Here is a 260,794-nt window from a genome sequence, read left to right on the forward strand (position 1 = left end):
AAATTGCACCGACAAATTGTTACAACATAAGGCATATTATGAAAGCACAACGAAACACACAGTAAAAACCTTTAAGCTATAAATCACAGGTTCCGAAAACTCTTTCAAAGGCAGATCACGAGTAGGGCCAGGAATTTATTTATTTATTTATTGTTTCATTGATTGATCGATTTATTGGTTGATTGACTCACTGATTGAAAAGGAAGCGCGCTTCAAATTTCTATAGTACGCGGGAAAAAATGTGTTTGAACAATTCCGTACTAGGACTGTAAGGTGAATTGCTTAGCGTGGAAGCTCCTCAATAATTAGAAGATTTCAGATAATCTACAAATCACTTGGACCACAGCATCAGAAATACGCCTAAGTTATTCGTCTTAGCGTTTAGTCAACCAATGTTTACGAAGTAGCCCATGATGTTATTATTATGACACAACGCTCCAACGTAACATGTAACGTTACAGCAACTTTCACAGTTGTATGACACTACTATAACGAGAAACGTCTTGTGCCAAGGCGCTCTTTGGCCCAACCGTCTTTGCGTCATAAAAAAATCACCATCATCAGTTTTATAATATCAAATAATGTTCGGTGCTACCTGAGGATTTTCCCCCTTATTCCCTTTTCCCTATTCGCTCCTGTCGCCTCCACGGCATTGTAGAGAACAGTTTAATTTTCATTTCCAGCTCGAAATGTTTTCTTCACCGCTCGTCAGCGCAGGGGACCGGATCAGCTTCGGCTATTTCCGCACGACATGTCAATACAGCGCAGGGGGGTATAGGAGCGCAAAGGAGGAGCCCTCTAAAAAAGGAAACTTTCGGATCACCGCGTCTCCCGACGGCCGGAGCATCGCAATATCCGTGCACACGGTCGATGGCAACGCGGCGGCGCACGCGAGAGGCACCGCTAAACGAACCACGCCTGCGCGTGTCAGCTCCGTGTTCTGCACGAGAGCCGCCGTGAATCTTTTATAAACGCCTCGCGAACGGATTGCGCGGAACCGCTGCTCGCTACCCACCCCACCCGCAACCCTTTTCCCCCCTCTGTACTTTTGAGAGCCGACGAGGCAGAGCTATCTCATAGCTCCAGTCGCAGCACTCCCTCAAAACGCTGTGCTTAGAAAGTGGCACGCTGATTGGATCTTTCTGCGAAAGCTTGCGAAGGGCGAGTAACCTTTCGACAATAATGTAAACTATACCCCAAAATTTTTAAAGCTAAAACAATGTAATAACGTTTATAAAACACCTAAGAGATGGCGCGCATATCTGTTAGCTCTAAAGATTGACCGCAAGAAACGGTCTAGTTTTTGAGGCGAGGCTCCGCGACTACGGCGGTCAGGCGCCTCTAGAACATAGGGTTGACGGCAGCGCCGCCCCGGTCGCGCCGCGGCCGCCGAGGCGTCCTCCGGATCGATCAGCAGCGGGCCGCCGTGGGGGGCTGGCCGGCCGGGGGCCCGTCCGCAATGCCGGACGAGCTGCGGCTGTGGGAGCCGCTGGCGGGTCGCCTGGTGCGCGATGCCCTGGCCGGTGCCCGACGCCAGCTGAGGGCCGAGGCCCGGCTGGCAGCGCGACTGGTCTCCGCGGCGCTGGCTGCGGCCATCGGACCGCCTCCCAGCAGCACCGTCGCGGCCGGCGAGCTGCAGCAGCCGCAAGACGCCGTCGCCACGGCGGAGGCGACCACGACCCCGACGCGCAGGCACCCGCGGGCGCCCCCGTGGAGCCTGTTGCCGGCCTGCTGCGCCGTCGTCTAGGCCGGGAAGATGGCGCCCGCCTCCTGGACGCGCTGTACCCGCCGCTGCTGTGCCTTTCCCGCCCGAGGTGGGTGCTGCTTTCGGTCAGCCCTGCGTCCACCGTGCAGTGCGGCCAGCAGCCTCGACCGTGAACCGCCCGTCGTCCGGAGTTGTGGTATAAACAGCCCGACGTTCGACGCTTAGCCGGCCCCTTTATGAGCCACGCTGGCCCAGTGGCCATGGCTCAGTGAGCAGCTCGTTGTATTACCACAATATCACCTCAGATCTCTGTTTCTATCCATCCTCGCATTAGGCCTCTCTCCGCTATTTTCCAATCGGAACGCCGTTCCGCTACTGCGAAGGAGGTCGCCAGTTCAACCCCCGCAATGGCCGCTCCAGTTCGACGCAAGGAAGGAGAACTATTTTCGGGGCGATTCCCTTGACCGGGCACCCAAGTCTTGTTACTTGAGTGACGGAGGCCAAGTGTAAAAAAAGGCCCGAGCGTTGAGATTGCGATGCACGTCCCCAGGTGGTTGAAATTAATCCGAAGCTGCGTTGCCACTGCGGATTGCCGTCCCTTGGGCTTTGACGCGTAAGAATTCAGTAATTATCATCATTATCAGCAAGATGCCTCATCCTGCTTTCGTTTAGAGGTTTCCGAAGTAGATTATTCCAAAAACGCTGCATGCGCCTGCCTGCATTCATCCCAAAGACACGGTTCTAGTTTTCCAGTAGAAGTGCAGCGCACGAGCCAGCCAGGTCCATCCGCTTCTGAGAGCCACGGACGCGTTTACCTCAAAGACACCCGCAGTCCTGTACAGACCAATAGCGCCTGGCGTGTTCGCTTCGTGTCTGCGGACGACTCTACAGGTACCCTGCTGGGACAATTAAACGAATAAAAAGTCCGCACTCTGCAGGAGGAAGCAAAAGTATAATGTGGTGATGGTTGTGGCACCTGAGCTCACTGGTACGTGTCTTTCTTTACGTCAGGAAGTCGGATTCGCTAAATAAAAAAATGAAGAAACGTTCAGTCCCTGGTCGCACGTCGGTGCGGCTGTTATAATGACAGCATATATCGCTGCTCCTTCCCTGCTCACGGCTGCGCCGGTGAGGTGCAGTGCGGCACCCAGAGCGACCCGGAACGAAGCAGGTGCGGTGGTGCTGAGTCATTGCTCCTATTATTACAAATTTACTCCACCTTGGGGTTTGCCCCCTAAACATTTGACCTGAATCACAGGACGGCAGCAAATGAGTAACGCGAGATTCAGCGACAGTTCTTTGCAGCAGTTGTGAATACGTGCAATGCTGTCTATTCGTTAGTTGGCTATCTTCTATGGTAGGGTGCGCGTGACGTCACTATGTGGTCACTGGTGACGTGTTCGGACCACTAGTACTCGTGTCGCGTTGTCATGGCGCCTTGTAGTGACGACATGCGTGACGCCACGGTATGCTGACCAGTCAGCGAGAAGCGGTGTTGCGCCAGCGCCAAGACCGCAGAACATCGGCATACCCAGATATTCTGGACAAGAGCATTTTTAAACGGGAAGTTGTTTATGAACACATTGTTTGCTCATATATTGTAAGATCCCACTATAACAATCAAAATATCCTCAAATCTGCCATAGTAAGGCTTGCATTTTTTCGCTATTAACGTCCTTGATATCGTCAACAACGTTCCCCATTGGTGTTCTATGTCAGTCTTAACTATAGCACTCTATGCGAGCGATGGACAAACTTTAAAAGAAATATTCTGCTACGCATCGGAAGAGTGAACCATTGCGTGCAAAATTTCCATAACAGTAGCTTACAATATTCCACTATTGCCTCAAATCAGGAGGTTGGGGCAACATATTCCGCGCACGCTTGGATGCGCACGGTGCAGAGTCGTCACGGGTCAGATGGCAACTGCTTTCGCTTCCCCAGTTATGTTTATCTTCTGCCACTTTAACTCGGGAGCCACGAGTGAATGCACTCGACGCAGTCTAAAACTGAAAAAAGAGAGAGGGCGCTCAAGTGCACTCTTTCTCTAGTTCAAACATTTCCATGGACGGATACTCCTTCGGAAAAAACTGTTGCAGAGAGCCCCATTGTTTTGTATAGCGCTGGCTTTTGTCCGGTTCTCGCTTTCGCTAGCGGCACTATCTCGCTGAGACAACTCAGCACATCCCAACAGAGGCGCGCACGATAAGGGATCTTCGGTTTTTACATTTTTTTCCCAGTTTGTAGGCAGTGATAAGATGTTTGAGCTGATAACGAAGATATCGTCCCGAGCGGGTAATGTAAAACAAGGAACTGAGAACCGGTGGTCTCTGAGAGTGGACATACCCAGGAAAGGGAAACACAGTCGGGGTCTGAGAGTCGGATGGAGCGACTAAATTAGAAAACTTGCTGGAATAACGCGGACACATTGGGATCAAAGCAGGACCAATTCGAGGTCACAGGTGTCGGATTCAGCTGAGCTGACGACGGTGAAGAAGGCTGGAGTGAGCGGTAAGATCCATATCTGGTCCGTCGAACTTGGTTACCGCATAAGCACGTCACCTAGCAGCTATAGGTCTCCAATTTCTCGCCACTGCAATTTTATTCTTAGTAAAAATCGTTTCTATGGCTATCTCTGGCAATGTTGATACTTGACCGGCAGCAAACGGCACATTTATTGCTGAGAAAATTGGGTCTAAAGATTTCCTCGCCACTCCATTCAAACGTCCACACCGAAAAGGACTCCGTCATCACCGTGCACAGCAAAAAAACTTGCAGAGTTAAGCTTACCGGCTTAGCGCATTAGTCTGCGAAAGCTGTTATATATATTTGGCTTAGCAACTTAGCTTAACCGCATCCTCCTACCATGCCACCCTCTCTCTCTCTCTCTTCACTCTCCATTCTTTTTCCTAAACGTGGAGAGGGGATTTCCCTCTCTCTGCTTTGCCGCCTGCTCGGTCTGGACGTAGCCGCCGTTGAATTGAAATAAATTAAATCAAGTTAAATTAAATGAATGCACTGATTAATTAGGGTGTTACTGCTGACGTTGTAGATTCGACGGTAGAATGCAAGGTTATATAGATGAGCTGAAATTACAGCTTTCGCTGTAAAGACTTTTTCGGCATAATGTTTTTAAAGACTGGCAAAAACTTACGCTCTCAAAAAAAGAGAAAGAGATAAACATTGGCATTTCAGCCTCCTAACAGGTTCGCGGACTGTACACTCGACCCCTGCCGCCAATGTACCAGATGCAGACAATGTAGTAAAAAAAAAAATCTTCTTAGAACCAGAACTGAGCCCTGCGAGCTGTGGCGTGAGAACTGTAGTCCGAAAATTACGGTACTTAGAGGTGGTGACATTCGAACAACGCCATGAAAAGGCTTTAAAAAATTGTGTGGGGGGGGGGGTGGCATAAACTTTTCTAAATGCGTTTTCCGAAGGACGTGTAGATGGCCGCGGAGACCAGTTTTTATTGTGACCGCTGTCGTCAGTCGAGTTACTTTGCCACTGTTTGTAATAGTTCTTCGAGCTAACGGTCACACTGCAGAGGCACCCGTGTGCAGTGCGATCGAGAGTTGGACGGAACTCCGCCTAGTCAGGCATGGTGATCCGATGAAATCAAAAGCCTCGTGCGGTAGAAATTTCTCCGGAGTATTCCACTATACGGTGCATCTAACTCTCTTCACTCTTTCACTCCCACCTTCCTCTTTTCCCTTACAGCGAGGTTGAGCTGTCCACCGAGAAGTGAGACAGTTACTGCGTCTTTCCTTCCACCAGCATATTTTCAACGGCGGCAATACCGGCCTCGGCGGACGCGATTCGTTGGAGGCGAAATGCCGAAGACGCCCATGCGTTGTGCGATGTGACTGCACGTAGAAGACACCCGCCGTGGGTGAGATTAATCCTGAGTCGTCCACTACAGCGAGCCTCATAACCAATGTACAGATTTGGGCCTTTAACCCCCCACAAACCAAACTAAATGGCCCACTTCTGCGCGACGGAGGCTGCCGACGCACTCAAGCTGTCAACGCCGTCCGCAGAAGTTTTTGCGAGGGAAGGGAGACAGCAGGCGACCACCAAAAAGAGGCACTACCTGTGGTCTAAACTATGCAGATAAAGCGAGAATTAGAAACTGCAAATTACTGCTTTGCTAAGATAAGACACACTGGAGGACTTCATTAAAGAACAAATCAAAATGCGAAAAGTTACATTCGCTTCGTAAACATATAAGCGTGGTCATTATCGCTACGTGCGGGTTTGCAGCTCGCACGAACTGATTGTTCGCCAACATGTAACTGCAGTCATTCAGTCTTCTTTGAATAGCAGACTTAGACGTCAAACTTTCATAGAAATTCTGAGCCACAACCGTTCGCTATCTTCAATGGCCAAGACAGCCAGTCTTTCTTTCACCGTCGTGACAAGACGGGAAAGATTACTAATAGCTTGTGACATGTATACAGTTAGCTCGCAGTACTGAAAAGTGTTTCGTACGGATATGCGAGACTTGAGCGTGCTGATCAAGCTGTGTGTAGCTTCTTGCTAGTGAATACCAATATATATATATATATATATATATATATATATATATATATATATATATATATATATATATATATATATATATATATATATATATATATATATATATATATATATATATATATATATATATATATATATATATATTCCACGTTGCCACGGGAGCAGCAGTAACGTGGAAAGCCCCGCTGTAGTTGTTGCATGCTTGGCTGCACTGCAGCGGCAAAGCGCAACGACGAAGTAGGCCGAAGAAAAGACGGCACTGCTCATGACCTTCTTCCCGTCGGCTTTCTTGGTCGTCGCGTTCTGCTGCTGCTGTGCGCCCAAGTCGAGACGACCACGCTGGGAAGAAAATGGCAGCCGTAGAAACACTTGTCGCTACTTAGAGACAATGCGCTTCTCCCCGCGGGGTTATTTCGTTCTGTTTCATTTCGCTTTGTTTCCTCTTCGCGTCCACACCAGGATGCCCTTCCCATCACTGTCACACTCCGCTTTCGTACGTTGCCTCTTCATCGTCGGTCAAGGACGCCGCACCGACCGCATTCGTAGACACGTGAACGGCATCTAATCACGAGGAAAGCGTTCTGCCGACAACACCCGCCGTCGCCCAGCTAGCAGCACCAGCGGCAGTCGGGGCACTCGCGTCACGTCCGCCAGTTCCTCGTTTCGCGTGCTTCGTGGCGGAGTATAGTCCCGTTACGGTTGGCGCCCATCTGGCAGATTGCTACGGCTGCGTGGAGAGCGTACGCCGACTCCACTGCTTGCAACGTCTCTCTCTCTCTTCGCTTTGTCATGGCGCACTTCTCGGTCCGCTTTCGGTTCGCGCTCTGCCACCGTTCTCTCGCGAAATGGAGGGAGGCGGACTGGGGAGCACTTGTCAGTCCGCAACAGATGTAGCGCGGTATTCGCGTAGCCCGACGAGTTGTAATTGAGTGCCCGTAGCCATGGCTGTCGCCTCTTCAGAGTATACAGTCGTGCCCCGTAAATGCAACCCTGAGGACAGATTGCATCCATAGATCACCGTATTATAACGACAAAGAGACCACTCTCGCCGAAAACGGAGCTTTTATAAATAAGCTAGCATATGCTGAGAAGCGACATACAGGTGCCACCATCACCGGCCGATTTCGGAAGCAAATTGTTATGCGTCGCCACATTTTTTTAAGTCGCGGATCCCAGAGGCTACGCTGCAGCTCTATTGACTTCATCAAGGTGATCACGAAGTCATTTTCGCTGTGGCTGTCAAGAGTTTGAATCAAGTGGCGGGAAATATTTGAACTGAAATTTTGTAAGCTTGCTGCGAGAAATGCGTCTCTTGATGCCGGACAAACGTCGTCATAACCAGGCATTTAACTTTCACTAAGAATAAAAACTCAGTGCAGTACGCTGTTCGCACTGTCCCTTTAATACCGTCGTCGTTAATATGGGCGACCCAATTTGCGGGCAATTTTTCTCGGGCTTAACATTCTCGGTGCATTTGTGCCTCGTTAGTATGGAACCTCGCTCGTCGGGCGGTGGACAGGGTAATATAGTCCACAGAGCTCATTCGAACTTACGTATTTCTGTCGCGTTGCTGTGGGAAGCGATGAAAACAAAAATTCGACTGCCCTATGACCCCATGCTTCCTTATCTGTATTTTGAGTGCAGAGCTCCAGTAAAATGAAGTGCAAAATAAAAATGGCTCAGTGGTGGCCTTTTGCCCCGCCGCGGTGGCTCAGTGTAACGTTAGGGCGCTCGACCGCAGCGGCTGCGTTTTTATGGAGGAAAAACGCTAAGGCGCCCGTGTGCTGTGCGATGTCAGTGCACGTTAAAGATCCCCAGGTGGTCGAAATCATTCCGGAGCCCTCCACTAAGGCACCTATTTCTCTTTCTTCTTTCACTCCCTCCTTCATCCCTTCCCTTACCGCGCGGTTCAGGTGTCCAACGATATGTGAGACAGATACTGCGCCATTTCCTTTCCCCCAAAAATCCAATTATATATTATATAATTACATGATGGCGTTTTGTTATTTTGTTGTTCCATGATATGAGTGCCGAAGGTCCAGACTGACCCGCCTTCCACGTTCCATATTGATATGAAGAGACAACGGCGGCCAGGATGGTACGCATGAAGTCTGTAAGGATTTGTCCAATTTCCACTTCTTTCTGATTGTTATTTTTTCTTCTTTTATTGGGGGATTCAATATTATGGACGACTCGCTTTATGCTCGGGAACCTTCCTTTATTTATTTATTTATTTCTCTCTCTTCCTTTCTTCCTTTCTCTCTCTCTCTCTTTCTTCCTTTCTTTTTCTCTCTCTCTTTCTTCCTATCTTCCTTTCTCTCTCTCTCTCTTCCTTCCTTTATTCTTTTTTCTCTCTCTCTCTCTCTCTCTTTCTTTCTTCCTTTCTCTCTCTCTCTTCCTACCTTTGTATCTCTTTTCTCTCTTTCTCTTTCTCTTTCTTCCTTTCTCTCCTTCTTTCTTTCTTTCTTCCTTTCTTTCTTTCTTTCTTTCTTTCTTTCTTTCTTTCTTTATTGATTTCGATTCACATGTGTTGCACGTTAAGATAAAAAACTGATAATGTGCGCATTGAGGAGCTCTCGACACCCTTTGCAGGTTCAGAAGCATTGCAGGGTAGCCGACGGGAACAACCTTCTGGTTAACCTCCCTGCCTTTCCTCTACCACTTTTCTCTCTCTCTCTCTATTGCATTTAAAAGGTGCTTCATTAGTTTCACTGACTGATGTATCTGAGAGGAAGAAGGAAAAGGAAAGAGCACGGGCCTGCCTACTGGCTCAAGCCGAGCCACGCACGCTGCCGCGTGCTGAGGGAACATAGGGGTAAATGATAGGAGAGCAAAGAGTGAAAGAGAAGACACGCCGCGCTAATATGCCCCGGGCCGATCCCGGAGCCAGTGCATGCGATAGCGGGCCGACCCGCGCCAGAGTGCACGCTTCAAGCCGAGCACTCCGCCATTATCCAAAAACAAGTTTAATATCTTAGGTCCAAGGACCCGCTGCAGATATTAAATCAGGTATCAGGTTTTGTTTTCATTAGTTTCACAAGGGATATAAGCACATAAATAATGAGCATGAGGTGGACACAGGTTGCTTTTCTGAGGACAATAATATAAAGCAAACATACTGAAAACGCACTCAAGACAAACGTATGACTGGCAACGTTTGGTGAAATGCTGCTTAAGTATAGATAGCTACCAAATACTTAATTCTGAGGAGTTCATAACGCGGACTACAATAATAATAATAATAATAATAATAATAATAATAATAATAATAATAATAATAATAATAATAATAATAATAATAATAATTGGTTTCTGGGGATAGGAAATGGCGCAGTATGTCTCATATATCGCTGGACACCTGAACCGCGCCGTAAGGGAAGTGATAAAGGAGGGAGTGAAAGAAGAAAGGAAGAAAGAGGTGCCGTAGTGGAGGGCTCCGGAATAATTTCGACCACCTGGGGATCTTTAACGTGCACTGACATCGCACAGCACACGGGCGCCATAGCGTTTTTCCTCCATAAAAACTCAGCCGCCGCGGTCGGGTTCGAACGCGGGAACTCCGGATCAAGTCGAGCGCCTTAACCGGACTACAACGCCTATTTCATTTCGGGTATCTTTAACAACCCTGGTAAATTATTTTCAAGCGTTTGGTCACTATAATTAGTCCTATGCCTTAACGTTCCACATTTCTGTGCGGCATGTACTGCAGTCTGAAGGCGGGCATATTTTGACGCAAGTTGGCGATTGTTGCCAGCGTAAAATTATGCTTTGTACCTAATTAGAAGGTAAAGGTAAGTAAATGCCGTGAATTTTTTTATGGCATATTTTTAAAACAAAGGGTCAGTGTAAGATTCATTGGCAGTAATACGCAAAGCTATTTCTGCTTGACTGATATTGTTAAGGTGTGACTGTGTTGTTGTACCCAATCTAAATGGAAGCAAACAATGCATTATAAAGCAATATGTATTAACTGAAGCTGGGAAGGTGTGTTCATTCCGACTTAGTGCACCCGCTCTCAGGCACTTAGGATTTTAATACATTTCGCCTTCATGAAAACATGACAGCCGCCGCGGCCGGGCGAGGTTCGATTCCACGTCCTTAAGACTCAGCAGGCGAACATATCCACCAAGCCACCGCGGTGGATGTCAGATAAAGCACGAGCACCTCTGTGGTACTTTTATCAATCTGCGTTTGCAGCGCAGTTATTAGCCAGTTTTAGCACCGCCGGATGTGTAAGCGATACTTCCTTATCAGTTTACTCCGCCGAATTGAAGCTTTTGTGCTCGCATCGTGGCCAGTAATCTCGCATGACTGGAATTTTTGTTAGCTTGCGCAAGTGTGGAAAAATGTATATCTATGCGTTGGTGTGAGAAGAATAAAATAGTTGTTAGTGTTGCGCCCGTCCTTGTGTTTCTCCCGTGGATGTGATTCGTCGAATGTTTTGCGCACATCGTTCATCTGTATCACCTGCACCAACTAGGCCCAACAGAAGTGTTATTGAAGCACCGCCGTACGGTAAACACAGTAAATATATATGGTAACTGCCACCGTACGGCACATGTGGCTATAGAAAGTCTGGCAACGGTAGCAACGGCAATGCGTTACCGTATTTGCCGTACAGCTGCCCGGCTACGCTAAAACTGTCTGTTAATTGCCATAGTAAACCTGTAAACTAGCGCAGATTGGTGAGTAAACTTCAGAAACATTGTGCATTTACGATCAAAAGGAGATGGGAACGTAATATGTGCACCTCCTGCGCGCGGTAACTTGTGCATTAGTGCGCTTTGCTTGGCTACGTGCTTGATAGAAGAGAAGCGTTGGAAGGCTTCTGCCGCAGCAAAATTTACTCGAAAAGTGGGAACTAACTGTGCTGGCCACATTGAGCCCCGGTCGTACGAGGCACGGCGGCGCGCGTAAAGGTATTGCGGAACTCTTGTTGCCAGGTGCCAGAAAACATGCAACCTGACCATGGAGCTCCTATAGGTAATGCCTCCGTCTCTAAGTGCGGTTTTTCTATTTCATGTTTCAGTACTGATTATCACTCCGAAACTCGATCCACTGCTGTCTTAGTCTGTGTTCATTTTTTTTTTGTTCTCTGTCGAATATGTGCGCTTTTTCTCATTTTCAAAAGTCATGGAATTACTGCGTGTCATTTTTGGCTTGCCTCGTTTCTTACCCAAGTGCATCGTTTATGCGTATGCATTCCTCAGCATTGTCAAGTGTGTGCTGTCAATGTCTCGTTTTCTGACCTGTTCGGTTTCGCGGGACCGCAGTATGCATATAAAATAAATAAAGCAACTTTCAGAAAGTAGCCGCAGCAGATACCAAAGGGTTCCTTTTCCCACGTTTTCGCAGCTTCTGTGATTGATGAGCTCTGCTCGGTGACCCCCCTCGTGTGACGACTTGCACCCATTTCATGCCCAGCTCCCCGGGTCGTCGCCACCGCCCATCTCGGCTCTGCAACCGCCCCACAGCGCAACTACGGTCTCCCCCCGCACTGTAGCCGAGTCTGCACGCACCAGCCACCGATGACGTGGCCGCCGAGAAGACGCCCCCGATGCAAGCCGGCGTCCAAGCCTGCGCTCGCCGCCTCGCCACCCGACCTGCCCGCGCGCGGGCGCTCTCAGTACGACTTGCGACGCACGAGCGGCACGAGTCTGGGCACGCAAAACAGTGAACTCCTCGTAAACCATATATACATAAAAAAATAACATTGACTCAAAATTTGGGACTTGCGTATTGTCGCGACACCTGGGAGCAAACATATAGGCTTTTAATGTTAAAATAGCGCAGCACAACCGACCACAGGATGACGAAAAGACACGGAGCGTTGATGCACGTCTTCTCGTCTTAGCGTCGCCTTGGGGTCGCTTGCGTGCCGCTATTTTGTTTTAAAAGTCTAACCTTCCAACTAGCCAAGCGCCAAGTTTTACTAAATAAATAGTTTAGCGTTGCATATATTTTTGATGCAAGTACGCGTTTGGCTGTTCGTTGCTAGTCGAAATATTCTGCAGCTGTTAGCCCGCGAAAAACCACCACAAGCGATAGCTAGAACCTCAGGCGGACTTTTTCGAACACAGCAATCGCTAAAAACGCAGCGAATAGGAAGGTAGGCGGTGCCATACATGGCCAGTGCTTCACCTCTGTGTGTCGCCTAGCGGTATCGTCAGGCATAAGTGGCGCGCCTGACCAACGTAAGGAAGAGGTGGTTTCCATTTTATGATTCCCCGCTTTCGCTGCGTGCTGCGCAGAAAAGAGCAATAGACAGCTTTTAAGCGTAACGTGCCATCTCTGCAGTCGCCGCCCTTGCGTCGCACGCCGTGTTGACAGCGTTTGCGCATGACGTGCTTGCGACCGGCGACTGCCGCTCTGCTGCCCATGTAAATAAATGTAAATAGATTGGCTGCTACTGCGTATGGAAATTTGTCGTCTTCCAAGGTGCTCGTCGGTGGTGGTGGTTAAAAACTTGTAATGCTCAAAAAGAGAGCTTGGGAGTCACAAGACCCTGCTACATGGTTGGTGACCTTAGTCCGTGACACTGCACGACGAGGCCCCGTCTCGCGCCCGTTGTACCAGGGCCCTTTGGGACTCAAGCGAGGAGCAGTTGAGGAGGGCAGTCTCCCATGCCTCTCGGGTAGGGGGATGGGGAAGGGGGAAGGTGAGGGGTGTGAGTACATATCCAAACCATGTGGCAGCCCGACGGGAAGCCGGGTGGAGAGAGTCGTTTGATAGCCCATTGTTTATTTAGTATTGCAGAGAAACTGTTCGATCGATCGCGATTAGGAATGAGAGGCAATTAATTAATTAATTAATTAATTATCAGACAAAGTACAACTCTCTATCAAAAGGCTGACTGCAGTCCTTTCAGCTAGATTGTTCCAGTTTAGAGGCGCAGGCAGAGAAGAGCTTTCTTTATAATAGGTTCATTTTCCAGTCTACCTAAACTAAGCATACTTTCGGCTGAGCTGTTAACTGTGACAGTGCAACCGCACAGCTTCGAGACCGACTGCGCGAATTTGGCGGGAGCCGCAAAATTACGTTAATTGGGGAATTTCGCTGAATCGATAAACATGAAACCTTGATGAAAATAAATGGCTCGTGTTGGGAAGCCGTAGTTTGTTCGCTCAGCTGGGGAATCAGTAAAACCTGGCTTCAACTCTCTGTTCGACTGTCTGTAGAGGACACTCCATGCGTGGACAGCGCACGTTTGACCAATGAAGCAGGAGATTAAAGGAGGCTGATGACAACTGAAGTGTGCCTTCATTGATATATTACTGCATTCTAATGACAGAGAATTAAGGTGTACTTTGACTGAAAGTGATTCTTTTATGAGGTATAAAAAAAGGTCCGAAGCGAAATACATGTGTCGTCACACCCGGCCCACTTCGTAAGCAAGCTACGGTCACGTCGAGACCGCTGTACGGGTGCGGATCCCCGAGGCTAGGATACACAGCTATCCACTTCCAAACAGTGATCATGGAGTCATTTTCGGTCTTGGCGTCACGAGTTTGAATTGAGCAGCGGGAATAATTTTTAAATCCAATTTTCTCGACAGCAGATGCACCTCTTGCTGCCGGACGAACCTTTAGCCCGGTCAGGAAGAGCCGTGGAATCCGTTTTTACTAAGAACGACAATTTGAATGAATAAATGAATGAATTAATCCTAACCTAACCTAACCTAACCTAGCCTAACCTAACCAAACCTATATAACCTAACCTCAGCGGCCATTAAGTTTCGATTGCATGTCAGTCGTAAACACTGGAGACAAGATGACAGAAATTTCTCGCCAATTCAGGACACCAAGAGCCCTTGACAGAGTGCTGAGTAATACGAGGTTAGGTTCCGCCCACAGCGTGTGCAGAGACACTTGCTACGCACGCACAGTGTGACGCTCTGCAGCGAAGATACCTTGATACAAGCCTCACAATGCAGCTCGAAAGCATAGAACGTTACAGGAGTAGACACGTTTTTTTTTCTTTTTTTTTAGAGGATGCTCCGTCCAACCTCGTTTGTGTCATCTTAGAAGAGGCTGCGGTTGAAGTAGCGATCGGTGTTAAAAATCAATGATGTTCCAAGCATGGTCCTGGAATTTAGCTTGTCGTATAAATTGCGATGATGATCTAGTTTACATGGGCAGGATAAATCTAGTGAGACGAGGTGACGGGAATGGTTTACCACGAAGTCGCTGCAAACGCTTCGCTCACTGCTACAGAGCGACAATTGAGCTTACAACGAGTTGTCATCAAAGACTTGCGGGAAACACTGCAGCATACTGTATATACACAGTCAGCTCGCATCAAGAAACAAAGAAACACGGCTATACAGTGCACAAATAAAAATTTAGATAGCCGTTGATAAAGTGCTGTAAGACCACCAATTGTACGGCATGAAGTCTATAGATTTTGAGCCATTCACCTCTTTGTAGGCTGCTAAAGAAAATTGTATCGGTACTGGTTTATAGTTTCAGGGACATACGCTGTTCCAAATCCATCTTAAACCTAATGTGTATAGCTCCGAAACTATAGCCCCAGTGGCACAGATTTTTCAATAGCTGGCTAAAAGCACTTCTTCGGCTCGGTATAGCAGACCATAAACGACCTTAGAACGGACATAGCTTGCCATGCAATTTTAGATAGACGGCCGCAGGTAATTTCTTTATGGGAGTGCCAAAGGCACAGACTTCTAGACACGGTACGCCCATAAACGGTATCTTTCCTTGGTCAAGAGACACAGATTACATTTGGCAGTATGCTATAATGATTTTTTGAAAGCTCGAAGAAGTAGTCTCACCAAAAATTTGCAGTGGCGTAACTTGGCTAACCCTGGAATTCAGCGAAAAGCAAGGACGCTTGCTAAGCGTCTGAGGCTCGTCCGTGGCAGCTCCGCTACACGCTCGCGACAGCCGTCCTATATATAATACCCACACGACCACGCGGCTACGACGTCGTATCACACGGTCTTACGACACCCCCATCGGATGTCATCACGTGGCCTCACATCACCCCAACGGATGTTCTCAAGGCCAACCCAAAGGTCACCCAATGTCAAAGGTCAACTAAAGGTCATGGGTCAACGGTTCGACATCATAACTGTATCACATATGGTCATACACGGCTAACGTAACGTTGGGCTGAAGGTCGTTCAAGGTCATTCTCTGGCCTACGCGATGACCGCTGTACCTAGCGTAGTGAAGCTTTTTCGCTTCATAAAATGGCAAGCCCAACACAAGCACAACCAGGCCACAGGGCCTGCTTTTGAGCACAATAGTAAGACAGTTTCGACACCTCTGTAGCTCAAAATATCTGCAGAGGACGGAAGAAGTCATCGGCACCTCGACTGCCAGGATATACCGAAGAAAAGCAGACCCTGCGGCCCGGGAATTTTCGACCAACCCTGTACTTTTTTAACCCTGGAAAAGGCAAAACATGCATCCTAATTGAGCGGGCACTAGGGATAACTGCATCCAATTGTTCTCAGTAAAAGCTGATTTTCTGCCTCTTTCTGGCAATGCTGACGTTCGTCCCGCAGCAAAAGAAACATTTATCGGCGAGGAAATCGGATTTAAAAATCTTCCCCCAAGTCGATTAGAATTCCTGACAACCGTGCACACCGAAACGGGAGGATTTCCGCCGTTTTGAAGTGAATGGCGCTGTAGCGTGGCTTCTGAGATCAGCGACGAAAAAAATCCGATGCATGAATTTTGCTAAAAACGCGTGTTTCGTTTAGTGGTCTTCACTATAGTCGGATACAACTCAAGAACGAAGCGGCAAACGCTTCTCCAGCCAAAGGCGTCGACCGATTCTCCCCCTCCTCTCCTTGACCCCGGGACCTGCTAGCGTGAAATGGAAGGGATAACCACAGCTCATTCGGATTAACCGCGGCGTCATTAAAATCGCTCGACGCCATTGGCTGGAAGGCCTCCTTTGAGGGGCACCCGCCCCTTCGTTCTGAAGCTTCATCCGACTATTTAGCTTATAAAAGCTCCTTTTTTAGTTAGAGTGGTCCATCTGTGGTTCGAACGCGGTACACTATCGATACAGGCCAATTCTTACTCGTCCTCAAGTGTCCCCCTTTAAGCTTTAACGGTTTTCGAATGAATAATGCAGCGTCTTTAAAAACCCACATGCAAGCTCAGAGAGATAAAAGCAGAATTAGTCACGCGAACATTTGTAAGCGTACACACACTGTATACATATACATAGCCACGCATAGCGTACGCCCACACAGCATGCATGGCTGGTTGGGTTATCCATGTTATCAAGATAAGCTCGAAATAAGAGGAGGAATACCCGATAAGGAAACAATAAGGAAGCAATAACAAAGCGGTGCTTATCTCTCCAGGTAAGTACATCAGTGATTGCAGCTTGCGTGTTGAAAGTTGCTTTGCTTTGTTTCTTTGTGTTTTGCTTCTACACACCGACAGTCGCCGGTGTTTTTTGATGCGACTCATTTCGAGCTAATCTTATGATGTCCTTTGGCTTCCTTTGTTTTCGAGTATTATTCTCGGGAGCTCAAGTTGCGTGCATAATTTTGAAAAATAGTGTGCATCAACACGAATGCACTGATGCAGTATCTCACTTTTTTGTACTTATGGGGAATTTTTGTCCACGTTCGATGACTCACCTTGCTGTCTGCACAAGCACTCTGTTCCTAGGTCTAACAAAGGAAAAGTGATTTACCTTATGGAGGCGAATAAATTTTGATTTCATTTCATTTCATGAATACGAGACGAAGAAAAAGTCTCGGTAGAATACATGAGCGCCATTGAACTTATCTGCCAGCAGGAATTTCGTCGCCTTTCTTGTTTGAGGCGCAGCATCGAGCGCCGCGGGCAATCTCCCGTCCTGGGCACGTGCCAGTTCCGCAGGAAGTAACAAAATGACGGCAACAACACGCGACAGTGCGGGGGGGCCTCGGAAGACAACGAAGAGCCGAGCACGGGCGCTGTTAATATCCGTCACCCACCGCAGTCAGTGGGAATGCATTTGTGCAGCAGTCGGACCCAGCGCTCCGCGGAAGCATTTGCAATTTATTTATTTCCCATAAATGTCACATATATATGAGACCAGCGACTGGTCTCAAAGTCCGGTTCTTAATCGCAACTTTGAATAAATTCAAGTTTTTCAATGAGACTCCCCAACTTACTAAATTTTTAATCAGTGGCCTTGAATAATTTAATATCCCTAATGTATATATATATATATATATATATATATATATATATATATATATATATATATATATATATATATATATATATATATATATATATATATATATATATATATATATATATATATATATATATATATATATAGTAGAAACTCAGGTTGCTGCTGTAGCTCCCCGCATGCAGAGCTAACGGTGTCCAGCGTGGAGGTCGCAGGGGGTTTTCGGGGAAACTTCCAAGATAACTAGTTGTTGGATCGAAAAGATATCAGCGCAGCGAACCACTCTATGAATACGAGACTGACTGCTCGTCAAGTACGCGCCGACATTGAACACGCAGCCTGTGGCATATGCATGCAGTGGGAGCGACTCGAGTGGCTCCCGAGTGCGGCGCGAACGTCGAACCAGCCACTCAGCCTGGTCGAGATTCATTTTCTTTTTCCCCCAAAATCGGCTCGGGCGTCGCCGATGGCTGCTCCTCGTATGAGCCGCAGAGTGCGCCCAGATACAGCGGAGGTTGGGAGATTTCCATGGTGTTCGAGAACCTGCGAATAGACAGGCAGCGGAGAGGGAGTGCGCAGCATCGCGCCAAGACAAACACTCAAGGTGAGAATGCACTCGCGGGTATCTCGCCCTTCGCGGCACCAGCGAAACGAACGGAGACTCTGGAGTCACTGGATCTATATTACTGGAGACTCGTGAACTTGACCTCCGTATGGAGAGGCCACATAAGTGCGACCTCCGATCATCCATTGGGATTGTAAAGAGGCAGACAGATGCAGGGAAAGGGAAATCAGGAAAGGGGAGACACAGCACCCCCTTCGGAGACATCGAAAGGAAACTAAAGATGTGGAAAGGGAAAGAGAAGTGCCATACTCTGCGGCACTCGCAGCTCCCTGAGAACCCGGAACTTGCACTAAACGGAGGCAGAACTTGAGGAGGGGAATAAATAATTGGAATTCAGAAAGAGACAACAAGGAAGGCATTCTCGCCAAGGCAAAGTGTGCAAAATGGCACAGAACAGGGAGCAACTAAGAGGCGTAAGATGCAGATAATGACAGAAATTCGGGGCGCGACGTGATCCCTTCAGCGGCCTAGCTGCAGTGTCCTCTTTGGGCACCACTTCGCAGACACGGACGCTGTTCCTTCTTTCTTCATAACATAATGATTTGTCACTCGTCACATCGTAGCCCAATCATTTCAAATAAAATTCATTGAATTTATTTATTTAGTTTATGCATTTATATTTTCTTTATTTCATTATTTATTTTTGTCGTTGTACTCACCATAAAACACACAACATCTCCCTTCATGTCGAACGAAGTTGCACCGATGGCCTAGGAGTAGTATGTCGGACTCGCGACCCAAGGGTTGCAGGTTCGACGCCCATCTAATGACCTACAGCTTTCTCTTCAACGCAGTTAATTTACTTTACATTCAAACATGTCATAACGTTTCGGTCATGTTGCGAGCTTATAACCGCAATTTATGTGCTGTTTTAAAATCTTTTCAACTGCGCAGCTCCACGTGTGACGTCACGACCCTCTCGACCAATCCGCATTTTCTCGACACGCCAACTACGCCGCCGCGGGTTCTCCGCTGAACGACACTGAACGCTGTTGCGTCAAAACGATACGCAGGGCTTGGGCACCGATAAACTTGAAACGCCGATACACTCGCAGATTGGCTTGCTCTCAAGGCTCCTTTCGACAGCACTGACTACACTACACGTGCAGACGGCAGTACAATACGAAATTAGGTTTGTAGATGGCAAGTTTACTTCCGAAATCGGCCGCTGATGGCGACACCCGGTATTTGGGTTCTTGGTCTGCTTTAGCTTATAAAAGCTCCGTTTTCGGTAGGAGTGGTCTCTTTGTCGCTAGGACGCCGTAATATATCGATACAGGCAGACTTCTGTTTGTCGGCACTGACCCTTGTACAACTTCTGGACACCAGCACACCACAGGACCGGGTTAATTGGAGAGATATCGGAAAAGTATTTGCCCTTCGGTAGGTGTAGTAAGGCTGATGATGATGATTATTAAAAATTCCGAGGACACTCAGGTTTGCTTACGTGCAGGAATGCGAAAGCATGGAACTTTCTAGAACGCGGGGTTTTTTTTCCACGTCACCTATTTCTTGTTTTTTTATTTTTGTTTAACGTTTAGTTCATTTTTATTTACTTTTTATTTTTGGTTTTTCCTTTAGTTTTCCCTTTTTATTTGTTTAGTTCTTACGTTTTCGTTTTTATTTTCTCTGCTTACCAATCAATAACTAATTAACTAATCACTAATCACCCATTACTTAGCAACTGCTAAGAGTATATTAATAACTAATTAATTAATTACTACTCACCCATTACTTAGCAACTGCAAAGAGTATATGGCTAGCCGGGGCATACGTTCACTTTTATACTGAAAGGCATCAAATGTTAGGTTCACCTTGCAGCGGCCAAATTTCGGCAGAGGTAAAAAGCCAAGAGAGCCGCGTGCCGCGGTTTCAGCGCACGTCCCAGGTGCTCGAAGCCAAAGCAAAGCCCTCAGATATACACGCTGTGCGTCGCGGACCCACCGTCTTGCTTAGCCACGCAAGCACACATCGATCAATCACTCGGCCGGTGCAAAGGAGCCTATATCGGGACCGCCAACGTTTGCATGAGAGAGATACCGCGACCCGAACACGTCGCTCCCTGCGACGACTGGGTCTGGCCAAGACAGCATAACGCGCTGCGGAGTCTCTGGCACTTTGCCGCAGAGGCATTCCTTCAACATCTGACGCGGGAAGATAGAGTCTTGAATAGATAAAGCTCCTCAGCGGAGAGATTGTATTTCCCATTCCCCTATAGGCCCGTCCTTGTTGAAGTAAACTTAGAAGGACAGAAAATTGGGCAAGTTAGTTGCTGCTACACTTCTAGCTCGCTGTTAAAATAAACTTATTTTCCCTCCTTTCAGTCTACTTGAAACAGCCTGTCGCATATGAAGGCACATATGAAGGAAACTTCTACTCAAGTGACAATAGCTGCCTAATTTCAAGTTAACTTTATTATTTGACACAGCTTAGGAGTTAAGACGCTTAGGCAAACATTCCTCACACAAAAAAAAAAAACTGACGGACGATTTAGCGTGGTTAGGCCAAATGAAAATTACGTGCGCTGACACTTCGGCTTCACTTTATTTAGTTCGAGGCTCGGTTTTGAGGGTCAAGCAGGCTTCAAACAAAGATCCGCGAAATCGGACTAAGCTCCGCCTTAAGGGTACAACGCAATTGCGTTAACGGGCAAATGCCGCTAATCGCGGAATTGGTCATTCTCTTCTACAATCATAGATGGCTGTGAGTCCTCATACCCCTCCCGGAGCAGTGGTGCAGCGGTTAAGAGATGCGCCACTGCCCTGCGATGACAGGTGCTGCCAGCGGTGGGCCTTGTATACGGCCCAGGTTGCTATTCACGAGCAACCTCTCGCTACCAGTCATCAGTTGAACTGCCACAATCCGGTCGACCTAAGGACAGTGGCCAGGTAGCCAGTCATCATCAGCCTGACTAGGCCCACTGCAGGACAAAGACCTCTCCCATATATCTCCAATTAACCCTGTCCTTTGGCAGCTGCAGCCATCATATCTCCGTCGTATCTCATCCGCCCAGCTGACTTTCTGGCGCACCCTGCTGCGCTTGCCTTATCTCGATATCTATTTTACCCTAACCCCCATCGATTATCTTGCCTTCGCATCACACGCCCTGCCCTAGCCCATTTCTTCTTCTTGACTTCGACTAGGACGTCATTAACCCGCGTTTGTTCCCTCACCAACCCTGCCCTCTTTCTGTCCCTTAACGTTACACCTACAATTTTCCATTCCATTGCTGGCTGTATTGTCCTCAATTTAAGTTCGACCCTTTTCGTTAGCCTCCACGTTTCTGCCCCGTAAAAAAGTACCGGTAAGGTACAGCTGTTGTATACTTTTCTCTTGAGGGATATCGGTAAACTGCCATTCATGATCTGAGAGAACCTGCCAAATGCGCTGCACCCCGTTCTTACTCTTCGTTATTTCGCTCTCGTTATGTCGATCTACGGTCACTGCCTGCCCTAAGCAGACCTTTACCACTTCCAGCAACTCACTACCAACTGTGAACTGCTGTTCCCTTCCGAGACTGCTGAGCATTACTTCAGTTTTGTGCATATTAATTTTTACACCCACCGTTCTGCTCTGAGTCACTGATCATGCTTTGTAATTTTTCCCCTGAGTGACAATGACGAAATCGGTGAGTGGGGGTCTTAGCGCTAGCGCGCTAAATGTCTAATCTGTGGGCCTTCACGTCTAATCTCAGCTGTAATCAGTGCTGCACTTCTGAGTTAAGTGACGCATAAAAATAAATACGATCAAGGTTGCAAAACACATGCTAATCTGCAGACTGCAGTGCTTCAGCGAAGGCTAGAGATCGTGTCTCCTTTCACGTTTGTCTAAGCGAAATCTGCTAGCGAAACTCTGTCCTGCTGCCTATCTTCTTTGCTTCATTTTAACTGTCCTATTTCGTTTTTCATCACTGAGCTTCTGAAAGGATTGAAACGCGGCCTGTTTTCTTTCTAGCGAGAGGAAAGAGTGCCGCTATCGCCTCCACTCCACCCTGTGAGAGAGCGGGAGCTCTGAGGGATTTTATGGTAAAAAGAAAATTCAAACAGCGCTAGACAACAGGACCAGGAAGAGGAGGAGACAAACACGGCGCTGAGTTTGTCTCATCAGCGGCGTGTTTGTCTCCTCCTCTTTCTGGCCCTGTTGTCTAGTCTAGCGCTTCTTGTTACCATGGGACACCAACTCGCCCAGTCTGCCGTTCTTCTGAAAAATTTACTTTGTCAACGGCATCATCGCAGAAGCACTGCAGAGATGCGAGGCTTTGTAATGTTTGTTTTTTCCAAGTTGCTTGTTCCTTGATGCCGGCACTCGGCCTTATCACTTTGTTTGTCACGCCAGACACGGCCATATTTTGTTGGAAAGATTGTAACCGCGCGGAACAGTATCTGCGACGTTCGAGACTGTTGTCGATTTTTCAGGCACTTCATTTTTCAGGCAGTCACCTACAAACTGAGCGTGGCCGATAGCGACGAGCATTTTGATCTTAGCCGACCGTCGAGCACACTTGCCGATATCGCACCGCCATGTTTTTATTTATTTATTTATTTATTCAGTGCGCGAGTTCGCCCTATGAACAGTTTTTGAGTTCGACATATATGCCTGTTTGTCTGCGATCTTGCCTGCCTGTCGTCACCACTCGTACATTACCATCACATGTTATTAAACAAAGGAAAAGTAAACGACGTCTAATGTTATTTCAAAATTCATTAAAGTGAAATGACTTCCTTACTGAGCCTTTCGTGCGAACGGAAGTTTTTGTGACGCCTAAATCGAACGCTAAAACCGAACCGGTGGCCTAGAGGTTGAGCATCCGAATCGCATTCGAGAGGTGCTGAATTCGATCCCCAGTGCCGACGGGTACCCACCCGTTTTCCCATGGGTACAAGCTTTCTCCCGGCGCGTTCTCAGAGACGAAATGTTTGGGAAAAGGGGTGTGTATGGCCTGCTCCCCTTCGACGGACCGTTGATGCATCGAGGCTCCAAATCCGCCGTGTGTTTGGTAAAGCCCATTTGTTAGAGCCTGCATGTGTCATTGTTGTTATTGTTAACCTCATACCATAGCACATGCCCACACAGGGGGTCGGCCAAGAATTTGGGTGCACAGAGTTTTTTCGTGGACGAAAATAAAATTAATGCCGGGGAAGAGAGAACTAAGCAAAAAGAAGAAACACCGAAATCGAACGGGGTATGCACTAAGTAGATAACAAGGACAAAGAATGCGTTCCCAACACGCTCTTGTGCACCTGTTCTACCCCTTCCGGACAATAGGAGAGTCGTGCTTTACTCCCTGCACATGGCAAAAAGGGAGTCATTTCCGAGTTTTTACAAAAACCGAATGAAATGAAGCTGCTCTGGAGCCCAAGCGCTGCATGCGTCTGTGCCGCGCATTTCTGTTCGCTCCCAGAACGGTCGACGGAGTCGGCCCCGACGTCTTCGTATGGCGACAACTCCAGCCGCAGATGCGATATCTTGCGAGATAGTCGATCCTTTTCTCGTTACAGCCTGCAGCGATACTGCTTCTTCTCCACTACTGCTCCAGCTTGAACGTTCTCTTCTTCGCTGCGTTGCATCCTCGAGAGAAACATTGCGGGTTCACAAGGGCGCTCGACTACTGATCCGGAGTTCCCGGGTTCGAACCCGACCGGGGCGGCCGCGTTTCGATGGAGGCGAAACGCTAAGGCCCCCGTGTGCTGTGTGATGCCAGTGCACGTTAAAGATCCCCAGGTGGCCGAAATTATTCCGGAGCCCTCCACTACGGCACCTCTTTCTTCTTTCACTCCCTCCTTTATCCCTTCCCTTACGGCGCGGTTCAGGTGACCGCCGATATGTGAGACAGATACTGCGCCATTTCCTTTCCCCAAAAGCCAATTTTCATTTTTAATTTCTTGTTCGCAAGAGCAAAGCACAAGAGACAAAGAGCGTAGTTAGCGCTACCGCCGTTAATTCGTTCCATCCGGCCGTTCTATAGCAGAGGTCCCCCAGTGCCTTTCCACAATCCAAGAGTGCGGCATGCCGCAGGCATACGCGATTCAGTAGGTTTCAGTGCCTGCCAGCGCAGTGCGTTTTGCTCTGAAATAAGCTCTGTTTCGTCGAAAACAATCCGTGCCAACGACTGCCAACCGAGATTAATTGTGGGCGCTTTGTGCGAAACATATATCTTATCGTCATGCGCTTCGAGTGAAGCCTGCGCCGATAACGAGTTCCTGCGTCTGCGGCACTTTTGTGCCGCGAACTATCCTTCCAAAGGCACCCCAGCGAAAAGGATTCTGAGCCACCGGCCTGAAGCCGGCTCCAGCTTCAGGCAGGTCAACTGTGCAATCTATGCGTACTCCACAACGTCACAAAACGGTACCCGGCAGTATCATTCGTGGATCCCACAACCTAAATCACTCATTGCTGCTGATAAAAACAAAACAAAGATATTCGTTCAGCTACCATAAGTAGCTTCCGGTTTTACGCAACTAGGGCCGAGACCTGTTAAGGCACAGGTCATTGGAGCAAAGCACACGACGTCATAAACTGTGCTTACTGAAACAAAAGTACAAATACACACTGGAAAAGCTAGGTGCAACCACTGCAGAATGCCCGTGGAAGCCTCTACGTTCTATCAAAGCTGCCTGTCTGTTCAGGGCCGAAAGCGGAACAAGAAGATAGCTTTGAGAGAACGCAGGGACATGACACTTTCTCAAAAGCCGTGTTGTATCGGAAGTAATGTCAAACATCTCATCGCCCCAGAACCGACATGAGAGCATCTCCACCGACAGGCCTCCCGAACCTCTGCCACATGATGTGGTACATGGGTGCCACACTTTGTCCGGCCAGCAGCTTCTGCTGCTCCGCGAGGACAAGGGGGAGATCGAAGCCAGCGCCGGGCTCTCGCATTAAGAGGACCACCCTCGAAAAAGAAATTCCACTAAAGCTTCCTATGTAAATTGTTTGTTATGTGCCTGCATGTTAGTTTCCCTAGATATGATTTACGTGGATCCCAACTAGCTTTTATCTATGGATCCAGATGTTTTCAAACATGCTCCGTATAAATGTTCAGAAATAAAATTCAATTCAATAAGGTATTCTCCCACCAACGCGACCACCCCGGCTGTGTACGTGCGGCTGCACTCGAGCGCCAGCACTGCCCGTAAAAGTTGCCAGTGTTAAAAATCCGCTCTCTTCGCAATGCAGGGAACCACTCGAGCGCTCGATAGACAAGTGTGCTTACGTCTGTGCGGCTGAGTGCGTACGTTTTTGAAGACACGGCTTGTGGTCGTCGTAACACAGGTGAACATGGATCCACGTAGGCAGTGCAGTGAAGGTCCGCAGAAGCGGACGAAAAATCTGGCGTGCATCACCGCGGGAATGACTCATCACGCCATCTTTTGGGCAGTGCAGCAAACAGGCTGTTCAACCTTCCGCATGAGCTCAACAACATACCACAATGTGTGACTTCGGCGCATGTCGCTCGTCATATTTGTAAGGTACGTGACACACACAAAAATGACATTTGTCGCAAAATTATAATTTCGGCACAGCTCACTGAGCTGCCAGGTGAAGACTAACTTCAGAAAGAGCGCAATAACGGCAGCGCCTGCTGTCCCATCTGCATGCTTGGCTGCTCTTTCAGTGATGACAGACGACGGTCCTTACAAAAGCCTATTTTATTCCCTCAGTCGTCGTGGCACTCGCCCATGGTCAGCCTCTTCATGGCCATCTCGGTGATGCCGTGGTAGTGGACGAGGGCGGCCGCGATCACCAGAATGTGGAAGATCTGATGGCTGTGGAACTGCGAACACAAAAACACGCCAGACACTCTCTCAGGGCAGGAGAAAGAAATTCCGAGTCTGCTTACGTGCAGTAATGCGAGAGCATGGAAATTTCCAGAACGCGGGTTTTCCTCACGACGGCAGTACGCGTTGCATTTTTAAAAAAAATTTTCCGATGTTATTTTTATTCTCTATTTTTATTTTTATTTCTACACTATTTATTTTATTCTCATCCACTTTTAAAGTTTTTCGCTTTTCATTGTTCTATTTTGATGGCGTCATCATTTTGATTGACAGCTACAGTGCGACACTTTCCTGCAAACATCCCCGCTGGCGAGTCATGAGCCTACAAAGGCCTTCGCCTGAATACCCAATGTGCGTCTTCTGTAAAAAATATGCGGGCCACTGGGCCGCATCTCCCACTACCGCGTACTGCGGCATGCATGGCCCAGAATGAAACCTGCTGGCCATCATACTTTTGACGAAGGCTGCACACTGGTGCCGCCAGCACAATGCCGCGCGAGCAGGATTATCCCTTCCGTCTCTGTGCGTTCGTTCGCGAGAGCCCTGGAACGCTCTCGACGGCCGTTCCGTTAGGGCTCGTGCACAAAATAAAATTTTAAATAACTATCCACGATACACTTCTAGTGCACTTCATTTAAGTTCGAGATAGCGTTTTTTACTACAGTATGATTTGCTCACTACTGCATTTATTAATAAGAACGGAAAACTGGGCGAGTTGGCAGGGAATCATGTTTAACTGCGCAAAGAAACGAAGCGCAGTTAAACACGATTGCATTTATTAGCACGGGAATTACATAACGACACAAACACAGGCGCTGAATTAATTCCCCTAACGGCTGGGACTATTTCCAAAAAGACAAAATCCTTCTCCAGCAAATAATTCAACCAGCTTAACCAAAGCTGCATGTCCGGCTTACGAAAACCGCGCGGAAAAAAAAAGCGACCTTAAGGCACACTTACGGACAGGACGAAAACTGCTCGCCTTCCAGTCATCCTTGATTTTTTTTTTTTCGCGCTGTTTCTACTAGTGAAACGCGTAACAACTAGCCCAAACCAGAACTTAAACGGTACATATTTCTGGCGTAAACTTAATCCGCGACGAAGATGCGATCGCGAAACGAAATCAAACGCCGTCTTTCGGTCAAGGTCTGCGTCTGTACCGCCTCTGCCAGGATGCCTGCTCGTTTAACCCTTCTTCATTAATTAGACGTTTTTAGCATACCGGCGGCGTAACAGCCTAACGAATGCTCGCTTAACCCTGAACATGACTACTCGACAGCACCAGCTGAGCAACGCGTATGACTTGAGCTGAAAGTAGCTTTATTATGAAATGAACGGCGGCCCAAAAAGTACACCAACAAGAAAGGTACACCACATGCGCACACTGTTTATTCTAAGAGATTCTGATAAAAGGAATTAGAATCTGTTAGTTTATCTGCAGGGGTTAAAGTTTTCTTGTCTGTTATCGTGATGTTGCTGCTTTTTATTCCACGTGCTGCGTTCGGAGCGATAATGCGATGAGTCTCATGCTTGAGCTGAATGTTTAAATATGCCACTTTTCCGTGTAATGAACAGTTGGTAGTGTGCACGTGTGGTGTCTTTCTTTCTTGTTAGTGTCCTTGCTGCGCCGCCGTTCATTTCATCATGCACCAACTCGCCCCTCAGGCCGCTATAGTCTGTAGCTTTATCATATCGCCCTCGTGTCCTCATCCCAAACGGAATTCCGCCAGCACACAGAATTAAAATTTCGGCGCACTGTCATCTCTGATAGAATTAACGCGCTACACTAGCAATCAGACAAGACAAACCGGGGTAGGCAGAATGTGCAACCAACTAGCTGCCTTGCTGAGTGCTGCATTTGCAGGCCGTTAAAACGCGAAGACCGCTAATATTGCTTATAATATTGCTAATATTGTTTCTATGTATGTTTTGTATCCGTGTGCTGCTAATATTGTATAATTTTATTCTTTTGGTTATATAACAATGTAAATTCATTCCTGCCTGGGCCAAGCAGCGGCCTGCATTATTCTGAAATAAATAAATAAATAATGATCACCACATATTTGGCCCTTTTGCGCTTGAGCAACTTGCACTCGGGTACAACTCGAGAACGGAGAGGTGAATGCTCCTCAAATGATGCCCTCCAGCCAACAGTGTCTAGCGATTTCCATGACGGCGTGGTTAAGAGAGTAGAGACAGCGCATTTTTGAAACAGCCTTTTATTTTTTTCTGTTCCGAATGATGCGCAATACAATAGTATATATGAGTCAAGACGTAGAATTCACCAACGGCACCTGAATAATTTAGGACAAGTTTTTCTCGTGTCGTTTCGGTTTCAACAGCCGAACGGTGGCTGTGACGTAACAGACCATTTGAGGTCACGTGAGGCGCGCAAGATATAATCGCTGCTTGTTCAATTTTGTATCATCCTACTCTTTGAATTAAAACGAAGAAAGCAGCGACCATACCGTACTTTTTGTACGCCTCAAGTGACCTCAAATCGTCTATTACGTCACAACAGTCGCTTGGCTGTTTAAACTGGAGCCGAAACAGCGTAACAAATTATTTACCTACCGCTTGTTGGCGCAATTCACGGCTGTCCATATTTTCTAATGCGCTGTGCGTGAGTCCGCTTTCTTTCGCAAGATGTGGCGCCCTTTGGGGAGTGGCGAAAATTCGTCTGCTACTGATTGAAAACAAACGCATGCCGGAGACGCAGGCGCAATCTGGCTGCTGCGCCTGCGAAGTGGCGTGCGTGCTTGACAGCTGCCGCCATCTGTAGCATGCGCCTGTCACTAACATGAACTGCGCATGCGCAGTAGGAGCACGCGGTTCCATTTTCAACCAGTGGAGCTGGAGGGGAAGGGGCGCGCATGCGCAGGCCTGGCGGTATTGTGAAAAGCTCCGCTTTAAAGGCATGACAAGATAACGCTAGTGGGCTAATGCCCATATATGGCCATTCTCTGCTTGACATTCATAGATCCCTGGGAGCCCTCGAACCCTGTGTGCGACACAGGTTGCTCTTCCCGAGCGACCCCTCATTAATTCAACTGTCGCCTGCAAGAAGGACACGTGACCTAGGCGGCCCACCTGCCTCCTAGGTTGCATCTCTGGGGATTTTTCGCTCACGGCCGCAGACGCCAACAGCAGCTTTTGTGCGATGCGGAACTCTTAACGCTGTCGCGTTATAATTACACAATTTGGCGTCTCTACTTCTTCAATCAGATGTTAATCCCCTGCGAGTGGGATTATCCGTGCGTTGCGAACGATGTAGTCACGCTTCACTATGACGCAGCCACTCTTTCACATTGCAGCGTTACACTCGTTGGAAGGCTGCACAAAAGCCAAAGGCGTTCTGCTAATGACCCTAATGTGACATGGAATTATCTGTGTGTGAGAGAGTTAACCGCGGATTTACTGTGACCTCATGAAAATCGGTAGACGCCACTGAGCTCCCTTAGAGGCCTTCATTCTTCAGTTGTACCCGACTATAGAAAGACTAACTTTTCCTCCGTGAAGGGTTCCCGCGACGTGAATGTATTTGCCTCCGACGTCATGCTGCACTCGAGAAATCAGGCACACACGTGTCCACGTTGATTTCGGCCCCACTGATGTGCATTCCACATTTTCACCGAGACACAAATCGCCACTTTTAACCCAATGTCCGCGCCACATTCATAAACTCGACAGAAAATTTTCTATCGTCACAACAGATTTTCTGTTGCACTTTTTGGCCATGAACCTGTAGTACCGACAAATTCTTGTAGTAACAACAGAATATCCCGCAGTACTGTGCTGTCCCCTGTCGTGCTGACAAGACTGCAGAAAAATACTACAATATTACAGAAAAGTGCCACAATGTTACAGAAATGTGCCGTTACGAAACTTTTGGTGGTAATTGTGGACACGATTCTATCGTTTTTTTTTTATTTTCGACTGCACCCTTGTCTTCAACCATAGAGTACATGCGTCAAAGTTTTCGCTGATGCAGCACCACTCGGTTCTCCATTCAGGACGAGAATAAGCACGGAAAAGCTGGCCACGAGGCCGGATTTAGTGCGCGTACGTAGCAAGCGCAGTATCCGAAACGGTGTGCTTCTGATCTCGAGGGGCAAAGCAGAACCATACATCCAACTAGGTGCGCCCCCCCCCCCCCATCTTACGCGATCAGCACAGTTGCGAATGAGGCTTGTTAGTATTTAAAATAGCATGGGATGTCATGTCTGAATGCGCTAAGATAAGCGCTTCGTGCTACGGAGTACTTGTTCCCGCGTGTGTGTGTTATGCCTTCGTGGGAAAAAAACAACGCGAACACGATTTGCATGTCATGGGACCGGAGTGAAATACGAGCAATTTGGGTCAATCCCAACAAACCCACGCTGCTTTCAGGCGCAAGATAAGTTGATGTGCCGACGCGATGGCTGGCGCCCAAAGCTTGATAGAGCTACGTTCAGACCTTCCACAATCGGACGGCGTCATTCGTTTTGAGAAGGTGTACCATGACAGCACAGAGATTGTGTTCGCGTAGCACCACAGCCAGACAGCACACGGGTCACAGCGGTAAAGGCCTACTCGTGTTCAAGCGCCGTCCGCAGCTACTGCGATACGCTCTACTCCCGTGTTCTAACACCCACAAACAAAACGGAAAGTAGAGATAACTGGCGACGAAAAAGAAACAGCGAAAAAAGAAGAAAATAAAACGGTCAAGGGACGACACGAAGGCAGAACGACACGCGCGCCGCTGCCTTGCTGCGGTCTGTTTGGGCGGCATTTAATCATCAGTCACTTTTCGCGGAGCGAACAGTTTATATACGAGAGCTACTGTTTGCCGAGCACTGGCGAGGTGTTTGTCGCAACTGTACAGCCGTTAACGAATGAATGCGCGTGGCCATGGGGTTGCATGTGGTGCAATGCGATGCCTACAAGGGCGGCTATGAAAGCAAGGATGGTTAATAAAGAAAGGTTGGAAGGGTGGATGTGCCACACGCCTGTTTTTTAGCACTTGCCGCACGATGTAGTCACGCGACTCTCTCGCACTGTCCAGTTACACCCACCGCTCTAGAAGTATTAGGGCAGAAAAAGTCCGCATGCACGCAACACGTAATTATTTAGATATACAGGGAAATATTAAAAACGAACGATTCCCGCTGTGAGACAACGGGGATATGTGCGTTGCGTTGGCCACCCTGCCTCTAACGCTCGCTCCGTCAAACAGCTAACAAGCGTCGCCTTCGTTACAAGCGATATTTTCAACAGAGTTATCACTTTTTTTTTCCATGCGTGCTTTCCTAAGTGTGGTTTGGAAAGACAACCACGTTGCGGCGCGATTGATCTGCGAGAATGCCACAGACTGAGCTCGCTTGAAACACGCCGATAGACCAGAAGCAACAACATGGCTAGTGACGCAGGACGAAATACTTATCGCTTTGTTTGTTGTTGTTCCTTGGCTTTGTATCTCTTGACAAGTTTTATACCGACCATGCAATAAACGTCTTAGTTGCAAGGGTTTGTCCAGCGTGCCTTTCTTGTGGTGTGTCTCTTTTTCAATCATGCTGGGCACTCGTAACGCAAGTGTCTGAAGAACGTACGCCGGAAACAGCGGCCCACGAATGTTCAAAAACCGTCACAGAACGGTCACACATGGACTGGCGGGCATACCAACCAATAGGAAATGGACCAGTTTGTGACAGGTCTGTGCTTCGATAGTTCCGAAATTCGCCCCACATATACTATGAATGAGAACACGCGGGCTCTTGGCGATGAGGGCCAATGGCATGCCTGCGCTCTTCGGAAGCTGTCCCAAACATTCGGAGCACCCCCTCGCAAGTACGACGGGGTCTCCCTCCCAATTTTGGGAGCAGTAAGAATTCTAAGAATAGTGGCCTGAATTTCAAAAGCCATATACTCACCAAATGGTCACTTCGGACGGCATAGCTATCTCATTGCTTCCAAAGCAGACGGCAATATTTATCCAATATTTGGAACAGCTCCAAGCGCGCGATCGGCCCGTATCGCCACGGGCTTGCATGTTCCCTTTCATGCTACTCCCACCTGTACAGTACAGTACGTTTACTCACCAGGATGTCGCACTTGCCCGGGAACCAGCGCTCGGGAACGCGCAGCGCGTAGAAGAGGGCGCCGACGATGTACAGCGCGCCCATGAGGCACAGCCAGCCGAAGGAAGCCTCGTAGACTGCGCTGAGGAAGCCCTCGGCGATGAGGTAGTGCAGCGCGGGTACCACGCCGCTCAGGCCGAAGCCCATGAAGACTCCCGCGCGCAGCGGCCGGTACCGCGGCTCGCCGAACTTGTCCCACAGCGAGACGACCACGGCCGCCACGCCGAGCACGATCACCACGGTCAGGTAGATGAGCTTGGGCTGCGTGTCGCAGTAGAAGCCGTAGTAGAGCCACGGCACGAACGAGCCGATGATAAGCAGGGCTATGCCGCAGTAGTCCAGCTTGCTGAACAGCTTGCCCACCTTCTCCGAGTGGCAGCTCACCGTGTGGAATGTGAACGACATGCCCATGCACATTATGGCGCCCGCGAAGAAGCTGGCAAACACCACCTTCTCCTGCCACTGGATCTCGGCCGAGGGCCGCGTCAGGAAGTAGGCGGCCATTCCGACGAAGGCCAGACAGCCCAGCAGGTGGGTCCAGATGTTCCCCGTCTCGGTGTGGATGCGGAAGATGGAACGGAAGCAGGCCGAGAACGAAGGCAGGGGCGGCCGGTGGCCCCGGTGCAGAAAGTCGTTGTCCTGAAGCCACTGCGGCAGCGAGCTGAAGTGGCACACCTTCCACGCCTCCTCCCACACCTTGCGTACGAGCTGCTCAGCCTGCTCGGCCTCTTCGAGCACTTTGCGCACGAGGTGCTCGGCCTGCTCGGCGGCTCGCGCCGGCAGCGACAGCTCGTCTACGCGCTCCTCCTCGGGCGTGCCCGGCGGCGCCAGCGACGTCTCGTCTTCATCCAGGCACGCGTCGACCAGAAAGCCCTCGAGCTCGGCCGCGGCGACCGCGGTGCCGCGTCGGACGACCACCACTCCGCCGCCGCCCCCGACGGCGGCCGAGGTAGAGGCGCCGCGCCGTTCGCGCACCTCCATCATCGTTGTCGAGCGGCGGTTAGCAGCAGCTGATCACAGGAACAACGCCACCAAGGTCACCCGCTCCCCTTCCGTCGCCGGTCACGACGATTCCTTTGTCATGGGACGCGAGAAACGATCCTGATGTGTCGCGACCGTGCGAGCTTCAATCTTGCGACTTGACGCACACGGAACACACACGCGAACAATTTTGAGCGAAACCAATAAACCTTCGGCCACCGCCGAATGACACGGGCAGTATACGACGTGCCAGCAGCGCGGGTTCTAATATTGACGTCAGTTACAACGCGAGGAGAAACCCGTCTCCTACGTGCGAACAATTTTCCCAAGAGTGCCCTCAGGCTGTGCACAGCACTTACATAAAACAGGAATTTCCTGGAATAATAACGTAACCCCTGCTGCCCCTGCCGCCCTGCGCGACTCACAATATAAAGCGAATAGAAGCAGCGACTGCTGCGTCCCCTGGCGAAAGATATCAACGATAGCCTCTACCAAATATTAGTTCACAGTGATTTTGCTGCTTTCAAATAATACTACTTGCTAAGATATCTTTTTAATAAATCAAAAGTAAGCTTGGCATTCAAAAAGTCAAATAAAATCAAATGCCATGTTTAGTTGTGCTAGAGCGACCTTACTAGCTCGTCTTTTAACTTCACAATGGATGATGATGATGAAGCGTATTGTTTTTGTTATTAAAGTTGTTTTAAAATATTACGACCTCTTTTAATTTATTTGCGTTTCATGTATCATGTTTCATGATGGCGAAGAGCAAAATTGATAATAATAATAATAATAATAATAATAATAATAATAATAATAATAATAATAATAATAATAATAATAATAATAGGTTTTTTGGGGGGAAAGGAAATGGCGCAGCATCAGTTTCATATATCGTTGAACTGCGCCGTAAGAGAAGGGATAAAGGAAGAGGTGAAGGAATAAAGGCGTGCTGTAGTGGAGGGCTCCGGAATAATTTCGACAACCTGGGGATCTTTAACGTGCACTGACATCGCACAGCGCACGGGCGCTTTAGCGTTCTGCCTCCATAAAAACACAGCCGCCGCGGTCAGGAGCAAAATTGTTTTTTGGGGAAAAAAATGGCGCAGTATCTGTCTCGCATATCGGCTAACACCCGAACCGCGCCCCGAGGGAAGAGATAAGGGAGAGAGACAGAAGAAAGAGGTGCTTTAGTGGAGGGCTCCGGAATAATTTCGACCACCTGGGGATTTTTCACGTTAACTGGCATTGCACAGCACACGGGAACGGTGGAAATTATACCGGAGCCCTCCACTACGGCTCCTTTCTTATCTTTGTTCCTCCTCTATCCCTTCCCTTACGGCGCGGTTCAGGTGTCCGCCGATATGTGAAAGATACTGCGCTATTTACTTTCCCAAAAAAACAATATATAGTTTATACAATCAAAAATCTAACGGACGGGCAGAAAATGAGTCTGCGCCTCAGCGCCCTGCCCTAGCATCACAATCGCAAGTGGCGACACGCTACGACAGCAAAGTTTTTTAGGTTCTAACTAGCATGCCTTACTAGCCTTACTGCATTACCGCTGCGGTTGTGGCGCTCTCTGCACGTGTTTCTGGCAAGCGTGACCGCGAAAAACATGTGCCCCGGTTAGTGCGCGTTCACTGCAGTAGCGATCGTTAAGTGTGTTCGCTTCACAATGGCTGCTGTTGAGAAATTCGTCCTGGACAACCCATTCCGTACGGCTCCGGTGAAAGAAGAGCCGCCGTGCTACCAAGCTCCTCCGGGTCCATGCTCGTTGGGCAACAGCCGCTTTCACATCCCTGCACAGCCGCACCGCGCCATGGGTGCAGAAGTTCGCGGCCAGCACCGCGGCGCGCAGCAACAGCTACAACGAGGAGCCAAGCGTCAATTCCCTGGAGAATCGGACTTTTATTGCGACGCTTGCGAGCAGAGCTTCGCGGGCCAGGCAGAACTGTCGAGCCACCTCGCCGGTCACGTTGCGTGCCCGAGAGACGGGTGCACGTTCGCCGCCAACCCCGCTCTGGTCGCTCTCCACGAGAAGCTGCAGCACGACAACCCGCTTATCCGCCGCAGTGCCGCCGTCGGGACCGTCGACGACGTCGAAGAGTGGCGTCGCCAGCGGCGTTTGCGGTACCCCACGTTGCGCAATATCGAGGCCAAGAAGGCGGCCGAGGCCGAGCGGCAGGCTCGCCGCGAAGTGATCCGCGACGACAACCGACGACGCCCACGACGCAACAACAAGCGGCGACAGCGTGCGCAGCGTCGGCGCGCGTCGCCTCATGAGCGGCCGACGCCGCCGCAGCAGACGCAACCACCTCCACAGCCGTCAGCGGTCGAGGAGCCTCCGCCATGCGAAGAAGCGCCGGCGGACCGGCAGACTCCGAGCGAGCCGGACCAGATCACGGACTCCGAGTCCGACGGCGAGAGCAGGGCGACGAAGGCAGCGCCGCAGTCTCCGCCTCTGGTCAGCGGCGCGTTGGCGTCTCTCATGGCCTGCTACAACAGCGGCAGCGACGACGAAGCGCCCAAAGAAGACCCGAAACCAGAGACGCCGGTGACACCAGCGGCACCAGACACGGACGTACCACCACCTAAGCGCGCGGCAGTCAAAACGACGCAGGCGGGAACTTCAGCGCCGGCCAGAGCGGCTGCACCGCATCCGCGAGCACCTCAGACTTACCGGCCGCCGCAGAGACGACTGACCCTCCTGGAACGACTGCTGGCGCCCCAAGTGCGCCACGAACGGAATTTGATTCTGCAGTGCGTGCACTACGTTGTGGACAATGACTTCTTCGGCCAGGCTAGCCCCAAAGACGACGCGGGCTGCTGCTCAAGCACGTAATGATCACGTAGTGATGACAGTGCTACATTTCCTTTTTTGCCAAACAAGAAAACACTTGTGGGTTCCTTTATTCGTGTTCAGTGCCCTCAGTGGATCGGTCGCCCAATAGAAAAATAACCGCAAAGCTTCCAACATAGTCAGTAGAAAGCCCCATACGTTAAAACAGCATGGAGGAACACAAGGCCAACAACAACACAGACCCGCCGCCAGGCAGGGGTGATGGCAGGTCAAATTGAGGGAGCGCGGCATTCCGTTTTTTTTTTTTTTGGCAAGGGGAAGTGTGTGTGTGCGTGTGTGTGTGTTGATTCCACACCGACGACCACGCCGGGTCTCTGAGCAAAAGAGCGGGCAGCTACTGTGTGTGGGAGTTTTGTTCGTTGTTCGTGAGTGCCCCACTGGCATGCAGCCGACACAGAAAATATCACACGTGATTGGCTTTGCCACACAGGGAGTTGAGAGTGCTAGCCTTTGCATATGAAAAAAAAAAAGGTCTGCCCCAGTGCAGTAGCTGCAACTACAGTTACAGTAGATGTACCTAGTAGAAATGTCTAACGAGCCAGACAAGTGGAGCCACCATGCAGTTCCTACACAAATCACGTCACTTTAACGCTAAAGGGGAAGGGATACTTATTGCCATGAAAGAATTTTGTGACCTGATGCGTACCCTGAGTCCACCTTCTAAATATTGGCACGCAATGGCAGCCAAGTTCCTTCTTGGGTTTTTTTCTAGTCTAATCGTCTGTCACTGGGGTAGACGGCGAAAGCGGGAGCGGCACGCCTCTACTGCCCCCGTTGTTCGACTCGCTGAGCATGTTCAACGCAACTGTACCTGCTGCAACTTGCCCGTGGCTGAAGGCAAAGGCACAAGTGTGCAAGCCCAGGCTTTGGTCAGTGCCCTCCAGCAAGTGTGTTCTTAAGCGTGGAGAAAACTGGCCAGAGCTAGACACCCATTAGAGCTCTTCCAGACTGCCGTCGAAGTCGAAAGTGCGTGCAACTCAGTGTTTAATTTACTTGTGCTTTTAAACTGTTCAATCCGGTTAGCTGGACTGTGCAGGTACGCTGCCTTTGCATGACTCTGCGGTCTGAAAGAGCTCGAAACAGAGGGTGCTATCCAATTCCCCTGCAAAGCAGTTAAGTCGGTGGCAAAGCAAATGGCGGGTACTAAGCCTCATTCCACTTTTCACTCGCCCAACTGGTAGCCCATACCAATGGTGTCGGAAACATGTTTATATATTTCAAAAAGCATCATCTGCAGAGCAGGAGTGTAGCTTGTATTTAGAAATGTTATGCATTGCTTACCAAAGCAATAATGTTGCAAAGTCATTTCTTAAGCATGTTTGGCAGTTATAAAACTGGAAATTTGACGACACCCACACACCTGCTTTACCGTGCCTGCTGGTGGGGTGTAGCAGTGACACCGCACACTGCTTATTTCACCAGGAATAAATTGGAACACACCTAAGAGTGTACCGCTTGTGGGCTCGTACCTTTGTCCTTGAGCCGGGCGCAAGTGCCAACAAAGTGTGTACGCGCAGTCACAGCAGTGAGCTTTTCAGCCTGCCGCAGCCTCTGCTGCTCTAGTCTTTGAGTGTGGACCAGCTCTACGTGAAAGACTGCTGGCTACTTGTCTACAGCGCTTTTTTTGGCACAGCGCAAGCACACTCAGGACGCGCCTTGGGGGCCCGGTCCGGGCTTGACATTATTCTTGAGCATGTAGCTGGTGACCTGGTCGGGAATCTCGGCCAGCACTTCCCTGGCAAGCCGGATCTGGTTGCTTTGCCAGGGCCCACCCTGAAGGAACTTGCGGAAGGGCACAAACTGCACGATGTCCCGCTCAGCTGCCCGGCCCCGCGAGCTCACTCGTACCACGTCCCCGTCCAGGGTTTCCATGGCTGCAGCAACAATGGGCAAAGGTCAGTCAGCAGGGTTTAGCACTTTGATGGGGCATGTACTGTTATGCTCAATACTCCCCTTCAGGCACTTTCAAGTTATCAGATTTCAGTAAGCAGAATGCTTGACTGCACAGGAAAGATTCACACCTTTCCTGATGACAAGGGAAGAGGCACTTGTTATGACGGAAGCCAACAGTCAATGAAACCAAGGAGCATAGGGGATTTTTTTTTTAATTCTGCAGTTATCAATGGGAGATTAATAAAAGCAGGAGAAAAAACAACCATATGCCACCGTTGGGATCCAAACCCACGACCTCCGAATTTCCCTTGTCTTCAGAATAGTTGGTGGACGGCCTTGAATCTGGCAGTGTTGATGTCATAAGTAGCATAAGAGGATGACCCATAACAGCGCGACAGACTGGACAGAGAAGAGAGGACACAACACAGAGCGCTGTGGACAATACCATTTGTCCTCTGTTCTCTGTCCAGTCTGTCGCGCTGTTATGGATCATCGTAAGCACCAACTCGCCCAACAAATGGTATGGTATTGGTAGCACAAGAGGGTTCTCTCACAGCTTCCGCCCTCACCATTTGACCACATTCCTAAGCGGCACTCTCAGTAGTACAGGACGTACTACATCTGCTGCTATGAACGAGGGTGGCACTGGTGAACACTCTCAAGGTTTGCTTACACAACGCATAAATACCCCCGAAAGCAGCAGATTGGACAGCCATCGCCGTAGCTAGGTAGAATACCGAACGCGAAATTCGCAGGTTATGGGTTCGGATCACACCAGCGACATGCGATTGTTTTTACTTCTGCTTTTATTAATCTCCCATTGATAAAAACTACAAAATTAAAAAAAATACATCCCCTATGCTCCTTGGTTTCGGTGACTGTTGGCTTCCGTCATTTATGCCATCCTTCCCGATTATTACTTATACAATTTCTCATATGCCCACATGGCGACAAGAGTTCTTTCAGGTTCTCAAATGTACTTCTTTCAACTCATTTCTGCTGTGCGAAGTTGGCACGTAAACAAATCAGTACGGTTTACGCATTTCAAAGCACTTGCGCTTGCAAAATAAATGTTCACTGGAGCTGTACCAGATCTAACATAAAACACAAAGGTGTCCATCCTAAAAACAATTTTTTGTCCATTTCGCATTCCCGCATTTAGATGGCTCTAGCAATACTTCACGTTCCAGCATTTTTATTGTGTACACATCTGTGGACACTGCACTTTGTATATGAAAATTTGATGGCGTCCAGGTAGCATCCACAAATGTGGACGCAGCAGCTGAAGAGGATATATATGGGTGGTTTTTTTTTCTATTATAAATTGTGGGGATAAAAGTCCCTCAACGGCACATGGGCTATGAGGAACGCCATAGTGGGTGGCTTAGGATCAATTCAGACCCCCGAGGGTCCTGAAGGGCGCCTGCATCACTTTTTGAGAATTTTATGATATTCAAGGATTGAAATCCATATAGGCTTTAGGTAAAGCATGGCAAGTTTTCTTGGCGTTTAAGATGGTGGCAAAATCGACAATTCAGTCCCGAGCTTCTCATAAAATCAGTGATGTGTGGAGAAGCTCGCTGATGACATCATGGTTGGAGAGATTTTAAATATCCGCTGCCTTCACCCAGAACTAGCTGTGATGTTAAATAAAGGTGACTTGACTTGTGTGTTGTCGGATGCCGCCGAACATCGCTCCGCAGGCACTGCCTTCGACGTCATTCATTTTTTCTCTCAAAGAAAGTGTTTGTTAGTTGTAAATGTACCAGCACCGTAGGTGACGTCATGTGCCTGTGTGCTGCGGAAAAGCTTGAACACCAATGTGGTTTTTCTCATCGATTATGTCACCATTTCTAATGCTAAGCCAAGAAGAAAAGTATGCTTCACCTGCAAGTTCTGCATATTTGATGCCTTTAAGCTCATCGAATTCTAAAACTTCTTCAGTTGCCCTATATTGCACAGCACACAGGCAACTTAGTATTTCGCCTCCACTGAAATACGACCACCAAAGTCGGAACCAAATCTGCAACCTTGAGATCAAAAGCCAAATGCCAAAGCCGAAGGCGCCGACCAAAAGAAAGGAAGGGATTACGTTTCAGCTCCCCTACGGGAGCCTTGTTCACAATCCACAAGGATCCCGTAGGGGAGCTGAAACGTAATCCCTTCCTTCCTTTTGGTCGGCGCCTTCTACTTTCGTCATGTACCATCCCGACCAGACGGGTTTCCGTCAGACTCTAGACTTCAAGTGCCAAAGCCGCTGGGCCATCGCAGCAGGTAGGCGAGTTGGTTTTCAGTCGTAAAAGCATGTTCTCTGAATCCTTTAAGTCATCTGCAGTGTTCCTTAACAATATCGGCACATGCCAAAATGTTGATTTTTTTTTTTTCACCACGCGATTTCAAATTTAATAACGAAGCTACACATTGTTTTGGGCCACTATAAACAGACACACATGTAAATATCGGAAAACATTCGATCTGACACTGGAGGCATTGGACTAGCCATTGGTTAAATAGAAATATGACGCAGGAACACAGTTTAAGGCACTTATAAGTGTGCAGTGAATTTGCACAAAATGTGGCCGAATTATTCCTCGCCCTACACCAGGCCATATGTGCTCCAACTCCCCCAAGGTAGAGCAAGATGGAGTTAATAAGGGAGCAATTAGTCACTATTAGCACACACTCAAGCAAAGCCATATGACTGCAAAGGAAAGCACATGCATCTTTCACAGCACTGCTATTTTTTTATGCAGTATCAACAATATTTTACAGCAATTGCTTCCTTTTCTCAGTGGGGAGGAGCAAGTGACACTTTTCGGCAGTTTTCTCAGCCTTCCACTACCACTGGTGCCAAGGGAGCTATGGTGCAAGGAGGCTCACCTGAGAAGTCTGCGTTTCCCACACCAACGATAATGATGGACATAGGCAGGGTGGAGGCCTGCACGATGGCTTCCAGAGTCTGCGGCATGTCGCTGATGACCCCGTCCGTGATGATGAGCAGCACGAAGTAGCTCGTGCCGTCACGGTACGTCCTCGCAAACCTGCGTTACAACGTCAGCAATGGCATCTCAGCCCCATTTCGTCATAAAGTTATGGAGTGCCCGTGACTGAGCTAATTGAAACACAATTAGCCATGAGCTGCACTGGTCAGAATTACAAGACAGCAGACACAGTTAACACAGACAGAAACAGCTATGCACATACTGTTCCCGTCAGTCTTTGTTAACTGTGTCCATTGTCTTGTAATTCTAACAAAGCAGCTCTTGAATAACTACTCTGACAAGCAGACACAGCATGATGAAGTCTCAGGAACCCCACAGCGTCACCACTGATGCCAGCTAGGCACAGGAAAGCATGCAACACAACAAGCTTCATCTGCCTAGAACACTTCTCAAGTTGCTCTGCTTTTTGCATAAGGTGCAGGTTGTGAAGGGGGGGGGGGAGGCACATACACAGAAATTGAAAAGTTCGAAAGTGGGCATCCTAGCTTGGGTGTCCCTGACAGCTGCATAACTGCACTTCAATAAACCAAAATGCAACTGCAACACCGACTGGTGACATTCGTAGCAAAGGATTTACCACCCTGACCCAGAGGCAGTAAAGGTACACTGAGAACAACTCGATCCAATTTCTGTTCTCAGTAAAAATCAATTGGTCTTTGCGGCTACATTATTATCGTTTTATCAGCATCGAAGGACGAATTTGCTCCTTGGAAAATTGGATTAAAAAATAAAACCACCACGGCCGATGGCAGCGACACCTGTACTTCATTTTTTGACCTTGACTAACCCGTAAAAGCTTCACTTCCAGTGAAAGTAGCATCTTTGTCATTAGAACGCAGTAATCCATTGGTACAGGCCAACTTCAGTTCTCTTATGTCCCTTCAACAACGCACTCTTCTCACCAGCACTGCATGCGCTGCATTACTGGTGCGGACATTCGGTCCTAGCATTCAAAGGGGTGTTGTCTGCTCTGTGCTCTTACTTCAGAATGGTCTGCAATGCCCAGTCACAAGGGCACTTTCAAATGCCTATTGCATCAAGAGTCTTTGAGATTATCAATGCAATCAAAATTGAACAAGCTGTACCACTGCTACATGGCAAACTTTATCATGGTCAAGAGATTGCATCATATCACGCCAAGGTGTTCACGTACCCCGGCCGCTGTCAATAATTTTGCACCTTTGCAAGCAATCAGCCCAAAAGTTTAACCATAAAAGGTTCAAACCGAAATGTTTATTCGTTGCAGTAATATTAATTATTCTCTAAATGAATTTCATGGCCTTGGAGAAGCCGCAGTAGCATTCGTGCACTTTCGAGGGAGCTTGTGTTGGTTGTTTCTGCATCACTGACAATGGCATTCATGAATTAATGTTGAATATGCACAGCACACAAGCAGCCAAGAAGGTACACATTAAATTGAGAACCATGCAACATGAATAAAATATGCAAGAGCCAGGGCTAGGAATCAGTGAACAGGACAAGGCACCATTGTATTATGGTACTATTGTAATCTTGCTGCTCCTAAGCAAGCTTTTCTAAGAAAATGGGTCTTCCGAAAGACCCTATTGTTGAGAGAAGCAGCATCATGCTCATGGACAGGTAGGAGAAATGTTGCACTCTCTGTGCATTGCCTATAATGCTAGTTCAATCAACCATAGTCGTGCCACGCGATTTTTACCTTTCTCCAGCATTGCAGTTGTGAACACAATCTCCTTTGCTCTCAAGCAGGAAATGTGGTGCATTGGGGCATTTTGTCTTCACTGACACTGCATGTCCCGAGCAAAAGGTGCCGCAAAAAAAAAAAAAAATTATGTGAGGGGTTGAATGACACACGGCAAAGGGTCAGAAGGCTTGTTCCAGGGAACCACATAATGGCCAAGGAATGAAAACTTTGGATTGGATAAAAGTTAGCAACTTCTAGTATTTCATCACTAATGGCTCCTATACTGCAGAAATGTATAAAACTAGCACATTTATTAGGCAAATTATGACGATTTCATTAATGAAATAGGTGAATTATGATAGCTTCTATGCATCTAAGAATGATAAAATTGAGAAGGGAATGGGACGAGGTCATGCTGGTGATCCATATATTCAAGATGAAAACATAGTGAACAGAATAAATGATCAAGTGCATAAGCAAAATTCCTAACTCTGCCATCCCCTGCCAATGCAATGAACAGTATGACTACAGAGACTTTAGGCTATATTGCTGTTAACACTAGCTTTTACACTGAATGACCTTCCACTGGTACTTGACCTTGCTTTGACAAATATGTTAAAAGGGCGATTTCTGCAATATTCTGAGGAATTAGTACACATCTACGAGCACAACTGAAAATTATTCACATTTTTAAAGTTCGTATCGCTCATGACTTGCCGGGCACTATAGGATTAAGATCCAGCATTACTTAATGTCCAGAGAGTTCCTTATTCAAACAGGAGGCAGAGTGGGGCTCACTTTGCCACGTGGTTGATGACCGGTGCAAAGTTCGTGGGCCCGTACAGCTGCACGGACCGCAGGGTCCTCCGGTAGGCCTCCAGGACGCCTTCAATACCCACACAGTATGGGTCCGTCGGATGGCCGTTGAGGAAGAACTCGTGTGACACTGTGCCATCGGGGGGCAGTCGCGCCCCGAACCCCAGTGCGGGAAACATCTTGTCGTAGTCGTAGTCCTGCACCACCTCGCCCACTGCCTGGATGGCCATCATGTATGCATTTGGTTGAGACGAATCTAGAAAGTGCAGGGACGCAGGGTCGCGGGGGTCTCCGTTCGACGCCGTGAAGTCCACGGCCACCGTGAAGTGCATCTGCAAACTGTCCATGACGCAGATGGGAAGCTGTAGATCTGGACAGTTACTCTCACTCATTCAGCAGAAATGATTCTTTTCATGATCTTAAACAGGCACCAACGAGGGCAACGACAAATCGGAGTTAAGCTCAACCAATAAACTACCTTGCTCTAATGACAGTAACGCTACTTTCACTGCAAATAAAACTTGTATAAGCTAGAAAAGGACAGAAACTTAAATGTGCATATTGTTAAGCACCGGTTGTTTTTTACAAGCAAACTGCAATACGTCCAGACTGTTTTTTTAAACAGTGACCACAGAGTTCGCTTGGCCTTGACATCACCAGTTAGAATTCAGCGGTAAGAATAGTTTCAAACTAAATTTTCTAGGAAATAAATGCATCTTCTGCTGCTGAAAAAAGACAGCCAGAAAGCCACGAAATCAATTTCTGCTAAGAACAAAAGTAACAACACAGAAAGGAGCACACTACACAACATGACTCGTTTCTTGTTGGCTGTTGCTATCTTTGCGCTATGAACCAACTAGTTCAGATACAGATTCTTGTCCTGCACTAAAAGCTCATTAAACCCCTATGCGAGGGCCACTTACCCGCCGCGAATGTAGTCGAGGAAAGTGGCTTCTTCGCGGATTCCAAAGGACATCAGCTTCACCTATGGTACGTGGAAGGTGGATGATTAGGGTACAGCTCGCAGTTCCTACCATGCTACAGGCCACTCACCACACCAGAATTTTTGTACTTCTTCTTCTTGGCCTGCTTCTTCTTGTTGATGAGCTGCAAGGGAGAGACGTCAGGCAAAAGCACCTCTGCGTCCACCATGCGCGATTCCGTCTCCTCAAGCGACCGCAAGAGCAGAGGTTCTCATGTGCTCCCACAGAGCAAACTACACACAGCAAACCATCCTTCAGGTGTGGTCAAATTTCAGTGTGGCCCATAATGATGAAACTATCTTCAGCTTCCAGCAAGGTAAGTGACAGTGGCTTGAATTTTTACACTGCCTTAATTTAGTGTACGTTTTCAGCCCAAACCTTGATTTCATCATATCAAGGTTCAATTAAAAACCTTCCAATCCTGCCCTACTAACAAAGGAGCTCTAATACATTCAGAAGGCTGTCCTAGCTATGAATGGAATAGAGCATGACGTCTTGGTTTCTTCTCCTTCTGTGAAAAAGAAAACATTTGAAGTAAAAGAAGTTATGAGCACTCACGGCCAATGGGTTAAATTGTTAGTAGCAGCCACAGCAAATCGCTTAGGATTCATGCTTCGTTAGTACCACTAGTATTGTCAGTATTCCTCGGTTGCTTCAAGCAGTGCAGTGTGAGAGTGCTTCGGGCTAGAGTCACTCAAAGAAATGTTTTCAGAGCACCGCATTCCTCTTTCCTTTGCCACTGTGGACAGGGAAATTTTGCACGTGCTACAACCCCATATTGCCAGTACAAAGGTAACCAACTTTTGCAGGTAATTTACAAAGAATGGTGTGTTTCCAAAGCCTTTGGGCTGTGCCTTAGGACGAGCATAGATGCACAAGGTTGTGCTTAAGTAAGCTGCGATACTTTTTAAAATGCATTAGCACTAGAATGCCCAATATTTCAAAAAGTGTCTGCCGTTGGCGCGCGAAGCCTCAGTTTCCCTCAGGGGAGAGGATGGAGAGAGGAAAATAGCGAGAGGGAGAAGGCAGGGAAAAGCCGAGAGAGTGCATGTCCCTTAGAGAGAGAGGACAGTTGGCAGGAGGGAAACCGTGGTCGCCTATCAGAGCTCGGGGGGGCGGGGGGAGGGGAGCAAGGGTGCACGGCGTGGCACCCTGTGATTACTCAATTGGATTGGGCGAGTGGACAGGGGGTTGAGTGTGTCACACAGTGACTGATGAACTGGACCCATCACTGTCAAGGGAGAGTGCTTATGCTAATGCATATTCTGCCGCATGAACCACGTTGATTGTTTGCGATTTTTTTCACATTTCTTCCGAGTATTAGTTCACAATACTGCCAAAGGTAACTATGCCAACTATGAATAGTTCTACGTTATTACTTGAAGCAATGACCTTGCAAAGGCACCGGCACCGCAAAGATGATTGTTAGGCAGAGAACACCAGACAGCAGCAGACGTATTCATTCTAAACTGAATGCGTGGGACTCTGTGGAACTCTGAAAATATTTCCAGTGACTCTACTTCGGGTTAGTGTGCATAAATGCAAGTGGTGAACTGCTATAGCTACGGACGGAACGCGTGTACCTTGTGGGAGACAGAATCGCACGCTGGCGGCCGCGTCACCGCTCACCTCGTACTCGTTGGCCGGACCGGGGCCCTCGGCCAGGGTGCGCACGTTGGTGTAGAACTCTCCAATCAGATCGTGGCTGCGAGACACGCTGGTATGCAACGCAGCGTGGAGGAAGGCTCAACCTCAGACTACCTAGGCGCGGCGGCCACTCACCCTCCATCAAAGTCCCAGTCGTAGCAGACGACACGGATGGTGCGGTCCTCGTCGCCGCCGCTCAGCTGCCGCATCTGGATGGCGAAGGGACGCCACGTCGGGTTCAGGCTCTTCTTGACCACCTCAGTGCGAAACACCGCCGTGTAGCTGTTGTCCTCGCTGATGCGATAGAACTCCAGGAAAGGGTCCGATTTGCCAAACCAGTCCTTTTTGTCCAGTTTCTGAGCATACCATTGCATGTCGATGACCCGCTGTAAAAGCAAAGGGCACCTTTAGCGGTACTTCAAAACAACCTGTCGAGTCACTTGACATGCTTGGTTGCATGCTTGTGGTTATTACTATATGGCGGACTGGGTTAGTAAGTTGTTAGTAAATATCACTCTGCATGCACAACCCTACCATGATGGTTTAGTGGCCGTGGCATTTGGCTGCTGAGCGCAAACAACCAGGATTGAATCCCGTTTGCAGCGGCCACCTTTCTACTGGCAAAATGCAAAAACGTCCATGTGCTGTGCAACGTCAGCGCACAGTAAAGAACCCCAGGTGTTGAAATTAATCCAGAGCCCTCCACTGTGATATCTGTTATAGCCCATGTGCAGCTCTGGGATGTTAAATCCCAAATAATGCATCACACCACCGTCATGGTTGGTCATCTGCGATGACTCTTGACACTATTCAAAATCATATTAAGCTTTTGCATGCCAAACAGATGTTCCAGGCCTTACCTTGCAGTCGAGCACCTCCTCAACAGTCACTGAAAAAAGGACAGAAGTCGTATAGCGTGATTAATTCTGTGGAAAGCCAATTCTGGAGAAATAGCAGGCAGGAGGACTTACACAAAATGGTGCCACAGTTGCCTGGGAGTCCCCTGGAAATATGATAGCGTGTTCGAACTCGTATAAATCATGGCAGCTCTCTTGAAACAAAGTAGCATGAAGCTTGCGCCTTTGAAATTATCACTATCGGCATGCACACTTACTTGCAGTAATGCGACAGGCTAAAGAACAACAGATTAGTTTCACGTTTCTAGCAACTCCATATGGAGTTTCTTTGTGCAGAAAAATATATTTAGAATCCCAACACCTGCCAGCAAATGAACAAGTGTAGAAAAAACAACACGGAGCGCGCTTTGACGTTTGACTTTTCTTCACACGAAGAGAAAATAGGAAGATTTCTCCAGCCTATATGCGAGCGCACCAGTGGCATTTCCAAGCAGAATGAAGTACCTCTTAATTTTCATTATGTAAAGTGTGATAAGAATTTGATCACCCAACCAAGCGTGCTCCACGAGACTATGGTTGTGGCTGTACACCTTGCTTTCTTTTGCTCTGCTTAGACACTTCCAGCTTTTTCTAGGTAATTTGAAGTTTGTGGTAAGTGCAGACAGTAGTGAGAGCTAAGCACACATTCTGACTCATTCTATATGCCTGAATGAGGTGAAACATTGGGAATAACACCAACCATGAAAGGAACACTCTTAAATTCAATAATTGGATGCAGACTACGTGCTGCAATGGATCAAGCCACAAGCGACACATAATGGTTATTGCAGCACTTACGACAGCTGGTACTTGACTTGAGTGCCTTGGTAGGCAACCAACTCGCCCAATGTACAGCTGGCTTGGCCAAGAAAATCCTGGGAACAAAAGCACGCTCACTGCACTGCTGTTCAATGTGGACACCCATGCAAGCACTTACATGGTTTTGAAGGTCTACGCTGGGGCTATCTATGTCGTAACTGCAATTAGAAAAAAGAATCAGTACCAGCTTTTTTCCTCTACAGTGCAGTTGCCCTGCAACAGGGTCTTACACTTTGAACAAAAGCTGTTGTCGCTCCTCAAAGTAGTAGTCCACTAGAAACTTGGTCACAAAATCGGGATTGAGGCAATTGTCTACTGTCTCTGTGCGTCCCAGCTGTGAAAAAAGAATTGGAAAAAGAAATAAATGGAAGCAGGAAAAGAAGCATTTGGCGTAAATAAATAGGAAAGCCTGATGCCACTGTTGAAGCAAACTTACCTCACGCCAATTGTCAGAGTCACATTCTCGCATAAACAAAACACACATAGGATCAGACTTGGAAAAGAAGTCTTTGTCTTTGAGCTGCCTGCAATGAAAAGATAATGTGAACTCACAAGATGTCCATGGCACTCTAGGTTCATATGTTTGCAGAGTTTTATTCTGTCAACAAAGGTACTATGAATACCAATTTTTCTCTAAGCACAACTGCATGAGTTGGGTTCACCCAAGCATGCCCTAGACAGTGCATGGAAGGTACCAGCACGTTCCGTCCTTTTTACCCCTTCCCTCACAGTATGTGCACTCAGGTGTCCACTCAGGGGGGAGCAGTTACCATGCTTTTCTTAAAAATTTCTGTCTTAATAAGAGCTCGTTTTCCTCATGCTAAAATGCGTCGTGCATGTACTATAATAAACTGCACAACTCCAACCAAAAATTTTAACTTTAACCCAACGTTTCAAAGCCGCCTCGGCTCCTTCATCAGTGGTGACTGAGGGCAGTAGCTAAGCGTCTTTAAGCATAGACGCTTAGCTATACTGCCCTCAGTCACCCCTGATGAAGGAGTCGAGGCGGCTTCGAAACGTTGGGTTAAAGTTAAAATTTTTGGTTGGAGTTGTGCAGTTTATATTATAAGTCTTCAAACCCAACCAGACAGGCAAAACTGTCAAAATGTTTAGTTTTGCATGTACTATATATGTACACAAGGCCATTTTAAACAGTGCGTGTTGGCCAGCAGTCTGCAGAAATTAACACTAAGGCTATAAAATGTACTATATGGCAGTTCTAGTGTATCTGACAATGAACTCTGCTATCACTTAATCAACCATTATCTAAAAGGCAATGCTATCGCAATTTGCTCTCTGCTGTTAACCAACAGCAAAAGCAAGAGGCGCCAATTCTTTTTGGGTTCCATGTTTGGCCGGCTACACTGTTTTATTCAGCATTTAAGCTCTTAGAAGGCAACATGTGCAGAGGTCCGCGCATTAACTATAATGAGCAAACAAATGAGTCTTCGATGGTCGCACAGTAATGAGCATGCATGCAGCCACGCATATGACCTCAATGTATACAAGCCAGACGCGCGTTTCAGCCGCCCTCATGAAGCGAGTACAATTTCCTGCTGAGCTAGCTTGCACAGGACGACGGTAATGATGTGCGCGAGCTCACGTATGCAATGTATGCACTCGCAACGCTTCCGATGTTTCACCTCGGCTATCAGGTTTCGTATTGCTCACGAGCACACTAATGCATGCCGATCGAGAGCGCCCATTTCGCGTGAAACCGCAGGTTCAGGATCGGGCCATCGTAAGCAGTGGCTCTTCCGTAGCCGCGAAGACCAAGTGTCACGCCGTCGGCGGGCCGAAAGGCGCGCCTGCGCCCTGCCCCCTTCCACAAGCGAGAGCGATCATCTGTGGAGCTGCGCACGATCAATGACGGAGATGGCGGCGCGCAATCGACCGGGGCGCGCAACGTCCGGATTAATCGTGGCATCAACTTGTTGGACACCCCCTCATGGGTCGCACGTTACGCGGCCAAAAGGTGGCCGCACACGAGGAAAACACCGCGGTGGACACGCCTACGTCGGTGGCACTGCGCCGCGAGCGCGCCGCACCCACCTGCACGAGACGCTGATCTCCACTTTGGTGACCGGCGCGCAGGCAACCGCCGGGGCGAACGGCTGCGCTGCCTTCGCCATTCGGCGGCCGCTCTCTCGAACCGGCACGGGATTGAGCCTGCTGGCGCCGACCAAGTCCGCTTCTATGTCACCATGGTCGTCGGCCTCGCTGCCGTCAACACGAACGCGACCCCATCCAGGCAAACCCCCCTGCGCAAACAGCGCTCGGTCAGCTGGCGCCGCCTGGCGGGTGACGCTGGCCGCGCTGCATCCTCATCGCATCCGCCCGAGCTGCGCGAGGCATCCCTCCCACCGTAAATTATGTAGTGTTCTCTTGGGCCAGTCTGCGTCTACCTCACCCACTGTGGCGTGAGCCTGACCCTGGTGCACAACTGAAAAAGAAAACTCCTATCGGGCTCTTGAACTGCACAGCGCCGCGGAAGCTTTGGACGGCAGTTCTATTTCTGGCACGCTCTCCGCGAAATATAACTCCGGCGTAAGTGCTGAGAGGTGGGAAAGTAAAAACACAGTTCACTCGTTTCTGCTTATTTTGCGGGCAGCGCATTTAAGTAGGAAGGAAGGAAGGAAGGCCTCAGACGTTGTGGGTCATTTAAGTCACTTTTAAAAGAACAAAAAACTTAAGGCTGCGCTAGCCCGTGACGGGGACCATGACAGTGTGGTGAAGTAAGCCTCCAGGAGACCCCGCAGAGGTAAAACGAAGTCCACCCGCTCCTACACCCACCTAAGTTCAAAATCGCTTCTCCCAAGCCAGGTACACGCATCTAATAACAAATTTTCCCGAAATCCTCCTTCTTTGGCGAGAATATATAATTTTTTTTTATTTTTGCATAAGAGCCCATCAAGCCATACAGGGTATGGACACAGGGCTTATCATTACAGGTTAGTCGGTAATAAGGTTGGCAGTGAGAGCACATTACTCATATTATAATCAAACTGAAATACAAACTCGGAAATCTGTGAACATGCATTGTTTATACTCAGTGCGCCTGAAGTCTGGAAGAGAGCCCAGAAGCGTTCACCCTGCACAGACCTGGAGCATCGGAATGCTGTTATTTCAGCAGCAACACCAGCTTTCGTTGTTCACATGATGGTTTCATCATCATCATAACGAAACCATCATGTGAACAATGAAAGTTGAAAAATGGGTAAGAACTGATTACAGGTTCATAATGCAAGAAACTGTGGTGTGAAAAAAATGAAGGTCAAGGAAGTGGACTGTGGTGATTTCTGATTAGTTTGTAATTAATAAGGCAAAATGGAAAATTAAACCAAGAAAATAACGTTCATTACATGACCTAGACAGCAGGAGACATGCATTATATATATGTCATATGAAGTCTATGAACAGAGGCAACACTCATGAGTGTTTCAGTCGCTGCTTTAGCGGTCAAAGAACCCACACTATAACAAGTCAGCACAGCAACAATAGACGTGGTTACCTAAGGTACAGAAAAAGGAGTGGTTAATTTAAATAATTTTCTCAGTCAATCAATTAAATGAAGACTTTTCAACTGGCTCTAACTAGTAAATAACCGCACCACAATGTCAAAGGTAAAACATTTGTGCGCTTTATTTGTTTCAATGTGCTGTGCAATACACCACAAGGTACAAAAATCTTCACAGAAGTTCTAGCACAGGTGGTGGACAATAAAAAAAGCATCTTGAGAGGAGCCAGCAAGAGACTAAAAAGACAACACCACATATGTGAAATCTGAACTGCCTCTCTCAAGCACTGCTGTCAGCACAAAGATGCTGATGGACGCAGGTATAAAGTGGTACAAAGAAGGACGTACCAAACAGTGGGCAGATGTGTGTTGATGCCGCAAGGTATAAACTCCGCAGAAAACTTTGGCTGAGAACATTAAACACTATTGGCACAAGAAGCAGGCATGCCACTGCAACTGCTCAAACAGGAAAGCCATGGGTAAAGGATTCCATTAGGCAACAGTCAGCAGATCAGCTTTCTGCAACATGCCAAGCACACTGCACAGGATGAAATGTGATGCATAAAGCTTTACCTCAAAGAAAGGTTTGCCCCAAGAAACAGCAGTGGTTGATAACAAACTTGAAAACAGGCAGAGCATTCTAGAGAGCCAAGCAAAACAAAATAGAATTCAAGAGATGCGACTACCCCATAATTATTCTAGCCCTTGTCTCCAAATAAGGATTCAATCACTATTATTTTCTCCAACACTCTTAAGTACTGAGTGAATTTATATGCTCGACTGAAGTGAGTTCGTGGCAGCTACAGCCAGTCATTGCACTTGCTACGCATTCCAGACCACGATTTTGTACATCAAAGAAAAACTGCTATGTGGCTAGCTGCCCAAAACTGTCAACCTAAGAAACTTGAGCCAGGTTCCTCACAATAATGAAACCAACTCATTCAAAGAACCTGGTAAAATGATCTATGGTACTACCTAATGTGTTATTAAAAAGAGTTCCAGGGCACCTGGAATGACTACTTCGTAAATACGCCTCTGCCACTGTTTAAGGCAAGTGGTATTTTGTTCTCAAGGTATGAATTCATTCCAGCAAGAACTGAAACTATCTATATAAATGAATTTCAAAATCTTACCAGCTGCAACAAATCTTCCTCTTTGCTTCATGTATAAATAGTGGCATACCGATGCATGAAGCTGATCAGGCAGCATTAAAAATACCAGATCTTTCCCTGCCGCATTAAAAACACTTTGAGAAAGTTACCTGCGAAGGCTAGCTCACAACAAGTGAATATTGCTGACATGCAGGAGTTCAAAATGTGCCTTCAGAGAAAGAGTGACTCCCTACTTATGTTTGTTATCTGGCTCATAAAAGAATTGAGCATTTCACAACCACACAATTTCTAATGTAACATAATAATCCCGGCCTCAGAAATTACTATTATGCATATCCGGTATGAAAGCAGCCAGCCTGTATATATATGCCATGTTAGCAATTTTTAAATGTGATGCACGAGAAAAACAGCCATTTGTGCACCTTTTTGTTCATGCAGTATGAGTACAAAAGGCAGTGTTGTCAAGTTTAGCATTTACATGTACAAAACTTTGTAAAAGTTACACAATGAACCTCTGTTGAAGTAATAAGAAAACTGCAATGCTACTGAGATGCAGAGGCAAAAAACTATAGTCACTAATGTAAACGACAATGTTCAACAATGTAAACTTTCATCCCTGTGATAATCAGCAAAATAATATATCATGGAAAACAATTATTATATACCTCCAGTGCCCACAGTTCCCTGGAGTGGTATTTAAAGATGAATACAGCAACACAATGTACTACTTGACAAAATTCATATACTGGTACATAGCTTTGCAGTTTTTTTTCATCAGGCCAAAAAGCCAGGATTGGTGTGAGCATTAGATCATGCATGGTAGAGAACTCACGCCATCGTATCACACTTAAGTCAGTTATAGGTGACTCCCAACCCTGTTTAATTAGAATGTGCTTGCTGTGCTCAAGTATGGTTCACAAGTTGTGACACTAACACAGTGGTAGATATTTATAAACTGAAAGTGCAGATGCAGGAAACTTGTATGAAATTTTCTGCAACAGTACAAAAAGCCCAAATGCAGCGTTATTACTGAAAAGCAGACTTTTTCTGAACTAATTTCCTAAATCCAAAAAAAGAGAGACCTTCCCAAGTGAAAATGACGAGTCTCGCAAACATTTTCACGTACCCTATCCCCTAATGCCTTATGCTTATTAATTCACGTGAAGTCATAATTAAGAGACAAAACACAGTAGCAGTAACTCAAGAACAACTTTTTGCTGGGCTAGTTGGTGCATGACACAGACCGAAGAAAGCACTAACACAGATGAACACGAGAATGTGACAAGACAAGTGCTTGTCTGTGTCACTTTTGTGTTCATCTGTGTTGGCGCTTCTTCGGTTCACAGCATTAACTAGATTGTTGAAGGCAATGCACAATAACTCAGAACGCAGTTATTAGGTTTTCCAGACATCAGAATGCCTCACAGTAAGACAATGCATAAAAGAAAGAAAAAACTGCACAGAAAACTGCACAAGTATTCGAGAAAGTATACAAGAATGTGTTCAACGCTCGTCTGTCTTGAAAAGCTGACACCCTTGAGCAGTGACTGTGCACTCCCCTTCAGAGTACTCCATTTTGGGGCTCATACACCTAGCCCATCGTTCCCACCAGTTCCTGAAGCACACTGCAGCGTTCTCCAAGCGTACTGTAAGTGAGATGTTGTGCAGATATTAAAATTGCTCAGATGCTTCTCAGACGAACCTTGCATATTGCAAAATAAAGTGCTGTGGAATGAAAATACAGGCATTTCATAAATGTGACATTAGGACATGCCCCCCACAGGTATTATCATGTCATTGGCGCCCATGTAACATGTTATGCAGCTTCAGCGACTTATAATATAGTATATATACATTTGCATGTAAACAAGCCAGCACCTGGTTCAACCGCAGTGAAAAGAACAGCATCATTTCTGGTCACACTGCGTGTACAAATGCTGTACATCCAGGTATAACAACTACCACTCTAACTATGCATGCCGTATAATCTTGTGTAAGGGCCACACCCCATTTTGGCCAGCTAAAAGACAAAAAACATTGCTATATGTTTTCTTTAAATCGAGGTATGGACCGCACCTTCAAAGCTCACACCCGAATTTAAAAAAAACAGTGCAGCCCTTACGTAAGTTTATATAGTAACTTAAATGCAACATAAAAGATAATTTACATGCAGCTTCAAGAATCTGTTTGCTCAACAGCACTAGAGTGATGAGCCACAATGTTACTCTGATGACCTCACAGCATTCATATTCTCCATTTTACTTATCTGCCAACTTTTTATAAAACGGCAATATGGTTTTAATGCATGACATGACGTGTCACTGTTTCTCCACCTTTGCCTGCATGTTCTGAGAGTTTGGTTTCAGAAGACTAACACTAACAGTTTGTTCTTGCTCATCTCTTTGCTGTCTCTTACAAAGTTCCATTTGCAAGGAGAGTAAAAATTTCTACAGAGGTGTACCAACAATTCATCCCTCAGGTCTAGTGACTCCACTCTAATAGACAAACAGTTTGCACTCAGAGATGTGAACTTCTGCAGACTCAAATCTTTCAAAAGCAAAACAACTACTCAGTCACTCCACATTAATTAGCTAAGCCTCAGTATGTGCTGTCTACTTGCAAATATAACAGAGCGACTGACCAAACTTTTGGAGCACCTCAGCCAAAACGACATGCAGGAATATTAGTGGATGCTGTAGTTTGAACTAGGCCCATTGTTCCCTTTTCAAAACGGCTATAAATTTCTTCCAAGCATGAGGCCATCAGTTTGACAGTGATAAAAGGCAGCCATCAACGTCGTAAAAGTCAAGTGCAATGTGCTAATGAAGCAATTTCAGTGGAAAAAAAAAAAAAAGCTGGAAATACTACATTTCTGAAGGCCCACAATATTAAAACTGAGCAGATGACTAGATGGTGCTAGTTGGTACACCAATGCTAAGGAACATGCACATTATCCCGTGCATATCCCTGTGTTTACAACGTTGTCAAAGCATTCATCACTGTAAATGGCACCAGTGCCTTAATTAAAGATAAACCATGGATGTAAACTGACCTCAGACATCAAAAGCAAAGTAAACTGTTTCTTTCTTGCAACACACTGTGGTGCCAAAACTTTAAAGGGCCAAATACTTGCCAAGCAAGTTTATAAGAGGAACTATCAGTGGAGTGGCTAAAATTTTGCATTTGCAACTGTTTAGCTGAATGTTTGCTGCCTTGCAGTGTGTTGTTCTTGCATTATGTTTGTTTCAGTTTGCACACATTTTTTTGTTTTGTTTTGCGTTGTAATGCACTGGTTGTAGCCTGTCGGTAAAAAAGGCAATAATGTATGTCTACACATGCCTGGAATAAAACCAATATGCAATGAGCGAAGCAGGCTCATGACAAGCAAAGAATAAAGATCAAGGCAGTGCCTGCTAGCACAAAGAATTTAAAAATTGTCATTTAAAATGTCTCCTGACCTGTAATGGTCAAGGAGAAATGGCAGTAAGAAGGCCTAAAAGCAGGCCGGCTAGCAGAAGAAGTCAGTGAACGAGATGACTTCCTCTCATCAGAGATGCAATATTGTGCAATGATTTGGTTGTGGCCAGACAGTAAAACAAGCTACAAAGTAAAACTCCACAAACTGTGACACTAACGAAAAGGACACAACACATGAACAATCTATATTGGCAGCCCTTCCAGGGCACGACAAAGAAGAATAGTTAAAGAGCGTTGGTATGAATGCACCTTGGTACACAGTGCAATCCACAGTGCTCGTCCTGTGGGTTCAGCTGTACTGATATCTGAAAAGGATGGACATTGGACATACGATGTATATCTTGTGGTTGGGGGCCCTGCATGGGCAGCACTGTGTTCCAAAATGCATGACTGACTATGCATTGTGTCCAAGCCCACAGAAGTGATACGGACACTTTTGCTGCCAAGCAGAGAACTGAGCACCAAAACAAAGCGTAACATGACCAAGTGCAAAAATCTTGCACTGCATCAAGCAGAGCACCACATTACCATGGCATCGGTCAATAAACTTATCGTAAAACAGTCAACAGTACAAAAACAGTGAAAAGGAAACAACACATCAAGAGGACACACCACACAAGGTGTTGACACACAGCTACGTGCTGACTAATGACCCCCTCAAGTTAGCAGTATTGAACTCAAGCTGTTTCCTGCCTGTCTCTTTGGAGTGCTACATCTTAAGGGCTCTATCGATGACTCAGTTGGTTGACATGAGTCATGAGGAATCATGAGTCTCAACTACTATTTTGAATCACTACTGCATCCTGCTTGTCTACTTAGTGCAGTGTTTTTCCTAATTATGAATATATATTCTGAATTCTTGGGTCTCTTGCTTCTTGTTGCAAAAGAAAAGCAGCTTTGAGGATCCTGCCAGTGGAGCAAGAAAGTGGTCGACAGGTAGGAGGTAAATGTATATCAATGTTAAGCAGTATGCAGTTGGTCGTACAACACATTCACAAACTGGGCATGCATGCTGATGCACATGCATGTTCAATGTGGGCCTATAGTAACAGGGATAGGCCCAGGCTTGATGTTGTGCTTGGACATATAAGCAACAACTTGGCCGGGGATTTCAGCCAGCACCTCCTTGGCAAGCTGCATCTGCCTACTTTGCCAGGTGCCCGCGCCCTGGAGGAACTTGCGGAAGGGCACAAACTGCACGATGTCGCGCTCGGCTGTGCGGCCACCCGAGCTCAACTGCCTCACGTCACCGTCCAGGGTTTCCATGGCTGGAAAACCAACCAGATACAAAGGTGATGTTGCAGTGAAAAGGTACGGACATAAAAGGCAATGTTGCAGAAATATTGCAGCAATGTTCCAGTGAAATCATTGCAATAAAAGTGCAGTGAAAGATAAAAGATAACACAGAGCAGTGGAAAATTTGAGAGGCAAGCAGAAGCAGCAGCAGCAGCACTAGGAGAAGCGACAGGCTGAAGGGCAGCACGCAGGTCAGACTATCTCAGGTTCAATATGAAGTTCATGTTTAGCACTACCGGATGTATCACTACACACTACCTTACTCTACATCCCACTACACCACCTCCCAATTGCTCTAAACGTCCCATAATAGGTGTCTACTGTATGTAGTAATAGTTCTTTTTCCCAATAAAGTACAGTCAAACATAGTTATAACGAACATGGATATTACAAATTACTGATTATATCAAACTGTTCCTCAGTATTTTTAAAAAACAAATGCATTTCTTATTTTATATATCGAATGCGCTCTGTCATAAAACGGATATATCGAAACTGCCGAGCACCAGGCTGTGCCCACTCGGACGTCAGGTGGCAGGCTTTGTCTCGCTACACGGGTGGCTGATGATAGTGTGGCAAGCATTAGCACCACGATTCACGCTTTATCTCACATTTGCCAACAGCACCGTAGAAGATATATCGGGGAAAACAGCTGGTAGCCAAGTGGTCGGCACCCGTTTACATCTCTCGCACCCGTCGATAGTACACCGGAACCAACGACATGGTCGGTTGTTGTAACTTTCCAGCAACCATCCTCTGCTCACATCGACTGTCACGGATGAGAAACGGGGAAAATGGTGACAGCTTTTGTTCTGGTGTCCGATTTTTTACGCGACATTTCTTTGATGCGAGGAAGCCAACCTGGCTGGAGTTTTTACTGCTGCCACCGCGAGCTGTGGTGCTGTGCAGAGAAGCCAACCAAACTGGCATTTGAGCTCGGCTTTTTGTAGCTTCCGCAATCACCGCGAGTGGCTTTGAAACGATGCTTGAACTATGGAGAAGGTCTCTTCCAGTTGCCGTTCTTTTGTTGAGTAAATCTGACAAAAGAGTTATCACAGGGTGCCTACACTCACACATATCTAGAGAAATGGTTTCTTTCATGGCATTTAGCCCAAAGCACAGCTCTAGAGAAAACAAAGAACTGCTTAAAAGGCAACTCCTGGGGGTTTTTAAAGGGGCTCTGAAAGGGCTCTTAATAAAGGTGCGGTATTCCTGGGATGTTCTGCTTTATGAATATCCTCCAGCAAGAATTTTTTTTAATGGATTTTGTAGAAGTGAGTTACCTATAGTCAAAATTTGAATTTCAGCGTCTTCACACCTTTCCCTCTCCTCTCGTCACTTTTTGCATGCCCAAATTTCAGCGCTTCTCTGTCAGCCTGACCGCCGACATTGACTGGGTAGCTAAGACAATGAAATCAGGAAATCAGGTGCAAGGAACAGTTGAGAATGAAGAGGAATGCACCGCTCGAACACTCTCTGGTTGCTCTCATGTCCATCACACCCAACGAATTAGCATGCACAACGGAATCATAGTGCCCACATTTGTCGTATAGAGGATGAGGCTCTGACGTTAGCATGTGCATCTCTCACCTGAGAAGTCCGCATTGCCCACACCTACGATGATGATGGACATGGGCAGGATGGAGGCCTGCACAATGGCCTCCATTGTCTGTGGCATGTCGCTGATGACACCATCCGTGATGATGAGCAGCACAAAATAGCTGCTGCCGTCACGGTATGTGCTTGCAAACCTGGAGGCAAGAATGCAGAATGCCATTCATGCTCAAATTCTCACTTTCTCTTGCTTCTTGCAGCATTTAAGCCTCTGCCTGAGTCATTCCATGCCTCGAACTGACAAGTTCACACCAGCAGTTTGGCAACAGCTCAATGCAATGGTTCTCAATATTTTTAGCCTCAGGGAACCACAGCAGCTTTCGAAAGGTGCTCAGGAACCATGCATGTCTTGGCTTCCATCTCTCCTCACCTGACATATGTACATGCACATAAGAGCATGTATGCACACAGCCACTCAAAAAATGGCCAAATTCAATGAATGACGACTGGCTGTATGGAGAAACAGTTTTAAAGTCTGTGCAAGAAATTAAAGTCTTAATTAAAGCTGAAGGGGTAAAGACATCAAAGTTTTGCTTGCATGAGTTTTCTTCTTTGTAAAATTGCAACAGACATTAGCTTTAATTCGTTTTAATTCACTACAATGTATAATCCAGCCTGCTTCAAGAGCTGAAATGACAACAAATGCAAATCAATAATTGTACTGCACGTTTTTTCATGTCTCACGTGATCTAAACCCACCTTTGATGTCGCAGCCATCATTTAGTTGGTGAAACCAAAACCAGAACAGCATGAGGAAAGGAATTCAATTATAAATTATTTAGCGGTTGAAGGTGAACACCATATGGTGATCCATGTATTCTAATGTTAAGAGAACAGGCTGCTAAAATTAGGTGTCTACACTCCTATAAAAATTAATTGAAGTCTGTAAAAGGAAAGATGAGAGTAGAGGCCTGTATAGACTTAGGTGCTGAAACCACTCCAAGGAACCCAACAGTTCCATGAAACCCAGTCTGAGAAACCACGGTCTAGAGCCTGCCTTTCTTAGAATGCGTTTCCATTACATGAGATGCTTTCTGCTTCATGATTGCAGAAAAAGAAACCAATAGTCTGAGTAAATTTCAACTCGCCAAGCTTGGCACGTGGGACTTGGTCTAAGCATGGAAACGCCGGCATACTGATAGCAGCATTCGACTGCCATTATATTACCATTTTAGGTGTTGTAATTTCTAAATAGTCATTGGTACATATCCCTGAGCCAGTTAAGAATGCAAACTGTGCTTTTTTTTGTACCCTCAAATAAATCCCAACCTTTAAGATATGTCAATCACCCAAGGTCACATAAACAATCTTGAGACTTCTGAAACATACCTCCTGGCATTTCACCACTTCTGCTCAAGTGCCTGGCTCAAACGTCGCTATATTAATACCATAAAGACCTTACTATATACCAGGTGATCAGAAAAGTTTTTCTGTCAAAAAGCATTACTGGCAGAAAAAGTCAATAATTCGAAAAGCATAGACGGTAGTATGATGCGGTCTTCAGAGAAATGGAAAGACCCGAGAATTTTTATTGTTTTTTTTAAGAACTTTACTGCTAAGATAGATACATTTCCCACCAATACGTGACATTTCAATTGTGCCAGTAATTTGTACAGTGGCACTACAGTGCCACCTATCAGTGGTGAATGCACCTATTCTGCCAATATAACTGCAAATACACCGCCCTTTTCAAAGCCATTTCTCAAAAGAAGAAAAATTGGCGGAGGTTTAGCTCTGGTTAAACCTGGAGTGATGCGATAGCTACAGCTGTCCGAGCGTAACTTGGTCACGTGACCAACCACTTGACAAACCATGTGATCAGCCACAGTGCCGCACTGCCGGCAGCTGCTCCGCACCACGTGACCAACCATGTGACAACGTGGCGGCGCAGCCACAGGGTTGCGCGCCGCCACAGTGGTGCCACCACACTGAAGACTCGATATGCTACCGTACTGTAGCTATCGCTACAAAAAGCTATGGCTCACTTTGCAACATGGTTGATGACTGGCGAAAAGTTGGTGGGGCCATACAGCTGGACCGACTGGAGGGTCCTCTGGTAGGCCTCCAGGACACCCTGGATGCCCGCACAATACGGATCCGTCGCACTTCCATTCAGGAAAAACTCGTGCGACACACGGCCATCAGGTGGCAGCCGTGCTCCAAAACCCAATGCAGGAAACATCTTGTCTGAGTCATATTCCTGCACCACCTCTCCCACTGCCCGGATGGCCGTTGCGTACGCATTGGGATGCACTGGGTCCAGGAAGTGCAAGGAGGCAGGGTCACGGGGGTCACCGTTGGAGGCCGTGAAGTCCACGGCCACCGTGAAGTGCATCTGCATCCTACAGCCACCACAGCCCAAAACATGTGCATATTAAAGGGACCCACAGGACAACTTCATCCAATTTTTGTTGTCAGTAGAAATTGATTCTATGGCCCTATAAGCATGCATGCACTGTTAATCGTGGTCTCAGTACAGAGCTAAGGACAACTCACCCACCACGAATGTAGTCGAGAAAAGTGGCCTGTTCCTGGATTTTGAAAGACACCAGTTTCACCTGTGAATAATGTGTGAAGGGTGTCAGTGCATATGAAAGGCTCTCGGCGTAGTGGACAGCTCTCACCTTGCCAGAGTTTTTGTACCTTTTCTTCTTGGCCTGCTTCTTCTTGTTGATAAGCTGCAATAGAGGATGCCTGTATGACAGCAAATTTTCCACAGGCTGAAAATTTTCACTACTTTGACTTAGCTAACAGTTCTAAAAAGTATAGAGAAAAACTGACTAAAGATGTTGTATGCCATGCCCTTAATGACAATCAGTGGAGTGGGTCTCCAACCATAGCGGGGAAATCTGTCAGTTGGAACGAACTTCCTCAGCACAATGATTTGTCGCGCATTACCATTCATGGCTACAAAAAAACTCTTGTGCTGCTTTGCATGCTGGCAGCCTGGATTTTACGCTCCTAGATATCTTGCCATTACCGAAGTTATGTGGGGGTACACTGTGACAGCGAAGTGTACCTCACGACTAAATTTCTGTCCAAAAACAGTGAAAAAGTTCTCTGTTTGTTCAAAAATGTACTAGGCATCAACACCTTCTACATTCACTGTACGGAAGCAGAATAAAGAGCCATTTGTCAGGAAGAGGTAGAAAAAGTGCCATAAAAGACAGCAACAAGGTTGCTCGCTCAGTCTGTTTCAGCAGGCGGGAAAAGCAATTAAATCAACAAGCTTCACTTCATTCAACATAGCCCAGATTACAGACGGTCGATCCCGGATTTGTCTAACAGGGGATCGGGGAGTAATTTTCGATATATACCAATAATTCGATGAACAAAACAAGGCAATAGATAAGCTTAACTGTAACCTAGCAGCGTAAACAAGGCACATCCGTGCAAGTGGCCTTACTTCCTGCAGCTAAATTGGTGTCGTGCAGCGACAGGGCCGAGCAGGTGCTGCTGGGCCTAGCTCGCTTCGCATCGAAGATGCAATGGATTGTGTCACCAGTGCAGTATAAACAAAATAATACTGCATAAAAATTAACGTACAGTTGATTTCCGCACTGCCTTCAGCAGTTTAGCGAGCCATGCGAGAGCCGCCGCAAGCCTTTGGTCAGCTAGGCTGGCTTCACCGCACGACGGCTGCCCCGAACGTCAGCTTCCCCGCATCACAGCGGTGTTAGGTTGAAAGTAGTAAGTGTGCCACAATGAAGGCCATTCACAACCACACCTCACTTTCCCTTTGTCACAGGGTTTTAAGCTAGCGCTGTCAGCAGATGTCCGCGAACGCACTACCGACCCGGCTCAGTGCGCGACAAGTGACTGAAGGAGCGCCGTTAGGAGAAGCTCTAACTGCAGGGACGCAGCTCGCAGTTCGATATATCGAATATTCCACTTAACGGGAGTTCGATAAACGCGAACAATAGTGCCGTACTTTTGCATTAAATTTTCAAGGGGACTTCTGAGTGTTCGATATAAGCAATAATTCGATATATCTGGGCTAGATATACCCGGGATCGACTATATTTTCCAATTATACCAGCCAAGCTACTGACATTGAACCCATTTCTACACAGCACAAAAAATGCATGATCACTGAAGTGAAATATTAAATCACCTTGCTTACCTTGAAGCTCCATTATTCTCCAGCCTTATACACCTCGTAGCATACCTTGTACCATGTGACGAGGTTTATGCACCATGTATCTCATACTATATGTTTCTCTCGAAACTCACCCACTTTCACAAATGGTTTTCAAATCTTTCCACAATGGTTTACGTACCTCATTATCTCCGTCTGTCCTGAAATTTAAGTTTCTAGAAGTTCAAATTAGCAATTAATGGTTATGTGGCACGTACCTCGTACTCGTTTGTTGGGCCTGGTCCCTGGGATAGGGTGCGCACGTTGGTGTGGAATTCCCCAATGAGGTCGTGACTGCAAGAACAACTCAGAATGCATTGTAGCACATGAGGCGGCACTGCAGCAGCCACTCACCTCCCATCATGGTCCCAGTCGTAGCAGGCCACGCGGACGGTGCGGTCGTCATCTCCGCCACTCAGCTGCCGCATCTGGATTGTGAAGGGACGCCAGGTCGGGTTGAGGCTCCGTTTGACCACTTCCGTGCGGAACACCGCTGTGTAACTGTTGTCCTCGCTGACACGATAGAACTCCAGGAAAGGGTCCGACTTGCCAAACCAGTCCTTTCGGTCCAGCTTTCTGCCTTGCCATTGTATGTCAACCACCCGCTGTGAAAGGCCCAACCAGCAGAGAATTGTAATTGACAACTCAAATTCGGTAATAATCACAAGATGCTACTATTCCACTGTGCTTTGACAGCAGACAGTCTACAACGCTAATCACACGTTTTTGTGGTTCTTGCAGTCAAAGAATCTAAGAAAACTTGAAGAGAGACAGGACTGCATGACAAGTTACACTGGACAACTCTCACTGGAGCCAGTAATCTGCAACTTAGTGGCTACTTGCAACCAAAATTCCACCTCCCCCTCCTTTATGGAGAGACCTGGGTATGCTTCTGTCAATGGTAAAACAGTTCAGGGGGACACAGAAAGATCTCTGGGTGTTGGGAAGGGTGCAGGTATGACAAAGGAAAAATGTGCTTTAAGGAATGCAACTTAGTGCCATCTATTACTTCACAAAGAAAGAATCTGATTTCATCAGTACATACACTGTAATGAAAGCACCCCCCAGTAGAACTCCTCTATGGCTTAACCACCAATTGCATGAAAGGCAATTGGCATCAACTGACAAATGCATCAGTGTCATTCGCTTCTGCTTCACTAAATTTTGCTCTTAAAAATCAGTGGATTATTAAATCGAAGCATTTCAGACATATCCCCTTCAGTCAAGATGTCATCATATGTGTACACTTGTTTCGTGTTGGTTTAGCTTATTGCCAGGATATACTGAAAATGACTGCATTTTTGCCAAAAAAATTTCGCATTTTCCGCAAATCACGTAGACCTTTCAATAAACTCGCCCTGCAAATAATTTGAGCAGAAGGAGCACTAAGGGGCCTATCACCTCTATTTCGTAAAGTTACGTAGTACTTGTGAAATATTTCGATATCACATGTTTACTCAAATTCGCGAAATACTGAGCTTGCAAAAAAGTAAGTTATTTAAATTAATGAGCCACAAATGACAGAAGCTTACAATTTAAACACTTATGACAAGCTGAGTAGAGTCATCACAAGCACAGTTAAGAAATCAATGCAGAAAACTACTTTTAAGATAGATGCCTCCATGTTTCATGCAAGCGCCAATGTGACTCTGAAGTGTGTGTTCTCATTCCTTTGATCTGCGCACATCATCACTTTAAAAGGCACTAAATAAATTAAATTGCTTGTATAAAGATATGTTCTGGCCGGAATGAGTCAAAACAACTATAAATGAGACCCCCAAAAACAGTGTGGAGTAACAATGTAAACATATGAGAACCTGTCAAAAATTGTACACTTCAATATATCAGGGACAGTTGAATATTTTTTTTTTCTGTGAAATGCAGGCACATTCATTACAAATATCTGAAAATTTGTAAATTTTTCTCCTGCTGGATAGTGATTTGTGGTAGAAGGGGTTAATACACATCATGTACACAAACAGCATTCTGAAAATGACTAGAGTTGAAGCATCACAAACCACAACTCTATGTCTAATGTAGCTATACCCAACTGAGACAGCACCCACCATTGAACACTGCACTTAACCCAGCACACATTAGCAATTGACTCTGCAGGGGCTTACTTTGCAGTCGAGCACCTCCTCGACGGTCACTGAAAGCAAGACATGTGAGCTGTGCGATGGCCATGAATGCTAGGCCTTCCCTGAAGAGACTCACATAGGATGGTGCCACAGTTGCCTGGGAGTCCCCTGCAATCACAAGCAGAGCATAGTTAGACAGGAACAGGTAGTTCAAATGATTAATGAGAAGGCAATTCAAATACTGTTAGATTTCCAAATGCATTGACTGCATTATTCCCACTCAATTCTTGATATTTCAAACATCACTTCAATAAGCCTATGCCAAATTTATAAGCGCACACTCAAATCTTGAGCTGCTCCATCTCTGTGATTTACCAATGTATGGCAATGCAAACTGGTGTTCATAAATATGTGTTCATAAATGGTGTCCATAAATATATACAGAGAAGTGCCAGTGACATGATTGTAGCAGGTGCATCTTGCTGTTTCACAGAGCCCTAGCCCATAAGTTGTCCAAAGCATTCTACATGACGCAGTCATGCTTGCATTACAAATATTGCAATAAATATAAACATAGTGTAAGTATAGCACGCTAAATTTTCTGATGCAACATGTCGCAAACACAGCAGTGAACTTGCAAAAGCGGAAGGCATGGTCACAAGAACAGATGGAAAAGTTCAGTGTGTAGCAAAAGTTTCTGCATGATGATGATGATGAGGGGGTTGCTGTATGTACTGCCAGTCATATTTGCAAGGAGTTTTAAATGTACAAACAACCCGCTGACAGTGTTGGCAAAGTTTAATATAAATTTTATTGACTGCTGTTGACTGCAGTCAACAAGCATTCCGTTAACTAATGGGCCATATGAACTTGTAATGTGATGGGCTCATAGCTTGCAAAAGATGACCACGAGATTTAGAGGGGAGTGGAGAGCCAGTCTAGGCTGATGCTGTAAAAGGAAAAGAGCCAGACGAGTACATAGTAGCAAAGCATACCCCTGTTTCTGATACATAATCAACATGCTAATCTGAAGAAAAGAAAGCAACAAATAAGCACTTGTTTGCTCCAGCCTACACCTGATATCTTTCCTATCAAATTAGTTTTTTCACTGACCTCCGAGGCTAGGTTACACTCGGATTCATGTTTCTACGGTGATCACAGAGTCTGTGTCGGCCTTGACGTCACAAGCTTGAATCAGCTGGCGGAAAAATTTTTAGACCAATTTTCTTGGCAATAAATGCCTTTTGCTACCTGACAAAAATAACCAAAGCCAATAACATTTTATTGATTTTTACTAAAAACAAACATTGGATGGAGTGGTTTCCTCAGTGTCTCTTTAGGAGCATACTTTTGAAGTCAAAGCACTAGGGCAAGCAGTCGCACTCACGTCAGCTGCAGCTTGACCTGCCTCCCCTGGTAGGCAACCAACTCTCCCAACGTGCAGTTCACCTGGCCAAGGAAATCCTGCAGTACAGACAGGGATCAGTACAGTTGCATTGGCACATCGCTGTCTCTCCTTTATGTAGGAGGAAGGCAAAGGGTGTCATAGCTGCAGCTGCAGATTTGGCAAAGTTGAGTGCCCTGTCAAGATGCCCAACAAGGACTCACATGATCTTGGAGTTTTGTGCTTTGGCTGTCAACATCAAACCTGTACCATGGAAAAAGATAAAATGAGTTGGGTAATTTCCTATCCAGTAGGCAAATACATGTGAAGAGAATTGAGCTTTTTACACTTTGAACAAGAGTTGCTGGCGCTCCTCGAAGTAGTAGTCCACCAGAAACTTGGTGACAAAGTCTGGGTCGTGGCAGTCACGCACCATTTCTGTGCGCCCGACCTGGAAAGAACATGAGCCACTTGGTTCATCCGTCATCGCCAGCCTTACTGCGCCCACAGCAGTACAAAGATCTCCCATTTCCCTCCAGATAACCCTGACCTATGCAAACTGCGACCACATTATCACCATAAAGTTTCTAATCACATCTGCCTACCTGACTTTCTGCCACCGCCTGCTATGTTTGCCTTCTCTTAGAATCTATTCTATTACCTTTAATTCCCACCTGTTACCTTACCTTTGCAACACATATGCTACCCGTGCATATTTCTTCTTCTTGATTTCAACTAGGATATCATGAACTCACATTTGTTCCCCGACACACTGTGCTCTTTTTCAGTCTCTTTTAATGTTACACCCATTGCATTCTTTTCCATAACACGCTGTGTTGTCCTGAATTTAAGTTCAACTCTTTTTGTCAGCCTCCAAGTTTCTGCCCCATAGCTGGGCACTGGCAAGATACGACTGTTGTATACTTTCTTCTTGTGGGATGCTGATAAGCTCCCACAGAAGGGAAGGGAGAGGCTGGGACAGAATGCGGTTCCCCACTGGTGAAAGAAAACTGCCGGCCTATAATTAACTCACCTCCCACCAGTTGTCAGTGTCGCAGGCTCGCATAAACAAGACACACATGGGGTCTGACTTCGAGAAAACATCTTTCTGCTTGAGCTGTCTGCAAAACAGAAATCAGCAAAAAAGTGCTGAGTAATGACCATATTTGCCCACAATGTCTCATTCCATAATGCGATACAGCGCGAATAAAGATGGGGACGAAGCGCTATCCATTTCCTGTATAAATATCTAATTTCCGCAATAAAAATTCAGTTGAAGTCAGTGCTGTGGTGTCTTGTCTCGCTTCGTCCCCGTCTTTATTCGCGCTGTATCGCATTATGGAAAAATACCAACTAGCCCGATCTGCCACTCTTGCAATGTCTCATTCACATCCAGTGATGAAAATTCCTGTCCAAAAAAAAAATCCAACACATTTGCCAGCATATATGTGTAAAGCAAACCAGGGTAGGAATGGTCTGGGAGGAGAAACAAAGGAAAAAATTCTAAACAATAATAAATAATAAATATATAATAAATAAACAATAATAAATATATGCAATACATTGGGAGCAGCACCAAATCACTGCAAATGTTAGTTACGCTATTTTCTCAAGGAAACCTGAACCTTCCAATCAAATATGTTCTATTGCTTCTTGCAAATCGGTAGGTAAAGTAGGGATTGTCAGCGCCATCATTTGTGTCTGCTATCTCTGCCGATGAACCACGTGTCATTCAGTTCAAGATAGCTCACATGACTGTAGGTGAATCAGGGAATAAACGATAATATCTGAAAGGAAGGAGGAGTATTGCACACCAGTGGGGGATGAGAACAGTCAGTACTTAAGCTGGCTAATTTGACGTTATCCAAAAATGATCTTCCCAATGCAGTTTGGACACCATTCAACACAAATTTCTATGCTGTTTGTTGAAGTTGTTACCTATGGGTGAGATTAGCCTCGCAATAAATCTGCTGGCAATTGTTTCACCATGGCGATGCATTCAATAATAATTAAAGAGAAGCGTTTGTGGTGCAGTTCCATGACATAGAAGATTTCAGTCCCCATACACACAACACCCACACGAGTTGTCAGCTGCCACTGTCACCATTTGAAGTACAGTTCAGTGCCCTGAAAGGATTTCAGAAGCTCCATAAACCCTGTGTTCCACGTTCTTCGGCTGCAGATGCCCTTGCACCAAACAAATCCATCACCATCATCATCATTAATTTTAGAAAGTGGGAAGTGTATAAAGGATCTCTTCCACACAGTCCTGAAACTTCACAAAGGTGAATCAGAGTAGCATGAGGTATTCCAGTGGGTGTCTGTAATAGTAAGATAAACTTATCCCGTTTTCCATTCTGAGAAAGATGGAGGCATGCCATCATTCAACTCAGTGCGCAAAATGCAGTCATAAGAGTGTGACAGAACAAAGTGCTATTTTCTTATTTTGAGCACTCAAAAGATGTTCTTTTTTTTTGTCATAAAAACCATAACACCGTGCACTAGAATGCCATTAATGGATGTAAATGCGTTCAGCCCACAGCAGTTTCTCAATAAACAAGGTAAAAAGAAACTCCGCCTCATGCTTGAGACCATACCTTTGGACTCGACATTACGCTTTTGGCGTTGATGCTAGGTGGAAAAATGAGCACACTAGTTGTGTCATTTGAGACCTTCAATGAAACTCATGTCCTGGAGCAAAAATACACCGTTACCGCGCTAAGCGTGCCTGGTGTCCAAATTATGATTTTTTTTTTTAAGAGGGTAGGACAGAAAGGATGTAGACAGAACTCGCTGCATGCACATCAGAACTGCACCATGTGGCCACGTGTGTAAAATGTATCAACCCCTATATATCTAGCTCATGTGGAAGATGCAAGTTATAACTGCGATAATGAAAGTTCATCATTTAGAAGACCTGCCATTTTCTGGGCCGCACATCGACAAAAACTCGCGCAGGCGCCAGCCAGTAGCCAGAATTCGTGACGTCGTTTCAGAAATATATCAAGAACCCCACGAAGTTTCGCGGTGGACATGTGCACGCACGAAACCTCAAACATGCGGCCTCCACATGCCATACACCAACGTCACACGAGAGAGCTTGGCGAGCCGCATTTCACGCACAACGCATAGACGACGACGGACGATGGAAGGCGTGCCTGGCCTGTGCCCTGCCCCCTCGGCGCGAAGCGAGCTATCACCTGTAGAGCTCTGACCACAGACAACACATAATCGAAGGGACGCACTTCCAGAGCTTCTTCGATTTACTTCTTCGGCAAGGAGGCTCGCCCGGCGTGCCTCCTGCGTTAGCATGTAGCAGCACCCACCTACAGGATACGCTGATCTCGACTTTGGTTACAGGCGCGCAGGCAACAGCTGGGGTGAACGGTTGCGCCGGGTTCGCCATTTCGTATCGGCGTCTTGGAATGCGTCACTGTAATGTGACGAGCTGCTTTGACGAGTACACTCTGTAAGTCTTGCAGCTCAGTCGGCATTCGGCACTGGTGCACACAAACAGATCGATAGCGCGCATAACATGACTACTTTCGCATTGCTTTTGCCACTGCAGAACGTGACGCAAGCAACGCAAGCACATAGAACGTCATGGATAGATGGATGGATAGAAGGTAGGAGCGTCCCCTTTGAAACGAGATAATGACAGTTGCCACCATGCTCAGCATTTTTTTCTTTATTTTCGTTGAACTGTGCTGTAAGATATTAAAATTTGCCTTTTTTTTTTAAATACGTCTTCCTACACTTTTAACCTTATGTCACCTCTCTGCTTTTGAGCCACCAGTCATGTCTCTCCTGCCGCCACCTGTCCCCTGAGCGAGAAGAGGGCAGATTGCTTGTAACCACTGGTAAGGTTAGCTTGGGCGTTTGGAGGAACTGCGCTAAATATTCCAAAGGATCCCCCAAATTTTGGGAGTAGGCCCATAACACAAAATGGAGGATGGATTCATGTGACTGGTGGTGGAAGTAGTGTGTCGGGTTAGATTAATCTCATGTGATAATCCAATCCATGCGATAATCCAGGCGACCGTGTGCTGTGCGATGTCAGTGCACGTTAAAGATCCCCAGGCGGTCGAAATTATTCCGGAGCCCTCTACTACGGCACCTCTTTCTTCCTTTCTTCTCTTAGTACCTCCTTTATCCCTTCCCTTACGGCGCGGTTCAGGTGTCCGCCGATATGCGAGACAGCTAGATCCTGCGCCATTTCCTTCCCCCCAATTTTTTTTTTTTTTTTCAAAATCGAGCGCGTAGTTTTTTCGCGGTCACGGGATCGAATCCTGCAAATGAATTTCAATGAACTTGATTCAAAAACCGGTCGGCGATCTCCAAGGCCCATATGCCTTCACTACGCTGATCCTTTACCCCCTTTTCAACCTTCTAGACGCGGTTCAGGTTCAGAGCTCTTTGATATTTGTTTCAGATGCCCACCGCGAACGCGTAGCGGTAGCGTTTCATTTAGTTTCGATATGAAGGTGAAACGCAAACGGCGCCTGTGTGCTGTGCAATGTCAGTGCACGGCAGATACGCAGGTGGTCGAAATTATTCCCGAAGCCCTTTACCACCTCCACTACGGCACCTCTTTTGCCTTTTACTCCCACCTTCCATTGAGGTGTGAGGGTGAGCGGTTGAGGTGTCCACCGAGAAGGGAGACGGTTAATGTGCCTTCAGTTTCTTCAAAACCCCTTTGAATACGAGATTACTCTCTCACTCTCCGTCTTAATTCCTCTCATTATTTCGCGTGTTTGTAGAAAGTGCGCATTGGAGGTTGGGGCTATGGAATTCACAACTAGAATTCCTCTCATATACATTTTTTCTTAAATACCTCCAGCAGTTAAAATCAATGAAAGTGAACCTACTTATTTATGGGGTGTAACATCATGGCCAAATGGCCAAAAATGTCACTACTTGAATTTAACTTGCGTTCTCGCACTATACCACTTTCTCAACAGTGGCCCGATTTATAAGCAAAATCCTGAATCGTGCAAAGGGTGCAGAAGCAATATAGCTCAGCGAGCAACTATTTTGACACCCTACATGCATGCGGCTAGTGACAATGTCTTTGGCAATAAGTTTTATCAAAACCGTTTGGTGATGAACTTGACTTGCACTCAATGAAACCTTCTTCAGTATAGGAATATACATTGTTTCAGGCTCTTGCCTTAATTCTGCTGTGCAAAACATACAGGAACAAAAAGATTTGGCGCTAGTCCATTTTGAATATACATGTTCTTTGAGACTATGTTTTACTCCTCACAATCAAGTTGGCTTATGATGCCTTTTCAGTTGCTTCTCAAGCACCTGGCAGGCAAGTCACTGTCCCAAAGGCAAAAGTGACACTGCTGTCCACAACAGCATTACAGGCACTTGTCTGCCACCAATAATATCAGGACACAGTGTTAGACATCAATGCTTGTGCATTTTATTCATTGCGATGCATTCAGCAATATGCAAAAATACAAACATTTTTCACGAAAGTTTAAGCAGAATGTAGATAATTAAGAAAGACCTGTCTAGAGGATAAGGCGAGTGCAAAGGGCATGTACCAAACAACTAAATTTGAGCTGCCCTGCACAGGATGGATACATCGATACGAACAGGTGAGCTAGCATAATACACAATGTGTGGACTTGCTGAAAGGTACAAACTACACAGAAAGCTTCAGGTGCAAGAACGCTGCCGGCATAGGTAAGCAGACAAACTGTAAAGTTCTAACACTTCTAACAAAATAATAAAGCAATAGACATGGAAGTTTATTTAATGGCAGTCAGTAACCAAACACATATTTGTGGGCAGCACTGAGAAGGAGCAGCTGAAATGGGGGAGGAGGGTTCTACATTTGCATAATGAACTTCTCTAACTTTGTCTGTTGGAAAAATGAGCAGGCAAAGAAGTTTTCCAACAGAAATTTTTCATTTGTAGGGATACTGGCCGCCCCCGGCCCTCACCTCTTCTTTATGTAAGCACTGTCAGTAACTTTACTGCAACCTGCCAAACGTGAAACTAAGAGCAGGATATATAAAATGTGCCCACTGCAGTGGCACAGTGGATTTGGCGCCCAGCTGCTCTCCCATAAGTCACGGGATCAAATTTCGGCCTCAAGAGCTGCATTTCAATGGTGGTGAAATGCAAAATCTTCACAGCCCATTTACCCCACATATTAGCATATATAAAATATGGCTCTAGCAGTCATAAACAGTGCACAGTATTCCTCAGATGCAATCACACAATGTTGGAAGGCAGGCTTCCTTGCTATCATGTTAACTGCACAGGCAGCCAAATGCAAAAAAAAAACTGCATATCAATGCCAACTTGTGTATGAGAAAAAAAATTTGTCCACAGTACTACCTACCCTTCCTATTGTTTACATATTTAAAATAGATTTTAATCTTGAAGTGAAGATGCACGCTTCATGCAACCCATAGCTGAAACTAATAACTCTACTAGACGGGCACCTTGCACAGCTGCTGCATCTCAATCTGCTCTGTGAAAACTACTCTATCCTGCCTTGGCAGCCAAAATACCCTTAAAAGGCATGCTGCACTTCTGTACTTTCACCTCCATTAATGGACTGATCCCGGTTTTTTCCAAGAAGCACATTAGCCTTACTTGCAAGTACACTAGGTCACCCCTATAGACCAATTCCAGAAAATATCAGCACCTATAAGCTTCGCACCCACCCAAGGCAAAAAATTTTGCAACAGTGACAGTTGTCGCGCAAGCCATCACTGAAAGATATCCAGCCATCACGAAGAGTTGATAGCTTTGGATAGGCATGCTAAGAAAAGAGTTCAATGCTTACGCAAGGATAAATACAAAAGGCAGTGCTGTCAAGTTTCACAAAACGGTGTAAGAAGTGTCCAAAGTTTTCACACTGCAGAACCTTGTTACAGTGAACATGCCCATAGTGAACTTTCCAATGCACTCAAGGAAAACTGTGGAAACAAACGCTGGCAATTCAAAAGCACCGCACCACAACAATGAAAAGGGCGGTGCTGAGGTCTGCCAGAGGACAAGTAAATGTAGGCTGACCATAATGAGACAGTGTGCAGGTAACTGCAACATTACGGCATGGCAAAACATTGAACAAGTGGAAGAACAGGATGAAATGCCAACTTTCAAGCAAACTTTCTGTCTGATGTCTGTCACGTAACGATTAAGCCATACCAGCTTTCCAAACTTGCCACACTTCTAACCCCAAAAATGTCACCACAGAGTTGAAAAAATAAACAGAGTGAAAGTAAAGCACTGCACACAAAAAAAGGCAGTCATTTAATGACAGACGACATGAGAACACACTCCAGACAAATAACACATAGGAAAATAGTTGTGCACCTCAAATAGACACTTGAGGACAAACTGAATTTGGCTTGTATTAATCAATCACCGCACTGTAACAACACAGACACTTCCTTTCGCTGAAAACAGAGTAGAAAAAACCAAGAAATAAAATATAGGCGTAGCCATCGCCAGTCGGTTTCGCAAGGACACTGCAGTGCGATGATAGTCTTTTGGGTGTGGATCTTGGAGGCTATGCTTTACCAGCACTCACTTCAAAAGCAGCGATTATGGAGTCCTTTTCTGTGCAGACGTCACGAGTTTGAATTGAGTGGGAGAAAAATTTTTAAATGCAATTTTCTCAGCAATAAATACATTTTTTTTTGCTGGATAACTATAAACGTACTCAAATGAAGCTATAAATTAATTTTTACATAAAACAAAAATTGATGGAAACAGTTTGAAAAAGATAAAAGTGAACATTTTTTGCGTGTAGGTAAGATCGCATCTAGTGCATGCACCAGCGAAGGATTGTGTAACATACAAGCACATAAACAAATGCACAAATACAACCACAATATAAAATATGCAAAACTTCAACACAACATAAAAGTATCAGCTATAGAAACTGCCACTTCTATTTAACAACTCCATAACTTTATCAAAACAGTTGTAGATTTTGTAAGGACAATGAGCCAGCATTGAGCCCTTTGTGCCAAGATTATAACTGCACTCCAAGACAGAACACAACACTTGCATTCTGCCATTATATCATTACACCATTACATGTTTGGTGACTTTGAGATAAGAATGCAAAGTACAATGCGATGCACCACAGCAACTGTGCCTTTGGTGCATCTAAGAAGGACCTACCACCAGTGTCCTTATTCACGTGCCTCTCCATGAAAATAACAAGTTAAAACCCAATTTTTTTTATTGCATTAGTTCTGGAACTGCACTTCAAAACCTGGCTACCACTTGCAGCTGGTTTTGGAATCAACCATATCCGTGCACCACTCACGGCCTCTTTCATCAAGTACTGATTGGAAATATACCCACACAGTGGTGTCACAAACACGCAGAAACAGCAATAAATTTCAATCCAATGAACTAGCCTGAGATATTAAAACATGGCTGCCTGGGCAGACTCTCAGAACAGATATGATTTGATTAAAGAGGTTCAATTGAAGCCTTTTCTTTCCCAAAGCAAAAGCTAACTGTTTATTCATCACCTTCGGCTAAGCTCTTCTATTTCAATAGCTTTCTAGCCATACACAGCAGGCACTACATGCTGTTTAAAAATCTGTTTCCACGCAAAAGTTTAAAATCTGAAGAAACTACTCAGGCCACTTCAAGGTAGCCAAGATTTAGTCTATGCGTGTTACACAATGGACGGCTGTTGTTTCCTTGAAAGAATAAAAAAATAATAATAACGAATATTTTTAACCAACATCAAATGGCAGATCACCAGTAAGCTAAAAAAGTACAGGTGGGCCAACTACTTTTGCACCACACAGCAAACTCAAGCACAAACAAGTGCGACAACAAGGTGCACCTAGAAAAGCTAGGTTTCACAAACGAACTGGAAACGTGGCTTCTTCTTAATGGGAGTCTACTGTACATGCGAGCACGTTAATAGACACCAGTCTTTCTTTTTTCGTTTCTGGTCAATTTGTCCTATTTTCTCAAAATGGATCATGTGACTATGAAGATGAGAGCATAGCCCTTTTGACGATAAGTATGCAGCCGTACATGTATCATTTTCTACAAGTTACACGATACAAATTGCTCATGGACTGACTCATCAAAGCAATTTTCACTAAGAGAAAAGCTTGCATTTTTGGCTGGCAGAAATGTCACGAATAAAAGGTTCACCAGACAACATAATAATAATAATAATTGGTTTTGGGGGGGAAAGGAAATGGCACAGTATCTGTCTCATATATCGTTGGACACCTATGCAGAAACAAATAGTTACATAAATTTTTCTAGCTAAAAGCAAGATAGATACATTCAACTCACAGGACAATTTGTTACATCAAAAATTGAAAGTCATAGGTGCTTAGAAAGTGCAGTTTAGTTGATGCTAGCTTTAGTGTTAATCACAGGCAGGTCCCAGGCTTCCATGCTGGCTAATAGCATGCTAATTTTATGTACCCAAGCAACACCATGAAAGTGTAAAGCGTATCTTGAACAAGAGGCAGCGAGTACACCACAAAGCACTGTATCTTAGACCTCACTCTCTTCCAACAGTGATGGCAGTTTAAAATACAACCACATAAACTGCAGCATTCAGTAGTAAAAAATGACAATCAAAAGGCCAAACAGACTGGCTTGCAGAGACATTGGAGAATCAGATTTCCTCCTATTTCCAGAAAAATGAAGTCTCAAAGATCTTACTTGTGACCAATGAGAAAAAATGTGCTGAAATGAGATTTCAGAGCAATAAGGTAGAAAAAATGTAAAGAGAGGGATGCAAGAGCAATCTAAATATTTACCTCATGGACTTCCATTATGCAGCTCAGCAGCCTCTTCAAGCTTAGCCACACCCGTGTTTCTCGCTATGTTATAATCCAGCTAAATAGTAAAAATGCAGGGCTCTCCAGAGCAAGTGATTTGCACTGTGTCAAAAGAACACCACATGACAAAGCCATAGGCAGTGGAAATGTAAGAAAAGTTCAAGGTAAAAACAATTGGTATGGATTAACATGAGGGAAATGATGCTCCAATGAGAGTGAAACACTTGTGTTCTGCCGTGTCCCTGCGTTTTGTGCTATGGTACCTCATGTGAATTACCCACTAGCCCAAACAATGACCCATTACTGCTACACAGATGACTGCTGCCTTCTGTGTTTATCATAGCACAGACTTACTAGTACCTATATCAGGTGTAGTAAGTAGTATATCCATGCAGTTTGTTTTTTTAAGGAGCATAGCAAAAATCCACTGCAAAAATTCACACCTTCTCCAGAGAGTTAGTTGTGCGATTTCTCCTGGGTCATTCATATACTCTTGTTGTGACTCTTGTCTCAATTTTACTTCTTTTGGCCAAATCCTGTCAGATGAAGGGAGCCATACCGCAAGCTAATTGGCGCATTTTATACCCCATTTCAAACATCATGTGGAACACTGTCAAAGCTAGCGCTCTTGTTTGCGCTGCTTGCATCCGCGACGAAAAAGTAGTGCGTTATTTATGGTGAGCGAAACATAGCTAAAAGCGTCCCCTGTAGGCTTATCACATGACACATTTGTCACGATCTGGATGCACTGTTATTGCTGACAACACGCTGTCGCTTTCTCATGCCATAGACCCATTCGGGCACAGAGCAAGCACGTAGTAACACACCTCGCTTTATTTTCCCATCCGGACTACTTCCATACCTTTCACAGCATTGCACCTGATGTATGAAATGGAGTATAGGCAGTTGAAAGCACTCATGCTTGCAAAACGAGCAAGCGAAAACAGGCGCTCACTTCAGCCGTATCAGTGCTACCGTATAACATGAAGGTGCCCATTTTAAAAACAACTTTCTGTGTTGACTTCACATGCCTGGGTATGCGAGTTTCTGCAAATGGCTTTTCAGATCGAGACATTTTATAGCACCCACATTACAGAACATTGCAGCTTGTAAATGAGGAATTTGACAGTGTTCAGGTCGTGTCCACAAATGTTAATACTATGCCTAAAGGCGGATAGTACAATATAGTAGATTGGTCTCCTATAGTATGACCAAAAAGAATGCACTGTGAGTCAGCGCTATGTCCTCTCTGTCTCGAAAAAGAAAGGGCCCTCATTGCTGAAAGACTGCAGCAACAGTCACAAGTAGACATATCTGGAGGTCCAAATCAGACAATAGCATTTATTGTTGGCTACGTAGCCTTTTATGCCCTTCAAATTGTCAAAGTTGTACCTCAATCATGCAGCTAAATGCATTTTTTTTTTTTTGCCAACAGAGGAGCAAATGGTGCCGGCAGAGAAGTATGCTTTGATTCATTTCTTCAGTGTGTTGCATTTGGCACGTCCTTTTCTTGCTCTGAACCGAAATGCTTAACTCTGTCCTAGTGCTGTAAATGCGCAGTAGCTCTGAGAAAGACCACAGCAGAGTCAGAAACTGGACCACAGAAGCATGACCAGAAATACTGGTTGTGTGCTAATGATCACCAGTGGCTTGCATGATGAAAACATAACAGTATTGTGTATCTTTATTGAAGAGTTTTAAAAATTTTCCCTCCCCAACCACTCGCTCGTTTGTGGTGAAACTGCACATAAAACTTGCGTATTGTGGTAACTTTTGTCTCATAGGAAGTTTGACGGTGGTATTTAGCAGGTTTGGCCGCGCATGGTGCAAACCCGTAATCATCTGCACTGAGATCGAGGAACCGAAGACCGCCAACGCCAAGTATGTGCCAAAAGGCAGCGGTGGCGCCGTCTCTTAGTCTGCAGGGAAAGCGCCACAACGCAAAAGGCGTCAAAGCAAGTGTTGCTAGGTGTGCAGGGCCTTCGATGGTGTCACTATTGCCCTTCGCGAAAACCGGCAGACGATTATGGGTTTGCACCATGCGCGGCCAAACCAGGTAAGTACCACTGTCAAACTTACTAAGAGACAAAAGTTACCACAATATGCAAGATCTGTGCGCAGTTTCACGAAGTCTTCACAATAACGATGCACACGAAAACTCAAGTCGAATGTATTAGCGGCAGTTCCCCAAGAATGGGTAAATTTGTAACAAAGGAGTAATTACTCATTAGCGTCCACCAAAGCGCAGATATTTGGCTACTAAGGAAAGGTATACAGCTTTCACAGAAACTTCGCAGCTGAAGAAAAATAATTCATCCTGTTCCAGGCCCCCAAACCAGGAATTCTACTCCCTTGATACAAGCTCCCTTGAAGCTCCCCCCGTTACTCCTCTTATTACACCCCCCGTACTCCCTTGGTGCAAGCTCATGGTGGGGCTTGAATCACAGGGGCTGGCCCAGGCTTGATGTTGCGCTTGGACATGTAAGCGACAACCTGGCTGGGGATCTCAGCCAGGACCTCCTTTGCGAGCTGCATCTGGCTGCTTTGCCAGCTCCCTCCACCCTGGAGGAACTTGCGGAAGGGCACAAACTGCACGATGTCACGCTCGGCCGTGTGGCCACCAGAGTTCAACTGCCTCACATCGCCATCCAGGGTTTCCATGGCTGAAAACAAGCAACCGGGCATGAAGATCACACCACTTTCCCTCTTTGCAGCAAAGTCACTATGCACACAATATGGGCATGGCATTGGATAAGCAAGGGGTTCTCAAACTCAGTTCTGCAGAGAGCTTTGAGGGTTCCTCGAGCACGTAAATCCATGCATGCTTTACTACCAACCTTCCATTTAAATGCTTTATTTTGGGTCAGTAATATTGAATTCGCTTGTAGCAAACAGTTTCTCTACCCATAATGCAGAAAAGATTCACACCATAAATAAAATGCACACAGAAGACCAGGAACAAACACGACAGATAGGTGCCGCACTTCCAACTGGTTTTATTTGAAAAAATGCTGTGAATATTTTCTGAATTATCGACATCAAGCAAGTGCCCCAAACCACCGTGCTACTCCAACATGTTTCTCTATAGGGTCAGTCATTATTTATTTCATTTTGACATCTTTTGATGTGCTGCGTGTTTTTACATACTCTGTTTTGCATGCATGCATGTAAGGCAGGAAGGGATGGATGCCAAGACAAACGAGGTTTCTCAGCACATTTTTAAAGCCACTGGGGTTCCCTAAGGCATAAAAGATTGTGAACCCCCTGGGACAGATTGTGGCACACTGTTGCAGAATTTTCACAGGGGTCAAAAATATTACCACGGACAGAGTCTGATTATGTACCAACTCTGGGCAAGACAATTCTCCGCACATCAGGTGCAAAACAGCCAGAGCGACAGTTCATGGCTCCCACAAATGGCAGCTCACTTCCTCTGCTTCAACACGTCTCCGTTACAATGCATACAGTACGTTTAGTGCTGTCTGGACAGTTATCCTCAGAGAAGGAACACTGGTGGTGTGTGCCGTATGCGGTAAACATCTTTTGGCAAGACTGTAGCCATGCTAAACTAGCCAAGGCAGTTCATCATGATGACTGTGACTGTCGATAGACGTAGTAGGAAGAAGCTTTATTGAAGTCACAAAGCTGCAACCAAAATCAGAGAACATGAGGTACTATGGTCACTACTGTAAGTCCCTACTGTAAACCCATCTGCACTCTTAACAGTAGGACGCAGGACATCTAACAAGCCCCTGCTTCAGCAACATCTTTAACCCTACAATTCCCAGGCATCGAAATTAAAAATGCTGGATAAAAGTTATGACCTTCATCGATTGTATCCCCAAGCTCATTTAATGTAGAAATGTAAAATACTGGGAGGTTAATTAAAGAAAGATGGTTAGAGCATAATCAAATTTTGTCAATTTTGACGATTTCTGAGTCTCTCAGGACAACAAAACTGCCCAAATATGCAGGTGCATACAATAAATCAGTAGAGAAATCAAAAACTGCTCCATCAGTAGAGAAAGTAAGAACTGCTCTATCACCTGGTTATACAGCACTAAGGCCAAAAGAATTTTAGACTGTTTAACCCTGGGGTTATGTTTTGCATGATTTTATCTTTCAGCAGCCCTCCTAGATATCTCCCAGCTGACATTTTGACCTTGTAGAAGTAAAGCGAGTTGGGCGAGCTGGTAATGATCCATTATCAGCATTCCTAACACTGTCTTCCTTTCTTTCAATCCTCATGTTCTACTTATTTATTTTTTTGCTGTTTTCATGATAATGGAGTTCAACCTTAATATGTCTGTCCTTGATAAATATGTTTCTTCTGCATTTATGTTAGCAATGCAAGTAGTTCTGTGAGCAGAAATGAAAACTACTCTTATTTTTACACTCAGTACAACACATGGTATACTAGGCATCAGAGGGCTAAATGCACACATAAAAGACATCTTTTGCTTCCACCATTCGATGCTTCTCAAGTGCAGGTCCTTGACTGCCACCGACAGTGACATGATAACCCCGCCCCTTTCCACTCACCTGTGAAGTCAGCATTGCCCACACCAACAATAATGATGGACATGGGCAGCGAGGAGGCCTGCACAATGGCCTCCATTGTCTGTGCCATGTCACTGATGACCCCATCTGTGATGATGAGCAGCACAAAGTAGCTCCTGCCATCACGGTACGAATTCGCAAACCTGGAAGAGAGAGTTGTGTTTTTACTTACAGTTATATCCTTATTTCATTCTGCTTTCCGTAGCAGCGGTGCGAATTTTTAGCGGTCACAAATCCTTTGACTAGTTAAGATTTTCCATCTTTTTTCCTCACACAAAAGCATAAATGAAAAAAAAAAAGCAAAGGCGATCATATAATGCAATGTAACAACTCTGCTTTAGCAGTACTGGTTGTATATATTTTGCTTTTGCACTGATTGCCTTCCCACTGCTTTGCAACAAACCCCCTGGCTATGTCCTTCCCTAAGCAGTGGTAATAAGAGACAACCCTGCCTTAGTCCTTCCTGTACCTCAACCATTGATGCACTTCTTATCCCTTTCCATGCATTTTGTAGCGATAGCTACATTACAGTAGCATTTCGAGCCTTCAGCGTGGCGGCGCCACCTCGTGGCTGCGCCGCCACACGTTCACGTGGTTGGTCACGTGGTGCGGAGCAGCTGCCGGTGGCACGGCGCCGTGGCTGATCATGTGGTTCGTCACCTGGTTGGCCACCTGGTTGGTCACATGACCAGCCACGTGGTGCGGAGCAGCTGCTGCTGCCGGCGGCGCGCCGCGCCGGCGAAACCGAATTGCCACAGCTGTGCGCATGTGCTGTGTCAAATGAGACGAAGATGAAGAAGGAACGCCCAGCGAAAAGGAGCGGCGAAAGACTGACTTTGCGATTCAACTGAGCAAGTTCCACTCGGCCAGCTGAACCTATCGCGTCACTCCAGGTTTAACCAGAGCTAAACCATCGGCAATTTTTTCAACTTTATTATCTCGGTACATATCCTTTAGCAATCCTATTATCTCATGACTGATACATTCAACCTTGATTATACGCCACAGGAATTCCCTATTTACGCTGTCTTACGCACTGCTTATGTCCAGGAAGGCTAAATAAAAAGTCATGTTTTCCACCCTGGCTATTTCCATAAGTAAGTGCGAACAGGCAATCATCGAAGTGTCAACCACTTCTGAACCTGTTCTGATAATCTAGATAGATAGATAAATATTGGCACCCCCTTAGCAAAATATAATCTCCACTACAGCTACAGTACCACCTGTCAGAGGCAAGTCATACTATTTTGGCAGTAAAAGTCCCATGCCTTTCTATGCTTTACTATGAAAACTATATTATGTTTTTGCCTACACTTTTAAATTTTTTGAATTTTGAATTTCTGTTACTTCTGGATCATCTGGTATTATAGTGGTAGGTTTTTTTTGGGATTGTAAAACTTAATTTGTCCAACAGATGTAGGAAAGGTTGTAGCCTTTACACCTAGACGACAGCCAGGAGTCCTTTGACCCTAGCGGCAGCTTCGGCCAGTGGGACGGTCTTCAGTTGACCCTCCGGATCGGAGATGAGGAGTAAGGTCTCCTACAGTAGGTTTGTAACTTTTTCCATATGCTGATGTGCTCCAATAGCACAAGAAACATGATGATACTGACAAATGCATGACGAGAAGGGAAAAGAGAATGAATTGCCTCCCCACTCAGGCTCACTCGGACAGCCCCAGCTTGGCTGGCTTGTAATAGCCATTGCAAATATGGTGGAGGTGTGGTGCAAAACAATACAGCCAGATAGCTCACACAATGCTAGTGCTAATAATGACCTGGTGAGAGTAATGACCACCAGTTCAGCAACTGTTCTTAGTTTCATTCCTCCCGATGCCAAAAAGTAGCACTCAGCAATAAGGTAAGCTGTGAGCTAAAAAGGATGAAGCCCCCAAAAGGAAACTGGGAAACGCTGCACAGTAATAGGACCATGGCGTACAACTGTGCCCAATTTGGGAGGCTTCCAAATCTAAACACTCAATGAAACTGAGCTAGTTGGCTCGTGTTGAAATTGGAGAAGATCGGCTAGAAAATAAGCAAGGGGCCAATGGGACACAACACCGGTGTTTCATGCATCTTTCCTAGTTCCTTGTCTATACTTCAACTCAAGTTCCCTCATTCCAAATATACCGCACATGAGTTATTTTCCAGAGCTTCACAAGCATGCACTTGAGAAACACAAGTGTTCTTTGCACATATAATTAGTGAGACTTCTCAGGAATAAAGTCACTTTCATTAGCAGGGCAAGCTCTCCTGAGTAAAGACACCTCCTTCAGACCCCAAATGCATATGCAGTCCTCAAACGTTGCTAAATAATTCAGGTACAAATAAAATGCTCTGCTCAATCAGCTATTAAAGCTTGAATTTTGTGAATGTTCATTCCAACTTTCGCAGACAGTCAAGGGCTAACAGTTATCAATATCAGTTCGAGCATTTCCAACATTTATATGCTTTACGTACACTGTTTTGTATTTGTACAACGCAGTCAAAACTACTGTCACATTGTAGTGCCCCCCACGGAGAATGCAGGTTAATCAAATAAACAAATATGAATAAGCACAATGCTTTAGACAAATCAAATCAAGGGCATGTCTTCAACATCTGGGACCTGCAACAGTGCAACAAATTCCGTTTAAATGCCTAGTGAAATACAAACACAAACGCTGGCCTCTATAACTGCTATTACACAACCTCGGTCAGGGAACACACACGAGTTAATGACATCCTAGTCGAAATCAAGAAGGAATCGGCATGGGGAGGGCATGTGATGAGACGGGAAAATATCCAATGGCTCCTTGGGTAGCAGTCAGAGTGGATTTCGAGAGGAGACAATAGCAAGGGGCAGCAGAGAGCCAGGTGAATGGATGAGACAGGTGAATGGATGAGATTAGGAATTTTGTAGGGATAAAGTGGCCACGGCTGGCACAGGACAACTGCGACCACTTCACATAGGAGGGATGAGGGAAAGACCTTTGCCCTAAAATGGGCATTGGCTGATTATGGTGGTGACAAAGCCCTCAGACGTGTCCTTGGAGAGGAAAGTGGTGATTACCTTGCGACATGGTTGATGACCGGCGTAAAGTTTGTTGGACCATACAGCTGGACCGCCTGAAGAGTTCTCTGGTAGGCCTCGAGGACACCCTGGATGCCTGCACAGTATGGATCTGTCGCACTTCCATTCAGGAAAAACTCGTGCGAGACGCTGCCATCAGGAGGCACCCTTGCTCCAAAGCCCAGCGCGGGAAACATCTTGTCCGAGTCGTAGTCCTGCACCACCTCACCCACTGCCCGGATGGCCATTGCGTAAGCATTGGGCCTCACTGGGTCCAGGAAGTGCAGGGAGGCGGGGTCCCGGGGGTCCCCGTTGGAGGCCGTGAAGTCCACGGCCACCGTGAAGTGCATCTGCATCCTACAGCCACCCAAAAACACACACGCATTGAAGGGGCACTGGGGACGCATTAAAGTAGGCCTGTATAGATACGCTATGGCATTCTAGTAACAAAGGCACTAATTTAACTGAAAACGATGTTTTAGTAAGCTAGTAAAAAAATTAAATAGAGGTATCACTACCATCAACTGCTTTGTAAGCAAACTAAAGTGACATCAAGACAGTTTTTTTGTGCACAGATTCTTGAGGCTTGGCTTAGCTACAATGCCATTTACTACCGAACAGCGGTCCCAGAGTCCTGTTCAGACTTGATGCCAAGAGTCTGAATCAAGTGGTGCGAAAAAATGATTAATTTTCTCAGCCATCAATGCGTCTTTTGCTTCCAAACATCACCGCAGCCAGAAAGAGACAGAGCACCAATTTTTACCGAGAAAAATAATTGGACGGAGGTGTCCTCAGCCTCCCGTTTACAGAACTACGGTGGCTGCAGCACAATATTGGTCTAATATTCCCTGACCACTGGCACAGCACATCAGAGGAATGATGCCCTAAACTTTCCCAAACACAATGTTCTTGATGGGACGTTTTATTTATTTATTTATTTGAGTACCCTGAGGGCTCGATTGCTAAGCCTGCCAAGCCCTTGCTTACCGGTTTGGCCACACTGCAAGCCCCAGTGGTAACTGGCCTTTAAATTCTATCACATTTGAGCCAAAAATCAGCACAGCAATTTTGGGGTAGCAGTTCTTGCTCTCAGCCTATCAACAGAGCCTGACTGATTTGAGCGCCTAGATTTGTGAGTTTGCTAAATTTTGTGCTTACAAATTTTTGTGCTGCTTTATTGGTTCGCAAGAGTGGTGATATCTGGTGGCATTGCGTGGGCTTTCACGACACCAAGAGACAACTTCAGTTTGAGAAACTTTCAAGAAATTCCTAAATGACACACTCCGCATGCATACAAGGATGTCATACACTATGTTCATATTACCTGCAGAAATTTTTCCTTCCGGCTTTCGATAATTGACCCTTCAAGGGCTGTCACGAACTGATTGGTTCATCATTAGTGAAAAGCACCTTTTTTTCCCGCTTTTTCATTGAAGCATCCTTTGTTCATTCTGATGTCTCTTTTGATAGCAGAACTGACGTGGGATAAGCACGAGGTGATTTTTGCATAAAGTAGCATGTGCTTATGACTTTGGCATCACAGCTCAAACCATACAGCTAGCCTGTACTAGTTTTAGTTTCTGCATGGCCTACAAGGTCAACGTGGCCCGAGAGCAAGCTTTCCAGAATGGCTTGACTGAATGACTGAAAGTGCAAAAATTCCACGTGTTACTGATTCCAGCTTATTCAGTAGAAAATGTTGAACGCTCCTATGTATAACCCCTTCAGGCGCTAGGTCCACGTATGTGGACGCGTCTTAAGCCTCCTCGTATTTTTGTACGCAAGGCGAATTTCCACCTTTGTATACCGCGCTCTTATTATTTTGACCCTCCTTGTCAAGTTTGTGGTGCCACCTCTTGCAGCCACTGTGAAATCCAGATGTAAAAAAAAAAAAGAAATTATGTGCATCACATCGTTCTTTGGCGGGACGAGTAGATAGCTTTCTTTTTTGGATTCTATCTTTACAAATGATTGTGGATGATGCAATTTAGGGCTCGGAATATGTCGATAGGTTAATATAGAAATGGCACACCAATTTTCATCATCACAGATGAACAAAAAGTGCTGCGGTGGACGTTCAGAGTGGTGTGTCCACATACGTGGACATGGCGCCTTAATGTTGAAAATATCAAAGTGGCATTTTCTCGCCAAAACAAGCCGTTTTTTTTGTGCTCGTACGGTAGAAAATGGGCTTACTGCTTACAGTCGTTGAAAACTATGCTTGTATAAAGAGAACGTTGGACGACTCCTGCGCTGAAGTGTTTTTCATGAAAATAGCTGATGTAGAAGCACCTTTAAAGAAGTGCGACCCACCGAGCAATGAATACCCGCAGATGGTCGCAAAGAACCGCCACTTAGCTGAACTGCTGCCAACAAACACAGTGCGCTAAGACCAGTGAATAATTTCAGGGAGGTCCAGGAGGGCCTTAGGCCCCCCACTAATATTCAAAAATGTATCTGAGACCACCTGTGCTAGATTGTAGAACGCATGAATCCGGAGGAAGCAACCATTTTCAGTGGCGGACAAAACATTTTTTCTCTCGTCTTGAAAATTTCGCTTCGGTTTCTAGCAAGAATCACTACAATTTCTATGAAACACGAGATGGAGAAAAATGCAAAGTGGCAGCACTACACAAGGGGGGATGGAAAAGGGGAGCCCGCGCCCTCACACCATGGTCAGTTCAGAGCTGGCCGCTCAGCTCGAAGGCTACAGAACAACAATCAGCAGATTGGTAGGGCAAGGGGACAGTTTGTTTCAGGTCTCTGACATAAATTGAGCAAACAATGACCTTTAAAATTACTTCTCATTTTTGTAAATACCATGTGTAAAACAGGCCGCAAGATGCTATCTCTCTCTCTCTCTCCCTTTCCACCTGTGCTCAGATCACTCGAGACCCCTTCGATGCAGCCGGACTTGAAGCATTACTTATGATGAAAGCAACCCTTGGCCCCAAATTCTGAACGCGTTAATTACACAACGATGCCGACGTGAAGGCTGCACATCAAAAAGCCATGTTCGGCGCTTGAAATACCAAAGTTTCCTCTGCCTGTCTCCACAGAATGACTGCTTTTATCTGTTTTATAAGTAATGGACTACAGAATAATTCCATGAAACGTATATTCTGACAGCTAAACATTTATTCATGTTAACGATCAGTTAGAAAAGGCAAGCAAATGTAGCTGTGCTTAAATTCATGTATCAGGTTTAAGGTGTTATGTTTACAAATGTGGACGCGAATAAAATATGCTTAAATATGAATATTTGTGCGTAATTTTTTGCACACCACTTCTGCTTAGTCTACTGATCATTATTTATGCAAAAGATAATTTTTCCTTTCAGCAGATTTAATTGGTGCCTGAAGGGGATAATGAAGCAGTGTGGCAACCAGTCAGTAACAGAATAAACCAGTATATGATATGCTACTTTGTGGCCTGCAAAAAGAAGGCCACTAAAATGGGTAGGATATCAAGGCTATACGTGTTTGAAACAAAAAATGTCATGCCTGCGTGACCAGACCATGTGCTGGGCACTAGTGGCTCTGCTGTGATTCACGGCAGACCACTGTGCCAATATGAGTCGGTCATTTTCCCGACCTAGCCAATTTCTCGACAGTATCCCCGACTATTTCCCTATTTTTCCAAGTGCACAAAATTCACCTGAGAATTTCAGGTTTTCCACGTCACTAGACACCCTGCGTTCAGTCTTGGAAAATGAACAGCAGCATTGTGACAGTTTCTGATGCTGTTTCCCATTAAAAAAAATATAGAACTTAATGCACATATTGTTCTTTATTACAAACCAATGCAAAAACAATAATAATGGTGACAGAAGTGTAAGGAAAACAACACATTGTGTAACGGAACACATTGTGTAATGGATCTTTCCTCTACAGTACCACTATCCCCGTAGAGGATGAGTCCGGAGCAGCACATATGCTTTGAAGCAAACGTTAATACTAACACCCCTCCCAACCCACCCATTTCAGTCTCCCCCCTCATAGCTACAGCTCATGCCATCATTAACATTTCCGAGTCACCTAGCTTCATAAAGAACCTTATTTGGGATCAAAGTTCACGACCAAGTGCAACTCACCCGCCACGAATATAGTCCAGGAAGCTGACCTGTTCCCGGACTATAAAGGAAACCAGCTTCACCTGCAAATCCGAGAAAGGTGTCAGTGCAGCTGAAGTCCCTTGTCCACTATAGACCACTCACCACACCCGAGTTTTTATAGCTCTTCTTCTTGGCCTGCTTCTTCTTGTTGATCAGCTGCAATAAAAAAATTCCTTGGTAAGAGCAAGCATCCACCACAACAAAAACAAAACATCACCAGGTGAAAGCAACACAGCTGCAAGCTTACTATTCCTTCCACCTCATCCCCTCACGATGCATTTCTGCCTCATTCCTGCAGACAATGCTACACATCATTATACACGCAGTCAAAATGTTGCAGTGCTACAACGAGGCAATCCTTTCTCAAAATATTCTCAGTGACATTCATAACTCGCCCATGAACATATCCCGGCGATATGAGCATTGATTTTGAACAGGACGTAGTGCCGCTGCATTTCAGTCATCATCACAGCACGCTGGCATCATGCAGAATGTGCACCTGGCATTTGACCGCACTAAGGAAATTATAACACTGTTTAAAAAAGCAGCGGAAGCGTAACATACCTCGTAACATGTAACTATGGTTATGCTCCAGCCACGTACCTGATACTCGTTAGCTGGACCTGGTCCCTGGGAGAGGGTGCGCACGTTGGTGTAGCACTCCCCAATGAGGTCATGGCTGCAAGACGGGCTGCATGTGTGAGGGCTTAGCATCATGCTGTCACCTGTAGCAGTCACTCACCCTCCGTCAAGATCCCAGTCATAGCAAGCAATGCGGATGGTACGGTCATCATCGCCGCCACTCAGCTGCCGCATCTGGATGGTAAAGGGACGCCACGTGGGGTTGAGGCTCCTTTTGACCACCTCCGTGCGGAACACCGCCGTGTAGCTGTTGTCCTCACTGATGCGGTAGAACTCCAGAAAAGGGTCCGACTTGCCAAACCAGTCCTTCTTCTCAAGCTTCTTGCCCTGCCACTGCATGTCGATTACCCGCTGCGCAAAACACATTGTGCCATTAGAACTTACAAAACTGCTTCTTCCGTATTTATCTGTCTGGGTTGTAAAAAATTCTCTGCTCAAACGACTACTTGGGCTCAAAAACTGACCACAAGAACATTATGATGGTCTACGTTTTTTTATAAGTAATTTAACATCGAAACTTGCCTGGATTGTACGAAATCGGCAAAAAACCGCGGTCAGCTGCAGCAAAATATTCGTCACGGTGAGCGGGGAAGTGAATTCAGAAGGCTGCGCCATCTGGTAAACTGCGAGGCAACCAATGTCCCTGCTTGGAGTGGGGGTGGGTCTTGCAGGATGGCTACCACCATGTAATGCAAGATTCAGCGACAGCTGTTTGCAGTGGCAAATACATCATTCTCCAACAGAGTGCGTGACATCACTGTGCTGTTGCTCGTGACGTCAGTGTGTTCGGACTACTCAGAATGGCAAGCTGCAGCGACATCACTTCATGATGACCAATCAGAGTGGTGCATTGTACCTGCTTCACTCTCCCACTCCTTTACTACTTGCATTCCTTTGTGTTACGCCAATGCCACAGAACTGGGAAGTGCACCCTTAATAGCCGTCACTGTAAACTAATGCTTTGGACAAATGCTTGGCCTCATTCCTCGCTAGTGAGACTACCTGCACACTATGCCCCAATCCCTGCCTGAATAAAGCAGAGATCAGTGCCTATCAGTGATGTACAGTACTCACGGATTGAAATAGGACATTCGGAGCGCTAGCCTTGCAGTGCCACGCAGGCATGTGGTAAACCACAGGCCGGCTGATTGGCTACTGGAAGGAACAATTCTGCTTTGTAGATGTTCTCCCTCTCACGCCATACCACAATGCACCACCTTGGTTCCATGAGCGTCTACGGGCGGCGCTCCATGAAGCGACGGCCACGCGCTCCGAATGTCCTATTTCAATCCGTGAGTACTGTACATCATGCATCAGCTGAGCGGGAGCTTACCTTGCAGTCGATCACCTCCTCCACAGTCACTGAAAGGAAGTGCACATGAGCAGTGTGGTGGCCATGACAACAGGCCCTCCTCAAAGAGACTCACGCAAGATGGTGCCGCAGTTGCCTTGGTGTCCCCTGAAAGCACAACGAGCATTCCACATTGCAGTTGCAGATAGCCTATGTGGCCCAAACAGCAAAGTTTTAAGGCAGAATCGTCAAATTAGACATTGCCTTTACATCCTGGTATGTTATTCGTAGTTTTTTTAATTAGGCACGATACCCATCAACATCAGTTGAACTATGCTAAGCTAGAACAAGGGTAGGGGCCATCTACAAAACCGTCGTAGTTACATTTTCATATTTCTGCTGCATGAATCCAGTGTGGTTAGAATGTACAATTTTTTTCTAATCCTCTGCATGTTATATGATTCTAAATAGCGACTCTCTCCACAGAAGTGGTGAAAAGTACCTTTAGAACACAGGACTCGGACACGAACAGTAACATTCTCTACATGACATATGCTTACAGTATCTGTCATCATCATCAGCCTGAATAAGCCCACTGCAGGACAACGGCCACTCCCAAATCTCTCCAATTAACCCTGTCTTACACGGCCTCTATAGGAAAGCAATCGCCGCATATGTAATGGAAGGCTAGTACCACCAGTAACAACCTCGACCCCCCCACTAGAACAAAAATCGATTCACCATTCCAACAGTAATAAGAGGACACCTCACCTCTGTAACAAAGTCAACTAACTGTTTGTCTTTTGACAGAATATGCCAGCTGTGCATTACGTGCAACAAAAGCGGCCTGTGAGATAGGTATGTGAGCTGTAACGCTTGAACGCTGAATGTGAGCTATGAGAGACGGCATAGGGGAAGGCTCTAGATTCAACCAGCTGGGGTCTTAGACATGAGCTGGCATTGCGCAGCACAGGAGTGTTTTCGCCTCTTGCCTCTATTTAAATTCGGCCACGGGCTGACGATGCAGGACAACAAGTTGGCCTAACTGGTGCTTTACATTACTGAATGTGAAAGCGTGCAAGAAAGAGCACGCATGCAGGGTTTCGAGTGATAAAAGTGCGAAAAAGACAAACACGAAAACGAGATACCCTGTTTTCTTGTCCGTATTTTTTCGTGCTGCGATTGCTTGATATGTTAGATCCTAACCAACTGCCCCAAACAAGCGTGCTCTATTCCTATGCAGCAGAATATAGTCCCGTGTTGCAGTTTATAGTTTCCTCTTAAAACGAACTGTATTGGTAATACAATTAAGCCTTGTTATAGCAAACAGGTCAAAAAATAGTTTTGATACACCCTACATTTGTAACGTAGAAATTCACCAGAATTTCAGACAGGTGAAGCATAATATAATCACTGAAAGGATAGCAACTTGGAGGGACCTTTCCAGAAGCTTTAGCACAGTTTCCATGTCGCTCGCGGCGATTTCGGAACGGAGCACCAAACCCAAACATCACTTAGGTTGGCTTCCCCGCAGAGAACTGGTAGCCCACGACGGCAACAGGTCGAAGGTCAGTTAGGGTGGATTGCCCACAGTACAGCAGCTTCATGTGAGAAACAAACTTCTGACACACAAAAAAAAAAAGGCTCGAACAGCAGCATTTTCAGAATCGAACACACAATATGTGGAGCCTCCAATTGTTGCTCTTAATTGCGATTGCGCTATATCACACAGCTGTGGCTTTTAAGCAGTGACTACATGACACCTGCTAAGCGGACATGTACGCGCCAAACATCATCCCACGTCAGGTATCGGAAAGGGGCACCCATCTCCATGTGTCTTGTGCTAGCTTCACTTCATGCTCGAGCCGCTGTGCTTGTTTAGCGAATTTCACGCAGATAAGAGCAGCTGCGGCAGTTGCAGTCAGCTCAGACTCATTCTGTGGAAGTCAAGGGAGCCGCGTGTCCTCCTATTAGAGAGATTTAACACAGCACGATCTGCTTCTGCAGGGAGTCACTGCGCATGCGCACACTGTCCTGAGGGCGCCGTCCGGATGTTTGTATGTCTGCCCCATCAGGACCAACCAGCGCACGCACACTGGCAGCGCGTGGAAACGGATCGCACTATGCTAAATCTCTCTACTGATGCACACTGCTGTGCAGGCTACGGAACATGAGCAGCGTGAGTAGCGTGCCCGCAGCCAACTGGCAGGTAGAGATCTGAGCCCCGCACTTCTGCCTGCTTGTGTCTGTTGTCGCGAGCATGCGCAGACTGGCTCCAGCATATGCACGAGAGCGCAGGCATATGGCGCAAAGTCGTGGGCTTGGTTGCGCGTGCACCGCGGTGCCATCCTACAGGTATGCTGAACCGAAACCCCACGCAGCAAGAGTTCCAGAAACATCATTCGCTCGAGATAAATACTTCGAGAGTTTGAATATCGAATAATTTTTACTATTCGACCAAATATTCGAAATTGTCAAAATTTCGCACATGCCTAATTTTCAACATTAAGAGCCGCAGTAAGAACAGTGCGCTTGATTGCAATAAATTGTAAGGCACATTCCAGTTTAGAGACACTTTCATAGATGACACCAGCTATAGCAGTGACGAAGTGAAGCAATCCTGCGTCCAGAACATGCCAGGTGGCTTTCCCCTGGCTATGCTCTTGGCAGAGAGGCACAGTTACAGATGTTTCATCCCTGCAGCTTCTGCTTCACTGCCAAAAATGTTGCCGCCAAGAGCAGTCATGTAGTTCCTAGTGCATCAGCACTAATGTGTGCGTGCATTTCATTTGCACCCTCACACATTCAGTGGCAGGATGCATTGCAGTAAACCCTAACATCACCCGCACTTGGTTCCATCTCCTCTCTTTGAGAGACAACCGAAAACTCTGTAACAACTATTCTGCAGCTCTGGTGGAAAGTAGCAGACACGTGCCAAGAAGTGGCATTGGCAGAAGTGACACCACGCCCTGCGTCCACGTACCCTTCACTATCAGCTAAAGCACAGCGATAGTGAGAGCGCAGCATCGCTTCAGCCAGTGAAGAAGGGAGGAAAATTCAAAAAGGGAATGGAATCAGTTTCGGAACCGTTATAATATACCGACCCTGAACACTCGTGGAACATGAATCTGGCCATGGTACTCACGTCAGCTGGTGCTTGACCTGCCTTCCCTGGTAGGCGACCAGCTCTCCCAGCGTGCAGCTCAACTGGCCAAGGAAATCCTGCAGTAAAGCGACAGCAGAGTGCATGACTGCAGCACAAGCAACTATTTCATTCTATGCGATCATTACAGATAGAAAACAAGCCTTCTTATCTAGCAAAATGTTGTTTTGAACACAGCAATGAACTGTTTTTCTTAGCAGTCATTTTTCCCCACATCACAGATTGCCCTAATCACAAGTTAATGCAAAATCTCACTTACGCAAGCACTAAGACTGACTGGAGTAGAGTTGTGATGGAACTTTTGAAATACTCAAAATTCCAAACCACAACATGCATTCTGCAAATCCAGAACCATGCACAAATCTCGATTTAGCACCCACATACCAGTGAACCAGCATTTGTGATCACATATCAAAAACATTTCCTTTTGAAAAAGGCAATGGTCAATCCTTTGAAGCTACAGCACATGATCATTCAGAATAATGAATCAAATGAAGTATGACCAAAAGATTACCAGTGCCATGGCAGCTGATTGGCCAAGTAACCTGCTGGCATATTAGCTTCAAATGCTAGCAATTAGACTGCCTTGAAGAAAAAGTCAACGTTACAGGTGACAATAAATCACTGTACCCTTGCACTCTTAGTGAAACATTTTTTTTCTTCCTAGCAGATCACAACGCGCCACACGCAGTCAACTATTTGTCTGATCATCCATGCACAGACAGATGTTAGCTGTTCACTCTGTCAGTATTCCTTTGCATGCTATACATTTAATAAACATTATACCCAAAGCAGTACATGTTAGTCATTCCTAACATTTAAAATTTTTCAATATAAAAAAGTGATGGCTCATTAAGTTCTCCATGCACTTTGAAATTGCCTTAAACACAACCTTCTCCGTTTCCATTCAAGACTGAATGCTATGCAAATATACAGCCTTGCTTAATTCAAATTACTCATGACTGTGCACAAAACAAGAATCCTACAACGCTATAAAAATAGTAATAATTTCAGATGCTATGCAAATATACAGCCTTGCTTAATTCAAATTACTCATGACTGTGCACAAAACAAGAATCCTACAACGCTATAAAAATAGTAATAATTTCTGTTCCCAGCAGAATTCTTGCGTGATAGCAAATCTTTTCACTAGCCACATATTAAGGTAAGTCTGAATGTGCAGGTAAGTTCCTGCACAAACACTCACATGATCTTGAAGGTTTGTACTTTTGCTGTCAACGTCGTACCTGCACCACAGAGAACAAACCCAAGTCTCATGATCCTCTAAAAAAGGGTGGACAATTATTGCCTTACAGTTTAAAGATGAGCTGTTGGCGCTCTTCAAAGAAGTAGTCCACCAGAAACTTGGTGACAAAGTCTGGGTCAAGGCAGTCCTGCATAGTTTCTGTGCGCCCCACCTGGAAGAAGACCACAGCTGGTATTTTAGCGCCACTCTTTCTAGCCAATTATATTCAAATCTTACCATCCACTGCGCCTGCATGCTGATTTAAACAATAACAGAGGCACTGCAGTGGTTAAGCCAATCAGCATTTGAGCCAATTACAGAAGGCAAAAGAGGTTGGACTGAAAAAGAATCTTATATTACCTTGTTTCTTCTATCAACTTAGAGGCCAATGAAAAGGAAAATGATTGGTGCAACCTTAAAGACACAGGAAGAGAGCAGAGTGGGTAGGGAAACAATACAAGCTAACAATATCCTAGCTGAAATCAAAAAGAAGAAATGATCAGTATGGGCAGGGCATGTAATGCAAAGGCAAGATAACTGATGGCTCCTTAGGGTAACGGAGTGGATTTTGAGAGGAAGCAAGTGCAGCTGGGGCAGCAGAGAGTCAAGTGAGCACAGGAGACCAGGAAGTTTGCGGAGATTAGGTGGCGGCAGTCGGCACAGGTCAGGGTTAGTTGGAGGTAAATATGAGAGAGACCTTTGTTCTGCAGTAGACATGTACGATATGACGATCATCTTGGCACAGGTTAATGACTCCCCAAGGCTGGGGTTGTACGCAACAAACTTACCTCCCACCAGTTGTCAGCCTCACAAGCTCGCATGAATAGCACACACATTGGGTCCGATTTGGAGAGGACATCCTTCTGCTTGAGCTTCCTGAAAAACATAAAAGTAAGAGATTTAAGAGTACGTCTGCGGCACTTGCCCAGAGTTTAGTATTGGTCTCCCACTTAGTTGTATTGCTGAGTTGATTTTAGTTTGGTTAGTTTGGTTTAGTTTCGTTTGTGGGGGTTTAATGTCCCAAAGCGACTCAGGCTACGAGGGATGCTGTAGTGAAGGGCTCTGGAAATATTGACCACCTGAGGTTCTTTAATGTGCACTGACACCGCACATTACACATTACAATTTCGCCTCCACCTAATTCGACCACCGTGGCCTTGATCGAACCCATGTCTTTCGGGTCTGCAGCTAAGCACCATAACCACTGAGCTACCGCAGTGGCACTGAGTTGATTTTGGACATGAAACATTCATACTTTAGGAATTTGGAAATGTTTGCCTTCATGAGTTGATTTTGGACATGAAAGCAAACATATCCAAATTCCAAAAGTATGAAATATGGCACCACCACCACCGTTTACTCTTGCAAAAGCAAGCAACCAAGTGGCATTCTGCAGTTGGTAAGCGCGATTTAACATCCCACAGCTGCACGTGGACTGTGAGGGATGCTGTAGTGGAGGGTTCAGGATTAGCTTCGATTGTGCTGTTTTTTTTTTTTTAACATGCTCAGACTCCACTTCTCCCCTTCCATTGTAAATACCTCATCTTTACTTATTTACCATCCTAACCAAACTCCTAGGAGTTTGTACCTAACCTAACCTAACCAAACCAAACTCCTAGCTAAGTCTTTTCTGCACAGCCATCCTCTCTCGTTGTGAAATCACTGCCAATACAAGGGACAACCGGAGAAATCTGCACCTCAAAGCATTGCATACCAAAGTTACTAGCGCCAAGTGGAACCACCCTGTCATTTTCGTTGCTTCAATAACAGACAACACCATCTCAACTACCACTAGCAGCTGCTGTTCAAAAAGTAATTTTTCTGCCTAAAGATTGTAGGCAAGCCCAAAGAAAGACAATTAGGTTTGCAATTCAGAATACCAACTGTTAATTTCTACAAGTCAAGTTGTTGGGCAAGTTGGTCTCTGTATCCCATGCTTACAGTGTTAATTCTGTGTCCATTCTGCGGTGCAGCAACCATGGGGTATTAATTTATACAGGCATGTGCAAAGTTGGGCACAATGAGTCAAAATGGTTTTTTACCGTGCCAAAGTCCTCAAATATGCTACTTGCTCCTGTATTGCTATTTTGTTTTACCTTTTGTATAATGCATATTGTTTTGTTGGACTACGATCGCCTTTGTGTTGGCACTTACTTGACCTGTGTTATTTTAGTGTATGTGATGTCCCACTCCTGCGACGGCCTCAAATGTGAGGCCAGCAGTATGTTCAAATATATAAATAAAATAAAATTGTCTGCGACAATGAAACCACTAGTATTTGTTAAATAAGCACCCAAGGGATTGTGGATATCGCTTGTAGTACAGCCAACAAAATCTGTGCATGACAATGTCAAAGGACATACTGCCAAGCTCACTGTTTAGAAAAAATATAATTTGCTGTATGCATTAAATATATCTAACGTACTGTGAGATGAAGAATGCTAAATTAACCTTAAATGAAATCATATCAAAGCATGTAGCATTCTCTCAGAAAAAGCTGTGACTTTGATACATACACAACTGAGTAAACAGTGACTCTATATGTAGCATACTTGTCCGCAATGTGTACAGAGTCTGGAAAAGGTATGTTCAGAAATGCCATCCGTAAGCATTTTTTTTTTAAATTGTACTATGCTATTGGGAATTCTTGTCTCTTTTTACTTATTCCTCTAGGCGCTGCCTCTACCATGAAGCATATAAAGTGACGAACACCCAAAAAGGAGCGACACTTGACACTGCTGCGTCAGGTGCTTCTCATTTCCCTCGTATATGTGTAGACAAGACTGCATTCTTGTTACCACATATATGAGAGACCACTGTACCTTTTAACTCTTTTTTATCAACACCTGTATAGGTCTTGCAAGTAATGTCAGTTGGGTTACGCTTCCACACTAGCGCTGAGACAGCGAGGTTGATAAAATGTTGAGTGGCTGAATAACACGCTATTCCAATATGTGCAATAGGACCACGAAAAAGCGATGAATTACTGACTCACCAAAGCACGCCGTTTCTCAACTACTGACATCATACATGTTCCTGAATTCCTTTAGCAATATGGGTGTGTCGCTCACTTCATTTTGACCATTTTGAATTTTTTGGAGAGTAGCTAAGATTTACTTAATCACTTGCCTGTGTATACTCACAGACCTACAATATTTGTCAAAGTGCATCACTGCAGGAGAATTTCAGGTGAGGAAAAAAAAATTGGTGAGGAGCAAAACAAATCAATAAACCGAAAGAAAACCATGAAAAACATTTCCAATTGGGTTTGTAAATGAGGGGTGTGCCACTGGATGGCAACAAAACAAGAAGGAAAACACTCCAATGGAAGTGCAGGCGACTCTGAAGGATTAATGCCGCTTTGAATATAGAAGTGTGTTTTTCCATGCGTGTCAGGTCAGGTATACCACCTCACCGCCCCAGGCTTTCGTAAATTACTTCTTGTGTGCAATGTGCCGAATGTCGCCGCACAGGCTCCTTAAAGTGCTGCGACACAGTGATGTGGCAGTGCCTGTGACACAGCGAAAACTTTCACTGACAAGAAAACAAAATTTCTACCGGCATTGAGGCGATCGAATAGTAGCATCTCTCACGATAAACATGAAAAAAAAAAAAAGAAACTGACATGAAAAGTGTAGTTATTTGATCGTGCTCCAATATTTTTAAGCGTGCGAACAGGGGCGCATAAATACCTCCACATAAACACTTTGCCTAACAGTCACCCGAACGATCGACATAAGTACCTACATGCAGCATACAGCTTGGCGGGAAGGCGTGTCCGCCCAGCCCACTTTTTCCCCCGAGACAACCACGTGTGGAGCTCCGGTTAATGCACAAGCAGGACATACTTCGTCCACACACAACTGGGCTATCCCACGGAAAAAGAACAGAAAACACACTGCGTTAAAATGGATCGCACCCACCTGCAGGACACGCTGATTTCCACTTTGGTTACGGGCACGCACGCGGCAGCCGGAGTGAATGGCTGGGTTGGGTTCGCCATTTCGCGCGGCTATCCGGAATCTGGCAGTGGCTTTGACAGTCGACTCACTTCACATCCCACAATCACAGCGACGCATTACGCGCGATAAGACACGATAAGAGCTGCAAAGAATATGACGCCGACACGTAAACAGATCGATTCCAGTGTGAATGACTTCCGCGCCGACGTCACGACGACGTCACCCCTAAACGCTACTAGCGCCCTCCAGACGCCTGGCGTGGCCCACCACCCTGGCCCAGATGCCCAGACAGATAGCCATCTTGCTTGTAGTACAAACTTTTTCCTAGCCACATTCGCTCCGCCTGCCTATGCGTGACCTTACGCGTGAAGACTGGCTTACCGTTGAACTCCAAGCTGAATGTTAATGTACCAACCATGACGCTATGAACAGGCAGTTGGCGCAACACACGGCAGGAGACCAATCTTGAAAAACAAGAACAATGGTTTTATTTCACAGAACAGAAAAAAGGACACTGGCAAGAAACCAGCATAAATATACAAAGGTGATGGTGATGATGACATGGCAGGTGATTGGTGTTGACCTGTGTGAAAAATGTGTCCCTCCTTGTTCAAAGTTCCTCATGCTCATCCCTCTGCAAGATAAAAACAAACAGAATGTAAGACTAAAGGTTAGGGCCCTCCATTAAGTGATATTTGAGACTGCCTGTAATGCTTACTACAGCCTCCCTGCAGGATATTACGCAAGGCATTTTCAAATACTTGGACAAAATTAAACATTCTGTTCAAACAGGCCAGCATGCAATTGCAGTTTGAAATTTAAGTCACAGTGGGGCAGCCTCAAAGTGAAAATTGTACTTTCATGGCCACCCTTTACAAAACAGCTAAGGTGGCTACAGTCAATTGCTGTTAACAATGAGATGTCAAATTTGAAAATTTCGTGCATGTTATCCTGGAGTTGCCCAGACGCACACTGCATAACCACAGCTGTCCATTCAGAAAGCATGAATAATATGTTCCAAGATGAACAAGCAAAAACACCACAAGCAGTTAGAGGGCAAGTAAGCACAAAAATGCAGTGGCCACAGCAGAATTTCATTAGCAGCTCTTGGACAATCTATAAAGCAACTGTGATTGTACAAACACTTGTAAAATTAGTGCAAGCACCCAACAAGCCTATGGAAAAATAATGAGGGCCAGCACACAAAAGTACAGAAATGCAGAGCAATAGTGAATGCTTACACCTCAAACAAAGCATTCAGTAGCCCTCGCTGGTCCCCGAAAACCAAAGAACTTTTTCTGCTAGAGACTACGAGGCATTCTGTAGTGAACGGCTCTTAAAGAAAAATTTCAACCAGCTAGTGCTCTTAAGTTTGAACTGCCTAAACAAGTTGAGAGGCGCCAGTGGATATCCACGAATGAAACTTCCAAAATACAAGAGATTTGAATAGACCAATGCAGATCTTGATATTAGGTTTATAAACTCACAAAGAGCTATTACAATGCTTATACACCTGGCCAAGAGCATACAGCAGAGATTCAGTTGAGCATGTAGTTAGCAATTTTATATGCATGTTTGTGAAATCTGAAAACTTCGAAGTGCACATCATATGAAAGTAAGCCAGCCACAAATGCACTCCACAGCCCTTTTTAAAGTGCAGCCACATTCAAATGATTTGCAGTGAAAGCAAGATGGGCTCAGTATCATGCAAGGGCCTTGTTACTGCAACACGCAGTATCCACACTGCCCATACAATTACGCTTCACATTCCCAGAGTCCTTGCTCCAATTTCAAACACTGAATGCATCCCAGAAAATCCGGTTATACTTAAGCATATTAGAAGAATTTATATTAGAAGCAAGAAAGTGCTAGACTTATGAAACTGGAATGCCATCAGGGAGTGACTAGCACAGTAGCGCGAATTGACCTGCAAATGCAACTCAAGATAAGGCACCCATCAGAGCCCTCCCTTGACACTGTTCATACCGGTTCTTCCTCCTCGTCTGGCTTTGATCCTTCAGCTTCTTCGTCCTTCTTCGTGAGGTCAATGGGAATGCCCTCAAATGCATCTTCATCCTGTTCCTCGTCCACCTGAAAGAAGCCGCATGTGCTTAGACAGAGGCACTATTCCTTTTCAAGCGAATTTCTCTAGCCAGCTCCATCCAAAATCAAACAACCTAAGCATTGAGTAACTTACCCCTTGGTCTTCTGGCAGACCTAGCGTTTTCCTCATCAAGGTCTCCACTCGCTCAGCAAAGGCAAGAGTGTCCTCAAGCAGGAAGCCCGACCGAAGGGTTGCAGTCTCATACACCAACTCTGCCATGTTGTGTGCTTGTGGGTCAGACTTGTCATCCTTGACTCGCCGCAACAACTCCTTGATGAGTGGGTGCCTTGGGTTCAGCTCCATGTTTTTCTTCTGGCTCAGGTAGTAGTCGCGCATAGTGTCGTGCGACTTGGCATGAGCGTTGCTTCGTGCCAACCGCTCCATGTTGCCCGTCCAGCCAAACTGGTTGGCCACCAGGGCACAGGGCGAAGTAGCAAGTCTCTCCGATACCATGGCCTTGAGAATGCGCCCCTTGAACACGTCTTCCTCCAACCACTTGGTCAAGGGCTCGAACTCACGCACAAGTGCATCATGCCGCTCCCGTGCCCGTGTTCCCTCGTCCACCTTCAGGCCTTCCTTGGCAACATTCTGGAACTTCTTTCCTTCAAACTCAGTCAGTGACGAAATGGAGTACTCATCCACAGGCTCCACCAAGTACAGCACTTCGTAGCCCTTTTTCAACAGACGCTCCACAAAGGGTGACCGCTTCACTTCATCAAGGGACGCACCAGCCATGTAGTAAATTATTTGCTGACCGTCTTTCATGCGAGAGACATACTCCGAGAGAGATGTCAGGCTGTCGCTGTTAGAAGAATGGAAGCGCACCAGCTTGGCCAAGCGGGTTCGGTTTGTAGTGTCCTCGATGATGCCCAGCTTCAGGTTGGTCGAGTACTCCTTCCAGAACTGCTCATACTGATCGGCAGGGATGCGCTTCATCATGTCCAAGGCCTTGCGCACCAGCTTCTTCTTGATGACCTTGAGCAGCTTGTGCTGCTGCAGCATCTCCCTGCTAACATTCAGCGGCAGGTCGTCAGAGTCCACAACACCACGGATAAAGCTCAGGTAGCTGGGCATCATGTCCTGGAAGTCATCTGTGATGAAAACTCTTCGCACGTAAAGCTTGATGTGGTCCACTTTGCCTCCATACCGGTTGAACGACTCAGTTGGTTGCTGTGTTGGGATGTACAGAAGCGCCTTGAAGGTCAGCTCTCCCTCCGCGATAAAGTGGGTCTTAGCCAGCGGTGCCTTGGTGTCCTTGGTGATAGCCTTGTAGAACTCTTCATATTCACTGTCTTCAATTTCTGCCGGCTTGCGTGTCCAGATGGGCTTGGCACTGTTGATCAGCTCCCAGTCCCAAGTGGTCTTCTCAACCTTCTTGGTCTTGGGCTCATCATCCTCTTCCTCCTCAACCTTGTCCTCATCCTTCTCTTCCTTGTCCTCAGTGTCTGCAGGCTTGGCCTCTTCCACGGGCTCCTCCACGGTCTCAGTCTTGGATGTCCACAGGTAGATGTTGAAGTTGATGAACTGAGAGTACTTCTCAATCAGCCTCTTCAGCGTGTCCAGTTCCAAGAAGTCGCGGGCCTCCTCCTTGAGCTGCAGGGTGACCTGGGTGCCACGGCCGAGCGTGTTGCCCCGTGGGTCCTTGGCAACGGTGAACTCGCCGGAGTCAGATTCCCACACATGCTGCTCATCCTCATTGTTCTTGCTGGTCACGATGACTCTGTCAGCTACCAGGAATGCAGAGTAGAAGCCCACACCGAACTGGCCAATGAGGTCATTCAGCTCTTTGGGTGCATCAGCAGTCTCAGTAACTTTCTGCAAGAATTCTGCGGTGCCAGACTTGGCTATTGTGCCCAAGTTGTTGACCAGGTCAGTTTTTGTCATGCCAATGCCAGTATCCGTTATGTGCAGCAAACCATTTTCCTTGTCACTCTGCAAGGCAACACAAAGGGTGTTTCTGTAGGTAGACTGTTGCAAAAGTATGGACGGGCAAGCAAAAAGTTTTATGAACATGTGTACACGAGTACAGCAAAAGAGCTCAAATTACTATCATAAGCGTAAGAAAAAAATTCCTGTCAACAAAACAAACTTGTTCCCTGACACTGAATGGTAAGCAAATGCGTGCAGATATGCAGGAAAGTGAGCACCTCCACTGAGCCAGAAATTTGAGAGGACCACATGGCGTCCTCATTTTTTTTCTGAAATTACACTGCGCAATTAGGACTGGCCACAAAGCAATGCTTTCCCTATGTACTACTACCAACGTGTACAGTCACCAATACTCAAACTCACTAGCAAGAGGAAGCACAAACTGTTGTCTCGTTGAACACCAACTAAGACATACTACTAGCTAGATGTGTAACTAGCAAAACTGAACATGCAGTGAAGCACAAATGAGGCAGTGTTTTCAGAGTGCCCTCTTGCAGTCACTAAACACCCAGAGCAGGGCTAATAGGGTCAACAACTGAAAAATACTGCCCAATTTATCACCCACAACTCAATGCGGTTAAACTGGCTCATTTATTATATGTGCAAAAATCTAAACAAACATCAGTTTCTGCTCTGATGGAAAAGATTAACAGCGAAATGATGCCTACTAATATTTCTTTTTTTTAATCCATGAATGCAGATTCATGAACTGCAAATATCAGAAAGTGAGGTTCACTAACACAGAACAAAAAGGCAGGGTGAAAAGGACAGGCAAGGACATGAGTGACCAATGCATATCACAGCAGTGACATGACAATAGGTTGTCCCGCAGAACTTTTAAAAGAGCACAGACTAAAGAGCACAAGCACATCCAGGCCTTCAGTTCTGCCATGAAACCAACACAAAAGCTCTACAGAGTTGACATAAAGTGCCCGGGAAAGATCCCATGACATATGACATTTATAATTTGTGCCACAACACAGGAAAAATGTGCCGGCTAAAAAGAAAAGGTATTTTGCAGCTACAGAAACAAAACCGGCAAATAAAATTGAATAGAACGAAAGTAAATATTTTTTTTTCTTGTGCCTGCAGCGTGCCGATAAACATTTAAACAACGCGGACAAAGGAAGCAGGTGGCCAACTGCTATCAATCCTTGAATAGGTCAAACAATGAGGTGCGAAATCTTGTGCCACAGGTGCTAATCACTACTAAGATGCCGTCACATGAAACTGCCGGCCCAACCGCCGTGTTCTATTACACGTCAGCGGTGCGGCGTAAGTAGTCAAATGCCGGAGTGAGTACAAGCATGAAAACCCGTTCCGAATGAAACTGCAAGCCGGAATCGACGAAAATTATACAGGATGCAGCAAGCCGCCATCGAAGCATTAGCATAAGCACCGGTACTCACCTTGACGCGTATCGTCAGCTCAGGATTCGAATTGAGTACATCGGGATTGGTGAGCGACAGAAGCCTGATCTTGTCCAAGGCGTCGGAGGCATTGGATATCAATTCCCTCAAGAAGATCTGCAACGGTCACAGAAGGAGGGAAGAATGTTAGGACGTCGGAAACAACGGCGTGGCGGCGAGATTTCGAGCTCACCTCCTTGTTTCTGTAGAGGGAGTTAATGATCAGCTTCATCATACGAGTGACCTCCGCCTGGAAGGCGTGTTTCTCTGCTTTTTCGCGCATCTCCTTCATCTGAGCCACGTTCAAGCCGTCCAGCTTTATCGCCTCCTCTTCCCTGCGCAAATTGGAAAGCAAGTCCTGCTGAATCACGGCAAAGAATTTTCTCGAACGACTGCGGCAACAGAACGCCGGGGGCTCGTTTGCTCTCACCTTTCCACCACTTGGTCATCAGTCCTCGAGCCTTCTCGGGTGGCGCCCAGGTCATCCTCCACCTTCGGCGTACTGGACTCGGCATCCTCAGCTGCCGAGGCAAGCCCTGCGAAGAAAAAATGACCGGAACTTTACCATCAGGCACTTGCAAGTCGAACGTCAGCAACCGCGCTGCACCAGCGCGATATGAAGACGCTTCTATTTGCTAAAGGAGTAAAAAAAAAAAAACGAGAGATTACTTTGATGCCCACCACTAAGTTCGCGAACTGTCTGCGAGGACGAACCTCCACGCCGAGACGCTAACTGCTGCCTCGGCCACGACGACAAATTACAACGTTCGTGCGAGGAAACTTACCCGCAAACAGGGCCACGACAACGATGCCCAGTAGTAGAGCTCGCATCCTGATGCTCGCCTTACCGGCACAGAGCCACGAGTGCGGAACCCAACAGCAAGAACTCGTCCACCGGGAATGTTCGCGACGCACGCCGGCTACTGAATGACAGGAGCAATGGCCGGCGAGCTTTCCAATGTTACATACTCCGCCAATGGGAACACAACACGCTCTTCCCGCCGGCCAATCCCGTTTGGACTAGACACCAGCTGCGTTGGCCGACCGCCATTGGTCCGCTGATCCCGATGGCACTGGAAATCTTTGTCTCTTTGCGTGTTCGGTTTCTGTCGACGTGCGACAAGCATGGGTGAAGTACGCGCTGGTCCGACGTTGCATCGGCCGGCTCAAAAATTCCGGCTTACGCGTGTTAGTGTTTCACGTGCCGTGCATTTACATTTAAATGACTAGTGAGTGTTAGGACCCGCAATAAAGTTTACAACTGCGATGAAAATGAACATATGCTTCAGAAACGGACAAAACATGATTATGCTCTTTGTATATACACCCTCGAACAAAGGTAGCTACGTCTACCAACAAAGTACCAGCTGTTAAATGCTTCAGATAACTATGGTTTCTAACGCATACAAAACCGCGCTCGAGTGTACTTGCACAGCGTCCATCAAGTTGATGAACGGATAAATCCACGGTCTTATCTCTTCGTGGGGCCGCAAAAGAAAGTTCATCGTGCCTGACTCGAACTTATCGCTTTCTGTTTAATTTGTATCTACTTTTTGTGACATCTCGATTGCAAGATCGCTGCCCTTTTCTCCATTTCTTTCTTCAGCAGAGGGAGCACTCTCGCGCGGTTAACTGCATCCGTTCGACTGGGTAACATTTACACGTTATTTTGAGCAAACTACTCGCATATGACTGGTTGTGAGGTACACCCAAAGACAAAGTACTAATGAATATGCCAGACGCATTTTGAAAATTTTTACATGTCCGATAAGTGCACTCCTAGCTTCTCTAGGTCCCTTTATATATCTTCAATACCTATGCGGAGAGTGCGGGGTATTTTAGGCCCATTTTTTGAACTTTGGAACCTTCTCTTTAAAGGCAGCTGATGTATACTATTTTCCGATGCCTGCGTAGCTTCGATTTGCGTGCTGATTTAAACCCGCTTCTCCAGGTCGCTTTATATCTTCAATACCTATGCGGAGAGTGCGGGGTATTTTAGGCCCATTTTTTGAACTTTGCAACCTTCTCTTTAAAGGCAGCTGATGTATACTATTTTCCGATGCCTGCGTAGCTTCGATTTGCGTGCTGATTTAAACCCGTTATGCTCGCTGTGCGAGGAATTGACGGTTTCTGTATTCATCATGTTTACAGTGTGCCTCAACTTTGGTGTTACAGTTCTAGTTTCGGCTCTCTACGGATTTGTTGTATAACGTTAATGAACTTGTTTAATGAGTTATTAATTATATTTACATTCACTTCAAGGATTTTATGCCTTCTTTTAACCTTATACAAACTAAAGTTCACGCGCCGCATCACCATCGTTGTAAGCATCACTACCTGTGCACTAAAATTTACCGCAACCTGCTAATGCAGACGATATATTTATTTTTGTGCGCGAGACAAAGAACTCTTTTATTCGCTGCGAGAAGACAAAATAACCAGAGCAGCGTAATGCCGTAACGGCGTTTATAATTATTCTAGCAATAGTGTCACTTCCTTTAACTGTTCAGTTATTTGGTACTCATTCGTTTATTCGCGAAAAGACATCGCTTGCTGGGCGTGCGGTGAGGTGTAGTGAACGGAAGCGCCCCGACGCTCGTTTGGCTTGGTTTGTTGACAAATACCAAACGGGCGCAGGCGGTGCAGTGCTGTACCTCAGTAGCACAAAATTTGTATGGTTTTCAGACGTCTACTTACTTTGGCACTCGACTTGATGCCGAAGAAAGGCCAATTCTACTATGCCGTCCGCAATGGTCGCCAGAAAGGCGTCTTCTTGACATGGTGAGCTGCAACTCGACGTTCAACTTTGGCAGTGCCTGGCAGGCAGATACGCTCTCGCCTTGTCTCACCTGCAGCACGCGGCACCAAATTGTGGGGACGCATTAGCGAGTTGGCACGCGACAAGTTCACGGGTTCAGCGCTGCTTTCTCATCCAACGTCCGTTTCTCGGCCGCTACTGTCACCGTTCTCAATTGTTACTCTGTGTTATCGGTTATCGACCAAAAAGCCCTTTGTCACCGAAATCGGCAAACGCTATCTCACGCTTCGATTAAATATGGAAGCGCACGCCAACACAGTCCCGATGTCTGGTCACAGCGGCAAGCTATAGAATTTAGTTTGCCTATCCACGCCCCGGACCGGGACGAATTTTTCTTCGACAGCGAAGTTCCGGAGAAATCTGTGCATCTTTTCTCTCTAGCCGTATGGCTGCGCTAATCTGGATGCTAATCAATATATTCCTTTCAGTGAAATTGCCCCACATTGAGGGATTCCCCTAAATACACTGGACTGTTCATAGACAAACTTGTATGCTGTCCTTATCCGTCCCACGCACAAGTAGCACACCTGCGTCACATATTCACTTGTGGCACACTCCAAACCCACCCCATTCATCTTTCTTTAATGTGGACGCATTCACCTAGTGGTGAACAGCTTCTTTTGCCGTTAACACAGTCAGACCTTGGGTCACTCTCTTTCATATGTACAGTTGCAGTAATCTCTCTGCTGTTTTTCCCCTGGTGTCTGCAGGCCAGAATGTGAGAGCCAGGTCAAAGGCTTCCCCCGACCGGTGTACAAAAAATTCAGCACTGAGCAAGAAGCCTGGGCTTTCGTCAACAATGACCCAAATGGAGAGGTGACCCTGAGTGGTGTAGGTAAGGAGCAGCAGATTATAGGTCCAATGGTGCCACTTCCAAGTATAGAGGTGTGTGAGCTCACATGAAAAAGTGACACAAAGGAGGTTGGCACATTCACACTTGTCTTCTGGGACCTGATATAAGTGAATGCATAATGTTTATAACCTTGTTCATCAGCAGCAGTGAGTCTTCATAGTGGTTGCTACTGCAAATGTTGAGAAACAGGTTTGAATGTGTGCCAGCTATTGTGCACCTCCCAGTGCACATAGATTCATTGCTCTTTTTTTTTTTTTTGGTGACGTCACCACCTTGTTCTGAGACTACACGAGTCTTGCACACCTATGCCTTGTGACCTTATTTGCTGCAGCAATCATGACTCTCTCTCAAGTGGTTGACGACACAGTCCAAAATTGCACTCTTGTTTCACTCTTGGTGGGAAGAAACCGTTTTTTCGTGCATCAGTGGCATGAAATGAACCAAGCTACATTACTCTGCACGTGCAGTAGATGTGATCGCAAAAGTTGCATCTGTCTTTTTTTCTGTGATGCCTATTCCTGAAGTCATCATTGTAATGAGCCAGATTATTAATGCGACAGCATAAGAATCGTCATCATGAAAAAAAGACAGTCCTGAGGTCTGTTGTGATATTCAGAAAAAGAAAAAAAACGGCGTTGTGGTGTGTCATAAAATTGCTGTTTGGTCGAGACAGTTAAGGCGTCATCAGGTCATGTGGCATGTCACCTGCCACCTCTCGCCGCTGCCCTCTACACCTGCCATCAGTCGTCCTTGCCTCTTCTCTGCATCAGAAGCCTCATCGTGGAAAAACCCAGCGTTGTGGTCTGCCATGAAATGCACTGATTGGTCGAACCACACCTGCCAAACATCCTCCTTTCTTTCCTCCCCCTCCACATTAGAAGCCTCACCACAGAAAGAACCCAGCGTTGTGGTCTGTCAAAAAATTCATAAAATTCGCTGATTTGTCGAGACAGGATGTCATTGGCTCACGTGACGTGCCACTTGACAAATCCTCCCCCTCACTCTTACGACCTGCCAACCATGTGAGCATGAACAGAAGAAGAAACAAACACGCGAGCATTATCATGCGTAATCTGTGATTAAGTGTCCCCCTGATTATTTCCACTGCAAAACGAAGGCCTCCCCTGAAACTTGTGTGCCTGCTGAGGCCACTATATCACTGCACATTTCCTTAACCTCCTCACATTACCTCACTCTATGCCAAATTTTTCTTCCATTGTAATTCATTCTGCTATCTTAACAGATCATCTGTTATCTGACCTCTGCATTATATGGTTTAAACATATAGCCAATGGAAATGTATTTTAACATCTACAGTGAGATACTAAAATTGCAGCAAGCCAGCCAGTCATGGCAGAGTCTCTGAAAATTGCCTAGTTGGAAAAAGGGGCTACCATCTATTGATGTCCCTTAAAGAGTGCTTCGTCCACTGCAGGTGTGCTGAAAGTGGACGCTTTGTATTTCGCTTGGCTAGCGTTGGGCCAAAAATGTAGTCTGCCACAGAATTGTAGCTGCACCACAATGCTCTCAGCAGTGAGCACACCAATTTCTTTTAATGGTGCGTTTTTCGTTTAATAAATTTCAAGCAAGTGACTATTTGGTATCAGGCCTGCATAGAAATTAGCAAACCATTTCTTTCCGGTTTGCCTCAAGAAAAGTCAGTATTGTTATGACCGAATCCATGTTTTTGCACCAACAGTAGCCAAGCCACGTATGAAGTGTCCACTTCCCGGTATTCCTGCACTTCCCTGTGGTTGAGAAATGACCACAGGGCCTCTTTTCCCTTTCGGGAATTCCAGGCCCCTGCGGTGGCTCAGTGGTTATGGTGCTTGGCTGCTGTCCCAAAAGACGTGGGTTCGATCCCGGCCGCAGCGGCCGCATTTCGGTGGAGGCAAAATGCTAGAGGCCCATGTACTGTGCAATATCAGTGTATGCTAAAGGACCCCAGATGGTCGAAATTACCTGGAGTCCTCCACTAGGGCACCCCTCATAGCCCGAGTCACTTTAGGACGTTAAAACTATAAACCATAAACCATACAAGGCATGGATCTAAAACAATGATGTTCCATTTGGGGCACAGGGAATTTTAGGAGTCATCATCATCAGTAGCCTGGCTACGCCCACTGCAGGGCAAAGTCCTCTCTCATATCTCTCCCATTAATCCTGTCCTGTGCTAGCTGCGGCCACCCTATCCCTGCCAAACTTCTTAATCTCATTCTCCCATCTAACCTTCTGCCGCCCCCTGCTACGCTTGCCTTCTCTTGGAATCCACTCCGTTACCCTTAAGGACCAGCGGTTATCTTACCTTCGCAGTACATGCCATGCCCAAGCCCATTTCTTCCTCTTGATTTCGGCTAGGATGTCATTAACACGCGTTTGTTCACTCACCCACTCTGCCCGCTTCCAGTCTCTTACGTTACACCTATCATTTTCCTTTCCATGGCTGAACCCTTTTCATTAGCCTCCATGTTTCTGCCCCATAGATGAGTACCGGTAAGATACAGCTGTTGTACACTTTTCTCTTGAGGGATATTGGCAACCTGCTATTCATGATCTGAGAGAACCTGCCATATGCGCTCCACCCGATTCTTATCCTTCTACTTATTTCCTTCTCATGATCCGGATCAGCTGTCACTACCTGCCCTAAGTAGACGAATTCCTTTACCACTTCCAACACCTCATTGCCAATTGTGAACTGCTGTTCCCTTGCTAGAGTGTTGAACATTACTTTGGTTTTCTGCATGTTAATTTTTAGACCCACCATACTGCTCTGTCTGTCTAACTCGTTGATCATGATTTGCAGTTCATCTCCTGTGTAACTCAACAAGGCAATGTCATCAGCGAATCGCAGATTATTTAGGTATTCTCCATTAACTGTTATCCCCAACTGTTCCCAATTCAGGCCTCGGAATACCTCCTGTAAACAGGCAGTGAATAGCATTGGCGAGATTGTGTCCCCTTGCATGACGCCTTTCCTTATTGGAATATTATTGCTGACTTTACGGAGGACTATGGTAGCTGTACATTTCCTATATATATCTTCCAGTATTTTGACTTAAGGCTCATCTACACCCTAATTCTGCAATGCCTGTATGACTGCTGAGGTTTCCACTGAGTCAAATGCTTTCTCATAATCAATGAAGTCTATATATAGGGGTTGGTTATATTCTGCACATTTCTCTATCATCTGATTGATAGTGTGAATATGATCCATTGTGGAATATCCTTTACAAAAGCCTGCCTGATAATTTGGTTGATTAAAGTCTAAGGTCACCCTGACTCTATTAGCTATTTATTACCTTAGTAAATACCTTGTAGGCAACGGACAGTAAGCTGATCGGTCTATAATTTTTCATGTCTTTGGCATCTCCTTTCTTGTGAATTAAGATTATATTTGCGTTCTTCCAAGCTTCTGGTACGGTCGAGGTCATAAGGCATTGCGTATACAGGGTGGCTAGTTTTTCTAGCAGAATCTCCCCTCTTGTCTTTCAACGGATCTGCTGTTACCTGATCCTCACCAGCTGCTTTTCCCCTTTGCATTGTTCCTAAAGCCTTCTTTATTTCCTCTTTCGTTACTGGCGGGATGACGCATTGCTGTGCGCTACTGTCGCCATCATTAACATTCTGATTGCGTTGGCTACTGTAGGATGTTATTAACCCACGTTTGTTCCCTGACCCACTATGCCCTGTTCGTGTCTCTTAATGCTGCACCTATCATTTTCCTTTCCATAGTTTGCTGTGTTATCCTTAAATTGAACCCTTTTCGTTATCCTCCACATTTCTGTCACATAGGTGAGTACCAGTAAGGTACAGCCGTTACATGCTTTTCTCTTGAGGGATTTCGGTAAACTGCCGTTCATAAGGCGGTCCAGCCCATTCTCATTTTTCTAGTTATTTCACTCTCGTGATTCGGATCTGCGGTCACTACCTACCCTAAGTAGACATGTTCCCAGCACCTCGCAACCAGTTGCAAACTGCTGCTTTCTTCCGAGACTGTTGAACATTACTTTGGTTTTCTGCATATTAATTTTTAGGCCCATTGTTCTGCTCTGCCTGTCTAAGGAGTAAAGGAGTAAAATTTAGGAGTAAAGCTTGGTAAAAAAGCAATCTTCAGGGGCTTTCAGGAAATTTTAAGAACCGAAGTTTTTTCTCTTTTTTTTTCTTCAAATTGCTGGCTTTTTCAAAGGGTTGCAGGGAAAAAAAGCCAGAAATGGGGAAAGAATTTTCAGTTGTGGCATAGAACATCATTGATCTGAAAATGGGACAGCCAGGCTTATGGCTGAGTGCTGGATGACTTGCTGCACTGCGAAATGTGGGTGAATGGAAATGCTAGCCATGCTGTATTCCCACGTTCGCTGTGCAGGAAGCAGTGGGGTGAGCTGCCACTCGGTGGGCAAATCGCTGCAGGGACGCAAGCGCAAGCACGGTGAGTCTTAACACTCTGCCCCACTGCTTGGCGCTGCGTGTGTGCACATCGGCTGAAGGTCGTTTCCGTTTTTTTTTTTTTTTTTTTTTGCAGGCTATGACCCTGCTGAAGATCTGAGAGCCCAGCGTTTCTGCCCAGATCCCGATGGTGAGCATACGTGAATGACAGTTTAGTGCAAATGCATATTAAAGAAGCCAGCAGTCATTGAATTCAAGAAAAGCGCATGGGAATCTTTCTTTTTTCTTCTTGGATGATGGTGTTTGATCAAAGTAGGAAACTAGTAGTGTAACTGTTTTCTATATAACAAATTATTTAGCACAAGGTAGAAGGAAAGGCAACCACAAGCCACTAGTGGGATGTGGTGCCTTTTCTTCGACCTGCTGTTGAATTATGTTCCATCTATAAAATGGTAATGATGCCGCAGTCATGCTATCAACGCGCGGGGAGTGGGGTGCTGCCTCGAGCATAGAGGGGTGCCAGTTCCGCACGTTGGCGGAGCAGCTGCGGAAGGCCTCCGCCGCTGGCCCTCCATCAGAGGTCAAAGGTTGAGGTTTCCCTCATACCTCAGGTTTTTCAGCTTTGCTAGTGAAGTAGCGCTTTGGTGCTAAAAAGAATGTGGTCTAGCTGGTGTTGGTACATTTTGAAAAAATCACTTCGCTCGGAGGGTACACACACTGAGGCTGGGACGAATGACATGATACTAGACGAGGCACGCTTCGCCTTCTTATCTGTTGTCTGTGTCTCATGCCGTCCAAGCGCTTTAGTTTTTCACTTCTTTTTGTCGGTTATAGCACTTAACACCAATCGGATGTTATGACAGAACTGTTTCAGTGCACAAGCATTGTGCTGTGCACTATCATGCCACATGCTGATGACATCAATGCCAGGCGCTGCAAAGGTAGGAGATCAGCCAGTTCTCTGCATTCCTTGGTCTGTAACTTCCGAGAGTGCTGCCTTGAGTGCAAGGACCTTGATTGTTTTAGAGCGCAGCTTTTAAGCACCCATTCGTGGGTTCAGCCACGTCACCACCATCGGTATAACCGAGCCAAACAATAAATAAAAAAATAATAAATAAGTAAGCAAACAGTGCTGCAACTGGGATTGGAACCCACGGCGCTGCGATTATATCAGCTTCGCCCACCACTGCACGAGAGCACTAGGCTATCGCTGTAGCCGATCACGCCTCGTGTTAACTGCAACACACTCTTGCTCTATGCATTGCACATCATCCTCTTCTCCAACTGATACTGCTATCAGACTAATATAGCAATATTAATACAAAGTAATACAGAAATTTTCAATTCCATCTGTTACTAAAAAGACTCGCGAAAATGTAGGGAACACTTTTTCAACACTGCTTGCAATAATGTTCCTGTGCCCTAAAGTAGCCCCTTTGGCTATGGGAGGGAACGTAGTTGAGGAATCTAGACTTGATTTGGACTGCGTCAGCACATGGGAATGATAGCATCAATACATCTTGTCTGCCATGAAATGCAGCCATTGTGACTAGGTGTAAATGGCTCAGTGGTTATATTTCTCGGCTGCTGACCCGAAAGACGCAAGTTCTATCCGAGCTACGGCAGTCGCAATGGAACCAAAATGCTAGAGACCCGTGTATTATGTGATATCAGTGCGCGTTGGAGAACCCAGCGTGGTCGAAATTATTGGGAGCCGTGCACTACGGCATCTGTTATAGCCTGAGTTACTTTGGGATGTTAAACCATAAACGTTTGCTGCTGAGCCATAATTTTGGATTCCCATATCTTGAATGCGCTTAGTTTTACAAGGCATGTTCATATTGTAGGAATAATAAATGAATGACATGGGCTGCATGGACGCTGGGTATTCATATTGCAGGAATAATAAATCAGTGCCAGAGGCTGCATTGAGGCTGGGTATAGGCTGCCGTGGAATTTGAGTTCTTAACCGCATTCTGCAGTAGGAATGGGTCAGGGCAGGACTGGCACAGTGGAATGTGAAATTAAGAAACAAAGCAGCCACATTTGTTGTTGAGTTAGCCAACCCTAAGCTTTTGCAGCAAGTCACTGCACTGTGTATGTCTATGTGAGGTAAGCATAGCCTGTTTATGAGCCTCTCCACAATGACTAGCTTCAAGGTGCGCAGCCCATTTGAACAGACTCAAAACCAAGTCTTGCACTTCTTTCAGAGCCAAGTGACATGCTGCACGTGTACACTGACGGCGCCTGTGCAAACAATGGTGGCATCAATGGGACTCCGAAGGCAGCTATAGGAGTCTACTGGGGACCCAACCATCCAATGTAAGGCGTCTCCTCGGATGTCGGGCTCTGCATGCTCTAAGGAGGCCCTGCTCTGCTTTGTGTGCAGGAACGTCAGTGAGAGACTGCCAGGCCGGCAAACAAACAACCGTGCAGAGATTCACGTATGTTGGCACTTCGTGGATTCGTGTATCTGAGCTGAAACACGGAGGGTAACGAAAAGGCTCCAAATTACGGGGACACTGAGGACAACTGCATTCAGTTTTTGTTCCGAGTGGAAATCAAATGCTGTGGTTCTTTCTGGCTCTGGTCATGTTTGTCCAGAAGCGAAAGAGACGTTTATTGCTGAGATGACTAAAGCTCGTGACACCTACACTGAAAAGGGCTCCGTGGTCACCATTGTGAAGTGAATGGTGGTGAAAAAGCCACAGAATCTATTTTTATTGTGAACAAAAATTGGATGTAGTTGTTCTCAGTATCCTGTTAGACTGGAAATGAGTTCTGTAGTCATGTACCAGGTAAATAGCATGCCTGATGTGGCCATCACTTGATGGCAGTGAGTGCTAGTGGTGCATGGTCATCTGCATACAATTCAAGAGGCATAGTCAAAGACGTGAATGCATGGGCGGTGCGTGCTTGCAAACCTGCCCAAGCATTGATGGCATACTACGGATAATAACAATAGTGTTGATTTATTATATAATAAAAACTAGGACCCGGATGAAACATTCATGGGTCTGTGGAGTTTAGCCTTGCATTGCAAGTGCCATTTGGTAACCTGAGTGACACAAGACCTGGAGCAAGCAAAAGCTCAAGGACGGATCTCCAATTCTTTTCTCCCTTTCCCCATCCATTGGCTACGAGCCCTACTGTTCTCAATAATTTCATGAGTTCATTTATGAAATAATGAAACACATCTCGTAAGGTCTCGTAGAGAAACCTTGTCCTCTTCGCAGGCTATTGAAGTGTGACCTGTGAATAGGGTCAGTGCTGGAGTGGTATATGGTGATGCTGAACCCTTGGTTTTCCCAGGCTGCAGTCCGTGCCTTGCAGCAGGCTCGCAGCGTCGGCGCGCGCCATGTTACCATCTACACGGACAGTTCCTTTCTCATCAACAGTAAGTTTGGGGAAACGGTGAGGAAGCGAGGCTTGGCCAATTTAGTCCCATAAAATATGAAATCAATCTGGAAATATTGCGGTCCCCTTATGCCTGGAAAGAATTTAACTTTGGCAATAGTCTATAAGGCAAACAAACACAACAAAACCAACTTTGTATCAAAATAAAGGTTCCAAACTGTCTGGAATTTGCCACTGAAACCACTTGACAAACTCCATTCTGTCTCTATAGTTAGTAGCTGAACAAAATCTGATTGTAGTGTTGCACCATTATTTAAGTTTGCACCATTGGTAGCTGTATGAAACAAAATATCTGCCTGCTGTGTGAAGCAAAATCAACTGTCGAATTGAATTTGTCCTTATCCATTTTTAAGGGAATCCTTCAAAGTGTAGTAATAAGAGAGTAATTACTCATTACCATCTAACCAAGCGCAGCCATACAGCTACGGAGGGAAGCTACACAGTTTTCTCATAAGTTCACTGTATACATCTGAATTTGGGAGTAATTATGTACTAGCGTCCACCTGAGTGCAGCCATACTGCTACAAAGCCATAAAGTGATCGAACTCGGGCCCTGCAGCTTGTCTTTGAAGGGTTGCTATGCAAACTAAGCACTAGAACAGCTTTCAGATAGCAGGATGAAGCCAAACTGATGAACAGCTTAAGGCAGAAATGGTGTTAGTCCAGTGAGTTTATGGGAACCTCAGGATGCTGTAAATTTGTAATAAGGGAGTAATTGCCTAATCACTGCCTGCATTTGGGTGGGTGCTGATGAATAGTTGCTCCCTTACTGAAGGTGGCGTTGCTTGACAGTGGCTACATTCCCTCTCGCCCAGGTGTGACCAAGTGGATGGACGGCTGGATCAAGAAGGGCTGGAAGTTGTCCGACGGCCAGGCTGTCAAGAACAAGGAGGATTTCTTGGATCTGCTGAAAGCGGCAGAAGGACTCCGTGTCAAGTGGGTCAGTGCAGCGGGTCTCTTCCTGCCTGCCACTCACTTGTATCTGTTGTCTAACTTGAACCGTTCCATGCCTTGAGAAGCAGTGAATGAAACCAGGGTGAACTTGCTGCGCTGCTTTATAGTTTTCTCACCACTGCAACCATCGAAGGCATATTGAAGGAGGTTGCAAATAAAGAAGTCAAACCGGTGGTTTATGGAGAAGGTCAATGGAACATTGGGTGGTTGAACAGCCGAGAGATTCAGATGAAAAAGCTATTGCAGGAGTATGACCATCACATCAGAAACCACATTGCCGAATTTCTTCTCTCACCATTAGCTAGTGCCAAATTAACAATGCATAGGATTTCAAGCTTGCATCCTCTCTCAGCAACACTGCAGTCTGCTGTTGTATTTTTACTCCACTGAAAGCTGGGGACAGGGACAGATTTATGGGTCACTCTTGAACGTGATGGCTAAACTTAAACTAGGGGGGGGGGCTAATCTTACTTCATCAACATTATCAGCCTGACCATGCTCACTGCAGGGTGAAGGCCTCTCCCATGTCTCTTCAATTAACCCTGTCCTTTGCCAGCTGCAGCCACCGTATCCCTGCAAACTTCTTGATCTCATCCACCCAATAACCAGGCACCATGTTCTCAAGTCCACAGTATTTCGTGCTGAGCAATGCTAAACCGTCAGCCATTTTTTTTTTTCATGCATTTTTATAGAAAAAACTGCCTATAGTTTTCAAATCATTGATTTCTACGTTTTATGTTAGTTTTGGATCACGTGGTACTTCAGGTCACTTTTTTCCTCTGCCCTGTCTCGATCTGGTGGAAACGAACTGCCAGCTTGTACTACACACGCTTAGTGCATGTTGGCGACAGCAGCAGTCACACTACCGTCACTTCGAATGCGTAGCGGGTGGCTCGTGAAAGCAGATCGGGCCTGCGGCAACAGCGCACGTTTGTTTTTAACCAATTATACGTCTAGCTGATGAATTTTGTGAACTCCCCAGAGGGTGCCACATATTGTGGAAAAGATGAATTATACATGCAATCATTGTCACGTTATTGTGTCAGCGTTGCAGTGCTGCTTGACTGCGCAGGTGCATGTTCGAGGCCACAGCGGTGTGCCAGGCAACGAACAGGCCGACCGTCTGGCTGTGGCTGCGCTGGACCTGCCTCTGCCACCGGGGTGACCAGAGCCGTTTTCCCTTTCTTATAATAAATGCGATTTTTCTTTCTAGTGGCACTGTTGCTTCATGCATGACAAGCCGTGTCAAAGTGTACGCTCTCCTGAAGACAACTTGGCTGCAAGGCAGTCATGAAGAAAATGCACCGAAAGACGGAATAAGACTACACCACCTAGCCCCATTTGTTTCATCGGCATTTCTGAGCAGCATGGAAGGCTGGGTGTCCATTTTTCTGCACAGTTGCTGCAGGTGTGCATTGGGGGCCGAAATTTAGATGGCACTTGAATGCAACAGCAGCTAGCAGTAAGTGAGAGTGAGGAAACAAAAACTCTGAGGACGCTAAGTTGCCTTAAGAGTGGAATGCGATAGCATTAGATTTCACATTTGTCATAGCTGATGTTGCAACTTTTGTCAGTTTGAGTTTTCTTCTCTTGCAGTTGTCGGCTATGCGTTTGTAAACTGCCATATTTGGATAGCTAGCTGCAGCAGCAGGTATCCACTATGTTGCGACGGTGCCCACATTTGCATATATAATTTTTTTCTCATTTTTTATGTTCTTTGTTGAACCTTGCGACATTGCACCTCTCTTGATCATTCGGCGAATTTTGCAACGCTGGATAGCCCCCGGTTTGTTCCCGATGTGAACTACTGCTGTCTAGGTTGCTCACACCTGGGCAGGTTGCGACGACTTCACAAGGTCATGTGACCTCTCTCAACAAATTAACTACCACCCGTCATGGCAGGGCAGGTTGCAATGTCGCAAGGTGATGCAACAGCTCTCGGATCAGTCAGCGAATTTCGCAATACCGGACAATGGCGGGGTTTTGGTGCGACGACAACTCTAGTGCTATCTCATTAATAAAGCCCCAGGGCTGGGTACCTAGTTCAAGCAGGAGAGTTGAGGCTGGAGCTAGTTCAGCATGGTACAACAATCGTTTAATGCATGGGTGATGTGACTGCTCTCGGTGCCACGGAGTGCAACGTATGGATAGGACCGCTATGCAAGTGTACTGTCGGAGCAGCCACCACTTACCCCCCCAACAGTGGAGGTCGCCAGGGTAGTGGAGTACAAGGTGGTTGTAGAGATCACATGGCAAAGAATTGGCGCTTGTCCAATTGGGGCTATAATCTTCCTGTAAGGGCCTGACCTTGCAGGAGCACAAGGCAGTGGCTTCACAATTATCTGAAAGCCATTTCCCCACATTTGCACTTGCACCACGGCCACAGTGACAAGGGGAGAGGTGCCGTGTAGCCTCTAATATGTTCACGTGCATCATTCATGAACGTGTCGCACTACTGCGGAGTCTGCCATGGATTTCCAAGAGAGTTTTGTTACTGGCAGAAGATCTATGGTAATTGCTAATAGAAGTTCTGCACTGTAGTTACTGCTTCATATTTGTACGAAGCAGAATGGAGTTCTGGTCACAAGCCTTGCAACATGCAGGTATCGCTTAAAATGTGGCAACAATATTTGGACACGATTACCACCTTAATGCTATACGTGGTTCCACCTTTTATCCTGATGTTTAACCATTACATCAAGCACAAAACTTCTACCTTTTGTAACTGCAGTGTTAGCAATACGACCAGGCTTAAAACTTAACGTTCGCAGCTCAAGCAGTAGCTTGCATAAACTCAACGTTTCAGCTGAATGGTGGTTTGAAGTTTTCTGTATAACGCTTAAAGATCTGTTATTTTATGTAACACCAGAGAAATCTTCATAGCAGCATGAATTGTGCTCTGCAGAGGTTTTGGTCAGCCCAGATTAACTTGCTACACAAGTGCACAACAGTGAAAGTCACTTGTTCATCTAGCATTTGAATTCTAAATAGGGAAGTGCCCAGCACAGAAACTGGCCATTTTGCACTCGAAAGATAAATCACAAAGTATATGTTTAAATGTGGGCAGCAAAAGATGCCCGCCCAAATGTTACGGTATGTGCAATGTTAACTTGAATAGACACTACTGGCATTTCATAAGAGTTTGGCTGGCATACTTCATTGTAGTCGCCTAAAAACTGCAACAGATGGCACCACAGGTATGTCCAGAAGCTCCAGTTTGAACCAAGAAAGTTGCAAGTTTGATTCCTTATGCAACGGGCACACGAGCAGCCGCCTAGCCAACAATTTTTAGTTTACATAGATGCAATGGAAGATCAGATCCTTCACTATGCCAAAGATGCATTAGAAAATGACTGGCATTAATGGTTTAGAATGTGCCCACACCATGCATTGAAGTTTTCATCTATTTTCTTCACAAAAAGCATGAGCCAAACTCGCTGCACCTTTAGAATGAGCTTCAGCACATGCACATTTCAAGTGGGTCCCAAGAGAGGTATTGTGTGAAGATTGAGTCAACAAAAGGATACCACCACCTAAGTGGTAAGAGTGATTCACATATGAATGCAATTATCTGTCACCTAAAACTAGCTGTTCAGTCTACACAATTTTATACAAGTAGAAGGCCCCCCTACTTAGCATAGTTGCACACAATACTCATTCTGACAGAATGTGGATTCTCGTGAATTATCTATATACTACAATTTTGATCAGTAGCACTGATATCGAAGTGCAACTGCACCATCACAACTTCAATTGGCTATAGTTCACATTTACTTGACTGCGGGCTCCAAAATAGCAACACGCAGGACCACAGCACGCAGAAACATAGCACAGGAAGCAAATTAATGCCTTGGAAAATAAAGAAGAGCACAATCTTTGGTTATGGGGTGCACATAATTTTATTCAAACTTAGCTAAACACAAAATGATGAGTGCATGAGTTGGAGCATTCAATGATTAACACGTCAGCTTTGGTTACTGTCCTTTCCACTAGTGTGTTCTACCAACTAATATGTGCTCAACATTTCCTCAGCAGTGAATCCTGATATCCCTGAATACTTGCGAGTCTGAATCTTTACACAAGCACGGAGTTCCCATTAAACTATCCAGTGAAGCAGGATGTACAAAATACTTGCTATTCTGCTACACAGGAAATATATCACAGGCAACGCAGCAAGACAAACTTTATTCTGGAGGAAGAAAAAAATTAAGTGAACTGAAGACAGAATAAAGGCAACAGGAGAGAAGGCGTCAGCAGTCGAGGAAGTTTGCCGCCATGAGCAGCTCCAGGGCGATCTCTGGCGCGATGGGGAACTCTGGGATCTCGGTGGAACTGTTGGTGTAGCGCACCTTGTAAGTGAAGTACTGGCACACCTTCTGGAGCACGTGAGACCTGTGGTACCATAACGTGCAACAGCCTCAAGCCACGCACTTCACAAAGAACCACACACTCGACATTCCAAAGGGGAATTCCGAATAAAAGGGGAACAACAAAACTATTCTAAAATGCAAGAACAGCAAACCTAACCACCATTCATAGCCAGGCACAATCCCCCGCTTGACATAGCAATTCTGTCACAAGCATTACTGGAAAAAGATCTTGTGCACGTGTGACGAATATGCAACAAAGGCTGGAAATGATAACAGAGTTCGTAAAATGCCTTAGACAACCTAATAAAAGTGTTTGAATTTTGTTTAGCAGGGGAGGAGGCATCAACATGCCGGTAATGTTTGTGACAATCAGAACGGAGAGTACAGAAGCGGAAAATTGCTTTGAAGTCTGTTTGCGCAGGAATGGAAAGTCACAGAGAACCAAACATGGTGGAAATGATCAAAACAGACAGGGACACCTACACTGAAAGTTCTACTACAACAAGTGAACCTCGAAAATATTTAATGTGGGAACATGAGTTATGAATATTGATATTAAAAGACTGAGTCAAGAAAGTTAAACAGAGATAGGGGCCTAGAGCAAGCTTAAATGCATGAGAAAGCACACAGCTATAACATCACTGGCCTGTTCCTGCGAGAAGGTTGACAGTGGCGACAACACTGCCATTAGTGAACTGAAAAAGAGTACTGTCATGAGGCATTGCTGGCCTGCACGAAGTCCTAGCATCATCACTCTTCATGCTATCTACGTCCACTGGAAAAAGGCCGCTCCCATGGATCTTCAATTAACCCTGTGCTGTGCCAGCTGAGGCCAGCTTATCCCTGCAAACTTCCTAATCTCGTACGCCCACCTGACTTTCTGCCACCCTTCGCTACACTTGCCCTCTGTTAAAATTATACATCTTTATCTTTATTTCCAGAAGACAACTGGATGGTCTCTTGGGCTAAAAGCTACACAAAAGCTTGACGAGGCCCAAGAGACCATTACAAGGCAGCAGCGTAAAGAATAGAAACATAATAGATGAACAGTAAATAGGTAGACAGTAATAGGGAAATAATAAAACAGTTACTGTGACAGGTAATAATGATGTCAATCACATAAAGCTACCAGTAATGAACTGAAACCAAAATAAAACAACTGAAAAGCACATACGCGGAAACAACAAACAAAAATTAATGGATCACAACTGCACAAAACAGGAATGTAATTGTTTTTTGTTCAAGCCCACTGTGTGTCTATATTTGTTTAGTATTGTAGGGAGGTTATGGGTAAGTGACTGATATTTATAAAATGTACGAAAATGAGGAACTGGGGGATCATCAGTTATCCTCCCTTCACATTACATGCCCTGCCCATGCACATTTAACATCTTGATTTTTATTAGGATTTGGTTAAGCCTAATTTGTTCACTGACCCACTCTGCCCTCTCCCCGTCTCTTAACGTTGCACCAATCATTTCCCTTCCCCCAACTCGCTGCACTGTCCTCCATCTGAGTTCAACCCTTTTCGTTAGCCTCCACCTTTTTGCCCAACAGGCGAGTGCCGGCAGGGTACAACTGTTATGCACTTTTCTTTCGAGGTATGCAGGTAAGCTGCTATTCATGACCCGAGTACCTGTAAGATGCACTTTACCCTATTCTTATAATAGCTATTTCAGCCTGACAGTCCAGATCTGAAGTCACTACCTGCACTGAGCAGATGTAATCCCTTACCGCTTGCAATGCCTCACTGCCTATCATAAACTATTGTTCCTTGTCAAGGTTGTTGAGCATTACCTTTGTTTTGTTTTTTTATTAGTCCCATCGGTCCGCATTGCCTGTCTAGTCCTCCATCACGCTTTGCAATTCGTCCCAAGTTAGTTAGCAAGACAATGTCTTCAGCAAATTCAAGATAGCTTTTATCTCCATCTTTTCCCACTCCAGTTTCTTGAACACCTCCAGTAAACACGCGGTGAACAGTAGCAGAGAGATCCCGTCTCCCCGCCTGACATCCTGACGGATTTCATCACTCTCTCTGAGGAGGACTATTGCCAGCTCGTCGCTGTGCAGTCCCCACAGCTGTTTCCTGTTCCATTAAAGTTCTTCTCCTCCTTCCATAGCTGTTTCCCAGTACCTTTACATATGCCTCTTCAACATCCTGGTCATGCAACGCCTGTATGACTGCTGAGAATTGACCACTGCGTGTTCAGTCCTGCTCTGGATCAAAATATTTAGTCTCACTTTCGTTAGGACAACTGCTCTTCTACAATAATCCTCTTCCACTACATTTCATAACCTATGTTTTACACTAAATGCAACAGCCAGTAATCAATGCAGTGCAAGCAAATGAAGCTTGCATTGCATGTCAAAGGCATTAAATTGCTCCCTGCAAACCCAGATGACTGCATGTCAATCCTCACACAGTGCAATCAAGGGTACTACATGTGCGACCAATGTAAGCATCTAATGCACCACCACCAGATAGCATAATCCAGCCTCATAACGTCACCACAATATCATCATCATGAGCACTGTCAGCATTCTGTTCATACATACGTATTCAAATGCAATACAACCATAGCAGCTTGATAAGGGGCTTATCTTTCTCTGCTACTCCTGAGGCATGGCCATACGGTGCGCACTCGCAAAAACAAAAGAACAAGGATGGCAAAATGCTCACGGTATCTCTCGGAAGTTGACCTCGTTGGTCTCGTTCTCGGCAAACTGTCCCGGCCCTGACAGCATGGCCTTGATGGTGCCCGACGTGAGCGCGTGCATGCGCTTGATGATGAACTCGTGGCCGTCTGACGAGATCAGCTTGACATACATGGCGTCCGGCCCCTCGCAGCCGCCGTACACCGTGCCTTCTTCCATGGGCTTATCCTCAGACATGGTGGCACCTGGCAATGAACCGCAAGAAACTTCCATCAGTGCACAGGAACACAGTGGAATGACACAAGGCACACAGTGTTCTCAGCCTTTCATACTTAAATTCCCCAAAGTGCACTAAAAACGAACAGACTGACAGAGAGACACCACAACTGTGCTTTCTGTCAGTCTGCGTTTGTGTTTTGTGCACTCCGGTGAATTAAAGCATGTGGACTAACCAACCCAGAATTTGACTTCACAATTGACCTTTCCCACAGCGACTCTGGAAAACTAATCACAGCTTCACCTACTGCAACTCGTGCTTTATTATCTTCGACGCATCTCTCGAGGTTATCCTTGGTGTGCTAATCTAAGCAACTGTCTTACAACAAACAGAACAAACTTAACAACAAATAAGTTACGTTTACGAGCATTTAAGAATCTTTCATGCCCTGCGATGCACGAACCTTGAACGGCATTGACTTTCACACACGGCGGCACGCCAAGTTGTCGAGCGCACGGCTGCGAGGCAACTCAACGCCCGAAATCTTCGGAGGCAACGAAGTCAACTAAGGAGCACATGCACAATCTTCTGCACCACCGCTTATACTGCACATACGCTGTTCTGTCATTAGTCGGTTAAACACGTGTACGCCCCTCAACTCCGTTCCCCGGCACACGGAAGAATTTCGGACGCCAAGATTAACAATAATGGCCCGCGTTACTCTTGGCACCGCGAAATACACGGAAGAAGCGCCGTAGGAGTAGCGACAGCCTCAATTAGCGGCAGAGGCTGCGCAGGTAGAGACAGTGCTCGTACCGACTGCTTACCGCTTTCTTTGGTGGTGGACATGGCACAAGCTGAGATACGCAAGAAAAAAGAAAGCCAACGCAAACGTCAGCGCAATAGCATGACTATTCTTTCTTTGGTTATATTGAGCAATCAGCGCATGACACCGCCGCGGGCGTAGAACGACGGTAGTCTCTGCCAGCAAGCAAAAGCCCCGCACAATGCTGCGTCACTGTCGCAGATATTCTGGCAGTATCGCTACAGCATCTCTGCTGTGTACAACGTCACAGACAAGTGTTCTTTACTGTGAAAGAGCGAGCGAAAATGGGCTGTTTTAGCGCAAGACCTGCGGTAAGCGAATGCGCCCTTACCTCGGGTGGTTCCTATCGCTAGGCGTGAAGCAAAAGTACCGCCCAATTCGGCTTGCCCCAAGCGAACTTCCTTTGGTACCTCTCAAAATGCTTTTTGTCACGGACCGCGCCTTTCCAAAGAAAACGACAGAATCGATCGCAAAGTGGCGACAGTTCCGCTAGTTAGTCCTATATGCTTCGGTACCTGCTCTATTACTTACCCGGACAGAATATTCTGCGTGTCATATGCAAGAGCAGTGTTTATTCAGTGCGACAAACTACACATAAAATGATAACTTAAAGATTAAACACGGCGCACTAGACAAAAAAATCGCATACCTACTTACAAGACGGGAGCCTTCTGTATGGGATCTGGGGCTCCGAGGTGCCCAGGCAGATGAAGCCCGTGCCCCTGGCGGCGATCGCGCGCGTGTCGCAGAAGCGAATATTGCAAATACGCAAAAAACGCAAATGTAGCGAGAAAAAGAAAGGTCACCTGAATCGCTTCATGAGGGGAGTGGAGTGAAACGATTGATACAGAAATTTCGACCAGAAGTACCACCCACCAGCCACCTTCCCACCGACACGCACTTTTTTTTTAATGTAAATTCCCCATTTGGCACAATAGCGAAAACTATACAAGTTTCATTGAAGAATGCTAACCGCCTCACCTGAACACTTTCACCCTCCGGAAACTCTACTCACCACCAATACACCCAACGTCGATCCCATCTACCTTCACCCTCCGCAAGGCCTCCCCACACACCAGAAGCGGAACGTGAACAGTATAAACGACCCATGCGATTGATAGGAGCATTATGCGTGTTCCCCCCAGACAGGGCAGCCGCTGACATGTTCACAATGTGCGAGTGGGTAGAGTGATCGAGTCCGTCAATCACCGTACGTGTGACACGTCGTACCCTGCTCCTTTCTCCCGATCCAATCACGCAGTACCCATCTAACCTTCTCTTTGTCACCTGTCAAGGACAGAATTTTCCCGACACTGCGGGGAGCTCTGATGCTAACGCATTAAAGGAGTAGACACCTAATTGTGGTGGCATGTCTTCTTTCCAGTGACGCGCAAGACATGACTATACATGGAACACCATGTGGTATTCGACAACGACCGACCGTTTAATAATTTAATTCAAATTTTTCTCTCATGCTGTTTCAGTTTCAACAGCTCTGTGATGTCTAAGTTATGGTTAGGTCACACGAGGCATGTAAGAACTGCACGGTAATCGCTGCTTTTTCATTCGATTGTCATTTGAGCTATTGAGGCAGGCTGGCTTTAGCGTTGTAATTTATTTAGTGGTCGTAGGCGAACACCACGAGTATACTAATGCCTTACGCAAAGAAAACATGCACCCAAAAAGGGGGTTTTATCCTCCTTTAAAAGCTACAGCAAATTCGAAGGCAAGGGCTGGTGCCACGCGCCTGTCACCAGCGCGGTAGCCACGCATTGACCTTACCATAAACAAGATAAAAGCAAAAGAGCATAAAATCAACTTAAACGTTAAATATTGAGTTATAGCTTAAGAAATACTTGCCTACAAAAATACAAGTTTGTTGTTTCGCTATTTAGCTGAGGCGAGGCGGCCATGGCTGGACGTGGTGTTCTCACAGCGGTACAAAATGAATTTCATCCGACCGTCAGTTCGAAGACAGTTAGTTGGCCCATACTTCAAAAACGCAACGAAAAGCAGCTACCCACTAGATGCACCTAGTGGAGCTCGGCTCACCTCCACGCTCCAAAAATTAATTGAGGGTCAATCCGAATGCTGGCATCAGGCCTGAAGAAATCACCTGCGTAAGTGTCCTAGCCTATTACGTAGGAGACCGCAGTCTTGGAGGTTTCCCTCCACGTCAGTCGACGCTTCGTCGTTTCCACTCACGGCATCAATCATACCAGCTGTACCTCCAATATCCGCCGTATAACTGGCAGCCGAATCACCATCGAGCGGCCGAAGAGGCGGGAAAGGGAAACTACGGATCTAGACACCATAGGACATGGAGGAAGGAAAGAATGCCATAGGGAAACCAAGGGCTTGCTCTTGCTCTATGAAGGAAGGAATGCCTTGCTCTAAGTACATTAAGGAATATTCCAGCCAAAGGACGTGGCCCAGCATTGGACACATCTAAACGTGTTCTGCGGTCTCTTCTGCCTATTGGCACACAGCGCACGTGGCACATCATGTCTGTTATGTCTGCACCTCGTCCGCTGCATTTTGCCCACCAGAGCTTTGTCCCTAGCACCACCGCGCGGGCTTCCTACGGAGTTGTAAAAGTGCTCCCACTGGCGCAATGCACACAGGGCAGGTTTCTCAAGTCACCCTTCACCGTTTCAAACATTTGGACTGCATGATAGATTCAAGCTAGAAGCAAGCTTGGGCAGCGTGTCCAGTCGTTCGTCTACACACGTTTTACGTATCAATTAACAAGGTTCGGTTTATGGGAATTTAATGTCCCAAAGCGACTCGGGATATGAGAGACGCGTATCAATTAACAAGGGAGGTGCTGGAGGCATATCTGTAAGAACGAGCACACACATTAGTGACCCATTAGTTGCCCTGCATAAAAAGGAGTTTTCATATTTTAGATGCACCTCATTGATATCTCCTCTTTTGTTGTTTTGTGAGTACGTGCTTATTCTGCGTTGTGCAAACAAACGATCAGTTGCGAATCAGCTACTGTGGTGCCTGTTCTTTCTCATCCGTCGTCTTCTGCGCAGTTTTTTTCCAAGATACTGTACAAACTAGCTCAAATATCAGTATTACATATACCATCTACATACAAGAAGGCCGGGAGCTTTTGGGACTGAATTTCCCCAACGGCAATGTGAGAGAGGTCGAAACTTACTCCACACTTCTCCAATCAGCATCATAAAGGAAAGAAAGCTCAGGAGAGGCCCTTGCTATTTGAACCGCATGGCAAAAAGTGGGCCGGAAGTTTCGCAAGGACTACTGGGAGTCTTTGGCCGACGGCTCTGCCAATAGTAACGTTTGGTGCAGTGGCGTCGTTTGCAACGAATGCGCAAGCAAGCTGAGCATTCACGTCTGGCTTCAAATGTGACGTAACGGCCTCTCCGGAATTTCTTCCTTCCTACACAATCAATGTGAACAGGAGTGGAGATGCCCTCTGACTGAAGGCCCTGCCACTGCACTATCATCGAAAGCCACCATTACAAAGCTCGCAGCCGATCCACCACTGGTGTGGGCAGACATTTCCCAGGAGCACCTGCCAAAGCGTGTGGCCTGGTCGACTCCATCATAGTTTTCGTCTTTGTCTGTGTGCTATTTACGCACACTACGTGAGCAGATTGTCCTCCAGTCGGCGGCCTGTATGAAAGTTTTTCTGCAACTTGCCCAAGGTTGCCTCCCATTCCACCCAAGCTTGAATATGACGACGTAGGACCAATCTCATTTTGACAGTCCACTAGTGAAAATTTATTTTCGGCATGAGTATAGAGTTCCCAATCGCGAACCACCAGGCAAGAACATTAGTAAGCACGTGCAGTGCACGACTTTGCCATTACATTTCAACTATCCCCTCGCCACCAAAGTGCGATGAAACAAATATCACCGTTTAGTAGCTAGACTTCACGGATATGCCAATTACATTACTTCACGCTGTGTGCATTCTTTCCATTTCTAATGCGGGGTTCAATGCACACACATTTTCGAGCAGGAGTCCTAAACCATTGCGCTGAAATCTTGGGCTACCTGCCCACCAGATAAATCCACTGCAATTAAGTCTCCTCTCTCCAAATACCAATACGCACTGCCATCTTTAAAACAGCGGGCTGTGAAGGAAATTGCCTTTACTACCAACACGCGTGATTGAAACGGCCGTGAGGCACTTGCACTATCCCCACACTGGCTGCAACGCTGTGCATTGCACTGCGCTAGAACCAGTGACCACAGTTTGTAGAAACAATCAAGAGAGATTAGTTTATAGGGGTTTAAAATCCCAAAGCGACTCAGGCTACGAGAGACGCCGTAGTAAAGGTCTACGGAGATTTCGACCACCTGGGAGAGAGAGTCATTCATGCAAAATGAAAACCATTTATTTCCACTCGCGAATGTCATCCGTCGAGCACAGGCATTTTAACAAGGCTTCGTGGTTGCTAAACTACTACACCATACACTAAAATCTTTTCTTTTTTTTTTTTCAGTTGTGCCACTTCAGCTTTTAACTTCTCCTCCAAAAAGCTATGCTCTGACAGTTTGCAGCAGACCAACAATGAGTGAATGGCTTATGTACAATGCACTTGACATAAAAACAAAGTTTCATGGAGGATGTCAAACACTGCCATGTACAGAAGCTAAGCTCCTGAACCTGACTTAAAGTCAAAATTAAATTGTTTACCGTGGAAGAAATAAACAAACTGCCAGCGCAAGCACGCAAATGTGGAGACGAGGAGAAAACAAATTCAGTGAAAGATTACACAAGCATGCACAGCGTAAAATTACAACAAAATGGCGGTGCTCCATTGCTTGTCTCGTAATGAAATTTCATTTCACTGCGCACAAAGAATGTCTCAGAAGGAAAAAAATGTTGAAGAAATCAACACATCCTTTTGTTCTTAACATAAAACAATTAGCCTGCCACCGGCAGATTGTTGCTTGCACGCAGAAGACAGCCAACAAATTCTAGCCTGCTTGTTGCCAACACAGTTGCCCCAGCTACCCACAGTTGAACCAAAAGTGGCACTCCAGGTAGTGTATGCGAGTTTGCAGAAGACATGAAGAGAGCAGCGGAGGTCAGTACAAGGCGGAGGCATTAAAAAGGATCCTCCTCAAGAGGGATCGTCCCTTGCTCAACTGTGCTGCAAGGACTTCTGGCCAATAGCCAATCATGAGATGAGCTGAAAATAAAGTACACAAATATGTCAGAACAAGTTGCTGACAGACAACGCATTTGATTCCATCACAGGCATCATCACTCCAGCACTGCTTCTGAGAAGCTGTGCTTTTCAGCAAATATTGAACAGTGAATATGACTGTAAATGCATCTAAAGGGCTGATCGGTTTCACAAGCAGCGCATTAAACATTCAAATCTTTCCTTTCACATATCTTCATGCAGCTACATAATGTGAGAGCGGAAAAAGAAACAAAGTGGGGGGAAGGACTGAAGCACTGAAGGTTGTTTCACTGCTTTCTCAAACGTCTTTTCATTTACTCTCCACCATGCATTTCTTAACCCCATAATGGAACAATTTCCACCCTGAAAGCCATACCAAAATGGTGACTTTTTTAATTTCAGGAAATGGTAATATGCTTCACCAAACACACAGCCCCCACCCCCCTTTTCAATAAAGCAATCTTTGTTTGGCATACTTATGTTCTTTGAAAATGCGCGTTAAAACCTGGATAACGTTTTCCTGTCACATGCAGTTTTCATGAGAAGACTCAAAAGGATAGAGCACACTGAAAGCCAAAGGAAGAAATAAATGCAGGTGAGATCACCTTGAATATGTTTATAGTGAGCCCCCTTTACTCGAAAGCATAAACATTGAGAAACACTACGCGAGTGTGCCGATAGTGCAAAAGTGGCAGCAGCTGCCCCCCTCCCCCCACTGCTGCCGCGGCTCGCAGAACGCTGTTATGAGCAGGCGGTGGGAGTGGCAGAGTTGAAGGCAACACGGCCGGGCTGGAGGAGAACATGCATTATCGTGTCGCTGCCGCCAGACTTGCCGAGTAGACACCTTTTTCCCGCAGGTCTTTGGTGTCCCCACACTGCTCGCCTTTGGGCACAAGCGGTTGTGATGCTATGTAGTGTAATGTTCCAAAAGCGAAAGGCAGCGGAAATTGCTGCATTGTGCCACAAAGATGCGTCAACAGCAGTCACTAGTTGCACTTGTAGACATTCCTCTCATGTCAGTTCGCGTTTTATCGTCACGAAACTCACTTGGTTCTGCCAAATTTCAACTAGCTAAGAAATAGTCGGTGCAGCAAGTCTGTTATATCAAGATCGAAATCACTGCAACACTTTCGCTACATGGCGTTCTCATTCTCAAATACACGCGTTCGATGGGGGCGGCATTGGGAAATTGAGAAACTTCGTAACATCCAGGCTTAACTGTATTTGCAAAGTAATAACTACACAGAAAAGAGGGGCTTCTTGTACATACTGTGACAACAAACATCAAAATTCTGCTATACTCTAGTTGCCTGCCAGAGCTCAAAGCAGGCCACTGCACACAGCGCTTTCTGACACCGCTTGCATCAAGTGCGTTTCCTTCTGGACACATTTTGAGTTACTGTCCGTATTCTAAACTTTATCAGACATATAATCTTTGCACCAATCGAAAGCTTCTTACCCACATAAACTTATCCAGGCACTGAAAAAACCATGACAGCAACGTTCCAAGAAATTACTCACCACCAAGGTGTTGAGAAGCGTGGCAGTAACTGAGATCCTAGCCGTAAAGCTAAAGGCATCATGGTAGCAGCACAGAATACCAAAAACAAAGCACGAACAACACAACACAGCCAGAAGCACTGCTTGCCAGTGGAGACAACCAACGACATACAGCACTGCAGCCGGTGTCAAAGCTTTCCGTGTAAACAGGAAGCGCAACTCATGTCACAACACTAACACCCAAATTTTGTTGCCTCCACTAGGCTGAGGAATTAAAACAAATATAAAAGCAAAGGGATGGATGGAGAAAGACAACAGACATTAGAACAGCCATAAATTCTAAAGACTGCTCAAACTACTGCATTTACCCGAATGTAAGGTGCTCACTACTGTAATGCAAGGGCAGGCTTTGCAGGCACGAAGCGTGGAAAAATAAGACGAGGGCAGATTTTAGAGAGAGAAGGAAGAGGGGAGGGGAGAGAAAAGAAGTGTCTATGTCTCATCCTCTTAGCAAGGCGACAAAGCCTTCACGCCTTAAAGTTTGGCAGTTGCATCCACAGTTACCACCTGAAGGTTTCACACACCCCTTCTTTTTCAGCAGGCCATGCAAAAGATAATCAGATAAGACTGATAAGAAGATCACTGTGTCCCCTCACACCATCACTGCAGTGAATGTCCATAATTGCGGCCTCATCATAAAAAACGGAACTTTTGCTGCACGACAAATAATTCCTCTCAAATGTTGGAGACCACTTTCTGCAGTATTTAAACGAGCCACCGCCTTACAGATACAGCTGCCGAAAAATTCCGCTACAGAACACAAGCTCAATGCCGCTGAAAATTGTGTCAGGTACCGACAACGGCACACTCCTGTGCACCCGAAGTGAATTACTGCCACTAACATGCGACAGTGGCAGCACTGCAGATGTTGAACATGTCTGTCAAACTTTAAAAAAACTAGATGAAGGAATTTATGCCCTGCATGTTCTCTATTGCACTTTATTCGAGATGATGATTCTAATTCCCACTCAGTACGTGAATGTGCAGTCTACGGTGACAAGTTTCTCGCTGCGCTACTGCTGCTCCAATGTGTAATGTACTGAGCCGGTCGACGTACAAAACATTTCAACTTTTTTCTTTCTTCCCTGAAGCTGAGGATGAGTTACACAACCTGTCAAACAATATGTGAGTAATGGTATAGTGTGCCTTTGGTCTCGGCATAATACTCAATTTTAATGTGTGGGGTGACTTCACTTCTATTCCTGGATAAAAAAAAAATCGCATTACATTCACACTTCACTTACACAGTAAGTGAAGTTATTCCACTATTTCATCTAAGGAAAACCATTAGTAATGCTATGATTCACCAGCAGTTTTTCACATAAAGCATGAGAGAAACATCAGTGACGTCACAAATGCCTATGACGTACTCAAAACGAAAGCTAAAGTATATCCAAACATTGGTAACAGATAACAAGTCAGCACGCATGGGACCTACCGATCGCACTGTTGACTTGATGTACTCTTTCTTGCCGGACAGGTCGTGATTAGGGTATTTGTCGAAAACCTGTACAAAAAGCAGATGGTGTTCACAGTTCACACGGTGCCTGAAAAAAGATATCTCGGCACTTGCAAACAGGAAAGTGAAATTACAAACATTAAGGAAAACAAGATGATTAGCCTTTGATGAAAATTTGGCCCCGACAAACAAAGAAAACCTTGGCACTGTTTCAAGAAACACAACTGAATTTTTTTGAAGACGAGGCTACTATTGTATTTACTAGCTTAATTTGCGCACCCATAATTTATTACCCAGGCTTTTATATATGTACAGTCAAACCCGGTTATAATGAACTCGGGTAGAGCGAATTATGCTTTATAACGAACACTCGAAGCTGTCTTAGCATTATTCATGTGAAATGTACTCTCTATGACGAACTGTACATTGTATATAGCGAACTGAGCCCGCAGTCGACAATCACCCACGGGCGCCGCACGCCGGCTCTCGGGATGCCTCAATGCGTCCGCTCCCCCGCCTGCACCCTTCCCTGGTGCCACGGTGCGGGTTGGGGAAAAAAAAAAAAAATGACTACTAACCACCGTGCTACTAACAGAGCGCAAAGAGCGGAGGGGGAAGCAACAAACCAGTCGAGCAGCCCCCGACGCCTTTGCCGGCTTCGCCCCGCGGCTGTGCAGCGCTCCTATTCGGCAACTGCTCACCACGTGATCAAGTTACGTGTGCGCATCCGTGACACCGGACAGAACAGCGTCATAAAAAATAGCCAGTAGAAAAGAGCAAGATGGTAATGTGAATGGCTGCGCATCTCGCCTACCGCTCTCCCGTTTAAGTCTTTCACTTGGTTTGGTTGCTCCTCGTGCGTCATAGTGTGCTGGTGCTGTCGATTCCGACCGTTGCTGCGTCCCCGTACCTCCTGCCTTTGGTGTACTTCGAACATGGGTACGAAGCAGCGGTAAGCTCTGCCGCTTTGCGCCAAAGTGGATATTCTTCGCCGCATCAGCGCACAGAAAAGAAAACGCTTGTCGCATTAACTATGAAAACGTGTGAACTGTTTTCGGCATGCTGGACTGCACCACGCGGCTGCCGATGCTGAGTGTGCAGCTGAAGACGATGGCGGCACTGCCGCTCTTTGAGAAGAACTTGCCCGCGTTCCTGACACTGTGCCCCACGATGTCTGCTTCGAAGAAGATTTTGCGATGGTTGATGATGAGGTAGTGGTGGCAGCAAGCCCACTAGATGCAGAAATCGTTGCTGATGTGCTGCCGTCCGGCATCAAGGAGGACGAGGAGCTGCCGCCGCCGGAAGACGATCGCCCTCGCCCTACTTTTCATGAATCACTTACCGCAGCAGACATGCTGTGCCGCTAGTGTGCCGAGATACAAGGAAGCGCACTTGACATTTTATCACGCGTTCAGAATGCAATTCACGCTGATGTTACTAAGCGCTCTGTGTAAACCAATACAGTTAAACCTCGATATAACGAAGTCGTAAAAATCGGCACTTCGTTATAATGAAATTTCGTTGCATCGAAATTTCGTACCTAGCATGCGGAAACATTACCAAATCACTTGCCAGTTGTAAGCACTCATCCTTTATTTCCTCTGAAAGTAATCAGTGACTTTCTTTTGCGTCTGCTTTGCAATCAGAGATGGCCTCACACTGTGTTCATAGGCCCACAAGGATTGCATTGCATCTTGCTGCCCAATCGAACTCGCGTGGCGCCGCAGAACATCAATTGCGTCAAGCACTTCGCGGCTGCTCGGGGCATTGTCGTCTTCAGCATCGATATCGCTGCCTGGGTCCTCCTGCATGCTTCCTAGCACATCCTGCACGATGGAGTCGTCGGTAACTTCCTCGGTGGCAACGACGCAAGAGTCTGCGTAGAGGAAGTCTTCCAGAGCGACACCGTCAGGAACGGCCCCGTCACTCTCCATGCACCTCCATGCTTCTTCAAGGCCGGCTTGATCGCCTTCCTCGCCATCGAACGGAGCCCTTTCATTAGCCTCCGTGCTGTTATTGTCTTCGGAGGCACTCGCTGCTGCTGCCACACCGTTCTCAAACCCGGTTTTCCGGAAGCAGTTCTTGATAATTTCCTTTGATGTCGCCTTCCACGATGCGGAAAACATCTCTAAGGCTTGAAAAATATCCACCTTAGTGGGGCGTTTTAAGCGGAGATTGAGCAGCAGCTTGTCGATCAACCGGCGACGATACGCACACTTCACGCTGTTGATGACTCCTTGGTCGAGCGGCTGAAGCAGCGACGTGCAGTTCGGTGGAAAAAACCGTAGCTCGACATTGGTAAGCTCTAAGTCGTCGACGTGATGGGCGGAACAATTGTCCACTAAGAGGCACACGCTGCGGCCGCCATTCTTCATATCCTTGTCGAACGCCCGGAGCCAGTCACGGAAGATGTCGCGGGACATCCACGCTTTCGTGTTAGAAGTGTACTCCACTTCCAGCTTCCGAGCGTTTCTGAAGCACTGCGGCTTATTGCTCTTGCCATTCACAAGTGGCACTCTCTTATCACTGCCATCCATGTTGGCGCACAGCAGAGCAGTTATGCGCAGTTTACTCTGTTTGCCACCATGGCAGCGATCACCTTTCAGTGCTAGCGTCCGATTCGGTAGCATCTGATAAAAAAATCCAGTTTCGTCCGCGTTGTAAACGTCCGATGGCTGGTATCGCGTCAGTATTGCTGGCATTTCCTTCTCCAGCCAACTAGCGGCTTCAGGCGCGTCAGCCGACGTCGACTCCCCGCACAGCAGCCGTCCGACGATCCCGTACCGGGCCTTAAAACGGTGGAGCCAACCACTGCTTGCCTTGAATGAATCCTTCTCGAGCAGGCAACCGAAATCCTTTGCTTTTTGCTGCAAAATTGTGCCACTTACCGGCACATTCTGCGCTCTGGCGTCCATGAACCAGGCGAACACAGCCTTATCTACGTCTTGATACGTAGCAGGCTTCAATCGCTTACGTTGGGCGCTCGTTCCACACTTCACTGAGCTGAGGATAGACTCCTTTCAAAATTGTTGAAAGCGTACTCATGGATATGCTGAATCGAGCCGCTACGTCCTTCTTCTTTTCGCCTTTCGAAACTGCGTCCAGAATCGCCTCTTTTTGCTCAAGCGAAAGGGCTTTCCGCTTGCCACTCATGGCGGCGACGCACGCGGGCATACACGAGGGCAACCAAAGCAACGCCTGCGATGTATCCAGCACGTGTGGTAGCAGCGAGTGAACAACACGACAACGCGGACAAAGGAGTACGGCGGCGACGGCGGCCGCGCAAGTGCGCAAGCAATCACATGGGTTGGCAGATCCAATGAGAGACGGGCGTGTAAGCTGACGCATGCACAGCAAAGAAGCCTGGGAGGAGTGGGGGGGGGGGGGGGGGGGGGGGGGGGGGGGGGGGGGAGGAGTGCGCCGTCGCCGGCGACCGAGCAAAAAAAAAAAATAAAGACGGGCCCGGACGGGGGGAAGAGAGAGGGGAGCGAATTCCACGCGCCCCATGAGGCCCATCCGCGTGGGTTACCCAAGTCACTCACGCTAGCACCGCTTTCCCCGCGGCCATCATCGTCACGGCGACATTTTCCTTCCGGGTAAATTTTTTTAGGATACGCGACTTCGTTGTAATGAAATTGCAGCAATATTACTTCGTTATTTCGAGGCAAAATATACATGGTTTCCAATGGGGAATAAGTTGAATATGCCTTGTAACTTCGTTATATTGAGGATTTCCTTATATTGAAGTTCGTTATATCGAGGTTTAACCGTATCACCGCCTACTGCAAGTAAGTGCAGATTGCTGTGCAATAAATTGTTTTCGGTGCAGATTATGTGTGGTGAGTGGCATGGCATTACTTTCGTTAGCGCATTTTTGCTCAACTTCACAATAGCCTGTATAACAAACTGGATACTGAAATTTGTTAAAACCGGGTCTGGATAGAGCGAAATATTTGATATAGCGAACAAATCCCGAAAAATCATGCTGTTCGTTATAACCAGGTTCGACTGTATTGTATTAGTGGTCTGTTTTTTTATGCATTATATAATATATATATATATATATATATATATATATATATATATATATATATATATATATATATATATATATATATATATATATATATATATATATATATATATATAACTTCCCTTGTATATATTTATAATGCATAAAAAACTCATATTTTACGTTGCCCGCTGTGCCAGAGCACCAGGCAGGCTTGGGAGAAGAATGGTGCGGATGCAAAAGGTGCGAACAGCGAGGGGACAAACTGTGCACCGTTTGCCCGGCTCGTTTGTGCTGGCAGTCACTTTCCCGGATGAACAGTCATGCACTTGCAGCGTAATCCAGAACTACCAAGCCGTTTGCTGTTCGGTTTGCCACTAATGAGCTGGGCTGCACATGAGGGCACCGTTTTATCGCCTGTTAACTCCATTTGCCTCTAAATGCTGGCTTCGAGATTGTGCCGTTGCTTGTTTACCGCTTTGAGCTGCATGAGCACAGCTCACAGTATGCTGCATGAGCACAGCTATCAAAGTCTTTATAAGAAGGGCGTCCAGTAAGAATACAAGGCACTGCAGGCAGATCCGACGCAAACAAAGGCACAGGCATGAACTGACCGCATGAATGACTTTCTTCATCGTGATCTCCTCGAGGTCCGCCCCATCCAGGATCTTCCTGATCAGCTCCTTGATGTCTTCTTCCTGGTGTGACGCACAAATTGGCAGCACCGTGAGACGTCATGGGAGACGACTGTCTGGAAGCTGGCGCTTCTACGCCAAATGAGTACCTCAGACCCAAGAACCTTTCTTACCAGAAACAGAGCTCAACACTTGTGTCAAAAAGCCAGTTTCCGCAAGTATAAGTTGAAGGTCTTCGGAATTCCCATTATCCGTCAAGTTCTAAATAGGTGTGTCATTGCCAAATGGGAAAGCCGAACAGCCATCAAGTTTTTTATTACCTAAATGCCAAGCCCTTACGATGCCACCACCAACAAAAACCTATAGTTTTGCACATACACAAACAGCCAGCCTGCATATCTGACCTGAATTTATCGCCATTAGTACTGAAACTTGATGACGAAGTAACTTGATGACGACATCTTAGCACACTACACAAGTCCAATAGATGAGCTTGGTACACTTACTGCAAACACCAAGATATAATAAAGAAAACCCACCATAGACAGCCAAATTCATTATAAGTGGGCTCAAGCGCATTGCATACATGAACTGGCAACTATCCGTTCTTGACACACAAACTACACTTACGTAATGTACACACAAATAACGGTTTGAGAGCTACAGAGCTACATGTTAATGAAATTGATTTGCTAAGCTGAGTAACTCTTGCAAGGAAACTTAAATACAACCCAAGCCAAACTTTGCACCACGCGACAGATCGAGCATTCCCGTAAAGCTGGTGGCGCGGCACCAGCAGCCGTCGCGAAACGGCATCCCGCAACGTGCAGAATCTGAAACCTTGACGAAATAAATTTGCTTCTGAATGTCTTAAAGGGCAAGATGAGCAAAGAGCACATATCGTTTGTTAAGGGCTGGCTGCAGTCATAGTACCGTTGTGAGATACAAATGCACGCCGCAACAGCGGGGAGGTCGCAGTGCAAAGGCACTCGTCTCAGGTTCCAGCTTCCCCACCATGCCATCTGTTCGCTGGCAACTTCCTTTTTCCAAGTGCAATTATGTCAACGGGAAATGGTGCTCCCACAGAACTCACTGAGTGATTTCTAATTAGCCTTGGTACCACAAAAATATGCCGAAAACGTTTTCCCCCATTTCACAAAACTGCATTTTTGACACATTCACAATTTTGGAGCAGCGATATCTCCAGTTCTAAAGCAGCTATCACTACAATTCTTTTCGAGCTAGAAAGAGAAATGCACAAGTTGTGCAATAATGCTAACTTTAGACCACTGGTTCCTTTGGAAAATTTTCTAAATAAATCCTTTGTCTCAGCGATCAAAATGAGCTTTCCCTCTGTCAAGTTTGACCAGCTGTAACTTTCGTAGAAGTCGTCCTAGAATGTCCATTTATGCCTTAATGCACTCCTTGGTGACTCTAGATCATTTATAAATAGAAATCTTGTCCACAAGGTCTTATGTTTATTAACCAAGCTTCCTCCAAACAAAAGACATACTTTCCATGACAAATCTAGAACTGTCTGCTGCGGGAGGAAACCGTTTGCAGTTTTGGAATCGGCACATGAAATTGTACAAACAGTGAAAATTTGGTGCAAATCTGTCCATAAATAAAGAAAATAGTTCTAAGAGGGGTGTCATCCCTTAACACCAAGAAGTCTGAATGTAAGGCTGGTCTATTTGCTCGCCTAAGAGCACAAACAGAGATGTGCACGCTGATGTGGAAAGCGAAGACAACACATCTCACTACAGCAGCCATCCATGCACAGCTGGCATCCAAACTGTGCACAGTAATCAAGAAGTCCAATTCAGGAGCTTTTTTTTTTTTCTTGCGACGAACCAAAACTCAAGCTTCAATGGGAAATTTGGACTAAAATGCTGGCATCCAACCAACGATCAGGAGCACGTCCCTTTGCAGCGTGCCTCATCTTGCCTTGCAAAGTTCGGATTGCGTTCAGTTTTAATCGTTATTTGGATTTTCGGACATTATGGGAAACTTTTAGCTCCTTCGCAGGTTCAAAGCGATGCCCAGGACTACCAATTTGAACCGCCATAACGATTCTTTGTGTCTATGCATGTATTCGAGAAATGAGTGTTTCAGCATGTGCAACTGGGAATAGTAGCAGCCTTCAATGCATGCTACTAGATGACTGTGCCATACAGAACAGCTCCCATAAAAACAAATTAGAGCTCACTGTGGGCTCTGTGCTGTCAGTGGCCTTGCTTGGTGGAGCCGCCGAGTCTCCCTTGCCGTCCGTGATGGGCTTCTCATCTGCTTCGTCCTCCTCCTCTGATTCTGCATGGGACAACAGCAACTTACCACTACGCCTCCCTCCAAACGAGAACCGCACTAGACTGGTTAGGAAAAGGTAGACACGAAGGAACAGCTAGCCAAACAAAGTGCACATTTCTTTCCATCCGCCTTCGTTTTTGCGCAGTTTTCCTGGACAACGAGAAACGAACTAGTCCCATCTTTGCCACAACTTCAATGGATGCACAGCAGCCAAGGCATGCTCCGGCTGCCACAGTAATGCATTGTAGGGCAAATGTTTAGGGGAATCCCCCAAGGTGGAGTAGATTTGTAATAAGGGAGTAATTACTCAGTGCCATCCACCCAAGCGCAGCCGTATGGCTACAAAGAAAAGCTATGCAGCTTTCTCAGAAACTTCGTAGTTAAAGAAACATTTGTCCTGGTCCGGAAAACTGTCCAGGAAGGCGAAATTTTATATTACTAATTTCCGCTATATCTAACTATATTACAATTTTTTACCAGTTCGCTATAACAAGGTTTCACTGGACCTATCAAAATGACAATATAAATGTACACGCCTCCTCTTATCATGACATTCAACTGATGCGTTCATCAATGCACAAGTATTATGCTCAAAGAAAGGCGTAGCATTTCGACAAAGAGAGGAGAGGATAGGACGGGTGCTACACTTACAACTAAATAAAGAACTTTTTCTTTTGCTGGCTGATCTTTTGGTTATTACTGTTGGTCTTTTCTTTTTGCATTCTTTCAAGACCTGCGCATGCGTGTTGTTGCCCAGTGAGGGGATGTTTTTTTTCGTTTTCAATGAGTTGCAAGTGTAGCACCATCCTGTCCTCGCCTTTCTTTGTCCTGCTGAAACGCTGTATTTCGTTGAGTGCAATGTCTCACCAACTGGCCCCTCAGTATGCGCTGTTAAATGCACAAGTAACCGACAAATTTAATTTGTTTGATTGTGCACTACCTAGTATGCTATTAGTCCAAGTATTATCTCTGCTGCTCTCGGAAAGACTAAGTTAACGACGCAGTCAAGGTGCCCGTGGGCAGCTTTTTCCACAGCCCTTTCATGCATTTTGTATACATGGAAAATAAGCATTTGATTTGAGGTCTTTTTTTTATTTTTGTCAGTGAGGACTGAGAGCTCGAGGGACCGCGTGTACACAATATAAGACAATAGGAGAGGTTGTCCAATAAAGGTACAGCGTTGCTGTTTGCATCGGTCATCTTTTTTTTTTTGCTTTGGTTGGTTAACCAAACATTTTTGCGGTCCCAATGATTTGAATTGATCAGGCTTTACTGTGGGGGCGCGAGCGCGGCACCTCCGTACCTGCTGCTCGCACTACACGCGTTGCATCCGGCGCGCTGGCGTACACAAATAATAGGAGGGCGTTCCGACTTCTGCGACTTCCGGAATGTCTTCGAGCTCTTCCTTACTTGCATTATATGCGGATGAGAACGTTTTTTTCCATTTTTGCTATCCCGGAATTACAACTCGTAATATAAGAGGGTTTTTACGGTACCAAGAGAAATGAACTGGAAGTAATGCGAGTCTGAACTCACGGCACCACTCTACTCTGTGTAAGCTGCAATGGAGAAGATTTCCTTCCCGCTCCACACAAATAACGCAATTAAAGCCTTAAAAAAGACACACTGTTTTACTGCACGAACTGAAGGTAGGTGTGGTTAAGAAAGAAGCCATGGCAGGCAAAAGGACTGCCACTGTGCTCACAATAGTCTCATGAATACGTTAGAGCTGTCACCAATGGGCCAGAAATGAGAACAGTACTAAAGCAACCTTCACCAAGAGGATCCCTTTGAAATGGACACCAATGAGTCAACATTTAAATCCATGGCGAACACCCACTCACCTTGCTTCCTCCTAGCCTTCTTGGCAGGTGCAGCTCTCTTGGCTGGCTCAGCCTTCTTTGGGGCTTCAGCTTTTTTTGCGGGATCAGCTTTCTTGACAGGCTCGGCTTTTTTCACAGGCTCTGCCTTCTTAGCAGGCTCAGCCTTCTTCACAGGCTCGGCCTTTTTTGCAGGCTCGGCCTTCTTGGCAGGTTCAGCCTTTTTCGCCGAATCCGCCTTCTTTCCGGGGTCTGCCTTTTTTGCAGATTCTGCACCCCTCTTCGGAGTCTCGGCCTTCTTTGGGGGTTCTGACTTCTTTGATTCTTCTTCCTCCTCCTCAGACCCGTCCTCTTGGTCTACCTCATTCTTTTCGTTGGCCTCTTCTTTGGACTCGTCCTTTTCGTCCGACTCATCCTTGTTGTTGGCCTCTTCCTTGTCATCAGACTCATCCTTTTCGTCCGACTCGTCCTTTTTGTCAGACTCCTCCTGGTCTTCGTCCTCTTCTTCCTCCTCGGACTCGACAACCTTCTTGGCTGCTGCCTTCCTCTTCTTGGGGGCGGGCGTGCTTTTCTTGGGGGTCGGCTTGGCCTTCTTCTTGGCTGGCTTCTCGTCTTCCTCCTCTTCACTCTCCACTGAATTCTGCAGAGAGAGATAGACAACACTTCAGTGACTGTCAAAACGAAACCATCGAGAGGCGCTTCATCTTGGTGCACAACAGCCGACAAGAGTCTGAGGCACTCACTTCCTCCCGTATGTTCACCTCAGTCTTCGCGACCATCCTTGCGTATGAAAACAAACCACAGTAAAATCTATATACGAATTTCCAAAATTTCATGCCTGGACTGCATTGTGCACAATGTGCGGAATTCCGGATGTTCTGAACTCTCTCCCGCACCACTAGGGATGATATGAATGTGCGAGACGCAACTGTAACCTCGAGCATCAAGTGCTGCCTGTACATCACTAACACTGCGATCGTTAATCGTCACCGACGAGGTGATCAATAATCGTGTCATACACACCATGAGTAGCGAGCTGTGGCCGCATGGCCGTGAATAAATCCAGTCAGCCATAAACAGATCTGCATGAGTGCATTTTCTATACTTTTGCATACAAATTTTGTCCATTTGGATGATATGAATTTTTTTCGCACCCCGAGAGATTCGTATCATAGAGACTCTACTGCACTTTCACCTCGCGCAGAATGTGAAGGGCTTGCTGATGCAGAATTGGTTCACAGCAAGAATCGAAGCACTACCCGTGGCTGCGTCACTTGTTTTGGTATTGGCGAAGTGAGCTGTAAAGCGGATGCGACGAAGGCCCGACTCTGGCTTATATCCGTGCCACACATGCAGAAGAAATGGCAGTAAATGCTTTGAAGTTTTTTTAATGTCATTATATTCGGAGTTGGCGCTACACGTCGATATTTAATGTCATCAAAGAGAAATCATGATGACAACGCCTGCAAGGCAGTCAACAATTTTACCTGAATATAAACAGTTCTAATGACCACAACAGCTCGACAAAGTCAATCAAATTTAATACACAGTAAAACCTTAAACCTTGTTAATTTGAAGTCATCGGTACCACGAGAAATCTTCGAATTAAGCAAGTTTTCGAATTAACCGAACACACCAAGATATACAACTATGGCAAAAAAATTCGTTGCAGGAACGCGTTACATTTATTTGGCATAAATTGAATTACTTAAAGTAATCAGAGATGCTGGTTTGCCACGTCCGGTAGTTTGTGGCTCCGAAGGTCATGTTCTCGAGTTGGTCAACTAGTTGAAACATTTCAGAACTTCCCCCGTGGCACTCAACATAACTGTGGATAACGTTCAGCGATTTGATAACTTCACCGACAGCAGGTGCACGGGGAGGCTCGTCAGTGTCGTCATCGCTATTGTCACTGTTATCGCGCATGTTCACAACAGCAGTAACGTCACACTCCAAGTCCAAGTAGCCTGTCTGCTCATCACTCTCAAAGTTCAGATACTTGGCGAAGCTGACTGCGTTGGAATCACCCTCCTCTGCGCAGAGTGCACTGATGCGGTCGCAATACTCTGCATCGGCATCAACAGTTCTTTCACTGGAAAAACCAGCTTGTTCAAAACACCGCCTGATCAATGTGGGCTCCACTTGTTTCCAAGCGTACACCATGAGGCATATGGCTCCGAGGAGGTCGATGGAGTACTCCTTGCCATTGTCGTAGCAAAGGAGCATGCGCTTGAGCAGGTGGTGCCGATTGTATGACGCCTTGGTCTATCGGCTGTGAGATCAAAGTGGTGTTCGGAGGTAAAAATACCATCCTGATGGCCTGGACGTGGGATTTCAACACGTGCCGGGCAGTTGTCGACAACAAATAGGACACTGCTGCCCGTGGATGCGAACTTGCGGCCAAGTTGCCACACATACTCCTCAAATATTTCACCTGTCACCCAGGCTTTCTAATACCCCTGCCACATGGCAGATTTAAAGTCATTCCCATCGAATGTCATTCGCTCGACTTAATGTCATTTATTTTTGCACGCTGCAACACGGCCAAAACTAATGTCAAATGTCATTTTGAAGTGATGGCAGTTGCAGTGGACAAACACCGGCGCAGAGACAATATTTCAGTGTATGTTCCAATGTGTTGCAAAGGTTGAACAAGAAACAGGGTTAATAGCCTTCCTGCGCTTTTCAATGTCTTTTATGCATATCTGCATTTGCGCTAACTTATGAATCACGGCTATCCATGACGCGTTCAATCCAATCCAAAGCAAGGTCAGTTCTCTAGCAGTATGAAAATGGCAGACCACAGGACGGACGACGCACCTGCTGAGGAAATGGACTTGCGACAGAGGCAGCAGATGGTTATTGCTGCTCTTCTGTGCTTACGAGCGCAGCGCTGTACCAGGCTAGCTCAATGCCGAAGCAAGCTAGCGCAGCTAAGGTCGGCCATACGCTCCCAAGAGGCTGCTACAAACGACTTCAAGCAGCAACTCCGTGCCAATGCCGTCGCGATTTGTGCTGCGATTGCCGCAAGCTTGCCAGCAATGCAAAGAGAGCGATGGGCCTTTCAGCGCAACGAAAGATGGTTTGAGGACATATTGCCGAACCTGGGCGAATCTCACTTTCGCCAGTCGATCCACGTCACACCTGCCACAATCCGCTACGTTGTCAACGCGCTGCAGTGTATTGAACGTGCGACCACGAACATGCAGGAGGCCATCCCGGTGGAGAAACGTGTGGCGATCGGCCTTTACCAGCTATGGTCGAGCGCCAAGGACCAGACAATCGCGCATCTGTTCAGTGTGAGGCGTTCCACTGTGAACATCATTAGCAAGGAGTTCTTTGCTGCAGTGATTGAAATGCTGGAGGCGCAGTGGATCCGCATGGTCAGCCGTCAAGAAATGGCAGATCATATCCGCGAGTTTTACGCTGCAAGTGGCTTCCCACAAGCAATCGGTGCCTTGGATAGGTGCCACATTCCAATCTCGCCGCCACAAGAACATGCTGCTGACTATTACAACTATAAAGGATGGTGTCTTCCGACTGTTTTGTTAATTTCAAACTTTATCTAGACAGGAAACTACTGACATCTCAAAGTTTTGAATTTGCAGTGGATAAAGTTCACAATGCTCAAACAGGAGATCAACTTGTTTCAGGTTATGATAACTGTAGCGATTCCCGCTGTCCAAGCATTGAAAAAAATAAAGCATACCACTGGCTGCTACACACAGTGTTTGTCAGGCAGGCACGGCATCATACTCCTGGCCATCATTGATCACAGATACCTCTTCAGGTACATAAACATTGGGAGCCCGGGAAGATGCCACGACACCTTTGTGTGTGGCCGGTCAAAACTGTGCAAACGCATGGAGAGCAACAGCTTCCAGTCACCGGTGTCTGTGATCGAGGGAACGAAAGTGCCACCGGTGGTTCTTTGTGACCAGGCGTTCCCATTGTCGGCAAACTTGTTGAAGCCATTTGCAAATGCCTCGGGACCCCATCAAGCGGCTTCAACTAAAACTAGTCAAAAGCAAGGAGGATTGTAGAGAACGCAATTGACCGCTTGAAAGCTCGCTTCAGGTACACAACGAAGCGCATGGAATGCAAACTGTCAACAGCGAAGCGGGCAATCAGAGCCGCATGTGTCCTTCACAACATTTGCGAGGCTCTGAATGACCCCATGGAACGGCAGTGGGTGCAAGAGGCACAACAGTTCAATGCGCTGTACCCATAGCCTGTGCATAGCACTGATGCAGACAGTGGCCACGGACATGAAGTAAGGGCAGCTCTTGCCACCTATTTCAAGAAGAGGAGCCAGCATGTTCAGTAAAGGTCCCACTAATGGCAGAAGTGGTCTGTGCAGTGTGGTGTATGCAAGAATACTGTCTGCACTGTTTAACTCCAATTCTTACTGTATAATAAGAAACCATCATGAAATATGAAAACAAGCAATGTAGCAGCCACTGTTCCGTTGTGAGGTGCACCATGAATCCTCAGGGGATTTTTGAGTGCAGTGCGTCGACCGCGTCGACAGCAGAGCGCTGCGCGTGCCATTCCAGTGTTGCACGTGCACACGTGAAACACTGGAATGGCAGCTAGGTACAGCGCTCCGCTGTCGACACACCGCACTCAAAAATCCCTTGAGGATTCGATGTGCTCCTCACATCCGTTTATTTCTTGCACAGTTCAGCCAGAACAGAAATCAGTTTTTCTTCTCTCCCAGCCGCTTTGTCTTCCCTTAAATTGGCTGCTTCCTGTGCCTTTATTTCGCGCTCCCTGAGCTCCAATTCTTTCTGTTTTGAAGACACGTATGCAAGGCGCAACTTTTGTTGCTCCTCAATCAGTTGACTGAGGAGTACTTCTTGTGACATTCTTGGGCGTGTGTTGACAGGCCGTCGGCAACTTGGCGAGCGACTTGCTTGAGCACTTGACGTAGGTGGCCATGAACACGAACTTCCGGTGTCAGTCTCAAGGCTCCCAGAGCTGGACGGCTGCAGTGGTGGCGGACTGCTGTTCTCTGGCTCATCCTCCAAATCTTCTTGGCCATGTACCACACTATGGAAAAGCTTGAACAATGAAACAAGAAACAAACATCAGTATGCACAGTATAAAACAATGTGTGCGAGCTGAGAAGCACGGTGCTAAGTGTGCATGCCACACGTACTGTGCACATCATGTGAAATAGAGCATAACCATAACAGTATGAGGACAACCTTGCTTGCCAGACATACATCTAGTAAGCTGTGTAGCATATTGTGATAACATTACGCAGAACTATGTATAATGATCTAGCACAATTACAACGAAAGCAGACTGTATTGATGTATTGAGTACGAAGTGCAATTATTTTTTTCTGCATTAAGTGTTTTAACTAAACATGTGGCGTCCTCAAATGAAAGACTGGCAAAGAAAGATACAGCATCATAATTATGCTCATCCAGGGAACAGATATATAGTCTGCACTATATTTTGTTGCAAACAAAACTAAAAAGTCATGTGTAGCACCAGTACCATTTCAATAGCATAAATGCATGGCGACAATTCACAATAGGCCTTGTAAATGCAACGGTATTTTTCTTACTTCTCCAGCAGTGGCCTCCTGAGGACAGCCTGCTTCTTCTGCCAGGCTTATGTCATTAGCAGGCAGTGTTCCTAGGAACTTTTGTATGTCCCAGTAGAACTTCCAAATTATTCCACCCTGCCCTGTTTTTTTCTTGTTCAGCTCCCAGTTTTAGAGCTTTGAAGTAGCGTTGAATGGTACAATTTCGAAGAAAATGAGCAGCGCGTCGTAAGAGCATAAGCCACTCTGACATATGAAAAACAGAAGTCGGCACACCGTCACGTGAGTAAACGCACGAAAAAGGCAAGTGTGACTGCGGTTATGCAAGTTCAACTCGCCTGCTGACGCCTTACGGTGCAAACCTATATTTGATATTTGAGGTTTAAAGTCTCAAAGCCACATGGGCTATAAGGGACGCTGTAGTCAAGGGCTCCGGCTTATTTTCGACCAACAGGGGTTCTTTAACGTGCATTGACATCACACAGCGGGCTCCTTGCGTTTCGCCTCCATCAAAACACGGCTGCCACGGCCGGGACAACGCCTCTGGCCAGGATCAAACCCGCGTCCTCGGGCTCAGCAGTCAAGCGCCCTAATAACTTATCCACTTCGGCGGGGAGGTTTGGTTTGGTTTATGGGGTTTTACGTCCCAAAGCAACTCAGGCTATGAGGGACGCCGTAGTGGAGGCCTCCAGATATTTCGACCACCTGGGGTTCTTTAACGTGCACTGACATCGCACAGTACACGGGCCTCTAGAATTTCGCTTCCATCGAAATTCGAGCGCCGCGGCCGGGATCGAACCCGTGCTTTTCGGGTCAGCAGCCGAGCGCCGTAACCACTGAGCCACCGCGGCAGCTTCCAGCAGCGGGGAGGACTGGCGCAATAAAGGCGGCACTTTTGGTTACGATGACAAAACATACTGCGGCAAAGACGCGGCTATTTCAGTCCACATCCACGAGCTGATTGTGAGAAAAGCTCGAGGCTTGCGCGCGGCTGCATCTGGCCAAACATCTCGAAAAAGACACAGTGCTTACCTGTATTTGTTCCCCAGATTTTCTATCTTCGTCTTGATAGCCTTCAGCGGCTTGTCAATGCCCTCAGCACGGAGGGGTTCCTCCATGGCCGCATAAACTTTTGTGTTGCGCTTTGTGAGGCGGAGGTCGCAGAGGTGGTCTTGCCAAACTCTTATGAGCACAAAAGTCTCGGACTTTGTCCACTGAGCTCGGTTTCTACCGCTTTCGGCCATCGCGCATCCACAATTAAAACAAAATCGAAAATTTCGCGAACAGCTGCTGGGCACCGTGCTGCTACAGCAAACATGCGACAACTGTCACAGCGACTACTGCATCTGACAGCATGGACTGCAGCTACCAAAACAGCAAACAAACATGGCCGCCCGACCACTTGGTTGGCTGGTAGCGAGAGTAGTAGTGCTATTTTTGCAAAGCTATTCATATTATTTCGCACGAATAAATAAACAACTACAAAGTTAAGCGAGAAAAACAATATTAAGAAGCTTCAGACACTTTAGTAATTAATTATTAATGGATATTCTCACCAAGTCTCTGGTTCGAGAGCTCGGAGATTGCTGGGGAGTGAGTTCCGTAAGCTCATTCGATACCTAATGTCGATTTCATCGAATGTCATTCGATGGGAATGACATTGAATTTGCCGTGCGGCAGTGTGAATTACTGTGCCTGTAGACGAGTTCATCCTTTGGCGGCAGCCGCGCATTTTTGAAGCAGCAAGGCTTCCCCGTCTTCCCGACAACTAGTAGCGGCAGCTTGTTCGCGCTGAACAGCACAGTAATCCTGTCCTTGGCCTGTTTTCTACCGCTGATTGCGGTGTTCTTCACTGCAAATGTTTTTGTTGGCAGCATCTTATAAAAAAGTGCAGCCTCGTCAAGGTTGTAAACGTCATCTGCACCGTATTCGCTAAGCAGCAGCGCCAAAGTGCGCTTCTTCCAATCCTCGACAACGCTCTCGTTAGAGCTGCCGCTCTCACCACAGACGGTCAGAAACGTCAAACTATTACGTTCTTTAAAATGGCAAAGCCATCCGCTACTACACTTGAATTCTTCGTGCCTAAGTTGCAGAGCCAGGTCGTCGGCCTTCTCCACTGGCTGCATCTGCTTCCTGCAACCAGCGAAGCAGAGCAGATTCCACATCTTGATATGCGGGAGCCCGCACTCGTGACCGCTTCGAAGAATGTGTCTTGCCATAGACCTCTAGTATCTTCGACTTGTTGCTCAGTATTGTGGACAACGTCGAGAGGGGCACGCTGTGCCTTTTAGCCAACTCAGTCTAGGAACAAGCGTTCTTGCCTGCTTCTTGGATCAAGCAGAACTCCTGCTGCAGCGTTAAAAGTCTTGTACTTCGGCATTTCGTTCACTGTACGGTCACAAAGCTAGCGCTTCTGCATAGCCCCCCCCACCCCCCTCTTCCAAAAAAGCAACGGCACAGCAGCCAACCCCTAATCGCCGCACCCAACACAAAGAGATGGGGCAAGAGAGACCTGCGTGGCAGCGTACTTGCAGTGTCGGAGGCACGGGGGAAAAGCGGTTGTGGTGCAGAACACGTGCTGCCGCTGAAGCAGTGCGAAGAGAGGGTGAAGCATGCCGTGGGATGGAGTGGAGGCGAGATCACGTGACAAAAATGGATATGCCCACCGCGTTGCAGTGAAGCACACCTTCTCCTCTGCAGGTGTGTGTTTTGGCAGTCTGCGAGGCGCAGTGTGGACCCATTTTTGCGCTGAGAGTGCTCCGGCTGGGGCGCTTCGTCTATAAATAATCGCCACTGCAATGTGACTTTGCCTCGCAACCTCACTGGGCCGCCGTTTCGCCGGATTGGTGGCGAAACATGGATCAGGCATTACCGCATAGCACCCCAAATTTTCGAATTAACCGGGCTGGCACAGGCCACCTGTTCGAATTATCCGGCCAAATTTACATTGAAAAATACGGGACCGCAGAAAACCTTCAAATTATCCGGGATTTCGAACTATCGAGGTTTTACTGTACTGTATAAACACGTGTAAGGATCACACCTGTGTACGGACTGCACCCTGTTTTTCAGAAGGAATGAAATTTTCACGTTCAATTATTCAAACCATTTTCCGGGTCCCACGGAGTCCGAAAATTGGTTGGCAGCCACAAAGACTCATGAGAAGTCAAATGTTTTTAATGGGGTATTTTCACACTTGCAATCCCATTGGCACAGCGAGGAAGATAAATGTGAAACATAAACACTCCCACACTTACCTCCGCCTCACTCTCAGACTCCTCCTCGTCCTCGTCTTCGTCATCGGCTGGCCGCTTCCGCCCTGCCTTCCCCTGCAAGTTCAAGCCTGATAAGCACAGACTGCCAACACCAACTCTGGCACTTGCTACATCTGTTTGTAAACTGTTATGTGCTGCTGGAAACAACAACTGTACCACTATGCCCACAAAACATTCAAGTGCGGGCACCCAACACGAAAGCAGCAAGGTGGAGAGAGGAGCCAGATCGCACGATTCTGTATCCACAAAAATAAAAGCAAACAATTGTAACAAAACAGCTATCATGCTGAAGTATGAGCAGGTGTACCGTCACTAAGAGCAAAATTTTTGCGTGCCATACTGAGAAAGTCCAATTAAGCCAATTCACTCTGTCTAGCAGCAAGGCCCACAAGACTACCGCTAGACCCCGCTGAAGAACAGCAAAAGTCCCAAGAGAAAAAGGGGCTCACTGCAATAGTGACGGTTGCAGATGGAACTCATTAAAGCGCCCACGGCAGTGCATACCTTCTTGTCTGCTTTGGGCGTGGCTGTCTTCTTCCGCTTGGCCTGGCCCTTGGCCCCAGGGGATGGACCGGCGGACTTTCCTGAAAAAACAATGACTGGTTCTAACTGGCTCCCCACTTATTTACATGCGTATGAAAACCCAAGCTTTAGGGAAGGCAACTTCCAATGGGGGGACAAAACACAGAGTGCTTTAAAATAGTGGACTGCAGCTAGCTCACCACAGGGAGCCATTCTACTGCATCACCCAGATTCTACTACAGTACATGGCCTCTGCTTACGTGCCCTTATATTCTACGCTCCCCCTGCCTGTGATCGGCTACTCGATTTTTCAAAACTGTGCTTCACAAATCCTACAGCCACCACAAAAAGGAAGAGGACGGGTGTAACGTTAAAGAGGCAGGATGAGAGCACAATGGCTCAGAAAACAAATACGAGTCACTGACATCGGTTATTGGCAGGCAATGTGATGTGAAGAAAAGTAAGCGATGGTCCTTAAGGGTAACAGAGTGAATTCCAAGCAAAGAAAAATGCAGACTTTCGTCCAGCAGTGTGGTCACAGGTGGATGATGATGATACTCAACTCTTTGCTGCTGCCTTCTTGGCGGCTGGCAGGGGCTTCTTGTTGTCAAATGGCTGGAGCAGGAAACTAAGGATGCGCTCCGTGCACTCCTCGACCGTTCCGCCCTTCTCCAAGTCCAACACGCCAAGCACCTCCCGCTGGGCAGCCTTCTTCAGCCTGCAGTCATTCATTGTTTAACCCACAGAGTCATCTGCGCTTTGCTCACTAAACACCACCTCTTAAATGCTCCTACAATTTTGTAGGAACTGCACCCAAAAACTACCCCCATTTCATCTCTTCAAACAGCATTCAAGCAAAGAGGCCAGGCCGAGCATGTGCACTTACTTCGACACCATCTTCTGTCTCTTGACATACTCGGCAGAGTCCTTGTCAAAGGGGAACCCACTGAACTTGCGCAGGTTCTTCTTAATCTCGGACGGCTGCACAAAACAACGGACTTTGTTTACAAACCATGGAAGGCAAGAACAAAAGTACACATGAAAGCAAACCATTTCTTTGGACCAGGGGTTTTAAAGACTGGGTTCTTCAGAAAACTTGAGTTCTCTGCAATGGCTTTTGGCTTACCTGAGCATTTAAATCCATATAAATGTCGCAAACCCCAGCTTTCCTTCACCCAGCCTATTTAGGGACTGGTCACACACTGCATATGCTGACAGCAGACTGTCATTACACTTCCAGTCATTATTAATTGAACTGGAACATTTTTCAGAGACGCTCTGCAACTGCCCGACCTTTTTTCGTGCGGATCTGCATGGCAGGCAGGAAAATAAGGGCACCAAGACATCTGAGGTTCCCGCTACCTTTTGAAAGCTGTTGTGAGTTCCACAAGGGGGAAAAAAAAGGAAATGAGAATCCATGCTCAGGACCAATATCATTCAGTAGTTTCGCATGGCACTAATAGTCACAATGCACCTCGAAAGGCACAGTAATGGCCGATTACTCTTCGCCCGCGGCCCGCGCATCACGTGTTTGTGCGTCACCAATTCGAGAAGCGTGCTGTCGGCCCCCGGAATGGACAACCAAGGAAATTAAAGTGCCTCTCCCCTCACGGGAATTAGCAGCGGCCCGCGAAGATGCGCGCACCAGCTCTGGCAACCACCACCCTTGCCAGTATTTCGGCTGCTGCATTTCACTGAGTGGCGTTGAGCTGGCACACTGTTTTGACAAGCTGCACTGGGTTCCCTAGGTACTGTGACAAAGCAATCGACTCGGGCTAGCAAGACGACCCAGGCCATTGAGGAATTGGACAAAGGGACGCACCTGCACCATTCAATCGCAGTCATGGGTTGGGAGGAAAAACCAGTTTGACCAGCGTTGCCAAACGCTTTAAAATAAACTGGCAACAGTGGTACACCCAGTGCGTCGTCTGCTATTTTGGTCCGTCACGTCCGCTTGAAGTCATCGGATTGCAGGCCAGTTTTTAGTGGCGCATGAACACGTGATGTGCGGGCAAACGGACCGTCGTGTGAATCGGCCATAAGGGGCATTAACGCAGGATAATGTTCATGCACACGGACAGTTCACCTCTTGTTTGACGCCTGAAGTGCATGAACTCAAAGCTCAAGCGTGGTACGCAGCATAATGAAACTTTCTCATTGGCAGGACCCAGAAGACAGTTGAAATGAAGGTACACGATGAATGCAGAGCTTCTGCACCAAACAGACAGCTGTAGCACATTACCTCCTACATTGAATCAACGCTCTCCAACCAACAACTCAGGCAAGCACTACACTAGTTAGTAGCACAGTGAAATCTTGTTAATTCAAACTTCATTAATATAAATTTAGGGTTTTGAAACCATATGACCTGACCCAACTATGCTCTACTGAAGTCTTTGTATAAGTTATGGGCCCACTGAATGCTGGCCGCCTCTTCACTTTTGAAGGCAAAGAGGAGGCCTTCCGCCATGCTCAGGCTTTAGAACACAAGATATTAGCTGTTGCCTTTGAGAAAAAAAAAAAAAAAGAAGAGATGACAGTCAGGCTTTTAAAAGGAACAAAATGGAGCAGCCTCAATACCTTACTTTTTTCTGATTGCAGAGTAGTTTTTCGAAATGCGTTGGTGGCCCTGCACAATCTGAATTAATGAGCATTTTTCTGCAACCAGAGGCTTTCAACCTTCTAAGCCTCGAGTAGCCCCTTGTGCCTTGGCTTCTATCCCTTCTTGCCTAACTTGGATGCAAAACAGGGCATGGAGATGCACAGCCCCTAAAAAAGTGGCCAAGTTCAATCACTAACGACCGGTCGTTTAGCGGAACAGGTTTAGGTTTGGTTTGGCTTATGGGGGTTTATTGTTCCAAAGCGACCCAGGCTATGCGAGGCGCCGTAGTAAAGGGCTCCAGAAATTTCAACCACCTGGGGTTCTTTAGTGTGCACTGACATTGCACAGCACACGGGCCTCCAAAATTTCGCCTCCATTGAAATTCGACCGCGCTGCAGCCGAGATCGAACCCGCGTCTTTTAGTTTAGCAGCTGAGCCCCATAACCACCGAGCCACCGTGACTACTAATAGCATTTGAAGTATGATTACTCCCAAAATGAAGTGGGCTAAAAGTCAGGGGTTGAGGCAGATGCCCGGGGAACCCAATAGTTCTGCAGAACCCGACTAGGGAAACCCTGCTGTGTACCATCCTGCAGTGGCAGGCATGAATGCACCTGGGAGCAGGAAAAACAGCAACTCACTGCCCCTGGGCGTCCGAAGAGGAGCCGGTGGAGGACCTTGAGGCTGTCGGAGCGCTCGCGGCTGATGTTGTGCTCGATGCGGGGACACTCGCCCAGAGGCGTGCCCTTCCCCTGCTCAGGCGGGGGCCGCTCACGGGTCGCCGTGCGGAAACTCACGTCCAGACGTTCTACCTTCTTCCGCTGCCGAGCACCCGACAACTCCAGGGGCTGGTCCAGCAGGCCCACTACGCACACACCAAGGGTCACACATTGATCACTAATGGCACCTTCATTGCAGAACTGTAAAAAGACTGTGCAATTTACTACCAAGAATACAGCACAATAAAATTTGGGAGGTTTAAATAGATGTGAATGTCAGAGAAAGCTAACACTTTTGTTAGTCCCCCCCCCCGTCTTCAGGATAGGCCTCTTATAAACACACTGCACTCACGCCTTGGCTCCTCATCCTCGCCACTCTCCTCGGCAGAGTCACCATCTTCCTGCTTGTCCTCCGGTGGCGCCTTCTCCTCTGGCACCTGCATGTGACACAAAAAAGCAAGGAGGGGGCACTAAGTGCACAGCACTCGCCACCAGTGGCAGCTTGCTAGGGCAGCCATCGCATCTGGTCTTTACTTCAAGCTGGTGCCTGTACCCAGTGTTCTCACGCATACCGGCTCATGAGATGGTTATCGCAGCAGTTCGAGAAAACACTGCAACCAGTTTAATGAGCATCATATGCGTCAAAAAAAGACCTGTACCCACATACCGCCACAAATAAAAAAAAACAAATTTAGATGACATAACACAAATACAGTACAGCACTTTTGGTGAACAGCAAGGCTAGTTTCTGGAACACTGCAGCGACTGAAGGTCTACTCCATATCCATGACAGGTTACTAGAAAACAATGCAACCTTGGTGGCCCACAATCTGTTTTCAGAACACCACTTCAACAGAGGCTCGCTAATGCATTCACCTTTCTTTTTTGTAGTGTGTGCCTCACACACACACACACACAAGAAAAGTCAATCTGCAGATGCACTTTCAACACAAGTCCCTCAGCACTGACTTTGACAAGGCACTGGCAACCTCCATAAAAATTTGGAGGCTCACTAGCAATTCACTCATTTTTCACACAAAAATCTCACAGAGCAAAGTCAACTAGATTATCGTCTATGAACTTTACACACATCAAATCTGAGCGTCTTCGTGCACAAAGATATTAAAGAGCTTGTTGCTTTTTCTCACAGTCAGAATAAAGTATACCTCTGCGAGAGAGAGAGGCGAGAAAAAAAAATCATCACTATTAATAAACAAGCAAGGACCCAAGAATACCAAAGCAGAGTTATCTATGTGGTCCAGTACCTGCATTTTCATGTGTTTTATTAGCAAACATAGCTTCTAACGTAGTTTAACTTTAAAAACTAACAACCACAACTGGCTCAAAACTGCAGCAAGCGAGTTAGTTAATAACTTGATGCAGTGCTCGATGAGTTGTGCTAACACCCCCTGCAGCTGGCCTGTCTGCACCACAGATGTGTTAATTAGTTCGTTAGTTAGCTGGCACATAAGGGTTATTATTATTAGGCCCCATGGTCACCAGCTGAGTTTGCCAGAGTGCCCATTGCGGCTCTTCACAGTTGAAACCAAAATATCTACACGAAAATGCCCAGCGTCCACACCACTTTGGAAAGATAGTGCTTCCTGCTACCAGAACATCAATGGTTCATGAAGAAACAGTGCAGCTCTCTTTGATCATGGCGACACATGTCGGAAAATGGGATTAACTAAAGCTCAGGAAATATTGTGGACACACAAGAACTATGCACAAGCGCACAACACCAAGAGGATTTGCGGGGTTACAGTAAGGCACTCTGAAAACCGAGTCCCCGAGAAGAAGGGCCACGAATGACCTTCCATTTCATGAATACTCCCATAAAGTGCGAACACATCTGTGAAAGGTCAAATATGTAAGGACATAGAAGACATTCTAATAGCAAGCCTGTCAGAGCATAAATAACAAAGTGCACAGTTATCTGACATTAATGAATGCAGACCACAGCACCTGGAGTGGCTACCAGACCAAAAGAATTTCTGAAACTGCTTTCTTTTTACAACTTATGCACCACAAGTACAAAGAATTGGTACTTAAAACATAGCAAGTGCTGTAATATGCGTAGAACTTCACGGAATGAGCACAGGGGCGAAGTTTGGATTCAAATGTACTTGCAGTTTCTAATATTAAGGTTTTCTTGGAGTCAGCTTGCCATTGCAACACGCACTTGAAATCAATAGTTCATTAATTTACATCCTATACATTGCTTCTGTGGTTGCATAGTGTGTAACCAAACTTGCAATTGCAGAGAAAATGAAACAGCACCCCCGGGCACAGGTACACTGTAATACTGCCTAAACACAGCGATGATGTACATCAAAAATGCAGTGCCTGTTAGGAGAAGCAGGGAACCATGCAACACGTTACTGATATGCTACACAGACTTCAAATGGCACCATGAAACACCAGGAGGGTTTGATGAAATTTGGTTTACAGTTTATGGGGATTTAACGACACAAAGCGACTCAAGCTATGCGGGACGCCATAGTGAAGGGCTCCAGAAATTTCGACCAACACCTGGGGTTCTTTAACGTGCACTGACATCGCATAGTACATGGGCCTCTAGAATTTCGCATCCATCAAAATTCGACTGCAGCAGGCGGGATCGAACCTGTGTCTTCTGATAAAAAGTACATGCATGTCTCGTTGCAAAAAAAAAGTATATGCACAGACTTACGAACTCTTGATATTAATATGTATCACTTTTCTTTCGCCATGTCATTCCTACAGCAGCCGCATGACTCCAGTGCTAACACTTTTCAAATGAAATTCTATGATAACCAGTAGTGACAATCTTATCCTGACATGGCTCCATGCAGTTTTAAAAATCGTAGCACCTCAGGCCACAATGACAGCATTGGACTGATTTCCTTGAGCAAAAGTATTCACCTACAGTGCACCAGGAATGTCTCCAAAAGCACACAGAGCTGTTTTTTACAGCACGGAATTCAACACCTTCAACTATGACAGAACGATGCAGTGTTTTCTATTTAGCTACCAGACAGCGCAAGCATTCACGCCCAGACGAGAGAACCACGAGGAGGAGACTCTGCTCAAACTGACAACAGCACGTCCGCAAAAACACTGCACGCACGCACATTGGCAAGGCTAATAGACACGGCAGAACTCCAACCACTTTGGGGCATATTTGTACTTCACTGGACGAGAATACCATCTCAATCGCCGTCTAAGGAATAAATGCAAACTTGGCGAGGGCCACGGCAAGGCAAGTACAACTCGTCAGTACTGTTTTCATTCACGTCAGTTTTGAGCAACGGTTGCGTTTCTTTCGATTAATGGATTCTGGCGTATTGTGCGGATTTTGAACTGCGAGAGCAGGTCGCCTCGGGCTCGCGGTAAACTGTGCACAGCCTTGAATAAACGCCAAAGACAGTACACGAGTGCTTCAGGGGACCTCTGTAACGAATTCGCGCCTCAACCGTGTCACCATAGCGGCAGGGCTTTATAAACACAAATAACCTTGCGAAAAACATGCTGGCCTACATGCCCTAAGCATGGCAGCGTAAGCACACAGTTACATGTCCAAAGACGCTGAGCTGTAAAAACAAAGCAAAGATTCGGATTATAGAATTTTTTTTTTCTGCGACACGTGGTAGCAGCGTAACCTTTTTTTTCTCTTGCCGGCGACGCAGGCAGCATGTGATGCAACGATTTCCACTCAAGACAGGACAGCAAACACACGAAGACCCGAAGCCTGCCGTCTCGGCCTGCCGTCGCACCAGCGAGACGTCCACGCAAGATAGACGAGTCGCAAACATAGAGGACGCGCCGACAACACAATCGCGGAAGTCCGCTCTACCTGCATCACGCCGACAAACGGGCGCCAATGGCAGCACGTATTTTCTCAGCCTCCGCAGTGCTGCTGGCAACGGCCGGAATCACTTGGCGAACGCTCGCAACTCTTCGACACAGCGGCTGAGATTTCAATCTGAACGGGGAAGCCTGCACAACTTGCTGCGGGCAAGCGCACGACGGGGAGGCAACGCAGCGACTGTGCGCTTAGGCCTAAGGGACCTATCCGCGCGCCCGTTTTGCCATTGTTTTTAACGGGATCTAGTCCTAACACGGTCCGCGAAAAGTGCGCTGCCGGCCGGACGGATTGCCCTCCGCAGCGCTGTCAGTGAGTCTCGCAATACTATTCGTGCTCCATGCTCGGGATCCGCGGGGCATGCACGCACCACAGCGCTTTCCACTCACATTTTTCACGTTGTTTTCAACCGGCACGCTCTCCGACTCCGACATCACGGCTGCACCCCGAACCTGAACTTGCGTTCAAAATGGCGGGTAAACGAGTTCGCCGCGAATTCAACCAATCGCAGAGCCGCGCAAACAACTCCTGCCAAAAGTGGACTGAAATTACTCGCTTATTGTCAACACATTTTCGTTAAAACAGTTTTTAAGATTGCTCACGGGGTTTTTAAAATTGAATTCTCGTCTTTTCGTTTCTAACGCTGTGATGTGATGGAAATATAGAGTCTAGCGCTAAATTTGAAACAGCAAACGAGGACCTATAATTTGTTCACGCTTGTAGCTCGGACATGCTTTTATGTACAAGACCCTTCACACATTCAGAGAGATTCAGAAAACATCTTTAATCTAGCACGAAGTCCTGTGTTAAGAATCCGGGGTAATTCTTCCTGGTTTGGAGAGGCCGCAGCAGTAGAGTGCCACTCAGCATAAAGACGAACCGCTGTGCCAGTTGGGCTGGTACTACGTGGCTGACAGCCTGACACCATAGAGTTTCTTACTACTAGAGGGAAAGCTGGCGCCCGCCTATGGGAGTTTGCATGGAGCTTCCTCGAGACCACTTGAGCCACCATGGGCTCTTTAAGCATCATGGGGCGGAGAGCTACCGACTGCAGAACCACAACTTTTTGCCAAAAAATAATGAAAAAACAAACGTTGTTCGATAATCAAGAATGCACTAACATTCAATACCCTCTCTATAAATTGCAACAAACGAGCAGAGAAGCATGTAAATGTAAAGTTTGCCCAAAATAAGCGATGGCTTGCCCTCCTATTGGCCAAGTATTGCAGGCCACAAAAGCCAATATTTCGTGCTTAACATGCGCATTTTTAATAAGAAATATGTTCTCAAAAGAAACTTTGTCGCTTTAACACTTTAATAGGTTTTTTTAATGGCACTTCGGAAACCAAAAACCTTTTATTGGCGTCGTGTGCTGTTGCGTTTACGCTGTTATGGCTTTTGTGCACTACGTTCGCGCCAAAGTCGTCTGCGCCGTGGACGGAACGGGACATCTCAGTAACGCCACTCTGTGCTCCTGAAAAAAAAAAAAACGACTGTCCCGCACCAAGTAGCTCATCGCCCCATGATGCTTTGAGCGCCCATGGTGGCTGAGGTGCAGCGCCGCCAGCTTTCCCTCTAGTTAACAGTAAGAAACTCTGCCTGACACAGAACAGAATTAGCGGTAACAGGACCCAGAAAAGAAGCGGAGTGCTTCGGTACCAGCATAAAAGTAAAAAACTAAAGGACATACATAGCGCTACCAAACTGCTCTCAACCGAACACCGAACCGAATCTGTGCGCATGCGCATATATCATCCTCAACTGCCACACAGTAAAGATAGTGCAGCTATTTCCTCGCATTTTCCCCTAATTTTCGCCTTTGAGGCCTTTGACTGACAACGAGCGAAGAACAGGCAAATTCAAGTTCTTCTTCGGTGTTAAAAACAAAATGTTCGCTTAGCATTTTATTAAACAAAAAGGCATTTTGACACTGCGCTTCTAAGCCATTCTTTAAAGACTGTGTGAATATAAGGCATCACCACAAGATTTTTTTGCTCCTTTCCAGCGGGCTTTGCGGGTCTTGCATGACGTGTTGCCAAAGTTTTGTCATTGACGGCGTGACGTATTGCCAAAGTGACGTCTTGCGTGTTGCCAAAGTTTCGCCATCGGCGAGCAGGGCAAGAAAGTGTATACCAATAAATTTTTTGAAGTTCGCACAGTAATATTTCCGTACCCGCAATATGTAGGTCAGATAATTTTGCATACACTAGCAGTTAAGTTTGTATAGAACCCAGTGTATAGAGCACAGTATAAAACACAGCTTATTTATTTTATAAGATAAACACCTCCAAAGCTTGGAAGAAAGCTGGATGTGCGCCAAGGGCGCGAAATTTAAATACTAATGAAATTGAAAAGTAAATAGAAATTTCCTCTCAAAATGTTCAGGGATGTGTTTGAAAAATGTTTTAAGTTACACAACCAAAGTTCCCGAAATCAACAGCGCCAGTGCATAAAAAAATGTCTCATTATAGTGGCTGTACCCACTGCACCAGCAATAGTATGCAATATGTTTTTTAATGCTTATGACTATACATATAGTGCATAGCATCTGCACAGAACATGAATACTATGGTCAACAATAATGTCCAATAATATCGGACAAAAGTTTTGAATGTTGGAAAATTGTAAGGTACTGTTATGGAAATATTGAAGGTAATGGTCCATTCTGCCGATGTGTAGCAAAGACTTTCTTTTTAAAGTTTTTCAATCGCTCGCATCGAGCATTTAGGACTGCCATATTAAAAAACAATGTGGAACACTTTTGACGATAGCAAAAACGTTAACGGCAAAAAAAAATGCAAGTTTTCCGACGGGAGATCTGTGGATATGTTGGTTGCAATAGCGAAATCTTACAATACATAAAAACATAGTGTTCATATTGTCTTTCCTGTTAAAAAAAAGGATTCCAAGAGAATGCAAGCGTTTTCAGGGGGCGGCAGAAAGTTAGGTGAGCGGATGAGATTAAGAAGTTTGCGGGAATACGGTGTATGCAGCTGGCAATTAAAGGACCGTGTTAATTGGAGAGACATGGGAGAGGCCTTTGCCCTGCAGTGGGCGCAGTCAGGCTGATGATGATGACGTTGGGTATCCCATTGCACGATCTTATCCGAAATTGCTCTATTTTCACCGGAACTTGTTTTTTTTTTTCGTAAGATAGGAAAGATTAAAAAAAAAACGCAACACAGGTGTCGCCACCGCCATCAGATTTGCGGCGCGTGGGTTGCGCTGTCCTTTCCTCTAAGCTCCCCTCTACGGCCTACGATAAACAAAAATATATGGCGAGAGTTTCAGCCTGTCAAAGGGAATGATTGTGAAACACTGGCCGCAAAGGGGAGTGGCTAAGTCACCGTGCATGCGCGCAGTAAGTGTACCGCTGGCATATGTGCAGCCTGTGTCAAAAGTTTCCAGACCAAGGGGTTTACTCCCAAGGCCGACAGTGGGGTTCTTGCTGCAATCATGCAAGTCGTCTGCTCTGGAGGGGTGAGAAAGAGGGTTCTTCTCGCCACCAAGCGTTTTAGAACGCGTTTTAGAGAGCGAGCCACACAGCATGCACCAGAAAAAAGAAAAAAAATTGCAGGGGACACCTAAGCTCCGCCCTAAGGGGATGAAGTGATAGGGTAATGGTTTAATTCCCACATTCATTCTCTATAATTTACATTCACATATCTCTGGGAGTTCTCATACCTCTGCTGGTGCAGTGGTGCGGCGGTTGAGCTATATGCGCCATTGCCCTGCGATGGCAGGTGCTCCCAGCTGTGGGAGTTTCGCGACCAATCATTAATTTAACTGCCACCTGCCACGGTGGGTAAGTTGTGATGACTCCGCAAGGTCACGTGACCTAGGTGGCCCACCTGTCTCCTAGGTTACCACTCTGGTGACCACCACCTGCCAGAGCCATATATGCCCGTGATTTTTCGTTCACAAAGCCGACAGCGGATTTTCTTGCGAACGGGGACTTCGACGCTAACATGTTAAAAACCCGCGGGCTCTAAACTTTTGACAACGGCTGTTTTTGTCTTACTTACTTCCATAGCAGACGTGATTCGGTGCCAACGCTGCATTCGCACGTAGGGCAGTGTTCTTGCCTGCAGCTGCAGTGATCTAAATGCTGCTTCTTCAAACAAGTGCGAACTATAGCGTTGTGCTGGCCCTCGTTTAGGCAGTTCACGCACAACCGCTCAGTAAACCCACGCAAACTGGCGCTACTGGTGCAAAATAAACGGCGTTTGAGCGAATTCTTATACTCGAGATATACCCGAGCGCTGCGCTGAGGCTGTAAATTTATCCTCGCTCAGGCCTAAACTATCTTTGTTGGGAAGCTTTGAGAAAAGCTTCCCAGAGGGGCATACATGAATGCACTAGAGGTCGATTGCTAAGCGCATTTGTTCACTTATGTTTTAACCTCTATAGGCGCTTGAGCAGGAGTTCAATTTGTCTGCGTAAATATATTTCTTGAGTCCGGACGTTTTCCGAACGCAGGCAAAAACTTTTGCAGCAGCATGTCCAACAGTTATGTTTTCAGAACCTTTCCCCAATGTCTCAGGATCCACATTTATTTAAACACACGCGCGGCAGAATGGGTACTTATGTCTTAATTGCAGACAATTTCACAGTGAGGTGTAAGAAACTTGGTATATCTATTTAATATCGGCCGCCTGGAGCAGAAAGGTGATTTAGATACGGAAGCCTACTCGGAGTACTTATTCTGGTTCACAACTATTGAAAAGGCGACTTTATGGAACGGGTATACTCTGTAGCTGTGATCTCAATTTGCATTATATAGGTCGCAGAAATGACGCGCTTTTTGAAGAACGATGTAAAAGACAGCTGCGCATTTTCTCACACGCAAATATCTACTAATTATTTAAATGGGTGAAGAGGATGGAATAGAGTTCGTTTCAGTAAATATGGCGGTAAACTTCCGCACGACCGACGCCATACGTGAAAAGGCAGGAGTCGTATTCGTGACGCAGAAGAACGAGACAAACAACCCGAGCGACGTTTTGGCCTGCGGAGAGGAGGCAGGCCATTTATTTATTGCGCCTCGCAGCGTACACACATACACACAAAACCAAGCATGCGTATGTATAGCACTCCCGCGGCCAAACAATGATTGTCGTCGCGCACACAAAACGAACCTATATGTATATATAGGTATATATGCATGTATGTACGGTGAATACGTCGACGCTCCAAAGCGGTACAAGTACGTCACACGGCAATAACGAAAAGAAAAAAAGGCGGGGCTTTGTCGAGGCCGCATAGCCCTCGTTCAAATGCCAGCTGACGTCAACGACCTTCGCTGACGTCATTGCAGCCGCTGTCTTGTAGGCGTCTCATAAATGAGGCAAGAAGAGGTTTTCGTCCCGGCACAAAGAAATCTCAGGCTCAAGCTTTCCGTACGATATGTCTCGCACTTGAATTCCCGGACGATATATCATCCGTGTAGGCGTACCCAGAGCCCCAGCAAATGGTGCCAGCAATGAGGTCAGCGCAAGCCATGTGCTCACCGTCACAAATCACTATTCTTTGGCAAAAAGTTTACCGAGCACTGTTCATTTAGCCACATTAGCCTGTTTTGGCTTGAACGAAAGTGGAGCACAACGCATCGTCTGCTGCGAGTGCGAACATCGTCCGCCGAGGGAGCTTCGTTGCACCGCTTTGGGCGCTAAGGAGGAAAGTGTAAAGAAGGTAGCACTATAATAGTATGTTAAGGCTCTCGAGAAATGCTGTATACGGGCTGTAAACGCAGACATCGTCGTCCCGCCCAAGATGTATGTTGAACGTGTGATTGTCTCGGAAAATGCCACCGCGAAAGTTATGTGCGCAGTTATTCATTGCACGTCGTCACAAAGTTCTCGAAAAAAAAAAATGCTACGGGCATACACATATGTATAGCAACAACTCTGACATCCTCGTCTGCGACCACCTGCAGTCCTTGATTGTCTCAATAAAGTCTGCAAAATGACCTATGTATATATACGTGTATACATATATAGAAACATACGCGAGTCAAGCGTTTCGGAAAATGCCAAGATAAGGCAAACTTGATTGTCGCCCCGCAGAAAAGCAGTACTGCTTGAGTGATTGTCTCGGCAAACCAAGCCGCTTCAGTCGCGACGATTCTTTATCGCGGCCACCCTGATTGCTTGCGCAGTTCTCTCCACAAACCACAGTGGGCGTCATCCTGTGTCTCTCTTATCTCTCCGGCTGCTCACCAGCAGTGCTTATGACTGAATTTTCGCTTCATTTTGGCTATGGCTTTCATAATGCATGCATACAGCACGTTAAGGCAAATTGCGGAAAATTGTGCAATCAATTGCGTGCTAGGTAGAAACAGATTGAAAGGCTCAGGCATAGTTGAGGTCAGGGCGAATTTTTCGCGCTCCCCATAACGCCAAGTATCTCACCAATTCGTAGCAGATATCAATCATGCAAACAAGCGAATTTTACTGGAGGTGTTGCAGAGCTATACAACACGTGAACGGTAGAGACTTTACAAAACTTGCAAGGGCTTTCCTTGATGAGCCTCGTAAGAGTGATTGTCACGACGCCAGGAAATGCATTATCGACCTCTCAGAAGTGGCCAAAAGTTCGACGAAGACCTGTCCGAAAAAAAAAGGGCTATAACAGTCGTCAGTGATTGTCATATGCAGTAAGAAAAATGCAACATGATTGTCTCGGAACATTGCACCACGGTCGTGAACGGGACGCTGTGCGCACATCGACCCCCCTCCCCCAATCTGTCGCAGGACAGAACGCAGCCAGAATTGGAACGGATTGGTACAGAGTGAGACTGGAGGAGCCGTCTGGGAGAATCGCTTCAGAGGAAACAAAGCGAACGCATATAGCCACCTCCATTAGGAGAAGGAACACCCTGATCGTATGCAACTAATTATTACTGTCCAAACATGAGTGCAAACCACACATTCTTTTACAGCGACAACTGCTAAGGGCACGTTTCCTGGTCCTGCGACGTGGGCGTAATACCGCACCGCGCTGAGTGGTCAGCGTACAGTGACGTCACATGTGACGTCATTGCAAAGCGCCACGCTGAGTAATTTGAGCACACTGACGTCACGAGGGACCGCATAGCGACGCCATACGCACACTACCAGACATACGAGTATTCACCACCGCAAACAGGTGCCCATGAATCTTTTGTTACACAGTGGTTAACCGTCAAAGGAGTTTTTCTTAATTTCTGAGTATTTTTCTCACGGACGAGCACACCTCCTATTAATTTTCTTGGGACCGACGAAGAGTGAAAATAACTGATTATTGAGTCAGCTACAGTGCGTTACATTTCATACTGAAGCAGACAGAACAAGCGGCAGTGTGACCATCCCTAGTTGCTTCACGATGACGAGAGACTATCGCCGATGCGGTAAGACCCGATCACAATGAAGACTTTCTTCGGTCAAAATACTGCTTTGTTTGAAGTTATTTGCATCGTACAACGGTCGACGATAGATCGGGGCCCCGTGGCCTCTCCTTGAAATCAGTGCTGCTTAAACTGAAATTTCTCACACCATGCTTGTCATAATCAGCGTCTATCACATTTCTTTTTATTTCGAGCCGGCATAGTTTAAAATCCGTTCCTGCTTTCCTGTGTCCGAGACAGGGTCTGGAGTCGATTTGCGCCATATTCCCGGAGAGATTCCTAGCTAAAACAGCGCGTGAAAAATTGGACACAGATAAGGGAACGACAGACGCGCGCTGTTTTCGCTGGAAAAAAATGAGCTAACTGGCCCGGCTACATTCCTACGCGACTGTCGCTCGAATAAGCGAAAAAGGGGGAGCGCTTTAGGGGTCTCCATCTGGTCGCGCAACCAGAGCGACGAACAAGCAGTGCCTATAGTAAACACGAGGTCCCCTGCTGCTGCACTTGGGCGGTATTTCTGCGGGAGCCACACAAGGAAAAGTGTTTCGAGTCACCGCACACTCCCTCGTTAATATTCGTGTTTTATTTTTGTCCGCGTTTCAAACGTGTCATTCGCATTTCGTTCGGCCACGACGGAACATTCGGTGTGACCTTCCCATATCAGTCGATTGCCCTTTCTAAGTTAAATGTTGGGACGCAAGTGCGTTTGCAATGCCGGCCACCTTTTCGGCACTTAAGCGTGTGTATTGAAGGCAACACAACGCTATACAATGATGGTTTTCCTCTTCGACGATAGCGAGGTTTGCACACGCAGACCCAGGAGTGATTCTGTGCACCGCTGTGGACAAAAAAGGAAAAAAAAAGGCGGCCCTTCGCAGCAACGCGAGAATCCGAGGCCCTTGAGTTATCTACGCGCGGCTCTTGTCTAAGACGGGCGCCTGTACTCCTGACTGGCAGGGGATCACGCACAAAGATCGAACTCAATCCCGGACCAGGCAGCGCGATCGATTAGTCAGCTCTACAATGCAGGGCGCACTAAACGTTATTTTCGCACTGAAAAACTGAAGTCTATAGCCTCACATATTCATGGCTCACAAATGCCAACTTCGCGCAGGAGTCTCGTCTCAATAAAAGTATGCAGTGCTTTGGAGGATATGACGTGCGCTGCGGAAGTTACCCTGGCGTACTGGCCTTTGCCAAATGTAACCACACAGCATGTTTCACTCGCATAGTAGAGCTCTTGCGGCTTCCGTAAAGGCCAAAAAGTGTTGAAAGGTGAGGCTCCTCACCTTACAGAGATTTAAAGCTTGGAGGGGAAGGGTGCTCCACTGCACGACTGAGAAGCAAACCATGCAGCCTGGTTACTTTTGGCAGAGACGATACATCAGAAAGTGTCGACAAATGTCCGCAAAAACGTATCTGTGCTGTTTAATTAACATGGTTAACGAAACGCGCTGTTCCACACGTGCGTCAAGGCAGCGTGCCCCTCGAAGCTTCCATTCCGGAAACAAGGCGACTATAAGGTTCGTGATGCACGTGCTACGAACCAACAGAGTCAACGTCGACACACTCTAGCCCACCTGAAAGGCTGATGCCAGCTGCGTAGCTCTGATAAAACCGTCAAGTCTTACAAGTGTGTGTAGCCCCCAAAATTATATGCCTCTAGATGAGAGCCCTGACAGGATAGAAAATGTTAGGCAACCACAAAAACAACGTCAAGTACTACATCTCGGACCAGGCGAAGTGCCTGCCCTGGGGGATTTACATTCCCAGAATTTGCGCCTAGGCGGCGCTGCAATAGCTTTTCTCCGCGACCCGCTTGCCCCGTAAACTTTCACCGCTGGCTGCGCGCCTTCAAAATGGTACACCTTCTGCTGAGAGCCCCAACCGGAGAGAGAGAACGCCAGGCAACCGCGAGGTGTGATCGTGAGTGACAAAAGTGGCGTAAACTGCGAAGAGGCGGCTCTGCTCGAGTAAGCTCTTGCTCCAACAGCACTGCAGCGTTTTAGTGAGACAAATGGTATAGCCGCTAAATGCACACCTTGTTGTACACCCCCAAAATGATATGCCTCTTGTTGAGAGTCGTGACCGAAAAGAGGGGAGGTCAGGAAAAGAGCAGCGTACGCTACTGCTCGGGCCACCCGAAGTCCCTGCCCATGAGGTGGTAAAACTCCCTGTTGAAGGGCGCGAAGAACTGCCTTAGCCGGCTGACCACGGGTCCCGGCACGTGCGGGTGCCGGCGGCCCTTGCTGTCGTTGAGGCATCGGCCGGCCGCCGTGTCGTTGGGCCGCAGGCAGAAGAAGCCCTTGGTGCGGTTGAAGTAGAGGGCGCCGCTCGGGATGCGCGCCGGCAGCCCGAGGAAGGCCTCGACGCGGCGCAGTTCCCTCAGCGGCTCGCGCACCAGCCGGTCCCCGTCCACCACGTGCAGCTGCCGCCTCGGGAAGTGCGACAGCCAGCGGCGGACGTGCACCGCGTACATGCTGGTGCGGACGGGCCGGTACTCGGCGTTCACGGCGCCGTCCGGCAGCAGGATGAGCCGCTCGAAGGGCGGAGCCTCCTCGCGCTGCAGCTGGCGCCGGTTGGCGGCCAGCTGCGCGTAGTCGGACACGAGCCGCACGACCGGGTCCCGCACGATGAGCAGCAGCAGCAGCGAGGCGTTCATGGCCCAGACGCGGCCCGGAGCCGCCTCGGTCACGAAGTAGGCGGGCGACTTCTCCACCGTGAGCTGTCCGGCGCGCGACGCCGGCATGCGTCGCCGGTACCAGTCGAGGCCCAGCGCGTAGCGCTCGTCGTCGTCGAAGAAGTGCACCTCGTCGGGCGCCTTCTGCACGGACGGGTGCAGGGCCAGGAACTCGAGCAGCGCCCGCGTGCCGCACTTGCGGGCGCCGATGATGACGCACTGCGGCAGCCGCCGCCGCAGGTCTGAATCGGCGGCCGCCGGCGCCGGCGCGGCCTGCGGCACGGTGGAGGGCTTTTGCCGCTCGGCCGTCGGCGGCGGCGGGGGCACGAGCAGCTGCGCCGCCAGGAAGCAGGTGCCGCAGGCGACGGCCAGGCACAGCGCCAGCAGCCGCGACCGGTTCGACGACTCGGTCTGCGTCAAGCACGACGGGAGAGGGTGGCCGGCACTCATGACGACTCCGACCGGTTCTTGTTCCCTTTTGCCAAGAAGCGAAATACACATTTATTGCCGAGAAAGGTTTATTTTAAAACGGAAAATTCCTTTTCCGGCCCCTAGATTCAATCTCCTGACGTCTATGGACTCCGTGATCGCCATTTGCCTAGCCTCAGGGATCTGGCCGAAAAACTGTCTTGGCGTCATTTCAATAGCTTGCGAAAACGGCCGCTCGTGGCCATACCTGCATTTTATTTTTGTTACCAAATTTACTAGCCATAGTAACCTCTTTGTCATTACAAAGCCGTAATCTATAAATGTATATAGGCCAGCTTCAATTTGCCCTCAGTCCCCTACACCGTCTCGTTTGTTTAAAGCGCGTGTAGCGTCGATGTAACACATCAGGTGCTACGCGTCCCGCTGACTGGCCAGAATGCAGCGACGTCACACATGACGTCACTACAGTATACCATGCTGACTGGTCAGAAATGCCGCTCACTGATCGGCTCGAACGCAGTGACGCCACGAGATACTCACTAGAGCTTGACCCGTGGTGCGATAATGGGAGTGTAGCGACACAAACACAAGTCATCCTACATCCGTACCCAGAAACACTCCCGATTGGCATTTCGCACCACCCCAGTTGTCGCTGAAATTTGCATTACCACAGGGGTAAACGTCCAGCTGATTTTTTCATTGTTTATGTTAATGAATAAAAAGCAGTAATGTGCCACAGAAGTGGCATTCGATGTCCCAAACACAGAGCACTGTTCCCTTCGCACAGTCTGCGCAGTTCATCTGTGAAAGGGTCGTAAGAATGCAGCGTATGGCTGCATTCCCACCGAATGATTCAGTTAAATACACAGACGTGTATATAGAGAAACCAAATCGACTTCGCCAAAGGCTCAAGAAGCTGAAATCACGTGCTCAGAGCACCACGAACCGAGCGCGCCACACCTCGCGCAAATGTCAGTCCCGCGCCCTCAGAAGCAGCACATTCTGCTCAAAAGTCACGCCTGTCTTCTAAAAATACGTTACGATCTCAGCACTACTGTTGTACGCTCGAACGGGGTGGGAAAGGTCAAACAACTGAGGTGTCCGAGCACAATCTACGCCCGCGTTTCCTGGTCGAGAAGCTCCAATTAAGGTGCATACCCTTACGTCACCCTGTACCAGTTTGGTGGCAAAGCGATTTCTGTATAAACACATTACAGTCCTTGCCAAACGAAACACACAGCAGGGCGTCCAGCAGTCGGACATGAGAGTTAGGCGCCAAATGTGCTACCCACGAGTGATCGGTAACGGGTCCGTCGATCGAGACCGTGCGGACAAACGGCCGGAGCTTCGACTATGCCAATAAGCTGCCCTATTCTTCTTCCAACAGTCACTGAAAAAAAAGAGCGGCCAACTCCCGCTGTATAGGCGAAAGTCTCTCATGAGGTCTGCTCCGGATGAAAGCAGACCTGAACGGGAGCACACAGGAGCAACTCAGCTCGCGCTCAGGTGCAGAAGAAGTCTACGCCGGGCTTGCACACCTACCGGAGTGGGCGCCGTGCTTCGGAGTGCGGCTCCCCGCCTCGGCGGCGACGGGGTGGCGGCCCTAGCTCATCGCCAGGCCGCGGCCCAGGTCCATGCGCGGCCGCGCTCGTTCGTCTCACGCCATTGCAGCGGCGGTCGGGGCAGACGCCATGTTGGAGCAGCGCGCCCTGCACGGCGGCCAGGGATGTCTTCGACCACCATAGTCACAAAACCCCGCGCCAAAATCCCGCAACCTCCAAGAGCAACTGTGTAGAATCTAACAGAGATGTGCGCCATCTATTGAATGTCATAAACTACACCTGCCAAACAATCAATAACACTTAATTTGCATTTTATAGTTTACAATCCTGGTCATAGGTGACGCCAGCATCTGCAAGTTGCAAATTTAGCGTCGATCAACGCAGTCTTGGAAACGTGGGGTTGACGAGAAGCGCTCCAACTAGATAGATCGAAGCGCCAGCGGCAGCATTTATCGACTGAGCACGTCGGCAGCCCACACCGACTTCTCCTATTGGTTGCACTTTCCAGTCACGTGGCCTTTTCCCTTTTCGGGAGGAAACTCTTCCCCGTTTTCCCTCCAATTCTTAACAGCGCAGGTGGGGAAACCACTCCTCGCTTCGACCGCTCAGAAGCAGCCGTGGCACTCGACGCCAAACACAAACAGCCTCGGGGTTTGGCTGGCCGTGTGCACTTCGCGAGCACGCGCGGCACTCATGCGTGGCCCGACATAGAGCCGCGCAATCAAAATGCGAGCGGGTGGAATCGATGGCTTATTCGCGTGAGGACAAATGTATACAGGCTTCGGACAACGCTTATAAAGAACAGCTGCAGAAGGCAACAGGGGGGGGGGGGGGGGGGGGGGGGGGGGGGCTGGTTGGTGTTTTATATAGTTTAGTTCCGCAGAACTTTGTACTCAGTTTGCTTTGACGCCATCGAGTTTAGAATAAGAATCAGGCGGAGTGCATCTGGCAGGTACTCTCGATGGGGTCATGAACGGCAGCTTGCCAGTACCCCTCAGTAGGAACGTACATATTGGCTGCACCTAACTAAGGGGCAGAAACTTGGAACTTAACTTGAAATGAAATTGAGGGCAGCGTAGATAGGACCTGTGAAAAGGAAGGTGACAGGTGTAACGTTGCAGGACAAGAACAGAGCACATTCGGCCAGGGAACAAATGCGAGTTAATATAGTCGAAATCAATGGTGTCATATACACTTATATCGACCGCAGTTATAACGAACGCTCGCTTATTACGAAGGAGGGGTATCTGCCCCCTCCTTAGTTCTCCTACAGAGAGACCGTGGCAACAAAAAAAAGAAATAATAAAAATACGGCATTCAAATTGCAATTAGCTGCCGGCCAAGCGCACGCGTGTACGAGTCAGTCCGTACCTGTGTGCCGGCTCGGCATATGGCATCTAAACTGGAAGCAGAGGCGTGCCGGGCGCTAGACATGGGCAGCGTTGAATACGAACCTATACTGCACATGGTCGCCGATCGACCAATGGCATTGGTTTGATAATTTTAAATACCAGTCACATGGTATGCCTTGTTGGCTCCGCCGATCGTTCTCCAACCTCTGGGTTTCTGGGACGCAGGCAGTGCGCTGCGCTGTAGCTTCGCAGGAAAGCCAACTGAACGAGCTTTGAAATGCGTATTTCTGACGTTCAGTATTTCGAACCACATTGCCGATTAAGAAAATTTCGAAACTGCGCACACCTTCGATCTTGCCAGCCTTCAATTTCACAATATATTCTTGGCCCCTAAAATCAAAAATCAGAAAGTTGATTAGTTAAATTTAGCCCATTGACTGTATAATTATAGAGTTGTACCGGGCGCATGACGTCCGTCACGCTATAGAATTCAACTGCACAAGCCGCATTGTCGTATCTTCTACGCTTTTTAAAGAAAAATCATCATTGAATAATTTCGAACAGCCGATATATTTATGTTCCTAATGGAAGATTGTTGGCAGCAATGGTCGCGGCGAGGAGCACACGACTGCTTTGGTGGGCTCGGAAAGCGCCATGATACGGCCTGTTTTGTAAATGTTATCTTTAAAGTTTATCAATGCCACTTTATCTTGCCTTTCTGGATGTAATATGGGAAGTTCACCTGCTACGAACATCACACAATGCGAACGGAATCCGCGGGACCGTCCGGTTCGTTATAACTGGACTCGACATGGGTTTTAACGTCCCAAAGCGACATGGGCTACGAAGGACGCCGTAGCGGAGGGCTCCGGGATAATTTCAACCACATAGGGTTCTTTAACGTGTACTGACATCGCATAGTACACGGGCCTCTAGCATTTCGTTTCCACTGAAATGCGATGAAATGATTCAGGGAAGGGCTGGAGAGGCTACTTCGACATGAAAGCGTTTAAGTTGGATTCCATCTTCGGAGACGCAACGCTGACGTCCCATAAGTATGAGGCATGAATAAATCTAAAAGCATAATTTTGAACCGATTCTTATGCGTCACTGAGATATGCTTGATGCGGATTCCGGATGGGTGACACGTACGTATTCGTTCGGTCTAACGAGTGGCTTATAAACGAGTAATTTTACATGTGGCGGATGGCACATTCTGTTTCAGAAGCCGTAAGTTTTTCTGGAACGGATAGGTTTTCCCTAAGATTTCCGCCTAAGGTGAAAACCCTAGGTTTCGGCATGTCGTCTCGGCAGGCAACATGCCGAGATTACGTTAGCGACATGTGCGCGTCAAGACAAATCGTGAGATAGGGTCATACCTAGACACGTGTAAGACTGCACTAATCCTAGCGCCGTGTTAGTAATTGTGTGAGCGAAGATAAAGGCTGCGACGGCGGGAAAAGGACATGCATGTAATCTTTTTTTTCTATTTTAAGGGTCATTAGTGAATCACTGCACTATTCTAAAGTACTGTTAAGATCATTATGGAGAACAGTTTGGTCAGATGAATTATTGATAGAGCGGTAGATGACGCAGTTTTCTGCAAAATATGCGCATAATATACTGGAGACACGCTGAAGTAAATCATTAGTGCACATTCATATTAAAAACAACAGGAGACTAAGGAAAGACCCCTGAGGCATGCCAAAAGTTGCACGGAGGGGCCTAAACAAGTTACTGTTGACTAAGATCTTTGGTGGGCGATTAGAAAAAAAAATTCTATCCAGATTAGAACGTTGGGGTCCAATTGAAGTTTGAGTAGCAAGCGTTGGTGGACTACTTTATCGAAGGCCTCTGGAAAATCCAGAAAAATCGCTTGAGTTTGCAAGCTGCTGTCAAGGTCAGTATACGCGAGTCACGAACGAAAAGAGCTAATTGGGTTTCGCAAGAAAACCATTTTGTGAGCGGTGAAAAAAAGTGATTGCAGCCTATGAAAGCAATGGTTTGAGAGTAGATGACATATGTTCCATGACCTTACATGGCACGTTTGCTTGTGAGATATGTTGATAATTTAGTGGAGAATTCGTTGCCTGTTTTGAAGACTGCAACGACCTTTCCCACTCTCCAATCATTCAGACTGGTTCCTCAAGAGAGGGACTGTGCGAACAAAACGCACAAGTACGAAGCAGCCACGTGTCTTGCGCTTCTTGGAAGTTTAGAGTTAATTTAATCAACGCCAAATTATGACAGCATAGTCTTCAGGATTATGGATGAAATTCCGTCTGCATGAAACGTGATGCATAGCACGGTGCCTTCGATGTAGAGTAAAAGCAAAGAAAATAAAAAGCGCATCGATTCCTTCCTGTTGCGAGTACAGAGTTCAAGCGTCAGCACACTCAGAACCGGCGATCGATCGTTTTGTGTGGGTCATTGGCGCGGATAATAGCGCGAGCTGGATGAGGGTTTACTAGCTGCTAAAGCTTTCTTCGGTGAGTGCGAAATAAATTTGGCAGTTTATAGAACCACAAAAGGAAACCTTTGGGCTGCTGGATCTCAGCGAGATCTTCATTTTCAGCTTCGTAGCAGGTTTTCCACTGAAATGAGCTCCCGTTAGATTTATCTGCTCGATAAGGGCTTTTTTTTTGTAGATTTTTAAGGAGTTTGTAAACCATGGCTCTTGGTCACTGGGGCGAATGTTGACTGTTGGAATGTATTTATTAGTCACTTCGTTTACCTTATATTTTAACAACGACCAGTTATCATGTTCTACCAGACTGTGACAAGTGTGGGAAAGAAAACGTTAAGTTCGTGGTTTATCACCGTCATGCATAGTCGCGCTTTTCATAAAATCTTCTAGTTTTCCTATGCGTCTTATATGCTGTTACAGGGAAGGAGCAAGTAGCATGAATGATGTAATGACCACTCATCCCTTGAAGCCATGTCATGAATGAGAGTGTTTTAGAGTTATTAGTCAGGGCTATAGGTCCAGAATGGCTGCGAATTCTGGCGTGACGCGTGTTGCTTCAGAAACTAATTGCGCTACAAACAGATCCCAACAAAATTTGTTGTCTCTGCGGGACCAACTATTGAAGAGGACGGTGACTTACACCACTTTACTTTTGGGAAGTTAAATTCCCCGAAAAGGAGGGTGAAGGCATGGGGAGACCTCTAGCTTACTTACAGTAGCAGTGTAACCGGTGATGCGCGACACAGTAACCAGAGCATTGTGGGCTTCGATGTGACATATATTAAAAATATAACATGAAATTTGCTGGTGAACTGCTACAAGAACACCGCGGCCATTTCGGTAAACTTGGAAGTTACCTCGTTGTTTAGTCAGGTTTACATTAGAATGAGCAAGTTGCTGAAAACTGGTTTTGAGGAAAGGAAATGACGCAATAACTATCTCACATATGTCAGTGGACACCTGAACCGCGCCGTAAGGGAAGGGATAAAGGAGGGAGTGAAAGGAAGGAAGAGGTGCCGTAGTGGAGGTCTCCGGCATAATTTCGACCACCTGGGGATCTTTAACGTGCACTGACATCGCACAGCACACGGGCGCCTTTGCGTTTCGCCTCCATCGAAACGCGGCCGCCGCGGTCGGGTTCGAGCCCGGGTGCACCAAATAAGTAGACGAGTGCCTTAATCACTGAGCCACCACAGCAGGTTGTTTATTGAAAATATGATAAACGAGCTCGCGCTTCACAAAGACAACTGCAGTGGGGAAAACGCAAGGTGATTTCTGTAGGCAAGTCTTGGTTGTGCCTTTCTTTGTGACGACGAGGATTGCTATTCAATTTCCTCTACAGAGAATATATATCGTTGAGGTCCAACCAACAAAGTTTCGTAGCGTAGAGAGTAAGTAAATGAATTAGATTTAGCGAAATTTATGAGGTGCTTCCGCGCTTTCTGAACTGGCCGAGAGAAACCTTTGCCGACACTATAATATGTTCATTTTAGCATTCGACCTACTTACAGAAGAGCGTATATTTCGTCTTCCAATTTCACTGTTATTCGACGATTCCGAGTCCCTGAGCGTTTTCCTAAGCGACATGGCTGCTCTATTTCTGTGGAATTAATGCTGGTTCGTCGATGATCACGGCAAATCTGAATTATTAATTCCTCAGACTGAGCAAATGTCTAATTTGCATTGAGGTCAGCGATTCCTTAGAAGATTAGGATATTACGGCGCGATATGTTTTCGGCGCCATCAATACGAGCTTTTTAATTCTGAGACTCGGCGAGTTGTTTCAGTTGAGGTCGTTTGTAATGTTGTCTTGTTTTAGCGTAAAAGATACGAGGGCCTGATCTACTTGCACTGTATCGCATCCCGTCTACAGCAGAAATAACACAGTTTGGCATAGCCGAAGAAAGCCTCACTTGAATAAAAGTCCACAGGAAAGGGTCGCGTTGATCACGAAGAAACATAAATCTTGACACCACCTGCCTCAGGTTCGTAAAACCTCTCCCGTACCTGATGCCATTGTCCCATTGTCTATATTATCCGAAGGTAGATTTACAAAATGCTCCGCGCCCCCGAAAAAATAAATGTCATAAATGCGAAAATGCGGTGAAACCTTATGAGCAGGAGGAGAGATTTTAATTAAACAGGAGAGTTTATGACACACAACTCTATGCCATGAAGTTTCCTTCCCGCATGCTCTATTATACCATGGGTGGTGGACCGGGCAACAGCGGCGGCAAAAGCCAACGGGCTCCTGGGTTGAGGGCCCACCCAACTAACCTCGATTTATTCTGTGCATTAAAGGTTTCTCTCACTCACTCTGTGGCACAAGCACCGAATGGCCCGTGACGAGCGTGCTGGAATGACAACGCGCCTGTAATCGAGGGGAATGCACATTGGCGTCGGAACGGCGAGACTGCTTCTAAAAAGGGAAAAAAAAGCGATCAGCGACCCGCCAGTCAGTGTCAGAAAGCGGCACGGTGCTGGGTTCGGATAACCGGCGAATGCGCGGGCCCATAAACTTGCCGTCGCCGTGGGCTGGAGGCCAAGCTCAGAAACCGAAACTATGTGCGTGCAGGCCATTTTCTGGCCTGGCGACAGGGGCCCTCGTGTCGTCGTCACGCCTGCCTTTACGCCCACTTAAGAGGTGCGCCAGTTACGACGCACCATGCAACAGGTGGGATTTTTACACTATTATTTGCCCTGCTGTGAACACCTCGACGTGTCCCTTTGGGGACCTTGTGCAAAGTTCCGCAAGTGGGCTTTCCCGCATACCATAGTTGACCTAAACGCGACGGCGGCGCTCACGTTAGGACGAATGCCATGGGTGTGAACGTTAAGTATGTAACAGTATGGAAGTAAAAAAAATGGCGCTGGTTTGGCTCTGGTTAAACCTGGAGTGACGCGATAGCTACAGCTGGCCGAGTGGAACTTGTTCACGTGACCAACCACGTGATCAGCCGCGCCGCCGGCCGCTGCTCCGCAGCACGTGACCAACCACGGGACAGCGTGGCGGCGCCGCCACGCTGAAGGCTCGAAATGCTACCGTAATGTAGCTATATCGCTACAAAACAGTGTACAGTTTCATTGTGACTGTTCAAAGCGGGTCGTCGGCCATCTTGTTCACATCAATGTCATATGTGAGAAAGCCCACTTGCGGAATTTCGCTCGAGGTCACAGCGGCTGAATGAGGTCGGTCCATGCGATAACCGCCGGATAGGAAAGCGAAGAGAGCACATTTGAATTGTTTTCCTGGCGGATTTAAACTCGACCGTTGGATAATTTGTCCAGATATTGTGGTTTTGCCATGGCCAGATATATATGAAAGTCAGCGTGATATGCGATATCCCTGGCGAATATTCGGAAATTCTCCAATATAATTTTCTCGAATACGAATACCAACCGAATATAAACCATATTCAATTCGTATTCTAAATTTCGAATATTCGCACAATCCTAGCCGAGATGCGTCCTACAAACAGTTTGCGTCAGAACTATTTGCCTGCTTGCTCTTTGGAACATCGCATCAGCGTAAAGGATGGAGTTACGCTGGTGTAGTGTTCCAAAAGGTGAACAACCAACTCGCCACCACCTGTCGACATTTCTATGCGAAGATAGAAGTGAACAAGAAGGAAAAAAAAAGCAACGCGGGATTTAAAAAACAAAACAAAACAAAAACTGCTGCCTCAACTCGATATTGGCGTAAGAAGTTTTAATGCCAAAATGTAGAAAATAACGCGCACCTGAAAGACACAGACCGCGGAAGCAGCGACTCCGGAACAGAAAAGAGGTCCCCCCCCCCCCCCCCCCCCCCAGGAGGGGGCAGCGCCCTTCCAGTCTCCAACTGTTTCCACTCAGATCAGATTTTAGGACGTCATTGATGTGCTCAGAGGGGCTGACATGGTCGGCGTCATAGCCAGTCGTAAATCGTTTGAGTGAAATAACCCAAGCATGCCACAACAGAGGTCTTTGATTGCCTGACTCCTGTTCATGAACATGGTTAGCGGAACTGAGACTATGCGCAAACATTTTTAATGTACAGTCAATCACTCTCGTGTGTGCACCTTCATAAAGCTGCCCATTTGGATGCAAGTTTTATACGCATTAACGAATACACCTGTGAACAGTGGGATATAAAACATATAAACGAATAAAGTTAAAGAATTAATAAATATTTAAATTAAACATGAAACGAATAAACAAATAACTGAAGAAACTTGAACTCCAGCCTCCGCCCCCTCACACATACACACACACACACACTCAAAAAATAAAAAGTTCCGGAGTCCCTGCGCGAAAGAATGCATACAGGTGAAGAAGCACTCTACATGCACTTTGAGTATATATACTTACAGAATACGGGCGCGCAGAATGCTTCTCCCACCGTGGTCCTGGACATATCCGCAAGAGATGGCGGACGCCGACATACAGTGACGTTCCAGCATGCCCTAACGTCGGTGTAGTACGGACAGGAGAGGTAGCCGTTGCCCGAGTGCAGAATGGCGGCCCGGTCAGGCAGCGCACCGGCACTCGGGAATGAGCAGTCATATGTGCTTTGCTAGACGATTAATTACCTTTGGGTGCCTGCACAAGTTTTGCGAGACCTTAATAGTTCCGACTTGAATTAAAGTGCAGGAAACGGCAGCGAAGTACGACACTGGCTCTTGGGTGCCTCCATTATTAAAGGGAACAGTGCAACTTGCACACGATAACAGATTGCGTCGACACTCCTGTGCCGAAGTTGAAAAGCCTCGCGGGAGTTATCCGTGCCCAGCTATATAGAGGGAAAGTACCCAGAACGCGTGCTTTTCTCTCGTACTCGAGAACTATAATCGTAGGTTGAATGCGGATGTACAGCGTGTTCCCTTTTATACTGGAGCCGCCTGTACACGTGGCGAGGTCCTCGGAAGGAGGGCACATTCACCCAACAGACTGCTGCGACGCCGCCCCGTCCACGCATACAGCGCTGCCGGGGATGACACGAGAATGGCGTTGCGTCTTTGACGGACGAGGTTCCGCAAGACTCGCTGTCGAGGCAAGCCGTCAACACCTCGACGCGCCTGTGCCGTGCAGCGGGGTTCCGGAAGCCATTCTCAAGTGACCCTCTGGCAAGCGAGTGACGACCTTCAGCGATACCGCAACGAAGCAGAGGCAGTCGGAGGTTTTACAGCCACCCAGTGCTAATGCGCACCCAAAGATCAGTTACGGGGAAATACGCGTTGCAAACAGAGGCAGCTATAGATTAACGACCAACCCTTCGAGGGAGCGGAGGGCCGTTCCAATTTTCCACAATGCATTTCTTGGACCTTCTTCAAAAGTGCCCGTGTGCTTCAAAGAAGGTCCGAGAAATGCATTGTGGAAAATTGGACCGATCCCTACCTTCCCTCTAAGGGTTGGTCGTTAATCTATAGCTGCCTCTGTTTGCAACGCGTATTTCCCCGTAACTGATCTTTCGGAGGCGCCCGTGTGCTGTGCGATGTAAGTGCACGTTAAAGATCCCCAGGTGGTCGAAATTATTCCGGAGCCCTCCACTACGGCACCTCTTTCTTCCTTTCTTCTTTCACTCCCTCCTTTATCCCTTCCCTTACGGCGCGGTTCAGGTGTCCAACGATATATGAGAGATACTGCGCCATTTCCTTTCCCCAAAGACCAATTTATTATTTTCTTCGAAGAAAAATTGGTTTCGCTTGATTTATGGAGATTAACGTCCCAAAGCGACTCAGGCAGGCCATAATGGAGGGCTCCGGTATAATTTCGAACACCTGGGGTTCTCTAACGTGCACTGACATGGCACAGTACACGGGCCTCTAGAATTTCGCTTCCATCTATATGCGGAAGCCGCAGCCGGGATCGAACCCGCGTCTTTCGTGTCAGCAGCCGAGCACCACTGAGCCACCGCGGCGGCTCGAAGAAAAATTGAAGGCCGGTGCAATTTTTCCGCTCAGAACTTCTGACTTTGAGGGAAAGGGCACTCACCTATCACCCTGCAGCTCTACAAAATCCCTCCCCGATTGCACCGACCGTCGCAACGCATGCAGATGCGTAGCAGCTTACATTGGCCGCGGCGTACACACGGCGTGAGGGTCACAATTTGCAGTTTGAATGGTAGCCGATTCACCGGCCACTACGCCAAGCATACATTGGGCAGATATGAGATGCAGCTCGTTTATTAGGGCGGACGGACGGACGAGGTGAAGCAGCAGCAGAGGCGTCAGGACGCAGGCGCGGCGGGGCGCGAGCGCTCCAGGTAGGCGACGGCGTCTTCCACCTGCCGCAAAGGGAAAAACAGCCGCTGATTACCGCGCGATGCTCGTCTTTCGGCCGGCCTCAAGTCCCTATATATGTACTGGCACAATGAACGCACCCTCTACTCTGGTAGTAATAAACGCACCCTTTTCTTTTGGTGCGCAGTCTGCTCCTGTGGTTGTGAATGCTATAGCAGGCGCGGTTTTTAGAACGTCGAAACAATAGGCACTTATATCAAGCGCCATCTGTCAAATGACAAGCCTATATATACTATCTCACGTACCACACGAGACTATAGAGCTAATAAGAAATTTCCGCGAGGAATCCGAGAGCCAATAGAAACCATAGTCTCTAATGGTTTCTGTGTTCGATATGCCATAGAAAGTATTGTTTTCTATTTGTAGTTGCGGTTCGGCTTAGCGCTTAAAGGGGCTCTGAAAAGGGCTCTCGAGAAATGTGCGGTATAGCTGGGATGTTTAAGGACGCCGCTTCACGAATACCCTCTAGCAAGAATTTTTTTTTTAATGCGTTTTGTAGAAGCTCAGTTATCTGTAGTTTGATCTGAAGCGTATTCGAGTCTTTTCCTCTCCCCTCATCACTTTTTTCCCGCTCAAAGGTCGGCGCTCTTGAACCGGCCCCACCCACTAGGCCTCACCGCCGGCTGGCGACGCGCGCGGGATTCCCAAGGGCGGAGGGGGCTTAATTCTGACCAGCCAGAGCGACGCGACTGACTGGCCGTAGCCATGGCAGCTGCGTGAAGCCTGAAAGAATATAACCAATAGCCATCTCTTGACTTCCATACGCAGATGCGTGAGACGGAGGAGGGCGAGGGAGTGAACGAGTCGTTAGAAAAAAATCGCCAACACGCAACCATTGTGGGTTGGTTCTCCGCTGTGTGTACATGTGTATTATTTGGCTCAGGTGTTCAGACAACACAATGTAGTGATCGAGCGAATTTACTTCACTTCCCAATTTTATAGTTTTGTAGAAAACATTGCGAGTAAACTCTGTAGGTTCCTAGGTATGTGTATCGATTTATACTAAAAAAAAAAAATCACGAGCGGTTTAGCTTGGGGCTAACCACGAATTATCGTGTGCTAGCACACTTAGCCCTGGTTTTGTATGGTTTATCTTTACTTTCTATGGCTTTCCTTGATTTTAAATGGCTCACCTTCGTTGATATACCATATGCTATAAGTTTGCATGATACTGCATCATTTTAGACTTGTGCTGCACTGGAATTGGTCATTCTCTACATTCGAAGATCCCTGGGAGTCCTGGCTCATACCACTCCTGGTGTAGGGGTGCAGCGGTGGCGACGCGCCCCTGCCCTGCGATGTCGAGTGCTGCGATGGCAGGTGAGGTGACCCAGGTTGCTCTTCCCAAGGTACCGCTCACGGCTAATGATTAATTAAACTTCCACCTGCCACAGGGGGCAGTTTGCTCACAATCCGGTGGGCAGGTTGTAATGACGCCACAAGGTTGTGTGGCCTAGGGGCCCACCTGCCACCCAGGCGGTTGGCACCCAGCTCTTGCAGGTTGCGTAGGGACCAGACAGACAAACAACCAATGGCTTTTCGGAGGAGTGAAAGCCCTAGTGCAGGCGCACTAAAAAAAAAAAAAGAGGCTATTCAGGGACTTTAGGTCGCCCTCCCGAGACTCAACCGTACAACCTGGCGAGCACCCCGAGCGAAGCTATGCTTTCAGCCCCACCACGCACCATTGTACGCACAAAGGTTCCCTCTCAAACTGCCATTTGATTTGAATGTGAGTTTTCAGCGTGCCAAAGCTAGTGTACAGAACCCCGCCGCAGCAGAGGGCTCCGGACTGATATCGACCCCCAAGGATTCTCCAACGTGAAAGGTGCTTTCGCAGAACAATCCGAGACTGTCTCCATGTTGCGGTCCAGGTAAATACGGTGCATCAATGTCAATAATTGTTGCAACAGAGGCCAGTTGACAAAAAAATGAAATGCCGTGCACAGTTGGCCAAATCAAGCGAAATTACGGCGATCGTCTTTATTTCGCTTGATTTGGCCAACTGTGCCACTCGAGTGAACAATGAGAAACCTGGCTGTCTGCATAAGTCGGCGCGCTGCACGTAAACAAGCTGTCTGTGTGCAAAAGCATGTATGTAATGCAGGCATACCAGAGAGAACCAGGGCGATCCGGGCATGAATATGAAGCGCCCCAGCGTGGACATGTCCCCGGCGGGTGCGATCACGTGTAGGTGCAAGTGCGAGATGCTCGTGAATGGGGGCCAGTGGAATCCGAACCTGGAAAAAAAAAAGAGGAACGATTACTGTAAAAATAAAAACACGCAGCTGGGGTGGTGTGGGGAGTGCTCGTGGTGACGTCACGGGGCAGCGTCACGCGACCCAGCCACGCCAGATTTAAAATGAATGAATGAAGCAACACTTCAGCACTTCATTTCCAGGTCATTGGGCCTCTAGTTGGAAAAAGGGTATACGCAACCCACTCAATGTGGTGAGAAGCTCTGCCTCGCATCGTTCGTAAAAGCTACCATAGGCACCATATTGTCCTCTGTGGAGGTTGAAAGAAAGCAAGTGCACTGGTGTCTGTGGGCATGGCACGTTTGGTAGCCAAAAATGTGTCCCTGCCTCCATCAATGAAGGAGCAGGGTCGTTCTCAATGAATAAGCCTGGTGTGCAATTACAGTAACAGTACAGACATTTCAGTAACTGCGGTTATGTACGATCGGCGACAATGATCCTGGGTGATGGAGGCGCGAGCCATTTGTCAAAATGCGGGAGGTGTAGCCAGCACAAAGCTTGTTAACGAAAACCTGGTCTGCCCGTGAGAGCTTGGTGGTGCCAGTGAGAAAAAAGTCAGTGCGCAAAAGCAACAAGTCGCTGCAGGAGGAGGAGAAAACAACTTTATTGAGTCCAAGAACTGGGTCAGGTGGGGTGGGGGTCGGGTTGGGGAAAAGGAAGATGGTGGGCCCTCAGGCCGCTCTAGGTGGCTGAAAGTCCTTCGACTTCGGCGACCCTCATGGCCCAGCGCACTTTTCGGATTTATCTTCCGGCCATAAGCTGCGCAGAGCAGCCTCCCATTGCTTCTGTCGCTCAGCCCCTTCAAAGGGGGGAGTAGAGAACGACTTGTTGAGGCAATTACAATATATAAGAATAAAGTCTGCTCGCGGGCTCTAGCAGAGACAATTGGGAGAAGCGTCACCTTGATGAATTAGGAAATTAAGGTAATGGGACTGCATAGTGCTCGTTTGTAATTGATGCCAAACGACTTGCTCGGCCTAAGACAGGGATTTAAAGGGGGGGGGGGGGGGGGTAGCTGAGGCGGGAACTGAGGCAGTGCAAAGTAATTTCGTGGTAGGCGAGTAGTCATTCACCCGTGCTGCGAAAGGAATTAGGTGCCTAATTGACGAGTAGTTGGGCGTGTTCATGGACAGCTGTACTCCTGGGGTGCCCACAGATCGCTGGAACCCATAGGATGGTGATTATGTGTTGGGGAGGCAGGATGAACTGGAGGATATCGTAAGTGAGTGCATGGATTCGGCGCATAGTTTTTGAGTCTGAGAAAATATATTCAGACTGAGTATGAGCAATTTCCAGAACAATGGCAGCTTCTTCCGATACGATTGGTTGAGCTAACTTTCAGGGTGATGAAACAAAGGAGCTTGTGGGCATTATCCGAGACTGCCACTGTGAAGACAGGACGGTGAGAGTATTCTGCCGCATCTACATAAGCGGCACGGGTCGAAGGTGGGTAGCGCTTATGAAGCACCTTTGCTCTGGCCACTGCAGAGCGGTAGTGCAGTGAGCACGATCCAGAGTCTGCTCGCAGAACTGAAGCAAGAGCTTAAACACGAAGCTACCAATGCAGTACTACTCACCAATTCCTACAGCCCCAAAGCATATGATCGAGCTGTCCCGAGGCTCGGCGCTTCAAACAGTCGTCCTTTCGCGGCGGTGGTGGCACAAAGGCAAGGACAGTCAGATATGCGACTCTACTTAATGCGATGTGATGATTAAGACGCTTCGTGGTTATTTCTCATGTACGCTTCTCAGACGAACATGTTCAATTCGCAATTGAACTGCAAGTAACTGGTCTAGTCTAGAATTTCACTGGTTCCATTTGGCAACCGACGGTTCGAGGCCCAGTGGGAGACAAGTGGCATCAGCTTCGAAACAAAAGGTCCCAGTTGGGGTGCCAAACGGGATGAAATCGGGACCAACTGGGAAGCAAGAACCTGTTGTAGCTTAACTGTGCTCCTGCTCTTCACAGAAACTCGAAGTAGTGCGTGTGGTTTCGTCATGGTACATCAAAACTGATGGCCATGTAGTAACAATGTAGTTACCGCCACGGAGACTGCACAAAGCAGTAGTGCACTGAATTTGTTAGCCTTGCACACAATGCGTCGCCTCACCTGCCGAATATAGGTGCGTCCACTTGGTGGATGAGGATTAGATTTGCAAGACACTAGTAATACTCATGTTCTGCGGACATCTAGCACGTATAGACAGGCCAGCAATACTGATAATATACATCCACTGAATGTTCTGTTAGGCTGGACATATATGGATCATTCCAGTTTGTCAAATGGGTATCTGTGGTTCACAGGAGGCAGCTTAGCCACCACCCCCAAAAATTCAGGAGACATTTAAGTCCTCTTTCTATAACACTTCGCAGACACGAACACTACACTTCATTTTATTTCATTTTTGTTATTTATGGTTTCTATCATTGTTTTGTTATTTGTCACAAGACAAACGAGGCCTCACTTCAACCAAGTCGAAAGAACGTTCCTCATTGGTTGAGGGATAGCACGCTCAGCTCACAGTCCAAGGGGCAGTGTTTCAAGTTTCAACTCGGCCACTGTTCTTTACAGCGCAATTGCTTTTCTTTCTTCAGATGCACTACTTAATGATGGCTGACTGTCTCGACCCTGCAGACCGATGAGGAGTTGTGTAGTGACGTCATCGCTGTTGTACTGTGTGAATGAGTTGTGGTGTGTTAGAATTAGCCGCACAAGGTCAGTTGTGACATCATGGCCCTCTTGACCAATTCGGATTTTCTTGACACAGTGCTGACGGCGGGTTTTCCGCTGAAAAGGACCCTTAACAATGTCACGTTAAAATTTGGCAGAACCTTCATTTGGGTGAAGAACTCAAACTGATGCTTACAAGAGGCTCCCTTGTTGGAAAGGAATAAATGAACATCTCATTGCCGCACTTTGTTCCTTCTATTTTATCTTTAAGAGGAGCACTGCCAAGCAGGGAATTTTGAGTTGCACACACCACCCTGCTATGAACATCCCGGGGCAATTCCTGATTAGGTGGCAAGGTGGTGCAATGTAGCCTAATTAATGGGACAGAAATGAAATCAGTGGAATGCAAGTCACACAAAGAGAATCCGTGCCACTGTAGATAACGTTTGTACTTGTCCTGTGCATGTCCTTCATTTCACCTATGACTACTTGCTCCTGTCTGCATTTTCCTCTTTAGTAAGAAAGCTGCCAGTTTTGGTGCAGTACCTGTGGTCTTCCCTGTTCCACCATCATTACAACACACATCTGATTAATTCCCTGATTAAGTCCCCAATTCCACATCCCTGATTAATCTCTCCTCTTCCAGCAGGTAGCATAACTGTTGCCCTCAGTTTTTGAGATGAAATTATGTTCACACCACACAGGCCTCGCAACTATCCTGAGAGCTTTACTGCCCCGATGCCACATATGTGCCACATGAACACACCTTGAGGCATCCAGGCTTCCACCACGCTGCTCCAGCACTTGCTTCCCAATCTCAACCAGGCGATTCACTGAAACAAAAGACAGCACTGCTTAACTGGAGGCTGGAAGAAGCTTATGTGGGCAAGGATTGTGCATTTGTTGTCAAAGAGTGGCAGCAGTGGGAATCACAGCAAAAGTGCATCCTTGCTAGTTGAAAATAGGAGCTGCTCCCACAAAGTTTTTTGTGATTTTTGTTGATGTAAATAAGGGCTGTAACCTGTTTAATGGTCTGATTAACACAACAAAGCTGTGCACAACACTGTACTCAACTCCAGTGGATAACTTACACCGAAGCTGGCCTTGTTTGCACCAATGAAAACTGCAGTCCATGGACACTTTCAAACTTCGGCATCATTCATATGGCCAGCAGTTAAAAAGCAAAGATCAGATGAGGGTAACAAATTCGGCGCTATGGCATATTGCTAATTGTGCAGGAGTTGTCAGGCAACAGGGTGGACAGCTTTGCACCATCCAACTTTGCCGAGGGAGACAGAAAAAAAAAAGGAACTGTAAAGTGGCACAACTAACTTGGCCCGAATTTATTGCTGGAATCCTCACAGCAATGTTTTATACAAAAACTTGCTTGTTTTGGTGCACCTTACTGCCATAACTGATAACAATTTAAAACAATATACATTAGCCATATACCTGTCATTTCTTTCCCATCTAACTTTGGACATCGAAATGATAATATTCATCTCAACCCACTAGTTGCGAGATGAATATCAATCCTGCCAGGCTGAAGCATTTCTCAACATCATGTGTACAACACATCGTTCAACAACAGCACTTACGACGTCGTTCCTGTGAACAGCAATGTATGATTGACCAGAGTTTTGTCTGATCTTCAGCCTATTTTGATGCCATGATGATCAACGCTGCTACTTTGCAAAGGCATCGAATACCATGTGTTGGCTCCCTTTCCCTACACATCATCATGAGCCTAACGACGTCCACTGCATGACAATGGCCTCACCCATACTCCTCCAATTAACCCAGTCCTGTGCCAGCTGCGGTCACCTTATCCTCTCAAGCTTCCTAATTGCATCCAACCACCTAACTTTCTGCCACCCCTGCTATGCTTGCCTTCTTTTAGAATCCAGTCCATCACATTAAGGGACCAACAGTTACCTTCCCTTTGCATTAGATGCCCTGCCTATGCCCATATTTTCTTCTCGATTTTGACTAGTGCACCATTAACTCACGTTTTATTCCCTGACCTACTATGCTCTTTTCCCATCTACTGATATTATACATATAACTGTCTTTTCCATATAGGTTGCTGCGATCTCTTCAGTTTAAAATTTCAAGGCTTTTCTTTGGTCTCTAAGTTTCTGCCCTAATGAGTACTGGCAAGTATGCAGTATTTACCTGTACACAACTCCATTTGACTAGGTTTTCGTGTCAGATACCTCTTACTGAATATAATTCACTCATTCATTAATTCATTCATAATTTTCAGTCTGCCAGAATGAGCACCTGAGCATTGATGCGCGTCATCTTATCTCAACATGTCCGTGTGGCACTCACCAATAGGTATGTCGTTGTAAGTTAGTGATTTAACATCCTTGAGGTGCTTCTTTGGAACAATTAAGTAGTGGTGCGTTGAAGCTGGGTGTATATCTTGGAAGACAACATAGTCTTCGTCCTGGATACAAAATGAAAAAGTTTATCTTTAAATTCCGCTCCACCATGCAACAAAAACGAACGGCCTGCGCTGACATTTTCAGAAATGTTTCCGAGAAAGTAATTCAAAGCAGTCCGCGCACCTGGTACAGCAGCGTTGTCTTCGGGTCTTTGCCTGCTACGATTTTACAGAATATGCAAGATTCGACCTGTGCTTCTGTGGGTGCACCTTCAGCTGTTTTCCCCAGAACAGCACCTGCGCAATAAGCGTCCATCCATGCGGCTGTTTTAATATTGTTGCAAGCCCGTGGGAGTGAAAAAATTGCCAGATGCACGTGAACGCGGCTCGATTATTAAAGCTCGCAACTCCGTTTGTAACGAATGTCCAGGATAGGGTCTCTTGCTCACGCTTTTTTTTTTCAAAAACGGTGTGGTTTGGAAACTTTGAAAATGACAATGCATGAACTCACTGAGTGAGATAAGTGAGAGGCAGAGTTTGCGCCATCTTACCCATATCTTGATGCTGCAACAAGCTCACCAGCTCGAAACGCAGTTACAGCATAAAAGCTGTTGAACTTTGTAGCGATGTTGCCGAGGTTCTGCACGGCTAGCTGCTAACGAAGCTAACACAGCTCAGCTCATGTTTTCCGACATTATTCGGAATGCAAGCGCCCAGTTTGAAATTAGACGCTCACAGGTGGCCACAGCAAGGTAGATGTCTTGGCCACAGCTGGAGTGCAGCGCGATATCAAAGGCGACGCTAGACACAGCGAAACGAGGAAAATAAAAACCACCTTCCTGGAGCCGGGCTGGCCGGGCGGAACAGTAAAATGAGTTACGGTTTCGCAGACAGCGCGCGGCCATTACCCTCTTCAGAGTTGCCTTTTGCTTCGTGCGACTTGGTCAAACACAGTTGACGATTCCAAATTTAGCAGAAATTTTCTTCATAAAAATTTTATGCACACGTAAATTCAACAAAACAATATAACTCGCATGATGAAAGTGACATCACAAAAATGTAAATTAAAACAAAACTAAAAATTTATGATTAAAAAAACAATGAAAACAGTTTTTCGCAAGGTAGCGCATGCCACTGACCCTCTACAAAGGAAAAGGTCATATTCACTTATCCATTCATCTTGGTAGCAAGTAGAGTCAGAGTCATAGAGTTATAGTAGAGGCGGCCAGTTGGCCGAGGCCGCCGATTCTGTGATAAAATCGTATCACATGAGATGCGCGTCTGGTAACGTTGACACGTTGATGCGCATACAGTGCGCTGTCTGTGTGCGCGAACACAGCACAGCACGCTTGGCGTCGGAAAGCGTGTCAGAGCGGTGCAACGTTACTAGAAGGGATCTAGTAACGTTGTAGCGGTGAGCGAATTTCTTTAGTCGCTCGGCGCATCTGTTGTGACTACCGCCGCCATGGAGTCGACGCTGCGTGAGGTGATGGCCCGCCTGACGAACCAGCCGTCGGACACGGTGCGGCCGGCGTGCAAGAAGTGCGGCTACCCGGGCCACTTCACCTACCAGTGCCGCAACTTCCTCAAGGCCAACCCAAACAAGGACATTGTCCTGGACGTCAGCAGCACCAGCTCGGAGGACGACAGCGACGAAGACGAGTTCGTGTCGCCCCTCACGCAGCTCAACCTGGCGCGCGCTGCTGCCGCCGCGGCGGCGTCGGCGTCCGGAGCCAGCCGTCGCGCCTCGTCGGCCGACAGGTCCAGGAAGAAGAAGAAGAAGAAAGAGAAGAAGAAGCATCGGTCGCGGTCCCCGCGAAGGAGGTCGGCAAGCCGTGGGGATGCCGACGAGGACGACGGAGGAGCGCATCGCCGGAGCCGGGACAGCTGTCGTAAGAGCAAAAAGAGCGACCGCAAGAGGAGCAAGCACTCCCGGGACGACAGGGAGTCCCACCACAAGAAGAAGAAGAAGGGGAAACGGATGAGCAGCAGCTCGAGTGGCTCTTCATCGGACGATCGTTAAAGCGGTGACGGCAAGTCGGAACACTACGGTTATAGCTCAGCCAGAGGAGGCGCTGGCTCGGCATGTAGTACCGCCCGTCGTGGTAGTACGCGAGCCGCCAGTGCACATGCGCATGCTCGCGGTAGAGCTAATTGCGAGGCAGTACCTGTGGCAGTGCATGCAATGCTAACTAGTGGTCACTTCTGAGCGTTCCAAGATTGAACCGGCATCGTACGTTGACGTGTGTATCTAGTGGGCTGGTTTTGACGTTATCTTTCCGTGCGTAAGCCAGGAGACAAGAGACCGGATTCAGGACATCCGTCACTGCGAACTTCCAGCATCATTGGTGGTTTGCCCCTTTTATTCATCATTTATCACTGCACTGTAGTGAATAGTCTCGAAGTGCCGATCATGCAGGCCTGTTGTCCGACAGACTCTCTGCAATGTTTTTAAGCTTGATGGTCCCTGGCAATGACATCAGTGACCTGCAAAATTTCAGTGTGATAGAGTTCATTTATTCTCCATTATTGCTTACTGAATGCCTTCTCTCTCACTGCACTACCTGCTGTAGCCATGGCTCACTCGATTTTCAGGCAGATGGTCTCTGGTGTTTCACGCTGCTGCGTTCATCGAGGTGTTCAGAAATCCTGCCTTGTGGGTAACTAGACTCAAAAGCAAGTGTTATGAGATCTCCATTGAACCGCATTTAAGCAAGTGTACAATGCCCAATCCAACAATGCGCCCCCAGATCACATAAACTCAAAAAGTGCATCTATAGCCTGTGGTGGCTGTGACATTCAGTGAAGCATGCCTGAAATATGATGGAGTAATGCTATTTTCAGTCTCCTGTGAGATTGATGCCCGTCATAGTGCTAAATCTGTTGCCTCTTACATTTGTCTGCTCCGTGGCATGGCACCGCAGCGGCGGCCTGGTGGTTTGAGCACCCACCTCGCATGTGGGAAATGCGAGATTTGATCTCCCGAGCCACGGGTACCCACCGATGATGCAGTGGACTTCATTAGGGTGAAATGCATGGGGAATGGATCTTTGACTGGACCTTGAGTAGACTAAAACACCTCGTGTCGTGGTGCGCTTGGGCCACAGATGCCCTTGCGCCATAAAATTTCATCGTGTTCCATAGCATGAAAGGGACAAAGGGCAGCCTGTGTCGACATATTGTAATGGCAGCGTGCTGCTTTCGCTGAAAAGGCCAAAGAATAGAACACAGCTGTTGCCATCACCGGCAAATTTGAAAAACTGTGGTGTGTCAGGACAATTTTTTACGGGGATCTCTGAAGCTATGCTACATTGCCATCCACTTCCCAGGGCTGATCTTTTTCGGTCTTGGAAACAAGAGTTTGATATGAGTGGCGGGAAAATTTTTAAATTCACTTTTTTCGGCAATAAATGTCTTTTGCTGTCAGCATAGTCAGAAAGCCACTGGATCAAAATTTTTTTTTAGAACGAATTTGGATGGTCAGAATGCAGAGTTCCTTGCATCCTGAAGTTAGGGAGCGCTTAGGCAGTGCTTCCACAGGTGTGCTGTTCCCAAGCTTCCAAGCCAAACCATAGGTTTAGACGCCATTGCCTCGTGCTAGTGGCTTCCTCTCTATTGTGAACAAAAGTTTCTGCTGGGCACAGCTGTCCAGTTGAATCTTAAAACGCAGCTTCAACTTCTGGGTATACTCTCAACCGTTGTGGAGGTAGCATTAGCCACAATCAGAACTACAGCTACTATTAAATTATTCCGTGATGGTCCCTTCATTGCAGAATTGTAGAAAAACTGATTTATTAGGAAAAATATAATTAGATTAATGAAGCAAATTTTGATAATTTTTTGATGACTGAGGATGATAAAATTGGGTGCACATGCAGGCACATGTAAATCGGAAAAATTCAAAACTGCTCCATCCACTGTCAATGCTGCATTATGAGACCATAAAAATTTCAGTCTGTTTGGCCATTAGGGTTAGCTTTTGCAGGAACCATTACCTTCAATAAGTATGTTGTACTGTTTTTCACCTTAAAGTATTCGTACCTGCAGACCCTGTGTCACAGGTGATACACTATGTATTACAGGCTTAAGGGGAGCAGAATAAGCTGTATAGTTGGAATGCTACATGGTATGACACCAAGAATGCCAGAAAGATGCATGTAACTTGCTGGACCATTTATTGCACTCGAACACTGTTTCTACAGGGTCATGCATTGTACACATGTAACAACAAACAAGCTGTGTGTAGCCACAACAATAATTGCACTGCTGCTGACTCCAGAGCACAACGATGCTTCCACACAGCAAGCTATGAATGCTGGTTTTACAATGCACTGCATTGCTGTACATCAAACACGACAGACCGTTCTTAGCATAACGTTACTGCCACCAGAAAAATGCTATCAGTGTGCACTTATGGTACCAAGGCAGTAACAATGGTCTCGTATGAAGTGCGTATCAGCGTGCTGACCATGGGTGTCTTTTAAAAAGACAGCAGATCTGAATCCCTGCACTGAAGACGGTCATTACAAGGATGACATCGAAGATGGGTTGCGCGCATAGCTGCTAAGATGTGTTATGATGTTAGCTAGAACACATACAATAGCTCTACACTTAAGTGTGGGTTGACCGTGTGTCCAGGAGCCCCTTTAATGCAGCAGAGCTTGAACGCAGATGGTCGATGACATTCAGATGGCTGGAATGTGCTCAAGCCAATGGTGCACTGAAGCATTAAAAGCAGCCTGAAATCACAAAAGCAATGCTACTTCAGTACAGTGCCAAAGAGGAGAGATCTGTGGCTGCAGTATGCTCTGTCGGGCTGCTTATGCTAGTATTTTGCAACACAGCGGAGACTAACGACGACACTGCATGCCAGTCCGGCCGCTGTCACCTGGTGGCTAGGGACTACACAGCTACACAACAATGCAACAAGCTTGAGAACACGGTGAACGAGGAGAGTTGAAAGAGCCTAGACTGATTGTCCAACGCAGCTAAGGCATGCGTAAAAGGCTCCATGGAACACAGATGTGCCGTGCAAAGCAAACGAACAACAAAGCTGCGTGGCACCTCAAGCAGCAGTACCCTTGAGCAACGCACCAATAAATGCCTGGCAGCCATTTCTGGCATTGGGTTTCAAAGGAGCCCCCTGGTGGCTGCTGGAGGTAGACTAACAATAAATTATGAGCACCAGTGGGTGTACTGCGTCTGGTTAGTTGCACATCTGTGTCCCTGGAATGGCAGCAGCGTGTTAAGTGGTTGATTGTCTTTGGACAGCACCGATGTGCCGAATGCCATCACAGTGCCCTGCATGTCTGCCTAGAGAACGCCACCGTCTATGCGAGGAGCTTGAAATGCTATCCATCTACCGTAGGAATTCCGACAAGTATAGACTTTGTATTTGACTTGGCTAGTGTTTGGCCAAAAACATGGCCTTGTCTGTGGAATCGTAGGTGCACCGCGAGTGAAGGTTATTCGTAAGGTGCCTATGTGCTGTGCAATGTCTGTGCACGTTAAAGAACCCCTGGTGGTCCAAATTAATCTGAAGGCCTCCACTATGGTGTCCCTCATAGCCCGTATGTCGCTTTAAGACATTAAACTCCATATACCATACCATCTAATATAATACTAAATAAAGAGCAAAAGACAATAATCATACAGTCCACAAAGCATCTAAAACACGACTTTCTGAAGGGCGCTCTTTTGAAGGTTTGCTTCAATTAAGTTGTACTTCTGCAATCAGACTCATGTTTTTGGCCATTTAATAGCGCAGTCAAGTAGGAAGGTCATACTTTTCAGATTCCTGCTGTAAATGAATGATCGCACTGCATTTCCTCTTTTTAGGTAATTACACAAAACTCTTGCGGCCCAAAAGCAGTTCTTTTGGCATAATATGTAATGGGATTGAGATGCAGTGGGGAGGAAGAAACTGCTCACAACAAAAAAGAAAAGAAAATGAGGCTGAATTGCTTATTAGAACATGTTCAAAGTGGTCCGCAATTCAGTTTGTGAGATGACACCGGAACTGAAGAACTTGCTGACAGACTACCATTCTGCCTTGACGCGAATAGATGAGCGTTAGAAATGAAATAAAATGGCAACGCTGCTGACTTGAGAGCATGGTTGGAGTGAAAGCAGGCCTTCCAAGGCAATGCACACGGCACAGAGCTAGGAATCTGGTCATCAGAGACCAGATTCACCGACTAGTGTATACAGCCACATACAGCTCGAGAGAGGGAGTTTGTATGCCTCTCACAAGTGATGCACTTGGCAACAGTAAACTCTGAAACGCCAACAATGTCTTTAAAACCTCCGAAGTCGGAGCACAAAACCACAACCCCTGAGGGCAATCTACTCGAGATCATGCCAGTCCTGAGAATACGGGATAACTAGCACAGCTTGCACACAACAAGGATGCAAGATTTGCTGCTACTGACGAGAGCCACAGACATAATACATATATCACCAAACAACGGCAGATGCAAGCTTAAGTAGATTCTCGCCAGGAAGCGCCTGCCATGCACGTATGTGGGAAAACCTTCCTTCCATCTGGGTCTGCCTCCTCACTTCCTACGCACCAACTCCCCAGCGATTCAAAATGCAAGCTAGTGCGGTGACCAAGACATTAGTTGGATCCTCTGACCACGGTATCACCACTGACATCTTGAGTAGGTAGACATTTTCATCAATGCACCTTTCTGCCTGAATCCAGGAGCTGATGTGGAATGAAAATGTCAAGCAGGTAAGCCTATTGGGTAGGCACAGCTCTCATTTTCAACGCAGTCTAGTGGTGTATGCTTTGAACCCTGGCCCTCACCGGTTGGCCACTATCACATCATCCTATGTCCTAGGGAACGGCAGAAGTCTCTCGGTGCACCGTTCAAGTGCTCTGACTTGCACGGACACGTATGGCGGGCCTATGGATTAAGCCTGTTTCTTAGGCATCCCGTGATTTCTTTAGAAGAAAAGTAACGAGAAAACAGATGGTGGCAATATTTCTGAAGCCTAAACACAGCGTCCCTCCACAGGAATCGGCTCTTTGGTGCGACTACTAGCTTGCATCGTGGACCGCTGCACGCCTCCTTCATAGCCTCGATGTGCTCGGATCTGGTCTTAGACGATGGGCGGCCTTGTCTTGAAGAGGGCCTCGACGACATTCTCGTCTGCCAGGGTGCTGAGGTCTCCGAATTGGCGGTTATTCAGGGCCACCTGGCGAAGCACACGGCGCATGATCTTCCCCGACCGCGTCTTGGGCAGCGCTTGTGCCTGGTGGATATACTCGGGTGTTGCAAAGGGACCGATTTTGGTTCGCACTGCAACAACACGAATGAGCACCACAGTAAAAACATTGCACACTGTTTAATGCATACTTTACTGCTGAAATGAAAACTTACGGGCTGCTCAGTGTAAAAATTTCATCCCAAAGTTCGTCGCATCTTTCTGAAATTGTTGTCAAGAACTCTTCTCATAATTTCAACCTCCTCGGCGTGCCTTGTACTACCAAGCTTCATTATTATTTTGCCCTCTGATGTGTTTTTTTTTTTTGTATGCGATTGCCGTGATTTTTTATGCCTGCTGTGTTTTGATTTTTTTGTTGTGCATATTTTTACACACGCTTTTACTGCAGTCTGCCCTCACAGACCAACACGGCCCCTCTTATGCAATGCTTTGGGCCCTTAGGGGAAACTATCAATGAAGTGAAAAGAAAAGTAACACCCAATCCTACCAAGTCAGCTAGACCAAACTTATTTTACACTGCCATTGACAAAGGGTAACATTACATGATGAAAGGCAAAGTGACTTCTGTTGCACAGTCCTTTCAGTGCATGTCCTCTTCCATGATCGGCACTGCAAAACTTACTCATATTTCCATCGAGAACCAGTGAGTTTCTATCCCAGATCACATGACGGGCGCCAAATACTGAATGCATGGGGCAATAAACAAGGACCTAAAGTGCCTGCTAAGCATAAACACCTGATAAAATATTTTACAAGTAGTAAACAGACTGCACTGGGGCGTCAAGGCCGTGTGTTCTCAAAATGCTTTAGCTATATATACAACCTTTGTCAGTAAAGTTCAAATTCTGATTTATTTTCTTCTCTTGAAGCGATTTCCCGAAGCAAATGCTGGTGCGTGTGTGTACATAGTGCCATCTTCTAGTGTTAACATGGGCTATTTTTGTTAATTGCTGTGGCAGCCACTACATGGCATCACATGTCGGAAGATGCCGGTGCCTCTCATCGCTGGAGCATTCTACTGCGAGTGACTGTGGACAGATAGACCGTCTTGAACAGCGTACTAATATAAAATTCTGTGTGAAGCTTAGCAAGACCGTCATATAGACGTGTGAGCATTTGCAACGAGACATTATCGCAGGGACGAGTGTTCGAGTGGCACAAGAGGTTCATCTCGGGAAGAACGTCGGTGGAAGGCGACAAAAGGCAGAAACGCTCTTAAACCTCGTGGAACGAAGACAACGTGGCTCGGATCTAGGAAATTGCGCAGCAAGTCCGCACCGTTACAGTTCGCATGCTATCAGATGCCCTCGACATTAGCGAGACAACGTGCCATCAAATTTTGTGTGAGGACCTGGGGAAAGGACATGCTGTCATCAATATGTGCCGATTTGCCCTTCGAGGCAGACAAAGATGCTACATTCATCGACAGCATCATTGCTAAAGGCGAAACACAGTGCTTTCAGTACAACCTTCAAATGAAGAGGCAGGGCGCTGAATGGCAGCCAGTGAACTCTGCGGCATTGAGAAAGGTGTGGTGGGAGAAGTAAAAAACAAAATTTGTTGATGCCGGAGGTGTAGTACACCATGAGTTCTTCCCATAAGTGCACACAGTGAACCAAGAATTTTATATCTGTGTGCTGAAATGCATGCATGATGCACTGTGACGCCATTGCCCTGACCTAAGGGCATCTGGGCAATGGAGCCTTCTTCACAATAATACAAGGCCACACACTTGCACACAAGCGTTACACAATTTCTCGCCACGCACAGCATAACTGTACTTCCATATCCGCCACACTCCCACCCACGCGATTTTCTTCTGTTACCACGTGTGAAAAGAGCCCTAAGAGGACGCTGAATGGAGAAAATGTGAAGGCCATTCAGGATGCCACAACACAGGAGCTGACAGTCCTGCCAAAAGAAACTTTTTCTAACTGCTTCCAAGATCTCAAGAAGTGTTGGAAGCTGTGTGCAAACTGCAAGGGAGACTTTGTGAAGGGTGGTGCACCCCCCCCCCCCCCCCCCCTCCCCTTTTATATGGACCAAATCTCAGAACTTTAGAGACAAAGGCTGCATGTTTGGAAAATTCCTGCATCCATTTCTGATGTCTCAGAATTGGGAGCAGCGAGAGCTTGTGGTTGTGAGCTCAGGGTGCAAAGAGGCTGCGCTTCTGAGGGAACAAGCTGCTCACCTTTTTCTTTGAGGTCATCCACAAGCTGCTCTGTAAAGTCGTGGCCCTGAAATGTGAGAGTGTCATTGTAAGGCTCTTGCAAAACGCCATCGCAGTGAGTTGCATGTTCACAATTGGGAGGTTGCGGATAAGCTAAAATGATCTGGGTTTACAGGCTACTGGGTGCGTTGGAAACTAAGCTATTACAAGTTTTGGCTCAAGCCATGGTGATGACATCTGCTATGTGCAACCAAAATGATGTCAGGCACCTGATAGTAAGCTAGTTCTAGTCCCTTTTTGCACTCCTGAATAGAAACAAGGCTTTCCTGCATTCAGGCATTGGCTTAAAGTTTACACTACAAGAGACTGAGCTTAGATAACGGTCATGAAGTTCAAAAACTATAACCCCAGAGGTTGCAGAGCAAGTGTGTGTCTAAAGTACATACAACGTGCATGCTGCTGCAGGTCACCTGTGCACAGAAAAGCTAGTCAAGACAGGTTTTAACTACCAGAAAGTTAAGTGCGCACAAGCCACATGCGCATGAGTGTGTACCTTTCATTTTGCTCAGCATAAACTGCTGGAAAAAGGCAAATGGCACTATGTATTCTGCAACAAGCTATAATATGCACTGGTTTGTCAGCTATACCTGTACTGAAGTTTGCTCTAATGAACCAGCTATAGTCCATTCTTGTGTTCATTAGTATCTGTGCTGAAATTCATGAGCTACAAACTGTGCCGGAATTTGATGGCTATAATCTGTACCAGAGTTAGATCTATCAATAAGCCACAGTCTGTACTGGAGTTTGTGGTGATAATGTCACTACTCACATCTTTGAGTACCACAAAGCAGTAGAGGCACTCGCCCTTGACAGCATGCGGGTGTGCGACCACGGCCGACTCCGCAATGGCTGGATGTTCGATGAGCGCAGACTCCACCTCAGCTGTGGAAAGGAGGTGGCCAGACACGTTCAACATGTCGTCCATGCGACCAGTGACCCAGAAGTAGCCGTCCTTGTCTCGCCGTGCCCCTGAAGCAGAGCAACCACGATCATCTTTCTGTGAGGCTCTTGTTGCAACTCGTAAAGAAAGTTACAATTGAATTCAAGCCAGCCGAGATAGCTCAGCAACCAAACCATCATTGCAACGTTAGCACAAGTGGCATGAAAGCACAGAATAATTTTGGCCTCACATACCAGCATGCACTGAGAATCACGGCAAAAGAATGACACGACGTTCTGACAGAGTAGCCGTAATTTAACATGTCATCTAAATCAGCAGCACAGATGGCACACAAGGGGGAGGGTGTTTGTTAGTAGCAAGACTTGGTTTGCTAATGTAACTAAAAGTTGAAGCAATGTTCTCTGCTAAATGATAAGTGCTTGCTTTTTGGTGCTGTAAACATTGAAGTATGCTGCTGGGCTATCACAATGCCCTCTGCTGCACGGTTAATATATTTGTGAGGACATCTGGAAAAACAGCTGTGTAGTTGCATGGAAAATGCTTGGGCCTCGTATCTAGCACACTAAATTCTTTAGTGCACTGTTCACAACACGAATCAAATATGCCTTTCTCTCGATGCAGTTGTGTGATATGTCACACGAATTCTCTGTTCACGTCACACAGCAGTGAACATACAAAACCCAAGGTACATGCTGCAAGTTGGCTTGCTTCGCACTTTGTCCTGCCCATAGTCAGCAGAAATGCTATCATCACCATCATCCCTGGCCAGCAGAGTACAATTAATCGGTGATAATGATGTTTTATGGCACAAGGGCAGCTAGGCCAGCACCAGGCCAGGGGAAAGCTTGTACCCATTGTACCACTGGTGGGCACCTGGAGGCACTAGGGATTGAACTTAGCATGGGATGCCGCAACCACTAGACCACCGCTTTGGTCAGACTATTAATCCTTAATCCTAACTGCTGTTATCTACTCACCGTCACCAGTGCAGTAGTAGCCAGGGAACTTCTTGAAGTATGTGGTCTCATACCGTACATGGTTATTGTAGACTGTTCGCATCATGGAGGGCCAAGGCCGTTTGAATACCTGTGCACGGAATTGAACAAAAAGCCAACTTCTACGAGCACATCCACAAGAAACTCCTGCTCCCACTGGAGTACTGAGTTTGGCTGCAGCATGAGCTAGATAGAAGACTGTGATAAAACATGCGATGGTGTGGTTGAAAGAACCGACAAGAGGTGGTGGCACCCATTTTATATTGCTGCACAAACATAACAAAAGCTAAGTGCAAACTCAACTTCTGTCCTGAAGTCTTGCCACACAGAAAGTGCACCGACACTGGCAACCAAATTCACAGTGACCTCACCAGGTAGCCTTCAGCCTCTCCTTCCAGCTCCTTGCCCTGCTCGTCAACAATGGCAGGCTCCACACCAAAGAAGGGAAACGTCTGCACGTGGAAGGCAGGTAAAAGAATCAATATCCCACCCATGCAAATGGCTTGGCGAAAAGTGCAGGAGGTGCCACACGAGGTATTTACAATTGCTCTTCAAAAGACCTAGTCAGCTAGCTTTCCGTACTCTGCTCAAACACGTGGACCGTATTGGACTTGAACTTATCTTGAAGACGTCTTAAACATTTTTCACTTCTCGCAGTGTGCAAGATGCCAACCCTTGACCAAAGAAAGAACCTGTTGCTGCACTCTCCTGTTCCTATTTTTTGCACTGCTTAAGAAATCTCAGTTAGTGTCTGCACACTGGCACAATGGCAGTGAACATAAGTACTCAGTGAATCGTGAACAATGTGCAACTACATGTGCATACGGAACAATGCCTGCTTAATTCATGCCTTTTCAGTGTGGGCTTACCGCAGATCCCGGCTTGGCAGGAGTGGCACCTGGTAAGGGCGTGAGCACATGACCTCCCTGGAAGTAAGTGAGAGCACAACAGATGTGAAAGAAACTATGCACTTCCCATTAGTAGCTGCTAAGAGGCTCTGGAACGAGAATAGCGGTGACCTGACATACATGATGAAGCACTTCGCATAATTAGTGAAATTGAAGTAGAAAACTTCGCGTGAATTATGTTAAGATATTTACGACAACAAAATGCACATGCAAAAGTGACGGGAGACCATACACTTGGGGCCTAGCATGACATGGACTCTCGCACTGCATGGAAGTATGCAGGAATTTTTCAGCATGCATGCGGCATTGTAAGCACGTCATGGAACCAGGAATCATGGTTATTTAATGTTTGTGTTCCGATTTTCAGCCAACAAGGTGATCCTCAAGGAAGCAGTGTTCAAGGACTGCATATTCTTTCATTCTCAGGCTGGAGATGGGACTTGTCGGGCAGGCAGAACGAGTATAGACATAGCCAACTCTTAACATTCTGATCTTGGAAGAGACCGGAAAAGGCTTCGAACTGAAAGTAGCAGAATGCACTCGACATTGATAGTGCCAAAGTGTGACCATAACGAGAGACCACAAAAGTAAAATTATAGAAAAAAACATGAGAGAGAAATTACAAGGAATTCTTTCCAAAAACAATATCTTAGTGGAAACTGTTACTGACAGATACAGCCTCAGCCAACAGTGTCTGCCTCATTTAGCCTAGTTTTCAAGTAATAGAGTTATTCTTGCTTTGCGCTGCTGTATGTTCTTTGTACGTATAACATGTTCTGAACTCATTAATGCTACAATTTACAATTATGTATTCAATTCTTGTTTGCTTGTATGCGTAGTTCCTAGGTGGTACCGTTTGGTATTACTGTATGTAAGCCCACCCTAGTGCTGTTATGCTTCACACTGCAGAATGTACAGCAAATAAGTAAGCTGTTTGCGCCAAGGTTCTGTGAACAGGCGATTCTCGTGAAGTCCCCACTGGCAAACAGCAATCAGTGGTGAACAGGCCTACCGTTTCGGTCTGCCAGAAGGTGTCCACAATAGCACAGTTGCTGTTTCCGACCATCCTATGGTACCAGAGCCAGGCCTCCGGGTTGATGGGCTCACCCACTGTGCCCAAGATGCGCAGAGACTTCCGATCGTGACTGCAAGGCACAAGAGCCACCATGAGTTCTCTACACAGCCACAGAGTCTCTAAAATTTACCTACAGAGAAAAAGAGGCCCCACAATCTATGCACATTTCCTAAAGAGCACTTCATCTGCAGTAGGAGTAACGGGATATGGACACTTCGTACTTGGCTTGCCTAGAGTTGTTAGGCTGAAAATGTGGATTCTGCTGCGGAACTGAAGCTGCGCATCAATGCTTTCCACAATGTGCAGATTAAGCCATTCTAATAACGCACTTTTCGTGTATTTCTTAAATTTAACATACGTAGGTATTCAGCTGGAAAAACTTCAGCAGACAACGGAAAGAAAAAGAGGCGTTCGTTATGACATAAACGACAGAAGCCGACAGTCACCGAAACCAAGGAGCATAGGGGATATCTTTTTTATTTTTTTATAAATGGGGGATTAATAAAAGCATAAGAAAAAACAACCACATGCTACTGGTGGAATACGAACCTACAACCTCCAAACTTCGCAGTAGCTCAGTGGTAGAGCACTGGACACGAAATTCGGAGGTTGTGGGTTCATATCCCACAGGTGGCATGTGGTTGTTTTTTCTTCTGCTTTTATTAATTTATTAATCTCCCATTGATGAAAACTACAAAATTAATAAAAAAAGATCCCTTATGCTCCTTGGTTTCGGTGACTGTTGGCTTCTGTCATTCATATCTTAGAAGGTTTGCCTAAGACTGAATCCAAGTCTTCTGCACAATAGTAGCCAAGCCAAGTACGAAGTGCCTACTTCCACATCAGAGGAAGTACGATACTATTCAAGGAGCTTGCATAGATTGCAGTGCCTCTTTTGCCTCTTGTTACTAACTTTGAGAAACTCCATGCAGACAGCTCGCTGGCACCGTGCCAGCTCTGCATCCTACAAGAGCAGTGGCTCACCGGCGCACGAAAGAGTCCCCGTATTTCATGAGGGCTCGGATGGCCGTGGGCGCTGTGTAGAACTGGGTCACCTTGTACTTCTCAACGACAGCCCAGTAGCGGCCCGCATCCGGGAAGAAGGGCACCCCTTCAAACTGCACACAAACATATGGAGAGATGTGTTTACAATCATATGCCCACAATTAAGGAGGCACTGACACTCCATCGAGAGGCGGAGTGAGCTTGAGAGGCAAGTTTCAGTGGTGTTCTTACAAAAATCCACAAGAGGCAACAATTCAATCAGCTTTGTGCACACGCTACTCGAGTGGTTTTCAGTTCACACTTGCTTACCCCAACCGAATGACATAAACTGTGTAACATATGAGATGAGAGGCGACACTGATACACTATGTGCCTGCTCTAGGTTCCCCTGAAAAAAAGCACTAGTGTACATAGTGGAAAGAAAGAGATGTGTTTTTGTGTTTTTAGGAGCAAAAAGATGTGTTTAGCTTTTGCTTTCAAATGCGGTGCGAATGACAGCTAGTCGCAACACTTCTGCCCACATAAGATGCCCTGAGGCACCTTGTTGCTCCAGTAGTCATGCACAAGTTTTAGTCGAAAGCATTACTTCACGGTGTCTTCGAACCCAACCAAGAATTTTGTGGCTTGCAAGACCTTGAGGGGTGCAGAAATAAAATAGATATTGCGACCGGGTCTCGAACCCGCAGTGGCGCAAACATATAAGCTTCACTGGTCTCTGCACGAGAGCACTATGCTATCACCGCAGCCGATCCCGCCGATACAGCCGAGCAGCCGATACACTCTTGCACTGTGCACTGCTTATCGTCGTCTTCATCAACTTCCATCTGCAGCTCGAACAGATCAGACGAGCTTAACCTCAGTCAGAGATTAACCAGAGTCTAATATTGGCGCCAGACTTGCCGATGGCCAGCGAAGCAAAACCATGAGCCAAAGCTAAACACATGCTTTCACACGTCTACTCAGTTTAACTATGTTAAAACCCTACAATTTTTTTTTTCGAGCAAAAAAAAAAAAAACAGCATCTCACTCCCTTTTTGCACTGACAAAAACAATGTTTCCCACCTCAGCCAGTGTATAGCTCACAGGCAATGAGTTGTGGCTACACAAAGTTTCAATTATTTTAGCGTGTTAGCACTTAGGCCCGCACTCGGTGATTTTTCAGATTTTTGTCTCAAGCCTGCTCAACCTTGAAGCAACCTAGGTAGTCCCCTAAGTGACAGGTGGGCCGCCACCTATGCCACGTGACCTTGTGACGTCATCACAAACCCACAGTGACAGGTGGCATTAATGATTGGTCGTGAGAGGTTGCTCGGGAAGAGCAACCTGGGCTGCACAAGGCCCACCGGTGGCAGTGCCTGCCATCGCAGGGCAGTGGCGCATCGTTTAACTGCTGCACCACTGCGCCAGGAGTGGTATAAGGACCATTATCGCCATCATGTCACAAGGCAGAGCTTAAGTGTCGCCTCTTGTTTTAGTGTGCTAGATAGTCACTAAGGCCCCCATTCAGCGATTTCACCGATCTTTGTCTGAAGCCTGCCTGACCTTGAAAACCAAGCCTCGACCTGACGCTGAAGTGCTAGCGCACCCAATTCCCATTTGGCCTAACCATGCTAAATCATGTGTCATTTTTAAAAAATCTGAACACCAGGCATCCAGAAGTCATGTTGAGCCATTTGATTGGTTATTCTATCCAAGTCTTCAAAACTTCAAGATTTATAACATCTGTAAAGTGTGTAAGCTGGACCGAAATCTGCAGGGAAGTGTAAAATTACCATGACGCTTGTGGCTCCATTGGCCAGGGGTCCGTAGACGACATATGAATGGCCCGTTATCCAGCCAATGTCGGCTGTGCAAAAGTAGATGTCGCCCTGGTGGTAGTCGAAGACGTACTTGAACGTGGTAGCCGTAAAGAGCATGTAGCCGGCTGTTGTGTGGACTATGCCCTTGGGCTTCCCTGTGGACCCACTGAAACAGGATACATACAAGCACGTCACACTCCGTACATGTCAGTTTTGTGCATTTCACAGCCAAGCTTTGCCCAGTCACAAACAGTCAGTCAGAACTTCCAAGAGCACAACTAGTACCATTTGTAAACTAATTTTCCAATCATATTCCCACAATGCAGACGGTACTAGTTGCACACTAATTCACGAATCAGATTCCTAGAGATTCCCAGCCACTTGTGTTTCATAAACCACACTGTGGCTCACATTAAATATCAACATTTAAGGTCAATGTAAATCAATGATATGCCATGCCATAACTGAAGATTCTCTCCGTCAAACCCAGAATTCCTTGATTCAGCTTCAAAAATCAGTCAATTTGGGAGAGGTGAGACAATTTTGGCTCTTGAAAATTCCCTGAAACTCCGTAAGAATCTTTTTTCACCAAATTTTACCTTTCAAAAATCCTTAGAACAAGGTTCACTGCAGTCATACTAATTCTAGTCGTCACAAATTAACTACCCCAACTTAATGCTCTGCTGAAGCTTCATTGTGTGCAGCAATGCCTAGCATTAAATGTTAGATCAGGAATGTAGCTTCAAGAACTACCCCTGTCCAAGAGGAAGAACTGTCAGCATGAGCTTTCTTTACAACTACAAATAACATATATTTCTGATTACAACACACCAATAGTATTAGAGAAAGTAAAATTCAATAATTTTCAATAAATTCAATTAGTATAGATAGCAGCACAATGCATTTTTCACAGAAATACGCACAGAGACATGGAATATTTTTAATACAAAAATTTTATAGCCGGTTAGCCAGAATGTAGTAACATTTATCATCGACAGGTGGTGCCGCGGGGCCACTCATACGCGACTTGTCGGTGGCAAATGTAACTATTCTTATAATGAAATTTTCCGTTCTTAAAAAATATTCATGTCTTTCTGCGCATTCGTGTAAAGACTGCATCATGGTACTCTCTACACTTTTATAATTACAGAACTTTTATTTCTTCTGTTACTTTTGGACCACTTGGTAATGTGCTTTTACCTGCAGGCCCCTCATTCTAGCATGCAAATTATAATGCCTACGTGCACTGTGGGTACTGTGATAAATAAATAAATAAGCAGCCAATGCATGTGCCCTGCTGTCCGCGTGTGGGCAGCTGACCTGGTGTAAAGCAGGAACAGCGGCGCCTCAGCATCGAGCCACTCTGGGGCACACGTGGTTGGCTGATTTGCCATGATCTCGTGCCACCAGGCATCCTGCTCCGCATTCCAAGCCACCTGCAGGCCGGAGTAAGGCCGTTTGCCAGCCTCCTTGCGCCGCGGTTCCGCCGCTGACAAGTGCTGCACCACAATGGTCTGCTTCACCTCGTGACCTCTGCGCAGGAAAGAAGAGAGGGGGTGGCATGTAGCAATAACAACAGCTGGCAAGAAACAAGAACAGTTTCTGCAATGGGACCAGTGATGAGAAAAAACTCTCTGGCTCGAATAGGCCTAGGCTGGTATATTGCAGTAATTTGTTCTTACGATTATTCCACTGTTATCAACCGGGATGCCAATATGGACACTGTAGCAACTGCAGGAGTGTGGTGGAACATGACCCAGTGACAGAAGGAAAGGAAAGAACATCAAAATGGAATGAAAATGGGTCTGGATTGTTTGAATACCAAGTCATGCAGAGGCGGGCATGATATTTTTTGGTCATGTTTGCTCTTGGAAAATGTGCAGTCACAATCTGTTCTCAATTGCGCGGTATACTTGACAGCAGCATATCATGTACTCCAATGTGCAGCATAGAACGCGTGGTAACACAGAAGCCTCTCCTGATTTCCAGCAAGGCACATCCTTTCTCCACACGTATTGCTTATCAATAAGCTTCCAGCAAACCACATGTGCAGAAATTCGGAATGCGTGCAATTGACATTCCTAGGCTGGGATATTGTGGCTTCAGCTTCCCCAAGATTTACTTGCAGGATTTGATCTCTGCTGGTGACATTTGGGTCTGAGGTGCTGTCTCGTCAGTGAAACCAAGGGGTGAAAAAACATCAACTCAAGTGGTACTCACTGTTCCTTGGCTTTGGCGATGGCATGGTCCACTATCTCCTTGAGGTTTATGAGTTTCGACCCACGCCACACACCATCTGTGAAATAAAGAAGGGAAGGTTGTTATTTAGAGAGGCAGGGCAGCAACTCCACAAATGCAACTTCAGGCTAAGCATCGTTAAAATATCCATGCACATGAAGCAAGTGTGCGGATATAGCCCAAGATGACTGCCAATGCACAGCCATGACTGTGAAAGTGACGGGCACCAAATCTGAGCAGTTACCAAAATGTACAGCTCTGCCTTAAATGACATGAGTCATAAATGATGAAGTACTCGAATGAATGCATGACGCTATGGCCCTAGTGGCACTGTGAAAATGTGCTGAGCATTAAAATTTAATGGTCCCGTTTTCTCATTTATCAAAATAGCAGTAAAATGTGAACAGCATATTATTTGTGCCATGCAGCGCAAGTGATGACAGCAGACTTGCTAAAGTGGAGACCAACTATGCATCGCTGATTAACAGAATTTTCACCAGATGCAACGCAAAGAGAAAGATGTGAAATGGGAGAATTTTATAGCAACTGCTCTATATATTGCCTCCCGTAAAAGCCCTTCATACCCTATTCAATGACCGTGCAACAGTCTTTAACACAGCTGAGGGGTCACCTACCAGCTGTGATGACAACCTTGCACTTGGCATCTTTAATCCTCTCAGCCAGGGAATCAGATGAGAAGCCTGCAAACTGCAAGAAGGTAACCAAAGACCCAGCACTGTTAGTACAACATGTTGCAGCATTCGCTGCAGCAGGACAGCCTTAAGTTTGTGTAACACCATTTTTACTCACACATTATAAGCGCAGTTGTATACATGTAGGTTTCTTACAGCATGGCCTAGGCGGAAGCACATACGACTCAAGCAAGGCCTCCAGTCAGGCCTCCTGTAGTCATTCAGCAACTGAAACCATATTATGTTATAGGGGAAGCGATTCAATGCTGTTTTGCTCAGGCATTGAAGAAGGAAAGGCTAGGAGGGGCCCTCGCTACCCGAGCTGCATGACAAAAGTCTGCCGGAAGTAAGGTGCCTTCGCAAGGACCACTGGGATCATCGTGCAGCGGCGTCGTCTGCATCACACGTATGTCAGCTGCCAGCGGCTCGGTACGACGAGAGACCATCTGCTCGCCTTGACCTCTGCAGCGCATGTGCAAGCTCGTTGGGACGACAACCTAACCCTTACTTCTGGCTTCGAAACGTGTGATGTAATGGCCTGTCCTAATTTTTTTTTCTTCCTCCATGTGCTCAGAGAACCTATAGGTAGTGACCACACTTATTATGATATGCCTGAATGATGACAGTTAACAGTCACAATATGACACCCCGCTTTACGCAGCACACAGCGTGTAAAATCCGGTGGGTGCACATACCACGATTGAGTGAATGACCCCAATCCGTGTGCACGCCAGCATGGCGACCGCTAGCTCAGGGATCATGGGCATGTAGAGGGCCACCGTGTCTTCTTTCTTGAGGCCTGCAAGGCACATCACAGATGCATGTTACCCGCCGCAGACCTCTGCCAGGTTAACTGCAGTAGTAGCAGCGGCTTCGAAAACTATAGCCACAGCGGCATGACAAGTGGCCACAGACTCAAGGATGCACCCGTCGTCATCACACTTCTCATAGAAACATTTAGTTGACACAACAGATCGACGCGTCATCGCTTGGCTGCTGTTTTCACCGGTGCTCTGGACTAGAGCAGAAGTAGTCACAATGCCAGGCTTGAAATAATTACGGCATAGCTTTGCATTTCACGGACCTCAGCTGCTAAGATGGAATTTTAGTTCACTGTCACATATCTGGCTGCCGCTTGCAGTCAAAACAAAGACGCAACTACCACTAACAAGGCCCGGGGCACGCACACCACCACCTGTGGGACAGAGACACAATGGCTAGCTGTGAAGGAGGTACGTGTTCTTGGGACACCGCGCACTCGCACAATTCGGCGTGCAATGTTCGGGGGAATCTTCCAAGGTGGGGTAGGTAATTGCTCATAGAGATCTACCCAAGCGCAACCATGAGGTTACAAAGGAAACCTAACCGGTTTCATAGAAACTTCCTGGTTGAAGAAAAATTCGTCCTGGTCCGCGGATCGAACCCGGGGCCACCAGCGCCTGTCCAGGGCAGTTGCCATACCAACTACGCTAACCACGACAGCTAGCAAATGCCAGGCCGAGGCCCAACTAATCAACAATCTAATAATTAGGGGAATTCAATCCTCTAGGTACGAGTAGCAATTGCTCATTAAAGATAAAATAAAATAGATAAGGCCCTTACCTCGGCTCTTGAGCACGTTGGCGAACCGGCACACGTCCTCCAACAACTGCTGGTACGTGACGGCGCGGGAGTCGTCAGGGTCATTGCCTTCCCTGCGTACGCGTGACAGTCGTATATGCATGCGCACCGTCGCTCCGATACGTCATTCTACGCCCCCGCATGCCACAACGTACGCGAAACCGCGGCCCCAGCTGAATGTCCTTGCATTCTAAACAGACAGGAGTAAGAAGGCAGTGAGCTGTCCTCTGGCACATTCCAGGAGAGTAGCCTACTCCCTTTTTACTCCTACACAGGCGTATCTGTTATGAGAGTGTGCGTACAGCCTCTGTCGAAAACATACACGGCCGTGCATATAGACCTTTCCAAAAGGAAGCCAGAGGATGCTGCCATATTGGACGCCTGCGCGAAAAAGCTGCGAGCACAAGAGCGCAGAACAGAAAAGAGTTTAGATATGAAGTTAATTCATCCTCGCTCTCGCCAAAGCCAGCTAGCCCCGAAGGTCGGTGTTATAATATGCGAATTAGAACGCGATCGAGTTCCTCTCGCCTGAGAGAGGCATGCAAAATGAGCCACGACCCGATGGCCTGTATATTGTTGACAACAGCTGTACATGCTGTCCGAGAGATGAGCCGAATACATTAAACAAAAGCGATAGAATTAAAAAAAAAGTCTGCCGCTACACAGTTTACACATTGCGACACTCCCCTGTGAACGGACGCACAGCAGTGACAAAAAAGAAATGAACCCGCGATTTCAATTACTGCTTCAAGCTGCAATGCACGATGAACTGTCCCTGCTTTGTCGTTGCTGAAACGGCATTTATGAAGAGAATTCTGACAGCAGAAAGCACCGAGTATATTACAGCCTGTCAGCTGGGTCGAAAATGCGTTTCGAGAGTAGCCAACACGTTTTTCTTTTCTAAATCAGAGAGAAAAACCAACAAGACAAGCAATTTAAATGCGCGCGATGGCGATCGGCAAGCAATATATTTATTAAAAGTTCTACTACAGCAATATATTTAGGACTTGCTAAGCTCTGTCAACATTTTCGCGCTCTTGACAGGGAGAAAAAAAGGATCGAATGGACATCATGTCAAAATAGAAAACAGGAGAACGTTTAGAGCGTAACAGTGACATTCAATATGCTGGAGCTCCCAAAAGTTGAGAAATTGACCGATCCACCGATACCGCGGCCCTATTTCTGTTCAGAAAGTCGAAAACTCCGCCAATTTGTAAAATGAGACAATGTAGGTTCCTAAAATTGCTTAAAACACCGTAAAAATTCATGTGAAGTCAAATTTCAGCCTTAAAATTTCCTCGAATACAACATCATAGTGCCACAACGAGCCTTCCGTCGCAGACTCCCCCGACAAGCTTGCTTCACGGCAAGATAACCAAGCACGTGGTGAAGCGAGCCTCGACAGCGGCGCGAGGCAGATACCTCTTCCGACTGCACGCTAGCAGAGACCCCGGAACAGGGAGGGGGGGGGGGGGGGGGGGGGGGAGCGGTAGCCCCCTCAACATTTTTCCTGAGGAGGCAGCCCCCCCCCGCTATTGATTGCTAGCACTTGGGTCCGATTTCTGACAACTGAAACCTAGGACTCTTAATGCAAATCACAGTGGGGGGTGAACTACTTCGCTTCGTAGCCAGTTGTAAAGCATTTCGTATATGAGTAACCTAAACTAGTCATGTCCCAACAGAAGTCGACAGTCTGACCCATGTACATGATCATGAATAGCAGAATTCAAACAAAGTATGCACAAACTTTTTTAGTGCAAATGATCACTCCTCATGCTTAAAGCTTCCCATTTCACTTCGTTTTATACTGCCGTGAATATTTGCACCGTTTGTTCGTTCGCACTCAAAACCGCCGGCAGGCGGCTTTATAATTGTTTTGTAATGCGAGATGCGACCAGACTCATCTCCATCGATCGTGGCCGCGTGCAAATGCTTCCACATTTTTCTAGATTGTTGCAGTTGTTATTGGTTCTTTATCGAAGGGTTCCTTGCTAGATTTAAATTGAGCGCGGCGAAGAACTGCAGGCATTCAGTTCCATGACCGCCGAGCACGCTTGTGGCTATCGCCGCCGCCGAGTCATTCACTTCTTAGTGGGTGCAAGCCAGCCCCTTAAACAGTTCCTTTTGGAAGCCTTTTCGTTGTCTTCCTGACTGCTGGAGTGTCGTCACCACAACGTGACAATTTGCATCAACGTTTGAACATCGAAAAAATATAAAATTTATTATGTAAATGAGCATTAAAAATAAATAACAAAATAAGCCCAAGTCTCTCCCCCCCCCAAAAAAAAAAGAGAAGAAAATTACGGAGCCCTTGCGACGCTAGACGTTTTGTTGAGCATAAACGCGAGCAGAATTTCGAAATCTGAAAGTGGGCCAATGCTAAAAGAACGCGAGGAATTGTGAAGCTTTGCAATTGTGTGCTTCGGGCATTTCTCCAGCATGCGACGATGAGTCAATGTCGCAAGCACTGTAACAGGTGGCCGAAGCCGCAACCTCGTCGCATAATGCGGTCACATTCGGAGCGATGCCAACCTGCACAGCGCGTTAACCAACGCACGTGAAACACTGCCCTGGCGAAGGGGAGCGGTTGAAAAGCTCATTCACGCGGCATAATCGCTCGACATGTGCGCGCCCACGATTAAGGAGGCACAAGCGACCGCTATTTTCCACGACTGAATTGAGAAAGAGCCGAGGAACGCCCGTCGGGCGACCAGCCAAATTCACTCTTTTTTTTTTCTCGCTTACGCCGAAGGAGGGTCTGAGTTATAGACGCAGTTATGAGTTCTTTTGGCGCCCCTCATCAAGGAGATCATTTCGCGCCAGCATAGAGCGTACACAGGAATCATTACGAAGTATATGGGACACGTACAGGCATTGCAATATATATGTCCGTGTGGCGTGACCGGGAATGAATGTAACCATTCCTCTCACGGTATAAGTTTTCCCTAGCGACATCTCGCAAAATGAATCCACCGCAACGATTTCATGCCCGCTCGTTTCAATCCCCAACTTCCTTCACCGGGGTAGGAGGAGTGCGCGCGCATATATAAATAATTACATCGGCGAGGCTGTTGAATTAGTCTAGCGTGACCGAGAATAAGAAACCGTACGCTCGGCTGAATTCTTTTCTTCGGGGAAACCGTAATCGGCCATACTCGATTTAGCTGAGAATCAATCCACCGGTAGTTCAACATGTGCGGCCGAAGGTAATTTCAAGCCCATTCATCGCAGCCCGCCGTTCACGATGAAAGAACTGGATGACGGCTTACATTATGCACAAGCAACCGGGCGATGGATATATAGGAGAGAAACGACTGAAGGAAATCAATCCCCCACGTGCAGTCGCGCATCAGCCCTTTCCTTCCCAGCAACGAGACTCGGAAAGAGCATGTCTGACAGCGCGATTGTTTCGCAAGGCAGGCACGCACGCGGCAGAGAACCGAAGGTTGCCGCACAGTTGTGCCACTGTGTAGCTGTTGAGCGAAGCTAGCGAAACGCACGACACACTTCACACAAACGGGACACCGCCAATCACAAAGAGGAGAATACTGCAGCGCTTGTGCGACCTCTGCAGTGCACTCAATGGGTTACCAGTAGTAAGCGACGGTGGCGCCGAGTCCTCGCTCGACGTTGCGGTCGAGCAGGTTGTAGGAGATGTTGGTCTTGGCGCCCTCCATCCATCGGATGTGCACGGGTCCCTTGCGCACGTCGATGTTGTAGTCGACGAACTTGCGCGGCGGGTGCTTCCAGTAGAAGTCCTGCGCGATCGCCTTCCAGAATCCTTCGGGGTCCCTCAGGGAGCGCTGGTACATCTCCTCGTACTCGGCCATGCTCTTGACGTACGCCTTCTCCTGCACCCGGCGCGGGGGCTGGAACAGCTCCGGCGACGACGTGCCGTTGGCAAGCTGCGACTCGTTCGTCATCCTCGTATGTAATACGGGGAACACCGCCGCGCCGCGATACCTCGTCGTCCGCCGGCTGACGAGCGAAACCACGGCGGCCCCCGCGGCGCGGCGTAGTTTTCCTCGCCGCGCCGCTGGCGGTCCCTGGCGGCCGACTTGGGAGGCCGCCCGATCGGGAAAATCTGAGCGCGCTGCGGTTTTTCCCGCTGGCGCCACCACCACCGCTCAAGCGCGGGACACGAAGAGCGCGTCAGCGAAATGAGTTTTTGCGGTCGTCAATGGGAATTCAGTCTCGCTCTCGTTCGCCCAACGAGTCCGCACCGAAGGCTGCTTTAAACCGTCCAATTTTCAGCCCGAGCCGCTGCGATACGCGAATAAAACGACTTCGTAGTTGAGTATTTCGTGCACTCGCCTACACAAAAACGCAGCGGTCGTAGGATGAATGTTGGATTGGTTGTGAATGAAGAAAAGGGGTGGTAACTTTTTTGAAATTGATTTGTATATAGGCAGCGTGAAAGGAGTGGCGAAAAAGAAAGAAATATACTGCCAGTGTTTCCGGCAGTAAAGTTGTACGTGCTTGCTTGGAGATATTTTATTTGCACGAGAACGATCACAGCATTAATTTTCATAAGTGTATCGCCTGCTTTTGAAGCCTTTTATCAGGACTCCTGTTCCCCTAACGGAACATTAGAATATAATAAAAGTGCAGAGCTAGTTTATTGTTCTCTTTTTTTCGCTCTCGTAAGCTTCCTTTTTGGTGGCGGTGTCCGTGGCTCGACGTGTGGGTATTACGCAACCAGCGAGAAAATAGCCGAGCTTCGCAGAGCTGAAAAGGGGTGAGTCGAGCAGAATAAAATTAAATATATTTTCGCCCGAAAAGGGGAGAAAAAAATAGTCCGACGGTTCAGACTCGACATACGTGCCTTTAGAGGCTTTGCAAACACCCGCAGTGAGCATTACGTAACTTGGGAGCACACCGACGACTTTTGTTGTTGTTGTCCATTGTCCCTATTGCTGCAATTCTTCCTTGTTCACATCCAGTGAAGTGTCAAGGAGGATATTTCCAGTCGCGCAATGGCCCGAGAAGCGTTGAACTGCACCATTGTGAGGTACTTCAGCGGCATACGAACTTCGCGCTATCCTGCTGTGACCTCAGCTCATCAAACTGCTGACGACGTCTTGCTTGTACTGCAGACCAGCATTCTGTTCACTGCGCTGGCAGCGTGCAGGGACTTCTTCATTGCATTCCTCGCTTCGCTCCGTGTCCCTCGACCCTCTCTATAGCTGGCGGGGCCTCGGCCGAGAGCGTCGTGTAATTATCGTCTGCGCGGCACAAAGGAGGGCGCTCTCCAAGGAATTCGCTCATATCCCTGGACGCTCCATCTTTGTTCCTCCACGGTTTACCCCCCTTTTGTATTTTCTTTCGCGTTCACTCTCTCTTTTCTTCCTGACAGCTGTGTTCAGTCCGTTTAATAAGGCAGCACAGCATTGCTGCTGACCTGAGCAGGCGATCGAAGATCGCGCAGACGGTCATGTTCTTTTCTTTTTTTTTCTTCTGAATAAAAACTTTGCCTCACCGCATATATAGGGCGCGTACACAGTGAGAGCCAGAGCTGCCGCCGGCCAATCATGGGTTGGTTTAGAAGAACTTTTTGTGGGGCTAGATGGTGCATTTTGTAACAAAAGAACTGTAGCGCAACCAAGACGAGCACCAGAAAGAGGCACACAGGACTAGCGCTAGCTCTAGTTCTGTGTGCCCCTTTCTTGTGTTCGTCTTGGTTGCGCTACAGTTCTTTTGTTACAATCATGGGTTGGCTAGTTTTGAAAACAATCCCCGACTGACCGGCGTACCGGCTGCCGTATCGCGATTGGCGAACTCACGGCGGCTCCGGCCAATCGCAAGTCACTGCTGCTGTAGTGCGTGAGCGAAACCTAGTTTACAAAACAGTTCCTGATTGGCAGGTGTATCGGCTGCCGTATCGCTACTGGCTAACTCACTGGCGGATGCGACCAATCACAGTACGTGAGAAGAGTCTCGCAAGTTCCGTGGCCCTCAAATGGATAAAACTGTCCCTAGTAAGTATTCGAAAAGACGTGTTAGAGACGTTTCAGGCAAGGTGTCCTCAGCACGTGCGTAGTTTCGATGTACACATGCCATGTTTATTTTTTTATTTATTTAAAATACAGCAGACCATATATGGTCCCAGCAGGAGGGGCATAGTTAATCATTTAACAATGACTACCATATACAGACATAAAAGCAGAGAAAAACAAATAGAAACCAAAACCAAACAAAAATAGACAAAGACAAGTTAATCATACATAGGTGCAGTAAAAAGAGTCGTCTCCTATACGGGTGCCTCCTTCAATTTATGCAGTTATCTTCTAGGACTTCCAGGCTTAGCTTCCAATCAGCAGCCCTGTGCATTATTCATTTTGCGATTTGTAATTATTTTCTCACGCGGTCTTCCGTTGCACGAAGCTACGCCGTTCGGTCTGTGCTATGATTACAGCCCTCTCCTTGTGCTGATGTGCGATATTCACCTGTCTTTAACTATACAATTCGATTGAACATTTAAACTGTATTTGGTTGATCATATTTTTCGTGAGTCTTCCTGCGTATAAAAAGCGTTCTTGGCTTCTCAGATAATGTGAGCTGGTAGTCCGCGCCTGTCCGTTTTAGGCCTTCTTTAGTGTAAAAAAAAAAAATGTTTTTTGAGGAAACGAAATGGCGCAGTATCTGTCTCACATATCGGCGGACACCTGAACCGTGCCGTAACGGAAGGGTTAATTAAAGGAGGGGGCGAAATAAGAAAGGTGCCGTAGTGGTGGGCTCCGGAACAATTTCGACCACCTCATCGCCCAGCACACGGGCGCCTTTTTGCGTTTCGCCTCCATCGAAACTGCGGCCGCCACGGTCGGGTTCGAACCCGGGTACTCTGGATCAGTAGCCGAGCGCCCTAACCACTGAGCCACCGCGGCGGCTTTGTTTAGTGTCTCGCTCCTTGCGCTGGTTTTCAGAATAATCGTCCCAAGCCACCAACCAGCCAACGATTGACAGGTGTAACTACACTCTCTGGCTCGTCATTAAAAAAACAAAAAAACCTCAACGACAAAAGCGGAAGCGACCGAGGCAACACTTGCCGGATGCAGCTTGCGAGGCCTTCGACTTCCATCCGCTTATTACCAGAGCATTTTTATTCTCCTCTAAAGCAGCACGATCGAGAAACTGATCGCCTCTTTCTAGCGCAAACTGGAATTTTGCACTATTTTAGCGTGAACTGCACTTTGCTTTTCTTTTCGTCACACGCTGCCTCGTGGAGTACTACGCGTGTATTGAGCTCGAGGTCTCAGCCCCAGACTCGTTGCCTAAATCGAGGCGGGGAAACGCAGTACGGCACAGCGACCATTTCTGCACTCGCTCTGAACGGTGTCAAGGAGAGCGCGATGCTTTGGGGCAGGAGTTTTACGACGAAAGAAATTAAAGTTAACATATGCGCTGCATACTGCAAGCCCCAAAAACCCCTGCACGGCTCAAAATGAAGTTCACATCAACGAACCAGCTATTATATTACACGTTGCTTTTGAGATAAATATACTATCGTTGGCAGGCACTTTTGGCGGTTACGGTCTACATTACCACTCGTTACTATTGCAGCCCTTCGTGTTTAAACATGCGCACATGCTTCTTTTCATGAGATTTAAAGCGAGGAATACAATTAAAGCTTAGGCCTTCTTTTGTCAACATTTTGGCAGGTTAATTAACAGCCCATTCAGACAGCAGATGAATGAAACAAGTGGTTGGGCGACGGCGCTGAGTGACAACTCAGCGTTTTTTTTTTGTTAAGGTAACCAATTGCTTCCATCGCCCTAAGGGATAACAAAAGAACAGTCCACGCACGCAACAAAACAACGATACCACGCCGTTCACTTCAGTCAAAATTAGGGACCTTCAGCGCATGCGCAGTGGACGGGTGACGATGCGCACCTTCCACTGCGCATGCGCAGTGCAGGAACGCGGGCGGTCCGCTCTGCGCTACGGTACGTCTCAGCTGTACTAAAGCACAGCGAAACGGAATCCTATGAAACTTCTTTCATTCGCCGTTTGGAAGATCGCACTCGCGTATATATCCGGATTTGGAGGCACACGTTCAAAGTAGTCCACATGTTTATTTTGTGCCTGCCGACATATTACACCGGCTCTTGGAAGCTTCACAGCTTCGATCATATTTAGCTTTAGCAATACTTGTTGTTGGGCTAGTTGGTTAGAATCCATGCTTGCAGCGCAGCAATCTGGTTGTTGTATAAGTTTGGGCTGTGCAAATTTTTTACCTGTTGGTTTCCTTTGTATGAAGATATCTTGTATTTTGCCTTGTTCTGATTCTGTTTTTCCTCTCTTAGTCACGTGAGATCTTGCCCTCGCTTCTTCGTACCAAAAGTTTTTATGTCATCTTTCGTTTGGTTTTTTATTTGTTTTCTCGTGGCCTTATATGTGGGCACTTCTTAAGTACTGGTCCGCCTTGTCTTTCAAAATAAAAGTTGACAGCAAAGCGCCTCGTCCCGTCGTACTTCTTGTCCTTGCGCCTCGTCCTTAGTGCGCTGCTAGCATGGATATTTAGCTTGCAGTCGACCTCTGCGTCGGACGACCGATGTGGTTTTTGTTTTAATCCTTTCTTGTTCTTCAAAAACATCCGCACGCTCACAGTCAGGGCAGTGGCACACCAGCTGGTCGGACACTGTAACCGCTCGTATTTTCAGCGTCCGCCGGTCGGGCCTACAGGATGGCAAGCAGGAAGGAATGAACCGATACGTCATTTATACTTCCCCGTCTGCTCTGTGCCAGTCGGTTGACTGACGACCACGTGGGCGAGCGTTGTGGTACACACTGCCCTGGCTTTCAGAACAATCAAGTCAACGCCCGCTCTGGCTTGGGTGTGCCTTCCGCTAGCCCTTTAATGACGCTGTTTTTCGTACGCTCAGTTTCGCTATAGGGTGGACGGAGCTGAAATGTATTGCTGGCGGAATGAGCCGGTTTTCTGAACGCAGATCCTCGGCAGACGAGATCATACCAGAAATGCAAACGATCATCGGCTTCTTCTGCCAACAGTAACCAAAGCCGACTGCTGTGGTCCTTTTCGAGACACAGTCATTCACGCACACGTCTGACACGATAATTTCTGAGTGCTTTGTTTTCTTCTGGTATCATGTTTCGGAACGCCACGCCCGTTTGTCACAGCCTGCGCACGAGCCCACTCTGCAGAAGAGCCCAAGAAAGCCTATCATTATGCCGCGAAATAAAAATCTTCAGCGGCAAGTGCAGACGATGCGGGTGCGCGAGACTCGACCGAACGCTTTCATCGCCAGATCTGCCCCCACGAAGGAAATGGCGAGATGCAGCCCATGGCCATCAGTCTGAACCTGTTTGAAACGAATCTTGCTCAAAAGTGAAGTGCGCGTGTTTGAGAGGCAGGAACGGAGATGCCGAGTTCAGTCCTGCACACAATTGTTATTTTGGCTAAAGAAGGCCTCTCCGGCAAGGGGACGTCAGCACCAATAGCGGCAGGGCCGACATCCACACTGTAAACACCAATACGCCCACGTGGGGAGTAAAAAAGGGAGTAAGCCGTCCTCCAGCCCACTCGCTTTTCTATTCTCCACTGATCAACGCCAGAGATTAAAAAGAAAAAGCAGTCAAGCACGTCATGCTCTCGCAAACTATATATATATATATATATATATATATATATATATATATATATATATATATATATATATATATATATGCGCGCGCGCACACACACACACATGACGGAAGCCAACAGCCAGCGAAACCAAGGAGCGCAGGGCAGGTTTTTTTAATTTGTAGTTTTTATCAGTGGGTGATTATTAAATCAGAAAAAATAACCACACGCCGCCGGTGGGATCCGAACCCACGACCTCCGAATTTCGCGTGTGGTATATATATTCACTCCGACGAAGGCCGGACACCGGCCGAAACGTTAGTAATAAAGTTCTTTTCGCCAGTGCCCTCTTCTTACAGCTATACGTATTCTCCCAAGCCAAATAACCGATCAAAAGTGGTTAGTTCGAGGAGCCACGCTGAGAAAACGTAACGAATTCATTCCACACTTAGGCCGCAGACGGGCCTTTTTCGTGGATGTGTAAAGTAAGTGCCAAACTATCCATCCTCAGCCAAACAAGAATGGAAGATCTGTGAGAAGAAAGCCCCGCACGCAACCACCGCTGAAAAGAAGACAGAGAAGAAAACACGCGCAGGGGGAAGAGGCCTCTCCGACTTGGAAATGTGCGGACGACGAGGCGCTGGTGTATAATTGCGCGCGCATTCGTTCTCGACCGAGGAGCCGGTGCAGTTCTTCGAGGTGTTAGAAAGAAGGCCGAGACCACGCTTCACACACGCGCCCAACGGAAAGCGTGCAGGAACTTCCGTCGGAGATTTCAAGAGTCCACGCCCGGCTCATTTCCCCGTCCCTCACGCGCACACACACGACGACGAAAAAAACTGCTGCATCAACATACGAGCACACTCGCTATACACTCGGCGGTTATTTTCTTCTCCCTGCGTGACGTCAGCGAGCCACTCGCGTACGCACGCACGCCGAGAGAAGAACGCCCAAAAGCCAGAAAAAAAGCCAACGTGCGCGCGAGTGCCGTGTGGGAAATCGCGACATCGGTGGCGCGTCGCTTGACCTTGCCCGCAGAGGGAAAAGAAACAGCACAAATAAACGCGCACGCCGGCATTCGCGAAGCCCTCTCAGGTGAGGAGGGGTCAGTTGTAAAATGCGCCGGCTGAGGGAAGCCCATTCAATGACGTCATCTATCGCGGCTATCGTAGCCTATAATCGAGTCAGTTACGAAACTCCCCTTCGATAACCAGCATACTGCCGCATTAACGAAGCGCGGCGCCACCTCATGAGCGACAAATCTCGCAAAGCACGCCTTAGACTTGGCTTTTATTTCAAATAGTAGCTTGATTTTAGCCGACAGAGGACGCGGCAAGTTGGATTTACTTGTAAACTAAGCGTTTTTCCGTTGGAATTATGAAAGAAGGATGGTATACGAAAGGCGCTGATTACGAGTCGCAAGACCTATGTGTTCAACGCAGGCGCCTCGAGGCCGAAAAAGAGGACCGTGACATGCGAACACGTGTTCTCATGACGTCACACAACCTTCGCTGCGTTCAGTCACTCTTTTGTTCCGACTTTTACCAGAACAACGAATAGTGTGAGAATGGTGAGGGAGTTCATAAGCTGGCTCATAACTAATACAACACGTCACTTGGACGATCGCGCAAGATAGGGGAAGGCGTGGGATGGTCTGAACAGGCGGTATAATTGCGATACACGGTAGATATGTTCTGGAAACACGCGTTCGGCGACTGAGTGCGTCGGACGGCATGAGCGGATTACGTCACCAACGCCGCCGGCGCCTGTGTTTGAAGTAGATATACGCCTGGCGGGTACGGTTTTTATCCATCTTATTTTTAGCTCCGAACAACGCGCTCGAACGTAAAAGAAGAAGCAACCTTTCCTCGGTTGTCCCGTGGCTGCAGTCTCGTTGTGAAGCGCGGAAAAGCCTTCATTTGTGATAAAAGTCCCCACTTGACGTCACAATGAAAGCAGGACATCTAAATTTTGGGTGCTGGCGAATGGGAAGGGGGTTGAAATGAAAAAAAAAAAATAGAAGTCAGCCAGCAGCTAACGTGTTCTCCAACATTTGCCATCCTTTTTGGCGTACTGCATGCAATTCTCCTTTTTTCTGTTCTTGATGGAATTTATCGGAAGTGTATGAATGCATCATCTAAGTCAGCAGTCAGCGCTACGCGTCTACTTCTTTCGTCCGTTCTCAGTCGTGTTGTGCCTTTCCCTGATGAACATGTACTGACAGACCAAGAAAGTACCCTTTTGCTTATTTATTTATTTAGCAATCTATTACCAGCATTTGTTATGCCGCCGCGGAGGCTCAGTGGTTGTGGCGCTCGGCCGCTGGCCCGAAAGACGCGGGTTCGATCCCGGCCGCGGCGGTCGAATTTCGATGAAGGCGAAATTCTAGAGGCCCGTGTATAGTGTGCGATGTCAGTGCACGCTAAAGAAGCCCAGGTGGTCCGAAATTTCCGGAGCCCTTCACTACGGCGTACCTCATAGCCTGCGTTGGTTTGAAACGTTAAACCCCCACAAACCAAACCTTGCCACCGCAACATTTGTTTCAAGCCTTAGGCAGGAGTGGTCAAATGTTTAGGGGAATGCCAATGAGTAATTACTCGCTTATTAGGCAGCAGTGGGTAAAGAGATGGTAAAAGCACAAAAGAATAAATAAATAGTGTTTGGAAACAAAAATAACGAGTAACCAGAGCAGGAAGATGAGGAAAGGCAGGGAGGTTAACCGGAAGAATAATCGGTCTGTTACCCTACAGGGGGGCTTCTATATAACAAAGTCCACTGCCCCAAAGCTGACCAAGTTTTCAGGCAGGATATTATACTCTACAAAAGGCAATGCCCGCCGCGTTGACTCAGTGGCTTCGGCTGCTGACCCCAAGGTCGCGGGTTCGACCCCGGTGCATTCCGATGGAGGCGAAACGCCAAAGGCGCGCGTGTACTGCGCGATATCAGCGGACAGTAAAGAACTCCAAGGTGGTTAAAATTAATCCGGAGCCTTCTACTACAGCTTCCCTCATAGTACACGTTATATATATACACACATTCATTCATTTTTTTACACACGGGAACAGGTTCGCCCGGTAAATAAAGCAGGCAGAGAACTACGTCCGCGTGCCGTACTTCGTCGCACAATTATTTTTCAGTGGCTTCTCCTCATGCGTTCGTTCATTCTCTCTGCTCGCTTGTTTCTCACTCTGCAGCTTGTGCGGAGGAAACGCGAGTAGTGGAGCCGTATTTCGTTTCCTGGTCGTGACGACAGCAACAGCGGGTGGGTAAGCAAACGGCCAACCACAGGCACGGACGGTCTGCATTCGTCGACGTCACAGCGTCCGCCATTTGAAAGTACAACGTGGAGCGGTACGAAATCCCACCAGCGTGTCTAAAGGGATTATCTCTGCCTGCTCCGGTCTGCGCTGCTGAAGCTACGCCCACTGCTGGGCAAAGGCCTCTCCCATGTCTCTCCAATTAACCCTGTCCTCTGCCAGCTGCGCCCACCGTATGCCTGCGAAATTTTTAATCTCATCCGCCCACCGAACCTTCTGCCGCCCCTTAATATACGCTTGCCTTCTTTTGGAATCCACTCCGTTACCCTTAATGGCCACCGGTTGTCCTGCATTCGCATCACATGCCCTGCCCAAGCCCATTTCTTCCCCTTGATTTCGACTATAGATGTTAATAATCGGCGTTTGTTCCCTCACCCACTCTGCCCGCTTCCGGTCTCTGAGCGTTATACCTGTCATTTTTCTTTCGATACCTCGCTGCGTTGCCCGTAACTTGGGCTGAACCCTTTTCGTTAGCCTCCGCGTTTCTGCCCCATAGGTGACTACCGGTAAGGTACAGCTGTTGTATACTTTTCTCTTGAGGGATATCTAGCGACATTTGGTTAGAATTGGTCTGGATGTAAGCATGTGCAGTTAAAACTCACAGGATTTCATCGTCATTTTTTGTCTTCCTGGTCGCAGCGGCTTTGCGAGCTGCGGATAACACAGTTCGGTCGTTCTAGACACGTGTCTTGCCCTCTGTAAGTCTCCGCTACGATAAATCTCCCTACGTCACGCTGCCACGACCAGCGTGACGTCATTCCCCGCGGGCTATACATCACTGGAAGTAGCGGCCAATGGCGGAGGACCAAATGAAATGATGAGGAAATGGATCGTTGGAAAATACGGCCCCTAGTTGACGTTTCACTCGAGTAACCAACGCTCATTCATCCGTGGCTTGTTGTCGAAGGCACACGTAGTACAGGTGCTCTGACATGCAGCGGCCGTTTCGTTTGGCGGCTTTGCAGAGCTCCGCAGAATCCTAAAAACGGCGCAGTGAAAACAGCGCACCGGCACACGTCCTGGCTTAATTCGGCCATCAAACGGCGTTCGAGATAACAAGAGCGCGCGCCCTCGAGCCGACGAACCTGTAAGTGTTAATTGCAGGTCGTCGTACGTCACTCGGGAAGGAAGCGCGCTCCCGCCGCGTGTGCCATGTTTCTCGATTCCGTTCTGCGAACTTCGCAAGCTTCTTTGCACAGGAAAGGCAGGCACGGAGGTTTCCGGGGAAGCGACCGTTTCAGCGTACGACTGAAACTGTCGCGTGACATTTACAGCCATGGAAATAACAATAAAGAAAGAAGAAAAAATAATACGACCGCGGTTACCACTGCGTGAGGCGAGATTCAGCGACATCTGTTTGTGGTGATGAACGTGATACTCTTTATTGATTGTTATTTGTCAGTTCTTCTCTGGTAGAGTGCGCTTGACGTCACTGTTCGCACCACCCAGCGTGGCGCGTTACAGTGACGTCACACAGCGCCGGGCAACCGATTTGGAAAATTGCGGCTTTTTGTAGTCACTGGAAATTTATATTTTGAACCGACTGCGGGCGCATTTGGTGGGCGATGGAGGTGTCATCTGCTGTCACAGCGGGCGTGACGGCGTTTTTCTAAAAAAATAGCCGATACCTTTAGCAGAGCGCGTACCGCGCCCCGCCTTACGCACGCGCTGATTGGTCCCCGACGCGGCAAGCTTGCGCGCTGTTGACCGGAGCGTGGCGCCACCTGGCCCCCTCTGGACGATCTGCGCATGCGCAGTGGCGGGGAGCGGTAAGCGGTAGCGGTACGCGCTCTGCTACCGTGATCCGCTTCCGCGAGGCGCCACTGCGCATGCGCAGATCGCCCTGGGGGCGCCAGATGGCGCCACGCGCGCTGCGTGCCCACCAGCCGCGTCAGGACCAATCAGGGTGTACTCAGCGGTGCCCCGCGGTAGCGGACCGCGCTATGCTTAGCTATTTAATGACAATGCGCTGCCTGGCGGGATCTACAGTAGCTCGAAAACTTATAGGGTTATGCGCTGCCTGGCGGGATCTAGAGTAGCTCGAAAACTTATAGGGTTCTGGCCGCGGTCCTTTCGTGTTTGATCCATGGTACGTGAGTGTAGCGCAAAACGGGACAAAGAAAGACGCACACAACATAGGCGATAACTTCCGACTGACAGATATCCAGGCGACCAAGGCAAACGTCACCGGTGAAGACAAACAGGCGCATGCGCCCGGAAGAGAAAAAAAAATGAAAATCAGGTGAACGAGGATCTATAGGGACATGCACGACTCAGCGATTGTTTAAGAAGGCCAACTCTCCTTTGGACAGTGAGGCAGACGGCTTGCTGACACATTTATCTTCTAGAGCAGCGATCCGCCCCGCTTCAATAATTTCACGCGTTAACTGGTCCCGGTGTTTGGCCACGATCGGGCACTTGTCCAAAAATGGCACACAGCGACACTCCTTACCGTGCAAAGCCAGATTTCTGGCAGTGAGAGTTTTCAAGTTGTTTTTGTGTTCACTCAAAAACTCCAGAGCAGTGTGGAAAAGATATAGCTTCGGCAAGCCTCATTTCCGCACCGTTCAATCTTTTGAAGGCTGTGCATATTTCGTTGGCAACCAATCTGGGGCTCCGCGAGCGACTTTCAGTCCCGGAAACGGGGCCTCGTGCGTGTCCCCTCTGCATGCCCTTGTGTTGCACACTCTGCGCAGCCGAGAACAAACATGTGTCGGCGAACCCTGACCTGCATGGGGCTCCGCGTATATTCCGAGACAATTCAGCTGCAAGCACTGTCCTTACCGCGCTGAATATGGAAAAGCGAACTTGCATAAGCAGAAGAGAACATTGTACTGTACATCAGTAGCGTATCTCGAATTTATGCGTGCAAAGTGTTGAACAGAACAAGTACAGTGGCTGCCACGACTTCAATATCTAACAGTTTGCATTGCTCCTTCTTTACTTATCCTGTACGTTCCTCAAATGTAACGCGACATTTCGAGAGTTATAAACCCTCCTGAAGTCTACTCAATAAACCGAGTGCTTATGCGTCATTCATCATCACCAATTTCCATCACTCCCGTTACCTGTCACGGGTACTCTGCCGTCATGGTTTAAACTCCATTCACCCACGCACAGGTGAATTCGTGACTCGCCATGGTTTATATATGGCGCAGTGACTCAGTAGCTCGCAAGCCGCACAACTCGCCAATCAGGGTCTGAGATGGACTTGCGTGCAGTGCGCGCTAACAAAGGGTTGAAAGGTTCGAACGGTTTGGCTGGCAAAGGCCAGAAACGGCAGATGTTTCCTTTTGTCAGTGTGATTTCTGGAACTGGCCCAGAGATCAATTTCTTGTGATGGCAGACCACCTTTTGCGCAAATATATGTCGTCGCTGCTAAATGTGTCGCGGATTGTACAGAATTTCGTCGGGGCGGCAAGTTCCAGGACGACATAGTCTTGCTGTGGGCAAATTTCTGCTGCTGCCTCGCAGCTTTGTAAGGAAGTAATTAATCATTAGCACTAACCCAAGCGCAGTCATACAGCTACAAAGGAAAGCATTGCAGCTTGGCAGTCGAGCAAAAATTTGTGCTTGCACGGGGATCGAACCCAAAACCATCACCTGTCCAGAGCAGTCGCTCTGCCAACTGAGCTAACCAGGACGGCTAGCAGATCGCAGGGCGACGTCGAAATGACCAACAACTCGATGCGAGTTCACTGCTCCATCTGTCTACTCCACTGCGGGGAATTCCCCTACACAGACTGGACTAATATCGTAGTTTCGGATGGACTTCTGCTGCGGTGACAAAAAAACTTTCTGCACTCATTCTGAGCTGGGAACAGTCGGTCGAATACGAGAAGCAAAACCGGCCACTAAAGGTATAGAGGCACATATAACACACATCACCAGGTAGAACAGGCACTTCACACCACGGGAGGAAGAAAGTGTTGCTGGGAACCACGCCAGACTAGTTGCAAAAAAGGTGGATGACAACAAAACATCCACCCTAACAACATGACTTCCCACAGATGATCACTAAAAAAAAAAATACAGGCCTCACTTTCTTGGGGCCACCATACCAGCTCGTGCAAAGGCTGAACCTGAAAGAGGGCTTGGTATACGAGATTAGGATTGCGGGAAAAGAAATTGTGTCAACACTGCATGCACGCACCGATCTTTTGGACAGGCCTTGAATGGCCGGGGATGTCGCGCTAATCACAAGGATATTTCTTGCTTGCAGGACTTTCTGGTCCTCGGTGCAACCTCATACCTCGCTATCGTATTTATGTTTCTGCACAAAAAGAGAGCACTTTCCCGAGCAATGAGGATAAGTTGTGAGAGCGCGCTTCTTTTCCCTATAGTCGTCCCTTTGCGTCTGTCTTCCGTCTAGCGCGGTTTCCGCCACAGTGAACAACCCGTCCTTGCCCTCATGGCGAAAGGGAGCTATCGTGTACTACTTTCCTTAGCGAGCGAGCAGAGCCATATACGCGCGTATCTCCGGCACAGCGCGAGCAAGGCCGCGCACCTGAATAGGCGTTTCCGGTATGGTTCGTTCCTATATATGGGAGCCGCCTGATATCTACTTTTCTCCACACTTGTCTCACTCTCTGCCCGTCGCGCTCAGACTCCGAGGCACACCGCGCCACCAGCAACGCCCTCTTCCCTCCTGCGGGCTGTGTCTGCCTCGCTGACTGAACGCTTTGACATCTCTCTCTCTCGCTCTTTTTTTTTTTTCCAGAGCTCTGACCGAAGACGGACCATTGCAGGATTAGTATTTTTTTTTTCAATTTCCTATGTCAAACAACAGAGCAATGCAACACGAAATGGTGCGCGCGAACACGCCAACCTCCTTGCCTTGCTGCCATTTCGCCAAAGTGCCTATTCGCGATATACACACAATTCTATGAAGTCGTTGGGCAGCTTAATTCTAGCAAGCAAGCAAAATTCACACGACTTCACGTTTATCCCCGGAGAAACTCCTCCAACCCTTATTAATTGTTGGCATCGCCTTCATCGAGTGCGGAAACACTTCTGGCCAGGGGCGGATTATGGACACACCGTTTGGAAGGGCCAGCTGGGGTATGGGGGTGATCCTGTTCAGCCGCTGGGAAAACTTTATGGTACATGGGGGTATTAACGTCCCAAGGCGACTCAGGCTATGAGGGACGCCGTAGTGATGGGCTCCGGAAATATCGACTGCCTGGGGTTCTTTGACGTGCACTGACGTTGCAAAGCTAGAATTTCACCTTCATCGAAATTCGATCACCGAGGCCGGGATCGAACCCGTGTCTATATTCTAGGCCCTATACCGCGTCTTTCGGGTCAGCAGCCGAGCGCCATAAACACAGAGCCATCGCACCGCGGTGGAAATGACGTCAATATATGGAGAGCCACTTCACTTCAGATAACAGTCGTTGACAACGCAGAATAATGCACTGAAGGAATTAAAGAAAAAACAAAACGAAAAACACGTATAAACGCACATATACTGCGCGAACTATAGTGGAGATAAATGGTGCATTGTCGGGGCAGCTTATGAGCAAGGTAGGGAGGCGCACTTTGTTTTTGTGCGTAGGTCTCCGCTGCAGACGAATTACCAGCCACAGTACGTTTTTCCAAGTTTAGTTTGATGCAGAAGTAGTAAAACGAAATTCGTGTTCTCCTTTCGTATTGCTTGAACGCCTACTTGAGGACCGTGTGGCCGAGAGAAAAAAAGGTCTATAGGCATTGGAACCGAGGCTGATAAACTTACTGTAGAATTTACACATCTGCAGCGCTAAAGACGAGGCAGAAGGAATACACACAAGTCGCTCAACAGAGCGCTGACTGAGAAGTGAATTTTATTGGACGGCCAGCACGCTTTTATACTTACTGGCTACCAGAAAGGAAATAAATCACAAAAAACATGCACGGAAGCAGCTAGTGCCGGCGGAAACGTGGCACGTGTCAAATCTCGCAATCAAGATACTTCATTTCTTTTTGTGACAATGCTATTGAAGGCGCGCTTATACAAACATCCTGCAATCTTGAAATCAGATGTGCCTCCGTTATTTCTCTTGTCAGAGCGTCACGATTTTCTCCTATCACGCTGCATTCTCTGTACAGCGGTTCGCGGGCTTCATTACCACTTCCTTCTGTTTTGCAGTCCCTGCAGTGTTTGGCTACGTGGCCTGTAGTGGCCACACGCGTGACATTGTCGCGATGCTCTTTTAATCTTTTGCTGAGACAGCGGCCCGTCTGTCCAACGTACCTCTTCCCACAGGACATGGGCAGAGAATAGACGACCCCTTCTTGACAGGTGTATAACAAAGCTTTCACCGCACCTAACTGGACACCCGCGCGGCTCAAAATTTCTGCCATTTACCTTCTTGCACATGCTAGACAGTTTCTTGGGCGCTGGAAGCCCGACATGAACGCCTGCACGGTTCCCAATCCTTCCGAGGTTGTCAGAAAACTCAGAAGAATGGCTCGTAAGACGAGCCATTGTTTACTCTGTTTTTAATAATGTTTTAAAAAGGTGTTGTGAACACGGCATGGAACGAAGCTTTGGAATACAAGTCGATCGCCTAACGAAGGCTGGCTGCCCACCCGAAGTTCTGGCTTCAGTGGCAGAAAAATTGAAAAAAAAGCTTAAAAGTTCTGAACACAAGCGACTGCATTAGGCAAAAAGAAAGGCTGCTGTCGTGCCGTACCTCCATCAGGTTTCGCACAACCTCAGAAGGATTGGGAGCCGTGCAGGCGTTCATGTCGGGCTTCCAGCGTCCAAGAAACTGTCTAGCATGTGCAAGAAGGCAAATGGCAGAAATTTTGAACCGCGCGGGTGTCCAGTTAGGCGCGGTGAAAGCTTTGTTACCTGTCAAGAAGGGGTCGTCTATTCTCTGCCCGTGTCATGTGGGAAGAGGTACGTTGGGCAGACGGGCCGCTGTCTCAGCAAAAGATTAAAAGAGCATCGCGACAATGTCACACGTGTGGCCACTACAGGCCACGTAGCCAAACACTGCAGGGACTGCAAAACAGAAGGAAGTGATAATGAAGCCCGCGAACCGCTGTACAGAGAATGCAGCGTGATAGGAGAAAATCGTGACGCTCTGACAAGAGAAATAACGGAGGCACACATGATTGCAAGATTGCAGGATGTTTGTATAAGCGCGCCATCAATAGCATTGTCACAAAAAGAAATGATGTACCTTGATTGGGAGATTTGACACGTGCCACGTTTCCGTCGGCACTAGTTGCTTCCGTGCATGTTTTTTGTGCTTTCTTTCCTCTCTGGTAGCCAGCAAGTATAAAAGCTCGCCGGCCGTCCAATAAAATTCACTTCTCAGTCAGCGCTCTGTTAAGTGACTGGTGTGTGTTCCTTCTGCCTCGTCTTTAGCGCTGTAGATGTGGAAGTTATAAACCAACCCGCCCAGCGTATTGCATTGTGCTACTGTAGAAACACTGCTCTCACGTGCTTCTGCGTTCACTGCGTCTCCGCTGTGAAAGCAGCCACGTGCTCCCGGCGCAGACGGCTGGAGATGCGTCACCTTGTCTCTACAGAAGCAGGAAAGCGGGGCGGGGAGGGGAAAGAGCAGGCAAATAATGGGGGACGGAAGAGTACGTGAAGGCTGCGTGCACGCGGCAGGCGCCAGGAGACACACCTGCCGCCGTATCTGGGCGGTCGACGGCTCCTATACTCAGCGCGTACGTTATTGTTTAGAGTCGAGCACCATCGCAACAACCGGCAGATCGATGGCCCGACTGCAGCGCACGGGGTTATTTGATCGCTTTAGTTGAGGAAGTCCCGACCAAGCCCGTTCTCCGAAAACAATTGAACAGCTGGTCCAAATTTGTATTAAACAGATTGTCGCGCCACCTTTTATGGACTAATGCCATCTACTAACAAGTCCTTAAGAACAGCGAAGTACCGTCGTGAGATCTTCCTGCGACTACCTGCACGCGGCTCACAGCTACGCCCAACCAAAGGAATGTAATGTTTGTTGAAACAATTTTCAAATCCCTGCGGTGAAGAGAGTCGCAGGGTCTGTCGTGCGTTGAGGGCGCGCATGTCTGCTAGCTCCTTGACGCAGTGAGAGATGGCCGGCTTCAAGCTCGCAGTACAGTTTTAAGCCTTGTGAGGGACCCCGATAAAAATTTGTACACGTTCTCCACGGCAAGCGGGCGATAGGGGAGGTTCCGTTGCGCCTCAGAGCACGCCATCGGTGTGTGCACACGAATGTCACTCTTATCGGGACCGCGCGATGCGACGCGTGAGCAGACGACGATCTGAGCCGCCGGCGATCGTCTGCGGCTGATCCTTTCGCGGGAAGATAACGCTAGACGGTGTTCTTTCTGTCTAGACACACTCCGCAGATGTGGAAGTGAATCTAGGAAAAGGGCAGCGTTTCGCGGCGAACGGGTTACGCGACGACAGCGTTGCAAGAAAAATGGTCGCTTGTTTCGCTCGCGAAAATGAATTGAAAATTGGTCGTTGGGGAAAGGAAATGGCGCAGTATATGTCTCACATCTCGGCGGACACCTGAACCGAGCCGCAAGGGAAGAGATAAAGGAGGGACTAATAGAAGAAAGAGGTGCCGAAGTGGAGGGCTCCGGAATAATTTCGGCCTCTTGGGAATCACCCGCCGCGGTGGCTCAGTGGTTAGAGCGCTCGGCTACTGATCCGGAGTTCCCGGGTTCGAATTCGACCGCGGCGGCTGCGTTTTTTTATGGAGGCAAAACGCTAAGGCGCCCGTGTGCTGTGCGATGTCAGTGCACGTTAAAGATCCCCCGGTGGTCGAAATTATTCCGGAGCCCTCCACTACGGCACCTCGTTAACTCCCTTCTTTATCCCTTCCCTTACGGCGCGGTTGGGGTGTCCAACGATATGAGACAGATGCTGCGCCATTTCCTTTCCCCAAAAACCAATTATTACCTTTAACGTGCACTGACATCGCACAGCACACGGGTGTCTTTCTGCGTTTCGCCTACATCGAAACGCGGCCGCCACGGTCAGGTTCGAACCCGGGTACTCCGGATCAGTAGACGAGCGCCCTAACCAGTGAGCTACCGCGGCGGGTTCACTCGTGTGTCCAACTGCTGCTTTCCGACTCGTTTTTGGACACGCAAAATCTAGCTTTTTGTGGGCTCGGTTGTGAGCTCGAGGGACCCCGTGAGCTCGTCCGTGTGCTGTGCTATATGTCAATGCACTCTAAAGAACACGACATAGTCGAAATCGATCCGGGGCTCTCCACTAAACGGCGTCTCTTTCTCTCTCTTTCCCCACGGCGCAGTTCGAGTGCCCATCGATACTGACACAGTTCTTGAACATTTTTTTGTAATATTATTTGTCAAGCGGATTCGACCACGAGGAGTTACCTTTAAAGTGCACAGAAATTTCACTCTATCAAAATGCGGCCGGAGAAGCGAATCCGTGACCTTGTGCAGAGCAGCCATCGGCTCGGATAAACGTGGCCCGACGCGGTCTTTTCCGCATTGCTCAAAATGAAAGCGTGTGACGTTGGGAACTTGTGATGTCCGCCGAGTGCTGACGCGAGTGCACCCGAAAGAGTCGCGTCCGCTCCTCAAGTTACGAAACCGGTTCTCGCTTTCTCGGTCAGTTAAGTTTGAACGACGCCCAAATAAAACTGGCGTCGCGTTCGGTTGAACGCCTACTAACCAGTTATATTCGCTTGGTTGGTTTGTGGTGCATCCAGGAGCTTTCCGGCTGCTCCATCCTATGATAACTAAAAACGTTTCACGCCTGAAAAATCCCCTCAAGCGGACGGAGCAGTAAGCATCCAACACAGGTAGTATTGTGAGATAAGGGAAACACTGTAGGAGATAATGAGCGATACTGAGGCACATACACCGGCATGTAATAAGCACTTTATTTTTATCTTTAGGTTATGTTTGAACGCCCGGCCGTGTTTATCAGACATGTGAGTGAACTCTCTTCGCATATAGCGGTTCGGCCAGTGCGGGCCGCGATAGACCGTCCACGTTTCATCGTGTAATGGGGGGTCATGCAACAACTTTACAGGGTGTTCCCAGTAAAGGCAACCAAGGCTTTCAAAAAGACGGAGAATTCTGCGCGAGTGAAATCAAGTGGGTGCTGTTGGGAGTCGCTAGCCCAGACTTCAGCATTTTTTTTTTTCAGCGACAGCTGTTAAGGACCCTTTTTTCGGCTTCTGCAGCGTTGGCGTAACACCGCGCCTGCTCAGCATGCAGTGACGTCGCGCATGACGTAATACAGCACTAATTTCAATAGCCAACCCAAGAAAACTATATGCTCACTACTAGATATTTTTCCCAGCTGTTCCCTTCGCGTACTCAAAATACGGCGGCGCAACGACGACAACACAAGGAAGAAAAAGACGACACATACCCCTTACCATTCCCCTTAACTGGCTTTACCTTGGCATTATAATTACTATTTGTTTTCAATTTTTATTTGCTGATATGCTATTTTTTTCGTAGAGTTATCTCCTTCCTTTTATATCTAATTGGTTTAAACACGTTTAATAATTAATTGGCACTGGCTGGGCCGTTTACCTTTATAACAAGCCCAGCTATACTAATTAAAACAACAAAAAAACAGTGACGTCACGGACCCAATACCAGGAAGGTCAAGCAATGAATAAACTATATATTCCCTACTGCAAGCTGACTCTGAATCTCCCGTTACACAGTGGCAAATGTAGAGTTTTTTTTAAAGACTAATTACTGATTCATTGATAATAATTTGATAACTTTCTTGGCTCCAGGAACGAAATGTCAATAGGAAAGTTGTCGGTAACTTTGAAAAACAAACGAATCGAGTGCTTACAGCAAGCTATATTTTACGCGGGTCTTTTTGCGGGCCTTAAAAGAATGCTCGCGAAAAAAAAAAAACATAGCACAACCACTTGGCGTGCGCTCTTAAAGAACTAAATACTTTATCTCAGAAGGGCTGCCCCAGACCGGGCCTTGTCGTTTTGCCGTGGCCGCGAGATGCGCGCCAGCAGCAACTGACGCGCCGTGCAAAGCGAACCGCTGTAAATTTTAGACGAATCAAGCGAAGCTGTAAACATGAACCAAGAGAACATGACGATTGCGCTTTTCTTCGTGAAGAAACTTTAGATGGGAAACATCCGCACACGTCATAGTTTTTTTTTTATTACTTTTGTAGCCTTCTGTGTTCTGACCTTTTTTCTTTTTTTTTTTCTGAGTGCAACGCACCTTTATCGGAATCATTTTTATTCCGCCTACCATGGCGCGCATTTATCACCGCCTTCCCTTGGCGCCGTCACTGGTTTCTTGTTGCAAATTGACCCGCCGCGGTGGCTCAGTGGTTAGGGCGCTCGACTACTGATCCGGAGTTCCCGGGTTCGAACCCGACCGCGGCGGCTGCGTTTTTATGGAGGAAAAACGCTAAGGCGCCCGTGTGCTGTGCGATGTCAGTGCACGTTAAAGATCCCCAGGTGGTCGAAATTATTCCGGAGCCCTCCACTGCGGCACCTAATTCTTCCTTTCTTCTTTCACTCCCTCTCTTATCCCTTCCCTTACGGCGCGGTTCAGGTGTCCAACGATATATGAGACAGATACTGCGCCATTTCCTTTCCCCCAAAAAAACAATTATTATTATTATTATTGTTGCAAACAACACTCCAGGCGTTTGTTTTTAACGTTATCTGCGGCTTTCCTATCGACACTTTCTTCCTGCAGCCAAGGGCTTGAAAGTGATTCATCACTAATTAGTTTTAATTAACTAGGCAGGCTGAAAGCAAGTTCGGGGAAGTAGGATCGAATTCCGGCTGCTGTGGTCGAATTTGGGTGGAGGCAAAAAGCCCAATTAAGATGCCCGCGTGCTGTGCGATATGTCAGTGCGTGTTGAGTCCCTGCATGGTGGTCGAATTCAATCCGGAGCCCTCCACTACGGCATTTCTCTTAGGTGGGAGACACCAAACCCCACATGCCATTTACCAATACACCGTGGAGACTGCACCTCCCAGCAAGTCACTTTGTTTTGCTCGCCTGTCGTTTTTAAAACGTTGGCCACATTTAGCTGGCACACCCTGCATACTGTCAAATTAGCTGCATTCATTTGAAGTACAGCATGTCGTCTGCACTGCAAGCAAGATATCTGTAGAAACGTCCGTTTCGTTCGACTGGGTAGCCGTGGTCGTCAGCATTAGCTTTTACGCTTTCCACATACTGTTACAGGATAGAGTTAATTGTGCAGCAATCGGAAAGCAATGCGCAGGAAAAGCATAAGAAAGAGAACTCGCGACAGTAGCTCATACATTCGTTCTTTATTCTGCAAGGTTGTTCTCCATGCTGTTCAATCCTCGCCATGCAACAACTGACTATAACGCGTTGTAAATGCACCGTACTCGTTCGTTGGGATCGTAGTGACGAGGACTGCACGCCCACGAATTGCTACAACAACCACATGCACGCTTATTCATTGCACCATGAAGTATCCAGATTCCAGCATCTCCTTGCAAGCGAAACATGCGCCGAGAGGCGCACGGACGCAGGTGTTAGCGGGGCTGTTAACCAGAAGCGTTTTCCAGAACGCCTATGAACGCCGTCAAATGGTATGTTTTCGACAGTACCAGCATGAAAGCTTACTGTGAACCGAAAGCTCGAATGATCCACTTGGCTGAAATAGGTGCAAAATAAAGGTATCTAAAAAAAAAAACACCTACCTGGCGCAGTCATCTGTTCGCTGCTAGCTGATATCCTGATGCATCGCGTTTCCCTTTTCATGCGCTAATGTGCTCCTGATAGCAGCGGTAAGTTCTCTTGCGTGCAGCAGCTGTGAACACTGAACTATTTGTCCGAGAGCTTGCTGGAACACCAGTTGTGTAGCACTGCAAACGACTTCGAAAACATGCGCGCTTGGGCGACTATGGCGCGCTTCGGCTTGCCTCGGCTTGACAGCGCTGAGAGCAGCTGAGAGTCTGCGGCCAACTTTGTTTGGACGTTTGAATAAAGCCGAGCCCTATATAAACGTCTCATGCTCCCTGAGCGCGGAGCCGGCGGAGTTGCGCTCGGGTGTTTTCAGTAGAAACTTGTCATTCCGTCAACCTAACTTCATTCTTGCGCGTGTGTGGCTCCCCAAGCATCGTAAGGATGGATGATTCTGGGTCCGACTCAAATCCGTTTTCGCATCTAATTAGGAAGATTGAAGTAAGTGAGCCCGCGTCGCTTGTTTTTGACTGCACGGAGCCCACTTCGAATTAACTTTTTGCTTCAAAACGCACTGACTTGTTTTACAATGCTTTTCATGCCCCCGAATCCTGATCAAATTATCCGCGCACACTGTGGAAGTGTTATCTTGCGCTTATTTCTCTTTCAGAAACTAATCAAGCGCTTTTTAGAGCGGGAGCTGGTCATTGAAGATGTCATGCAAGCGATTCGCTCGATTTCAATACACGAATTGTAAGTACGATCAGTTAGGTAACATCCACACTCGGTTACCAGCTGGCGAACCGCCGGCACTTAATTTAGATATCCCTGTAGCGTGTAACTGCAACAAAGCACTCAACGCAGCCTTACTTTTGCTTCGTTTTGTGCAGAGATACTCTGCGACAAGCTGTCGATCTCGCCTCGAAAAAAGTTCTTTCAAGGCTGCTGGTAAGTATCTCTTTTCTTCACTCCATCATCATTGCTTTCCTACCTCACACCGTACTAATTCAAGTCTAACAGATTCAAGCTATAAGTTGAAAGTTTCCTATTGCTACTGTGACTACTGTGATTCATTGCTGCGAAGGTACTGTTTACGGCTGTGCAAATTGTTTTGTTCCTCTCTGATATGGATGCCGGCCTTGTCTGCGTGTATTTCCCCAAGTTCTTTGATGAAGCACGGAAACGATAAAAGATAGTTGTGCATTTTGAACGAAAAGTCTGACAAGTACACAGAGCAATTGCTTGGTCTCGTTTTTATGTTTGCCGCATACTCATGTTCTCTCAACTTGCTGCCATATTTGCAGCGTGTGGGCCTGAACAAACACACAGCTAATGACCTTATTGACCTGTCCATCACTTTGGCTAGACAAGGTAAGGACCCTTGTTCATCGCTACTGCAAGAGCATCATCATTCTTGTAAAATGGGCCTCAGAGCAGTTGTAATAAGTAGTGATTTACTCTCAAGTTTTGGAACAAGTGTCTGTCAGATGTACTGTACATATTTTATGCTGCAGTCAGCTGTCAGGTATCCTATGTGTGTTTCACGTTTTAGTTTTAGTTTAAAATTGCGTCGTAGTTACTGTGCCCAAATACGTGCAGCATTTGCCATGAGTCCATGTGAATGTAATTTAGACATCCAATATCTGATATGACGCTTGTAAAACTGTGGCAGAATGATGTGCTTGTGGTGAATTACAGATAGTTACCAAAATAGGGTTCGAGCTTTCTGGCTTACTTTTCTCACTGCCTTGCATCTGTTTCCTTGAAAGACTTTTAGCGAGGCATATTTGTACTTTTGAATATCATTGCTGCAAATTTATTGGTTTACTGCATTTCTTTTAAGCATAGTTCCAGGGTTATGAAATGTATGCAGTGCCATTTTTCTCCTTCAGAATTCTGATTCATATGCTGTTTTCTGGAACATTGTTTCCACAGAAGATGATTGTGGTGCTGCTGGCTATCTGAACTTGAAAGTTGTTTTAGAGCCTGAAGGGCAGTGTGAAGCGTCTCCAAACACAATAAGCAATTACTTTGGAATCATTGTTTTATTTAAAAAACGTCGTGTTATTATTAACTTGTGTCCTTTTATTATTTTTGGTTTAGCATGATAAACTGGCATTCTGGAATAACTCTTTCCATTTCCACACAAAATGGACAGCAGTGGGCTGGTTTCTGATGAAATGTGGTTTAGATGCGGTTTCCAGCTGGACACGCATTTCTTGAGCAGAATTGGTGTCATATTCATGTTGCTGCATTGTTTACTTTGTGATGAGCGCACGGAGTGTCCCTGGTGCAGCTGACCTGTGCTCGGGTAGCTTGCCCGTGCTGCTGCTGTGTGACGTGTTTGACAGCCTGCCTCTCAACGAGAGTGAGGACTTCTTCAGCCTGGTTGAAGACAAAGTCGACATTTGGAGGGAGGTGGGAGGCACAATTCATTTCGTTTCGTTTCATTTATTTTACCGTCAAGGCTCAGAGTACATTAGAGAGGGGAGGGGCTCAGAGAATACAAAACAGAAAACATCAATAATAAACTCAAAAATAATACAATACAAAACAAAAAATCCAAAATTTCGAGTGGACGTTTGATGATGATAATAACGGTACAAAATTCATGGTACACGTTTGCAAAATATAAATATGCGTACATGTGAGGCAGTATGACAAGTCTTAAAAATTTATCGTTACCATTTTGATTATAATGTTGATAATAAATATGAATAATATTAAATACCATTTATCACCTTTGCAGTATATTGGTGCATGGCAGCAGAAGAAAAAGCCTGCAGTAGTCTGTGCAAAAAAAAAGAGAGAGAGAGAGAGTTGCAGAAGAAGGGGAATAATGGTTGCACACATACTCCATTAGACCAATTCCACCTCTTATCTGCCGTGGTGGCTCGGTGGTTATGGTCGGCGGCTGCTTAGCCAAACAACGCGGGTTTTATCCTGTCCTTGGCAGTCACGTTTCAATGGAAGCGAAATGCTAGAGGCCCATGTACTGTGTGATGTCAGTGCGAATTAAAGAACCCTAGGTGATAAAAATTGTTCAGAGCTCTTCGCTAAGGCGTCCCTCATAGCTCGAGTCACTTTGGTATGTTAAACCCCATAAACCATAATTCCACCTCTCTCTCACTGCACGTGCATACTTGTTTCTATGGTCACGGCTATGCCTGTACTTCTTATCGTTTTGCTGCAAGGTTTAGGCATATGGCTACATTGAGGCAATCTCTGTGAGCACATTGTGCCTTGTATTAAAGGGTTGTACCTAGCGGACATTGTGTCGCAAGTTATGAAAGGTTATGCTTCATAGGGTGAATGACTTAAACCTCAGATAAATTACTTTGCTGGATCAAAATGGAAGTCATCACAGAGGCTTTCTTTAGTTGAAAGACAAAATTTCACAGATAATGTCTGGATGATTACAAATACACCATCATTGGTCGTCTGACCATTGGCCGCATTGAGATCTGTGTTTCCAATCGCAGTTCCCATTCAGTGCCTTCTAAAAACTGCAACTAATTCCATTACTGTGGCAGCGGTGATGAGCAGAAGCATGTCAGATCAGTCCAGTCTGTGACAGCATGATGCCTTTGAGGCTCAGCAACATGGCTGTCATCCGATTCTGTGTCAGATTTTAACTGCTCTTTCTCTCACTCCTGCCTTTTGTTAAACTTATGCAAATGCTGTCATTGCTGCTGCATTGTTTAGATATCTATCTGTATGTGCGCTCCCTTTGTTTTTAATTTGCAGGATCTCTTCTTCAAGTGCTGCAAAAACCAGCTGCTGAGAACCTGCAATGGTACGTCTGCTGCAGCGCTGTTTCAATTGAGAAAAGATTGTTCATTTTTACTAGCGTAGATGGTTGAGCCATTTCCTATTTCTACTGATTGTGGCAGTACTCAGAGAGAAGACAGGTGTGTTTCTTTGAGCTAAACTTGCTGGCTAGTTTTTGCTTAAAGATGGCATCTGGGGGTCAGTTTTCATTAAGCTATGTTTGAGGGAGGTACCTGCCTGTTTCGGTCAGAATTAATTGAAAATGCGCATTGTCCACAGTGATGATGAATAAAAATAAAAAAGTTTTCATGAAGATAATACGAACAGTGCCATCTCTCACCTCCGAGAAGAACAGCCACCTTGCAATGGATTCTGCAAAATGGCTGTATAATGAAACAGAGGTGGTGGGGCCAGTACAGTCTTTGCAAAAGTTTGTTTTTTTAGTTAGCTGTCATTGCGATTAGCGATGTGTCAATGAGGCTCAAGGCCCAATGCCACTCCCCACTAAGCTGCGCCCAGAACGGCTGACATTTGCTGCCTTTTTGTGTCTTGCAGACTTGCTTCGGAGGTTGTCCAGGTCACAAAACACGGTGTTCTGTGGCAAGATCCTTGTCTTTCTGGCCAAGCTGTTCCCACTTTCAGAACGCTCGGGTAAGTTTGTGGTGTTTACTACGAATAGCTTGCAGACAACAATCCTGGCCGAAATCAAGAAGAATTGGACACGGGCAGAGCATGATCTCCACTCTGCATCTTTTCGGCAAGATTTACACCTGACTCGGTAGGGCAGCCTCGCAGTGAGCTAGAAGTGCCTGACATCAAGAAGAGGAAATGGGCAAGGGCAAAGCATGTAATGCGGAGCGCGAATAACTGCTGGTCCCTTAGGGCAGGGGTTCTCAATCTTTTTAGCCTTAGTAAACCCGGATTGCTTTCAAAAGGTACTGAGAAACCCAGGATATCTTGGCCATCATCATCATCAGTTTGTGATGTCATGGAATGGGAAGAGGGAAGATGCCCATCTTGGGAGACTCATAACACGTGTGCATGTGTCTGCGACTGGTCAAGAGTGAGTCTAACATGATTCAAGTTATGTTTGAGTGATTTTGGAACTGTTCGTGTTCTCAACTGGCATGCAAGCAATGCCGGCGAGCATGCAGCTGCCACCTTGTGCGGCTTTTCTGGTTATGAGTGAAAGGAAATCTGTGACAATCCTCCGAAGTTCTTACTGACAAGGCTGTTGTTGTCGTGGGTGTTTCTCCCCAGGTTTGAACATAGCCAGCGAGTTCAATGCCGAGAACATCACACTATTCAGCTCGGAGGACTACAAGGGTCTCTCAGACGAAGGTTCGTTTCGCGAGGACACAAAAGACGGACCTTCCAGGTGAGTCAGGTTCCAAACTGACATTTTTAAAGCTCATGCATCACTGTGGACTTGGCAAAATTGAAAAGTGCTTTGGGTATGCAGTTGATGAAGGCACACGTTCTGTGTAGTCTCTCGTTTCTTGTAGCCCTGCCTTTTTTTACGCTGTGCCGCATTTGACTTGCATGTGACTTTGAATGTAGCGAGTGACCTCAGATATATTCAGTTATGTTAATGTTTTGTGTACACTTTGTCCTCAATTATTTGTCTCTACTATGCTAAACTCTTGCAGTTTCAATAAATTAGTAATAATAATAATACTAGTAGTAATAATAATGTAAGGGGTGGCAATAGAACACGGGTGCAACCAAAGGAGGCATGTGCTGCCATCTTGTAGGCAGTACAGCAGCAGTACAGAACGTTGGTGCAGTTGCATCACTACATAAGAGACATAATGCACGAATGCTACTTTGAATTTGTCTTCTTTTCTGTTTTTAATTGGTGCTGATAACAGTGATTGATCCGTTAGAGAGTTGGTTAGTGACTGCAGTTATGAGTGCCAGCTATATCGAACTCTGCAGCCATGGGCAGGGCTTAGAAGAGGCCCCTCAAAACGATGTGATGTATGTATGGACATGAACATGACGAGATTAGAAATGTGCCTGTCCTTTGTGGCAAAAGAGTCATTTGATTTAGTAATGAACAAATGCACTGTTTGTACACAGTTGTCCTCCTTAATAACTCATTAGACACAGTTGGGTGTGTAGCAATCATGGGCATTTTTTAATCTTTTCTTTAATTGAATATCATCTTAGATAATGAAAAGCTAAACAAAAATATCACTTTTGTTTTGAGTACTAGACACAGTGTTTAAAGTAAGCTTTCATTTCTGTTTAGTGAAAGTTTTATGAGCTAGGGAACTCTGATTACTTCTGAATTTCAGTGCCAGTCGGCATTATACCATTTCTAAAGCTAATTTCCTTGAAGCTTAAAGCTTATTTCTGTTGTTTGACCATGGTGGGTTTTTGTGGTTTCAGTGCGGTGCCCGTAGACTACAACCTGTACCGCAAGTTCTGGTCCCTGCAAGACTACTTCCGGCAGCCAACATTCTGCTACAACAAGGTCCACTGGCGGCAGTTTACCTCGGCAAGTGCTGCCACTTGTCTATTTTGTGCGGCTGAAGCATCGGTTATTGTATATCTAGGTACAGAGAGGGGCGTTTGAAAATTGTCTCAAGCGTCTCTTCCAATTTGATTTTTCACTTGGCGCTAGGTTTTTCCTGCTACTAGTGCAGACACTTGGACACAAAGCACTTTGATGGGTCATAGATATCTTATGAGCACTTGTGGGTAGCTGCTCCTACCACTCAAGCCTCTGGATGAAGAGTCTGGTTACTCCACAGCCTGCAATCCTCATCGAGGATGAATTTTTTAATGTAAACGAGAGATTTCGAAAAAACTGTTTAGGTTTCCTTTACAGCCAATGGCTAAGGTTAGGCTAAGGTTAAGGTTAATGGTAATTATTGCCTTTTTGAAACCTGCTCCACTTTGGAGGATTCCTTTGGATGTACCATCGGGGACAAAAGTGGTATATTCCAGCAACTGGAGCCGGAGCAACGGAAAACTGTATCGTAACGCAATCTAAAGCACGAAACATTGAAATGAGTCAAGCGACATGCCTGCAGATAATGAACGGTTCCAATTGGCTGTCTCGATCCCAGGGGCCGCCTGTAGATGGCGTTATGATGCAGTTTTCCGTTGCTCCGGCTCCCGTTGCATGGAGTATGCCACTTTTGTCCCAATAGTACACTGAACAAGCAGCCATAGGCTGTTAAGGCTTTACTTGCCTCATCTACCTTAATGCCGTTCCACTCTGCGATGTCAGTGCGCGTTAAAGAACCCAACGTGGTCGAAATTTCCGGAGCCCTTCACTACAGTGTCCCTCATAGCCTGAGTCGCTTGGGGACATTAAACCCCCATAAACCATAAACCGTAAACTTAATGCCCTTTCCTGTCGCCAACTTTCAGCAGCACCGAACATATCAACGTATTTGTGGTATGTGTACACGGATACCTTAATGTATGAGGAGTGGGTTGTCCCTGAAAGCTGCTGGCATTTTATTGCGATAGCATTTGAGTTGCCGTCACGCAGAAACCTCGCCAATGTACAGTGTCACGAAATTCACTGATTGGCTGAGAGAGGTCATGTGACAGTGTGTCGTCATCACAGCCTGCTCTGATAGTCCACCCTGATTGATCTTATTGTCCTCCTCGCGAATAACAACAAGGTAATTGAATCCAACACTAGGATTTATGAAAGGTGAAGAAAACAAGCTTCATACTAACACGTTGCCATCACGTGGACTGCAGTGAGCAGCAACAGTCGAAAAAACAACTGTGCCGTGAATGACACCACTCGTAAAGGACATGACGTGAGAGGCACGGAATACCAACAAACACAAGAAATCATATTGTTACCGGTTTTGACCTTGAGTGGATTGTGATTTGGTTTGGCTTCCTTGGTACTCACGTTGCCAACATAACATCGCAAAACTGTGAAAACCAAAACCGAGTTGCACTTGCTTGAAAGTGGCTGCACCGTGGCGGTGCTTTAGGGCAGTCAACTCACTGTGTTCGATTATAAACTGAGGGTAAACTTTAAAACACAAAAATTTGGAAAAAAAAAACTCGTATTACATTCGAGTAAATACAGTACTTCAAGACTAATCGTGCTGTACTTGCTTACAGCAGACTGTTGACATCTACAGTCAGTCAGTATTAACTGAATTTGTCCATTTTTTGAAAGGCTGTGCATGTCAGGCAGAAAGGAACAGAAGCCAAGACGCGTGGGGTTCCGCAGCACTTTTGCAAAACTCTTTGCGGTTCCCCAGGGCTAAAAAAATTGAGATCCCCTGCTGTAGACGAAGTTCAAGTTAGGCTTAAAAGTGTCAACTAGTATTCGTGGCTCTGTGGTGTGTTTTGTGATGGTGTCTCTGGAACGCAGTACTCGGGTGACGTGCTGTCGGTGTTTGGCAGCTTCAAACTGGACGACGTGAAGACGGCCCAATGGGCACTACCAGAGAGCTCGAACAACTCGTCTGGCAAGTCGGTGTACTTTGCCAAATACCTAACCAGCCAGAAGGTGCGTATGAGAGCCGGCTTGTCTTTGTGATATGTCATTGCTGTGTGCAGTGCAGCCTGTGGCTTCTGCTGTCTTGACTGAGCAGCAGCTAGCCAGTCTAATTTCTGCTGTACAGCGCTTTACCAGTTGCGGACCATGGGTTTTCCGTTCAGGATCATGCATTGTATCCGAGGCTTTTTGTTTCAGCTGGTCCTAAAGGTTTGCTAGAGGCCCCTTTCACCGAATCCTGTGAGGACTGTCATGTTACCTCTGTATCCCTTCAGGCATTGCTGGGACCAAAAATGTGGACATGACCTGAATGCCATCAGGTCTTTGTTTGCGAGGCGCTGTGTCAAAGAGTGTGGATGCAGTAAAATGCTCTGAACTCTTAAGAATCTTGTGCAGAAACATGTCCGGCGAGGCATACAAAATGTGTTGCAAGCATGGATGCTTAAAGCACCTAAAATGCGCTGATTTGTTCACATAATTACTTCTTCTGACAATGGGTCAGTCAAAAGAAGTGAAATTGAGGCCTTGAAAGCAGGGTAGAGTCTTGATGTGGACTTATGAGTACCTGAATAATTAATCATAGGGGAAGTTGGGAAGTTCTCCTCTGCAGTCCTGGCATAGTCTTTAACAAAAGTTTTAAAATTTGGAAATATATTCTCACTGGATGGTAATTAGCACCTGGAGGGGATATTTGGCCCCCTTAGTACTAATCCAAAACTTCTTGCAGCAGAGATATAAGTGAAAAACAAGGCATTTGGCCTGCATTTGTTGAAAACCCACATATCCAACCCAAATGTCTGTCCCCCCCCTTGCAGCTGCTGGAGCTGGAGCTGAGTGACAGTAACTTCCGCCGCTACGTCCTGGTGCAGTTTCTGATCCTCTTCCAGTACCTACAGTCTACTGTGCGCTTCAAACTGTTGAGTGGCCTCCTCTTCATCTCTCTTCCACTATGTTTAGTACTCTTCCTTCTACAAGGACACAAACTAAAGATGTTTGTGCTGTAACAAATTCTCCACATTTCCAGTGCTGACAGACTACTGAAACTCTTCCAGGCCTTGAGACTAGTCACCACTCGTAATGGTCCCAAGCAAAGGCTGTCGCACATAGGCTGAGTGTTTCATTTTAAAAATACTGGAGCGGTGCCCATTTTTTAATGTTTATGTGCTCCTTGGGGTGTGAAACCTTGTGATCTGCCATTTTCAGTTTATCCTGTAGAAAATGAAGTGAAGGTACCTAGACACTGCCATGTGCTGTTGCTCTTCAAATAAGAGCATGGTCCAGACAGCTAAACATTAATATGCATCCTAGGCAGTGAGGTAGCATTGTTGTGCACCCTGTGGGATGCTTTGATGTTTTTGAGGTTTCATTTTACCACATACCATGTGTTTCGGCAGTGCCTGCAGCTAATTCTTCAAAATAGGGTTTTTGAGGTAAAGAGAAGCTTTCTGTGGTATAGTAATACTAGTGTTCGCAGACATCAAAAAACAGGCGGATCATTTCAACTAGTAATGCGGTTACAGAAATTGTAATAGTTAATATATGCACCTGATTGCAATTAGTGACTCGTAGCGGGCCATGTCTGTTTTTAGAATTTCAAAAAGTGTGATTACCCTCGCCTCTGTGGCTCAACAAATTTGTGCCATTTTCTTGCTCCATTTTAAAACCGCGTGCTTGTGGGGAATGCACAGCAATGGCCATAAAGTTTTGACACTCCGTGGCACATGCGCCATGTCGCATTTTGTGGGGCGCACATCACAGTGTGGGCGGGGCACAGAATTTTCCCTGCTTGCACTGGAGCAATGAAGCGACAAGGAGCGGGGAGCACCGTAGCGTGGCTTGATGGACGTCGCTTTGCAGTCCGTGCAGGTACAGTTTTCGAATGGTGCAGGAAATGGCCCAAATTTGTTGAGCCACAGTGGCGAGGGTTATCGCATTTTTGAAATTCTAAAAACAGATATATTGCAATCAGGTACCTATCAGTAATAGTTAAAACATTAACCATTAGAATTCGTGGAGCTACTTTCTAGTTAACATGGTTTGCCTATTTCTTGATGTGGGCCAACACTATGTTGCAAAAAGCTTCTCTTTACCTCAGAAACCCTAATTTTAAGAATTGGAAGCAGGCTTTCTTGAAACTCCTGGTGTTTTGGTTGCGCTGATTCAGGTCCTCTACAGCTATTTTGTGTCTTGTGCCTTGCAGTAGTGACCATGGTTGTTATCCAGCTCTGACCACCAATGCCCTTTCCTCTTCCATCCCCTTTTCAGGGAGACCTACGTTCTGACGGAGGAGCAGTCTGCATGGGTGAAGAATACCCTCGTGCAGGTGTACAAGGTGGGCGCCTCCTCATTTGAATCTAACATAACGAGGCACACCACCAGTGAGGCAACTGCGTCTTTCAGCACGCTGCGCGTGGCACGTGATGTAATGTCACCATGTCACTAAATGCTTGAAAAAGGGCTGCACATTACTTAGTTATTTCATATACTGGCTTATTGTTTGGTCATTAAGCAAGGGTGTTGCATGTTAATATTGAGTGCAAAAAGATGAATACAGCAAATTTTGAGAACAAAAAATAAGGTGTAAGCAAGACATATCATTATGCGGTACTAGAAAAAAAAATATGGGCTATCATGGAATCCCAGGCGCTAGTAGCAGATAAAACAAAAACAAAAATATGCTAACAATGTGCTGTTCCATGCATTGAGCTATAAGTGTGACCTTTTGTATTTTTGAATGAGCACTAGGTGCTTGCAGGCGGTGGTAGCATTATAAATCGAATTTTCAAGTTTGGTTCAGTATGGCCTTGGGAATCAAGTTCCAGTGTCACGGTTTTCTTGACGAGAACAGCATACTGTGAAAAGTTGGAGCAAACTTTACAAAGGAACAAATTTGATGAACTATTGGGATAGCTTGATAAAGCCAGTAACCAACACTTTGAGGGCCTTTCCATTTCTAGACCCCATTGGGCAGCAAACTGTTGTCATTATTCCAAGCATCTTGAACCAAATTTGTGGATGGAAACCCTTGTAAAGAAAAAATAACAACTGGTAGTTAATGGTGTAGCTAACCAAAGTAAGCGAAGCCAGCTTCCCAGAAATTTGCTGAGTGCACATTTTACATGATTGGAATAGTCCTGCTGACAGCTGCCTTCCCTGCAACGGCACATGATGGTGCAGGCCTCCATGGCCTAGTGCAGTGTGGTCTTCCTCCCAGGTAGACCAGCAGCAGTAGCAGCAATCTCTGCAGTGTTGTTCTACTGGATGCCATATTAGTTTTACAGAGGAGTGTGTGGTGGACTGACACGCAGGGGAAGGCTCTTGTGTGCTTTAGCACTAGTCTGGGTGCCTAGAAAGGTGGGCTTTGTTTTTTTTTTCGAGAGCTTGCTGACTGGTGGGTACCCGTTCTCTTTACTCCTCATGGGCAGCTGCTGGAGGAAACGCCACCGGATGGAGCTGGGTTTGCCGCCTGCATCAAGGTAACACTTGGGTCTGAAACTCTTTAAAATGCCATTTGCACTTTATTTAAATGCATGGAACATTGTTTTGTTCCTGTAATAGTTTAAAAGCAGGTATACGTGTGACTGTGTGAGATAATGGTGTCACTGCGGGGATGTTCTGTGTCTTTTGATGAGGGAACCGGTCAAGAAGGCAAAGGACAAGAAAGGAAGATGCACATAACGAGACTGGCAGTGTTTGACATTCTTGGAAGCAATTTTCAGCAGTGTCTAATATGGTGAGCATTCTTGGAAGAGGCAGGGGCAGAGAAGAATGTAAAGCTCTAGAAGCTTTTTACATCAAGGGACACGAGATGGATACAGCAGCATACCCGTCACTCTGCCTGTTAGAAAAGGCATTCGTCTCTTCCAAGACAGCGGGTGATAACTTCATTGCAGCCTGATATCTTCCCACTGTCGCCAGCATCGTCGCGTCAGCCTCCCTTTCTTGTACGCATTTTTGACTTGTTTCCGCATTAAGCACGTTCCTGTCTGGCCCAGATCTCGAGTATCATGGCTTTTACTAGCTGGAGTTGTCCTGTGCACACCAATAACCAAGTTAGTTCGTAGTACTGGGGTGCAGATGGAAACAAAAAAGCCACATTGCATCGTGCCCGCTGCTCTGTCTTCTACATTGTGAGCTTAGAAGCACCACAGACGCCCATGTAGGTGTGAAAGTTGCAGTGGCAGTTCTTTGACAATGGCCATTGGTGGAGTCGCCAGCTTAACATTGCACATTATACTGCGTTTGCGATCACTCCATGCAGCACATCCTTCAACGCGAAGAGTCATGGAATGCCTGGAAGAACGAGGGGTGTCCCGACTTCAAGGAAGCCCGGCCTGTGGAGCCGTCGCGGGAAACGAGGTGTGCACCATACTGAGCAGTGTGCCGCTGCCATCTTTGCCTGACTGTGAATGCAACCATTAAGTCGCATGGTCGCATTGCTTTTCTCTAACATCTTCTAGGAAAACATTTTGAACAGGTGCAACTGTGCGGTACTGTGGTTGTGCAAAGTGAATATCCTAATCAAGAACACCCTATTGCAATGACAACTGTTGTCTATGTTGCTGTTAATGCAGTGTCGGTTTCATTGGCATTGTGACGCACCAGGTGCAGCGCGCCACTCTGATTGGTCAGAATGGAATGACATTGCATATAACATCATGACAGCATGCCAAGCTGATTGCAACTCATGATGTCGAGAGGCATTGTCTACAGATTACTCGTGGTGCTTAATGCAAGTGTAGTGGCATAACTGCAACATCCCTACCCAGGGTTAGTAAACACTCGTACTAGCATTGGCAGTTTGCACCACCCCTGAAATTTCCATTACCATAGTAGTAAATGTCCAAACAGTTTTTACTCTTTTTCTTATCTGAGCATAGCAGTAGTGTTATTATACTCCTGGGTTGGGCACTTGGGGATGATGTTTTTCAACCATGAATATGCGTAACTGTGCAGTTGGTTGAAGAACTTGGGGGAGGGGAGGGGGCTAGGGGCTAGCTGGTGCACATTGGGTATTGCCGCGGCAAGGAACAGTAGGATGTGAGGCTGATAGTGACCAGGAATTTTATTTGCTTCCAGAAGTACTGTGCCATTTCGGTTTGCTTACTTCATTGATGCTCTGTGCTGTTGTGTTGCAACGCTGCATTTTTAGCCAGCTACTCCTGAAGGGTACGTGTCTCTGGATGATGGGATTCATTTTCTAGGCTGGCCTTGAGTAAGCACTCGCAGTTTCATCGGGTCTTATCATTTAGCCATGAAATATGAAAGAGGGGGGTGGCTTCATCGTATAATCAGGGCTAGAGTCACTAAATAATAATGTTTATTTTTATTTAGTGACTCTAGTCAGGGCTTCACAGACCTCAGGCATGTGTTTAAAGCGCTGCAGACCCAGACGTTAGTGCGACAGCTGCTTGCATTCTCATTTACTTGTAGTCTGATGAAGCGTAAAATTAAATATTTGTGAAAACAAGTTCGCTGCAAGTGGTGCATAATAAGGTCAGTGGAAATGGTAGATCAACAGTCCTCACAGGAGTAAGCCGGCAAAATGTTTGGTTCCATATATATATATATATATATAATTTTTTTTAATGGTTTACAAGTCATTAGTGTATGGATTGCCTTAAAGAATTTGCATACACCGTTAAATAAATTACAATTGTATTTCTTCTCTTGTGTTGTTTCAGTTTTGGTTGCATTGGTCAAATGGTGGCTATGACGTTGCACTGGAGTTCAGGACACTCGGAGTGAACGAAACAAATGAACAAGCATCTATGATATTGCGGCTTTTTTTTCTGCCCGATGTGACCTCAACTCGACTGTGACATCATAGCCACTGGTCAGCTGTTGAAACTGAAAACAGAGCTACATGGGAGAATAAATTTGTCTAGCATAAGTTTGTTGACTTGTTTACTGATGTCTCATGCACCACTCCAAAGAACAGAAATTTCATTCCTTTATTCCATGTGTGTCCTATCCCCTGGCACAGTCTGCATTGAAGCATCAGCGAGTGATGTTTGCTGATTTCAGTGGCACCCAAGTGTTTAAGCGTCGCGCAGTGCAATCGGTAGCAGAATTTGGTGCTTCATTTGTCTTGGAAATTTGCACGGCACAGCAGGTTTTGATGGAAATGATGTCTCCTCCCACACTATGCAGGCCCAAGAGGAGGCTCGGGGACGAGGTGAAGGCTGCAATGGCAAGCAAGAAGGTTGTCCTTGGCGAGTATGTGGCCTCCTTGTTGTGTACTGCTTGAAAGTGCTTCTAGTGCTTTGCTTGCTTGCTTGCTTGTTTATTAGTTTGTTTACTTATTTATTTAATTATTCTGTCAACGCCTAGTTTGGGTTCATTATGCCCAGATAAAAAATAATGAACTGTAAATCATGTCCGCCTGGAATGGTTTCCAGCTGTAAAATTGTTTGTTTCCAGCTGGAAACACCCTTTAGAATCTTTCCAGCTTAGCTATGCAGCTGGTAAAGTTCTATTTGAAATTATTCTCTCCATTTTCATTTGGGCAGGGGGGTTTAACTGTCAGACCAATTCAACTATGTTTGTGGCACACATGAAGGAAGCTCAAAGATGCATCAGCATCTGTACATGGAACAATGCTTATGGGAGACCTGTTTTGCTGATCTATAACATTGGGGGGGGAGAAGAGTGTAAGAAGTTGGTGTGTGCAGTGTACGGTAGAATTGCGGTGAACTAGTGGTTTGAGCATCACCGCACATGCTCCCCAGTGTCGCCGGATAGCCACACCAGTGACGCAGTGGGTACAAGCCTTCCTGTAGCCAGGTTCTCTGCTTTTCTGGGGTGAAATGCTCGGAAAATGGGTCTCTGACCCTACCTTGTGTAAGAAAGGGCCACAGTGGGCTTTACCACACAAAGTGCATTTCAGTCAATCAAGGATTGGTTGTCTGCTGAGGAGTGGTGAGGTTGGGCAAAGGCCCTTTTCCAAGCATTTCACCCCAGAAGAGGTGAGCACAAGGCCAGGGCAAGTCATATCTATTAGACAACCAGTGGCGAACCGGTACACCACTGGGCGTCGAACCCAGCACCTCCGGAATGCTGCATGTGAGTGTCCTTATTTCAAATAACAACTTTGCTATTTTTTTCTCTTTGTTTCTTATAACTGCAGGTTATGTGAATGTAGCATTGGAGTAATCGAATTGGTTCTCCTGCATACTTGGAGCATTTAAATCCAGCTGCAGCTCTCTGAACTCTTTCTAATTTGGAATGCTCTTAGTCCTAATAGCACTGTCGGGGTAGTGTTCCCCCCATTGTGAAATTTAACACCACGATTTCGCAGTTTTCTTTCATTGATTAAAAGCGGCACTCTAAAGACAGGTCGATAAAATATAAGGGGCTCTGAAATTGTCCCATCTGTTGCAGGATTGCTAGTGTTATGTTTGAGCTAGTTCACCATAGCTTTCTTGTCCATTCTTATATGCTATCATGCAGGCATATCACTCTGATTTACTAAAAGGGCGTTTTTTGGCTTGATATGTGTTGCTCCATTGAGAGCCAGCATTTCGTACAAGTGAAATCGGGTTGATATGGGCATGGGCATTTTATTCCAAGTTACTTTCCAGAGAAAATTAGGGGTAAAAGTGCACAGTGCCCCAGCACAGTCACTATTCATGCTTTGGCAATTTAGTAGGAAATGCGGCTGCGCAGAAATTTTTAAACGTTTTTGATCAGGCATCGAGTTGTACTAAAAGGCATGTGGACGCAAATTTTAATAAATTGTAATAAAAAATTAGCAGATGTTTATTTCTACAGTAAAAGAATAATGAAGGGTGATTTCTGCAGCTTAGTAGTAACAGCCACAGTCACGTATGTTCCAGACAGTTTTAGGTTTCATTTATGTGCTCAAGCATGAAGATGCTTTACAGTGAAGCCAGGTGTGCTTGGCTCAGCAGTTGCAGTGTTTTTAATTTATGCAGGGCTTGCATTGAAACATGCTCTCAAGTGTACAAGTCCCACTGATACCTGGGGTGTAAACTGTGTCCCCAAATTTGTTCAAACACTCAGGATATGATGATTTGGGTTCAGCACAAGATTTAAATCTCCTTTTCTGCATTCCAAACTTTCGGCCATGCTCTGGGCGTTATCCTTTGGGGAGCAAAATCACGGCCTTTTTCTAAATACAAAGGAAATTTATAGCGCCCCTTCTTTCCTCCATTGTGTACCTATGTTAGTGGGACTGATAGAAGTCCTATTAAGTGCTTAAAAGGGCTCTCATCCCTGTTGTAATGGAAGTCATTCACTTTGCCCATACCCATTAGACGGGGGTTGGGGGCAGCTCCTAAAGAAGTCGAAAAACTTTTTTACGGCACTAAACTTTTCTTGTAGCTGTTATGCCTGTGGTTCTGTTTATTGGACAAATTTCCCATTTTCGGGCATTGAATGCAGTGCGGAGATGAACCGGCTGTGGAACCTGTGCCCAGACAACTGGGAAGCCTGCTCGTCGCCTCGGCGGGACTTTGTGCCCAGCCTGGAGAAGTTCTTCGACATTGGCGCCGACCAAGCTGACCCTGCGGCCGCAGCCAAGAGCCGAGCCAAGTAGGCGCCTCTCTCTGGCTCATTCCGGATATGTGCCAACTCATCAAACGGGTAGCCGGCAGGGTTAATTACCCATTATTTAAGGCACCAACTCTATTTCAGTACTGTTCACTCACGGCTACATTACTGCTTGCTTGTATAAGGCACCACTACTAGGTCAAATATGTAAAGCCTCTGTTTATTACAGACAAAAAAAGTGTGCACTTTATTGAAAACTTATCAGGATGTTACTCACCTTAATTATATTTAGGAAGAATCGAATCTTGGACATTGAATCATTGTATAAGCTGCGATTATCAGAAGCTGCTTTTTCAGATTTTAAAAGTGATTCGCAACTATTCATTTCGAAATATACAAAACATGAGCCGCATTACAAATTTAGGAAAACCACTTTTATTAAAAACGAATTTAGGACCAACAATGGAGCACAATTATTCAGTTGGCAAATTCGTAACCTGTAAAGCCTCTATCCCGATCTGATTAATGTGCTGGACCCGAAACTAGCCCCTGGCTATGGGTCCAGTTATTATTGTACATATTGAATTGTGCTCAGTTTCATTTTCGAATAAAAAAAAAAATGTCATGGAAACCTGTTCCTCTTTACCTGCTTTCCGAAAACAGGCAAAGATTTTCTTCTTGAATCATGTTTAAACCAGCTCGTGCTTGTAGGCAGTGCAGTGTCCGCATATTTGCTGTTGTTGTTTGGGGGATCCACTTCTGGAATATCATTGTTAAGTGAAGGTATTTGTGGTTATTATAATTTTTTAATTACATTGTTTGTAGCAATGGTGTTATTTACATACCTATCTTTATTGCTGTATGTGAAATCTTGCGGTCTTCATGTTATGTCTCTACGTTGTCTGTCATATTGTATTTAAATTCTGTCGAAAATTTGGCTGTATAGGTGCAGGGTGTCTAGGGCCTAGTCAGGTGACCACATGTGTCATCTTTAGCCCTCTTCACCTAGACAATTGTATTTTGTCTAAATTTCAATAAATCCAAATTAAAATGTGGAGAGAAGTTGCCTGCGCTCAGGTGTTTTGAAAGTGCGTCTTGCAGGCTGTCAGCTTTGGAGTAAAATCTGAAGGTTATAAACAATGGTCCCGACATATAATATTTTTATTTACATAATTTTCACAGTTTCTTTAAATTACCTAGTGCTTCAAAAAAGGGGGTGCACAAATTTCGTAAAGACTTCACGAACATGTCCTCAAAAATTCTACAGAGATCATAACGCACAATATATATACCGTATATTGTTGCCTATATGTCGATTCCCCCCCCCCCCCCCCCCCCCCGCGTGCACACCAATCTCATTAAAGAGATGGTGACTCCAAATTTAAGTGGACACATTCTCTTACACTTCATCCCACGTTATGTAGCAATAAATGCACAACGGCACAATCACAGAGCCAGCACGCAAAGGCAAATGGAGGAAGGCCATTAAAAGGTGATAAAACGGCAGCCTCGCGTGTAGCTTGCCTGGCCAACGGCAAACCGAAGAGTAAACGGCTCGTTAGTTTTCGATTCAGGCACGCGCTGGAGGTTACGGGAGGTTTGCTCTCGGAACTGTTTGTCTTGGAATGTGACTGCCAGCACAAGAGAGCCGAGTAAACGGCACGCAATTTTACTTCTTTTTTTACTGGAAGCAATTCACAAATGAATTAATGCCTTTCTTTTTTTGCACATGAAGCTCCATGTGCCCTAATGGTGACTGGCACTGCCACGGGGCTCGTACTACCCATGGCTCAGGCAAAACTGTGTTAAGCCCTGCGTATAGGTCGGTGCCGAGTATATGTCGACCCCCTTCAATTTTGAATGGTCGTTTTTGTAAAAAATATTGTTTGCAACTGCACATGGTGACGCGGCCGCACCGATCGTCGGAAGCCTGCATTGCGTGCACCTGCATGCATGCTGGTCGTCTGGTACAGCATGGAACATAAACTGTGCTAGTAAAAGTCTTTTCTTATGAACCGAGCTAATAAGCTAAAGGTGTGCAAATTACAAAGGTAAATATACAGTACTGACTGGAAGTACTGAAAGAGTCACAATATTATAGAAAAAATATGAAACTCATGCTCATTGCAAAGGTATACCATATAATCTCTTGTAAGGGCTGCACCCCCTATGTCGTACTGAATAATTGAGAAAAAAGTATGCTTATACATTTTTATTGAATTTCTGTATGGGCTGCGCATTCAAAATTCACATCTGAATTTTTAAAGAAAGTGCGGCCCTTACACGATTTTATACAGTATTGGGAGAATTGCAGTCGTCTTGCTACTAGGCAGTGAATATCGCACATTTCGATTCGCGCCAATTCTTAGCGCAGGAAGCCGCTTTGTATGAATGCACTCGTTACTTTTGGAGGGAAAAGTTGTTTAAAGGGATACAATTTTTTTGTTCCTAATAAAAATTAATTCCGTGGCTCTTTCTGTGTATGTTGATGTTTGTCCAGCAGCGAGAGACATGTTTATTACAGAGAAAATTAGGTTTAGGAACTTTCCTACTGCTGTCTGTTCATGCTTGTGATGTCACCACTGCAAAGGACTCCATGATGACTGTATTGAAGAGAATGGCGCTGTAGCCTAGCCTTGGGGAGCTTCGTAAAAATATCTTGAATTCTCCGGAGTTTATTTGCAACAACAGCCAGTGCTGGCAACACCAGCATTTCATTTTTTTTACCTTTCCTAGCTTACCAAACCTCCGTTTTCAGTGAAATTAGTGTGTATGTCTTTGGAAAGCGATGATGTACTCTTAATAAAGGCCAACCTGAGTTTGTCTTCCGTGTCCTTTTAAATAAACACTAGATGCTAACTAAACGTGGATGTTAATGAGTGATTACTCCCACGTTACAAACCTTCTCCACCTTGGGGGATTCCCCCCAAGTATCGGACCAAACGCAGCCTCTTGCACTTGCATGTTAAAGCCGGCTGTTTCGTTCCAGGAGCATGTACCAGAGCAACTCTGGGTGGCGGTCGCTGCGTCTGCTGTCACAGAAGTCGCCCCACTTCTTCACCAGCAGCAACCAACCCATCAAGAGCCTTCCCCTTTACCTGGAGTCCATGGTTATGCGGCTGGCGAAGGAGCTGCCCCTCAGCACACAGGTCTGTTTGTTGCTTTCCACACCGGAGGCAGTTTCATGTATCGAACATCTCTTACACAAAATTTCATATTCATTATATGTATGCACGTTTCGACATCTTTTTTTTTTTTTTTTAGAGAAAAGTGCGCTCATTTAATGTTCTATATTTGCCAAATTGTTTTAAGGTCGATTAGACACCCACCTTCAGTAGCAGATGCTGCAACTAGCAAACCTTTTCCTTCCATTTTCATTTTGTTTTTTTTAATAAATCACTAACAAAAATACAGGCACCTCATTTCAGTTGCTTGTTTTCTTCTCTGTAACGATGCATAAGACATTAGAATACTTAGATTACAACGTATTACTTCCCCTTGACCACTAAATAATTTGTAATTGAATTTCTTTTCTCACGTGTTTTGGTTTCAGTTTCACCAACTGAATGATGGCTGTCACATGAGGCATGAAAAAACTGCCACCTAACTGCTGATATGTTGTTTGGTATCATTCCAGCTCTTAGAGCACACTGGCTTAAGTGTTGTAGTGAATTAAAACTAAGTATCAGTGACTGTATTGCTGTTTTATAGTGCCTCACATGGCCTAAACACACATTGCACATTTAAGCCATCGTTTAATTCATTAAACAGGAACCGATATAGCATGAGAATTGCAATTAGAATAGCACTTGGTGATCCACGTATACTAATTCCTAATACATCATTTGGACGAAGCAAACACTCAAGCAAAAATTTGGTGCCTATAGTCCTTTAAAAGTGCACTGAAGACAACTGCATTAAATTTTTGTTCTTAGTAAAAATTTATTTTCTGGCTCTTTTGGGTGACTTGCTGATTAATCAGCATCAGAAGAAACATTTGTTTCCAAGAAAATTGGATTCAAGGATTTTCCCACCCTCGATTCAAACTCATGACCTCTACACTACACTAGAAAGAACTTTGTGATCACCGTTTGGAAGTGGATGACTGTGTAGCCTGTCCTCAGGGGTCCATGGAAAAAGACCTTCTTGACAACTCTATGTTCCATCGCAAAATGGCCAGCAGCAGCGACATCTGTATCTCATTTTTCAGCCTTTTCGAGCTCATAAAAACTCTATTTTCGGCGAAACTACCAACTTGGTCGTTTTAATGCAGTGATTTATTGATATGGACCAAATTGAATTTGTCCTTAATGTCCCTTTAGTTGCAACTATTCAGGTCATCACAGCAACGGTGTAAAGTAAGTTTTGTGCAGCCTTTACAGTGCAACTCCACCATTACGTTTTCACAAGATCACAGGAAAGAAATAAATGCAGCAGCCAGGAAATGTAATAGCCTAGTACAATGCGCGAAAAATTTGTACATCGCTGTCTGCTGCTTTTTTATTTATGTTGTAAACACAACACGTTTCTCGAGAATTTCGAGAATCTCTAATATTCTCTAGAACCGTTCTGCACGCGCAGAGTGCCTGTAACACCTTGCAATGACTCCATCTGCCTGTGCTCATTTCAGAACACGGCGGCATCTCAGGCGTCCGACGAGAAGACAGACATGGCTGACTACGGAGACAGTGAGGACGAGCTGCTCAAGAACCACGATGAGACTAAGGAGGCAGCTGGCGAGGCAGGTGTGTGGCGGCCAAGTGGTCGACTTGCAACACTTCTCAGAAATTCCTGTGCCACCACAGCCCCTGTTGTGCCCTTGTGAGCAGCGGTGGCTCACTGGTTATGGTGCTCAGCTGCTGGCCCAAAAGAAGTGGATTAAATCCCGGCTACGGGGTTGCATTTTGATGGAGGCAGAATTCTAGATGCCCATGTTCTGTGCGATGTCAGTGCACATTAAAGACCCCCAACTGTTAGAAATTATCCAAAACCCTCCACTATGGCATCTCTCATAGCCCGAGTCTCCTTGGGGTGTTAAACTGCATAAAACCAGTCATTGGACATAGAAAAGCCTCTAACGTGTTGAAGGGGAACTCTGGAATTTTTTTTCTGCTTCCTCTGATTTTACTGAAACTTTCGCGATACGTTCTCCACAGTTTTCTGGTCCTTTGTGCCAAGTTTCGCAGCAGAGACTTGTTTTGTTGCAGCGCAAGTTAATTTAAAAATTTCCCATTTTGTGGCCTGAATTGGGGAGATTTCTACGGGCAACCTTGCGCTTGTGATGTTACTGGACGCATGGCTGTCTCTATACGCTCCATGTTCGCTGAAGGACAAAATTCCGAGCTTGCTCTTGGTCATTTCAGACAGATAATGTCCCAAGCTCTCACTTACAGTCGCCAGTTTAGCCAGTCAACATGCACACAGTAGGTTTTGCAACAGCATCCGTCATGTCATAGGATGGTCTATCACGATGTCATCTTTTGGTCAAAACCCAGTTTCGGTTTGCGTTCCTGGTTTTTGATCTTTTTAAATACTTCTGCTTGGTATTATGAAAAATTTTTTTTTTGTACCGGAGCGACACGACTCTAAAGGATTGTGATATGGTTATCAACTCAGAAGGTTCAAAAAAAACCCCGTAGTGGCTGCCGTTGCAGCCGTGCCACCACTGCTTCATGTATTGTGCTGGCCAATCCTGTGCCCACAATTTCTTGCTTTTCTTCCCAGGGGGGCAACGCGTTGCCCCGAGAAGTGGTCCACGCCAGCGTGCTGACGTCATACAACTCTTGCTGTGGCGAGAACACCTTGATTTTTTTTTCAAAACAGCCAGAATTTACATGCTCTCTACTGAAAATATCATGCAGAAAATGAGTATCTGTGATTGTTACATGACTTTAAAAAATTTTGAAGCATATTCTTATACCTAAAATATCTAAAAATTAGATTTCTAACTGTATTAGGTGCATAATCACCACAATGTTTGAGGAGGCACTGATATTTTCAGTTTGAAATTTTTTTGTTTTCAGTGCAGCATTTTTCATGGTTATGTTCCCAGTCACTTATGAGCGCGAATGTGCACAATGCTGCATCTTCATTCTTAAAATATTTCTTCTTAAACATTTCTTCTTAGAAATTTCCTCTTAGAAAAAGACTATAAAGCTAACCGAAGCACAGTTCTGAGGAAGGTAACTTCAGTGTAACAGATACTTTCTGGAACAGCCTTGACTGGCATTCCCATGAGAGAGAGCCATTAGAACACATATGCTGAGCAATGTTTTTATGTGTGCATTATTGAGAGGCAGTTACTGAACAAGTGGCTGAGCACAAAGCAACTGTCAGTGTATCAAACTTATTCGAGGCGCGTGCCAATTCGCTCATTCTCTTTTGTAACCTAGCACCAGCGTTTAAACCTAATGGCTTGCCGAGAACTTTTACACAGGGAAAACGCAAGCATGTAGAGGTACCGAGTTCTAACGCCAACATTTCGAAACCTTCTCCACAATTTCTCCACAAGAACAGGATTCACATGACTGCTCCGTGCATTTCCTTTTCAGTAGTGTAAATATAGTGCTGGTGTGCAAATGCATGCTCGGTCAGAAAAAAGTCCAAATCGCCGCTGTGAATAAATGACCACATTGTGGGCTTGTCCTTCGCTAGCAAAAAAACACACTGCTTTTTCTGCGAACGCAAAGTAAAATATGCATGTGGCTCGCTGCAGTATTTCAGCTATTGTCACCATTGACATGTTACAATTAGTTTACATAGTGTAAGCAGTAAGTTGGATTCATTACTTAGGTAGCCACCAAAAACCTTCTTTTGATATTGTCCTTGTTTTATGCAACAGGCAGTGATAATCTGAGATGCTTTGACTGCTTAAATGCTGTTCAGGCTTACGCACTTGACTGATACACGGCTAGATCTGAGTGCACAGAGCATTCAATGCAGAGATTACTCAAATATTTGTATTTGTATATCAGCCTTATGGAGGATACGTGATTTCAGTAGGCCCTGCATACCATGTGAAATGTTGCAAACACAACACTGCAGTGTTTGCATGCTGCTTGCAGCTGAACAGCCAGCAGGAGATTAGTTCTGCAAGACAAGAACGTGCAGTCATGTGACAAAACAGTTGAACCATGGCCGCGCTCATTCGTTGCCCACTGGAATGCATGGGACGAATGCGCAGCTTTCCGTCTAGAGTTAATATTATTTTCCTTTGCCTACTTCCCTCTACTCTTTCTCGATGCCCTGCTTCATCTTTTCACATTCGGGCCACCCTCTGCGCGCCATTGAGAAGTTGGCTTCTCCTCTGCGCTCTGAATGTATGGTGGTGAAGCTCGCTGCAGCTATCGTGAGGAATAGCGGAAAAGAAAAAAATTAGCGTTATATTTGTTTACATACTTTAGTTTAGCTTGATGTTGGCAGTTGTGCATTTTCACTGGATTAGTGCCAACTACTAACATAAACTGCATGCCAAGTCTGTCGTAAATGAAATGAGGGCAAATTATTTTGCCGTGTATCTGCAGCACACTTTGGCATACAGCCATCTGGAGGTGAACTGCTAATGGGCTGAGATTTGATTGGATTGGAATTCATTGGAAGACTGTTCACTGCTGTAAATGCCAGGTGAAAAATGCTTGGACTCGCTGGTTTAACTGGGATACTAATTGGTTTGTTCATAGAAGGCTGTGGCCAAGTACTACACCAGGGGGACCAAATCCTGCTCCGGTGATGGATTGCGTTGTTGGTTCTGGTCGCCGAGATCAGGCAGCACCCCAGGGCTGGTTATGCAATTTCATCGACACGTGTTCTTTCTTTTTTTAACCCAGTAGAGAATTGCGCAGCACCGGGATTTGAACCCCAGTCCTCTTGCACGCGAGCAATGCTCTACCTCTATGCCATCGCTGCATAACTCCAATACATAGCGTATTGGAGTTGCTAGAAACCATTACAAATTAGTTGTTGTAAACTAGGGACAGGGAGCGGGCCCTTTCCTTAATAAAGTTTGTTTTCCACTGTTGCATTTTCACCCTACAGTACATTACAGAAGCCAACAGTCACTGAAGCCAAGGAGCATAGGGGATGCCCTTTTTTTTTAATTTGTGGTGTTCATCAATGGGAAATTAATAAAGTTATTATATTTAGAGACAGTTGATCAGAAAACAGAAGAAAAAACAACACGTGACGCCGTTGTGATCCGAACCCATGGCCTCTGAATTTCCCGTCCAGTGCTCTGCCAACTGAACTACGACGAGGGCTGCCCAATCTGCTGCTTTCGGGGGTATTTATGTCGTGTGTCACCTAACCATGAGAGTGTTCACCAGCGCCACCCTCGTCCATAGCGGCAGACGTAGTATGTCCTGTATTACTGCGAGTGCCGCATAGGAACGTGGTCGAATTTTGAGGGCGGAAGCTGTGCTAGAGCCTTCTTGTGCTACCTAGGGCATCAAGACTGCCAGAATCGATGCCCTCGTTAACTATAGAGCAGACATCAGAATGGAAAAGAGGGGCTCGTTATGACATACATGACGGAAGCCAACAGTTACCCAAGCCAAGGAGCACAGGAGGTATCTTTTCATTTTTTCATTTGTCGTGCTCATCAGTGGAAGATAATAAAAGTGATTATATTTAGAGATAAGTAAGGCATGCATATAGTGATAAACTCATATGCTAGTGCTTGCCAGCCACATGTAATGTTGTCTCAGGGACCACTTTGACAAGTTTCACTTGAAAGCAACACACAACAGTACGGTCACATGCACCACTTAAAAAAATTGCATGTGCGGCATAATGAGGGCAGGCAGCTTTGATATGAGGTCACCTTAACAATTACAAAGAGTTCAGCTAAGCGGTATTTTTGCGTCAGTTGTCAGGGGGACAAGTGAAAAAGTCCACAGGACAACGTGAAATCCTGCAACAGTTTGCTATGGTGAACATAATATTGTTTACTAATTATTCTTTGTGTTGTTCTGTGGTAGTGCACGTGAGGCCACTATAATGTCACTTGTGCCGTCGCTGTGTTCGGGCCTCTCAGCATGGCACGTTGCAGTGACGTCACTCCACGGCGGCCAGTTAGCATGGCGCACTGTTGACTAGCATAGTGCAATGTTGCGACATTGCCTCTGAACCGAAAAACATTCTAACAGCCGTCACTTTCAAAACGCAGCTTTGTCGTCGGGTGTGGCGGCGGCTGGTGGTGCGCCGGCGTCGGCCAAGGACACGCTGAAGAAGGACCAGCTTCCAGCTCTGGCGGCGGCTATCGGCGCGGACTGGCCAAAGCTGGCGCCATTGCTGAGCTTCGGTGAGGACGAGATCCTGTACCTGGCCTCTGAACACGGTGGTGATGCGGTAAAGCAGGCCCACCAAGCGCTGCTTGTGTGGTTCGAGCAGGAGCCCGAGCAGGCGACACGCGCCACGCTGCTCCAGCTGGCCGCCAGGGTCGGGCTGAGGAACAGGCTGGCGCCCCTTTTACTCAATGCTCAGGCGCCGTAATAAAAGGAGAAAAGAAAAGACGTGGTATTTGTAGCATTGTGTCGACGTCGGGCCACCAGGCAGCGACGACGCACGGCGAATGCACACCCCGCACAGAGCTTGATAAACAAAAAGTTTTATTTTTATTTATTTGAGACATTTAACATGGCATGCACTGAAGGCGTTCACTGTTGCCGTGCGCCCTCAGTGCGCATTAGCAGATCACCCTGAGGACGCCAGGTGTCTGCCAGCTGCGGACACACACATTGCATGTCGGAACTAATCTGCGCGACGTAGTGGTAAACGGTAGCGGTACACGCTATTCTAACTGTCTCTACTGCATACTGCAGGTCCCCACAAGGGGCCCTAGCAGGAGGGGTAAAAACTGCATTGTGAAATCGAAAATGTTTTCAATGCACTGACTTTACTACAAGTATTTAATTGCCGATTCACTTATTTGTTTTCATTGTAACGTATAAATTAAAACACAAATCATAATATAATTGCTCTGTGACATATTCAACAGTAATACAAGAATAGCGACAGTTTAAATTCAAAACATGGTTATGAAGTAAAAAGTGATCAGTATACATATATCAATAGAGTCAATGTTTGTTCGTCAGAAGGTAATTTGTTCCATTCCTTGATTGTGCATGAAATAAGAATCACTTAAAGGCCTTTAATATCGCGTGGTACAGAGCCGGGAATTGGACGTGATGAGGCCTTGTTAGCAGAGTAGACAAGGGAAAAGATTGTGTACAGTTCGTTGTTTTTAAGTAAACGTGGAAATCTCACTGTTTTTTCACATTGCAGTGGTGGGATATGGCATGCACTTTCATTAAAACGGATGTGAAGACTCTGTTGCGCGGTAAATAAAAAAGATAAAGCAATGAAGCATAAAGTACTCATATTGTAACCCTGGAGCGAATATTTTTTTAGTTTGTGCAGAAGAAAATCTGAGTCTGTGGAAGGAGTACGCATATATTTTGGCAGTGTGACTGTTCCAGCTGATAGTATTAGTTATCTATACTTATCTTATATCGCGCGCGTAACAACACACGTAATAAGGGGCGGAGCAGGGCGAAGCATAGCGCCGTCTAACGAAGCGTGTAACAGTCACGCACTAATACAGTTGGCCTACAGAGTCGGGCGCGGGAAAACAGACTTGGAGTCACTGGCTGGTGCCCTAGCCTAGGGCCGCTGTTGCTTGTGCGAACGCTATAATAAAATAAAAAAACAAACGCGGTCCTAGTTGTGAGCTGCCGCGCAACGTTACCCGGACGCGTATCCACTGCCTCAGCTTTGAATTTTGGCGCGCTGGTTTGCTTTTTACAACCAGGCACGCCGTAGCGCAATATCCTCCCATATACCGGTACACGAGCGTTTGTGCACTCCGCGACCACGGAAACGTGACGACGCAATGATAAATGGAAGCAAACTACGACCGACACAAAGATATAACAAAGAGTGTGGTATGTCGC

General features: G+C 46.7%; 15 protein-coding genes across 23 annotated transcripts; 5 read left to right on the plus strand and 10 right to left on the minus strand.

Moving 5' to 3' along the window:
* Positions 1–1,360: 1,360 nt before the first annotated feature.
* Positions 1,361–12,651, plus strand: LOC144107730 (uncharacterized). The gene is made up of 2 exons (XM_077640885.1): positions 1,361–1,901; positions 11,672–12,651. The coding sequence occupies exon 1, from the start codon at positions 1,460–1,462 to the stop codon at positions 1,745–1,747; it is 288 nt and encodes a 95-aa protein (XP_077497011.1). The 5' UTR covers positions 1,361–1,459; the 3' UTR covers positions 1,748–1,901; positions 11,672–12,651.
* A 13,023-nt stretch (positions 12,652–25,674) lies between these two features.
* Positions 25,675–33,342, minus strand: LOC144107902 (adiponectin receptor protein-like). Its single transcript, XM_077641132.1, has 2 exons — positions 31,900–33,342; positions 25,675–25,818 (listed from the first exon to the last, which is right to left on the minus strand). Exons 1-2 carry the CDS (start codon positions 32,920–32,922, stop codon positions 25,702–25,704), a joined length of 1,140 nt encoding a protein of 379 aa, XP_077497258.1. The 5' UTR covers positions 32,923–33,342; the 3' UTR covers positions 25,675–25,701.
* A 1,140-nt stretch (positions 33,343–34,482) lies between these two features.
* Nufip (nuclear FMR1 interacting protein 1) lies at positions 34,483–37,139 on the plus strand. The gene has a single exon (XM_077640432.1). The coding sequence runs from the start codon at positions 34,598–34,600 to the stop codon at positions 35,762–35,764; it is 1,167 nt and encodes a 388-aa protein (XP_077496558.1). The 5' UTR covers positions 34,483–34,597; the 3' UTR covers positions 35,765–37,139.
* On the minus strand, positions 35,792–50,037 carry LOC144107437 (copine-8-like). Of its 2 annotated transcripts, none has more exons than XM_077640431.1 (14): positions 49,554–50,037; positions 47,938–48,025; positions 47,732–47,835; positions 47,620–47,659; positions 47,481–47,557; positions 46,758–46,789; positions 46,647–46,675; positions 45,922–46,172; positions 45,769–45,844; positions 44,210–44,263; positions 44,080–44,141; positions 43,139–43,495; positions 40,556–40,716; positions 35,792–37,656 (listed from the first exon to the last, which is right to left on the minus strand). In XM_077640431.1, exons 1-14 carry the CDS (start codon positions 49,631–49,633, stop codon positions 37,427–37,429), a joined length of 1,641 nt encoding a protein of 546 aa, XP_077496557.1. In that variant the 5' UTR covers positions 49,634–50,037; the 3' UTR covers positions 35,792–37,426. The 2 variants fall into 2 exon arrangements, with proteins under 2 accessions (XP_077496557.1, XP_077496556.1); XM_077640430.1 differs by having other exon boundaries at positions 45,769–45,856; positions 49,554–49,791.
* Positions 50,038–51,118: 1,081 nt separating this feature from the next.
* Positions 51,119–69,723, minus strand: LOC144107439 (copine-8-like). The gene is made up of 14 exons (XM_077640433.1): positions 69,447–69,723; positions 67,154–67,241; positions 66,468–66,571; positions 66,345–66,384; positions 66,124–66,200; positions 64,873–64,904; positions 64,779–64,807; positions 63,010–63,260; positions 62,874–62,949; positions 61,142–61,195; positions 61,014–61,075; positions 60,503–60,859; positions 58,494–58,654; positions 51,119–56,875 (listed from the first exon to the last, which is right to left on the minus strand). The coding sequence occupies exons 1-14, from the start codon at positions 69,524–69,526 to the stop codon at positions 56,637–56,639; spliced, it is 1,650 nt and encodes a 549-aa protein (XP_077496559.1). The 5' UTR covers positions 69,527–69,723; the 3' UTR covers positions 51,119–56,636.
* A 7,519-nt stretch (positions 69,724–77,242) lies between these two features.
* LOC144107440 (copine-8-like) lies at positions 77,243–98,163 on the minus strand. Of its 2 annotated transcripts, none has more exons than XM_077640434.1 (14): positions 97,915–98,163; positions 94,780–94,867; positions 94,060–94,163; positions 93,953–93,992; positions 92,728–92,804; positions 89,719–89,750; positions 89,625–89,653; positions 88,392–88,642; positions 88,253–88,340; positions 87,752–87,805; positions 87,629–87,690; positions 83,536–83,892; positions 80,469–80,629; positions 77,243–78,589 (listed from the first exon to the last, which is right to left on the minus strand). In XM_077640434.1, exons 1-14 carry the CDS (start codon positions 97,992–97,994, stop codon positions 78,351–78,353), a joined length of 1,662 nt encoding a protein of 553 aa, XP_077496560.1. In that variant the 5' UTR covers positions 97,995–98,163; the 3' UTR covers positions 77,243–78,350. The 2 variants fall into 2 exon arrangements, with proteins under 2 accessions (XP_077496560.1, XP_077496561.1); XM_077640435.1 differs by having other exon boundaries at positions 78,219–78,589; positions 88,253–88,328; positions 97,915–98,130.
* Positions 98,164–98,418: 255 nt separating this feature from the next.
* On the minus strand, positions 98,419–104,341 carry Gp93 (heat shock protein 90 Gp93). The gene is made up of 7 exons (XM_077641218.1): positions 104,181–104,341; positions 103,826–103,931; positions 103,589–103,730; positions 103,396–103,512; positions 100,151–101,989; positions 99,940–100,044; positions 98,419–98,587 (listed from the first exon to the last, which is right to left on the minus strand). Exons 1-7 carry the CDS (start codon positions 104,224–104,226, stop codon positions 98,564–98,566), a joined length of 2,379 nt encoding a protein of 792 aa, XP_077497344.1. The 5' UTR covers positions 104,227–104,341; the 3' UTR covers positions 98,419–98,563.
* A 1,595-nt stretch (positions 104,342–105,936) lies between these two features.
* LOC144107966 (ribonuclease H1-like) lies at positions 105,937–117,032 on the plus strand. Its single transcript, XM_077641219.1, has 9 exons — positions 105,937–106,176; positions 106,924–107,048; positions 111,430–111,492; positions 111,586–111,639; positions 113,660–113,771; positions 113,839–113,893; positions 114,762–114,846; positions 115,682–115,806; positions 116,893–117,032. The coding sequence occupies exons 1-9, from the start codon at positions 106,070–106,072 to the stop codon at positions 116,983–116,985; spliced, it is 819 nt and encodes a 272-aa protein (XP_077497345.1). The 5' UTR covers positions 105,937–106,069; the 3' UTR covers positions 116,986–117,032.
* Positions 117,033–119,985: 2,953 nt separating this feature from the next.
* EloC (transcription elongation factor elongin C) lies at positions 119,986–124,687 on the minus strand. Of its 5 annotated transcripts, none has more exons than XM_077641222.1 (3): positions 124,538–124,687; positions 122,871–123,090; positions 119,986–120,212 (listed from the first exon to the last, which is right to left on the minus strand). In XM_077641222.1, exons 2-3 carry the CDS (start codon positions 123,080–123,082, stop codon positions 120,071–120,073), a joined length of 354 nt encoding a protein of 117 aa, XP_077497348.1. In that variant the 5' UTR covers positions 123,083–123,090; positions 124,538–124,687; the 3' UTR covers positions 119,986–120,070. The 5 variants fall into 5 exon arrangements, with proteins under 5 accessions (XP_077497348.1, XP_077497349.1, XP_077497351.1 ...); XM_077641223.1 differs by having other exon boundaries at positions 124,546–124,631; XM_077641225.1 differs by having other exon boundaries at positions 124,542–124,619.
* Positions 124,688–128,246: 3,559 nt separating this feature from the next.
* On the minus strand, positions 128,247–157,870 carry LOC144107969 (uncharacterized). 2 transcript variants are annotated; one of them, XR_013309446.1, is made up of 12 exons: positions 157,764–157,870; positions 153,883–153,967; positions 153,453–153,676; positions 151,096–151,190; positions 150,773–150,927; positions 150,192–150,271; positions 149,670–149,741; positions 140,880–141,495; positions 138,938–139,038; positions 136,708–136,860; positions 132,061–132,129; positions 128,247–129,065 (listed from the first exon to the last, which is right to left on the minus strand). XR_013309446.1 is itself a non-coding variant. In XM_077641226.1 (12 exons), the coding sequence occupies exons 1-12, from the start codon at positions 157,806–157,808 to the stop codon at positions 129,054–129,056; spliced, it is 1,638 nt and encodes a 545-aa protein (XP_077497352.1). In that variant the 5' UTR covers positions 157,809–157,870; the 3' UTR covers positions 128,247–129,053. The 2 variants fall into 2 exon arrangements, 1 of the variants encoding a protein (XP_077497352.1); XM_077641226.1 differs by having other exon boundaries at positions 136,708–136,791.
* A 4,501-nt stretch (positions 157,871–162,371) lies between these two features.
* Positions 162,372–178,203, minus strand: LOC144106195 (heparan sulfate glucosamine 3-O-sulfotransferase 5-like). Its single transcript, XM_077638933.1, has 3 exons — positions 177,599–178,203; positions 169,410–169,576; positions 162,372–167,849 (listed from the first exon to the last, which is right to left on the minus strand). Exon 3 carries the CDS (start codon positions 167,505–167,507, stop codon positions 166,884–166,886), a length of 624 nt encoding a protein of 207 aa, XP_077495059.1. The 5' UTR covers positions 167,508–167,849; positions 169,410–169,576; positions 177,599–178,203; the 3' UTR covers positions 162,372–166,883.
* Positions 178,204–179,396: 1,193 nt separating this feature from the next.
* Positions 179,397–187,767, minus strand: LOC144106619 (adenosine 5'-monophosphoramidase HINT3-like). Of its 2 annotated transcripts, none has more exons than XM_077639467.1 (6): positions 187,397–187,767; positions 187,030–187,142; positions 186,791–186,908; positions 185,223–185,289; positions 181,640–181,766; positions 179,397–179,513 (listed from the first exon to the last, which is right to left on the minus strand). In XM_077639467.1, the coding sequence occupies exons 1-6, from the start codon at positions 187,398–187,400 to the stop codon at positions 179,457–179,459; spliced, it is 486 nt and encodes a 161-aa protein (XP_077495593.1). In that variant the 5' UTR covers positions 187,401–187,767; the 3' UTR covers positions 179,397–179,456. The 2 variants fall into 2 exon arrangements, with proteins under 2 accessions (XP_077495593.1, XP_077495592.1); XM_077639466.1 differs by having other exon boundaries at positions 187,681–187,765.
* A 301-nt stretch (positions 187,768–188,068) lies between these two features.
* Positions 188,069–190,699, plus strand: LOC144106969 (uncharacterized). The gene has a single exon (XM_077639934.1). It carries the CDS (start codon positions 188,311–188,313, stop codon positions 188,866–188,868), a length of 558 nt encoding a protein of 185 aa, XP_077496060.1. The 5' UTR covers positions 188,069–188,310; the 3' UTR covers positions 188,869–190,699.
* Positions 190,700–190,997: 298 nt separating this feature from the next.
* On the minus strand, positions 190,998–211,563 carry LOC144106968 (acetyl-coenzyme A synthetase, cytoplasmic-like). The gene is made up of 15 exons (XM_077639933.1): positions 211,133–211,563; positions 207,524–207,615; positions 206,617–206,720; positions 205,865–205,937; positions 205,212–205,287; positions 204,312–204,524; positions 202,965–203,157; positions 201,172–201,305; positions 200,125–200,257; positions 199,074–199,130; positions 198,576–198,656; positions 198,187–198,295; positions 197,078–197,277; positions 196,270–196,315; positions 190,998–194,152 (listed from the first exon to the last, which is right to left on the minus strand). The coding sequence occupies exons 1-15, from the start codon at positions 211,462–211,464 to the stop codon at positions 193,953–193,955; spliced, it is 2,043 nt and encodes a 680-aa protein (XP_077496059.1). The 5' UTR covers positions 211,465–211,563; the 3' UTR covers positions 190,998–193,952.
* A 21,828-nt stretch (positions 211,564–233,391) lies between these two features.
* Hpr1 (THO complex 1-like protein Hpr1) lies at positions 233,392–259,365 on the plus strand. The gene is made up of 19 exons (XM_077639932.1): positions 233,392–233,575; positions 233,745–233,827; positions 233,965–234,022; positions 234,379–234,445; positions 235,371–235,492; positions 236,822–236,870; positions 237,401–237,496; positions 238,106–238,223; positions 239,240–239,348; positions 241,206–241,343; positions 242,147–242,247; positions 243,597–243,663; positions 244,757–244,807; positions 245,593–245,690; positions 247,485–247,550; positions 249,738–249,887; positions 252,835–252,994; positions 254,476–254,590; positions 259,009–259,365. Exons 1-19 carry the CDS (start codon positions 233,519–233,521, stop codon positions 259,332–259,334), a joined length of 2,031 nt encoding a protein of 676 aa, XP_077496058.1. The 5' UTR covers positions 233,392–233,518; the 3' UTR covers positions 259,335–259,365.
* Positions 259,366–260,794: the final 1,429 nt, after the last annotated feature.

The sequence above is a fragment of the Amblyomma americanum genome, chromosome 10 (assembly GCF_052857255.1).
Source record: "Amblyomma americanum isolate KBUSLIRL-KWMA chromosome 10, ASM5285725v1, whole genome shotgun sequence".
Classification (NCBI taxonomy): domain Eukaryota; kingdom Metazoa; phylum Arthropoda; class Arachnida; order Ixodida; family Ixodidae; genus Amblyomma; species Amblyomma americanum.

Coding starts and splice junctions, on each gene's coding strand:
- Gp93 (XM_077641218.1), bottom strand. CDS start 104,226: ATGCGAGCTCTACTACTGGGCATCGTTGTCGTGGCCCTGTTTGCGG. Junction 103,731..103,825: donor GATGACCAAGTGGTGGAAAG/GTGAGAGCAAAC, acceptor CAATTTGCGCAG/GGAAGAGGAGGCGATAAAGC. Junction 103,513..103,588: donor CCCTCTACAGAAACAAGGAG/GTGAGCTCGAAA, acceptor TGACCGTTGCAG/ATCTTCTTGAGGGAATTGAT.
- Hpr1 (XM_077639932.1), top strand. CDS start 233,519: ATGGATGATTCTGGGTCCGACTCAAATCCGTTTTCGCATCTAATTAGG. Junction 235,493..236,821: donor AAGTCGACATTTGGAGGGAG/GTGGGAGGCACA, acceptor TTTAATTTGCAG/GATCTCTTCTTCAAGTGCTG. Junction 254,591..259,008: donor GGAGGCAGCTGGCGAGGCAG/GTGTGTGGCGGC, acceptor TTCAAAACGCAG/CTTTGTCGTCGGGTGTGGCG.
- LOC144107730 (XM_077640885.1), top strand. CDS start 1,460: ATGCCGGACGAGCTGCGGCTGTGGGAGCCGCTGGCGGGTCGCCTGGTG.
- LOC144107966 (XM_077641219.1), top strand. CDS start 106,070: ATGGTTTTCAGACGTCTACTTACTTTGGCACTCGACTTGATGCCGAAG. Junction 107,049..111,429: donor GGTGACCCTGAGTGGTGTAG/GTAAGGAGCAGC, acceptor TTCGCTGTGCAG/GAAGCAGTGGGGTGAGCTGC. Junction 111,493..111,585: donor GGGACGCAAGCGCAAGCACG/GTGAGTCTTAAC, acceptor TTTTTTTTGCAG/GCTATGACCCTGCTGAAGAT.
- LOC144107969 (XM_077641226.1), bottom strand. CDS start 157,808: ATGTCGGAGTCGGAGAGCGTGCCGGTTGAAAACAACGTGAAAAAT. Junction 153,968..157,763: donor TTGAAAACAACGTGAAAAAT/GTGAGTGGAAAG, acceptor TGTCACATGCAG/GTGCCAGAGGAGAAGGCGCC. Junction 139,039..140,879: donor GAAGGCTAGGAGGAAGCAAG/GTGAGTGGGTGT, acceptor TGTCCCATGCAG/AATCAGAGGAGGAGGACGAA.
- LOC144107902 (XM_077641132.1), bottom strand. CDS start 32,922: ATGATGGAGGTGCGCGAACGGCGCGGCGCCTCTACCTCGGCCGCCGTC. Junction 25,819..31,899: donor CGGGCAAGTGCGACATCCTG/GTGAGTAAACGT, acceptor TTGTGTTCGCAG/TTCCACAGCCATCAGATCTT.
- LOC144107440 (XM_077640434.1), bottom strand. CDS start 97,994: ATGGCGAACCCAACCCAGCCATTCACTCCGGCTGCCGCGTGCGTGCCC. Junction 94,868..97,914: donor GAAATCAGCGTGTCCTGCAG/GTGGGTGCGATC, acceptor TATGTTTTTCAG/GAAGCTCAAGCAGAAGGATG. Junction 92,805..93,952: donor GTACAAACCTTCAAGATCAT/GTGAGTGTTTGT, acceptor GCTTTACTGCAG/GATTTCCTTGGCCAGTTGAG.
- Nufip (XM_077640432.1), top strand. CDS start 34,598: ATGGCTGCTGTTGAGAAATTCGTCCTGGACAACCCATTCCGTACGGCT.
- LOC144107439 (XM_077640433.1), bottom strand. CDS start 69,526: ATGGCGAACCCGGCGCAACCGTTCACCCCAGCTGTTGCCTGCGCGCCT. Junction 63,261..64,778: donor AGGAGGTGCTCGACTGCAAA/GTAAGCCCCTGC, acceptor GGCCTTTCACAG/CGGGTGGTTGACATACAATG. Junction 60,860..61,013: donor CTCGACTACATTCGTGGTGG/GTGAGTTGTCCT, acceptor TGGTGGCTGTAG/GATGCAGATGCACTTCACGG.
- EloC (XM_077641220.1), bottom strand. CDS start 124,444: ATGACACGCAGAATATTCTGTCCGG. Junction 123,091..124,419: donor ACGCAGAATATTCTGTCCGG/GTAAGTAATAGA, acceptor GTTCATTGCCAG/GTGCCACCATGTCTGAGGAT. Junction 120,213..122,870: donor GTCAACTTCCGAGAGATACC/GTGAGCATTTTG, acceptor ATGGTACCACAG/GTCTCACGTGCTCCAGAAGG.
- LOC144106195 (XM_077638933.1), bottom strand. CDS start 167,507: ATGCCGGCGTCGCGCGCCGGACAGCTCACGGTGGAGAAGTCGCCCGCC.
- LOC144107437 (XM_077640430.1), bottom strand. CDS start 49,633: ATGGCGAAGGCAGCGCAGCCGTTCGCCCCGGCGGTTGCCTGCGCGCCG. Junction 46,676..46,757: donor CAACTGTGGCACCATTTTGT/GTAAGTCCTCCT, acceptor TCCTTTTTTCAG/TGACTGTTGAGGAGGTGCTC. Junction 45,857..45,921: donor GACTGGGACTTTGATGGAGG/GTGAGTGGCCGC, acceptor GTTGCATACCAG/CGTGTCTCGCAGCCACGATC.
- LOC144106969 (XM_077639934.1), top strand. CDS start 188,311: ATGGAGTCGACGCTGCGTGAGGTGATGGCCCGCCTGACGAACCAGCCG.
- LOC144106619 (XM_077639466.1), bottom strand. CDS start 187,750: ATGGCCGCGCGCTGTCTGCGAAACCGTAACTCATTTTACTGTTCCGCC. Junction 186,909..187,029: donor AGACAACGCTGCTGTACCAG/GTGCGCGGACTG, acceptor TTTTGTATCCAG/GACGAAGACTATGTTGTCTT. Junction 179,514..181,639: donor GATCGCCCTGGTTCTCTCTG/GTATGCCTGCAT, acceptor CCTTTGCGGCAG/GTGGAAGACGCCGTCGCCTA.
- LOC144106968 (XM_077639933.1), bottom strand. CDS start 211,464: ATGACGAACGAGTCGCAGCTTGCCAACGGCACGTCGTCGCCGGAGCTG. Junction 207,616..211,132: donor GCCACCGTCGCTTACTACTG/GTAACCCATTGA, acceptor ACGCGTACGCAG/GGAAGGCAATGACCCTGACG. Junction 198,657..199,073: donor CTGCCAAGCCGGGATCTGCG/GTAAGCCCACAC, acceptor TTCCACGTGCAG/ACGTTTCCCTTCTTTGGTGT.